Raw genomic sequence first — 286,907 nt, forward strand, 5'->3', positions numbered from 1 at the left:
CTTCTCCATCTGTGAGGAGACAGGCCCTCTCCTTCCCCGCGTTAGGGAGGATTCGGTGCACCTGGGTGGAGGTGTGCCACGGCAGGAGGTGCACCTGGGTGGAGGTGCACCCGGGCGGGAGGTGCACCCGGGCAAAGGCCAGCGCAGAAGCGCCTGGCTCGCGGCCCGCGCAGGTGTGCAGGGGCTGACCGCCCGCCACCCTCAGCTCCACCTGGCTGCACGGCCGGAAGCGTCAGCACCAGTTTCCTGACAACCGAAAACCAACATGGGAACGGCCCGACCCTCACGCTGCGCAGCACAGGCCATGGCTCGGCGCCGACGGCTCTCTGGCCTCGGTGGGAGACGCCGGGTGGGGCCGGTGGACACGTCCAGCCGGGGCCGCGCACGTCGCTCGGGACTGTGGGGTCTCTGGGCGGCTCCCGCCTGCCGCGGCCGACACGGGCCACAGGCCACGGGCGGGACTGGTCAGAGCAAAGTCACCCCGGGGGCGGGGCGGGGGCGGGAATGTCCCGTGGGAGCCAGAGAGGCTGCCCCTTCACACAGGCCTGAGGGCTGGATGTCTTTGCCATATGTTAACATTTTCTCTAAAAAAGCCTGAGAACCGGTCTCCATTGTTCACGCCCAGACAGCGGATGCTTTCGCAGTGAGAGTTCACCCCGTCCTGGGAGGGGGGAGACAGGGGAGTCAGGGCAGCTCCGGGAGCCCGGACCCTCCTGCGACCTCCCGTGTGTGAGAGAGGGTCCCCCGCGGAGCTCTGACAGCCCCAGCCTCTGACGCAAGCACAGCGTGTACTCGGGAAACGCAGGGGCTGTTTGCAAGGACAGCCCAGCTGCCTTTACAGTGCGAAGAAATGAGAGCCCAAAACTTCACCAGCAAAGGACTGGTTTTACGAAATTCTTGAATTCCAACAGTAGAGATTAAATATCTTAATTTGAAAATGATAATGGCCGTGGAAAATGCTCACAGGACACCAAATTGTCAGATTCGTACAATGGACACATGTTGTTTTATTGCATTGTGTGTTTTACTAATTCACTAATTTTAGGCTTAAAAACCAGTGTATTCAAACAACTCATTCATTTCTCAGCCAGAACGCTCCCTCGCAGGCCTGGGGGCTTCGGTTCAGCTCCCGCCCCAGGTCTGCCCACGGAGAGCCCTGCTGCCCCCAGCCCTGGACACCCAGCCGCACCCTCAGCCGCCGCGAGCTCCCAGAAGCTCCAAGGAGCCTGGTGACCCGACCTCACTCCCCAGCCTGCAGGGCCCGGGTCCAGCCTGGCACCTCCACAGGCAGGGCTGGCAGCTCCCCGCCCGGGGCTCTCGCGCCCGATCACGCACCTCCCACTGCACATGCTGCGCCCCGGAGCTGGGACTGCAGCTCACGGGACGCGGGGATGAGGCCACGCTGCGTCCAGCAGGAGCAGAGATGATTGTGGCTGATTCTGCAGTCAGCCAGGTGTCACCTGTTCCCCTGGGGTCCCTTCCTTCTGTCCCGTTCAGGACTGAGGTGGGATGTCCTCTGTGCACCCTGGCATGGCCGCAGCGGGGCACACGGTGACACTCGAGGCTCAGGCTGGATGTGGACACAAACTGCAACTTGGCGATGCCCACCCGCCCCCAGCGTTGTATCGGGGTCACCGGCCCCCCATTTCTCGTTTCTGTTCTGCCCCCTGATGTCCCCACATACGCTATCTGGGCTGGGATGGCACCAGCTCTGAGGACAGAGCGGTGAAGAGACGCTGACCCCATCCTCAAAGAGCGGCATTCGTCCAGCGAGCTTTGATTGCCGTCTAGAGGCTTCCTGTCCACGTGGTGACGCCGGCGGACCTGGTGGGGGACCACACAGGAAGGTGGCCTGCGGGTGCTGGCGTGGCTGGTGGGCGCTCGGCCACCCTCGCCCTGCTGCTGCCGGTCCTGAATCTCCGGCGACCGGGAAAAGACCCTCGCTGTGAGCTCAGCACAGAGCCTGGCTCCTGGCAGGGCCGGGAGAGCAAGGGCAGGAAGCGGCCACTCTATGGATGATTACTCCTGACTTGGGACAAGCCCTAGGCTTGGTCGCTGGGCTGAGGTCACCGCTGTTGTGCCCAGGCCTGCGGCAGCACCACACCCAGGACGAACAAATGCCCCGGCCAGACTCTGGCTCCCTCTGCACGAGGACAAGATCTTTATCCACCGGATCCACACCAAGGACTCGGGACAGTGTCCGGGGGAGCTGGCTCCCAGCTGTCTTTGCAGACTGCAGAGCTGTCGGCCTTTGGCCCCGCACGGGCTGCACCTCCCTCCCTTGTAGGGGCAGAGCTCACCCGAATCTCACGTCTTTAGGTTGGCTGTTGCAGGCAAAGACAAAGGCTCTCACCTTGGGGAGTCAGGGAGCGAGCAACGCTGTGTAGACAAGCTAAGCATCGCTGGAGATTGGGGTGAGCAACGCTGTGTAGACAAGCTAAGCATTGCTGGAGGTTGAGATCTGATGGGGGTTGTGCCTGTCCCGCAGCCTCTGTCCTCCAGCTGGGGAAAAATAGGGGTCCAGTGGGAGTGGGGGTGGGGGAGGGGGTGACTCCTGCTCGGCTGGGAGCACAGCAGACGCGGCCTCGCCCGTTCACACCACGCACATCCCAACAGAGGGGTCGCCACGCACTGAGGGGTGGGCCCTGGGGGGATGCAGGGAGGTTTCAGTGACGAGGACGAGGGCAGGAGCGGACAGGCTGGACGTACACACGACAACGGGAAAGGTGTGTTCCTGACCATGGGATCCAGCCACACAGTGAGGGCCGGGGACAACAGGGGGTCTGGAAGGCCGGTGCTGGTGCAGGGGCACGGCCTCGTGCAAACACGTTCCTGGCCGCTGTGGGTCGGGGGCTGCCAGCCACTGGTCTAATTCAAGATGTTGGGGGTCACATGGGGGAGTTTCTCATCATGACTCCGTGGCCTTTAGATTCAGGCAGCGTGTGCAGTAAGGGGGGTGACCCAGCCCCTCCCCCCATCTGTGTGAACACACGATCCAGCCCCTCCCCTCCCCCATCTACGCGAACACAGGACACACCGTGTTTTTTAGGGGCTTCTATGGGACATGAGGGGGCGGCGTCTCCAGGCCAGACCTGCCCAGGGCCAAGGCTGTGCTCAGCTGAGCGTTGAACTCGTGGGTCTGTGCCGGCACTTTGGCACAGACATCTCAGCTTATCTGTACGGCCAACCCAAAAGGTCACGGTGTAAGTGTCTGTTTTACAAATGAAAAGAAAAAGACGTGGAGAGGTTAAGGGACTTGGCAAAGGCCGTGGAGCCGATGAATCGCAGTGGGGATTGCGCTTGAGCACAAGTGGGAAACCGTACTCAGGCGCTCAGATTCCCAAAGTACCTGCCTTTGTCCTTCCCACGAGGAGCATCGGATGAACAAAGCATTTCTGTAGATATTTTGGGCAAAGCACGGAGTGAACCGGTTTTAACTAAATGCAGATGTTCGGCTTCTCCGAGGGTGGTGAAAGGAGAAGGGAACCGGTCTCAGGGTCAGACGTGGGTTTGAGTCTTGGGCATCGAGGTTCCTGACTCGTGGGGGGCAGAGGTGCAGGCAGCGGGGCCGAGCGACCCCCTGGCCGACCCAGACTTGGCTCTTCCCGGCAACCTGGTGCCCAAAGCCGCACCCCCGCCCCCAGCACAGGCCGACACGGCACCAAACATCCTGTTCCCGTCCCGTTCCCGCACATGCTGAGCCACAGGGACGATGACCAGTAGCTGCTCCCTGAGTTAATTTCTGTCACAGCAATTTTTACAGAATATAAACAGGAATGTTTCCCAGGAACTTCCTGTAAAAACAGCTGCACGTTACTCATGCGGCAGATCCGTGACGGGCCCTGATGAGCTTGTGCACCGAAGACCCAAGAGCAGGAAAACAAGCCGTACGATGGGAGGGATGCGGTTTAAAAGGCCTGTAACAATGATGTCATACGTTATTTAATTTATTTCACAAGAAAACTCAGACCCTGTGATAGCAGATAGAGACTGAGTTGGTTTTTGGTTTGTTTGTTTTCTGAGACAGAGTCTCGCTCTCTCACCCTGGGAAGAGTGCAGTGGCGTCATCACAGCTCACTACAGCCTCAAATTCCTGGCCTCCAGCCATCCTCCTGCCTGGGCCTCCCAGAGTGCTGGGATCACAGGCGTGACCCAACTCATCCAGCCCGAGACTGAGTTATTTGTAACAAATCCCACAAACATAAAAGCAGTCATTTCTGGGGCTTCTGGAACCTTCCAAATTCAAACATCCTAGGTGAGCGTCAAGGCCTCTGGGTTTGGGGTTTGAGGATATTTGTGACCATAAACACAAATGCAGCGACAGTTCACTGTTCCTGCCTTTGTCACGCACGCTGGCATGTTGACGGCAACTTGGGGATGGCGGTCCCCTAGCAGCAGTGACCGGAGGTGCCAGCAGGAGCGAGGTCCCGCAAGGAGGTGTGCAGACATGCGTGAGCACACTGAAGCTGGAGCACCGGGCGGGAGCTGAGTGCGCCAGCCACACTGAGTGCGGAGGGCTGGGCTGCTGTCCGGCCAGTGCTGACCTCGTTGGGTCGCTTGTGCGACGTCCCTGCCCTCTGGGACAGCTCTTCCTCGCCTGCAACTGCAGAATAAGCCTCACACCCACTCAGGCCCAGACTCCAGCTGGCCACATGCTGGGGACGTGGCTGCAATTCCAGCACGTGGCAGCCCACAGACAGCAGCTCTGTCGTGAGTGGACTCCATTCTGCTCGCTTGTCTCCCACCTCCAAGTCCGTGAGTGTCATGGCTACAGGTGTGGGTAGTGAAGGATCGAAAAAACCAGAAAGACTGTTCGACAAATCTCAGTTTGTGCAAATCAGACACCTCTTGAAACTCTGCCAGGAAACATCTGGGCGTTCAGGGAACTGTTTGGCAAACCAGGAACAACTGCAGAAAAACACCTCGTTCTACTGCGCTCCACTGTTTTGCACTTTCCAGACATTGCGTCTTTTACAAATTGGAGGTTTGCGGCAACCCTGTGTTGAGCAAGGCCAGCGGTGCCATTTTCCAACCCTATGTGCTCACTCTGTATCTCTGTGTCCCATTCTGGTTATTCTAGCAATATTTCAAACTTTTTCACTATTTTTGTATCTGTCATGGTGATCTGTGATCAAATTGTTCTGGGGTGCCACGAACCCAGCCCACGCGAGCTGGTGAACTTAGTGATCAGTGTTGTGTGTGTTCTGTCATTGAACCGTCTCTCTCCTCCTTGGGCGTTTTGATCTTAGACACAATAATATTCAAAGTAAGACAATTAACAACCCTACACCAGCCTTTAACTGTTCAAGTGGAAGGAACAGGCTCTCCTGCTAAAAGCTAGAAATGGTTAAGCTGCCGAGGAAGGCGCTTTGAAAGCCAAGACAGGCGGAAAGCTCAGCCTCCAGCACCGGCCACCACGCTGTGGATGCAAAGGAAACGCTCCTGGAGGAGACTAAAGTGCTGCCCCAGCGAACACACGAGCGACGAGAAAGCACAACAGCCCAAGTGCTGCTGACGCGGACAAAGTGTGAGTGGCCTGGACAGAAGGTCAACCCAGCACAGCACTCCCTTCAGCCAAAGCCTAGTCCAGAGCGAGGCCCCGACTCTTCAATTCTGCCAAGGCTGAGAGAGGTGAGGACGCTGCCGATGAAAGTCCGACACCAGCAGGGCTTGGTCCATGGGGTGTAAGGAAAGAAGCCGTCTCCACAGCAGAAACCACCAGGTGCAGCAGCAGGTGCTGATGCGGAAGCTGCAGCAAGTTCCCCGGAAGATCCCGCCGAGATCACTGACAAGGTGGCTGCACCAACAACAGGTGTTCAGTGCAGATGGAACAGCTTCCACTGGACAAAGATGCCATCTAGGACCGTCACAGCTAGAAAGGAGAAGTCAGTGCCTGGCTTCAGAGCTTCAAAGGACAGGCTGACTCTCTTGTTAGGGGCTAGTGCAGCTGGTGACTTTATGCTGAAGCCACTGCTCATGTACAAGTCCAAATATCCTAGGGCCCATAAAAATTATGCTACATCTACTCTGCCTGTGCTCTAGAAATGGAACAGCAAAGCCTGGGTGACAGCACATCTGTTCAGTGTGGTCTACTGAATAGTTTAAGCCCCCTATTGAGACCTACTGCTCAGAATAAAAAAGATTCCTTTTAAAATATTACTGCTCACCGACAATGTACCTGTCACCCCAGAGCTCTGGTGAAGATGTACAAGGAGATTGATGTTGTTTTCACGGCTGCAAACACAACACCCATTCTGCAGCCTGTGGGTCAAGGAGTGATTTTGACTTTCAAATCTTTTATTGGAGAAATACACTGTGAAAGACTACAGCCGCCACAGATAGTGATTCCTCTGATGGATCTGGGCAAAGTCAATTGAAAACCTCTGGGAAGGATTCAGCCTTCCAGATGCCACTGAGAACACTCATGATGCATGGGAGGAGTACAAAAAATCAGCATGTACATGAGTCTGGAAGAAGCTGATTCCGACCCTCACGGGTGACTCTGAGGGGTTCACGCCGTCAGTGCAGAGTCACTGTGGACGTGGTGGAAACAGCAGGAGAACTGGAGTTAGACGTGGAGCCTGAAGATGGGGCTGAATTGCTGCATCTCAGGATAACACCTGAACGGATGAGGAGATGCTTCTTACGGATGAGCAAAGAAAGTGGTTTCTTGAGATGGAACCTGCTCCTGGGGAAGATGCTGAGAACACTGTTGCTATGACAACACAGGACCAGAATGTGACATTAACTTAGGTGACAGAGCAGCTGCAGGCTCTGGAGGACGACGCCCATGCTGAAGTAAGTTCTACTGTGGGTGAAGAGCTGTCAAAGAGCATCACATGCTATGGAGAAAACTTTTGTGAAAGGAAGAGTCAGTCGATGTGGCGGCTTCACTGTTGCCTTATTTTAAGAAACTGCCGCAGCCGCCCCCGCCTGCACCTCCCCCCCCTTCCCCGATCCGTCAGCATCAGCACCGTCATCCGGGACCGGCCTGCAACCCCCAACTCCCCGATCCCTCAGCACCGTCATCCGGGACCGGCCTGCAACCCCCAACTCCCCGATCCCTCAGCACCGTCATCTGGGACCGGCCTGCAACCCCCCTCCCCGATCCCTCAGCACCGTCATCCGGGACCGGCCTGCACCCCCCCTCCCCGATCCCTCAGCACCGTTATCCGGGACCAGCCTGCAACCCCCCTCCCCGATCCCTCAGCACCATCATCCGGGACCGGCCTGCACCCCCCCTCCCCGATCCCTCAGCACCGTTATCCGGGACCGGCCTGCACCCCCCCTCCCCGATCCCTCAGCACTGTCATCCGGGACCGGCCTGCAACCCCCAACTCCCCGATCCCTCAGCACCGTCATCTGGGACCGGCCTGCAAGCCCCAACTCCCCGATCCCTCAGCACCATCATCTGGGACCGGCCTGCACCCCCCCTCCCCGATCCCTCAGCACTGTCATCCGGGACCGGCCTGCAACCCCCAACTCCCTGATCCCTCAGCACCGTCATCTGGGACCGGCCTGCAAGCCCCAACTCCCCGATCCCTCAGCACCGCCATCTGGGACCTGCCTGCAACCCCCCCTCCCCGATCCCTCAGCACCGTCATCCGGGAGACCCTGTGCCCGCAGCAAGGCTACAACTGCTGAAGGCTCAGATGGTCACTGGCATGTTTTAGCAATAAAGCATTGTTAATTAAGGTGTGTATGTTGTCTTTTGCAGACACAATGCTACTGCACACTTATTAGAATACAGGATAGTGGAAACCTAGCTTCTGTAAACATAACTTTTGTATGCACAGGGAAACCAAAAAATTACTGTGACTCTATTTATTGGAATATTTGCCTCATTGTGGCCGTGTGGAACTGAACCCACGGTACCTCCCGGGCCTGCCTCGATTTACGCCATTTCGTACATATTTTGCATGCCAGAAACAGGTGCTAAGCACTGAAGACAAAAAGCAATAGGGATATTTCTGTACATTCTACATATCTTGAAGCAATATACGAACGATTAATTCTCGCCAGGTTCACATTATGCATTTTGCTTAGACTGAAGTCGGGGTCTGGCTCTCGTTCCTGGCTTTTCCCGGTGTGAACTGCCGACTAGGAAAGCGCCTGCTTCGTCCGCTGTCGGCTGAGGGCGGCAAGCGGCTCAGCCGCCTGTGCAGAGTGGCGGCTCCAGCCAAGAGTGCACTGTGGCCCCTCAGGGCTGGGCACCCCCTGCCCTCCCTGTGCACCCCCAGAGCCGACAGGGGGGCTCCCCGGCCCAGGCGCAGACCACGCTGGTTCCCTGCCACGCCCAGGAGCCCAGACAGGTGTGCGCAGCTGGGGTGCTGCTCTCGGGGCGGGGCTGGCCCGGCAGGCGCAGCTGCAGGTAGCCCCTGGTCACCCCCTCACCTGTGCTTCTGCCGGCGTCGGGCCGACTCGCCCACGTGCGGCTGCTCTGCCCGGCGGGGCCTCCCCCAGAACAGCTCACTCCACCTTGAAGGACTCAAGACCACGTGGCCTAGAAATCTATTCCTGTCGCACGAGAAATGTCAACGTTCCATTTGCCACTCTGAAAACAGAAGAGCTGCTGGAGTCTCTCCACCCAGTTCTTACATGTCTGCGACAGGCGGTGCCAGGCGTGTGACCTCGCGTGAGCTTCCCACCACGGAAGCGTGGTCAGGTCGGGAGCATTCAGGCACACCCTCTGGCGACTTGGCAATTTTACCAACTTAATATCCAATTCTTACCTAATATCAGACGCCAAGTCCTTCCCGGTTTTCCTTCAGAGGGGCAGCCCCTCCCACCCACCCACCCCCCCAGAGCCCCGGGGCACCAGACGTCGGCACAGGCAGTGACCTGTTTCCGGCCACACGTGGCTCACATCCGTGGTGGGAACAGTGGCTTTCCGTGTCCACCCACCCCCGGATCTGCGCTCCTGCTTCTGGGACCCCCGGGCGGGGCGGCTGGCACCACCCGCTCCTCCCCACGGGGCCGCGTCTCTGCCCACCCACAGGATTCCAGGGGGCCGGGGTGGCCGCGAGAGGTTTCCCCCAGGAGCTCACCTCCCACCTGCCCGAGATTTAAAAAAAAAAATAAAGCTCAGTCCAGGTAAAGGATCCTGGCTACTCGGAAACGGGCAGACCGCTTGGAACAACGCTCTTCTTTTTTCACCTTTTTCACATACAATCTTTAGTGCCCAGTACGGCGCTTGGGCTTCTTCCCAGGGACCAGCCCTTTCTTCCTCACGCTCCCACCTCGCCGGGAGAACAAGTTTTAGCTTCAGTGATCAGTTTAAGCTAAAAGAAAACAAGCCGATCTCCTTTTGAAAATGTGGCCCATTTATTTGAATGACAGGCATCATCGTTACACAGTGCAAACATTTCTTTGGTAAAGTATGAATATAATGATCGTAGAAAAGGCATCTGGCTGTCGGCAGCAGTTAGAAAGGTGAATAAACATGTGCATTTGGCTTCGTGTGACAGCAGCCCCCCCACCCCCGACCGCGGCTGCCGAGGAGCCTTCACGCCGGCGCGGCCACTGTGCTGGGTGACGCGGACATCAACCCGGTGACTGCAGACGGTTCAGTTTGAGTTACAGGATTTCTTTCTAAGTCACAGCCGCCTCCCGCCCTTCAGCTCGGGGACACGTCCCTGGACACCCGCCCCGGCCACGTGTGGCAACGTGTGCTCCTCGGCAGTGAGGTGACCCTGCGTCTCCAAGGCACTTACAGGACAGAAAACACTCCCAGAGAACCCGCTGCCGCCTGCACACCCGAGTGACTCAGGTGACCACCAGCTTTCACACAAACATGTACGTTTGCTATTTTACAGAAATCGCTCCCCAGATTTGACCACTACACTTGACGTTTCGAAAGATGCCTGTACGCCAGAGCACCAGCCGTGTTAATCTGTCAGTTAGTAACATGAAGACACACAGGCAAGACGCCCACTCTTACGCATCAGACCCACGAAGCCCTGGGAAGATTTTCAGGCTGGACGGCGGCCCACACCCCTGCAGACACGGGTCTCCAGCAGGAAGGGGCCGGGGGTCTCTGCCGGTGGGAAGGACGCTCGTGACAATGGGTCGTGTGCGAATCACACCAGACCCGTGCCCGTGCCCACCCCGTGGCAGGAACCGCACGGAACCTTGTCTCCAGTTGGCCTCAACATCAAGCCACCAACTCTGGACACCTGCCACCTGGTACTGAAGCCTCCCGTGACCTCAAGTCTTCCCCCTCCGCCACCTGGACCGGGGGCCCTAGGAGGCCGGGCCGCCCTGTGTCCCCAGCTCAGTGCCTGGCACCTGGTGGGCACCCAGGTCAGGGTGTGTTGGACTGAGCCTCCCTGTTCAGGGAGACAGTCCCCCCAACACAGATCACTCCGTATTTAGGATAAAGTGGAAGGTTTTGGTCAATTGGTTAAAAAGAGGGAGTCCATGAGGTACAGCAGTTGCCAGTCACTGACTTCTGGAAGAGCTTTCGCACAGTGGAGATGGTTTCCTGTCCCATCTAATACCTTAAAAATGTGTGAATTTTCATGAAACGTCGTGCATTTTCAAAATACAAATGAGGTACAGGGATTATTTTTTTTTTTAACACACTCACACACCTGAAGTTAGAAAATTCCCGACACTGGAATTCCTCCCGCCCCCGGGGAGAATCAATCAGCTGTTCCCGGAGCCCTGGCCAGGACCGGAGCCTCCGGAACGGGGACAAAGCCAGAGCCACGGCCGAGTGAGCGCACGCGGCTGGGCCCCTGGTGTCGTCAGACAGCGGGAGGGGAGGATTTCCACATTCCGTTCACAGCTGGGCAGCGCACGCAGCTATGCGTGAAAACAAACCTGTCTCTAACTGTGGCTTATCAATGTCACCGTCATGCGTGGAAGTCGCAGGGTCTGCAACTGCTCTGTGGGGGGCGTCCCGCCTAGGGAGGGAGCCCTGTCCGCTCTGGGCTCACCCCACCCGCGAGGACACACCTGCAGGCATCAGGGCTGGTGGCACTGAACTTTAGCAGTACCTGCTTTCTTGAAAAAAGAAATGGTGTTGTCAGGTGAAATCAATTTAGGAGCCTAAACGATTTAACTGTGCAATTTAATAGTAGCACCAATTTCTCATCTTAAAAGAATTAAATAAAAACCTGAGAAACCTAACGTGACGTTAGGACACACGCGCTCTGCCCCTACCCAGGGGTGCCCCGGCCAGCAGCCCCCCCACACCCGTGACAGCACCGGCCGGACGTTGTCGTAAAACGGTTTGGTTCTGGTGTCTCTTTGGTCTGCAGCTGCCGTCTCGGTCCCCGACCGACGGGCCCCCGACGCGGCTCGGCAGACAGGCCCCGCGGAGCAGGCGGGCTACGGCGTGTCCTCCGTGGCTGTCTGTGAGCAGACTGGGCAGCAGGCTCCTGCGACTCTCACGGGAGCTGGGCAGGCGGCAGGCTGGCACGCTTCCACGAAGCAGGTGACCTGCCCGTCCTGGAGGGGACAGACGTGCTGTCAGTTCTGGGGTGGCCGTGGGGCGGCACACACCATGCCTCACCCTGGGTCCCCTCCTGCCCTGCCCTGCTTGGACCGTGCGCCCAGTTTCACCCCTCCTGCGGATGCTGCAAACCCAGGGGGTGCCGGGACACAGGCTGGGCACAGCCCCCGCTCCCCGGAGCAGGTCAGAGTGGAGTGGGAGGGACACGGCTGTCCTCTCCCCGGCCTGTCCTTCCCAAATCCGCCCAGCCAGGACACTGTCACGCCCTCTCCCAAGGGACCCCACACTGGGCCACTGTCCTTGCCATCCGCCTCCCGACATGCTGCCCCGGGCCGAGTCCCGGGTGGAACCTGCGCGTGGAGACGAAGCCACACTCACTCTGCACTCGCACACGGTGCACGGGTCCGTCTTCCACTTGGCGTGGTTGGCGCGAGGCTCCCCGCTGGCGTCCACGCACTCCGTGGCGCTGAGCCGAGATTCAAGTTTCTTTATCTGCAGAAAAACATTCACGGTCAGTTCAGAGTCGCAGCTCAGCTCCCGCGTTAAAGACGCTCCTTCGTTTGAAACGATGCCTTAAAATAAACCACGTTTGAGACGAGTATTTCTGAGAACTTCTGTGGAATCTCAGGTTTGCTTATGGACAGGAGACGGCTGGGCGGAAGCTCTAGGACGAGCGGGCTCACCGCTGAGCTCTCACGGAAGCGCCGTGGAAACAAAGGAATTTGCAAAGAATCGTGAGAGCGGGAATCAGTCAGATGACAAAAATATTCTGCACTTACATTTCCAGAGGAATGAGTATGACCGATAAGGCCCAGTATCAGATCTTCCTTATTTGCCTGGTAGTAAAACCCCTGGCTTTTAAGTGGGAGCAAGGCCCCCAGAGTAGAGACCACCTTCCCAAGTCCAGGTGTGCCCGGTGTGGCCAGGGACCTCACCACGGTAGCAGGAGCCGGACTTGCTCACTGGCAAGTCCTCGGAGAGGGGTCACCTTCCTCACACCTGGCCTGTGTTTTGCTGGGGGAGCTTGGACAAGGTGACAGTCACCGGGAGTCCCTGAGCAGGAGATGACCTTAGAAACAGGCCACCCCGGAGAGCAGCTGCTGGCACCTGGGCCCTGAGCTGTGGAGGACCCAGCAGCCTGGACCTGCCACCGCCACACTCACCTGAGAGAAAGTGAACTGGGACCTCCCTGGGACCACCCTCATGCTGGGTTCTCTGACCCTGGCAACCGAACCTAAACTAACTGCTAGCGGGACCTGGAGCGGATGTAGTCGCTGACACGCATGTCTCAGTTCTTCCAATAAACCTTCTCATCAAACCTGTCGGCTGCAGGTAAGGCATCTGCTCTGAGGGACGAAAATGGCCACAAATAACTTAAACCTCAAACGTTTCCCTTCAACTAAAATGTCTTTGATCGCAGCCTAAACACGCAGCCCCGGCCCACCGAGCCCGGAGCCCCCGGCTGAGCAGCGCCAGGCAGCTCAAAGCCCCCTTGTCCTCTGGCGGTGCGGCCCTGCGGCTGGAGGAAAACAAACCATCTTTCCCCAGGAGTCCCCGGTTAGCAAACCGGATTTCAATTACCAAATCTTAGAACTTTCTACTTGAAACCATGAAGAGGAAGAGGAAGGATCCCCGAGGCGCCTGGAGCAGGGGGGCCAGGGAGCACCAGCCAGGCCCGTCTGTCCCCCGCCGGGCTGCCCAGCGGTGCCACCTCTGCCCACGTGAGCCCTTGAGGCCGTGGGATGAACACACACGTGCAGCTCACGAGCGGTCACCCGCGGTGGGGACAATGACCACGGCTGCACGCGGCCTCCTGAGCTGCAGCGGCTGCAGGGTCACAGCGGATGCTCCTCATGTCCCAGCCCCAGCACTGCCGCCCGGGCACCTGCCCGTCCGTGGGTGGAATCAGGAGGCGGGCACGGGTGGGCACCCAGTGCCACTCTTGCCTGTGCTCGGCTGTCCCCAAGGCCCCCACAGGCCATCAGACTGTCCAGGGTCACCAGTCGGGACGTCTGCCCTGACTGACCCCCAGGTTCCCTGGACACCCACAGCCCCGAGGGTCGGCCGGGTTTGTCTGTCCCTCCAGGGCAGCGCGGAGCTGGGTGGTTCCACGGAAGGGACCGCGAGCAGGGAGTTCCTCTTCTGCAAAGCCCCTGCAGAGCTCGGCAAAGAGCCAGCTTGGAAATCCCTGCAGCAGGCGCCAGGGCCTTCCTCACCCCCGAGACCCGACTGGGCGCACGAGGAAGGACCTCAACTCACCTCCGACCCCTCCCTGGACGGGTGTGAGTCCTCGGCAACTCCCACCCCCCCCCCCGCCCTGCCCCCCAAGTTCCGGCCACGTCCTGTCTGGCGCCCAGCAGCAGCCCCTCGCTGGCGACACTGAGAACCCCCTGCCCAGGTGTCCCCTGGGGAAGCCCCAGGACCACAGCGCCACGTGGCCCGGCCACGGCAAGTTCCAGGGAGGAGCCCGGCGTGCAGGCACGGCCTTCCCAGGGCCCAGTGCCGGCCGCACCTGCAGCCGGGACGTGTGTGGCGGGAGGGAGGGACGCCGGCCGGCCCTCACCTGTCTTCTGAGGTCCGTGATGGTCTTCTGCATCTCCAGGACAAACTCTCTGAAGTCATTTGTCCCCGGTCCCTTCGCGTGCTCGCTGAAGGCGGAGGTGGCGTTGCCGAGACGTGTGCCGTGTTTCCCAGCACTGCCAGAGGGGGAGCGGGCGACATATAACCCCGGCGGGTTAGCAGTGGACTCGGTTTACCCACGTTCACACCACTGTCTCCGGAGCGGGGCATCCCAGGGGCGAGTGCTCTGAGCAGGACGTCCCACCCCCCCACCTCCCCGCGTCCCAGACGTCCCCGCCCTGTGGTCCTGCCCCGGGTCCCACAGCACGGGCCCCTCCCACACGGTCTCGCCCTCAGAGACGACCCTACCTCAGTGTCTTCCGCGGTCGGGTCTTCCTGGTGGGCTTGTCCTCCTGGTAGCTGAATTCAAGAGACCGTCGGCCTCGCAAATGGTACGAAAACACATTGAACTGTCCCCGGGTCCTGCAGTCTAACAGGAGAGCACAGAGGGCAGGTCAGCTGTTGGCGGCTCTAATCCTGGTTGAAATTAGGGCATCCTGTCACACATGCATTGTATGCACATCTACACACATGTGCACGTGTGCACATGTACATATACTCATGCTTGCATAAACAGTCACATGTAGCAAAATGTTAATAACTGGTGTATGCAGGCGAAGTACAAGTTTTCTGTAACCTTTCAGTGATTATTGCAATGATCTCAAAATTGAGTCTGTGTATCTGCGTGCACACGCATGTGTGTGTGGGCCTCCCGTGCACATGTGAGCACACATATTCGGGTGTGTGTGTGTGTGTGTGTGTGTGTGTTCTTCCTTACAAATGATTAATCCCACAAAGAAGTTCATGGCTCTGTTCAAAAGAAAAATAAACTGCATTTACCCAGGAGCTGCTTCTCAGGTTTCCTATGTGTGCAGGTATCATATATGAATTTTTAAATATACAGAAATGATTACAAGGCACAACCTGAGGAAGTTTGCTTTAAATATCTTTTTTAAAAGTTGAATTGAAAAGTAATAGCAATGGACACTTGGTTCTGTCAAGCCTCAATTCTCTTTTTTGTTATTTTTCTGCTATATTAATAAGCTTGGATATGGCTATGGGGCCAAAACGGAAACAGGTAAGAGCATCCTCCAAGCTCGTCAGCTCAGGGCCACGCCCGCGGCTTTACGAGGGAAGAAACCAGATCAGCGACTGCTTCCAGCAGCTGAGTGTCCCCAGCAGCCGACCCAAGAGAGGTGGTAGCTTGTGACATCGTGACGCTGCAGGGACTGGCTTCAAAGTCTGTCCAAGCACCTTGGATTTTCTGAGCGAAAGAACAAAAAATCAGGCTCTACTCCTTCTTAAGCAGCTATATGGAGCCTGGTAAAGCTATCAGAAAATGCAGTTTTTGGTTTGTTTGTGCGTTTGTTTTAGAGACAGGGTCTGGCTGGAGTGCAGGGCGGGGCCACAGCTCCCTGCAGCCTCAACCTCCGGGCTCCGGCGTCCTCCCACCCCCGCCACACCACGCCACACCACGCCACGGCACGGCACACGGCCGGAACACGGAGCTTCTGTGTCTGAGAGTAACAACTGGCTCTCCCCAGTGAGTTCAAGAGAACAAATTTCTGCAAACAGAATGAATTTCCTGCCATACTTGTAGAAACACACTCTGAACTTCACAAACCAGTGAAAATATAAAACAAAAACAAAACAGAACAAAAGCAGATACAGGTTTCCAACAGAGGTGGTAATAAGAATGTAAACGACTTGGAAAATTGGGTATGTAGCAAGCACAATTCCATTTTGTATGTGAATTCTCCTACATAAATACAGGGTAGGGACAACGAGGAGGAAACATAAAATCAGACCACACACCCCACCCCACCCCACACCCCACACACACCCCCCCACCCCACATACACACCCCCCACACACCCCACATACACACCCCCCACACCCCACATACACCCCCCACATACACACCCCCCACACACCTCCCCACCCCACACACACCCCCCCACACCCCCCACACACCAAATACACACCCCACACACACCTCCCCACCCCACACACACCTCCCCACCCCACATACACCCCCCCACACCCCACATACACTGCCCCCACACCCCCCCACACCCCACACATACACCCCCCCCACCCCCCACATACACCCCCCCACACCCCACATACACACCCCACGTGCTCACACACACACATTCTATCTGTTAAAAACCAGCTCTATTAAAAATGCAGATTCCAACACTTAGCAAACTAACATCCTGACCAAAACTATTACTTCGGGGAAAACGGGGTGGGACAGAGAACAGCTGGAGTTTCTGAACTTTGTGTGTCTCTTGGAGACGACAGAGCAGCCACGGCCGCCAGGCTCCGAGCGCCGGGCGCGTCTGTCCGCCCGGCTTTCCTCCCCACACAGCACACGCTACACCACGGGTTCTAAACATGCCCCAGCTTCGTCTTCTTCTACGGGGCTCTGATCACAGTTTGAATAAAGCCAAAATCACATTCAAATTACAAAATGGAAGTTGAGGTTAACCCAGAGTGGGATCTGGGAATGCAAACAGCAGCGCGGCCACGAGGACGGTGGTGGCTGACAGCGGCTCTGTGGGCAAGACCGCCCTGCACTCCAGGACACACTTGGCCGACGGGTGGGCATCGGGGAGCCCCTGCCACGGGCTTCCCACCCCGAGGGCGAGACCACCTCACAGCTGCGGGCACTTGTCACTTCCACATGAGATGGTCCCTAAGTCCTGTCTGACCACGTAAGTTGTCACAGACATTTACCACACTCAGCATGACTTTTAAAGAGCTCTGAGGTACTTGGAATGCCTCTCTCACAGGCTGGTTTTCAGCCTCTCTCTGGCTGCGACACACAGGCTGACACACTGGTTCTGGCATCTGGACACACACCAGGTTTCAAAGAGGACGCTTGTCAAAGCCGTGTCCGCTCCTTTTACACGGTATTTCAGGCGGCAGGAGTATTACCGCATGTCGCTGCGAATTCCTCTAAACCGTGACTTACTTATTCACATTCTGGCTCCACAGCACACCTCAGCACGGACACACCATAATTTAACAAATTCTCTAGAGCTGAGTGTTTTCTTCCCTGTCTCCGTGTCGGGGACACGGTAAGGGACCGAGCTTGCACGCAGCCCCCACCCACACCACGGCGCAGACGGGGCGTGGGGGAGGCGGGGACGGGGCGGGGGGGGGAGGCGGGGACAGGGCGCGGGGGAGGCGGGGACGGGGCGCGGGGGAGGCAGGGACGGGGCACAGGGGAGGTGGGCCCTGCACGCACCTTCGCAGCAGTCCTGCCACACCCTGAGGTCCACGCGGGGCACCTCGCTGCAGTCGCCGTAGCCGTGGGGGAACTCCGCCACCCGGAACACGTCCCGCTGCACACGCGTGATGTTATCCGAGTTGTCACACAGGATCCTGGCCAGGGACGTCTGCTTGATCTGGGTCAGCTGGGCGGGGGAGAACACGCCCGGGTTCTCGTACCACAACCTGGATCCCGAAACAGCCAGGGTCAGCGCGGGGGGGCTGGGGGTCAGCGTGGGGCCGGGGGTCACACACGCGTCTCCAGCCCCCAACAGCGCGGAAGCTGCCGGTTTCACTTCCGTTGTCCCCGAGACACGGACTCAGACCCTGCTCACTCGGCCTGCTCAGACACAAGGACAAAAGCAAAGCATCTGAGACAAGAGGGAAGTGCCAGCTCTTCTCACCAGTGACAAAGAGGGCACCTATCAAAAAAAACTGTCACGGCAGGCGGCTGTCTGCTGCGTCGGTCGGCACAGGCGGGGACCGCGTTCCCGCACACCAAGCCGACGCGGTCAGGCTGCTGAGAACGAACCCAAACCCTGCCGGAGGCCCCGTCTCCTCCGACGTCCCCGTGGCTTCGCTGTGGGGACCGTGGGCCAGTTTCCAGGAGCAGAAATACTCTCGCGAGAGGAGGGACGTGACGCGGCTCTGAACTGGGGCGGCTACGTTCTGAGGCTGCGGTGACGGCCGCCTGAGGCCGCTGTCCCCAAACAACACGAGGCTTGAGCCTTCCTCATCCTCAGCAAGGACGGCCCGTCCTCCCGGGTCCGCACGGCTGAGTCTGGGAGGGGACTGCGCTGGGGGGGCCGCGCTCACCTGTCCCCGTCCCGGAGGCGCCGGAACTGCGTGCTCAGCAGGCACATCAGCGTGGGCCCCAGCCGGCTGCCGGGCACCAGGTCTTCCACCATGAGGGCCGGGAACAGATCGATGTTCAGCGTGGAGCCGTACAGCCTGGAAAGGCACGAGGGAAGGTTACTGTCCCCGGCAGAGCTGCAGCGGCCGGCGCAGCACGGCGAAGGTCGCGTTCGAGATTCCGTGGTCACCACTGCACGCTATTTGCCCTGTGACCTAACAGGGAAACCCACCTCTCTTTCTCTGAAGCATCTGCCCGTTGTACTTAATACTTTCTGTCAAATGTGCATAAAACACACACATTTATTTATCTATGATGGGAACCGTGGAAATGCCAGGGAAACACACAGAAGCCAATTTAAACCACACCTGTCCTGCTATGCAGGGTCCACCACAGTTCACAGCAGCGTCTGCCCTCCAACCCTCCTTTTGTAACTACAGGAACAATAAACCATATACAGCCACAGACACATTTTTGAAAGAATAGAAGTTGATTCTGCTAAATATTGGAAATATATTTGCCATAAAGAAAATAATATTTGCTAAGCAAAGATGAGGCAAACACTGAGATGCAAATGTTTAAGAAGGAACGCTTTCATCATCTTCCAGTTCCTTGGAAATTTACGCTTACAAGCAAAGCACCAACAACTTCCACCACAGACCTCTCTTATCTAAGAACTCTACCAGGCAACCGGCGATGTCTTAGTTTCAGCTGCTGTTCAAGCCCAACTAGATTTTTTAAAAACTGTGCTCTATAATCCTGGCTGCCTTTTCCCACGAAGCTCAAGGCAGCGACGCTGGACGCAGCCCCCAGTCCAGGCAGACTCTGCTGCTCCGTGAACAAGACGCACGTGGCTGCGTCCTCGGTGGCCACTCGTCCCACAAGCAGGATAAATGCAACTTCACTTAAACCAGCACTTAGTCTTTCAAAGGACAAATTGTGCCTGTTTTCTTCTAAGTTCAATGCCCTTCACGCTAGGCCTCCACTGTAAGATGTCCCCTGGGCAGCAGGGCTTGGTCAGAAGGTGCCTCGCGGCATCTGGTCTGTGGCTGGGGACACACACAGCGGGGCCCCCAGAGTCGCCGTGGCCTCTGCCCAGAGGAAGCAGCGCTCCAGCCCGGGGGGCCCCTCCTCCCGTTCTGGCCGCCCCCCTCCAGGAGGGACCCAGCGCTGCGGCCGCCTGGCCACGCTCCTCGGGCACCGTGGGGGAGAATGGAGCGTGAGCCTCTGCTCCAGCCCAGGACCTGTCTCCCCAGAAGGGGCATCACTGCCTGGACACAGCGAGGTTGGGGACAGCGCCAGGGCCAGCCCAGGCCGCCCCACGCCCTGCAGCAGCCCAGCTGCCGCGAGGCACAAAGCTCCCCCGGTGCCTGTGGTGTGGGGGACCCCGGGCTCCCCTGAGGTCAGCTGGAAACAGCCCATCCCCGAGAACCCCTCCCAGCCCCGCGGGCTCGTGTCTTCGTCTGACTGTCCTGCTCATGTCTCACTTCCTCTGAGTCAGTAATGGGCTGAGACAGAAAAACAAACAACTGAGTGATTCAGTGCGGGCGGGTGACCTTCCAGGTCTCTGCTGGGGTCCACCGGCCACCAGGAGCGCCAGCTGGACCGCTGGCTGCACCAAATTGTTTGGAAATAAGTTTGGCAGAAGAGAGAGAGTGGCCTGGGAACGTCATCCGTGCACAAGAACAACGAAGGATATTTAAGCACAGAACAAACAGACAGTTCCCATAAATCCTAATGAAGCAAAACTGTCACCAAAATGGCACCAGTGGAGAACATGTGCATGTCCTTGTGCCAGTGACTTAATACAATTATTTAAATGAACACTGAGACATTCTGAACTTGACAGGTCATAGGTTCATCTATCCACAAACGGCAGTAAGTTACAGGTGAAAAGTCATTTTTATTCGGCAGGCACAGGGACCGTGACAGGGCACGTCTCCGCTTCACTGTCCGGTGTTCAGAGCAAACCGGAGAGTCCAGAAAGTGCGGGGAGTGAGTCTTAAAAAGAAATTTTTTTTTTTTAAAAAGAATTCTTTCAAATGGGAATGAATATGTCTTAAATACACAATGACCTGCAGACTTAATTCATAAATCCAAAGACCATGAAAGACCATAGTGGGAAAATGCCAATGAATAATTATTCTTATTTCCTTAAATCCTGAAGGCAAGTAAATTGGTAGGAGTAACATGAACAAAGAGGTTGTGGGGCGAAGGACAGATGTGACCACTAGAAAAAGGGGGGGCCGCTGAACATCTACGCTTTGGAGAGCTTTCGACATCTACCTGGTGACCGGGCCGTGGTGGAGGGTCCAGGAAGGGACTGGCCGCGGGTCAGGGAGCCTGAGGCCGACCCAGACCTGAGCCCCGGGTCGCCCTTTGGCCTCTGCGTCCCCTGTGAAACTTCACTGTGTGTCTGTACAGGCAGTGCCAGGTGCCACCAGGGCGGCCATTGAGATCTGCCCCCGAACATGTCACAGCTGTGGCCCAGAGGCCTGGGTTCGGGTGACACGGTGCGTGGGAAGAGGCTACAAAATGCCAGACCGCAGGGCTGGTGACCCCGGGGCCTCTGCCAAGGCCAAGCTCCACCCGGCCCTGTGCTCCTGAGGGGACAGCAGGACCCTCCTCCCGGCAGCCCCGGCCGGCTCGGGCCTGGTGTCTTTCTCTCTCCGGTGTCCCCGGCCAGAGACACAGCCCACCTCTGTGCTAAAACCCACTGCAGCTGGGCAGGGCCTCCCTCCAGGACACGGCGCCAGGCCGGGGGACGAGGCTGCAGCCCGCCCAAGCTGGGCCTTCGTCTGCCTCCTTTCCCGACACGCACAGCGCTACACGGAGACAGGCACCAACGCACACCCACGACGCGGGTCTACGCGAGCCACGCACGCACGCTCACCTTTTCAGCTTCTCCCGGATCTCAGGGTTTTTGATCTCGTTCTTCAGGTCCTCGAAGGTGTGCGCGGCCGACAGGTTGCAGTAGACCCTGTAGTCGTGGTAGGGCGGGATGCCGTGGTCCCGGCCGCGCTGGATGTTGATGGCGGCCAGGTCCAGCGCCACCGTATGGGCCATGGAGAAGAGCCGCTCCGTGAGCTCCGTGTTCAGCAGCTGGGAGGGCACCCGCATCTTCCCCGCCACCCCGAACAGCCCCCGCAGCAGCGGGTCGATGCCGCCCTCGTTCACGATGCGGAAGGGGGAGAAGAAGGCTTTGTGGAGGGGGAGCGGGCCCTGCGCGACGGGCCGGAAGTGCTCGTCCAGCCGGTGCAGCACGGGGTTGACCAGCGTGTGGCCGAACCTGAAGGCCGCGGTGGCGAAGGCGTTGAAGATGCCGGCGTTGACGCCCGGGTCGTAGCCGCGGTACTCGCCCAGCATCTTCATGCCCACCTCGCCCAGGACCGTGGGCAGCCAGTGCTGGTAGGTGATGTGCTGGATCTCCGCGCCCACGACCTTGCGCGTCTCGTGGTAGATGGTGTCCCCGTCCCAGTGCGGGTTCAGCGCCAGCAGCTCCGCGGCGATGCGGTTGTGCTCCCGGAACCACAGCGTGTGCATGCTGGTCAGCCCCAGCTGCTCGTTGGCGCGGTGGTCCCCGGCCAGGAAGCAGGGGATGGGGCTCTCGCTCTCGTCCCGCATGCACTCGGTGGGCAGCCCCGCCGCGAAGGGGAGCAGCGGCTTCCCCGACCGCTGCACGATGCCCTGCCGCAGCAGCCCGCGCTGGCTGGCCAGGTCGCGGATGCCCCGCGCCTCGTGGTCCGTGCTCCCGTACACGTTGGACGCGTCGATGTAGGACGTGAGCTGGTTGATCTGCTCCCGCGGGTACACGGAGTTCATGAGCAGCGAGGTCATGCCGCTGCCGCACACGGGGCTGGAGCGCACGAAGAACATGCAGCGCGCCCCGCTGCGGGCGCGGGGGTCGTTGGGGGGGATCATGACGGAGAAGCAGGGGGGGTCGCTGCTGCACGCGGAGCTGCAGTGCTGCCCGTCGGAGAAGCGCGCCTGGCTCAGGGCCACCACGGTAGAGTCCAGGTCGTGGTCCAGGAACTGGCCCCACTGCATCAGCATGTGCGTGAACTGCTCGTCCGGCGTGACGGTCTCTGTGCCGATCAGGGTGGTGGATACCAGGCGGGGCGCGGGGAGCGCGTGCCCATGGTACAGCCGGTGGGGGTTGACACCGCGGGGCGTGTTGAAGCCGTTCTCATACACGGCCTTCAGCAGGCGCTCAAAGGCGGTGAGCGAGGCGCCCCACATGGGGTGCTGCAGGTTGTTGCACGTGCCGTCGTGCGTCCGGTACTTCCGGTGGAAGCACATGTCCGAGCAGTTGTTCACGCGCCGGTGGGCAGTGCAGCCCGACAGGTTGGCGATGAGGTGCAGGTACTGCGGGGACACCAGGTCGTTGTAGTGGTAACCTGCAGCGGGCAGAGCAGGGGACCTGACCCACCGGACACGCCCACACTCTCCCTGCCGGGCACCCGGGCGGGCTGTGGGGGGACCTGCGGGGCCCCACCAGCCCACGGGGTCTCACATCCCCGGATTTTCCTGTCAGACCCCAGGTGAGGGCTACGGGACCTGTGAGCTCAGGAGCAGCCAGGTTTGAGCACACAATCTCCCAGGCCCTGGGCGCAGTGGACAGGAAGTGCCAACCCCTCCCTCGGGGCAGCCTGGCGGGGCAGGCACTGACTTGTCCCGTTGAGGTCGACCATCAGGCCGTGCTGCACGTGCTCCTGAATAAGCTGCAACGTCCGCTCGAATATCTCCCCTGCCCGCGCCTGCTCCACCGTGTACGGGTCCCTCGGGTACCGGAATAAGGCCAGCAGGTCGTTTGGAGTGCGGGGACGGCTGGCAGCAGTGTGGAGAGAGAAGAGGAAGAAAGAAAGGAATTGCTAAGGATAAAATCACCAGTATCCAAAAATGTAATTGTTGCTATTAATATTTCTATAGCTACGTGCTACAAAGTGATGTACTATACCTTGCTCATCCCACGTAGGAGGCAACAAAACAAAACAAACAAACAAAAACCAGAAGACACTAAAAACAAAGCATTAATTCAGTCAACAGAGAGAATCATAGATCTGCATTTCAGCGAGGTGCAGAGAAGCTGCTTTGGAGTTGGCAACGCGCACAGATACACTCGCGACCTTTGAGATACTTTGTTTCTGCCCAATCATTTAGTAACAAGCGAAACAATGAGTTGAAATTTTGTAACACTGCTTTGGTTGCGAATCATGGTTCAGATTCTATTAGAAAAGCATGTGTCCTTCTGTCACCTCAGCCCCCAGGAAAGTGAGAAATTAGGTTTTTGTCATCAGATGAAGCAGGTCAAAGTCAGTAGCTAGAACCGCACCCCTCAGGCTCCCTGACCATGCCCAGTGACCCGGTCAGCGCCACGTTCACGTCCCCACGATACCTGTCAAACAGGTGCGTGCGGGTGGAGTTGATGGCTCTGTCGACAGTGGCGATCGCTTCCACGATGGACGTGGCTACGAACGGGTCCCCGTTTCGACTGACGTCAGGAACTAGGAGACACGAAATGCACATTACCAGGAAAAACTACTCCACAAGTTCTCATAAAGCAACGTCTAGACGCTGCATCACTTAGACGTCAGGCAAACTTTTCTACAAATGTTATTTCTAAATTATTTGATCACAAATTCTATTAGAAGTTGTTTTCAAACAGTATGGAAATTACAGATGTTCTACTATTTGAAATTATGTGGTCCCTAGTAAACAGCATGAGACATGGAAGTTCTCACACCACCGTGACAGCATGTGGGACAGCTGTGCCCACCCTGGGTGCCGCTCGGTGGACAGAGATGTCAGCGGAGTTGCTTCAATCCCGGCAGATTCTGTGTCTCCCCACCCGGCCACGCCCACCCCGGCCATGCCCACCCTGGCCACGCCCACCCCAAACCTGCCCCTCCTCAAAGATGTGGCTTCCAGGATCCCAGTCTGGGTCCCACTGCCAGGAGCACATCCATACAGGGGGCTGCCACCTCCTCACACCACACTCACACACGCTATACAACACACACACACTATACACCACACATACACTACACACCACATACACACACTACACACACACTCTATACACCACACACACACACGCTATACACCACGCATACACTACACACCACACACACACACTACACACACACTATACCCCATACACACTACACACCACACACATACCACACACACTATACACCACACACTACACTGCACACACACACTACATACCACACACACTATGCACCACACATACACACTATACACTACACATATACACACTATACACCACACACACTATAGACTGCACACACATACCACACACCACACACACTAAACACACACACATGAAACACATACTACACACTACATACACACACTATACACCACACACACTACACACCACACACACACACACTCTATACACCACACACACATATCACACACACATCCTACATCACACACACGTGTGCACACACACACACACACACACACACACACACACGACACCACGCGGGGAAGCCTGCAGCCCCCAACACTGGAGCCGGGGCCACGGCGGGCCGGTGCGGGCAGAGCCTCTGTGGGGTGGCGAGAGTGCAGCTCTTACCGTTCACGCCGAGCACCACGCTCACCGAGGCCGACCCGATGGTGTTCCGGGCCACGCACTCGTAGCGGCCGGCGTCCGCGGTGCCCACGTCGTTGATGGTGAGGAATCCTTCGGGGCTGATGTGAAACTTCCCGCTCTCTGTCACCTGAACCCCGTCCTGCAGCGACACAGAGGAGTGGTGACAGCGGGAGGAGACCACGGAGGCCGCTCTTTTTCCCCGGTGTGTGTCGGGGGGAGGGGTCAGGACCTCGCGAGTGGAGGCGTCAGTGGCTGCGCTCAGACCCCCCAGGCCTGGAGACGGAAGGAGATGCGATCGACTCTCCCAGTGCAGCCCAGAGGGACACACTCTCCGGGCACCTCGCTCCCTGCCGAGGACAGAGCCCAGCGCCAAGGATGGACCCCCGATCACAGTGGGGGAGACGGCAGCTCCCCTGCACTGTGTGTCCCAGAGAGACGGCACCTGGGCCACGCCTGAGAGGGCGTCCCCCAAGCTGAGACACAAAGGGGGCTCCGGAGGGAGACACGGAAGGACAGGCCACGTCCCAGACGTGCTCGCCGGGGGGCAGTGGAGGACGGAGCTCTGGACTCTCCTTCCACGGGGACCTGCACGGCCGGCCCTGGGCTCCCAGGCGGCGGTTCACGGGCAAGTGCTGCCCAGATATTCACAGTGGGCTCATTAAACAGCAAAGAAAAACAAACTAGCCCTTCCTTTTCGCTGATTACGAGACCTAAACAAGGGTTTTTCTTTGCTCTTGTCACTGAAAAGAACAAAAACACACAATGCTTCAAGATTTCATTCTTTTTATGTTTTTAGAGAAAGGGTCTCACGGTCTCCAGGCTTAGAGTGCAGTGGTGTGATCATAGCTCACAGCAGCCTCAAACTCCTGGGCTCAAGCGATCCTCCTGCCTCAGCCTCCCAAGTAGCCGGGACCACAGGGATGCGCCACCACGTCTGGCTAATAGTTCTGCTTTTAGTAGAGACGGGGTCTTGCTCTTGCTCAGGCTGGTCTCAAACTCCTGGCCTCAAGTGATCCTCCTACCTCGGTCTCCCAGAGTCCTGGGATTATAGGCATGAACCACCGCGCCTGGCCAATTTTTGGTTTTTTTTTTTTTTTTTTTTTTTTTGAGATAGGGTCTTGCTCTGTCACTCAGGCTAGAGTGCAGTGGTGCAGTCATAGCTCACTGCAGCCTCGAATTCCTGGGCTCAAGTGACCCTCCTGCCTCAGTCTCCCCAGTAGCTGGGACTACAGGTGCACACCACCACGCCTGGCTAATTTTTCTGTTTTTAGTACAGATGGGATCTCACTCTTGCTCAGGCCGGTCTCAAACTCCTGGCCTCAGGTGATCCTCCTGCCTCAGCCTCCAGAGTAGCTGGGACTACAGGCATGCACCATCATGCCTGGCTAATTTTTCTTCCTATATATTTTTAGTTGTCCAGCTAATTTCTTTCTATTTTAGTACAGATGGGGTCTCACTCTTGCTCAGGCCAGTCTCAAACTCCTGGCCTCAGGTGATCCACCTGCCTCAGCCTCCAGAGTAGCTGGGACTACAGGCATGTGCCATCATGCCCGGCTAATTTTTTTTCTATATATTTTTAGTTGTCCAGCTAATTTCTTTCTATTTTAGGACAGATGGGGTCTCACTCTTGCTCAGGCCGGTCTCAAACTCCTGGCCTCAGGTGATCCTCCCACCTCGGCCTCCCATTGTGCTGGGATCACATATTTTGCTCTCACTAGTAAGGACGCCCCATGTTGTTCTGCACTCCAGGCTTGACATTTCAACACCCTTCCCCTGCTCTCGGGCGGCTGCAGAGCACAGGGTAGGGGGTGGCGGGGTCTGCATACGCCCCGCAGCAGGGCCGGCCGGGGCTCCTACCTTGTTCCAGGTGATGGCCGGCTCGGGCTCGCCCTGGGAGCTGCAGGGCAGCTGCACGTTGGTGCCCACCTCCACCGTGATGTCGCTGGGGACACTGGCGAACACTGGGGTGACTGGAAAGCAAACGTGCAGAATCCGGGAAATGGGTGATTTATACCAAAAGGCTTTGGAAGAGTAGAGCCCCCTGCCCCCATGAGGCAGCCCCCGGCCCCCAGCTCGGGGTCCAGGGTGGTCCTTTCACTGCCTCCTAGTGGCACCTGCACAGGGCGGGGAGCCACGAGGGCTCCAGAGAAGACCTGCCCACCTGCCCGCGGCAAACTGGGACCCACGCAGAGACAGACAGCGCCAGGCCCTCGACACCACCAGCTGCCACTTCCTCCTGCCACGCCCCACACGAGGGTCAGACAGGCCCATGGCGCACTGAGGACACGCGGCCTCCCGAGACAGCTGAGTCTCAGAGGAAGGAAATGCCACCAGGAGGCGCGTTCTCGTCTGAGCGGAGGCCTGGCCGACTGCAGAGCGTCTGGGCCGGGCGGCCTTTCAGGAGTCCCGACCCTCCGCGCTCCCGCCCAGCGGGCGGGCAGCGTCCAGCCAGGTCAGGGACAGGCAGGCCCGGCCACCAACAGTCCACCCACTAGCCCAGGGGCCCCAGGCAGTGTCGCGGCGTCCTCCACGGGGGAGCTCGGGGCAAGTGGCCTCCCCTCTCCCCACGCCAGGCTCAGGGTGCGGCGGCCTGTGCTGCAGGGTCACTCCGCATTCGCGCCCTGCACTTGCAGGGGTCCCGGGTCTTCCCGCCCTGACGCCACAGGAGCACGAGGAGCTGGGGTCTTCCAAGCGGGGGGAACAGGCAAAGGGGACGTCCCCGAAAGGACAAACAGGGGCCAGGCTGACAGCCGAGAGGGCAGCGGGAGAGGCCTGCGGACAGCGTCTGGGTCCCTGCACGGGCAGTCAGCTTGGTGGGACCTCAGGCCCCCCAGTAGCTGCCCTGGACGGGGAGCCAGGAGCCCCTTCCTGAGCGACCATCAGTTTTGAAGGAAAAGACCTGACAAAGCCTCATCTGAACCCAGAGCCACCATCGCTGGAAAATCAACAGACTTTCACCAGCTCAGGGGACGGAGCCTGAACGAGCAACACGCAGACACCTGGGCTGCCAGCACCACGACAGTCCGTGAAACACGGAGGGAGGAGTCGACGCTTCAGATCCACAGTCGTGTCAACGTCAGCTGTGGAAGACCCGCTTCCCGACCCCGGAGCGCACCTCTGGGCTGCACGGTCAGGTGGGCCACGACCTTCTGCGAGCCGATGATGTTGACAGCCTGGCACTCATACTGGCCCTGGTCGTGCAGGGCGACGCCGGAGATCCTGAGTGTCCCCGAGGACAGGACCAGGTGGCGCCGGTCCACGGAGAGTTGGCTCCCTGCAAGGGACACACGCCTGTCACACTGAGCCCTCCCAGTTGGGAGGACATCATAGAAGCTGGTCTTCGCCTGGACAGCGTCAGGGACCTGTCTGTCCTGCTGGACACAGGCTGGGGGATCAAACCGTCCCTGCCTTCCACTGGCCCGAAGGAAGGGGCTGCCAGGGGCAGAGACAGAGAGAAAAGTGCCACATTGGAGCCGGGGGGAGGCAGGCACTCCAGTGTCTGAGGGTGTCACCTGCCGGGAGAGCTGGGAAGAGTACGCAGGGGCTGCGTTACTGAAAAGTCAGGCGAGGTCCTGGCATGTCACTCCTGGGGACAAACCCTCCCACCCCAGGCCGTACCTGCTGAGCACAGCGGAGCCCGGGTGTGTGGCAGGGCGCACACCTCCACCTGGGACGTCAGGAGCCCTGGACGGGCCCCAGGGTGGGGAGGGGTGGGGGTGGCCCTTTGGCTCAAGCCCAGGAGGTCGACCTAGAACCCTCCCGCGGGCTCAGCGCCTGCCCTGGCCCCAAACTCCCCACACAGGCTGGGCCCTCTCAGCTAACGTGCCCAGCACTCCACCTGTTGGAAAAGTGGGCCAGGACCCCCTCCCAAGAACCAGAGTGAGAAGAAAAGTTGTTATCTGTTTGAATATGTTCCCCTACTGCTTCTGGAAAATTCTACCCCACCTGCTACCAAATTTTGTTGCAGATGCTAACTGCAGACAGACGTGCAGACGCAGAGGCAGGTGTGAGGGAGCCGCAGGTGGGCACTGAGTCCCTGCAGTGACGACAGAGCTCAGCGTTCCTGCCCGACACCTGCGAGTGATGTCCTCGCGTGGACCAGGGAACCCAGGGGAGAGCTGTGGATGCTGCCGCCCCCAGCGCCTGGGCTGTGAGGGGCTCAGCCACAGCCGGGCCCTGCCCAGGGGCGCTGGGTTTGCCTGGCTGAGGTGAAGACAGCGAGGTCTTGTGTCCGTCCAGGGCGGGAGCAGGGAAAGGGCCCACGAGCCCCGACGCGCCTCACCTCCCTTGGTCCAGGCGATCACGGGCTGCGGGTTGCCCTTGGCCTCACACTGGAAGTCGACTGTCTGACCCTCGATGACAACTCTGTCCTGGGGCATCACGGTGAACTCAGGAAGAGCTTCCGGGGAAAACATTTGAAACAGGACATTTAAAAAGCAGCAGGTGTGAAAGTGCCCACAGAAAGTGACCCGCTGGGACAGGAGGCTGGACTAGGGGTGCGACATCTGCAAGGAGGAAGACAGTGAAGACGCTTGGGAGAAACCGCGAGGGACCCAGGAAGAGGATCGAGGACAGGCGCATTGTTGGTGGGGCCGCCCCTCCGATCACGCCATCAGCTTCCCAGGGCACAGCGGTGACATCACGTTTCAGGCTGCGGGAGTGAGGATGACGTAAAACCATCATCTCATTCCTGAACATCTGCAGATGGTTAAAAACTGGCTGGTGCCATCGTGCTTGGTTAAAAACTGCCAGCTGGTGCCGTCGTGCAGAGCGACAGGAGTTATCGCTGGGATGGAGAAGTACACACGGAACACACACATCCAGTGTGATTCCACTTGTCAGTCACAACCACACGGAGCAGCGAAACCACACAACACGATTCACAGCCACCTGTCCGCGAGGCGGGAACCGGCGGAGAGGAGTGGGGACGGGATGTCTCTCTGCTGTGTACGTCGGTCTTGTTCCCCAATGCACATGCACGTTACAATGAAGCCACATGGACGTCAGGGCAGGGGGTGCAGAACTACAGACATTCCCAGGGCCCCACGTCCCAACACTGACCCTGGGGGAGCGTCCACAGCTGTCTTCAAGGTGTGTGGATTAACTGTGGCACACCTGTACACACGCACACATGTACTCACACACGCACTCACACTCACACATGCACTCTCACACTCACACATGTACACACATATGCACTCACACACGCACTCACACATGCACTCTCACACTCACATGCACACACACGCACTCACACACATGCACACACATGCACTCACACATGCACTCACACATGCACTCTCACACACATGTACTCACACGCACTCACACTCACACATGCACTCTCACATGCACACATGTACTCACATGCACTCACACACATGCATTCTCACACTTACACATGCACTCACACATGCACTCACACTCACACATGCACTCTCACACTCACATGCACACACACACGCACTCACACACACTCACACACATGCACTCTCACATGCACACATGTACTCACACACGCACTCACACACATGCATTCTCACACTTACACATGCACTCACACATGCACTCACACTCACACATGCACTCTCACAGTCACATGCACACACACACACGCACTCACACACGCACTCTCACACATGCACTCTCACACTCACATGCACACACACACGCACTCACACACACACTCACACTCACACTTGCACTCTCACACTCACACACACGCTCACACTGCAACACACACTCCCACACATGTGCACACACATGCTCACTCATGCGCAGACACCGCTACGTGCCAGGTGCTGGAGGCGTGTGGGCACGCAGGCGTCCTCCTGAGGTTTCTGTTCCAGAACCAACCCTTGCCCGGCTGTCCGTCAGCGTCCAGGGGCGGCGAGGCCACGGGTCAGGCAAGTGGGCCGTGTGGACAGGACAGAGGCTGCCGAGAGCCTCACGCAGCCGACGCCGGCCAGGGGGACCCGGGGGGACGGAGCCACACGACGTGGCCCAGCGCTGCGGCGGACGCTTACCCTGGACGATGATGAAGGCGGTGGCCTGCACGCTCTCCACGCTGTTGGACGCAAAGCACGCGTACTCCCCGCTGTCGCCCTGGACGACGTTTTGTATGTACAGGCCGCCAGACGGGGTGATGTTCACGCGCGGGTCCACTGGCAAGGGGCCCCCGTCCCCTCGCGTCCAGGAGATGTGGGGCGGGGGGTGGCCCGTGGCGCTGCACTCCAGGGTGACACTCTCCCCGACCAGCACCTCCGTGTTCTGTGGCTGGATTACAAAAGCGGGTCGAGCTGTCACAATCAAACAAAAATCCTCAATTAATTTCTCCCAGTTTGACATAGTTTTTGCTTGATTTTATCTACGATCAGGCTACTCATTCTATCTCAACCTCCAAAATGCGCAACACTACCAACATTTAATGGCATTCTTTCTTATTTTTTTTTTTTTTTTTTAAAGTGTACATGATAAAAACAGCTGAAAGCCTGAGGCCAAACAGAACGCAGGCACCAGTGGGCAAGCAGCTCGAGTGCCGAGTGAGAGCTGGTTCCTCTCCTTAAACACACGCCAGGCTCCAAAGATCCTTATTTGTGTTCATACCACATACATCATGCCAATCTTGTTAATAAGCTTCCCTGGTTCTCATCGGCAAAAAATATTGTTTGTAAAGCGTATTTAGAACATATAAAATTGAATTTCACTCGCAAAAAGAGAAATGCAGATTAAAACTACACTGAGATAACATTTTTCAGCTCTAAATCTAGGGCAAAAATCCACGCACTGACTGGCATGTTTCATGCGTGACTGTGGGCACTGACTGGCGTGTTTCATGCGTGACTCTGTGGGGACAGAGCCCGCACATGTCAGCGTGGCCCCCACTTGGGGGGATGCAGCCATGGGCACCAAGACTAAAGAGCTGCACACGCTTCACCCAGATTACCCTGCTAGGAATTTCACCCATAGATATTTTGCAAGCATGTAAAACGACATTGCTTCATTTTTGTTATGCTATGTCTTTGAGCCAACAATCCTTATCCAACATCCTGGAGTCCAAAAAGCTCCCCAAATTGGAATTTTTTTGTAACCTGCTTGCTTTCAAAATTGGATCTCTGCAGCACGAGGCTACTTGGAGTCCCCTGATCCCAGGCACTGGACACGCTCCTTGCCGGGGGACGCTGGTGCCCTGATTACAGGCGCTGGTGGGGACTCTGCAGACGCACAGTTGTCATGGGGATTACGCGTCACATCACTGTCTAAAAACTTTCCCAAGTTCCTGAATTACAGACAACATCTCGCCCAAAGGCTTTAGAATAAAGGATATGGACCCGTGATCACTGAAGGTTTGGGAAAACCCTGAACGTACTGCCAAAGGGAACTGGTTAAATATTATAAATTGTGGTACATCTGGACAACAGAGTTCTATGCAGTTAGGAAAACTCCTCATGTCCTGAAGTGAAAGACTGGAAATATTCTAAGACGTGGCAGGTAAGAAAACCCCCTGCTGGCCGGAGCCTGAGTCTCCGCGGTAGGATGGAGAGACTGGGTGTTCCGGGGCTGGGCATGGAGGAGGAGTCAGGTGGGGGAAGGAAGAAGTCAGAGGGACACCGTCCGCCCTCTTGCATTTGTTAACATTTGGGCTGCATTGCTCAGGTGTCTAAGCAACCATAAACTATAACAACACAGAAATGACACTTAGTACTGGTGTTCCTACCGGAACGACAAAGTGGAAACCAAAGCTACGCACGGGGTGAGAAAAACACTAGAGTCGTCTGCAGAACTCTGCAATTTAAACTTGGCTTTAAGGAGCCTCAGGGACACACAAGAGAAGGGACAGGCCAGGGAGGGGGGTCAAACAGGGCAGCTGGGTCCCCAAAGTGCCCTCAGCGAGAGAAGGAACCAGAGAGAAAGTCACACCGGCCTACCCCGCCCAGGGGACTGCCGTGCCGAGGGAGAGCCAAGTCTCAGTTACACCTCAACACGGGCTACGCTCACACGGTTTGTGGCCTGATCCCCTGCAGCAGGCAGTGGGAAAGTCACCCTCAGGGAGCTACGATGACACAGAAAGAGCCAAGGGCGTGAGAGCCACACGGACCATGGGGACCACACTGAAGGGAGGAGGCAGCAATAACGTCACAGGCTAAAACCAGAACTCGGCACACAGCTAAGAGGGGCGACTGCATGTTGGAGGTTAAGGTCATAACAACTCAGACTTTGGCAATGTGAGAACACATTTAAATTTTCTAGGATAACCCCTAGAAGAATGGACGTAGAGCATGTAATTTCCAAACTAGGAGTTGGAAGTGAAAGATAAAAATAATCACTTCAGAATAAGGCAAGAAACACAGGGAAAGTTGGACAAACACTTCATAATAAGAGGGACAGTTTATAAACATGGCAAACTACAATCAGTGTAAATGGACTCACTTTAACAAAATGTCAGTCTGAATTTTTTACAATCCAGCACTGATAAAAATGGAAGTGTTAACGATCAAAAATTTAATCCACCAGGAAGATAAAAATCGGAAACCCTTGTGCCCCTAATAACAGAGCTTTGACACAGACAGACAGACAGCGAGTGTAATTTAGCCCTTTGTGGCCAAGCTACTTACAAGTCACTCTATTACTATGACAACAGATTACTGCCATCCTCTGAGACAGGGCTGGCAACTCTTCCCACAAAGGCCACAAAACACAAGCTCTCGGCTCTGAAGGGCGCACGGTCTCGTTGCCGGCCCCTCAGCTCGGCCACGGGAGTGTAAAAGTAGCCACAGACAGTACGCCACAGTGTGGTTAGGTTCCGATAAAACTTAATTTACAGACACTGAAATTTGAATTTTATATAGCTGTCCTGTGTTGGTGAAGTATTATTCCTCTTTTAAGAGTTTCAATCATTTAAAAACGTTAAGAAGATACCCTTAGTTCATAAACCCAGGAGTGACCGGCAGGGTGAGGACCACTGGCCCCGGCCCAGCCCACGGGGCTCCCTCACGCCGTGGGGACAGTGGGAGAGCCTCCCCGTGTGTCTTAGCTACACCAACCCGCTCAGACTAGTGTATCACATAAGCCTGTTGTTCTTGAGAAAAACACAAACATTCAGATCCAGGAGTTAAATTTGGAGCTTTCAGGCCCTAAACAGCTGGCCAGCTATTCCCATCCAATAATGAATTAACCTAACCCAGCAACTCTCCTAAATAAGTTCATTTTTCACAGTCTATCGTTAGTCCCCTTTGTTCTATAATGCAGCTGCCCCCAACCCTTTCAACACCAGGGAATGGTTTCATGGAAGACAATTTTTCCACGGACCAGGGGTGGGGGGTGTAAGCCCAGGCGGTGATGTGCGGCCGGTTCCTAACAGGCCACGCGCCATACTGAGCGTGGCCCAGGGCCGGGGACCGCAGCTCCAACATGCTCGTACAGCACTGTTAACATGTCACTTCAGGCCTGTTCTGTGGCTGTTTCACTCCGCACAGACGGAGCGCGTGATCCTCCAGGACAGCAGCCAAGTCTCGTCTTCTCTGCGTGGGTTCACGCAGCCCGACTTGGGAAAGACGCTGCAAGCCTCGTGCTAACCCTGCCGAGAGCCGTTCGACTAACGGCTTTGATTCGGCAGGGACGGGTTCCTTTCGTTTCCCTTTGAACTAAATTCGGAAGCCAGGAAACCTCACTGGTTGCTAAACATTCCCTGTACCCACGTGGGAATGCACCTAGTGACAAGGGACGCAAAGGCCACACCAGTTTTTAAGGAGCTGGGACTCTAAACATGGAAACAAACACGAGACCACTCATGCTGCCGTCCAACAGGTTTTATAACTATGACACCCTGAAACATACAATTCCAGGGAAACGGCCCCAGAATGGAGCGTGGATTGCCCTGGGTGGGGCTCCCGCTCCGACCCTCCCCACGGTGGGCAGGCAGGCCTGTCACAGAGGCAGCACTGCCCTCCTGGGAGGCGGTGGGCACAGACCCCTCCGCTGTGCTCTTCCCCAAGGGCCTGGTCCTCTCCCGAACCCGGGCCATGCATAAGACAGAGGGACGAGAGTGAAGTTGCAGCCTGGCCAGACCCGGCTGGATCACAGGCATAGCTATGCTGGACGCGGCTGCGACAGTCCTTTTTATTTTTTAAAAATTAGGTGTCTATATTTTAAACATAGAAATTTTTGCATAAAAATCTACATTTTGGGGCTGTTTTCAACGACCAAAGCCCTTGGCAAAACAGAGCCTTCACCACAAATGGTGAGGACTGGCCGCGGCCCCTCAGGTGGGCGTGGCACCGTCCCGCGCACTCCTAAGGCCCCTCTGGACAGCCGGGCTCGCTGCCTGGCAGCCTGGACTGTGTCCCGGGTTAGTGGCCGGCTGCGGCCCACAGCAACGCCCACGAATCTCCCACGCCCCTGGGCCGCCTGGGCCGACTCTGCTCTTATTTTACCAAGTCAGGGTGCAAGGAAGGGACGGAGGTGACGGCGAGGGACAACCCGAGAGGGAAGCCTCTCGGAACTCCTCACGTACCTGGAGACCCAAAGTACCTGAGGGTCACCTCCTGCGTCTTCACCTCCCCAGCCACGTTCTTCGCCATGCACTGGTAGATGCCCTGGTCGGTCTCCTGCGTGTTCCGGATCATCAGGGTCCCGTCGTCCAGCAGGTTCAGGCGGGAATCTGTCGTCATGCTCAGCTCGTTGCTGCGGAAGACAGGACCGGCTCACTCAGAAGCTTAAAGCACAAGGAAAGGCCACGCCCACCGAGGACGGCTCCTCCCGCAGGGGACCACGCGCACGTCCAACAGGTGCCCCAACACCCCCCTCTGGGCATCCGCTTTCCCGGGAGCAGCAGGCGTTTCTGACGGGCGCCCAGCACGTGCGTCCGCAGCCCACACACACCTCCTTTTGCCACCCGCACGTCCGGGCCACCTGGGCGTGCCATGGCGGTCCCAATTCCAAAGGAGGATAAAAAGGATACAGTGGGAAAAATTCAAAGAAAACATTTATGGGGGAAATATACCTTTACGTTACTAAAACCAAAAACCACGTCTGTCTTTTAAAAAGCGATGCCCACAAGCTGCGAGCGGCTTCCCTTCCGGGATACACCATGAGCCCACGGAGCCCGTTCTGGGCACAGGGACAGTGCAAGACACTGTTCTCTTTCTCCTCTGGATGACTCGGTTGGCCTCTGGCAATGATGACCTCTCGCACGGCCCCGATGGGCTGCGACACCCCCGCTCTGCGCTCGGCCCGCCAGGGCCCCCACCTGTGACTCTGCCTGGCTCCTCCGCTCAGAAGCAGGCGGGGAGGAGGCAGGTGGGCTTCAACACTGCGGAGGTCACAGGGACGGAGAGACCCAGAGGGACCCTGCGCTGCGAGGGCATCAGACATGACGGGTCCTTGTCATAGCCCCCAGGTTAACCCCTTGAGTGCCGCGCATGCTCTGCCTGGTTCCTCACAGCCGGAGCCCGGTAGGTGCCCAGTTATTTGTGCAGAAGGAGCAACACCAGTGTCGAAGGCTCTTCCCCAAGACAGAGCTCAGGAAACCTGCAGGGCGCTCCCAAAACACCCACGGCGCTCTCACACATGACCCACACCCGCCCTCGCCCCCCACACCTTCTGCACACTCTCCCCCGCCCGGCACAGACCCGCCCGGAGTGAAGTCTGTCCTCAGGCCCCGGGGACGGGCCAGAGTTATGGCTGGATGGACACTGCGGTCACCCCGGACCCACCAATGGGACCTTTCTGATGTGGCTCCAGCCCCCTCCAGGAACACGGGGTGCCCGCAGGTGGGGCGGCCGGCAGGTGCAGCAGGTGGGCAGGTGGGGCAGCTGGCAGGTGCAGTGGGCCTGCAGGTGGGGCGGGTGGGCAGGTGATGGCGGCCGGCAGGTGAGGTAGGCCCGCAGGTGGGGCGGGTGGGCAGGTGATGGCGGCCGGCAGGTGATGGTGGGTGGGCAGGTGGGGCGGGTGAGCAGGTGATGGCGGCCGGCAGGTGTGGTGCCAGCCCAGGTGAGGTGGGTGTGTGACAGAGCCCAGCCCCAGGCCCAGGGGTTTGACTCTGGCTCTCTCATACTTGGCTGACAGATTTTAACTTTCAGCATCAATTCTTTGATTTATAAAATGCAGTGGGAAGGATCTGCACCCGGCCCATGCTCTTCTGCCTTTAAATGCACATTTCAGAATCCCTGCGGCTCTACTCGGGATTTCAAATCCTGCCAACTCTGGGGCTCCCAGGGGAGGCTCTGAGGAGCGGGAGGCATCTTACCTCGTCCCCCCAGGCACTGGGCCCAGGGTCAAAGTGACCTCACGGTTACGAGGGTGACACAGTCTAGGCCTAGAACCAACTTCCCGTGTTTTCCTAAGTTCCTGAGTGTGAACACATCTGATTCTGTGCCCGACGGCCTGGTGCGCCCACGCTGTGCTCATGCTCAGCTGTGCAGACTGCTCCACCCGCAGCGAAGCCCTGTTTGCTGCTGAGGTCGGGCCTGTCTGCAGGGACCATGACTCAGTCACGACAGCACCGTCTGGCCCTGAGCACCACTGGGCTGGGACCTCCAGAGCAGCTCCCTCCTCCCTCAGGGCCAAACGCAGCCAGAGCGCGACGCAGAGATGCCGGAGCCCGGTCTACGGTGAACATCCCCATCCGCCTGCGCACCCTGCTGTGGCCGCGTGCGCACTGGGGAGCCACCATGCGGCAGTTTCACCTCAACGTTTCCTTTCAAGGATTCGTTTCAAAGGATGAGCTCGGAAGGGCTGCACTTCAACTTGGATGACCCTCAGAGCCCTGACCACGGAGCCCTGGGGGACCCGACCCTGGAGCCTTCCAGTAAGCTGCCCCCAGGGCCCCTGAGGACCATACCCCAGCAGAGGCCAGGGCCCCTCTGCACCTAGTCAGGCCCGGTCACTGTGCCCCAGGGCCACAGCCTGCTAGTGCCAAGGGCCAGAAGCCAGAATCCTCTGGCCAGAGCGAGTCCTCTGAGGTCGCAGGGATGAGGACGGGTGGGGAAGAACCAGCAGAACCGGCAGGGAGGGGAGTGACCAGCTGCCGGGCAGCAGACGCCACTGAGCTGCAGACCCCAGGCTGCCCGGGCACCCAGGGAGGAGGCGTGAGCCCAGGAGCCCTCCCTGAGGCTCTGGCCACGAGACCTCCCCGCCTGCCACGTAAGACCAGAAAAGGTGCCCGTTCCGTGGCTCCCACCGTCCCTGCGTGTCTGGCGGGTGCTGAGGGGCAGCCCAGCGGAAGGCGCGTTTCCACTGAACCCCAACTTACTTGTTTCGGAGCCAGATGATCTCGGGCTTGGGGTTGCCTTCGGCCCTGCAGGTGAAGTAGACCGTGTTCCCCGAGGTGACGTCAGCATCCTGGGGCTCGGACGTGATCCGGGGCCTTTCTGTGCCCGGCAAGGAAACAGAACCTTTCTCAGTCTGGACCCACGAGGTGAAATTACACACAGACCCCAGCAGGTCCCGCATGTTCTAGAGCAAACCGCGCAGCCCAAGCACGCCCTCCGCCACGAACACGCCCCGCGGAAGGGACAGGCCGGCTTCTCCGCAGAGACCTGTCGCAGCGCGGACCTCACGTGTGTGAGCCGCTCAGAGACACGGGGCGGAGGGGGCCCCAGACAGCAGCCAGCGGCCGGCCACGCAGGGCAGGTCAAGCATGGACAGAACTGTGCGGAGTGACACTCCACAATCGACTATTTTCAGTGAATTAAAGAACAAGATAATACTCTTTAGCTAAACAAACCCTGAAAGAATAAATCTGCCACAGCACAGGCAGGTGCCGGGCACCGAAGCTGGCACGGGGGCTTCTGCCTGCCCCACAGGTGTCCCAGCCCCCGGCCCTGGTGACGGGGGAGGGGCTGCTCTCCCTGCCCCCACCCAGCGCCTCCACCACAGCTGCCAAGACCCCTGAGGGCCGCGGCTCTGCCCCGAGTGCCAGGCGGGTGTGGGAGTCGCTGTGGCCCAGGCGCAGGGGCCGCCTGCACCCTTCTCTGCCAGGCCCTGGCGTGCCCACCCATGTCCCGTGTGCGTGTGTGCCTGAGCACCGCGCCTGACGTCTCATGCGCCAGCAGCGCTGGCCCCACCCAGCGGCCACAGGACAGACCCTCAAGTCAACATGGGCTCAGCCAACGCGGCGGCTCCAGGTCAAGTCCCCCTGTCCCCTGTGCGAACCCTCTCTGTGCGCCCCAGCAGCTTGGGCGTCAGCCCCTCCTCCCCTCCTGTCACCGTGGGGCTCTCACTGCCCCCACTGCAGGACTGCCGGATAGAACTTTCCGGAGCACAGCCCCCATCGGGACATTTCCTGAGTCCCTAGACCCCACCACCGTCAGAAAAGCACAACTGGCACCAGGTCGTCAGTGCTGAGGCTGCGCAGCTCTGAATCCCCCAAACCCGCCAGGTGTGCCGGTGCGGGGTGGGCTGCACGGTATGTGGGAAACACCTCAGGAAAGTGTCGCAAACCTCGGGAAGGAGTGACAGCGTGGGGGACCGCAGAAGCCCGACCCCGGCAACTCTGCTGGAGGCCGTGGGCTGGGCTCTTGGGCAGCAGCCAGGACGCGCCAGCTCACGGGAACCTTCGCGGCCGCCAGAAGCCTCGTGGGGCCCCCAGGGCTCTGGACGGAGCTGCCCAGAGCCGGGGACACACGGGCCCCTGAGCCTCCCACCCCCGTGGGGCCCGGCCTCGCGGGGGGCCGGGCTCACTCACCACAGTCCAGCTCCTCTGGGGTGACGGTGGCCACGGACCGGCCCTGGATGCGCCGGGGGTACTCGCAGGTGGCGGCCGCCTGGGCGTTCCCGGACTGCGCGTAGGCCCTCAGCAAGTCCGCCAGCCACAGGATCTCGCAGTCGCAGTGCAGCGCGTTCGAGTCCAGCCGCCTGCGGGAGGGCAGAGGCGGCCGGCGTGACCCGGGAGCCGGGGGACAAGGGCTGTCACCTGTCCCCCCATCCAGCAAGATGTGGCCGCCAGGGCTGGTCCTCACGAGCAGACAGACGCTGCAGGTGTCAAGTCCCAACCGCTGTACGAGTCAGGAAAGTTCCAGAAGGAGACAGGTGGGGGCCGTTTACAGAAAATCAGCAGCTCAATAATAACCACAGCCGCGACCCGCCGCGGTTACGCGCTCTCGTAGAACCCGGCGCATTTTAGCACCGGGTGCTGCCTCCCTCCGTCCTGGAACTTTCCTGGGGCGACCGGGAGCTGCAGCCTCGGCTGGGCTGACGCCTGTGCCCTGGGGGGACCCAGCCATCCTGGGATGCTGCTGGCAAGAGTGTCCTGGGCGCCCGGCGGCCTGGTCCCAGCGAGGGGACACAGCTGGACCCCGTGCACCCTGGGGACCCCTGCACGGGGGGGGAGGGTCCCGGCAGGAGCACTGGCTACAGGGCAAGTGCGGGGCAGCCTGTCCCCTGCAGGGACTCACGGCCACACCCCGGGGGGCTGCACCCTGTCTGCTCCCTGCGGGGGCCTGGGGCCGGGCCTCACCTGGATCACAAGAGCTTTGGGGCGGCGGGCGCGACCCTTGCTAAGTTCACACTGGCCCAGGTCACACTCACAAGGCCCGATGATGGCCCCGGGGTGGGGGTGACATGCCTCCCATCCGTGTTCCCCCAGGACGTCAGCCTGGAGGGGACAAGGGCACGGAACTGGCCCTGTGGCCAGTCTGCCCTCTCCCTGGGCACAGGCAGCATCTCGTGCAGACAGGACCGCTTGGCTGCGGCTGGTTCTCAGGTGCAGCAGCCGCGAGGTGGGCGGGGTCTGTGACTTGCGCCAGGTACCCAGCACCCACCTGGCGCCAGACCCCGCAGCCCCTGCGGAAGGCCACGTAGCACCGTGGGGTAACACATGTGAACAGGGGACGGGCACGGCAAGGCGTGTGCCACCTGGCCAGTCCGTCCAGGCAGGGCAGGAAACTGAGGGACCTGCAGGAGGCCCCCGCCCTGCCTGCCCTGAGGGGGGTGGCCGGGAGGCCTGTGGGGGTGGGCAGCGGGCCGGGGCCGAGGGGGCAGCGGGTTCGAGGGCAGCTGTGGTGCCGGGGGTCTGGCCACGCCCATGTGAAAGGGGCGGGCACGGTGCAGAGATTCTCTGTAGACTGGTTGTACTTTCAACAGCGACACATGCATGGAACCAAAACTCGATTGGAATTTAGAGACGATTTGTAAGAATGTCTCGCTGGCCCATCACAGGGTCAACCTTCTGCCACCTCCCTGAGCCGCCTGCCTTCTCCCGCACACGTCTGCACACCCCACACGCGTGCACGCATGTCATGCACATCCCCAGTGTGAAAACCTTCACAGGACCCAGGAAACGGGGCCAGGGGGACAGAAAACACAGGGACAGACGTGGCTTTGCAGAAGGCATCGCAGAGCGCCGGGTACTCACAGTCTCTTCATGGACTCCAAGTGACTGAAGGTCCCCGGAACCAAATGTGTGATCCGGTTGTTGTGTAAAAATCTGTGAAAGAGACATTACGATAATATTGTATTATCAGAAGTCTTTTAAATATTTCTTAAATGTGTAGAAAAGAATATAACTAGTCAAATATATCATCTTCCAAAAAATCTCAGTGATTACATTTATTTAATACAAACGAATTTGAGAATAGTGTTTAGTCCAGAAAAAAACTGGATTTCCCCTTATTTTATCACCGTTCCCAAATAAAAAGATTATAAATCCCGCTTCTGAGCCGGCAGGGAGGCGTGTAATGGCTGCCGAGCTCGGTTCTGCCAAAGCCCGTGAGGAGCCAGGCCGAGGCCCGGAATGGAAATCAGAGAACGAAACGCAACTTACAGCCTCTCGAGCTTCGGTAAATGCTGAAACGACTCTGGGTCCAAGGTCTCTATCTGATTAAAGTGCAGGTATCTGCAGAGTTTAGAAAAAGAAGAAGAACATAACTTAAGCCATTTCATTTCCCTTTACAGATACAGTTTGCTCAGAAACTTGTTCAAGTCATTTCGGTTTCGTTCATCAGCAGGCAACGCCCCCGACGCCCCACACTGCGGAAACAGACGGATACTCGAGACCGAATCCTGCAGGACGACTGACGGGACCAGGCGAGGCCGGGTCTGTCCTGGGACGGGTCTGCGTCGCGCCCACGGGGCAGAGCGGCCACGCCCAGCCCTGCCGCCTCCGCTCTGAGATATTAGTATGCGGATCTCGCTGACGGCTCACACGTGTGTGCGACTACCTGCCCTCAAATCTGTCAGCCTGCACGTGCGCGTGTGGCCGGGGGTAACGTGCACTGTATCTGGACACTGAGTGTGTTGCCAGACACAGAAGCTACGGAAACGATCTTTCAAAAGCGCCGGGTTAGTAAGAATGACGCCTGCTTCGTCGAGGGTCCCTTGAGTTTCTAGTTCTTTCCACGTAAGTGACTCCTCATGTCCACATTTACACATTCTTGCTGTGACTTGTTTGCTGATTTTCCTGACTGCTAATGTTCTCACTCTGTGAAACCGGGGGTATCTTCCCCTCAAGGCCACAGAAGTTACCTGTCTAAGTGGGCTTCTGCAGGGGCACCCCCGCCACAGCAAGAGGGGGTCTCCGGGAAGGTCCCCGCCAAGGTCAGCGCACGTTTCCAACGACCACGTCTACAGAGCAACACTGGGAACAGAACCGGCACCGCAGGTACCCGTCTTTGCCACGAACCAAAGGAACTGGAGTGCTCTCAAACCTCGTGCCCAGGGATCACTTTTATTAACTTTTCCAGATGACTGTCACCAAAAGGGCACCGAGGTTCCACTGCTGGTGGCCCACGCTGCCCTGGCCAGCTCCCGGGGCAACACCCAGCCGCGTCACTGGGTCTCTGGGCACCCACGGCCCCTACTGAGACGCCAGCTCCCCGCCCGCCCGCCCTCCCTGCCGGGTTGGGGACAGGCCAGTGCCCAGCAGCCCTGCACAAGAAAGGGGACAGGAGAGGAGGGAGAGAGTCGCATTCAGTGACTCAGTCTGACTCCAAGGTCCTGGTGAGACAGGATCAGACAGACCTTCAGGAGCCGCACGGAGCCTCACCTGGGCCCAGCCAGTCGGGACAGACAGGGCTCGAGTCCCAGCGCAGCGGGAGGGAGGAGTGAGGCCAGTCGGGTTAAGAAAAGCGGGTACACGAGCCCCAATGCAGAGCGGCTCCTCTTACAAGCCTCCACCTAGACGCACGGCCCAGCTGGCCAAGCTCGGAATTGAGCATCTGCCTCGAAAGGCGCCAAGAAAAGTCACCGTCAGGGCTTTGCAGGGTCCTGGAGAGGCTGCGGCTCCCGGCAGCCTGGGTGTCGTCCGCCCCTCCCTGAACAGCCGAGGAAACTGAGGGCCTGAGACAGGAAGTGACGCCCCACGTGCACTGAGGCCATCGGTGAATTCAAATCCACATCCCCTCACTCTGGCCAGCAGTGTTTTCTGACCGGAGCCTCTCTGGACCGGAGGTGGGAGGTGCTCAGCAGGCCCCGGGCCGCCCAGAAGGCACATCTCCGGGTCCCCTGGGATGGGGACGGACTTGGCAGGGATCCGGCAAGAGCCGCCCCTCCCCGGACACACCGAACTCTGCAGACACCGGTCGGCGTGTGTGACCCGCGCTCGTGGCGGACACAGGCATCTCCTCCCTAGACAGCGCCCTTCCCCCGAGCGGGGCCCGGCCTCCCCGGGTGCCCCAGACGGTCACGGAACGAAACCAAAGCCTTCGCAGCAGGGACGCCGACGCACCCAGCCCTGGGCTACCCGCAGCCTGACTGACCCAGGCGCTCTCCAGCCGCCAGAACCGTTGGGCGGAAACTCCACTGGGCCATTCACAGACGCCAGCCCTCGTTCCTCTCAACTTGGCCCTTTCTTCCTCACAGATAACACTCAGCTCACCTCCTCGGGAAGCCAGGTGGGCACCCCGGCCCCAGGGAGGATCCCAGGGCTGTCTGCGGTGACAACGGCATTTCCCCCACCGCGTAAAACACACCGGGTGCAAGAACTTGCTCCTCTGAAAACTCCCTGCACTGGGCGTCTGTGCAAAGATCGAACTCTGTGTTTAGCTCTCTGTGAAGCAGAGATTACACAGCCCTGAGAGACGACTTTTCCCAAACATCCGTGCCCTGCACAGCGGAAAGCCGCGCTGGCTGGAGCAAACACATACTAGTGCCACAGGAGCACCTGGGCCCCTACAGCACACGGTTCCGGGGTGCACACGGTTCTGGGGTGCACACGCTCCCAGCTCTGCCGCACGTCCTCAGAAAACAGCTCTGTGCTCCGTCAACCAAGGAAACAGGAAAACTCACAGTGGTGGCAAAAGAATGCCACGCCTCACCACAACAAACAGCTGTTTCCATCCGTGTTCCCAAACGGCATGACAACCTGCACCTCCCTCCGCGGGAACCGACCCTCTCGCAGAGAGAGACGTGACCGGCTGAGCAAACAGACCAGGATTCCCCACTGGAAATCAACATCCGACTTCACAGCAAAGGAGCACTTCACGTGTGGCCAAAGGAACAAGGCACATTCAGTGACACACTACACATGCTCACTAAAGTGGTTGTTTTCTCCAGAATGATGACATCGAGATCAAGGAGATTAAACTGCACATGTTTGGTCGCAGACAGAAATGGTGCACGACGAAGGCAGTGTCCTCGTCCCGGGGTGCCCTGGGCACCTCCGCCACGACAGCTGACTTGCTTGACTTGTTTGCACGTCTGCCCCCCCCAAACTGCGACAAGGGAGTCACTCGGTCGATCTCACTGTTCTCGGCACCAAGAGGAGTCAGGGCACAGGTGCCGCCCGGAGGAACCCAGCAGGCGTCTGCACCCGGTGCGTGGAGGGCGGGGGAGACGGGACCCCTGGCCCGCGGCGGCTGCCCTGCCATGCACCTGTTCCCTGCACCCCACGAGCACAGACATGCATCATGCAGACAGCAAACTGGGTCCACCGCTCCCCGCGAGAGGCAGCGAGCGGGCGCGTCGGGACGGAAGCGCGAGGAGGGGGCACTTACAGTTGCTCTAAGGAGCCAAGTCCCTGAAACGCTTGCCTGTCAATTGCCTGGATCTCATTCTTGTACAAATAGCTGAAACAGAAACAGGGAGTGTTAGCACACAACGCGCGGTCACGGCTTCAGACGGAGAAGAACTACTCCGACCCGTGGAGACAGGTCTTCAGCTGCGGGTTGTGCTAGAATGAAAACAGAACCCTCCACGGTCGGGGCAGCTCCCCCTGCCAGGGATGCCCTCCCCGCACGTCTCAGGTGGCTCAAAGCAGTGGCCCCACTGGGAGAGGTCGCACCATCGCTGCGCGTTGTCAGCTAATTCAGACTCCCAGTAATTGCTGACAACACACTTACTTCAAAGTCTGAAGAAATAAAACCACTTTCCCACAAACAGGGACATGCATCGGTTCTGGGATTCTGTAACTGAGGCTGACGCAGTTCTACGATTCCCAGACGGGCTTCGGGGTGGACGACATGGGACTGAGCATATCCTGATTACTCACCATCCCGAGCCCCCTGCTCAGAGACAGCAGGAACAAGGCACACCAGAAGGGTCACGTAATCGGCCCAACACCTGGTTTTGTACGGCTTGCAAGCTAAGAAAAGTTTTTACATTTTTAATGGTTGAAAATTTCAAAAGAGGAATCCTATTTGGTGACACATGAAAAGTATATGAAATTGAAACTTCAGTGTCCACAGATGGCGTTCTGCTGGACCACGACCACACCTGCTCGTTTAGGTGTCATCTGTGCCACGTCAGAGGACAAAAATACCACTCTTCCGAAACAGCCAGAGCCGTGCACGGTGGGTCCAGGCATCTGTGTCCCGGTGACACAGCTGTCCCAGTGACACGGCTCTATGGCAGATCTCTGGGGCCCCCGGAATGCTGTGGAGCACAGGGGGCATCTGACTCACGCAGAGACGCCGGCCACAGCCCTTCTTAGGGTCCACCTGGCTTCGCCTCTGACGCAGGTGGGCAGGTGAGTCAAATCCACACTTTCCTACACTGGCTTCAGAAAGAAACTTTTCCAGCCAATCACTCAGTGGCTGGGTTTTACCTGCCTCTTCCACTAAACAATGGTGTGTTTTGTCTTAATGCCTGTAATATTACATGCGTCGTTCACAGAAGGGCAGAGTGTTTTGCTGCATGTTAATTAATAATGTTCGGTGCAGGATCCAGTTCAACAAAACCTGCTCTGCTGCCTTTGTTACAACTCATCTAAGGGCATCTCACTTCTTCCCTCCACGCAGAGTTGCTGAGGGGACCTCAGGGAGGTGACACGCCTCGGCACTGACCAGCCAGAGCCCCAGCAGTCTGCAGCCCAGAGCCCCCAGCAGAGGCCTGGCGGGGGGGGTCCTTCTGCCACTGCACAGGTTTGAATCCTGGAACTGCCACTTCCTGCCTGTGTGACCCTGAATGAGATAGCAACCTCTCTGTGCCCAGCTTCTTCTCTGCAAAATAAATGATTCTGTAAAAAGCTCTCGGAATACGGCTGGTGCACAGTGACTTCTGCTCAGGTGCGGGCCGCTGCCATCACCTTTAAGGCCAGTCTGGATGGTTTCATGCCCATTTCTTAACGAAACAGAACGAAAATATCAAAGTGAACATCACTGTGCACGCCCTTGAAAAAAATTAGAGTAAAGGAATCTTTTTAAAGAACACATAAAATAATTGAGTCAAATTAATATGCATGAATATATGTTTATAAGGACATTGGAACATAATTTGTTTTTGTGAGACTAGCTGGGTATTAATCATCTTCTAATAATAATTTTCTACATCATAGAGTTTATCCTTTGAGTATCAATTCTATCTCAATAATTAATAATTAATTTTATCATTAGGAAAACACGGATCAAGTAACTGGGGTTCCAGGAAGTAAGAACTGCTCAACTTCTAAAACTATACTTTGGTACTGACTAAAATATACCAGGCTAAACAACTGATAAACTTCAGGAGAATTCCGAAGTATTTGAATTCACTGCTACAAAGCTTGCTAAATCAGTGCGTATCAACATGGACCCAGCAGTGGCATCTGAGGACTTTGGAGCGGGAAGCCAGGAAGGGCCAACAGCTGGACTCAGGGGTCACCCGAGGCCTCTCTCTGCACAGACGGCCCCACCCCACGTCCCCAGCCTGACGCTGAGACAGGACCCATCTCCCTGCACCCCCGGCCTGCTGAATCCCCCACACCTGTACCCACTGCCAGGGCACCACCGACGTGTGATGGTGGCAGAGCGGGAGGGAAGGTTGCAGGGAGACACCTGGACTGAACAGAGACATCTCAGGTGAAAACAGAATGTCCCAAACTGCTTAGCATGGAGCACACGTGCAGAGCACGTGATACACTGCTCTTAGGTAATTCAGAACCAAAAGCACAAAATAAAATAAGACATAAACACACACACACTCACACTCCCTCACACACTCTCACACACACACACACACACACACACACACACACACGCTCCCTCTCTCTCACACACACACACACACACACACACACACACTCAAACACACACACAAATGCTGGGTATCAGCCAACTACTCTCCAGGAAACAAAAGCTTTCTTCTGGAACTTGCCCTGTACTTAAAATGTCCAAAAAGAGGGTAAAAAAACAAACAAAAACTCGAAGAATAAACAGAAGGCCTGTCTCTCATTTTTAGAATAAGGGACAGGCTTAGTAATATTCATACGGAATTTAAAATTAGCATAGTATGCCAAAAATAATGGAGAAAACGTGTTTATATATAATGCTTTCAAATATCTTCACTGAGGAAAATGTATTTTAATAAACAGAATTAATGGCAGCTCTGTAATTAAGAACCACTGATACAGCTGAAATAAAAACCTATTTCGGAATATGCAAACACACTAGGAAGACTTTCTAAAAAAAATCAACGTATCTTAAAAGATGTTTAGGCTGTTATGACATAAATCTCCAGTAGTAACAACTGACATGAACCCCTTATTTAAAACGGCTTTCTTCAGAAAGTTATCAAAGTCCTAAAAGTAGGAACAACTGGCCCAAAGCACATGACGCACATCTGCTTGGTCTAGAGCCAGGACGAGCCTGAGTGTCCCCAATCTTTCCAACTTTGGAATCGGCGCCCGTGAAGGGCGGTCCACCAGTGTTTCTCAGGGAGCTCGTTTCCTAAACTGCACAACTGACTTCAGTAAGCGGAAGTTTAAATGTTAATGAATAAGTTAACTAAAATTAAGTTTTTAAAGTAGAATAAAATTTAACTACAAAAAAATAACAAGTGAAATCAAGTGGAGGAAGACAAGAAAATCTGCAGGAATTGGTGGCATTCCGCAGGGATGAGTGAGGTACACTGTGTGTCCCCTGCCCCGGGATGGCCTGGCCACCACCACGCTGGAGCACGCTCCACACAGCACACGCCAGCTGCCCGCACCGGACACTGAACACGCCGTCACCTCCCACGGCCACAAGCATCGCTATTACTGCCACAGGGATTCGCAGAGGCTGTGCGTTTACCTTTATTTAACCTCTTCTCCTGAAGGCTTAGTAACCAAATACTACAAATCACGTAACGTAGCACCTTATGGTGATGAGAACCCATTTAAAGAAACCTCAGCCAGACTTTTACTCACCTTTTGGAAATAAAGTCTCTTTAGATGATACATGTATGGTAATTCATACACAGTATGACACTGTGCTACTACATTTAAATAACCTGGAAACAGACAACATAAGCTTTTGGGCTAAAGAACTGGTCATTAACTTACAGATACTTCAAATTCTCCAGGTCCTCAAACGCCCCGCCAGGAATCCTCCGGATCTGGTTGTTGTTGAGGAGCCTATGAGACAGAGCACCAGGGAGGATTTGAAACACACAGTTCAAAGCGCCACGGAAGCCTCGGCTGGGGCCACAGAATGATGAAGCTGCAGAGTTCACCGTCAACATGCCGTAAATGCTGAGCTAACGCAACAGGCAGTTTCAGCATTTAACCCTTGTGGTTACAGGTTGCAACAACCCGCATTCTTCCACCTTTATCTACAACAGAGAAACGACTCCTTCTCCCCTGCACAAAGGAGGGTCTGCACCTTCCTCCTGCCCCAGCCCGGACCGCGGCCCACGTGGAGGCGGGATGTCTAGGCAGACGCATCACCAAGGTGGGTCCCGGAGCCAGGCACGGTCCCCGCACAGACAAGGACCTGGCGTGCAGAGCAGGCAGGTCACCTGCCCTCCAGGTTGCACAGCTGGCTGGTCGTCCCCACCCCCTGTGGCCCTGCACTTGGGCCAAATATCCAGTCGGTGTGGAGGAGGAACCAGCTTCCCACCTGGCGGGGCGTACTGTAAAGAGCCCGGGGTCTGGTGCAGCCCCCCAGGGACGTTGGTCCCGCCGGCCCCCCAGACCACCCCGGGCTCTGAGCACTGGGGCAGGACCGCATGGCCTGACCCCGGCTGGGTCCACGCTGAGCTCAGAAACATTGTCCTGCTCAACCTGTGACATGAGAGGTGACAGGCCACAGGCCAACCTGGCCCAGGAGGCAGAGGCGAGTTACCCACACGAGGACAAGGCGCAAGCCTGGCTGTCCCCATGGTCCCCAGTCTGCGGCAGGCAGGCAGGTGCCCAGCCCGGCAGCCCCTGTGTACATTTGTTTCTCACCCGCCCGCCCGTGCCGCAGTCGGACCCACATACAGGCAAACAGCGGACGGATTTCTTTTTTTTTTTTTTCAACTTACAGTGTGTTCAAGTTTCTCAGCCGCCGGAAAGCTCCAGGTTGGATCTCTCTAATTCTGTTAAAGCGGAGATCCCTGTGAAAGAAGAAGAAATGCATTTATACGTGAAAAAAAATCTACAAACATCACGACTCCTTTGCTATTGTTCTTCAACAGTCAGTTTCAAAATGGTTACATGGCATTTAAAAAATTAAATCACCCAGGTCCCGCCTTGGATAAATCTTCTCTTCGCTGAGGCTAATAAATACATGAACATTGATCTGAATGACAGAACAACGGTACCACGTTATAGAAACTCACTTAAACAACCACTGTGGGGAGGTAAATACTGCATTAACTACCTACACATCCTACCTTTGGCCAACTCACTCACAAGTTAACATCAGTCAGTCTCAGGATACTAAACACAGGTTAGATCTGCACACATTCTAGAAGAGCCGTAGCACCTATGCTCTCATGTGAACGCACTGGCATCCACTCCAACAACCTCAGGCGCTGGAGTTGGGCTGTTCATAGCTAACCACCTGCAGTGTCATTTTCAGTGACGTGTAGACAGTGCCTCAAAACTGCACACCAATTCGGCATGCACACTGGGAAAACAGGATACCTCACTATGGGTTTTAACCAAATGGTTCCAAACAGCTTATATTTTAAGTAAAGTGAAATGTGTGCTGCTAAACATGTATGCTTTCCCAACAGTCCAGGAGAGGCCAGAGGGCAGGCCAGACCGACAGACGGAACCCGGGGCTGGCCCAAGGCAGGAGGCCCCAGTTCCCCTGGAGCCGACGCCCAGAGAGCAGGCGGGAGGCCCTGGGGGAGGTCCTGGGGGTCTCTGGGGGGCAGCCCACAAGTCCAGGCGAAGGACAGAGGTTTGCGCAAGGCAGAAGTGAGGACTCGCAGAGACGTCCACTTTACCCTCCTTAGAAGACAGACCTGTGTCCATCCAGAATTAAAAACTAAAAACGCAACGAGTCCGAAAGCCACTTGAAAATAAACAGAAAGCCCGTTTTCTGTATCAAATAGTCTTATAAAAACTCCCCCTTGCTCACAGGCCCAACCCTTCCCTCGCAGGGCAGGAGCTGCGCTGGGCTGCACGGCCCCCAGACTCACAGCCGCAGTCCCCACCCCAAGCAGCGGACAGTGACCTCACTGGGAGGTCAGCCCTGCACAGAGGCACCAAGTCGTAATAGGATCACCGGGGTGTCTTAGGACACGCACTGAACCCTTAAAATGTTTATACTCCTTTAAGGAACCTGATTGTTTTGAGCCAATTTACCCATTGCCAGTGATTTACAGAAGTGGTTCTGGTTTATGGCTAAGAGGCTTCTCAAAAAGCAGGTGAGTCACTGAAGTTAACCGTGCTCCACCCGGGTCGGCAGGTGGGCGTGGCCCCGCGTTACCCCCCACCCCCAGGGGTCGGCAGGTGGGCGTGGCCCCGCGTTACCCCCAGGGGTGGGCAGGTGGGCGTGGTCCCCCGTTTACCCCCCTCCCCCGCGGGCAGGTGGGTGTGGTCCTGTGTGACCCCCGGGGGTGGCAGGTGGGCGTGGTCCTGCATTCCCCCAGGGGTGGGCAGGTGGGCGTGGCCCCCCATTACCCCCGGGGTGGCAGGTGGGCGTGGTCCTGTGTGTCCCCCCCTGCAGCAGGTGGGCGTGGTCACCGTTACACACCCCCGTGGGCAGGTGGGCGTGGTCCCGCGTGACCCCCAGGGGTCGGCAGGTGGGCGTGGTCCTCCCCGGCGCTGTCCCCTCGTCTGGCCACACCGCCCCCACGATCGCCCCGTCCCGCACTGACGCGTTTATTCCCAAGTAAATGAGACTTTAATTTACTTCCCGCGGAGCGGACGGAAGGCGGAGCGGGAGGCCGAGCCCGGGCGCAGGGAGGGCGCGGCGGGAGGGCAGCGTCCAGGGCGCAGGTTTTTAACGGCGAATCAGTCAATATGTAAAATACGGATAAATTACTTACCAGGAAGGAATTCTGACCGGCTAAGCCTTTAGCATAAGTTGCACATGCCGGAAAAGCAGGCCTCCCACCGCGACACCGCGACACGGCGGACGGGGACCCCAGCGACTGCGCGGCAGGGACCGCCTCCCCCAGCGCGGGCTGCGCCGCACACGCTCGTCTCTTGCCCCGGTGCCCACCCAAACCCACGCTCAGCCCACAGAGGAAGACGATGGAACATTCTGGAAGCTACAGAGCAAACTGCTGAGGACCTGGCGACATAAGCATGAAACCTGAGTAGACTGCAGGGAAAGTTCCAGACAAGTATTGGTTACGTGCAAATCCTTCCCCACATCTGGAACCGGTGCCACCAAACCCTCCGGCGGTGGAGAGGGAGGAGCCGTCGGGTCCCATAACGCCTGGGCACGGCTGGTTCTGGGCACCCGACACGTGGCCAGGAGGGAGGGGTGGCCAGGAGGGAGGGGTGCACAGCCGGCCTCAAAGGCTTCCTACGAACAAACGGAATTTAAACGTATCATGGATAAACTTTTACACTGATTACATGCTGAAATATGTATGTTTGACGTACAGAGTTAAATGCTATTAAAACTAACCCATTTCTAATTTTCTAATGAAACTACAAGAAAATCAAAATTATAGTAACACATGTGGGGCCATCACATTTCTGCTGACAGCGCTGGTCTAGCTAAAGTGGTTTCACGACTCTGTCCACAGACAGAGCCATGTCGCCCCGGCTCAGCCGGACGTCCAGAAAAAGCCTTTTACTAAGAAGGAGGCATAGGTAGCAGAGGGCCCCTCTTCAACAACGGGGGATTTTATTACAGAACATGACATGATTAAAAAAAACCTAACTGAAACCCCAGACCTGAGAAATTGCATTGATTTAACACACTGAGTCTCACACAAGGAAGTGAAACTGGAAGCAACCCGTTAGAAATGATCCCATCTGAAGCACAGGGCACACAAATGTCTGCACACCCTCATTTACACAGGCAGACGTCCTCGCGTGTGTAGTTTTTTAAAAATGTCGTCCGATACCACAGGAAAACCATCACGCAAGTGTGCTGGGGGTCAGCTGACCTCACACTAGTCCCATGTTTCTTAAAACCACCCACTGTTCCAATCACTGCAAAGACCTCGAGTCAGGCTTTCGTGAAGACTTGCAGTTTTCTCCTGACTCAAACCATTTGATTTTGCAACTATTTCTTCATCATCTCTGATTTAAACACAGACTCTGTGCTGCACGCACAGCACTTCCGGGGCCTCCGGAGCCGTCTCAGGCCCAAGTGCCTCCAGCCCAGAGACGCCCGGGAGACAAGAGAGAGTGGACAGAGGACGGCAGCGGTCAGTTCAGACAGGAGCCCCAAATTCACGCGGCAAACTGCAGGGGCGGATTCTCATGTGTGCGGATTCTCACGTGTGCAGATTCTCACGTGCGGGATGCCACGGTGCAGCAGGTATGTACGTGCCCCCTGAGGCACAGGGTGACTCTCCTGAGCAGTGTCACAGGGGGTCCCGGATCAGCGGGAATAACTATTACACTGAAACACGAACTTTCAACCCAGAGTCGCGGAAACAGAACTCAGGACCACTTATACTTCACATTTAAAAGGCTGGCAAACTCTGAGTTTCTAAGGCAAGGAGGTTTAGGGTGGTTTTTTTGTTTTGTTTTGTTTTTAGTGTTTCCATTATTCCAAAATCTTACTGGAACCAAAAAACCTACTAGGAAGGAAAAAAGAAATTGTCAAAAATTGCAGTTTGGAATGAAGCGTCAAACTACAGGTTTATAGTCAGTATCGAAATCATAATTCACTGCAGACCCGCAGTATAATTAGAGGTTAGAAATAAAAGGGAACTTGGAGCTCCAGGGTTTAACCTAATTCCCCGTCATAACAACATAAAAGGCACAAACCACTCAGTAAGGCTTAATTTAGTCATGAAAAAGTTACTATGAATAAAAAACGTAATCACTAAAGATCCTTTTAGAAAGTTCATTCTACTATAATCTTCAACAATATTGATTTTTAAAATAAGATAGGCTTGACTTTTCCTATTTACAAAAGTGAGTATTTTATTTTATTTTATTTTATTTGAGGCAGGGCCTCACTCTGTCGCCCCGGCTAGAGTGCAGTGGCATCATTATAGCTCCTGCAACCTCAAACTGCTGGGCTCATGTGCTCCTCCTGCCTCAGCCTCCTGGGTAGCTGGGACCACAGGCACATGCCAGGATGCCTAGCCAATTTTTCTATTTTTTTGTAGAGATGAGGTCTCACTATGTTGCTCAGTCTGGTCTTGAACTCCCAGCATCAAGCAATCCTCCGGCCTCGGCCTCCCAAAGTACTAGGATTACAGGCGTGAGCCACCTCGCCCAGCCTTGTTTTATTTTGTAATAAAAAAATTATGAATGATTTGTCAACAAATTCAAAATTAAATAATACATTGTTTGGTTTGAGAACCAAAAGTTTTTCAATTATGGAATTAAAATTTAACCTGCTCAGAGTATCAAAACTGGACAAAAGTTACTTTTCTGGTGTGATGATTAGAGTTCTCGCATTTTGTTCCTTCTCGAGTGTTCTGTTTCTCCTGCAAGTAGGTCTCTGCAAACAAGGCAGGCACTTCGGATTGTCTTTATTCTCAGCATGTTTTCATTGTTACCTCCTTCTTACAGTCCGGATTTTTTTTAGACAGAGTCTCACTCTGTTGCCCGGGCTAGAGTGCCGTGGCGTTAGCCTTGCTCACAGCAACCTCAAACTCCTGGGCTCAAGTGATCCCTCTGCCTCAACCTCCCAAGTAGCTGGGACTACAGGCATGCGCCACCATGCCTGGCTAATTTTTTTCTATATATATTTTTAGTTGTCCAGATCATTTCTTTCTATTTTTAGTAGAGACGGGGTCTTGCTCTTGCTCAGGCTGGTCTCGAACTCCTGAGCTCAAACAATCCGCTTGCCTCGGCCTCTCAGAGTGCTGGGATTACAGGCGTGAGCCACCGCACCCAGCCTACAGTCCGGACTTTTAAAAGGTGTTTTGGGCACTGTTACATGTTACCCAAGATTTTTGGTCACACTTGGGCCACCATGTCACAAATCGTCCTGTGCTAACTGCAGAATTACCTTCATTTTCATGCCCCTCCCAGAATTTCGAGGCGAGCGTCCTGTCCAAGCAAACAGCGGCTGCGAGGACGGCGCCCTGGTTCTCAGACGAGCGTCTCCCTAGCACGAGGACACGCAGAGCAGCGGAGGGCGGACACTGCTCTGCGTCGCGGGGGGAGCATGTGCAGGAACACTTCACTGATGGTAAAAGTTGGAGGTGCTGCAGCTGCAACCCCGTTGCCGCAGGGATGTGGGAACCAAGCCCCCCGCCCCGCTCGCTGGGTGGAGAATCGATTCAATTCCTGCTGAAACTGCAAAGCTGCCGCGATTTACAGCTGTGGGAGTGTCTGAAAAACAACATTCTGAAACCAGACCTTATGGGCTCTCATCACTGCTTGCCTGACCTCAAACCACTTCGACGTTTCCTACTAATGAAGGCCTTCTGGAGACAGAAGGCTGAAGACTCCCTGCGTGCTGAGAGCACGGCGTCACAGCCGTGTAGACCCCGCCTCCCACTTCCGTGTCTGCTGCGATGTCTCTGGACACACAGAGCTAAACCAGGGCTCAGTGACACTGTCCACCTACACACCTAGCATATGCCACTGGACAGCGATCGTGGGCCGTCGCCGTGAACGGAAACCACGGGAGAGTGTCGCACCTGGCTCCGGCGGCCGCAGGGGAAACTGGCACAAAAGGTGGGGGGCGTGGGCTCCTTCCGGGGCAGAACCAGTGGGCTGCAGAGGGGTGGGCCGTGCAGTGCGACCCTCGCTGCTAGTTCTGATGAATGTTTAGCCGCTCGCTTAGAACAGGTAGGGGGGCCTCTCAGGTGGTGGGGGCTCAGGTGTTCCGTCCCGGGCACCTAAGCGTGAGACCCAGTTAGACACCACGTGGACGCGCCAGGTGGACACGGCAGGCTGGGGCTCAGAGAAGCCTTGCAGATGAGTATGAATTTGAAAGCTCTGGCACGGTGGTCACAGCACGGACACGTGAAGCCCTGGGGTGGAAAGATCCTTCCTGGAGCCTGTGCAGGGGTGGGGCAGGGCGGGCGGGCAGAGCCGGGGAAGCTCTGAAGAGCAAGGGCAGAGGACAGCCCACGAAATGGAAGGCAGGCGCGTTCCTAAAACTGCCGCAGAGAGCAGGCTCTCGCAGGGACACTCCAGCCCGGGGACCTCGGCTGGACCACCCCTGCCCAGCTGTCACCCACGCCCGCTGCAAAGCTGTCATCTGCATGGGTGGAGGGCACTTACCTGTCCACATCCTGTTGAAATGGGAGTCAATTCACAGAATTCACAGTGGGGAGTCATTTCACAGAATCCTTGAACAGGATGAAAAAACCGTGCCGAGATTTAACCCCGAACACGCTCACCCCTGGAAGGTTTAAACACAGAACTCACAATGCCTCTTCCTGAGCTCGTGAAAGTGTCCAAGGACGATGCAGCACATTGTTCTCATTAAAATGAGGACTTTTTAACGTCTGCTACAGGAAGAAGTAAACTCAGCTGCTCTGTGGTGCCGAAAATCCAATAGAACAAGAACTGACGAGTTTTTTCACACTGGGAAGTGTGAAAGATTCCATAATGTTAGATTCCGTAATGTTAGAAGATTCCACAATGTTTGATTCCATAATATGTTAGGAGACTGCATAATTTCAAAGCACACAATGGAAATAAATTCCCTAAGTGTATAAAAATAATCTAACTTTTATTCGGAAAGTTGTATTTTTTTCAATGTAATTCTAATCTAGTCCATCGTTGGAGGAATGGAATTGCAACCTTGTTGCTGAGCACTGGAGTAACATCCTAATGGGTATATTTTAGTTCAGGGCACAGTTTATGCAGCTACGTCCCTGCTCCCACTCGCAGCCACAGGTGCCGTGTTCTGCTCTGAGACAGGCAGGGCTGTCGCACGGAGCCAGCGGAACCAGCTGTGCGCCGACCACGACCCCCACGACCCCCTCCAGCCGAGGACGCCTGGGGCTGGACAGGAGCCGAGACCTGCCGGACCTGCCAGGAAGCGCTGATCCACGGAACACAAGCTAATCGCTTTTGAAATCCAGCATTTTACTTTAAAATACACAAATACACTTCACAATCTACTCCCAATTACCACGAATGCTTTAGAACAAAATGACACATGGAGAAAGAAGAGGAAAGGAAGGTCCCCACCCTGTCTGTCACCTCTCTGGGCTGGGGCAGCCGTGTGCCAGGCACAGAGGACGAAGCATCAGCAGGGGCCCGAGCCCCCACTCCACCTCACAAGCCTTGAGAGTCTCCCCCACAAATCCGTCTCCCCGACTTCCCCAAGGTGGCTGCGTGAGCCTCCACGTCCCCTCATCTCTGCACCCCACGACATACCCCTGTGGGGTCTCACACAAGCGCCTGCCGTGCTGCCCACCCTGCTACCTCCACCACTGATGCCCCACCGGCCACCCCCGGAGAGCACCCCTCCTCCCATGGGGGGCACAGTCCCTCCTATTAGGACAAACGTCCTCAGCAGGAGTGGCGAGGCCCCTCGCAGCCTCCGCACCAGCCTCCCTCCCTTGGCTCGGGGCACGCGGTCCCCCCTCCAGGGCCTGGGCCCCCCCCCCAGGGCCTGGCGTGTGCAGGTCTCTCGCCCTGAGGACCCAGCTAACTCCTCCCGGGCACTGCACGTGCTGGGGACAGCGGGACCCACCTCCCAGACCGGGACAAAGACCCCATCAGGGACGCTGGTTGCACTTGTTGCCAAGAGTCTTTGGAGCCCGGTTTGGAAACTGTCCTCCGGCTTGTAACAAAAGTCGGAATGTGAACAAGGCTTCCTGCCAGCGACGGTTTGGGAAAACCCGAGACGATTTGCTTGGGGATGTTTAGGCTTTGTAACTACAAAGCAGAACTCTGAAATGCACCTTATGAATGAATTTCTTAAAAACAATACATTCGCTGAAACAGACGTAAAATCTTGACCCCCCCAGTGGCAAAGCAGCTCCTGGGCCGGAACCGCCTACAGACCTGCCGTGCGTGCGCGCGCGTGTGTGTGTGTGTGTGTGTGTGTGTGTGTGTGTGTGTGTGTGTTGGGGGGGGCTTTTAAAACTCGAAATTACTCCCCGCATTTCCTAAATGGGATTTTCTCTCTAAAAATTTTTGAAAAAACTACAAAGCCTGGGCGACGCACTTCCAAAAGGCACGTTGCTAGGACAGCAGCTGCCCCTTGAGTGTGACACGGGCTCCGGCCCTCGGCCCCGGATCCGGGACCCCAGGCCAACCTGGGCTCTGCCCTGCCGGGGGGGGGGGGCTGACTCGGCCACTCAGGGCCTTACAGCCCCCTGAACCCCGACTGCCGCAGACTGAACGTCTGTGTCCCCCCAAAGTGCACATGCTGAAATCCTCACCCCCAAGGCCATGGTGTCAGGAGGTCAGGAGGGTGGCGCCCGGTGACGGGGTCAGGGCCTCATAAAGGGGCCAGAGAGCTCCCTGCCCCTCCTCCCTGGGCGGAGCCCGTGGGGAGGTGCCCTCTGCCAACCCCAGGGCAGGTCCTGCCCAGACACCAAATCTGCGCGCCTGGACCTTGGCCTTCCCGCCTCCAGGACCGAGGGGACTGAGTTCCCGCTGTGTACAGGCGGCCCAGTTCACGGGACTCTGTTTCTGGGTCTGACAGCGTGACACCCACTAGAACAGTTTAACGATGTCAACTGCGTCAGCCAGGACACGCCTGCCCGTCGGTCACGGAAACCAGCCTAAACCCCCACAGGGTAAAGGGCTCATTTGTTGGCAGGAACCTGAAACGTCGCGTGTAGCGTGTACCTGCAGCAGAACCGACAGTCAGGGCTCGGGCAAGGTGAGGACTCACCCTGTGCCCAGGCGGCAGCGAGTGGGGCGGACCCCTCCCTGCCGGGTCCCCTCTCAGCCCACAGCCTCTCGGCCCCTCCGGGCCCCGGGGAGCAGCCTCCCCCCGGGCTGGACCTGGGGAGGAGGTCCTCCAAGAGGCAGGGAGAGCGAGGCCAGCACAAGTCACAGAGGCCACCACAGTGGCATTTCCTGGGAACCAGCCATCACATTATAAAAGAGCAGGGTAGACATTATTCATCTGACATTCTGAGGATGCAATGAGATGATGCACTTGGGCCTCATTAGTTCCGACTAAAAACAACGGGAGAAAAGGCAACAGCAATACCACCACCACCGCAGTGGTACCTGGCACCACCCACTGGGGAGAACACGGAGGGCCACACAAGTCCCAGCACACGGGGACTCCACCTGCTGGAGAGTCAGGATGCCCCAGTTCACCCCGAAAAGGACCTGCCCCACTAAAAACACTCTCTCTAGGAAAGCTATGGTGGGAGGGGTGAGTGTAGGAGGCAGGCCAAGCACACCCATGATCTAAGATGCAGGGTGCAGAGTGTAGCTCTCTTTACCCAGGATGCAGGGTGCAGGGTGCAGCTCCCTCTACCCAGGGTGCAGGGTGCAGCTCCCTCTACCCAGGGTGCAGGGTGCAGGTCCCTCTACCCAGGATACAGGGTGCAGGGTGCAGCTCCCTCTACCCAGGATGCAGGGTGCAGGGTGCAGCTCCCTCTACCCAGGATGCAGGGTGCAGGGTGCAGGGTGCAGCTCCCTCTACCCAGGGTGCAGGGTGCAGCTCCCTCTACCCAGGGTGCAGGGTGCAGCTCCCTCTACCCAGGATGCAGGGTGCAGGGTGCAGCTCCCTCTACCCAGGGTGCAGGGTGCAGGGTGCAGGTCCCTCTACCCAGGGTGCAGGGTGCAGGGTGCAGCTCCCTCTACCCAGGATGCAGGGTGCAGGGTGCAGCTCCCTCTACCCAGAATGCAGGGTGCAGGGTGCAGCTCCCTCTACCCAGGATGCAGGGTGCAGGGTGCAGCTCCCTCTACCCAGGATGTAGGCTGCAGCCTTGCATTTCCTCTGCTCTGAGGTCTGCTGTGGCTCTATGCCCAGGGCCCTGACCACTCTGGTCACATCAGCGTCCCCACTGACTGCCCATTTGCTCCTGGCTCCCTGGCAGGACTGGGGTCAGTGCATGGAGCCACCGTCCGGGTTGCTGGCCACCCCTGGAGGCCACTCTCTCTCCCTGGTCCAGCTTCTCCAGGGTCTCCAGGCCTCGGTCAGACCAAGCACTCAGATCTGACTGGACACTGGGCTCAAGTTCCCTCCCGCTGGGTTCCTGGGCTCCAGACAAACCCGAGACTGTCCCAGTGTCTCTGGGCTTCCCTGAGAGTGGGAGCTACGGGGTTATTCCGTGAATTTGGGAGCTGGTCTGCCCAGAGCGCAGCGATCTGTCTGGGAAGTGGGGCTCCCACTGGGTCGCAGGCCGACCTTGGGGTCCCAGAAAACCCTCCAGACTCTCAAGGGGGGAACTGCGCAGTCACAAGCACACACCTGTCTCACCACGAGCAATGCCAGGTCAGCCCTCAGTGTCATCTGCCCCACGGGAAACACAGCCTGAGATCACACGGTGTGTCGTTTAATCAACCCCAGATGCCTTATCTAAGCCTTTTAAAAATCAAATTGTCAAATATAATCAATCAAAAAGCAATTACAATGTAACCAGATATGTTTGGCTTTTGTGTAAATAAACCCACACAACCCAGTTCTCTCCAAACTTTTTCCCCCAAATTTTTGGAAGCACAATGTTGCCAAAGCCTTCCAAAATGGAACAGAACTGCCTCGAAGCGGCAAGAGCTGCCCGTGAGATGACAGGGGGAGGAGACCCCGCTGCGCCAGGCTGAAACGTGGGGACAAGCGCACTGCAGTGCCCAAGGCAGCCACCTGCAGACATCCTTCCCCAAGAACAGCCGGTGGCTTTACACAGGGGACAGAAGCCTAACGCGGGGCACAGCGCATGAGGACCTGCGTCTCCCCACACAAGTGCTAGGGGCACAGTCCTGGGGACACGGAGCTCACACAGGGCGAGAGACGGAGTCACACCCGGCGACCACAGCCAGAGCAAGGAGCAGGGGCCACGCCCAGGCCGGCGTCACGGGGCCGCGGCTTCCTGAGGCATCGTCCCATCTCGGCTGAGCCAGCCCGGGAGCCGGTTTGCTGTGGACCCACACTCTTCCCCTCACATGGCCAGAGCCGGGCTGTTTGCACACGTGTGCCCCTCCACGCACACAGGACGGGCCCGTCCCTTGTCCTCCGTTTCCACTGCTGTGGAGCGGGGAGCAGAGTGTCTGTCACTCACAGCCGCTGGCTGGGTGCTCCGGCGGACAAGCTGGCGGGTTGAAAAGAAGGACGATCGATGTCTCATCCCAGGGTAGGACCTCGTGCTCTGGCCGTGGAGTTCAGCCCTGAGGCCACCCGTGGGTCCCCTGCAGGGCGGAGCCTTCCCCGCCCGGATGGCCCCTGCGCTCAGCCCCGCCCGGCCCACGGCCCAGGTGCTCCCTGCTCTCCGCACCGGGCCTCTTCCTGACCAGCGGTGAACACCTTCCGATCCCACAGTGACCCTCGAGTCCCCGTCACGAGGCGCAAGCGCAGGTCGGGAGCTTCCTTCCTGACCCAGCACGGCGGAGGGAGGAGGAGGCAGGCCCTGACTCAGTTTCCCAGCAGGCACCCCCACCCCATCCTGCAGGGCAGAAGCACTGAGAGCTCCCCGAACCACGCCAGCCTCCGGGTCTCCTCTCCAAGGCGCTGGCGCTGCGCGGGCGTTGTTGGCGCCTGACCCCGGACTTCCAGAACTAGGAGAAAATGAACGGTCACGGCGGCCCCAGCCGACTCACACCGTCGGCGCCACAGCTGCACGGCGGTGCCGGCCTTTCTGCACAGCCCGCTGCCGACGCGTGTCGGTGCGTCTGTGGGACAGGAGCCGAGGAACGGCGCTGCCAGGTCAAAGGACGAGCCCGTGTAATGGCAGCTCCCGCTGGGCACACGCCTGCTGAGCGTCGGACCCTCCGTAAACACACTTCATCCCACATCCCGGAAGCTGCTGCAGGCCCGGCGCTCGGACACGGTCCGTGGAGCACGGACCTAGGCGGGGCTCTTCCTTGCAGGGTCGCGGCTAACGGCAAACCAGGATTCAGACCTGCCGGCACCTTCATCTGGCACTTCCAGAACTGAGGAAACCAGTGTTTGTCTGGAAGACACGGAGTCCGTGGCGTGTTTGTCGTGGCAGCCGGAGCTCAGACTCTGGGCACAGGAGGGTCCCTGTGGCTACGGCAGTGCTGGGAGGGCGTCGGGAGGAACTGCACCAGCCGGCCCAGCGCAGGAGCTGCTCCCTCCCGTGCGAGAGGAAACTCCGGCAGCCGGGACGGCCAGCCCACTGGGACACGGAGCCACGAGGCACCGCCTTGCGGCTCGGCCCCTCTCGGTCCAGGCATGGCGCGGCCACGCACGCGGTCGGCACTGCTCAGCCACAGCCACGAGGGCCAGTGCACGGTTTTCCGTCCTCGCTGTCGGGGATGGACGCTTCTGTGAAACACGAAATGTCCAGTCGCCCTGGCAGCTCCCGCACGGTTCTCCCCGGTTTCTCCCCTCAGGCGGCACCCACAGAACGAGTGCACGGGCGGGGGTGGGAGGGCAGAGGTGGGTCAGGTGACAGTCGAGGCAGAGCTGCCGGGACGGCTCCCAGCGCACATCACTGGTCCCCCGCAGACACGGGAGGGCGGACGTGGAGGCTCCTTGCTAAGAGAACGAGTCTCAGGACGGCTGCGCTGCCCGGTCTGACGCTCTGGGAGCACCGTGCAGGCCGGGGACAGGGCAGGAGGGGAGCCTCCCACTGTCTCTGTGTCTCAAGGGGCCCCAGAAGTCAGCCGGGAGCCTCCGCCCCGCCAGTGTCCTCCGGGTGCCCAGGGACTGAGCGTGAGCACCCGGCACTTGCAAGTGTGGGGACACGGGCAGGGGCAGGAGGCTGGTGGCAAGTGGCCCCCGTGTCTGCTGGGGACGCACGTTGTCTCCTGGCCAGACTGCGTTAGCCAGCGAGCTGCGCCTCACCTTGGGGCTCCTGCCCTCCTCTGTCACTCTGTCACTCCTTCTTTCTCCTTTCTTTGCATTGCTCTAACAGGAACACAGAAGAGAGCAGTTTCGGCACATGGGAAGGACAGCTGGGCACAAAGGCGGCCAGCCCTGTCCTCCCCGGGCTGGGCCAAGGGGCCCCCCAGGACGGCAGAGGCTCGAGCTGCCCTGAAACCCCACCCGCCTTGGACCTGCAGTGGTGCTGCCAGTGGGGGCTTTGGCAACAGCCCACAGGCCAGGGACGTTCGAGAAAGTGGATCCATCACCTTCGCGGACTCCTCTGCCCCAACGGCTGGCAGCATGGGGGCAGCGTCGATTTTTCCAGCTGTCTTATTTATTCGTCTCACCTCCGCGCTTGGTCACTCTGTCATTTACATGGATTTACATGTCACATTTGCTGCACATGTTGGCAAGCACTTGAGGGGCTGATGCCAGCCCAGATCAAGTCCCCAAAACCCCGGGAGCCCCACGGCCGTCACCCACAGTCCCACACACGGGCCCGCTCAGCCCTCCAGCGCGAGGTTGTGAGATCCTGCCTCCTCCAAGGAGCAGGGACACAGCCAGCTACGCTTTCTAGAACTTCCAGCCCCTTCCTCTACACCACCAGACATTGGCCGGCATCGACCGCGGGTCCCCTCTCAAGGAAAATGCCCCTCCTGGAGCAGGTGCAGCAAGCGTGCTCCCCCAAAGGCCGGGCAGGGACGTTTTCCACTTTGTGGCCCAGTCACCTCCCAGGAGAACAGCCGCGGCCCCAGAGAGCCAAAGGGCCCCAGCAAAGCTTGTGGCACTCAAGTTCTGATTTCATGAAAGGTTCACCACCCCGTGAAATATTATTCCTTTATGATTTTTTCAATCATTCAGAAACGTAAAATGCACAGCTCTTAGAGCTGGACAAAACCACGTGGGGCCGATGGGCCCGGGCGGAGGTGCGGTGAGGGGGCCTCTCCAGACTGCAGGGCTGCCCCCCCCCACCAGAAAATGAACCTCCTTCCAGCATTTCTGTTTGGGAGCATCGGCCACCTGCAAACACAGCCAATTCCTGCAAAGGCTCCCCTCTGCCTTACACATAAACAATTAAAATCCATTTGTTCATGCACATACTGTTTCTGCCAGGAAAAAAAACCCAAAACTTCTCCAGTGGGTGCTAAAAATAACATCAGCATTTCTTCTGCTTTCCAGACAAAAACAGGCCAGAACTGCGAGCTTGGAGGCTTCTTCCAAGGTCCCTTCATCCCACCCCAGGCAGCCCCGTGCGGGTCGAGGGTGGGGACAGAGCTGTGATTAGGAGGGAAGAGCCAGGCTCACCTTCTAAACACGGGGGTGGGAAACAACCGCACGGCGAGCGTGAGACCCGCCATTTCCTGCGAGTGTGTCGGCGCACACAGCAGGCAGGCAGCTTCCAGCCAGAAACGGCAGAGAAACAGCAAACCGGTGGGGGCCAGTTCCTGGCTGAATCACGCAAATGAAATCCCAGACGATGCGTAGGGGAGTCCTGCATCTGCCGAGAACCTGCACATGCCTTCCTGTTACGAACACAGGATGCACGTGCAGGTCGGCGGCTGCATCTTCCCAGGGAAAGGCTCCCCCATGTGCAGGCTGTTTCCCAACGTCAGGGACACAGAACAGCCCACGTCCCCAAGACCCTGCGCTCCCTGGCCCGCCCGGGCAGCCCTGTCACCAGGTGCGATCTCAACGTAACCCAGTTTTAACTTGGCTGATGCATGCACTGACGGGAAGACAGACCGTATTCTAACGTGACCGTCTATCTAAGATGCTAAAAACATCCCAGGTTTAATGTCCGGAACACATGGCCATGTGAAATGTCCCTGTGCTTGGCTGGTGAATTCTTGTCCTTCGCCTAACAATGGGGTAATGACCAAACCGGGCTGGAAAGTCTGACAGGGCTTGTGCAGCTGTCTGTTCCCATCCGCTATTCAAGGCCTCTTTGTTCTCCGGCCTGGGGTGGGCTCGGTGCCTTAGCCCGGGGCCATCGCATTCGACTGGTCTCAGCAGCTTTCCTGACTGGTCACCAGCGACCTGGAACAATGGGTCCGCACACCAACAGAAAGGCACTGCCGCTCCCGACTCTCTGCAAATTCCTGTGCGGGGAACAACTGGCTACAGTAGACTCACCTAATCTACCTAACAGGTGAAAAGTTAGGAATCAGGTCCCCAAACTGTTGATGTGGGGAAGTACTTATTTATAGAAGGTCCTCTAATAAATGCAGAAGGAATCACAAAATAGCTGATCCGGAGCTGAAATCACATGGACTATGAATTACAGACCTAGGGCACTGCTGTGCTCTACTCACCAAGTTACCACACTAGCCTACTCTACTAACTTACTGCACTAACCTACCCCACTAACCTACTCTACTAACCTACTGCACCAACCTACCATGCTAACCTACTCTACTAACCTGCCACACTAACCTACTGTACTAAACTACCATACTAATCTAGGACACTAACCTACTACACTAACCTAGCATGCTAATGTGCCACACTAACCCACCACACTAAGCCACCACGCTAACCTGCCACACTAACCCAGCACAATAACCTGCCACACTAACCTAGCAAACTAACCTAGCACGCTAACCTGCCACACTAACCCACCACGCTAACCTGTCACACTAACCTGCCACACTAACCTAGCACACTAACCTACTACACTAACCTAGCATGCTAACGTGCCACACTAACCCAGCACACTAACCTGCCACACTAACCTAGCAAACTAACCTAGCAAGCTAACCTGCCACGCTAACCCACCACGCTAACCTGCCACTCTCACCCGCCTCACTCACCCGCCCGTGAGCACCGATGGACTGTCTGGTGTCCCCACCCAGAGGGACTGAAACAGGCTCTGGCTGGGACGAGCAGTTCCCAGGATGGCTGCCGGCCAGCAGGGTGTCTGCCACCCGCGGGAGCCGGGCAGAGTGACGAGGGCAGAGGGCACGCGGAGGGCCTGGATCCGGAGCAGCGGGAGCCGAGTGCCAAGGGCCCAGTGGTGAGGACCAGGCCCACGAATCCAGAGTCAGCCCCACCAGGACCGCAGGCCTCTCTCTGAGTCCTTCTTTCTAGCGTGACATGGTCAATTTTCAGGCTGACATTAACCCACATGTCATGATTTATTGTACCCCAGCAACCCCCAAGACTGGTCAAGAGAGGAACTTTCATGACCGTGGGCAAAGCCCCAGCCCTGACGAATGTGCCCCGTAGATGGCTTGTCAGGGGCACATCCAGGCAACGCCGACAAGCAAGGTCCCTGCAAAAGCAAACACCTGGCAGAACAGCCTGAGCTCAAGTACAAGAGGAATCACTGCAGCGGGCGCGGTCTTGGTTCCCTGGGACAGAAACTGGAGCTGAAGCTTGGGACATGCTCCCCTGCATTGCTCAGCCACTGAGGGCGCCTCTCACCGACACTCCATGCTGTCCCGCGACATCATCTGCTTCCCGAGCCATCTCAACCTACCCCTCAGCTGCCAGCCCTGGGGACGCTCCCAGCAGGAGGCCCAGCAGACAGTGGCGAGCTCTCCCCAGAGTCTCCCCTGGGGCAGAGCTTGTGTCCCCAGGCAGAGTACCCTCCCACGAATCCATACACAAAGTCCACAAAGCCTTGGGGACACTGCTGGGGACATCCCAAAATAAGGCCTGTACACACGGAGGGCCTGCAGCACCACGTGGGCCTGAGCCCCGGGCCGGGCTGCCTGTGTGGGGTCCTGGCTCTGCCCTGAGACCCTCCGGGGGGCCCTGGCTTCACCCCGCACCTGGTTTGTCCCTCACCTGGGGTGGGGCTCACTGTAGCACCTGCCCAGTGGTCTGCAGCTGAATTCCCTGAGCTAGTGACTACCCCGTAGGTGCAGGCTGAGTCCTGGTGAAGACCATGTCCACCTGCCTCAGGGTGGGTAGGGAGGGGTAAGGGACCAGGTGACCACAAGGAAAGATCTCTGCCATGCCAACATGATCTCACCACGAGAACACACCCTGGAGTGAAGCAGGTGGCACAGGGACAGGATGGGATACCTGGGGAAGATAGGATGGATGGATGGATGGATGTATTGAAGATAGAATGGATGGATGGATGATGGAAGACTGGATGGATGGATAGATGGATGGATGAGTGGTTATGAATAGATAGGTGGATGGATGGAATGATGGATGGACGGATGGATGGATGGAAGGATGGATTGAAAATAGGACAGATGGAGGGACAGATGGATAGAAGACTGGATGGATGAATAGACGGATGGAAGATTAGACACATGGATAGATGGATGTATGGATGGATAGAAGGCTGGATGGAAGACTGGATAGATGGATGGATGAGTGGTTATGGACAGATGGGTGGATGGATGGAATGATGGATGGAAGATAGGACAGATGAGTGGATGGATGGAAGACTGGACAGATGGATGATGGATGGATGGATAGAAGGCTGGCTGGCTGGATGGATGGATGAGTGGTTATGGACAGACGGTGGATGGATGGAATGATGGATGGAAGATAGGACAGATGACTGGGTGGATGGAAGATTGGACAGATGGATGATGGATGTATAGATAGACGGACGGAAGACTTGATGGACAGATGGATGGATGAGTGGTTATGGATAGATGGGTGGATGGATGGAAGATAGGACAGATGAGTGGATGGATGGAAGATTGGACAGATGGATGATGGATGGATAGAGGGATGGGAGACTGGATGGATAAATGGATGGATGAGTGGTTATAGATAGACGGGTGGAGGGATGGAATGATGGAAGGAAGATAGGACAGGTGGGCAGGTGAGTGAATGGAGGACGGTTACAAACAGATGAGTGGATGTGTGGGGGACACAGGCACTGACCTAAGAAAATTACATAAAGAAAAGTAACACGCACAAAAAAACCAAATGTTCGAGATTAGTATTTAGCCACCTGTTGCCATGCCAATACAAACATCTGATGACTAACTGTATCTATTTTAATTGCTATTTTTAAAAGTTAAAAGCACCGCTCTGCTGGTAATAGATTTTTAGAAATATTTGTTTCACACCAGGAAGCAACAGCCTCATCTCACTCCCCAAAGGAAGCCTGGCTGCCACGAGGAAGAGGCACATAAATTTAGTGACAAAGACTTCAGACGAGGGGCAGCCTTGGTTTCCACGGTGAAACACACGGACACGGGCACATTTTGCCTAGAGCTGTATTTCTGTCCTAGGACATTTCTGAGCGAAGAAATCTTCTTGCCCGAGAGCTGTAATACTCTTACCTTCGGCGTTAGAAAGAGGAAATATTAACCCAAGAGTTCCAATCAGGGCTGAGTCGCAATCTTTCCATCTCCAGTGTCAGCCTTATATTTCATTCAGAGTAAGTCTGAATTTCCATTTTCGTGCCCTTTATTCTTAGCAAATAATTAACATTAGACCTATGTCGGTATGACATTTCAGAAAATGAGAATTGCTTTTAAAAATAAAGAACAGACTTTGGGAAGGGAGGGGCATCCCAACCGCAGATCACTTCCCGTTTCCCAGGACTGCAGAAGGTGCCGTCCTCAAGAGGAAAAACCAGATGTTTCTCAAACGTCTGAGTCTGGTCTGTCAGAGAAAACCGTGGCTCTAGAATGCACTGAAAACTACGCCTTGTGAAAATTTCCTGTTTGCGTGAAGGTGTCTGCTTCAGTGACAGTCAGTACACACAACACTGGGACGACCCAGCCCTGCGGGCGCACGGCCCGCTCTCCACGGGACAAACGCCACTGCCCGGCACCAGCCATCTCAGCCTCTCTGGCTCCTTGCTGAGCCTGTCCCCCGGGGTCGTCCCCTCCCTGTACTCCCTGGGCAGGGCCACACCGTTAAATTTTCCACGCTTACATCTGCATTGATTCAACACAATCCAGATTTTGACGGTAAAACAGCAGCTTCCACCGCACACGCACCGACCGTGCTGGGCCGCGTGTTAGAGGATTTGCATGTGTCCCCGTTACTCCTCAGCGCGCCCTGTCGATGCAGACGGCCGGGCTCCGAGAGGCGAGAACACGCACTCCGGGGCACACGTGGAAAGCACGGAGCAGGTGCCCGGCTGTGGCCGCACGTGCCCGGCGCCCGCAGGCTGCACCCCCTGCCTCAGCGCTCAGGTGGGCAGACCCGTCTCAGAGGGCAGGTCTCTGGGTGTCGAGGTCCTTCCTGTCCCTCTCATCAAGGACAATCTCCTCCACGTCACACCGTGGCTGAGGAGTCTGTCTCATGGCCCCTGGACCGCCAGGAGTTACGGGCGGCGAGGCAGCCTGTCCACCTGCCCCCAGGGCTGGCCGCGCCTCCACACAGCGGGTCTTCCTGACTTTTCACGGGATAATTAAATTTAAGAACTCTGAAGCTGACGCAGCGTCGAAGGCCTGGCATTTTCTCCCCTGAGGACTGGTGAGAGACTGCTAAGAATTTTAAGTGCCTTCTCATTCTGCACAGAGCTGTTCTTAACGACTAATGTAAACTCAAGGCACAAATTCCAGGGAGGTTTCACTTGAGGCGGGTCACAGGGCAGCGGATGCCCCACCCCCAGTTCAGGCCGCCGCTCTCTGAATCCGGGGGGGATGCCGTCCTCCCCCATCGTAGCAGATTCCACATTTGTGGGACCACCCACCTGCTAAAGGTACATGGACCCCCAAAGTCAGTGCCTGGAGCACTTTGGTGGCCAGTTGTGCACGGGACGGGACGGGCAGAACTGAGGTCACAACACACAGGTCCCAGCTGCGGTGGAGCAAGGGGACTTGGCCCTCCTGTCTCCGCCCCTGACTGTCAGCCGGGTCCTTCAAGGTCTACATAAGATGTTTTTCACATTTTTGTGCTTTTGTTGGTGATTTTCTATTTACAACAGGCCCAAGCACTGAAGTTTTGCCCGGTGTTTCCTGGCTCCAGACAGCTGCGTGTTCCATGAGCTTCATTCGGGGACGAGGTGTAGGGCTGTCGGCCACGAGTTCCATGTCGATGCATCAGCAATGTATATAATGTGTCTTTAAACAGAAACACACAAGAAACACGAGTATCCGTGCGCTATCGGATCGGCTGATGGGAACTCCGTGACCAGAGCTAGAGGAACCCAACCCTGCACCTCCTCTGGGAGCCCCAGTTTAGTGCTCACTCACCGGTGCCCGGCAACTTCACCACACACGACTACCACAAACAGCAAGAACCAACCAGAAGTCACCCTGGTGGCAGAAGGCAGGTGCTGAGGGGACCTGGAGCTCCCCCGGCGCCGTTCTCAAGGTTGTGACGTGGCTGTGGGTCCGGCAGGAGCAGCTCACCCCGGGCAGAGACCAAACGAACGACAGACAGGCCCCAGGATGGGAGCTGTCCAAGCCCAGGGCAAGAGCAGAACAAACTAGTTCAGTGAAAGACACAAACCCTACACTGGGTTAGTTCTCGGGCATGCTGAATCAAAGCGTGCGGAGAGAAAACAAATTATAATAATCAAAAACAGTTGCTGCGCAGAGCAACACAGCACCTGCCCCGGCCATGGATGTGGCAGGTGTGCCCTGCACCTTGCCCTCCTCTCCACACTTCATCCAACTGCCTGGGACTCGCCCCGTCAGGTGTGTGTCCTAGCAGCTCTGCCGCAGGTGCATGGTCAACGCTCAGCTACCGGGGAACATCTGTCCTGGGAAAATAAGGACGGTGTCCAGGGAGGAAACAGAACAGGGAGCACACGCAGTGTGACAGCCACATCCTCGGAGCAGAGCACACCCCTGCAGAAGGTCCCAGAAAAGTGCGCCGCAAACACCCCAGACGCAGAGTGCACACAGCGCTGTTTCGGAAGTCCTGTTACAGTAGCAGAAAAGTGGAAACAAAGAAATGACTCTTAATCATAATCTGGTTACATTTGGTAATTTGTAACAAGTCAACACCACGTGGCCATTAACGACGACACAGAACTCTCACGACGGCACAGACGCGCGATCGTAACACGCTGCCAGATCTTAAAACATACAAAGTACGTTACAGAGCAGGAATATATCATGACCTAACTTTTAAAATTAGTTCACGTGCAGACAGGTACGTGACAGACAGACAGATGGAACAGACAGGCAGGCAGACATGTGCATGCCCACAAGCACACACAGAAATGTCTGTGTGCATCTGAGGGGAAGACCCACAAAGTTAACACTTCTCCCCAGTGACAAGAATGTGAGCAATTCGTTTCGTTTTGTTTATCTGTATTTTCAAATTTTTCTACTATGGATGTGGACAAGTTGCATAAAAATTGTTTTACAATATGTTCTAAAAAGAAAATAAACAGGATGGTGCAACTAGTGGGTGAAAGGGTGGCCTCTAATGCCTTAGCTCCAGCTCGTGGCGCGGCTCGGCCCTCGCGTCCAGCGGGACCGGCAGACCGGACACGTGTGCCTGCGAGCAGACCCCTCGCCTACACAGGAGACCGTGCGGGACGGCGGAGGGCCCTGGGGGAGGCCGCGGGCGAACGTGCACAGATCCTGCAGATTCACACACAGCTTTGGAGTCGTGAGAGTAAACAGGGAGGGCTGGGAACCCTCCGGCCGCAGGGCAGGGGCGCAGGCGGGCTCCAGGCACAGCTGGCAGGTACCCCGGGCACACGGGCAGCAGGGGACGCACGGCTGACATCCGAGGAGGAACGTGCAGACCGACAGCTGAGTCCTGGCCCCAGAAGCTGACGATCCGACCTGAGGATTAAGCGTCCCCTTTTCCTGTCACTTCACCTGTTCCTTCTGCTATGACCCAGGGCAGGCATGTGTCAAACCCAAATCGGGCTCGTCCCCTGGAGAAAGGTCTTCAGTTCAGCAGTCGGCCCCCGAGAAACCCGGCTGTGATCGGAAGGCTGTGACAGCCGAGACCCCTCCCCCTCCCCCCGACAGCCACCGGGCAACTGTCCATAGAGCACAAATAAACCACCTGCAATCCCCAGATAACAGTAAAGTTCCTCTTGTTAGAAGAAGAGGAGACAGTTTTCAACTGTATTCATCTGTGGCAGTGTTCGCTACGGCCACCTTCGGAGCTGAGGGGGGAGGTGGGTAACGTCACCACAAGCCGCAGAACGTAGAAACGAAGGTAACGGCCAGGCCACGGGCATCTGGGACCTCCCCGGAAAGCGCTGGAGCTCTGAGCCACGGCCCTGTGCGGAGACGCGCGGAGGACGGAAAGTGTGCTGGGGAGAGGGGGTCTCGGGGACAGCGGCGAGTGCGGGCTGGGAAAGTCCAGGACAGACAGCGAGGACACGCTCGCCGCCCACCCCGCCCGCCCGCCCATGCAGCTGGACTCCACGCCCGGGCTTTGCGTCTGGGCTGGGACATGTCAGTACTGCTCACCCACGCAGTGTCACCTCTGAGCAGTCAAGAGCAGTGAGTCTCCCGGGATGGCTCTGTCTCTCTCTCTGGCTCCAAGAGCCAGAACTTCAGGGGGGACAGAACTGGGATCCCCGGGTCAGAGCAAACACGTTCTCCAAGAGCCAGTGTGTGAGCAGTGGGGTCTGTGACCACCGCGGGTCTCTGCCTATGTAGTCGCAGGCAGCCACAGTCAACACACGCGGCCTGGCCACAGACACGCAGCACCTCTCAGGCCGTATCTGCCCACCCCAGGCTTAGCGCTGACTCCAACAGAGACCTGCCCAACCTCGAGTGTCTGCGCTGGACTCTGTGTGCGAGGAGGAGCTTACGTTGCTCTACTCCAGCGGGATTTGCGGTTGCTCATCACGGCAACGGAGCACAAACTGCCCAGGGCACAGCAGCTTTCCAAACAGAAAACACCATCCGAGTGGTCTTTAGTTCTTAATTTTTTTTAAATCTGAATTTGGGAATGTGAACTCAGTTATTATTTTATTCTAACTGTTATTTACTTTTACCACACCTTGAGCAGAAGAATTCGAAGAAGGTAGAACCGTGGGTGGGCAGTGCGTCCCTTCTGAGCAAGACGGAGGAACAGGGCAACGCCTGCTGTCCTGACACAACGGAAAAACTCACAAACGACATGAAGCAAGTGTTTTCCAGTTACTGTACATCAGCCAACAAGGGACGGGATCCCTGTGCCATGGGAACAAGGGGTGACCGAGCACCACCCCGCTCACTCCCCAGGAGGGAAACTGAGGCTGAGCGTCCGGGAGGCCAGGCAGCAAGGACCTGCAGGACAGAGGGCAGGGACGAGCTGCCTGGACACTCCGGGGAGAGGGAGGAGGAAAACCCCGGGATCTGCAGGCTGCGGAAAGGTCCCAGGGAGAAGATCGGGAGTTCGGTTTCGAGGATTTTGAGTACGGTACATCCCAGACCTGCCAACTGGAGGCACTGAGCAGGCACCTGGGCATGCCGCTCTGGAATTCTGCAGGATCTGGGAGGAAACATCCAAACGGGCCGAGTGACGTCCGAGGACGTGTCCATGTACTTCTGCTGGGGGTGGGGGCTCCCCTCACGCAGCCCAGTGGTGTCTGTACCACAGCGTGATGTGGAGAATGTGGAGTTCACGGCCTCCCTGGGACTCACACCTGTGAGAGCCCTGGCGTTCACCCGACTGGAGAAGGAGGAAGAGTCCCCGGTGCCCAGCCGGGTGGAAGTGACTCCCGTCAGCAGAGCGGAGGATGGGAGGGTCCTGGTCTTGCTTGTCCGTGTGGAGCAAAGAATGAGGAAGCCCCTCCTGGGCACAAGTGGCAGGGCCCTTCCGTCAAAAAAGGCGTTTTCCCGTGGGAAACATGGCACAGACGTCCCAGCCAGACTGGGCCCTCCGCCACCAGGTCACTGACACCAGAAGGAGCACCGACGGGAGGGGACCCTTCCACAGAAATGCGGTCGCTGCGGCTCCCGGAGTGCCCGCTGCACAGAAGCCCGTCCTGCGCAGCCCGCGGGAAGTCCGCTGGGAGAGCTCTGCCCCCCAGGCCCACCCTGAAGAGAGGCCACACAGATGCCCACCAGGCAGAGGTGGCTTAAAAAGGAAGTCGACTCACTACTAAAAGAAGAGTTCACATGGAGGAACATCCACAGGTGAGGAGTGTGGAGCGGACGTCGGTCACCTGTCCACACTAAGGACGCGGTAGACATTCCCACTGAGGAAGCAACACAAGGGCAGCGACTGTGCGGAGCCTCTGCCCACAAACCCACACTTGCGCATCACACACACTCACGCAGGAGAAAGGCCTGTGAGGGCAGTGACTGTGGGAAACCCTTCAGTCGCAGCTGCAACCTCATCCACCACCACCAGCGCTCGCGCTACAGTAAGGCCGCACGTGTGCGTCGGATGCGGGAAAACTACAGCAGAATCCCCTGCCTCCCTGGGCACCCGAGTTTCACACTGGAGAAAGGCCTCACGAGAGCAGCCAGTGTGGGAAAGCCAGCGTGGGAAAGCCACCGTGGAAGGGCCTCACTTGTTCGCTGCCACAAGGTTCGCCAGGTAGAAGAAAGGCCTCCTCAGGGCAGCATCGAACAGCGTTTAGCTGCATCTCTAAGCTTGTTCAGCACCGGAAAGCTCACAGCACCGAAAGGCCTTAGACGTACAGGGAATGTGCAAAAGCCTTCAGAAGTAGCTCTCGCTTCACTCTCCATCCCTGTGTCCACATCAGAGAAAGGCTACTCAGGGCACTGAACGTGAGACCTTTCAAACGTGGCTCCCACCTGGTCCAGCACCAGCAAGGGCACAACCCAAGAAGGACTTGTTCATGCGGTGGACGTGGGAAAGCCTTCAGTAAGCCTCCACCCCCTCGGCATGAGAGAACGTGGGAAAGCCGTGAGCCACGGCCGTCACCGCGTTCAACAAGGAAGGGCTCACTCCAGAGGGCAGAGCCCGAACAGCAGCTTCGGCCAGAAGTCGCATCACATACATCGCGTGACTCCAGGTACCTGGGAAGCTGCTCTGAGCCACGCTGCACTTCTGCCCTCCCAGGGCTTCGGCCCTTGTCCAAGGTAGAACCCATCTCGCCTGTGCCGGCTGGCAGGTCCCTGCAGTGTGCATCGGTCGTCCCCAGGCCATCGGGGAAGCACACTGCCTTGTTCTCTCCCACTCCCTGCAGGGAACCACAAATATTCAGGGCCCTCTGGGGAGAGGGTGAGTGTGCATGTGACCCAGCTCTGGCCAAGAGGTCCTGAGCTGGGGTCTGTTGGAGACTTTCAGAGAAAATTTCTGTCTTCGTGGACACTGTTGACTCCACACGACGCCCATGATGGACTTTAGTGTCAGGGGGTTTAGAACAGACTTGGGCTGCATCTGCAGGAAGGCGAAGGGCTCTCGTGGCTGCCCCAGGAGACACGGCAGGGTGGCAGGGAGTGGCCTTCCGTCTAGGTTTGGCCCAATGTGCTTTGCCCCTCCAAGGGCAAAGATCAAAGGGCCGGGAGGGCTGGTCGTGTGCCCAGACGGCAGGACGGCTTGTGGGCTCAGAGCTCACACCAAGAAGGGGTGGTTGATGTGACAATCTTCAGGGCTTCTGGGAGCAGCAAGTGTTAGACCCTCGTTCCCAGCACGGTTGAGAAGAAGCTTTCTCCAAGCACCTGCCCGGGAGGACTCTGAACTCTAGAACCCCGCAGGCAGGTGTTAATACCCGAAGGCACAGCATCCCCTACTCACGGAGCTGGTGCTCCAGCAGGGAGTCAGGCATTCATCAAAAATACACAAAAACAGTGAAAAAAAAAAAAAAGAAAAGAAAACTATGTTGGACTAACAGTGAATGAGACATTGCAGAAGAAAAAACTTGTTGCCTTGAAGACATTAAAATAGAAACTACTCAAAATGAAACACACAGAGAAAAAGACAATAACAAAAAATTGGACAATGCCTGAGTGAGCTCCCACCTCGTATACATGTGACCGGAATCTGCCAGGGAGAGGAGACAGAGGTGCGGACAGAAAACATGTTTGAAGAATTAATACCCTATAATTTTCCAAATTTGATGAAAACTATAAATCCGCAGATCCAAGGTTTAAATAAAGAAAAAAACAGGCATGAGAACTGTGAAGAACACCACACAGATGCATATAAAAACCACATTACTCAAAACCAGTAATAAGAAGAAAATCTTAAAAGCAGAAGTGTATCCAGGGAACAAAGGTGAGCACAGGTTGCAGGCTTAGCAGATTCAGTAAACCACGCTGTGAACAGCTGTGCTGTCACCCAAGCCTTGCTGTTCCCTTTGCAGCTGTGGTCCCCAACCCCCGGGATGGAGACAGGTACAGGTCCGTGGCCTGTTAGGAACCACAGCAGGAGGTGAGTGGTGGGTGAGCGAGTGAAGCTTCGTCTGTATTCACAGCCACTCCCCGTGGCTGGCATCACAGCCTGAGCTCCACCTCCTGTCAGATCAGCCCTGGCATTAGGCTCTCACAGGAGCCAGAACCCTGCCGTAACCTGCGCATGGAGGGATCCAGGTTGCTCCTCATGAGAATCTAATGCCTGATGATGTGAGCTGGAGCTGAGCTGGTGATGCTAGTGCTGGGGAGCAGCTGCAAATACGGATCATCATTGGCAGAGAGGTTTGACTACACAATAAATGTGATGCGCTTGAATCATCCGGAAACCATCTCCACCCTGGTCTGTGAAAAAACTGTCTTCCACAAAACTGGTCCCTGGTGCCAAAGAGATTGGGGACCGCTGATTTACAGAGCACAGGCAGAGTAGATTTGGCATAGTTCTGAGGTGCCCTAGAGTTTCTGGAATGGTAAATGAGCAGTGGCTTCAACATAAAGTCACCTGCTGCACTAGCCCCTAATGGGAGAGTCCGCCTGTCTTTCGAAGCCCTGAAGCCAGACACTGACTTCTCCTCTGTAGCTATGACAGTCCCAGATGGCCTCTCCTTCTAACAGAAGCTGTTCCATCCACATGGACACTCTGCTGTTTGGTGAACCTACTTCCAGCAATTATCTTACCTGATCTTCTGGGTAACTTGCTGCATCTTCTACGTCAGCACCTGCTGCTTCACCTTGTAGTTTACGTTATGGAGACGGCTTCGTTCCTTAAACCTTGAGAACCAACCTCTGCTGGCTTCAAACTTTCCTTCTGCAGCTTCCTCACCTCTCTCAGCCTTCAGAAAATTAAAGAGAGTTAGGACCTTGCTCTCGGTTAGCCTTTGGCTTATGGGAACGTAGTAGCTGGTTTGATCTTCTGTCCACACCAAACTTTCTCCACATCAGCAATAAGGCCGTTTCACTTTCTTATCATTCATGTGTTCATAGGAGTAGTGATTTCAATTTCCTTTAAGAACTGTCCTTTGCATTCACAACTTGGTTAACCATCTGGCCCAAGAGGCCTGACTTTCAGACTATCTTGACTTCACCGTGTGACCAGCCTTCCTCACTAAGCTTCATCACTTCTAGCTTTCAATTTAAACAGAGAGACGTGTGGCTCTTCCTCTCACTTGAACACTTAAAGGTCACTGTAGGGTGATCGATGGTCCTAATTTCAACATTGCCATGTCTTAGGGAAGAGGGCGGCCCGAGGAGAGGGAGAGAGACGGGGGTGGTCAGTGGAGCAGTCAGACCCACACCACAGGTATCGACCAAGTTTGCCATCCGGCACTCTGGGGCAGGCGGTGCCAAGACAAGTACAGCAGTAACACCAAAGACCACTATTCACAAATCACCATAACAGATACAATGATAATGAAAAGGTTTGAAATTCTGCAAGAATTACCAAACTGTGACAGACACAAAGTGAGCACCTGCTGCTGGAAAAATGATACAAATACACTTGCTGAACACAGGGTTGCCACAAACCTCCAATTTGTAAGAAACGCAGCATCTGCGAAGTGCAAGACAGTGAAGCACAATGAAATGCGGGTGCCTGAGTCCTGCTGTGAGGTCCCTACACTGTGTCTGTTGCACTGTAATTGGAGTTAAGTTGTGATAAAACACAGAGGTATAGTATAAATCCTAAACAACCTACTGAAATAACAACAAAAAAAGGTTTACAGCTAGTAGCCAAAAAAACATAAAATAAAATAATTTTTGAAGATATAACTCAGAAGAAGGCAGAAATATAAAAAAAAAGAAACAGAACAGATGTGACAAACAGCAAGATGAGAGATTTAAACCCAACCATACCAATTATCACACTAAAAGTGAACAGTCTAAATACTGAAATTAAAATGCAGAAGTTGTCAAATTGGGTAAAATGCAAAACCCACCTACAAGCTGCCCACAAGAAATGTACTTTGAATATAAAGGCACAAATAAGTTAAAAAGAAGGATGGAAAAAATATAGTGTGCTAATAACACTAATCAAAGAAAGATGGATTGGCAATATTAATACTAGACAAAGTAGATTTCAGAGCAAAGACTGTTACCAAGAATAAAGAAAACCATTCTGTATAGATAAAGGAGTAAATTCATCAATAACAATCTTTTAACATTTAGTCTCCTCATACCATAACTTCGATATACACAAAGCAAAATTTGATAAAACTTCAAGAAGAAATAGGCAAATTCACAATTATAATCAGCCATTTCAATACTGTTCTCTCAATAATTAGCAGAACAAGTAGACAAAAAATCAGTTAAGATACCGAAGATATGAACACTATCAACCAACATGACCTAAATGACATCACAGAGTGCTCCACCCAACAGCAGCAGAACACACATTGCTTTCTAGTACACATGGACCATTTCCTAATTAAGACACATTCTGTGCCATGAAACAAGTTTCAATAAATTTAAAAGGATCTAAGTCACACAACATGTACTCTCTTTCCATAATGGAATAAATGAGAAAGAAATAGCAGAAAGATGTTTAGAAAAATCCCCAAATATCCAGAAATCAAATAGCACAATACCAAATAACCCATGGGTCAGCAAAGAAAGAGGGAAATTAAAAAGAATTTTGAGCAGAATGAAAATAAGAACAATGTTTATAACACTAAATATCCATTAGAAAAGAAGAAATATCTCAACGCAATGGCCTCAACTTCCATCTTAATAAACTGGAAGAGCAAATTAAACCCAAAATAGAAGAAAGGAAATAGCAGAGATCAGAGCAGAAATCAGGGAAACAACAAAAGAGGAAAATCAATCAATCCAAAAGTTGGGTTTTTGCAAAGATCAATAAAACTAACAAACCTTTCGCCAGACTAATTAGGAACAAAAAGAGAGAAGATACAAATTTCTAACATCGGCATAAGAGAGCAGTGACGTCACTGCAGATTCTTCAGATGACACGGGAGAACTTTATGATGAAAACTTTAACAACTTATGCCAAATGGACGAGTTCCTCGGAAAACACAGCTTACTGAAGTTCACAGAGGAAGAAGTAGCTACCCTTTCATTCATGGAAGAAACTGAAATTGTGGTTTAAAACCCTCCCACAATGACAACTCTCAGACCAGGTGGCCTCACTGGGAAATGCCACCAAACATTTAAGGAAGAAATGAAAGCAATTTTACCCACATTCTTTCAAAACACTAAAGAGAAGGAACTGCTTCCCAAGACTGCAACTCTGCGAGCAGTATTTACTCTGACGTGCCAAGATCAGACAGAGGTGATCCGAGAGGGGAAAACTGAAGACCAACGTTCTCCGGGAGCCAGAGGCAAAACTGCAAATGTGGAAAGCAGGGCTGGGCGGGGGAGGGGTTACCAGGAAGCAGGGAACTGGGGGTTCAAGCACGAGCTCACCGCCTTGACCGCAGGGACAGTCTCACAGGAGCAGAGGTGTCACCGCTCACCAAGTGTGCTTGAAATACACGCACCTTTTCAAATGTCAATTACATCTGATAAGGCTGGGTTTTTTCTTAAGTCCAGAGGTCACGTACCGGAGTACCAGTCCCTGGTTAAGCTTCTACCTCAGGCCTGGCTGTAGAACAAAGGACCGATCACCCTGCAGGCGCCTTGGAAGCCTCGGGGGAGGGGGGCGAGGTAAGGCTGGCCTTCCCGTAAACACCCTGCCCTGAGCTCCTCAGGTGGGCAGGTCACCTAGACAAGGACAGCGCAGGGCCCTGGCTTCAGTGAGCTGACATCCAGCCTGCATCAGGGCAGAACAATCCACCCTTAAAGGAGCTCAGAGTAAACCCCACCAGCGCCACAGAGAGGCCCCGGGACGCAGAGGGTCTGAGCAACCAGGTCCCAGGCAGCTCAGGCTCCTCCTGGGCATTTCCCAACCTCTGCCCAGGACAGCCGGTACGTGGGGGAGAAAGACAACAGCCTCCAGAACAGAGAAGCTAATTAACAAGTACCAGGCACAGGGATCCGGGCCAGGAGAGGAATGCCAGGCTTAACCAGGCAACAACCAGCACATTGTTACTCGACTTCGTTGCCAGTTGCAACTTCAGTCACATGAGTAACATTCGGTTGAGAAATCGCTCGGGCTTTACCTATTTCGTTTGTGGACTTTGCGGATCTGGAGGGAAATCAAGTGACTAGGTGAAAAATATGTCTATTTTTCAAAATAACCTCAAGATAAAGAAAACATAAATCACAGGAATTATCAAGTCATAAGCCATCAATGATATTATTTTAAGCACCAGAAAAACCACCGTATCTACGCTGAGTTGTTTGTGTGCAGGTGGTGTGTGGCATGCGGGGTCGTGTGCACGTGGCATGTGGCACGCGGGATCCATGTGCAGGTGGCATATGGCACGCGGGATCTGTGTGTAGGTGGCATGTGGCGTGTGGCACACGGGTTCCGTGTACAGGTGGTGTGCGGCACGAGGGGTCCGTGTGCACGTGGCATGCAGCACTCAGAGTCTGTGTGCAGGTGGTGTGCGGCACGCGGGGTCTGTGTGTAGGTGGCATGTGGCGTGTGGCACACGGGTTCCGTGTACAGGTGGTGTGCGGCACGAGGGGTCCGTGTGCACGTGGCATGCAGCACTCAGAGTCTGTGTGCAGGTGGTGTGCGGCACGCGGGGTCTGTGTGTAGGTGGCATGTGGCGTGTGGCACACGGGTTCCGTGTACAGGTGGCGTGCGGCACGCAGGGTCCGTGTACAGGCGGCGTGCGGCACACAGGGTCCGTGTGCAGGCGGCGTGCGGCACGCGGGTTCCGTGTGCAGGCGGCGTGCGGCACGCGGGGTCCGTGTGCAGGCGGCGTGCGGCACGCGGGGTCCGTGTGCAGGCGGCGTGCGGCACGCGGGGTCCGTGTGCAGGTGGCGTGCGGCACGCAGGCTTTGACCACTCAGCAATCCGGTCCTCACCCTGGGGAGCTGCTGGCCCATAGAGAGCCGTCACTGACACACACAAAGTCCCGACCGCTGCGGGTCTGCCGAAGGAGCAGAGGCCTGGCCTCCCTGTCCCTGTCCCTGGGGCTGAGAGTGTCCCCAGAGGACAGGGTCAGGAGAGGGGCATCCGTGGCAGGGAGCCTGCAGGAGGCGGCATGGAAAGTGCGCAGGGCTGGTCCCAGCCGCCCGCCCACCCCACCCAGTAGTTTCCGCCTCAAAGCACGTGTGAGGAAGGGCTCTCCTCTCCGAAGAGGGACCAGTTTCACACAGATATTGGTGGGAAAATTAGATTCTCCTTAAAGCCAGTTCTGGGGAAGCTCCAAGGAGGATGACAGACCTGGGGTAACTGCGATTCTGGGGACAAGGTCTCCAGGGACAGAGCAAGTCAGTTACGTGGCCCAAAGACTGACTTCTCCCCCTGTGGGTCCCGACCCCCAGAGGGGCCTGTGGGAGGTGCAGGCAGGTGGGGACTCACGAAGTGGCAATGGGGGGACGTTCCACCCCTGTGGACACAGGCTGGAAGCCGGGCGTCCACTCTGCCCCAGACCTCCAAGGGTGCAGTGTCCTGAGAGTCCCTTGGCCCCGCCGGTCCCACGCAGCCCTGTGAGCACCTACACAGTCGTCCTTGTCACTCCACCGGAAGCCCCTCACTCGCTAGGGCCCCGCCCCCCCAGGGCTGAGAATTCCATGAGGGCGGAATCCAGACCTTTTTTAAAGCTGGTCGTCCAGACCCGAATGCAGCACAAGCCCAGAGACCGGCAGGCGGTGAGAAAACAGGAATGTGGGAACAGCCTCCTGGCAAACCAACGGACTGGCAGGGAGCAGGCCTAGCGCTGCCGGCCTGAGGCTGCCGGTGAGGGGCCTGCCCGGTTTCCGGCAAAGCCCCCCTGGGCCTACCCCGAGCGCCACCCTGAGAGCCCTCCAGCCAGGGCTTCCGTCAACCTATGGCACTTGGGCCCGGGAGCACCCGGACGGTGCCCCGGACGCTGGGGTGACTGCACAGTGGAGGCTGCAGAGAAGAGCAGGGTTGGGGGCGGGAGGCAGCGGCATCCCAGCACTGCCCACTGGGAAGGCTTCGAATCTCCTCCCCGAGAAGGCGGGGTTGAGAGGAGGGAAGGAGCTGGCAGAGAGAGGCAGCTTTACAGCTAATATTCAACTGCCTGTGACAAACTTCTGCTGCAGTGGCTGTAGTGTAACACTGCATTAAAAACTGAAGCATTTCTACAAAACCTTCTGAGCCGAACTGAGTAACGTCCACTGGTCGGGTCCTGCAGGCACCTTCACCGGCAAAACCAGAGCCCCAGACCCAGATGCCACAGGGCCTCTGCCCCGCTGGCCGGAGACCACGGGACCCTTTCAGCCCTCCGGGGTCGGCCCAGGCCTGCATCACATGGTGCTTTCAGACCGTCGCTTTCTGAAGCCCCAAACAGCAAACGAAACTGTCCAATAGGAGGCCTGGCTCAAACACGCTCCTGAGGCACCAGGGCTAGGGCAGGATGTTTTCCGGTGATTCTGATTCAGTTTCCTCAGGAGGCCGGTGTGGGGACGAGGGCTTGAAAGCAAAGGGACAGTGCGATGCTAGAGGGCCTGACTTTGGGGCCAGGTTCTTCATTCTCCTATCTTTCTGTTCCCAATTTCCACCAAGTAATGTTTTATAACAGAAAATAATAGCACACAAGTGAGAGCAGAGACCGGGGTGAACACTGAGTGTGTCTGCACGTGTGGGATCGACAATGTGACCGTGTCTTGCCCAGCAGCTCCACCCTGGACCCTACCAGATCCGGTCCCCAGACCACCCCAACAGGAAGCCCCCACAGGATGGGCTGCCTCCTCCTACCCCCAGGTGCATCCCACGGGAATGCTTCCTCTTCATTCCCCAAAACTTGTGCCCCGTGCCCTTGGTCCACACGGCTACACACGCATGTCCTCCCAGGGGACAACTGATGTGCCAGATGTCGGCTGGAACACGTCAGTCCAAGACCCGACTCTGGCTGCTGGCTCTACCCTCTTCCCTAGTGTCCGCAGTACGAGCAAGAGAGAGCTCACTCCTCCCCTAGAGCCTTGTTTCACAAAAACCCGGGGGAAGTGCAGGTATAAATTCCTGCACAGGAGCTTCCAGGACATCTGCAGGTGCTGGTCGTGGTCACCCCGTCCACTCCGCTGTGCTCACAAGTTGTGGGGTTTCTGTAGAACACCACGCCATGCACAGCAGAGAGCCTGGTTTTTGTTTTACGAAACACCCCACAACACTCGTATTCAACCATTACGTTCAAAAAGCAATTAATATTTGGGGGCAAAGCATAGTACAAGTATTAGACTTTGACCACATGTAAATAAATGCTTCAGGGTCCAACTTTTTTCCACTGACTCAAAAGAATACTGCAAAATTAATTATCCCCAGCCCCATTTTACAAGCCTGCTTTTGGCGAGATGCTCCCAGACACCGGCCTGGTGGCCCCTCACTCTCTCCGGAATGCGGGTCCACGGGCTGAGGAGCCCGGCGCCCCCACCCCCGCCCAGGACCCTGCGGGAAGGGCCGGAGCTGCGGTCCGTCCCAGAGCTTGGCTTTGGAGGTAACACACCGACCGCCCACTTCCTGACTAGTTCGCTCAAATTTTTACAACTTTTGCAGACTCTCCGGCGGTGCCAGAAAGTCCTCTGGCTCAGCGAAGAAAAGTGAAAACTATTTTTGGCACGCAGGACGGCAGCTGCAGGACGCCGGGCTGTAGTCTGCGCCTGAAGCGCAGCCTGTGGTTCCAGAGTCCGAAAGTTTCCGATTCAGTTCGCACCAGAACCCAGCGGGGCCCGCAGGGAACTCTGGCCACACTTGGGTCCGCGGACCCCTCCCCGGGCGCAGCGCGGGATACAATGTAGCGACGTGCGGGCAAGTGCCGGGGAGTCCGCTCGTCCGCGCGCGGCCGCCCGGGTTAGAAACGAAAGGAAAGAGGCACCCCGGGCACAAACGGGCGCCGGCCCGGCCCCGTCCAGACCAGCAGCCCCACACTCGGCGATCCGCAGGCCGGCCCCGCCCGGCCCGCCCGGCGCAGGGAAAGCCCCAGGGAACCCCGGCCCCTCCCGCCCCCCGGGGACCGCAGGCTCCCGGCGCCCGGGGCGGCTGCGAGGCCCTAAGCGTGGGGCGCTGCGGCCGCAGGTACCCGAGATCCGCGAGGGAGGCTGCCCAAGGCAGGGGGCACGGGGTGGGCACCTCGCTGCGGAAGAGGGGAGCGCGCGGGGCGGGAGGCCCGAGGAGGAGGAGGAGGAGGAGGAGAAGGGGGGAGGAAGAGCGGGGGAGGGGAACGACAGCAGGGGGCGGGGGCGCCGCGCTGGGGGAGGGGGCTGGGGGCCTGGGGCGCGGAGGCGGGGAGGGGCCCCTGAGAGGACCCGGAGGGCGATGGGGCCGAGCAGAAGGAGCGGCGGGAGACGAGCGGGGCTTTCCCTGGCGGCTCTCGGCGGGGATTCCTAACTCGGAACAAAGGCGGCTCCCCGAGCCGCGCGATCAGGCCCGCCCCCCGCGTCCCGGCCAAGGCGGACAAAGGCCCAGCGGGCCCCACGCCCGCCCGACGCCCGGATCCCCCCACGCACGGGGCCGGGACCCTCCCGCGCCCCGGCCCCCAGGCCCCTCGCGCTGCCCGTGAGCCCGGAATCCCCGGACCCGCAGGTCCCGGATCCCCGCTGCGCCCCCGCGCCCCCCGCGCACTCACAGGATGGAGGTCTGTGGCGCCACGGCGGGCACCGCCTCCAGCAGCAGATGCATGCAGCGCACCGTGGTGCGGAAGCACAGGCAGCGGCTCGGACACCCGGCGCCCGGCTTCGGGGCGACCGCGGCCAGCGCCCCCCAGCCGCAGCACAGCACGAGCGCCAGCAGGCAGCGGCGCGCGGGGCTCGCGGGGCGCGCGGCCATGGCCGACGGCGCGCACGGACCTCGGGCGCTCGGGCCGACGCGGCGGGCTCGCACTGCGCCCGCCTGGCCGCGGCCCACGTCCCAGCTGTGCGCAGGGGGCGGGGGGCGCCAGCTGTGCACATGCGCGCGGCTCCTCCCTTCCCCCTCCGAATCCCCGAGGGCGGGGCCGGGCGAGGACCGGGGAGGCGGCGTCCGGCTGCGCCCGCATCCCCCGCGCGGCCCCGAGGCCGGAGATGGCGCGGGGAGGGCGCCGCGGCGCGCGGACCTCTCGGCGGGGCCGCCCCGGGGTGGGGGGGAGAGCGGCGGGACCTGGGTCGAATCCCGGATTCTGCACGCGGGACCCGGGGGGAGGGTAAGTCGAGCAACTCCACCTCTCGTACCCGCGGTTTCCGTGCGTGCACGAGGGCTGTCTCCTTGGCGCGTTGCTGTTTTGTAACGCTTTGGAGTCTTACCGTCCCGGCGCGCTCGCTGCTGCTGCTCTGTCTCCCTCTCCCCAGGCCCGTCCCGGGTGAAATCCCCTGACTCCCATGGAGGGACCCAGGGCCGGCCCCAGGAGCCCATCCCCGGGCGCTGCTCGGGCTTAGAAAGGGCGTCAGGCTCGGGCGGGAACCACCTGCTCTCTGCCCACCGCTCGGGCGCTGTTGGCAGCAAGATCGTCCGTGCAGGTTCCTCCCCGCGAAGCGCACTAGGAGCGCCCGGCACACTTTGGTGCCCTTCCTGGTGGGACTGGGGACCCACCCAAGTGGGGGTGTGTGGAAAGGATTAAAAATACGTGCACTTGATGGTTGCGTTCTAACACCTCCACACGTTCTCTCCGTTGTGCAGCCAGGGCAAGCGAGGCTGAGCTGTTTGTCCACAGTGACAGGGTCACCGAGTGCCAGATTCGGAAAGCGTCGCCCAAGTCTGCTCTAGGTCTGTCGTGCCCCGCAGACTGTTCCGCTGCGGCCTGTCTGAAGGCAACGTCAGTGGGACTGGCCAGGGACAGCTCGCAAACCCGGGTGTCCCGCACGGTTCCGAAGGCGCACCGCCCGGGGCCAGGCTTGGGGCAGGGTCACGCTCAGGCTCTCGGGAGATGGCAGGTGCCTTCTTGGCCAGACCATGGCACCTGAGGACTGGACCTCACTTCCTGCATGCGGGTCTTTCTGTGGTCTGCACACGGGACAAGCCCGCAGGCTCCCAGAGCAAGTATTCCAAGGAAGAGAAAGAAATTGAGAGCACAGGACAGAAACCACGGTCTTCCAGCCTCTCGGCAGGCGTGGCCCCCATCACCCTTGCAGGCTCCCGACCACGCTCACGCTCCAAGACAGGGCCTTGTTAGCTTGGTTCCAGGCAGGAACTCGAAAAATATATATGGGACGGAATGCGGTTAATAGAAAACTGAGGTTTATAAAACACTAGCGCAGGAATCTGGAGAGTCCCCGAGATTATAAACCTAGCAGACAGCTGTAGTCAGCACTCCCCCCCCATAAGGAGGGAACTGCCCTCCTCCCTTATCTCTGCAAGGTGAGACTGAGACAGGGGTCTCAGAGACAATAAAAAAAAATACAGTGGCTGTTCTGTCCCAGATACTCGCTCCCCCGTGAAAACCCTCCGTAAAACCCAAGATTTTCCCCTCCCTCAGGGTAGACACTCTTTGGCCTCCACCCGTCTGCACCCAGATACTCAAAATAAACATTTTACTACACATGAGGCTTCGTGTGTCTCTCTGGGCTCCGGACCTACCAGGCATCACCTGAGAGGGTCAACCACAGGAGGCCGGACCACTGGGGCCCACCTCGGGGGCTGCCTGCACAGGGGACCTAACAGGTTTGACTGCTGAGTCTGTACAGGACCAGGGCCGTGCACAAGAATAATTCTCCTAAGTTTCCACCAGGGCAGAACACCTGGTGGGAGTCACCAACGGGGGCTGAGCAGTGGCGCGGGCAGCAGCCCTGGTCAGCTGCAGGCACTGACCGCAGGACTCAGCACAGACCCTGCGGGGCACAGACGGAGCCCAGCAACACAGCCTCCTGTCAGCACCAGCTGTGAGCTCGGGAGGCCCCAGGACACCCACACTCCGACCAGCTGGGTACAAATTCAGAGGTTCCCAGGATCCCCTCTGGGTCGACAATGTGCTAGAACTATTCACAGAGCAAAGTGCCACGTTACCATGGCAGCTTTATTATAAGGGACGCCCACCTGGACCCTCGAAATGCAGAGACACCGGGGCGGAGTTTCTCACATGCAGAACTGCTGTGTCCTTGCCTTGTGGATCCAGGGCCTGGCACCATCCTGGCACCTCCACCTGCTCAACTGGGCAGCTCCACTGAGCTTTGGTGCCCAGGGTTTCGTTAGGGTGTCCCTGCCTGAGCGTGACTGGGGGACTCACTGGCCATGAGGTTGAGCCCCTGGTCTCTGGCCTCCCTCCCCTCCAGAGGCTGGGCTGACACAGGGGTGCTCCCAGTCCCTCCCTCGTGGCCCATCTTGCTGGGGACCAGCCCTCAACCTGCGTGTCCCCATCAGCGTCAACTCAGGTAAGGCTGATGGCCGGCCAGGAATAACAGACGCCCCTGTCACCCGGGAAATTCCGAGGGTGTAGACGCGCTCTGTCCCAGGAAAAAGACCAAATTCGTTCTTGCACAGCACGGGCTCTACAAGGTGTCGTGTTTACGCAGGTGGTACCCAGGCCGCCGCGTGTGGTTGCAGCCAGTATCCCTGTAAGCGTGTGATCACTTCCCGGTCATCTAGGGACACTTAGCAAGACATCCGGGTGTGCCAGGGACTGAGGAGACAGACGTGTCCCCGAGGCAGGCTCCTGGGCACACACTCACTCCCAGACAGCACCACCCTGACGTCCCACATGAACTGTAAGTTTAGCATGTCAGAAACCCAAAACATCACTCTCCCTAAAATACAGCTTTTCTCTGGAATCCCTTTCCCGTAACCGCCGACCCGTAGCTGCTAACCGGTTCTGGGGTTCTGGCCTCCCCACGGCCCTGAACCAGCACTGAGAGGCTCCCGCGGGCCCTGTCTCTGGGTGGCGTGGTTCGTCCCCACCTGCGGCTACCCGTGCAGGTGGCTCTGGGCCCGTCCAGTGCAATGGGGGAGCGGAGCTCAGGTCCTGGTCCCCCACGCCTCCTCCCCAGCCACCAGACACCGGGTGACTCCAACGTTTCTGCCGGGCAAACTCCTGCTCAGCCTTTAGCCACAGCTCAACCGGATGCCCTCCCCTCCCGCAACTCCGGCAGGCCCTGTGCCCACCTCCCCACACGGGTTCCTGCCTGGTGCCGCACACGCTCCGCAAAGCCCCGAGGTGAGGTTTCTGTGCCTCGAGCCCCGCCATGGCCGGGGGCCCTGGGGAGGGACTAGAACGTCCATTTTTGAATGACGGCAACAAGCCTGCACCACATGGGTCACTGCCCGTCCCCGGCTCTCAGGCAGCCTCGCAGCTCTGCGTCTGCCCGGCACTGACCAGGGACGGACGGTGCCCTGGAAACGGCCAGATGAGACCTGAGCATGCTCTGCACCGAGTTTGGTTAGGAGTCATCAGAAAAATCACAGTGATTGTGACACTTTGGATCATTTTGCCTCCACCACGGAGCTCCCGGTATGGCTGGGCACCCTTGTCCCTGAGGAGCTCGCCAGCAGCCACTACCTGTGCCGGCGCCTTGCGGCACTTCTCAGACAGTCACTGGCGTCAGTCCACCCTGGCTCAGGCGCGGCGAGCCCACACCTGATGTCCCAAACCCCCTCACCTGCCGCCCGCGAGAGCAGTGGCCTTCCGGGGCAGCACGACCCCTCTCTGTCATTTTGTGTCCCCTCTGCTGGCTGCAGCACCCAGTGATGTGATCAGACACCGACGTGTTGTGCGGCAGGTGTTTGTAGACGTGGCCGACTCTCTAATCAACTGCGGTCAGGTGACGGACCCTCCGGAGTGTGGGTGGCCTCCCCCAACCAGCTGAAGGCTGTGAGAGCAAAATGCCGTTTCCCAGAGAAGCAGGAACCGGCCTCAAGCCTGTGGCAACCGCTCCTGCTCGAGTTTGCGGCTGCGGCTCTGCCCGCAGAGCTCAGGCCTGCCAGCCCCACGATCGCCCAGCCGGTCACAGCCGGTCTGTCTGTGCACCCACCGTGCCTGCACTCGCCCATCCTCCATCTCCCTCCTTCCTTCCTCCCATCTGCCCCCTGCCCACCCCGCCGTCCGTCCACACGTCCGTCCTATCAGTTCCCTGCCTGGCGCACTGGCCACTCGCAGAGCCCTGGCCAGGGAGGTGTGGCCGTGGGAGGCCAGAGCAGTGACAGCGACAGGGCCAGAAAGAGCCTCCGCGGTGGCAGCGAAGCTCCTGCTCTAGTCGGGCTAAACGTCCTCCCCTGCCCCAAATCCTGTTACTTGTCCCACAGCAAACGTTCCTTTCCGGTGCCAGTTGTACCGACTGACAGCCTTTTGTTGTCTCGTGAAAGCTTTAGTTACTTGTAGATTCACAGAGAGAAGCAGCGAGTGAAAAGGTGCTACCTGCGCCCCAGGTCCCCCCTCCTGTGACCAAGACCTCAGGTGCCGCCCTGGAGGTGCGAGGACACACCTGCCTCCCTGTAGCCAGGTCCTGGACGTCTCCGCGGCTGCCTGTGCTCAGACATCTCATTTCAGACCCTCGTACAGCCAGGGAGGCAGGTGCTATGACTTTGCAGATGAGAAGCCCAGCGCTTACAGGATTTGGAGTAACTTGCTGAGTGACTTACAGCTGATGGCTGGAGGGAGGGAGGGGGAGCGAAGGGAAAACAGCCCCGGCTGGGCGTTTGCACGCGTGGGCCTCGTGCCCTGCGCTTTCCGTGGCGTGGGTGCAGGCGGGGACCCTCCCGACCTCGCGGGGCGGCCGCTCGGAGCTGGTTCCGTGGGCGGCAGTCGTTCTCCGGGAGTCGCCAGGTTGCACCTGGAAGCGCCCGGCGCTCTGCCCCTCCCCCCCACGGACTCAGGGCCGCCCCAGCCTCGCGGTGGAACCCACGGGCAGCGTCCCCCTGCGGCAGCTGAGGCTGCACCACTGCCCAGGCCTCCCCCAGCGTCACCCCTGCTCACGAGGCCCCTCAGCCCGTCGTCCGCACGGTCCCAGGTTTGCCCCAGGAACACCCCCCCATGTGCATGTGACGTCATCGTGCTCACAAGCCCACAGTGCGCGTCTCCAGCCACCTGCCTGGTCTGCTTGCCCGGCTGCCTCCCTGGCCAGTGAACACTCTGCCCGCACTTAGGGCAGAAAGGACAGGGGCTCTGGAACAAGACACACCTGGGGGCAGTCTCGTCACCCCTGTTCCAGTTCTGTGACCCTCCAACTTCCTTCCTTCCTGGGCCTCGGTTTTCTCATCTGCAAAACCAGGAGAGCAGCTCCTACTCACCGGTGCTGAGGACCGAGGAGAGCGTGGGGGGCACCGGGCCCTCGGCCCCCCAGGAAGCGGGTGGGATGGAGGGGCCAGTGAGGCACAAACGCACCTCTCGCCTGGGAGACTCCTGGGTCCGGGGGCCGTTCCCAGACGGTGAGTCAGCCACAATTGCAGGGCCTGCTGGGCCGGCGCCAAGACCTCCCCGGGCAGCCGCTCCGCCCTCGGCAGGCAGGTTCCTCCCAGCCCAGGTGCGCTCAGCCCCTGCACGCTGCATGGCGGGCAGGTCTCATGCCCCACCGCGGGGGCAGAGCCGGGTCTCCCTGGAGGCTCAGGGCGGATCTGCGGGCCTCTCCCCCAGCCTCTGGTGGCCACCAGCAACCCTGGGCCCCCGTCTGGGAGACACCACAGCCCAGCCTCCGCCTCCGTGGCCACATGTTGCCCCGTGTCTGTCTGCTCGGGGGACACGGGCCCTGCTGGCCCAGAGCTCACCATGAAACCTCATGCTAAGTCAAGCGCCAGAACCCCGGGGACACGGTTCACCCTAGTGCACTAGAGACGCAGGTGGACAAGACAGACAGCGTGGCAGGGTGCGGTCAGGCCTCCGAATGAGATGTTTTTTGGAAATGGGGCCCTGTCAGGTGTAATTAGCTAAGGGGGTCGCGCTGGAGATCTGTGGGGTCTTCGTCCACTGCAACCCATGTCCTTCTGGGAAGAGGGAGACGTGTGAGACAGAGACTGGGGTGACGCGCCCCGTGCCCAGCAGTGCCAAGGGTTGCCCCCCCCACTGGACGTGCCAGGACGCGCCCTCCCCTAGCGCCCCGGGAGGGACCCTGGTCTTCCGGCCCCGGTGCCGGGGGACGACCTCTGCTGCTGTCTGGACGCGGGGTCTCCTCACAGGCTGCTCGAGGTCGGCAGGCCCCTCCGGCCCTGGCTGCGAGCTCCTCGGGAGGGACACGAGCGTCTCAGCCAGGGTGCCCGGGAGGGACCCCACGTCCAGGACGTGCCGGCCATGGGGCCGCCCCAGTGTCCACTGCCCCCGCCCCTGCTGGGCCGCAGCTGTCCAGGGCGGACCTGACCTCGTGTGCTCCTCCTCCCCTGTCACCGCCACTGCCCGGACCGTCCCGCGGGGGGCTGGCCCACCGGCCCTGTCCTCGGGGGCCTCTCCCCAGTGCCATGCTCCGCTCCGGCCACTCGGGCTCCGACCCAGCAGAGGCAGGGTCTGCGTGTTCCTCAGCCGGCCCGGTGACCCACGGCCTGGGCCCAGGCGAGACCACGGGGAAGGCGTGAGCGTCCAGCCCCACCATGGCCTCCCTCGCTGCCACCCGGGGCCCCGGCTTGGCTCTGAGAAGAGCGGAGCACGAGGGACGAAGGCCCGGGGTGGCCCTGGCCTGTGGCCTGGTGGCCGACTCCAAGGTGGGTGGTGCCCTGCCCTGCCCGGCTGGCCTGTCCCTGGAGTCCCTGTCCCCCACTGGCCAGAAGGTTCGTGTGTCCTCACGCCCAGGGGAAGGAACCGGCAGTGCCAAACCCTGGAGGAAGGCGGGAGTCCCTCCCTCTGCCTCTGTGGTGCTTCAACGTGACCAACCACAACGACCAGAGAAACAGCAGCTCCTGGGAGCTCTGGCCGCGGATACTGTGGGCCGCGAATAGACAGACCGCGGATGGTGCAGATGGTGAAGCGGACAACGCGCTTTGCGCTGGGCCTTGGTCTCGCAGTATCGGCTCAACCTCAGGACAGCCCCACGAAGTCCCTGCACACTGGGGCCCGGTGACCTTGCCTGGTTGGCAGTGCCGTGCGTCTTGCCACACCGCGAGGCCGGGCCAGCTCAGCGCTGTCTGCCGGACTCCACCGGAGACGCCAGCTGGAAGCTCCTGCCGGGTCTCTGCGGACCCTCCCCAGCCCCGTCCCCCGTGTGGAGTCTAATCTGCCCCATGGGGGCTCCCCGGGTGGCCCCTCTACCCTAGAACTGTGAGGCACCAGTGCCTCTCAGGTGTCCCGGGACCCCCCACCTCAGCACTGGTCTCCCGGGAAGACGGAGCCGGGGGTTCCAGACAGACGGGGTCTGGGGGGCGGCTCCAGGCTCTGGGAGGGGCAGACTGTAAAATGCTGGACCCTTCTGTCTTTTGGAACAAAACACCACAGAATAACACGGAACCCTCCCTCCTCCCCAAGCAGCATCAAGGACGACCTCCTGCCAGAGGCCTCCGGTCCCGCTGTCTCTGGGTTCCAGGTGGGCAGGTTCGCGGCAGCAGGCCGACGGCAGGCACCAGCCGAGCATCCACAGCACCACGGCCCTGCGCCCTGCGCCCGCCCACGCGGGCCCCACCGGGCTCCCCACCAAGTGCTTCCCTGCGTCCTCCCCTTCGCTCCAGCCTCTGCCCCTCCCTGCCCACAGCCGCGGGGGCTGCACTGACTGGGCATCCTCTGTGCGTGTTCCCCAAACGTGCCCAGAGCAGCGTCCCCGTGTGCGTTGGAAACAGGCCCCAGGCCCCCCCTGGAGAATCAGATCCGGGAGGCGGGGTGGGCGGACAGGCTATTTCTGCCCACAGGCAAGTTGAGAAACAATCCAGGGATAAAGTGGCCTCCTGCCCCCTCCCTGCCTCCAGTGGCCCCCTCTGGTCCACTGGGCACTCGCTGCAGCCCCTCCTGGCAGCCAGGGCCTCCCAGCCCGGACCCAGGCCACCTGCAAACTTGTCCCTCTGTCCCCTTCCTGCTGTGAACTAAAATAAAATCTCAGCACCCAGCTAACCCGAGGGGCCCCTCTTGGCCAAGGCGACCCCAGAAAAACCCTAAAGCTGAGTTGCTGCCACGAGGGGGCAGGTCAGACGCCTCCTCATGCCCCCCCCCTTCTTGAGCCGTCCCTTGTGACTTGTTAGCAGGCTGCCGCCACGCGGGACAAAGCTTGAGCCACCTGCCGGGCCTAACTGCTTGACAGATCACCAGAATCTCAGTGTGTCCCTGACTTGTCTCTGATTAACCGACTTCCCTATCTTAACTTAAAACACTCCAAGCCTTTAGACAAGGCTTCATTTCTCTAAACAATTACAAAGAGTCTTTAACCCTCGTGTGACCTGTAATGCCGCCTAGCCATGTCCCGCCTTTGCGGGCCAAAGCAGCGCATGCGTTCTGTGTTATTCGTGACTGTACGTGTAATTCCTGTCTCGCCAAAATGTCTAGAACCAGACCGTAACCCAACCACGCGAGGCCACTGGCTCAAGGCTTGCTGGGCCTGGCTCTCTGGGCCGCGGCTGTTGCATATTCAGCTCAGAATAAACCTCTTTAAATTATCGTACGGGGTTTGGTTCCTCTCCGGTGACACGGCCAAGCTCTGCGAGAGCTTCCGTGACAATCTTTGTAACCCGCCTTACGTGTGTCTAACCAGAGCTTTTGGGCCCATCAGGAGATGGAAAGCCGGAGAAATTGCCGGGCTACCGCGGGCAGACGGTGGAGCTGGGCTTTGAGTCCGGTCACCCTGCCCCCCAGCCTGTGCCTGCCGCCACTTCCGGCCAGACCCAAGCGCTGGAGCGAGGACTGGCCTGTCCTCCTGCTCCCGCCAGGGACGTCCCTTGTCCGGCACATCTTGAGGACTTGGCCACATGGGGTTGAAATCGGTCACAGTACTGAGACTCTCAAATGCTGTTGAAGGTTCTAGGTTTGGAGGGCAAAAAATAAAGGAGGAAAAGCTTATTAAAATATTAACCAACCTGAGCTGAAAGTCACGCCTGCGTCACTTTGCTCCGCCCTGGCCGATGTTTCTCAGGCAGCTCTCACAGAACCTGGTTACCCTGGGATGCCCCGGGGAATTTCTTCTACTTTCCACCATAAAACCCCGGTGGTAAATGTGTAGGACTCCTGTCCCTCCCTGTCCCTAGCTGCAGACCCGGCTAAGGCTGCTCAGGTGTGGTCCAGGTGAGGGTGAGCACAGGTGAGCTCCTAGTGAGACGCTGCCCCCGGGGGTGGGCCTCTTCCTAGTCCCCAAAGTGGGCATGGGCCCCAGTTCTCAGGGAAGTGTTTTATTTAAGGCCGTTTCTACTGCGGGAGCCACAGCAGGAAACATGTCTGTTCCCAGAAACTGCTGTGGGACCAAAGTGAGGCCGGCTCCCCCGGCACAGCCACGCCGGACGCCGTAGCCAAGACTGGCTGCACAGAAGGGGGTTTCTCTCTGCAGGAGCCCCGCAAGGACATCAGCCAGCACCCCAAACCCGAGCTCCAAACCCCAGCTTCTCTGTCGGGTGTGAGGGCAGGGCCGGTTCAGGCAGGCAGAATTGCAGATCAATACATGGGGGTGACACGAGGGTCCGGCCCCCAAACTGCATGTCCTCCAGTGAGGTCATCCGAGGATTCAGAAAGGAAGGTGAGGATGGGCGTGGCCCTGCAGACGGCAATTTAGAACAAAGACTGGGGTCAGAGTTCAATTCCTCAGCTCCCCATCTGCATTTTCCATCAAGTGGGGGTTTCTGAAAAACAATCCGAAAGCCTATGTTAAGTTTTGTCAACAGAAATAAAACCCAAACTCTGTAAAACAATTTTAGAGAGATTTACTCTGAGCCAAATTTGAGGACCGTGACCCGGAGCCGCGCCCAAGAGGCCTTGAGCAAGTGGACTCGCCCTGGCTGGGTTCCAGTTTGGTTTTATACATTTCAGGGAGACGGGTTCCAGGTGAAGGCATAAATCAATACGTGGGACTCATACATTGGTTTGGCCCGAAAAGGTGGGCCGTCTCGAAGGGGGGGCGGCTACAGGTTATAGGTGGGTTTAAAGATTCTTTGGCTTGTAATTGGTTAAAGACATGAAGCTTTGTCTAAAGGCTGGGAATGTTTTAACACAGGGCTGTTTATCAGAGACAAGACACCGGCATAGGTTTGTTGTGCAAATCGAGGACCTGCAGGTGTGTCTTGCAGACCTGGGGCCTGTTACTGGGTTAAACGATGTCCCCAAGGAGAGAGGGGCATGACGAGGCCTGTCTGACCTCCCTCCTCCTGGTGGGCAATTTAGTTTTAGGATAGTCCTTTGGCCACGAGGGGGTCCATTCAGTCAGCCGGTGGTGGGGGGGCCTTAAGATTCTATTTTAGTTCACAGTTTCCAAAGGGAAAGAAATCACCTCCCGACTCCGGCTCTGGGGTGGGACGCCTTGTTCTCCCACTCACTTTTCCAGGCGGGGGTGGGGGGTGGGGGTGCCGGAACTTCCCCTGAAGGAGCCCCAGGTCTGCCTCTGTTTCCCCACCTGCGGCCTCCCTCCCTGCGGCCCCTCGGGGTCCCTGTTCAGCTTCAAAGCCACAGTCAGCAGGTGTGTGTCCTTCCCGTGGGTCTGACCTGGAGAAGTGTGCGTGTGCGTGTGTGTGTGCGTGTGCGTGTGTGTGTGCGTGGTTGAGATGAACATCATTCCTCTGAGATCCAGAACCCCTCACCCAGGGTTAAGGACACGGAAGATGTGACCAAGTACAGTTTGTTACTGAGGTCGCTGCTCGGCCACTGGGAGCAGGGAGTGAGTCGTCCCGAGCACACACAGCCATCAGCAGCAGTGACCAGTGGGACTTAAGGGGAAAAAAGGCAATTCCTAAATTGTTTACCAAGAGTTGGCATTAAAATAATAAGCTATTGATTGGCTACACGCTGATCTTCCTGTCACAAAGCCCAGGAAGATAACGGTGGGAGGCTGCTGGAGCAAAGGCCTTTAAACAATTGCCCCGCAGGGTGTGCTGGCCTGACACCCTCCCGCCCCGCCCCAGCTGATTGACCGGAGACTCCAGGGGGGGCCGCAGCCTCCCCCCGACCCGTACCTGGGCCCAGGACGAGGGCTCAGTCCCTCTGGGCGGGGCTGGGTCACCTCCTGGCCCAGGCGGTGCCAGATCTAAACCCTCAGACATCACGTTCCAGCTCCCACTTCCAGCCTAACATTTTCTTCTCCTTTTTCTTCCTTTCCTTCTTTCCCCCCTTTTTTTTTTCCATTTCCTGAGAGCTGCAGACTTGCTGTGTCTGGTGTCGAGCCTCCCGGCCTGGCCCTTCCTCCTGTGGGGCCACCACACAGCTAGCGGGGCCCCAGACGCCTGGGGGGGGCTCCTGGATCTGGGGCAGCTCTGGGGGTGTAGATCAGGGCCCCTCGGCGCAGCCCCCCCCCCCCGCCCCCGGTGGGGCCAGAGCGGAGCCCAGACTTGCGGCTGGCGCGCCCGACACCTGAAGCCTCCAGACAAGGCCTTGGCCATTTCTCACCCTCGTCTCCCCAAGCCAGACTTCCCCTCCCCCGGCTGGGAGCTGGAGTCCTCTCCCCGAAGCCATAAACCTAGAAGGTCCCCTCTCCTCCCTTGAGCACTTCGTCCCAGAGGGCCCTGCCATGCCGGGGGAGGAGCCGTGAGGGCCCGGGGACAGCCCGCCCGTCACCCTCTCAGGTTTGCTGAGAATCAGCGGCAAGAGGGGGGTCAGCAGGAGACGCTGGTAGAAGTGCTCAGTGTGCACAGGGACAGTGGCAGAGAGGTTGTCCCCAGGCAGTGGGGTGTAGACGGTCGAGCACCTTCCTCTTGGGGAAAGGGAGGGGGGGAAGGGTGGATGAGTTTGGGATGAGGCAGTGGTTCTGGAAAGTGTCAGTGTGCTGACAGACTGCAGTGCTGGTTCCCGGGTGCGAGTTCATTCATGGGGAGGTGGAGAGGGGGGGTGGGGAGAAGGTCTGAGACGCCTGGGCGTGACAGGCCCCGCTGGGGGCCCGGCCTGTGCCTGCTGCCCAGGGTCACCCCCTCGTCTCCCTGTCCCCGGCTGGGTGCCGAGGTGGGACCACAGCTCACCACAGCCCCACTCCTGGGCTCCAGCCACCCCCACCGGGGCCTCCCCAGCAGGGGGGGACTGCAGGTGCCACCCCCCCACTTGTTTCTTTTAATAGTTCTGCATGCGCATAGGCAGGGAGCCAGGATTAAATCAATAACGAAAATATACATTTGAAATTGAAACCTCAGAGCTGAGGCGTCCTGCTAACTGGCAAGATTCTCTTAAAAATGCCCAATTTTAACACAAAGAGGTGCTTTAATTCTGCATTATTGCGAGGTTCAAGGACGTCTACTACGGAGAGATGACTACACAATCGGACAACGCACAGACCACGTAAAAACAGAAGTCGGACGCAGAACCTGCAGGCAGCCCAGCCGCACCCCCAGAGCAGCCCAGGACTCCGCCTGGGGTCTGAGCTCAGACGCACAGGAAGCCGGACTGTCACCCAGTGACAAGCCAGGAGGCTGAGTGATAACCTGTGACAATCGTCCCCAAGGGGTCCAAACTGAGTAACTCGCCCCTGCCCTAATTTTTGTTCCTGCTTCTGACTGAGGACCGACCCAGAAAGCCAGCCAGGCTCCCCCGACCACTCACGGGGAGGGGCGTTCAGTCCACGCCCCCAGCGCCCGGCCAGCAGCCTCCACGGGGCCCTGCAGCCTCCCGTCTGCCCGGAAGCTCCCCACCGAGTGCCACCAAAATGCCAGTGCGTAGATTCTGACCTCGGAGGCAGCATCTCTCCGTGAGGGGCCACTCCTAGCTCAGGGGGGTCCCACCCCATCCCTGCAGCTGACCCCCCGGGAGGCAGAAGTCCCCTCGCCTCTGGGAAGACTCCAGGGAGGACACGGGCCTCACGCCGGCTCCCGTGACACCCCTGGGGAAGGGGACCTTTCTCGGGAACTGTTCTGCCCACAGACCGGCCCCGACAGAGCGGGTTTCTGCTGCTCTGGGGCCGGGAGCCCCTCTGTGGCTGTCACCGCGGGAAAAGCCCAGGGTGGGGCTGGGCACATCAGAGGCCAAATCCCGTCCCTTCTCGAGCTGGGTCCCCACGCGGTCCTGGGCGTGTTTTCCTCTCCACATATTAAATGAAGAAAATGAGTTTGACCTCTACTGTTTCTACCCCACACATGAGAAGGAAAAGTTCCTTCCAAACCTGAGGAAAACGATGACTGTGGTAGTTTTTACTGGATGCTCCATGGTTTTGGTGGCTGTGTGTGGCCAGGAGCTTCGACGCCCGACTTCTGCCGCTGTTCCGGCCACACTGACGGGGAGTGAGGCTGAACCCCGGGCGGGACGGGCCCTCCCGTGTTAAGTCACGAAACGAAGCGTGGGAACAGGCCTTGGACACGTACTGCTTAGAGACAGCTGCGTCTGCCCAAGGTCATTCCTCTGTCTGGGCTCCAAGGCGGGTTCCTGTTTCCTGAGTCCACCACGGCCACCTTCCTCTTCTTCCCTTCCTGTCTGGTTACGTTTCCTCCTCTGTGTGCCGCCCACACACACCTGTGTCCGCTTGTACACACCTGTGCCTGCTTATACACACCCGTGTCCGCTTGTACACACCCGTGTCCCCTTGTACACACCCGTGTCCCCTTGTACACACCCGTGCCTGCTTGTACACACCCATGCCCACTTGTACATACCTGCGCACAGACTCATCCTTGTCTATTTCTGAGCTCGCCTTGCTCAAGGAATGATTTGAGGCAACTGAAAGGATGTAAACAATACTACAGAAAGAAAAAAAGCATTTAATGAAAAAAGTAGACGAGGAAATTTGGAGGGAAGGATGGGGACAGGGCTCAGAGGTGCCTCCAGAGGGGGTCCTGGAGTCCCCCACCTTCTGCCAGTCGGTGGGGAGCATGACCGCTGCGAGGCCTTGTTACAGGTGACGATCTTGGGCACAGAAAGTCCCTGTGCCCAGAGCTGTCATGTGTCTGATTTGTCATTGCACAAGTGGGTTTATTCTAAAGGCATTTATTGGGGTGGGACTTTTTATTTGTGTTGTTTCTACTTCACTCGGAGTAAGAGTGACCAACAGGTTTTCTGTGCATCGCGGTGATTGAAGTACACAAAGCGTGAAAGTTTGACTCTTTTCTGTGCTGTATGTTTACATTGTTTTGTGCCTGAGATCGGGGCTCCACGGCGCCGTTCCGCGGGCTGCAGAGACACGGCCGTCTGTGGCGAAGCCTCGGCCCTGCCTGCTCCTGCCTCCCGGGCGGGAACGGCCTCTGTCAGAGCCCTTGTGGGAGCCCAGAGACACCCGGCATCAGCCGTGCTCAGGGCTGGGAATGGCTTCTAATGGGACCGTGAGAACTACTTCCTGCCGGGGACGGAGGGGATGGGACCTGGTCTGGCAGGAGAGGGGCACAGGCTGTCCTGGCGGCGTGTGCACGGCCAGTGCCCTCCCTGGGCTGTGGCAGCGGCATCCCCCCAGCCCCCGCTCCCCGCCCCGGGCGTGGCACCCTGCACTCAGGCCCCCGTGTCCCTTCTGTCTCCACACCCAGGGGGACAGCGCAGCCCCGGGGGTTTCCGGAAGAGCAGGGGCAGTTCTTGGGAGCACGGCCTCCCCTTGGAGCCTCGGGGCCGGGGCTGGCTCCTCCCAAACCCGCCAGAAGCCCCGCTATGCTCAGCCGCTTTTGTTTTGTTTTTTTTTTATAAATTCAGTTTTTGTCTGTGGTGAGAAGAACGTGATCCAGGCCTCTCGGTTGGTCCTCACGCGACGCCGTGTATACGGTGGCTGCTCCAGGGAGAGGCATCCGCGGGCTCGACAGGGACACAGCTGGTCTCCCGTGTGCACCCCAACTCCTTCCTCCTCCTCCTCCTCCTCCTCCTCCTCCTGGCCGGCCCCTGGGCTTGTCCTGCCCGGACCACGAGGCCCCGAGGCAGGACAGGGCTGGCAGGGGCTGAGACCTGGTTCTGTCTCATCTGAACTTGCTGCTGGGATCAGCTTCGAAATGTGTTTGTGACGTCTCTGTTCTATTCACTTATTTTACCACAATCGCCCCATTAAAGCCTTTATAACTGTCATTTTTAGTAGCTCCACGGTCTCCCATAAAGTTCATTTTTCATGAATGGCTTAATCATCCCTCTGTAATAAGACTTAAGGGTTGTTTTATTTATTTCGGCGCACTTACAATTGTTTCGGTGTTTTTAGGATAGACCAGAATTATTGGGTCAAAAATTTAAATTTTCTAAGATTTTTGAGATTCTCGTTAAATTGCTTTGTAAAATATCTACACCAATTCTCCTGCGGGGGAAATGGCTTTTACCAGTGCGGCTGGCAGACGGGAGGCAGCGTCTCACTGACATCACTGCTCCCGGCTTCGCGGGGTCTCTTGCGGGTCTGCAGACAGGGACATGAAGAGACGCTGGGGGGTCGCAGCCCCGTCAGATCTGGGAACTTCGACCACGGCGCGGTGGGGTTAACGCCGTCCGGGCTTGTGGGAAGCGACGCTGCTTCCGACGAAACGCCAGACGCTGCCCGCGAGACCCGCTCAGACCCCACAGCACAAGGCGGCTCCACCGGGAATCAAATTTGCAGTTTAGCAGAGATGATCAGGGTCTCTGCCTCAAATTTTATATTTTGGGGAATGTTATCTATATTAGAAGGGTGTTTTTGGATTTTTAAAACGTGACTGTTACTGACACAGATGACGTGAAAGTGAGTAGTTCGGTGCGTGTCGTGTCTGAAGGGGTTTGTGTTTCGAGGGTGACTCTGAGGCTCAGAGACTTGCCGGCAGGGTGGAAGTCACACGCTTCACTCCCGCACATGCAAGAAACCGGTGACGAGCAGCCGTCCGACATCCTGGGACCCAGGGAAGGACACGTGTCCCATTCAGACTGGATCCGTCAGGAGGCGGGTTGGACAAGCCCACTGAGGGACACTTTGTGAAACTGGACATCGTCTGTGTCCTGAGACACAGGGAGGCCCAGGGGCTGTGCGAGGAGGGGGAGGAGGAGGGTGAGGGAGGAGGGGGAGGGGGAGGAGGGGGAGGGGAGGGGGAGGGGGAGGGTGAGGGAGGAGGGGGAGGGGGAGGAGGGGGAGGGGAGGGGGAGGAGGAGGGGGAGGGGGAGGGGGAGGAGGAGGGGGAGGGGAGGGAGTGGAGGAGGAGGAGGGGGAGGGGGAGGAGGAGACGGCCAGGCGGGGAGCACCGTGGGCCCCTTGCCGGATTCTGGACAAGGAAAGCCCGGGAAGGGCATTACTGGTTCACCGGGGGACACTGGATATCGGTAGCCTGGTAGACAGCAAGGGGGTCGTAGCCAGTGTGTGGCGAACTGTGGTTGGCTGGAGACCGCGCGCCCCAGAGAACCCGCGTGGAGAGCCGCAGCGTCCTGTCCGCTCTCTCTCCCAGGCAGGAGCAGGAGGGACAGCAAACGTGGCCAAAGGGAGACGGTGGGAGGCCCAGGCTCTCACGGGGTCTCCAAACAATCCTGTACCGCGCGGCACCTTGCAGTTGAGAGCTGTACCTCTCGGAGCCCCGACAGCGCAGCCGAGTTTGGGGCGAGACGCCCCAAGAGGATCCTGAGGGCCCCGGACGGCGATTCCCAGCCCTGAGTGAAGAGACGGACCCTGGTTAGAGATCCTTCGTGCTACAAATGTGGCAACACCTTTTTTATTTAGAGTAAGATGTGTTAACACCCAGCATGACAAAATTTGTACAAAGTTCACAATTTAAAAATGAAGTATCACAGCAACTTGTGATTCCACACATTTATAGCAAAATTAAAGTGTCAACAAACCCATGCCGTGTAGTACAAAAATAAATCAAACTTCAGTTCCACAGAGAGCACAATAAATAGTTTATACAAAATTCTGTCTTAATAAATGATTACTTAAATTAACTTAGAAATGAATATGAACAATAAGTTATAATAAATAAACTCTGATGACTCACAATAATTCCATATGAAAGGTCAGCATTCTAATATGTGACACTTTTGTGATCCCTATATAATAGTCACAGATAACTTTTGATTTGATATTATGTACCAACGTTAGATGAGCAGCAGATTTGTGCTTAAAATCCCTTTCCATTGTACATAGGTGATAACAATAAGAATCCAAAACCGATGCTATCTATACTCTACTAAAAGCGTTACTATATTGGCGAGGAAGCTGCAGACGGACGCGTGGGGATGCAGATGCTGCTATGAACAGGGGCCCGGCGGGCGGGGCCCGGGGACTGCGAGCACCTTGCTTCAGCTCCAAGGCAATTCTGAGCACGGCGGCTGCAACCATAGCAACAGGAGGGGGCTGTGCACGCAGGTTCCGCAGAGCCCGGTAATTACATCGTCTTCTCCCAGCTGTTAGTAAAGTCCTCGTGGAAAACTGTAAGCGTTTGTACAGTGGACAGTATAAAGTGCCGCTGGGATATACATATATTTATACATATATATATATACCGAGGTTGATATTGTATCAGAATATTGTCTTGGGATCCCTGTAGTCCTCTCTTCCCAACATCATTGATCAGCCGCGAGGGCTCCTCCGTACTCCACCCGGGTCCAGCGTCGCAAGGCTGCCGACACGGGAATTGCACACCTCCGCACGGACATATAGGACAAGGCGAGTGCAAATAGTCGACTGGCACATTGTGGGGACAATGACCCTGTAAGTCCTGTTCTGCTAAAAATATTTTTTTTTTATTTTTACAAAACCCATCTTTTTTTTATTTCATAACAAAATTTTAAAGTACTTTTGTACTTCCTGCATAACATCAAGACATGGAAGGAAGAGATGCTATTAATGTAAATCAAGTCAACGTCAGGAACACAACACATCATCAACGGACTACTCAGGAGGACGCAGCAGCCACAGGGGTCTTAGGCAGACAGCGCAGTCGTTGGCGGGAAACAGTCCGACCTCGAGGGCTTAAACAAGTCTAAGATGATCTAGTGTAAAGCAAAAAAGTGCTGAAGTATATTTAGTTACTTTTAAAATCTGATTGCATTCATTCTTAGAATAGGTCACAATACTCAAATGACAGGCTATGCCAATGCTCTGTGGTCCCTGGTCTCCGGGGGGAGGGACACCAATGCCACGTGGGAGGACTCTCGGGGGCCCAGACGCTCGTCAAAGTCAGGGGGGTTTACTGAGCTGCTTTTTCACCAGATCCAGCAGAAAATTCAGTCCAGTAACTAGAACTCTCACGAATCATTTGCCTTTACCCCTCAAATAATAAGATTAATGACAGTAATAATGCGTAAAGGTGAGAAGGGGAAGTAAATGCTCGTAAATGGTCTTTTAGCTTAAACTGAAAACACGCAGACTCTGCTCGGCGAGCTGCGTGGCCGGACAGGCAGCTCAGAGGGCAGCGGGCTCTAGGGGCACGAGAAGCTGGTTCCAGTGTATTGACAAGGAAAGGACATCTTCGCAGGGTCGACCTCTGACCAGCTCCTGTCTGAACTGACGCTTCCACGGTCTCACCATGTGATGTCTAGGAGTTAATTTAAAAGTGCTGTTTAAGCTGCTTTGAATCTTCTGCCAAGTTTCCATGGCTTGATGTTGTCTTACAACAAATTACTTATCTCATTTCTTACAGTTAATCCACATGTCATTTCCTTGGAATGCAAAAAACCTCATTTATTGCCCCCACCATACACCATCCTCCTAAAACAAACAAACAAAAAAATCACATAATATTTCCAAGCATTGTTCAAAAATAAAGCATTTTTGCAACCAATTCTTGCTATGAAACAATATGCACACAAAATGTATTTCTTAAATTCCACAAAGTCCTCCAACATGAGGCAAAATGATAAGGTCTAAAAAGTGGCTTCGGGGCCACGATGTGGTCATTCAAAGCTGTGTTTTTTTTTGTCCATTTCAGTTCAAAATACTAAAACATTTAATCACTAAAGCATTAAAAAGAATTTACACTCTATTTATTTTGATCAGCTTACCTCTTCAGAAATATATATGCCCCCCAATGTGCACACATGGCAGCTATAAACATTACATGGTAGAACACGCTATGTCAGCTCACATGGAAAACATACAAAATGTGGATGTGTTCGAAACTATTCTGCAGGTACTGTCCTCAGAGCAAGACATGAAATCATTATGAAGTCTTGTAAGCATAGCACTGTTTCAAACAGAAATAAATACATAACACTTTCTGGTAAGGTACAGCAGCAAGAACAAGAGGCATCCTTTTTTAAGCAAGAGCTTCATCACTAGGGCAGCTGTTCAGACCTGAATTCCTCTCACAGCCTGCTTTATATTTTCCAGTAGGGCTTTATTTTCTGGACTCTGATAACGGTCTTGATTTGTATACATTTCCGTCAAAGTAGTCACGTAAGCATCAAAATTTTGTTCATTGATTGGATCCTACGAGATATTAAATAGTAGTTCATATACAGCTTTTATTTTCTCAATAGTATATTCACAAAAGCATAAAATAGTCTAACAGCACGAGCCCCTGTGAGTGAGGGGAGAGGCCTATTCAGAGCACACTCGGTGTCGGGGTCAGCCCACCAACGGTCTAGCCGTTAACGCTACGGTCTCGGGGTGGCAGCCACACACATCCGAAGGCCGCGGAGCACGCACGTAACAGCGCTAAGCATCCGTGCTACGGAGTGGACCGCGCGCTCTGCGAGAGCCTCAGTCACTTACCATGTGCGGCAGCTGGATGTTGGCCAGGCTGTGGATCAGCGACTGGCTCAGGCTGGCCAGCTCGTGGAGCAGGGACTCGTTCTGCTGCTCGATCACCTTGTTCTCCTCTTCGATGGTCTTGAGGTTGCTCTCCATCGTGGTGATCTGCAAGGCACAGTCGTGCGACATGTAACACAGGCGGCGGCGCTCGCGGCCGAGCCCACAGGCTGCCGGCCTCCGAGTGGAGAAGCCGTCACTTCACGGGGCTGGTTTTTATGCTTTTGAGTCACCGCATTTGACAATTTGGTGACTGGACTACAATGGGGGATGACGCTAGGTTCCCGGACCGTGCTGACTTTTATCCCGCGGTGCCTGGAGACCCACACGGCCCTGCCACCCTGCGCCACCCGGCTCTCTCTGCGGGCTTGGCGGGATCGCACTATAATTTGTTTGGGTTAGTATTTTGCTGATCTGCTGCTAATGCTTCTTCTTTCCAGCCTGAATCGCATTCCGCGCAGGTAAGGGCTACAAATGGGAATCTCTTTGTGGGGCGTGTCGCGCCCTCTCACCAGGGACCAGGCGGGCTTTCCGCTTGCTGTCTACCCGAGCGGAACTGGCCGTTCTGTCAGGGACAGAGGCCTCGTGTGGCTCCCCCCACCTTCCTTTCTCTCTTGTTCCAGAGAGAGTCTGAGTGTTGTCATTTTACATCAGTTTCTCCCCTAACTGTATTCTCTATGGAAAAGTCTAGACCCTTCCGAGGAGGTTGCAATGTTTCCTGTGCTGGGGAATCTCCGTGCATCGAGGGGTCAGGCCACAGCTTCCCACACTGGCCGGCGTGGGCTGGCGGCCGCTGTGCTGAACGGCTCTTGGCTCCTCCCGAGAGCAGAACAGACCTCGCTGCACTGACGCCCTCTGGGCGGAACAGAGCACGCGGCCTGCGCAGACAAACGAGGGCGTTGGCGCCACAGCTCTGCGGCCTGGGAAACCGTGACCTCCTGAACAAGCAGCCCGGCAAGCCCCGGCCAGTTCAGGGGGCAACTAGAGCCACACACGGGTCTGCCAGAAACCTGCCAAGTCTCTCAGCTGCACCCCTTCCAGCTGAACCCCCTTTTGCCCGAACTATCTGAATCTGCCGCTAGTAAGCGCTCAGCTCCAAGCTCCTGGCATGCAACCCCTTGTTCACCCGCGTCTGCCTTTCCCGCGCGCCAGCAATCTGGAGAGACTCAGCCTGGTTGGACTCGCCAGGGAAACCGCGGGTCATTCTCGGCAAGACGGGAATGACAACACTTGCCCAGAGTGTGTCTCATGCCGAGACGTGCAGAGTGCTTGCGGTAAGACACGCTGTGCCCAGGGCCTCTGACCCCGCCTGTAGGCCCAGACTAATGCGAGACAGCCCAGGGACGTCTCGGAGCTGAGCACCGTGTGGTGGACACAGACACAGCTGCTGAGAAAGGACATGTGGGAGGAGCGTCTCCCCAGCCCCAAAGCCAGGTGCCGTCTGAGGAGGGGGCCGACCGGGCTCGGGGAGGGGCACGTGGAACAGGACAGGCCGGGCGGGTCCCATTCAAACCCAATCTGGAGGCCGTCGTGGCTGTGCCTGCAGCCCCGGCTACTCGGGAGGCTGAGGCAGGAGGATCGCTGGGCCCCAGGAGTTCAAGGCTGCAGTGAGCTACGACGGTGCCACCACACACCTGCCCGGGGACACAGAGCAAGACCCTGCCTCAAAAACAAAACAAAACAAAACAACCCCAGTCTAGGGCACTCGATGGTACCAGATGTTCTCGCAACACCCTGTGTCTGGAAAGTCTCTGATGCAGGTGTCCAGGGAGGGCACTGTCCCCCGTGCGAATCCCCGCCTCAGATCTGAGGAGCGCCCGGTTCCCTGTGGTGGGGGAGGCTGTCCCGGGAAGGCGGGTTCTGGTTTTGATTTTGGAGCAACAGTGAGGTCTGGGAGGCCGCGGTGAGCGCTGCCTGCGGGACCCCTCCCGAGACAGCCCCTGTGAGCAGCAGGGACCCCCGTGCGGGGCAGGCCGAGCTCCCGCCACTGGGCCGCGTCACCTCCCCTCTGACCCCGCGCCCCTGAGGACGGCGATCTCTGCCTGGACCCAGCCCTCCCCTGACGTTAAAAGCTAAGAATGGTGTTTGCGTCTTTCAGTGGTTAGAGAAAAACAAAAGAATCACATTTTGTAACATGGGAAAGCTATATTACATTCAAATTGCTGCCATGAAGCTGTATTGGGCAAACTCACACGCATGCACAGGCGTGTGACTCTCAGATGCAACACAGCTGGCAGGGCACAGGCCACAGGCCCAGGAGCCCAAAACACCTGCCGTGTGGTCCCCGGGGGGAACGTGTGCCGGTTCCCGGTCCAGACTACGAACCTGGGGTGGTGAGACGTGTTTCCAAAACACACGGGACACAGGCGAGGTTCCCAGACATCAGCCGGGGTGGAAGGAACGTGTCCTCGTGGGGGAGAGCTCCCTGCTGCCCACACGTGTGTGGAAAGGACTGGACACAGGGACTCAGGGACAGCAGGGTCTGGATTACACGGAGAACTCCAGGCCCTGGGAGAACAGCCCACTCTGATGCGTGGTGCCGACACCCGTGGCAGAGGCCGGGGTGAGCGTAAACTCCACAGTGGCGTCTGCCCTGGTCCCTCAGGGCCGTGGAGCAAGAGCTGCGGGATTTCTCCTTAAAAGTCTGGCCTGAAAATGCTCGTTCCCTTTCGAATTCTAACAACTCTCAAACCCCACAGCACCATGGAACCGTGCTGAGCCCACCGTGGGCCATAAGCTTCCTCCTCTGGCTCCCGCTGCTTCCTGTGCCTGGGCCGTCCCTGTCTCTTGCCAGGGCCTATGCCCGCAGGAGCCCCGCCGTCCTCCACCCTCCTTGCGAGCCCCAGGCAGGCGCGGGCTCCCCGACCCTGGGCCCACGCACAGGCCTCACCACCCTCCCACCTGGGTCTCCTTCGCCCTGTTCCTGAGCACGACCTTCTGCTCCCGGGACCCTGACCACAGGCTCGCTGCCCTGCGTGTCCAGGGCGGGGATGGGCTGCCACTCCCCTTCGCACCTCTGCAGGGTGGGAAGTCCCGGCTTTCGCTGATGTGAGCAGAATCCAGAGTCAAGGGCTGGGTATGCCCAGCCGGGTCCTGGCCCAGCCTCAGCACCGGGTGTCCCGCTGAACTGGGCTGGGCAGACGGCGGCTCAGAGACCCCGTGGCCACTCTGCTGGAGCTGCGCTGCCACTGGCTGGGCCGGGCAGATGGGACAGGCACCGGGTTTCTGATCTGAGCTGTGTGAGGTCCAGGCCCAGGGACAGACCCCTTCTCCCAAGCTGTAGAGCGTAAAAATGCCGGGTTTTGTTGGGTAGATAGAAAAATTGTGTTGGTTGCGCTGACTTGACCCAAAATACTGCTTAGACACGTTCCAAATCGGCCAACTCATCTATCCAAATAAACAAAAATGCTTTTGTCCCAATGTTAATTTCTCGTAACTGGGCAGCCTGAACATTTGACGTTTTAATAAGAGTGTGTCTGGGTTTGAGATGGTGACACTGGACCCCGTCCGTAGAGAATGGCAGGGCCTCCCCCCGCACATGCGCCTGGAGTTCAGAAGTGCTCCCGTGGCTTCCCGTCACCTGCCTCAGTCTGCACCTCCACCTGGGCAACTGCAGGGCCCGGGGCTGGCCCGGGCGTCCTCCCTCTCCTCTGTTCCCAGGGGCACCTGCAGCCGACACACCTCTTAACCGTCCAGGTGCCGCCCACGACTGTCCCCGGCCTGGGCCCTGGGTGGGCGTCACTGGAGAGTGTTGGGGGCCCCGGGAGGGCGGGGCCCATCTCTCAGGTCACAGGGTACCGGAAGGCTCTGTCCCCTCCTGCTCTGCTCCAGCAGGGAGTGTGGGTGTGGGAGGTGCCAGCCCCGACCCCCACCAAGGAGAGAGAGGCGCAGGCACCCTGGAGGGCAGGGCTGTCTCCTCCTCCCTCCCCCAGGGCTGGGCTGTCTCCCCTCCCCCGAGGGCTGGGCCGGAGCTGCAGCCTTCCACGGTCCGGCCCCAGGTAGGGCTGGAGCTCACCATCTGGCCCCAGAGACTACAGAGCTCGGGGACTGTGGCCTGAACGCTCCCAGCCACTCCAGGGTGTGGGGCTGGCCCTCCCTGGTATAGACAGACCCACCCACAGGGACATTTGTGGAAGTCACCGCACAGGGACATTTGTGGAAGTCACTGCTCTCATCGGCCAAGGCAGTGGGAATAAACATTAACCCTTAAAGTTCCCTTTTCTGTTTTTGAGACAGGCTCTCACTCTACCACCTGGGCTGGAGTGCAGCAGCGTCCTCAGAGCTCACTGCAGCCTCGAACTCCTGGGCTCCAGTGGTCCTCCCACCCCAGCTTCCCAAAGTGCTGGGACTACAGGTGCACACCATGCTTGGCTAATTAAAAATATAGGTTTTGCAGGGACAGGGTCTTGCTATATTGCCAGGCTGGTCTTGAAATCATGGGCTCAACTGACCCTCCTGCCTCAGCCTACCCAAAGTGCTGGGATTACAGGTGTGTGCCCCCATGCCCCCATGCCTGGTCAAATTTATTTTCTACGTCAGATTCAATAGATGTCCTTAGGTGCAAATACCCCCCCCAGATGCCGACAAGGAGCCAGTGGAAAGAGCGTGAACACACGCGCCCCCTGGGCAGGGAGGCCGGGCCCGCGGAGCCTGCGTGTTCCAGCCCACGCGTGCAGCGGCCACATGCGCCGAGCCTGCTCAGAGCTGCGTGAGCGCAGCGTCTGCCCGGTGCAGGGAGGAGGCCAAGCAGCCGCACGACCACTGGGCGGCCAGTGGCCAAGAGCAAGGGGCTGGGCCATGCGGGGAAACCTTCCTGGGCGTCTGGGATGTGCCCCGTGCACAGGGGCTTCCCCGGGGGCCGTGGACTGAAGACCCTGGACAGAAGGAGGATTTTGAATCCTCAGGGACTGCTCAGAAATGTGCTGTTCAAAAGCGGAAATAAGGTAAAATTCTCAGGCTTTTCTCCCTTATGAACAGAGTGAAACTCAAGGGTGGAGGCTCAGTCTGTCCTGTCAAACTCGGCCTTGCTGGCCTCCTGTGGCCCCGGGTCCTCCGCCAGCCAGGACTCTCCTCCACGTGGTGGGTGCAGCGGTGAGAAAAGATGCCCAATGTCACAGCACCCCAAGCCCGACACGTGGGTGCGTTGTAAGGAAACGCCCACCTGTGTCATTCAACCTCTGTCATTCAGCTGGGGTGACAGGAGGACCCACCTCCGGGGCTGCCTGGCAGATGGCACCACCCCTTAACCGTGAGCACTGCCACTTGCATCTCTCTCACGTCCCTTGGCCTCATCTCAGCAAGCAGAGGGGACACAGAGGCTGGGTGAGCGTCCCGAGAGCCCTGAGGGCACCTGGGCAGCTGGGGAGGGGCTGGTCCAAGGCCACGGGGGGTGGGGGTGGGTGTCAGGGTAGAGACTTCATTACTAAGAGGACAGAAGTGCCTCACCTTACCTGTGCTCGCAGTGGGAAGGGGACCCCTCTGCTAGCCAGCCCTGTGCAGCTCCCAGGCCGGCGCTGGGTGTCTGGGACCCCAAAGCAGCAAGGCAGAGCTGGCCACGTGCCAGCCTCGGGGTCAGACGAGGCCTCTGTGGCCGTGGCCTGGCTGGGGAACTTGCCTATCTAAGTCACAGATGCCGCGTGTGCAAAACGAGGCTGACGGACACTTACCTGGTAGGGCGCTTAAGGTCACGGATTACCTGCCCAAAGCCACTCTGTCAGGGACCGTTAGCAGGTGCAGGGGAAGGCTTAGAGGAGGAGGGGCAGGCCTGTGAGTTGGGAGCCTGGACCAAACGCGTGATGGTTCCAGCCACATGCGAGGGCAGGGGCAGTTGCTGGGCCTGCCTGGCCCGGACCTCACTCGCCCTCCCAGCTTCCCGCCCACCAGGCGATCAAGGCTGGTGCCCAGACCAGCTGCCAGTGCCATGGCGGGTCCGGCTCATGCCCGGTGTGGCCCTGCTGGCGGCAGCTGGCGCCCTCCCACGAGGTGGGCAGACACCTGCCGCTCCGCGGCCCAAACTCTGTGGACGCAGCTTGGCAAAATCCCCCGACATCCAGCGGCCCTGAGCATCAGGCCCTCACTGAGACTGGGAGCAGGGCCGCCACTGCGTGCAGCGTGACGGTTAAGTCACGTGAGGGACCAGAACGCCCTGGAAGGAAACCTCTCGTCCTGTGCAGGCACACGCGGTGCTCTGAGAAGGCCTGCTCACCAGTGCTGCTCATCTCTCTCACACACACACACACACACGCACACACACACACAACACACACGCACACACACGCAACACACACATGCACACACGCACGTGCACACACACATGCACGCACACACACGCACACACACACGTGCACACACACGCACACACACGTGCACACACACGCACGTGCACACACATGCACACACACACGCACACACGCATGCAACACACACATGCACACACACGTGCGCACACACATGCACGCACACACACGCACACACGCGCGCACACACATGCACACACGTGCACACGCACGCACACACACGTGCACACACATGCACACACGCACACACACACGTGCACACGCGCACACACACGCACACATGCACGCACACACAGGCATGCACACATGCACACATACACGCACACACGCACACACACAACACACATGCACACACGCACATGCACACACAACACACGTGCACACGCACACGCACACACATGCACACACGTGCACACACACATGCACACACACGCACATGCACACACACACACACACACACATGCAGAACCCGGTGGCCGGGGCCACCCCATCACAGCACATATTGCCGTGGGCATCACTTTGCACAAGACCAACATTGCAACGTGAAAAACTGCAGGAGAAAACGGGCAGAGCACCAGGACGTGACGCTCCTCCTACAGCCGACTCCATGCACCGCGCTAAGGTTGGGGGCTTCAAACACTGTTACCTGAGTTCTGAGTTTGATCATGTCAGCTTCCATCTGCGAATTGGACTCATTTAGCTCCTTGATTTCTTCATCCAACTGTTTGATTTCTTCATCATTCTCTATACCTGTAATGACGAATATTAGTTTGTCAGAACCACTCCGCAAAATGTTAGAGTTAAAATTCTGGGGCTTTTCTTTGTTCTTTTTATGTTTGTAGTCGAATTTGCTAGACAAACATACACTTGAATTAAAAAAAAAAACAAGAGTCACAATCTGGGACTGTCCCTTCCCCACCTAAGGCACCTAAAGGGAAGAAAAATCAACTGAGACGCACAGGAGCCCCAAGCACTGCGCGGTTGGGCTCCGGGCACCAGACTGACCTCAGGCCTCCTCCCTACACCATGGGCAGAAGCCACTCTGTTGTGGCGCCGACCCACAGGCTCAGCCCGGCTGTCTGCTCCCGCGTGGCTCCCTCCCCGGCCGTGCGGCTGACTGCGCGGCCACCTGGTGAGCACTGCCAGCCACCGGCACCCTCGGAGGCTGCACAGCTTGTCCCAGTGCATCCGGGCGCAGGGCCTGTGGCTGCGTTTGCAGAGCACCTGCTCCCTCGGCGGGCTGCGGTGCGTGCTGACTCGGGCCCACTGAGCACGGGTGACAAGGACCACAGACCCAGAGCAACTTGTCTGAGGAGTTTTGCTTTAACAGCAGGATTGTCTGGGGCTGAAATTCTAGGCTAAGTGTTTGGGAAATGCCTGGCCCGTGGACGGAGTTTAGCGAGTGTTTTCTTTCTGAAAGTGAACACGGCTCCTGAGACAGAGAGGAGGGGCCTTGGCTGCCCTGGGGTCTCAGATCTGGGCTCCCTCCGCAGCCATCTGGGGACTATCGGGCAGGTGGGTTGGGAGCTTCTGGAAGGCAGAGCCTGTCTAACGCATGTGGTTCCCACGCTTCTCGCCCCGTGTGACGGCAGAGGGGCAGGGCCCCGGCTCCCGGGACCCCGGCCACGAAGGACCTAAGGAAGCTACCACGGGTCCACTGCTTTTCTGGTAAAGGGTGGGCAGGCACAGGCTGGGGACAGGTGGCTCTCACGCTGTCCCCAGGACGGAGAGTGAATGGTCAGAGGTCGAGACCCTCGTGGGCTCCCGAGCCCCCAGCCCAGGGCTGTTCACGTTCCTGCTCATTGTCAGTCGCTGGGGGGGGAGGCAGCCTCTGGGCAAAGATACAACTGGGGGCTCTGGCCTCTGCGGGGGCATCTATGGGCTGTCACCTCTGGGAGCTCACAGAGCTTTGCAGGCTCCTTTTAAAAACATGAAGTTAGGGACACATCTTGCAAGTGAGGGCCTGAGATTCTGCTTCTCTGAGAGCTAGCAGGGGCTGAACTTCTGCTAGCAGGTGGCCAGTGAGCTGAAGGGCCACGGGCCACAGTCGCTCTAGTTCTCGTGGGAGTCAGGCTGTATGAAGTCACCTCAAGCACCAAGTAAGTGAGAGCTGAACCATGTGGCTCCTGGGGACACATAGGGGCAGGTTCCTAGGAGCCTCTGGGAACGTTTGTGTCAACCAGTCAGTGAACACCTGTTTCATGTGTGTTTCTGTTTGAAGACCACGTATTTAGTAGGTGTCGTGGCCTCATTGATGCTGAGCTCAGGGCCGCTCCTGCCTGAGTGTGGCTTATCTGTCAGGGTTAGCAATGTGCGTGGGCTCCTAGCGAGGCACTTAGGGACCCCTGACACTTCAGCTCTGTGTCTGGGGGACAACTTCAGCAGCAAAATCACCAACAGAAAGCACAAAAATATGGAAAATGAGGCACTAAATATCCCACAGAAAGGACTCGTGTTCACAGCCTGAGGGCAGAAAGGGGACAGAGCGATGCTCAGTCCCCTGCTAGGGACAGGCCCTCAGCACTCAGCTACTCCTCTGCTCTGGCTGTGTCCAGGAGTGACTGCAAACTGCTAAGAGTATTGACCTTGAGAAAACAAATCAATCGTGGCCAGCAGGAGGGCCTGCGAGTGTGGACTCTGAGGGCGTTTGCGGCCCTCCTATCGTCGGCGTCCTCCCGAGGCCTGTGTTTTCCCGGCACAACAGAGCACACACCTGTGCTGGGCGGAGCCGGGCGTGAGGACTCGAGGGGCAGTGGCAGGAAGGCGGTGCCCTGGGGTTCTGGGGAGCCAGAGAGGGCACGGGGACCGGGTTCTGGCGAGTGGTGCAGCCAGGACAGGGCTCTGGGGAAGACTGCTCTTCCTCCCAGGGTGATTAGCAGGAATCATTCCTGCTCCTGCTTTCTAGGAAAAGCAGCTGTAACTGTGACGTGAGAGGACGCAGGGCCGCGGGCGCAGCCCGGCCAGCCCTGAGCGTGGGCACCTCACCATTGCTGGCACGCTGTTTGATGGTCAGCATCTGCTCGCCGGACAGCTTCGCCTTCTTCATCGCCGACGTGGCTCTCGGGCACCCGGATAAGCTGGGGGGACAGGAGGCGGCCGTTAGCCACAGGCCACAGTCCACCACAGAGGACAGCCATGAGCAGGACACAGGACAGCACCTTTCATCAGACAAAGCCACCGACTGCCAGCCGTGCACACGCAGGGAGGACACGTGCACAGCCTACCGTGTGCCAGCCGTGCACACTCAGGGAGGACATGTACACGGCCTACCGTGTGCCAGCCGTGCACACCCAGGGAGAATATGTGCATGGCCTACCAAGTGCCAGCCATGCACATGCAGGGAGGACACATGCACAGCCTACCGTGTGCCAGCCGTGCACACTCAGGGAGGACATGTACACGGCCTACCAAGTGCCAGCCGTGCACACGCAGGGAGGACATGTACACGGCCTACCGTGTGCCAGCCGTGCACACCCAGGGAGAATATGTGCATGGCCTACCAAGTGCCAGCCATGCACATGCAGGGAGGACACATGCACAGCCTACCGTGTGCCAGCCGTGCACACTCAGGGAGGACATGTACACGGCCTACCAAGTGCCAGCCGTGCACACGCAGGGAGGACATGTACACAGCCTACCGTGTGCCAGCCGTGCACACTCAGGGAGGACATGTACACGGCCTACAGTGTGCCAGCCGTGCACATTCAGGGAGAATATGTGCATGGCCTACCATGTGCCAGCCGTGCACACCCAGGGAGAATATGTGCATGGCCTACCAAGTGCCAGCCGTGCACACGCAGGGAGGACACATGCACAGCCTACCGTGTGCCAGCCGTGCACACTCAGGGAGGACATGTACACGGCCTACCGTGTGCCAGCCGTGCACACGCAGGGAGAATATGTGCATGGCCTACAGTGTGCCAGCCGTGCACATTCAGGGAGAATATGTGCATGGCCTGCCGTGTGCCAGCCGTGCACACTCAGGGAGAATATGTGCATGGCCTGCCGTGTGCCAGCCGTGCACACTCAGGGAGAATATGTGCATGGCCTGCCGTGTGCCAGCCGTGCACGTGCAGGGAGGACATGTGGGCAGCATGGAACCTGTGCAGAGGTTGGATTCAACCAGCCGAACCCACAAGGGCAGTGAGAGCAGAAGCCCCGACTCACCCCAGGTCCCCTCGCCGGGCTCCCGGCAGGTCCTGCCTCACCCCTCCAGGCCCCTCCCCCAACAGACTATTTGGGGTGAATCCCAGAGAAAAACACCCAGCCACAATGTCCTTATTCACCTAATTTTTCAGCCCGTTGGCTAATTTCACCAACTAAAGGGTGTGTTTTCAAACCTTCCAGGTGTCTCGTGACATTTGTGACTTGGTTTCTTTGCCTCGGGTGCACTGGGCTCCCATGTGGCTGCGTGTGGCGGGTGTGTCTCAGCGGAGGGCACCGCCATCCTGTCTCTCCCTGGGCTGTCTGCTGGGGGCAGAGCGAGCTCCGTGCTGAGCCCTCCTCTGCGGAGCTGAGCAGCTTCCTCACACGCGTGGGCCGCGCGGGGCCTCCGTCCCGACCCCAACCCTCCCGCATAGGGACCCGTGGGAGTCGTCACCACTGTGCTCAGGCACTTACTGTACGGGTGTGAGGGAAACTGTCACACGTGTGACGTCACATACATGTGACAGTTTGAGTTTCGCTCGTACATTGCGTGTTGGATGAGCCCCGCGCATGGTGGCATGATGGCGTGTGAGGGGTGTGTCCGTGTCAGCCACGCCCCATAGTCGCACGGGTAGGTCACGGAATCATCAGAAACATCTCCTTGATGTCTGTTAACATCATGAAGCTTTCTAACTGTCTCTTCAGACACATTTTTCTAACACATTTTCTGGTGGGGATACTAGTGGTCACTTTGGGGAAATCGTATCTTTACATAACAAATATTCCCTTGTCCTCTGTCCACACTGAAGGTCTAAGTGGTCTTTTTGACCTGATATTTGCATCTAGTAACTACATCAGAACATCCGCTAAACTCTAAGGAATCATTTCCGTGGCCTGGAGGGTTCTTCCCGGGTCCTCCACCGCCCACTCGCGAGTTCTCCACGCCGGCTGCCCGTGTGCGCCGGGCCGGCGCCCTGTCCTCACGCGTGGTCTGCAGAACGGGCCGTCGCATCCCTGGGTGCCTCCCCTGCCCCCGCTCACGGACGGCTTGCTCCGTGGAGCCGGCGCCGTGCCAGGTGCACCCAAGTGCTCCGGGAGCACTTGGGGATGAAACGTCTTCAGTAGAAACACAACCGTAGAGCACGGAAGGTCGACACCGTGTAATCTGTATTTTCTCTGAGATTCAGCCTTTGCAGAAACCTTTCCCCGAGCCGCTCTCCGGGAGCACATGCAGTCCACGCTCTTTGTCTTTTACGGTCCTGTTGCAGACTTGTAAAGGAGGCGCTCAGGGGAGCTCCTCTAGGGCAGAGGCTGTATTCTCGCTCCCCCGGGGCTAAGTGCCTGCTGAATTACAGGGGCGCCCTGGGAGGGCCCCGCACAGCAGAGGGGGAGCGGGGCCTCTCTCCCGGCTCTGCTCCGTGTGAGCTTCCTGGGGACCCTGTTACACAGAACCTGCAGACTCCAGGGAGCAGGACAGGCTCTGGTGTTAGATTATCTCCGCGTAAGTCCCACCTACCATGTTCCGTGCTCTCTAAGCCTTGGTGTTTTTATTTGTAAAATGGAGATTAAAAAACAAATAAAACCCTACTTTACAGGGGTATTTTGAACATTGTCTATAGGAAAGGACGTGAAATGACAACAACAAAAGGCAGATATGAGGTCAGTCAAGCCTGGAGAGAAGGGTCCTGTCCCGTCCTGTGGAATCACACCCCAGCGGCTCAGACGTCCCCAGGCCTGGCCCCCTGAGGGACACAGGAGTCCAGGCCCCCCTGCAGCTGGGCCCGGTGACGGGGGAGTGGCTGTGCCCGGCATGGACGTCCCGGCTGGAGGGGCCTCCCTGCCACCCTGGTCCTGGTGGTGGAGTGTCGTGGCCTGTGGCTCTCTGCACAGCCATCTCCACTCCCTGCCCCTCCGCCCGGGGTGCCCTGGCGCGGGGACCACGTGGCCAAGGTTTGCCGTGTGGACAGAGGAGCTGGTGAAGGTGCCGTCCTGGCCAGAAACCTGGAGGATCCAAGGTTTCTGAGGCGCTTCCCGGTCTGGCCCTGGGAGGGGGAGGCTCACAGGCCTCGGCCCGGGGTCCCCTCAGGAACCCCCAGGACACCCACTGCTGCTCCTGCCCCAACCCCAGAGCTGGCTGGAGCCCGTCTCGCCTTTCCTGCTTCATTCTCGCAAGTTCACATTATTTCTCTGCTCCTCTGCGCGTCTGCCAACTTCCCATGGCTCCTCTCGGCCCAGGCGGCTTCTCCGCATCCCACGGTGGGCGAGAGCGACCCCATGTGTCCACTCACCATGGGCCCCGCGCGGTGGAGCCGTGCCAGCCCCCTTCTCCCGCAAGGGCGCACCCTGTGGGCAGGTGGGTCTGCCTTTCCTTCAAAGGAGATGAACTGAGGTTTGGCAGGCGGAAGTCCCCGGTAAAGACTTTGCTCCCTCCACCGCTAAGGCTTCACGTAACGTTTTCGAGCTGAGATATTTTTTGGAAGACGCAAGTCCGACAATCATTCTGTGCTAAGTATTATTCATCACCAAATGAAACACAGAAGCACTTGGTAGAACTGACAGAACCACGAGGGCAGCAATGCGGAGGGGTTGGGCAATTCTCCCTTGAGGGGCTTAACTCCCCTCGGGGTTTCCAGAAGCTTCTGGCACTGGCGGCCCTCTCCGGAGGGGCCGAGGGGGAGCCTTCCTCCTTCCCACGCTGCTCGCAGCACTCCCACCCCCTCCTGTCCCGGGTCCAAGTGGTGGAGCCAGCAGGATGCGGCGTGCAGGGGAGTTGCTGTGTGACGAAGCCAAGGAAATTTCCAGCAAATACTTGCACAGTTTGAGAGCAGCAGCCAAGAATGGCTGCTCACAGAGATGCCAAGTCCAAGGCCCACAGGGCGAGCACGTGCACAGTGCACTTGGCCCCTTTAGCCTGATCTCAGGGAACCCCGATCCCCCAACCTCCTCACGGTGCCACCGAGGGAGCAGCTCTGAGACGTGGCTGTGGTCGTGTGGACGTCCCTGGCCCGCTTGCTCGGGGACTCAGGTCCTTGGGTGGGGACTGAGGCCCTTCAGATGCCCTCAGGGGGTCTCTGCTCCAGGACACCTGGGGTCTCACCCTGCCTGGGGCCGGAGCACTGGGGCACCCTTGACGCCCTCTGGGGGCTCTGCTGGGAGGGGGCGGGGGCTCCTCAGGGCTTGGTTTTTAAAAATTCCCACAGTAACTGTCCCCACCCCACATTCTCCTACCCTCAGGACAGTCAGATTAGGTTATGTGCAAGTAACTAAGTGCAGAGAGAACAAGAGCAGGAACACTCAGCGAAGGGTCCCGTGGACGAGGGGCCGGTGTCCCCGGGTGGGGACGTTCCCCAGCACAAACTCCCGCCTGCGCCAGACTCAGTCCTGATTTGGAGGTCGTCTTTTGGTGGCTCTCAGTTTCCAGTTAATAAGCCGCCAGCCGGCGTGGCAGCCCACGGCGTTGTCCACGGAGCGTGGGGCCTCGGGAGGGTTTGGGAGACTGAGTCGGGAACAGAGGCAGGCCCGGAGAGCGGTGCGTTCTGTGTGAACTCGCCGGCACCCGGCCCTCCAGTCCCACCGGTGAGTGCTGCGCCAGCGCGGTCGCATTTGGGAGTGAGCCTGTGAGCAGCCCGGTGCGGGCAGCTCTGCCACCTGCTGGCGCCGCTCCGCTCTGCCCTGGGCACCTGGCGCTGTGGGGCCAGAGCCCGCCCGGCCCCTGGGGGACCGTCTGTGCCTGCCTCCTGCCAGGGACGTGCACCAGGGGGGCCACAGGGTGGTGAACCGTAGCGCTGAAGGAAGACCCAGCAGCCCAGGATGGACACTTCTCCAGCTGGAGCCTGCGTCTGAGCGCAGCTCTGCAGGGACAGTGTCGGTGCCGGGAGGCTCCGGGCAGCAAACAGTCAACAGCCGGCTCCGCCACCCCGGGCCAGACGTCTGGCACAGGCACCAGCAGGAATTCCAAGGGGCTCCAGGGGAAGCTTCGCAGGGCTTCAAAAGGAGCTCAGGGAGGCCTGGTGTTTTTATCAGGCGTCAGCCCAGAAGGGACCTTCTTTGGAGAACGTCACAGCTGAAACAGCTGCACAAGCACAGCCCTCCGGGACGTGGTCGGGAGGACCTGGCGGGGCAGGGGTTGCCCCTGGGGAGGAAATGAGGAGCTGGAGGGGGGTGGAGGGTACGTGCAGGGGCCTTGCTCTCTGCCCAGCCCAGGAGGAGGTGGGATGACAACTTCCCTAGAGACCAGAACCCCGGACCGCGAGGCCCCAGCCAGAGGGACGTTGGGGTTCAGTAGAACTCAATCTCGATTGATTTCTAGAAAGACCAGTCTTGCACATCCAGACGCAGATTCCTATAAAATGAGGTTTACTCTTATGATAATTTATTTATTGTACTATTCGCTATTTCACCATCACTAGCACAAACCTGTCACCATGTGATGTGGAGTCTGTGTGAGGGGCAACACACTCCACGCACAGCACGCACACTGTTACTATGCCAACACTGTCACCGTATATCATAGCACAGTGTTTACCGTGCGTGTGTGGACTCCCGACTGTGGAGAGCGTTTACAGGGAGGCAGCGTCGGCGCCATGTAGCCGTGACTCCTGCGCCCACCGGTGCCCACTCAGCCCCCCCAGCCCCTGTCTCCCAGACGCTCCCTGGACTCCGGCCCGGGGGCTGTGAGCAGGCAGAGGTTGTGCTCTGAGCCCTGGGGGGTCTCTGTTCAGCGGAGGGGAGGCCGCTCTGGTCCCTCCTCAACCCAAGGTGCGGAATGTGGAGTCCCCCCGACCCCAACGAAATTCTGTGCCAAACAGGGCGATCTCAAGCCATGGAGAGGGGAAGTGTCCTCAGAACAGGCAGATCTGCTCCAGGACGGCGGCCTGGGTGGGCCGGCGGGTGAGCCTGGGGGCTGCAAGCTCCGCGGTGGCTGAGCTTCTCTGGCGTGTCCCCTGCATCCGTCACATTTTGCTCACATTACCGGGGAATTAGGCTTTTGTGGGCACTCGGGATCCTGGCCACGGTGTATGGCAGTGTCATTGGAGGTCTCTGTGTCCTGCTAAGGTGGGAGGTTTCAAGGGGCTCTTCTCCATGCGCCGTGGCGCGGTCTGCGCTGGGCCCAGGCCTGGCCGCCAGGACATCTCTCCGTGCAGAGCTCCCTGACAGGCCAGGGGCAAAGCTGGGAAGCCCTGAACCAATGTGGCGCCATAGGAAAACAGGGAGAAAGTGGGGTGACGCATTTGTGAGGAGAGGCGGTGCCCACCTGAGCAGGGGACAACCGGCCAGGGCGGGGCCGTGAGGGGGTCTTCCAGCCCTCTGCCCCCTCCAGACTCCAGGGAAGCAGGGGCTGGGGCGGGGCACAGACGAGGCCTCTCCCCGACACCCCTGACAGGGAGAGCCGGGCCTGGCGGGTGCCTCAAATCACATACGAGAACGAGGTTTGTAAAAGAACAGGATTGAATTTTAAGAGCTGAAATGAACTTAATAACCAAAAATGACTTAAAAGTCATGAACTCAGAATCAGATGTCACCGAGGGAATCTGCTCCCCAGAGGGAAGCCAAGGCTCCGGAGAGCTCCGCGCGGGGCACTTAGGAGAAGGAGGAGCCTCTCCGTGCTTAGCGCAGGAATCGCGGCTCCCCAGCCTTGGCAGTGACCTGCGTGAGCTCCGCGCTCTTGCACAGGGGCCCCTGCAGACAGGACCCTGCGGGCTCCCCCCGCCTGCCCGGGGAGGGCTGCAGGGGCGGCCTGTGCACAGGGGCTGGGGCAGGAACAGCCCGGACTGCGGCGTGACCACCAGCTGCCCCCCTCCCAGCGAGCAGATGGGGCGGGAGGGGGCACCGCTGCCCTCCTGCCTCGGGAAACAAGCACCCCTCTGGCACCTGAGGGACGGCTGCCACCACAGAGCTCCCCCGCAGCCGGGAGCCCCCACCTGCCCACCAGGTCAAGCTGGAGCCAGGGCTGTTCAGCAGCGACTGTGAAAATACTGCTAGAAAAAGGAAGCCCGAGAAAAGACGGTTTGAGGAGCCATTTCTGTAGGTGGCCGAACTTCTGGTCTGTCCTCACTCCCTAGACGAACAAGGTTTAGCCAGTGTCCTCGCGGGCAGCAGGACGGAGGTCATGACAGATTAACAGCAGCAGCCAGCCCCTGCAAACGCTTTGCTTGTCACGTGCCACATGCCATTGGGACGTGGCCTACAGTGCGGGCAGCCGATGCCGTCCCGTCTGGCAGAGCAGAAAGCTGGCTCAGAGTAGCTAACAGGCCGCACGGTTAGTGATACAGCCGCGGGATTTACGCCCCGGCCACACAGCACCATCCTCTGGCTCTCACTCCTCCCTCGTCCCACGGCCTTTCTGTACGCCCCAGGGTGCCGATGCCTCCCCCAGGGCTGCTGCCCTGTGGGTACAAATCTCCTTAAGGGACACTTGGGAGCTGATGACCCGCTGGTGGCACCTTGGGGAGGTGACGTCCTGTGGGTCTGTAAAGACAGATGTTTGGCTGAAGGGGGTGAAGGGCCTGGGGGCGGGGAAGAAGCTCTTGAGCCTTGCCCCTGGGCCTGGGCATGACTGAGGGGCGGAGGGACAGAGAGGGCAGGGGCTGGCAGCCCACGGCCTTCCCTGTCTTGCTGAGGGGTCGGATGCATCTTCCAGGCCATGACAGAGGCTCAGGGGAGGTTGCTTGGGAGGGAGGGAGGGAGGGGCTGCAGCAGCGCGTGGGGCTGCGGGGGGAGGAACGGCAGCCGGGCCAGCGTGGAGCTGGGGCGAGAGGGCCGAGGGCAGGTGCGGAAGACAGTGCCCCCCAGGGGTGCGAGGCAACGGGCTGGGCTGGGCTGCAGGATTCTCAGTAGAGATGCCCCTGACATCTATGCACATAACACGTGTGCAGTTTTTGTGCAAAATGTCCCCGCTTGTCACGTTGTCCATTTAGCTCCTGGGCTCCAAGCCCTCCCGGACGTCTGCAGATGGTCGTTCCCTGACCCCGCACGCCCGTGCACACAAAAGGGTGGGGACAGGAGAACACACGGCACATACAGCCCCCAGCGTTTCCTTCCTAAAGTCAGACGGCAAAACCCGAGAAGAGGAAGCGTTTCCGGGACGTGCGGCTCTGCAAGGGCTGGCTCTGGCAGATGCCCGGAACTCCAGCGCTTGCCCGAGACAGTGTCCTTACTCACACGCCACACGGGGGCGGGGGGTTAAAAGTTTCTAGACTTGTTATCAATAGCCAAAGATTTGGGGAAGCAGGAGCTTTTTTGGAGGGCAGCTTGGCACTATGTCAAAATTCGGAGACAAGCATTTTTGCTTCAAGGACCACGTCCTGAAGCTGTGGTTTCGCAGGACACGCAAGTGCACGTGGGAGGCTGTTTATGTGGCGCTCTCGGCAAGGAGCCGGGGTGGCGGCGGGCAGGGTGCTCTGCCAGGGGAGCCGCAGCTCTGTGCTGCCGCGGCAGGGGGGGTGGTCGGGGGGTTCATCCGCGAGAACCGGACCCCACCACGGGCTGGGCCCTGGGGCTGTGCTGGGGAACAGCCCAGGCCCTTGTCCCTGTGCAGGGACCTGCTTGTGTGAAAGGGGAGCTGACGGTGCCAGCACGCGTGTGTGTGCGTGTGTGTGCACATGCGTGTACCCTGGCCTCGCCGTGTGAGATCTGCTCAAGGGCAGTTGAAAGCGGGTGGAAACCGCCTGCCTGTGGGAGGGGAGTTGAGAGACCAGGTCAGGGAAAGTACATTTGGTTTTTCCTTTAAACCCGTTAATATCATTTGCATTTTCTACCTGAGCAGGAATTTCTTTAATAATTAAAGAATTATTCTGTAAAAGTTTTTAAGACTCCGGGGCACATATCCTCAACACACCATTACTCCTTTTGGTTTTTATGTCAACGTTTGCTCCTCTGTGTGTGGGGTGGTTTTGCAGGCAGGTTAGAGAGGCTCGTGCACACCTTGTACAGAAAGTTACAGCAGGAGAAGGGACCACTGTCAAGCCTTCCCAACGGTCATGGCATTTGCATCACACGTGTGACACCTGCATCTGTCTCCCCCCTGCAGCTGGGGACCCCCAGCCTGCCGGGTTCCACCAGCCTCGGAAGTGGGTCCCCTCAGCTCCCTCATCCCCCACAGAGACCGTCTGGGCCGTCCAACCCCACGAAACAGGCCTCTCCCACCGCTATCTAACAGCATGTGTTTGTTTTTAAATTAAGCAAATAAAAGTGAATGAAGCTGATTGGATATCCGGGAAATTTTCTCTTAGATCCTTGGCACAGGCATGCATGGTGAGGCCACCGTGCTCTCTCCCCAGTGGGGCCTGCAGAGAACTGAATCTGGAGATGTTCGCCGCGTCTGTGTGTCTAAAGTTGGAATCTATTTCTCACTGTAAGTCCTGATCTAACCAACTGCAAACCGCTGTCCCACTACGGACGCAGCGAGGGTGGAGGGCGCTGGGCCTTCAGACTGGACTCAAGATTGGTTCCCTCTCTCCCCAAACCTCCGCACGTCCTCAGTTTGGCATGACAGTCCCAGCCTTTCCTCTCTGAACGCGGTGACCACGCAGACGCGGCACCTGCTCCCACCACAGCCGCCTTCCGGAGCTCGCGGCCAGCTGCCCGAGCCGGGCCCAGGACGTGACCACTCACCTGCGGTGCGTGAGGAAGCTGCCGCTGACGTGCCCCGAGCCGTCGCAGCCGGGCGTGGGGCAGGACATGCCCTCCGTCTTGACCGACTTCCAGGAGAACTGGGAGCCGTTGAGGTACCCATCCTTCTGCCTCTTGGCCGCCAAGGGGCACCCCGAGGCGCTGCGGTGGGAGGCGTACTTCCCCGTGATGTGGCCCTGGCCGTCACAGCCGGGCACTGGACACCTGCACGGCAGACAGAGGGGACACTTTACTGTCCTGCCACCTGGGCCTGGCGGCCTCTGCGCAAAGTCCAGGTAACCTGACAGGTAGCAGGAAGGAGGTGCTGTCCCAGGCAGGCGGGAGACGGGACCGGCGCCACCTGGTGGCGGAAGTGAGCATTTCACCCGTGAGGAGAGACGGTCCCGGCAGACGGAGGCTCTGGGGGTGATGGGCCCAGCATGTCACACGACCCACCGAGGCTGCTGCAGCCAGTGGCACATCTGTCTTGTGCTCAAGAGCCAGACGACAGTTACTATTTGGCTGTGTTCTCCAGAGGCCGCGGAAGCCCTGCCAGCCGGCACAGAGACGGGGCACACAGACGGGGGTGGGCACACAGATGGGGCACAGAGATGGGTGGGCACAGAGATGGGGCACAGAGACCGGGCACAGAGATGGGTGGGCACAGAGATGGGGCACAGAGATGGGGCACAGAGACCGGGCACACAGATGGGTGGGCACAGAGATATGGCACAGAGACCGGGCACAGAGATGGGTGGGCACAGAGATAGGGCACAGAGACAGGGCACAGAGATGGGTGGGCACAGAGACCAGGCACAGAGACAGGGCACACAGATGGGTGGGCACAGAGACAGGGCACAGAGACTGGGCATAGAGATGGGTGGGCACAGAGATAAGGCACAGAGACAGGGCACAGAGACAGGGCACAGAGATGGGTGGGCACAGAGACCAGGCACAGAGACAGGGCACAGAGACAGGGCACAGAGATGGGTGGGCACAGAGATGGGTGGGCACAGAGACCGGGCACAGAGACAGGGCACAGAGATGGGTGGGCACAGAGACGGGGCACAGAGACAGGGCACAGGGACGGGGCACAGGGATGGGGCACAGAGACAGGGCGCAGAGACAGGGCACAGGGATGGGGCACAGGGACGGGGCACAGAGACAGGGCACAGGGACGGGGCACAGAGATGGGTGGGCACAGAGACCAGGCACAGAGACAGGGCACAGAGACGGGGCACAGGGACACGGGAGGTCGGCCGCGGCTGCTGCAGAACTTCTCTCTGCAGCTCTCAGGCTACAGGACCCAGCCCCCAGCCAGGAAGGTTCTAACGGCAGAGCTTACGTTCTACAGAATTTGCATCACCTATTTATCTTGATAGATCTTAATTTGTTTTAATAATTTATGCTTTAATTCATTTTTATTTTGTTTTAATTAAAATTTTTCTCCAAAGACGTTGAGTGAGATTAAAATTTCAGGAGGCCGTGCCGGGTGTGTCGTGTGGCGCAGGGGCTGGTACGGGACACCCGCCCCGTCAGCTGCCTGCGGCATCCGGCAGGTGGGCCTGGGCCTCAGTCCTGCCCTGGAACCAGGCAGGGCAGAACCGAGAACACCCCCTGTGACCCCTGTGGGTGCTCAGTGCCTGGGGGGCCTCCCCCACCTGCCCTCCCAGCAAGCTCAGTGGAGGAGGGTTTGTGAGTCGGTTTCTCAGACCGTGGCGGGGAGGGGTTGGTTATCAGCTCCTCGCTGGGCCCCTGGAGCTCGCTGGCCAGTCGGCAGACGCGCTTTGGTCTGGGCTGATGACCTGGCCTGCAGCTACTGTCATCTCAGAGTCCTGCTGAGACCGCGGTCTCCTTCCCTGCCGGTGCGCACCTGCTTGGAGGGGGCGCCACCCCAGCGCTGCCCGCCCAGCCTCCTACCTGATGGGCTCCTGGTCGTCCTTGTCCTCCTTGCTCTGTGCCACGCGGATGCCGCTCTTCTTCGCCCTGGGGCACCCTGAAAGGCTGAACAAGAAACGAGGCTCAGACAGCGTCACCGTGGGCCCTGCAGGGCCCTGAACCCCCCAGAGGCTCCGGCTTCATTCTCGCCCAGGCCCGAGCTTCGGGTACCACGGCCACACCCCGGGCGCGGGCCTTTCCCAAGTGGCCCTCCCACGGCCTGGCAGGAAAGAAAGCCGGGGGGGGGGGGGATGGAGGGAGACTGGACGCCGGAAACGGGGGACTTGTCAGTTTGGAGGAAAAGCAGCAGCCGGAGTCACCAGAGAAGATGCCGAGATGGAGCCAGACACAGAGAGACAGAGAGAGAGACAGAGACAGAGAGACACACACAGAGACAGCGGGAGAGGACGGCCTTGTGCGCAGAGACGGCGAGGGCCGCAGGGGAGGGCGCAGGCCCCTCAGGGTCTGGGTGACCAGCCGGCCCGTGCTCCAGTGTGGCGCAAGCGCAGACCGCTGGCCACATCTGCAGAAGGTGCGGTGGGGGCTGAACATGCTTGTTCTATTTGATTTTCAAATTTTTGGATATAGAGGATTTGGAAGTGTTTCTAAAGGAAGTTTTCCAGCTGGAACAGAAAGACACACACACACAGGAGAATACACAAAATAACTCGGATGTTTGGAAAGGCACTGAAGAATCAGAAATCAGGCGTGAACTGGAAGGTGGGCGGTTTGCTGAGGGGCACTGGGGGAGTGGAAATTGAACCCCGATGCTGGTGCACAGGTGTCCGGGGCCTGGCTGTTACCCGCACGTTCCTGAGCTTGCGGTGTGGTTTCCGCCTCAGTTCCGAGTCTCTGGAAGACTCTGGAAGACACAGGTCCCTGGGTGGGAGCCCCAACCCCAAGGGGTCTCATTCCCTGTCCAGCCCTGGCTGCCTCTCCTCGGGGTGTCTGTGGGGGTGGGAGAGGCAGCACCTCCCCGGGAGGGGGCGGAGGGCGCCAGGCCCATGGCGGCCGGGCTGGGGTCAGGAGGGCGTCCCCCCCTTGTCCTGTCTCCTCCTTTTACAGGAAAAGGAAAAGAGGAGGAAGAAAGAGGAAAGGCGAGGGCCCGACCTCCCGGCTCCCGCGGCCTTTGGTTGTCCCTTTTCCTTCTGGGGGAGGCCTGTGCCCCACAGCGCCTTCCTCCTGGCGGCCTCGTGCTGCCACAGGGCCCTTGACACAACCTGGGTTTCCCTGAGTCCGTCCACCTGCGGCGGCCGTGATGCCGGTTAGCCCGGGGAGCACTGCCTGAGCGGCACCAGCACACGCCCCGTCCAGAACTCTCCAGCCCCTTTGTCTCCCCTTCCCCGTGACCTCCCATCCCTCGGTCCCTTCCAGCTTCCCTCTCCCCTGCCGCCGGCCCTGGCCCGCGTCCTGTCCCTCCGGCAGGCAAGGCCTCAGCTCGCAGGTCCTCCAAGACGCCCTGGGCCCCCCAGGCCCTGCACCAATCCCAGGAGCCCTCAGGGGCGTTTTCCACGGCACCATCCAAACCCTTTCCGCCTCCACAGGCTCCTCCAGGAGGCCTGTTCTGGGAGTGTAAACTATGCACCCAATCACTTGTGTTCCCAAGTCCCGGCCCAGCCTGCGCAGAGTGAGTGACAGTCAACTGTTGAATGAACTGACGAATGGGGAAAGAAGAGTGGGTGGGAGAGCCACGGAATCCTACCCCAGGGCCCAGTCCCACCCCCAGGATTGGTGTGGGGAGAAGCTGAGCCCCTCGACCCCAACCACGGAGGCCTGGCCTGGCTCTGTGATGCTCTCCCACCTTAGCCCTGCATGACTCCCCATGGATCTGGACCACCGCCAAGGCCTGGGCTGGGGATGAAAATAAACCCACAGAACAAATAAGCAACACAACAAGGTTTGGCTCTGACAATTCGGTGACCTCCAGGAAGCCCTGACTTGGCATAGCATCTGGCCAGGAGCCCTAGAAGGCCTGCTCTAGGGCCAAGGACCCCATCCTCGGCTTCTCTAGCTGCTGGCAAGGTGGGGGCTGCGGTCTCCGTGTGGCTCTGGGGCTGGCCCTGGGCCTGAGAAAGGCTGGTACAGGGTGGGGAGCCCTTTAAGGGACCCGCTCGCCTGGGGGCAGCTCAGCGCCTCTGCCCAGTGGGTCCCCTCCCTGCCCTCTCTGCTCCCCGCAGGGCTGGCCAGGCTGCCGTGCCCCCGCCAGAGCAGGCCTGGCCTTTTCTGCAGCATTTCAGGGCCCCACCAGCCCAGGGCCCGGGGGGTCTCATCTAGGGGCAGAGCCTGAATGCTTGGGCTGCAAGTTTGATGCTTCTCACTTCTTGCTGGTTTCCTGCTTGGTGGGAACACGGGAACTTTCGCCACCAGCCGGCCAAGCGCTGGGACCGAGGTGCGATGGAATCGAAGCTTGCTCCAGATTTCAGAACTCCCCTCCTCTGCTTGTAGCTTGGACATGAAACCTGTCACTCTCGACGGACCCGGACTGGAGGGTCTCTGGAACCGCCGTGCTGCGGATGCCACAGGCCACCATGTCCCCCGGCGCAGGCACCGGCCGAGAGGGGGACAGGAGACGCCAGGTACTCGCAGTGCAGACTCGGCCCAGTCTCTGAGCCTCGGTTTCCCCATCCGTGTCAGAGGGCGGAAGTGCTTTGTCCGGGCCATGAAAACGCAAGTGATGGTGGGACGTGCAGTGTTGGGTGGGGAAGGTGCTCGGTGACCCACATCCTTCACTCTCACCTTGTGTCTCCACCGCGGTCCCTTCTTAGGGTCCAAAAGTCACTCACCCTGTTTTCTCCTTGCATGGCAGGCCCCTCCCGGCCGAGTGCTGTAGGGCGAGGGGCCCCCAGAGGTCGTGTCCTCATATCTGGACCCAACTTCCACTTTCACAGGTGCTGTCGTCTTCTCAGCCACGTCTTCTTCTGTGGCCGGAGCAGCACGGCACCGTGTGACACCCTGTGTCCTGCGCACCCTTCCCCTGCGCTCACCCGGATGCCCCTTGAGAATCTCAGAGTTAACGCACGGAACAGAATCGAGCCCACTGTATCTGGCTGCTGTCTCTGACTCCGATAATGAGATAATGACGTCACCTGGGACCCTGTGCCCCCAGGCCCCCCCGCCTCCCTCCCCACCCCCCACGCAGGCCCCCCCCCGCCTCCCTCCCCGCCCCCCATGCAGGCCCCTCCACCTCCTACACCTCCCGTCCCAGGACCCCTCCCCACAGCATGCTCTCTAGGCCAGGGCCGGGCCTGCAGCTCCCTTACTTGGGAATAAAGTGACCCCTCATATGAACCTGTCAAGGCAGCCACCCCAGGGACTCAAGCCTGAAACTCTAACCCAGATGAGTGATTCACTGTCAAACGCACATCGTTCTGCGGCTGTTGTTTCAACACCTTTTCTAAGTCTGTTCCTTTGCTCAGAACGTCTTTCTCCCCCGACCTGCTGGAAGCCCCCACTCTCCTTCCAGGTTCGTCTCAGCGTCACCCTCTCTCTCCTGCCTGGGAGCCAGACGCCCTGCCGGGAGGAGGGTCCTGCTCCCTTTCAGGTCTGTGCTCACAGATGCCACTGAAAAGCGCATTGGAGGCTGGGGGCCGCCCCGGACACATCTGCCCCCCAACACTGTCCCGAGAACCCCCATCGCTGGTTTCTCCCAAGGCCCCAGGGACGCATCAGGGAGTGACACACGGGTTTGTTTTCGTGTCTCTTTTCTCGCAGACGCTCTGTACCTTGAGGCCAGGAATGTCCCAGTTATCCGCGCCCCTTTGCCTCGGGCACGTAGCATGTGCTCAGTAAGTGTTCACCGACTACCAGGTTTCTAGGACTCTGAGCTGACCTTTGGGATTATGTTCTGAAGGATTAACAATTTCTGGACAAAAACTGTGTTCTTCCCACCTCACGATCATCCCTGCAGGGCCCTTGTGTGTCCACGTCTCCACTGGGAATTTTATCAATGTTGCAAACACAGACACACTCGTAGGATGCCTGTGTCCTCTGGGCGGAGGAGCGGGTGCGGGCTGAGCACGCCGACAGCCCCGTGAGCTGGGCTGCAGGGCTGACGGAACCGCAGAATCGGGCTTCCCAGGACGGCGGGTGTGCAAGGGAGGCCGTGTGTTCTCCGGGCCAGAACGGTGCCAGGGCCGCCACCCAGCCTGGAGCCGGTGGCTACAGGGATCTGTGCCTGGTGTGAGAGCAGGTCCCGTGGGTGGAACCGGAGCTGCGTTAGCAGATCCCAGCAGCTGCCTGGGAAGGCGTCATGTCCGATCGTGTGAGGGAGGCTAGGACGCGCCCAGGCAGGCTGCTCCATGTCCAGGCAGGCGTCACCAAGCCTGGCTTCTCCACCATCTTCAGGACCTGGGGACCCTGCGTGTCACAGCAGGTACGTCGTTTGGGATCCCGCCAGAACTCCCCTGAGCACACGGGGAGCAGCAGGTGGGCACCGTCCGACCTCCGGCTGTCGTGCTGGAGGCCTGGAGTTTGATACTAAGAAAGCGCGAAGTGCAAGTGCCCGAAGGGAGCAGGCGCTGACGACGCAGCAGCTCAGGGCCTCTGCGCTCCTGTCTTTCACCTGCGGCTGGGGTGACAGTCATCCCGTGTGCTGGTGAGACTGTGCAGGTCAAGGGCTCATTGTGATTTCTGGTACATGGTTAAGTACCCAGTAAATTCCGTCTTCTGTTATCACAGGCCACGGTGGGACCCTGGCGGGTACACGGGGCTCTGGCGGGAGCCGATTCCTGTGGCACAGACACCGCCCCTGCACCACAGCGGGGACGTCAGGCCTGCAGTGCTTCTGCTGTTTGTCTGGCCCCACTCACGAGGCCCGTGGGATGCGGGGATGAGAGACAGCGGAGGCCCTCGGGACACGGCCTGGCAGGACCCGATGGAGCGGTGCTGCACCAGCAGGTCTGGAGGTTGTAGAAGGAGGTGGCCCCGGGGAAGGGTCAGAGAGAAGGAAAAAGATAACTGGTAAACAAGATTTTTTTGGAAAAGCTTGAGAAAGCTTTTTGTTTGTAAACAAAGACACAAAGATAAACCCTATTAATAACTGAGCTCTGTGGGGCCCTTTACAGGCAAGTTGGTAACAGGTTTGTCCTTCCCTGAGGACAAGCCCGAGCAGGGCATTTGCTGAGGGGTTTCAGGTGAAACGCCACAGTCGGTGAGCGCTTGTCAGGATGAATTCAGGAGAGTTCCAGCTGCTGAGCAGAGACGGGAACACACACTGCCCTCGGGAACAAGCATGGCACGGATCCAGTCCACCTGGGACGCTCCGCTTCTGCCAGGGCCACTCTCCGGGCAGCTCCACGGGTGCAGCTCCAGCCCTGCTGCGTCACCTCCGGGCCTCTTGGTCTCCTCGCGGTCAGGCAGGAATGACACGCTGACTGCTCAGTGTGGCTGTGATGATGGCAGGTGGGTGCACCTGCTCACACCGCAGAACGCGCCTAGCGGGAGCCATGCCGGCATGACCACTGCACCAGAAGCAGCGAGCCCTGCACGTGGGACCAGATCTGGCCGTGAGCGCATGTCCTGTGAGAGGAGGAAGCGGTCCCTCAACATGCCTGGGTCATTGTTCTGCGACCTCACCTCTTGCTAGAGCCCACGGAGGGGGCAGGAGATGCCTTGGACTCACATAACTAAACACTTACATTGTGGCACAACTGGGAAAAAGGCCAGCGAATCACTGTGCAGGTGATGTTTTCTCTCTGGCTGGCACGTGGGTAACATTATCTTCACGTTCCTGGGAAATGGACAGTAACAGATTAAAACTGAAAGAAGTTTTCTAGTTGTATTTATGGCCGTAGACCTGGAGAAGTCTGTGGTTCCCCTGTTGGCTTCTGGCTGTCGTAGTGGCCAATCTGCACAGAACGGCACTGACTTGGCTGTGGCCCTTGGCTTTCTCTAGTGGCTCATTTACATAAGAACCGTCAGCCGACTGCAATCCTTTCACCTATCGAACTGCTCAGCCGCGTGTAAGCACCTGTGCAAGGAAGCTGTCCCTCGAGTGAATGGTCTGACCACACACGTGAACGTGCCCAAACCCCGACAGGGCTGTGTGCAGGCCTCAGGTTTGCCAGAAATAAACTCAAGTTTCCTTTCCAGCTCCGTGGTTAGCCCTGGGCCACTGACCCCAGCGTAGGTCACAGCTCGCACTGAAGCTGAATTTGCATTTAATCACTGGCTTATGCTCTATTAACACTTACTATTCTACGATATATGCAAAATGAACCAAAATGTTCAAACCAAATATGACTGAATTTATATGATGCCACCCCAAAAAAGTCGGTAGAAAATCAGACATTTAGACGTGAAATGACCAGGAAATGTTCACCTTATAGCTATGCAGACATTATAAAATGCTGGAAGTTCTGGCCATGGGAGAAGACCAAGATATTTCTTTTCAAAGACAAATTAAAATAAAGACTAACATAGCACGTGCTTGTTTGTCACTTTATATTTAATCGGAGTTTTTAAACATTTTATTTAATCTAGGCCAGTGCTCTAACTCTGGCAGCCCCTGCTGGCAGTGGCGACTTGCTCTTGCTCTGCCTTCAGACACAGCGGCTGCCCCTGCCCGCCCGGTGAAGCCAGGCTGACGCCTGAGACCCTGACCCCAGGGACGGGTGACCCCAGGGGACATTCAGCAGCGTCCACAGGCTGCTCGGGGTACGGAGACTGGCGGTGGGGGCCGGGGGGCTGCCCCACACCCCGCAGCGCACATGAGACCCCAGAGCCAGGAGCCTTCTGCCCCAAATGCCAACAGCGCACAGGCTGAGAGTTGTTGTCAAGAGAATGAGACGTTTCCACTGATTCCCAAAAACCCTCCCATAAATCGCAAACTTCTGTTGTCCGCGGAGGCTTCGCAGTTAGCACCTCTCTCAGACATGAGCTCCTCAAACACCGCTCCCAAAGCTTGGACTGACTCACAGTAGGATTCTGGTGACAGGACAGTCACCGCCTGAGTTCCCCGACCCAAACCGAGCCAGCCGGCCAGGTGAGGTCCCCCTCTGACCACCGGGGTCTGGTCACCCTGGGCAACGGGGGCCTCACTCTGCTGCGTCTGTGTGAACAGCCCAACAACCGCCCCGGGCTGCTGGGGCCGCCGTGGCCATCAACTGCCGACACTCACACGAGCCCTCCTGACTCCCACCCTCCCTCCTCCTCCCTCCCCTGCCTCCCTGTGGGGGACGTGTGTACAGAGTTTTGCGACCCAAAATTTACAGCGAGGAAAGGCAGCTGCTACCTCGGAGCCCAGCTTACTTAAGGGCAGACGCAGCCGTTCTCCACTGCGGAGGCCCCACTCTAAGTCGGCCTCAGTTCAGGAACGTTCTTGCCCCTCCCTCGGTGCTGAGTTTTGGTCCTCACTGAACACAGACACTGACTATCTGCAGTGGATTCCCTCAGTGTAGACAGTGTATGGACAGAGACCCCCGACCACACCGCGGTCAGGCTCCTGCCGGCGCCGGCCTTGGGCCTCCCTCTCTGTCCTGGCGGCCTCAGTCTGAGCAGGAATCCCGCGCTGTCTAGTGACAGCGCCCACCCCGGGAACTGCGCCAGGATGTCCTGCTGCCCGGCCAGCCCTGGCAGGGCCCTTCTCCCTGCTGATCCTCTTAGCACCTCCACGCACCGACCTGCCCGGCTCCCGGGTTGTCGTCTGCACGTGACCCGCAGGGGTCGGGGCTGAGACCAGTCCCTGCCTGCAAGGCCCCGCGGCAGTGTCCCTGTTCCCCTCGGCCTGGCCCCCTGGACATGGTCTGCCTGACCACCCTGACCAAGCTGCTGTCCGCGCCCTCCTGCCTGCCATGAAGGGGACACTCACGGCGTCTATGCAGCAAGAGCAGAAGTTTTATCTTAGTGAGGAATCTCCAGGCCCCGTTGCAGGTGCCACCTTGCTCGGGGTGCCAGGCCTGGAGCTGGTGGCGCTTGGCATCTGCACAGCACCCGGCCTGATCTTCCCACAGCAGCCGGGCGGCGTGCAGGGCAGATCTGCGCCAAGGGATCAGCGCTGGGGCCTTATCGTAGAACGCTCGCCTCTATGGGCGTTCTCAGGGGTCTTTAACACGCTAGACGTGGCTCTTTTCCCTTTACTCTCTCAGTTAGAAGGAAGCGCTACAGGACGACTTTAGAGCTGCTCTCAAGGAAGCCGTGGGCTGTGGGGAGGAGTCTTGAGCAGTGGGTGGCACTGCGGGGGCAGCTGCCCCTGGCACGGAACCGCTGGGTCCGTAATTTTACCAGGGGCGCCAGGCCGAGTCGCCCCAGGCCCGAGGTGGGCGACAGACGTCCCTGTGACGTCAGCCAGAAAGAGCAGCTCTGGGGAGAGGAGCCGCGTGGGCACGTACCTCCGGTGAGAGGCGTAATTCCCAGTGATGTGTCCAGAGCCGTCGCAGCCAGGGGTGGGGCACCTGCAATTGAAGACGCAAATTGTTGACTTGCTTGAGAGAAATAAAGTTCTCCAAACAATCAGTTTCTTACTGACCCCAAAGCAGCCTCTCTTTATGGCTTAAGCCACTCCTTGAAAGCGTCTACACTGCACTGGACGCTCCCAGATCCGGGCCCCGCACCCCGCAAAGACTGGACACTGCCCTCCTCCTTCCCAGCCCAGCGCCGATGCCCGGGGATCTGATCGGGGTCACTGTTAGGGTCCCGCAGTCTCCGGAGCACCCCGCGACCTCGGTCGCTCGGATCTCGGCCCTTCCCTCACTGCTTTAGGTCCAGGGGAGGCCAGTTACGACAGGCGTGTCTTGCCCCAGCCCACGCGTGAAAGCATGGCTCCCGCGTGAACAGACGTCTAGACAGTGGCCTTGCTCTGACGTGGACACCAGCATCACAAAGATCACCCTGACTGTCCCCAGGGTCCGGTGAGGGCAGCAGCCTGTTTCCGGACTGTGGGCTGCAGGTCCCTATCTCTGGGACTGTCCCTGTGCACTCAGGTGGGTGGGGGTCACCTGAGGGTCTTTGCTGCCTGTAGCTGACGGGAGCAGAACCCAGGAGGCTGTGAGGGTCCCCCGGCCAGCGGAGACCAGCACGGTCGCTGGGCACCCGCACTCGCCTGTCTGGACAGCCCCCTCCCGGCTCTGCCGCGACAGGGCCTTCCTGGAGGCTTTGACTGTTGCCCCCACGTGACTTCTTAGGTGGGCCGTCCAGGGAACAGCAACGGCACGGCAAAAACACCTTCACTTTACACTGTTTCAGTTGTGTTTGTGACCACCAGGAATACAAAGTAAGGACAAAATTGACAAAAATTTATCTTTCTTTTCATTGAATTTGTAACTCTCCCCAAAAAAGAAAATGACAAGAATGAAGTGATTTCGTTAAGTGATGTTTCCACCTCGCAGTGAGACTCAGGTGCCTTATCCCTGCGCAATGAGCCCCTGTGTTTGCAGGGACAGACGCTCAGGGAGCGCACTGCTCCGGGAGCTGGGACAGACGCTCAGGGAGCGCACTGCTCTGGGGCTGCAGTCTGCTCCCCTCAGAAACGCTCTGGATGCCGGTGCTGGGACCAGGCAGCAAAACACCTGCTTACAGGTGGGCCTTCTCCAGATGGGAGGGGCATGGCGGGGAGTGGCGTGGAAATGCAGGAAATTGGACTAACACCAACTATGTGAATGTCACAGTTGACACTGGGATGTGTAAACGATTTCCAGTGTTCCCCTTCAGTCCTGAGAAAGGACACGTGGTTCTAGATCTCAGGGTGTGGACGCTGACACTCCGTAGCGCACCGAAGGGCAAAGTTTAAGGTGTGGCCTGCTCTGCGGAGAGTGGACATGCATCGGGCGAGAGGCAGCTTCCCGGCACCCATCAACGCCCCGTTAGTGAACATGGAATTTGGGTCTTTACAATAATGGTTTGAGGCAGAACAGAGATGAGGTATTTTAAACAGTCTGTATATCAGAAGGATAACTCCAAATCTGATTGTTGGCCTGGTTTTTGTTAAAGCAACAGCTGTTTGTATACACTTAAATTTTGATCATGAGACTATTCAGTCGATTACTAATTACTGTCTACTTAACAACCCAAACGGCCCAGCTAGCTGATCTTCCCAACGGCTCCGGCTCACTCACACGGGGAGAAAACTGACAGCAACAAAAATCCTTCTGAGAAACGCAGATCTTCACGCACGTTTCTGTGTTGAAAATGTATCAAGAAACTAATTGTTCCTACCAGCCGATAATATATACTTTGTCTTACCTTTTGCTCAAGAAAAGCTTTCCTAAATTCCTCCTAATTTAAGTACATATTGCCATTTATTTAAAATTTATTTTAATATCCTTAAACATTTTTCAGATGTCTTTTTTGGTGGGGGTGGAAGGAAGTTGACCTATTTTTCTCAAATTTAAAGTGAGGTAATAGAGCCAGAATAAGACAATTAAAATCAGATTTTTACTATGTGTAAAAAACGTTGCCGTAGCTGTCATGTGTTTAAATGCCATTTGTGAATGTGTGACCCATCATCTGACAAGAAAAGAGGTGTCTCAGTTGTCCCTGTGCACCACGAAAACAACAAAAAAATGCTGACTGGGCTCATTTTGAGAGCTTTCACAGAGCTGGGAAGGGGAAAATCCAGCAGAAGGAGGGCAGCCTTTCCTAACAGGTTTGCTTTCACTGGCAGGGATTCCAGCCGGGGAGACGAGTTCGAGCCCCAGCTCTACCCCTGGCTGGCTGCGGGTGTGGGGAAATCGTTCACCCTGCCAGGACCCCCGTCCCCGCCAAGCGCCTGCCCCTCCGTGGGAGGAGGGTGACGATGACATCAGGCTCAGGAGGGGCTCGGAATCCCTCCCACTCTGGCTGCGACGCCACCAACAGAGCTGCCGTGCGCGTGGGCGGAACTCAGCCCAGGTACACCTGCGTCCACTGGGACGACAGCCCCTGTCTTCTCGGGTAGTAATTCAGCTTTTCCAGCTTTGGGTGGTGCCTCTGGGCCACGTAAGGTGGCCCCCAAATGGGTTTTCAGCTGCTCTTTCTCCCAACTGCCCGAGGTGTTCATTTTTATGCTACTGTTCAAGGCTTTCAGACTGTTCTAAATTCTTAGATTTACATACAAATTTCCTAGCTTTAACAAGTCTCAACTTCAAATGTACGACTCTCTGAAGTCAGTGGGTGAGGATGTGATTAGCCACCCAAGGAGGGATCTTGTTTCTCAGACGAGGCAGCTGCAGGCCCAGACCGTGGGGTGGGCACGACCGATGCCCGGGGCTCGACTGGCATCTGCCGGCCCGAGGGCTCGTCTCCTCCATCAGGGGCCCGAGGACCCCGGGGACAATCGCAGGCCACAGCTCGTGCCGCACAGCTGGGCTGCCAGTGGCAGAAGAGACTCCCTGGGTTTCCACGTGAACGGCCCTCGACCCCTTCCCGGGAGGCACAGGGGCCACAGCAGCAGAGAGGGGTTCGGTCAGCTTCTTGCTTTCCTGAGAGCTGCCACGATCAAGGGCACTGAGGCTGTTTCAAGTTCTGATGATGGTTACGGATGTAAAGTTGCATTAAATAAAACTCTGGCTTTATATGTATATTTTCTCTTTTCTATGCTAACTGTACTATTGGTAAAAATACTCAGAAAAAGGAAGTGATGAATAAATAATCTTAAAATCTACCCTTGCCACCCCACAGATACATTCAAGACAAAAATAGTCCTGATTTTGCTTTCTCTCTGGTCATGTGTTTGCCTGAGATTAAGCAATATCAGGAGAAAGAAAATTTGGGTAGTGCATATTACTATCTGGCTGAGAAAATTGGTCTTGTTTAGATATTTAAAAATGGTGATGGAAAAATCGTAATAAAATGCTTTAAAGGGTGTTGAAGTTAGGGGTGGAACGCAGAATTCAGGCAAAATTGAAAAAAAAAAAAAAACCCAACAAAAAAACCCGGAAACACTGGCAACATTGTGGCGTTCCGATTTCATGGCAGGAGCTGTTCTCACGTAGGAACAGCTGAGTTGCAGCTCTAAGATGTCTGAGGGACCCCTGACCCTGACCCAGCTCCCCTGTGTCCCTGGCTCTCTCGCCGCTGTTCACCAGCAGAGAAACATCCTGTCTGGACCTACAAGAACCGTCGTGGCCACACGTCCACGGAGGTCACAAGGTATAGACTCTAACACCAAAAAAGAACTTGCTGTCTATGTGTTAAAAGGCCTAACCGTACAAGTCGCACAAGCTTGCACGGGCACGCGTCAGCACCACAGAGACGGGCAACTGCCAGCTTGCTTCTCCAAGGCGCCTCTGACCTGCCCCAGCCCGGCATAGGCCCGTTACTCTGCTCTTTTCTCCCTTTTAGGAAACCACAACCTGAAACAGGGCAGTGGACATGGAAACAGGTGTATCTATGGACTAAAGTCGTATCATTGCTTGATCATTCATGCAAATGTGTTAAAGGTACTTCCTCTATAGTCTATCATCCCATTCTCTCTCTTTTGAAAATAAATACTGTGAGAATTAAGTACTTAAATTACACCAAGTAAGACGTTCAGAATAGGACGTTCTCTCCCTGATGGGAGCGGCCTCCAGTCCCCTGCGTGCGTGGTGCAGTAGGGCAGCCCCCGACCAGTTCCCCAGCGGCCGCGCACGAAGGGGCTCAGGGCAGAGCCAAGGTCGCAACCCCGGTTCCCCAGGGGTCAGAGGGAGCTCCGTGTGCTCTTGCTGCACACAGCGTGGGTGCACACCTGGCCTTGGCCGGGGCTGCCCTCACCTCCCGCCTGGAGAACAAGCTCACACGGATGCCCTCGGAGGTGGGGACTGGGGGGCTCCGCGTGTGCTGGGGCTCCCTGCTGGGGAAACCGAGCCAGTCAGCCACGAGGTCTGTCCCCAAAAACCAGTTCGCAGGAAAAAATATCTTGGGGAGACACGTGCTGTCCCATCTCGAGGGAAGAATCACCCACTTATTTTCAGAACTCTCACAAATCCAGCTCGAGGCACCGCATGCCGGGCTGTCGGGACCACCCTCTGTGGCTGACCGCATCTGGGGGTCAGCCCTCCACGCTCACCCTGGTTCTGAGCTGAGTAGCTAAAACATACGTAAAAAACACTGAATATTGAGAATAATTAAAACAAATGTCAGACTAATGTACTTTGTATTCTTCGAAGAATTTCACAGAAAGCCCTTTTAATAGTGTTTTTTTCCCTTTGTTTCATGACCATTCTATAAAGCGGGCTTAATCAGTAACACACAAAATATGAAAGAAATATAATTTTTCCCTCATGCCTTCAATTTTAAAAGAAATAATAAAAATGTAAAATTAGGCCTTGTCTATAGTAGAAAAACACATTTGTAAATGGGAATGATTCTGGCCACATATAAAACCCTTTGCTCCACTTATATAGAAATTTCAATTCAAAACTGTTTTTTTGTTTGCCAGGCTTGGTGACCCACATGTGTAAGCCCAGCACTTTTGGAGGCCAAGGCAGGAGGATTGCTTGAGGCCTGGAGTTCAAGACCAGCCTGGGCAACAAAGCGAGACCCCATCTCTACAAAAACAGAAAAAAAATCAGCTGGGCGTGGTGGTGTGCACCTGCCTCCCGGCCACTTGAGAGGCCCAGGCGGGAGGATCGCTGAGCCCGGGAGCTCAAGGCCGCAGTGAGCTACGACGGCGCCACTGCACTGCAGCCTGGGAACAGAGCAAGACCTTGTTGCTGGAAAAAAAAAAGCACTTTTTTTTTGTCTAAACAGATCTGATTCTAAAAATATGTATTTTTTAATTTTGATTTTTTGTTATGTAAACGGGAAACAATACAGAAATGTAGAGAAAGGCAAAATAAAGACACTTGAAAATGGAAAAATGACATTCTTATGCTACACCTCTGCAGAAAGAAACCAGCTTACTTTGAAGCAATGCCCTTGCTTTAGGTCTGCCCCCCTTACCCACAGTGCCGCATGTGCCGGCTCAACCAACCAGGGATCAAAAATATTTGCAAAAAAATATGAATAAGGAATAACAGTACAATAATAAAAAATACAAATAAACTATACATTGTAACAACTGTTTACACAGCAGTTAGTCGTATTAGGTATCATAAGTGATTCAAAGTGCACAGGGAGGACGTGTTGGGTTGCTGCAAACGCTACGCTGTTCTACATCAGGGACTTGAACATCCTCAGATTTGGGTCCCTGCAGGGAGCCCTGGAACCAACCCCTGGGGACACCGAGGGACAACTTACATCGTTCTGGCCAATTTCTTAAATACATGACATAAAACTCAAAGAAAGACAAAATCTTGTAAACTACTTTTGAATTTGTAAGGTATTCAATAATCTTCTCTGTTTTTGAAACTCTGTCAGACATGCACGTTTTGAACTCCGTCCCGCTCTAGCCCTGCCTTGGGGTCTGACACATTCCGAGCCACCACCCGGCTGCCTTCTCCCAGGGGAAGCCGCCCTGGCCCCAGCTCCCCGCCCACCTGCCCCAAGGTTTGCAGTCCTCCCTCCAGTCCCGCCCGGGGCCTTGCAGCAGGCGTCCCGTGTCTGGCGACACCAGGTGACACGCGGTACTGCAGGAGCTCCCAGTGCTGGGGGACGCTCCCACCCTAAGCGAGCAGACGCTCGGGCTGTCCCAGCAGAAGTGTCTGCCCACGTCCTTGAGACGCTGAGGGTCTCCCATTCTGCTCTGCTTCTCCAGGGTCGGACGAGGGGCTTTTACATGTCTTTGATGTTTAGGATACTCCAGTATTGGGAAAACCTACACATTTCAACACGTGAACAGACTTGTCTACATTAGCAGCATTTGGGTGGAAGACTTGCTTTCTGATCTAACGTGTCAACACAAAACTCCTTTTTCTTTTGGTTCCAAACATTTTTCTTTTTAAACTACGTTCAAAAACAAATAAATGGGAAAGAATTTTAAAAGTACTCTTAACATATTTTTTTAGAAATTTCTTCTTGGTGATTCAGATAACATTTTGGATTAGGTTAGGCCTCAGGTTACTAAGAAAGTGGAAGTGTCATTGTGCAGACGAAACTCGAAAGCTCTGGTGACAGGGACCCGTGGCTGGCAGAATGTCAGAGGTTAGGGCAGGTGGACCAGGTGTCGCCAGGTGGGGGGAGGGGCCGCGTGAGCTGCAGGAGGCCAGCGATGGCACCACGCAGGACACGCAGCTCCGTCTGTGAGGTTGTTGGGATGCTGTGAGCATCACACAGCCCTTGATAGACGGGGGGGTCTGCGCTTGGACTTGGAGGCTTCCAAGCCTGCAACAGCCATGGGTCAACCTCTAACACGCGCTGGGTTAACCTCCCGTCCCGCCCTGTCCCCTGCTCTGGTGGCTGTGGCCCCGGGTGCCCTAGGAGGGTGCAGCTGCACAGGCTCCGGGCCAGGAAGGGTGGGGACATTGGACCCCAAAGGAGCTGACCAGGGGCCCTGCTCCGGGGCTGTCTGCGGGGACACTCGCGCTGCAGACATGGTCCCCTGGGGAGTGCGCGGGGGCTGCCGCGGCAGCTTTGTGGCTCATGCTGCATGCAGTCGTGTGTCCCTGCTGTGTCCACTCATGCAGCCTATGCGCCTCGCGCCTACAGCGTCTGTGGGGACCATGCTGCCCTTCTCGCCCAGGGCGGGCGCCTCGCTCGGAGCCCTGGGTGCCAACACTGTGACCTGCTGCGGGCTGCAGGCGCCCCGGGTCCACCCAGCAACGGGCTCCTGTCCAGTGCGGCAGAACGTACCTAGCACATCCTGACGTCCCATTCACTTAACGGGATGTGTCCATGGGAACCTGCTGCCAGAGCACATGCACGTCCAGCAGCAGTGGAGCGGCTAGACAAGAGGCGGGGCGGCTGGAGCCAGTATTGGGGTTGGACTCGAGGACCCATGCAAAAAAGAAATACAACAGGTGACTAGTGCAGCCGACTCAAGGCAACAGAGCACCCCCCGAGCCTCTCGCCCGCACGAGGGTGAGCGAGGCGCAGTCGGGGCTGGTGCATTCAACGACACACTCACCGTGCAGGGTGGGCTCCCACTTCCACATGCAGGGGGGTCTCATACTGGGCTCCGGGGGGCCCTGGGCCACAGGAGGGGTACTCACCTGCGGTGGGTTACACTGAGCTCTAAGGCAGCTCGTGCCATTTACAGCAGTGAGACACACAAGGCTGCACAGACCCCTACGGAGGGTGTTGCAGGGAATTCCTTACCGGCCTGGGGACGGGGTTGAGCTGTGCAAGACTGGGCGCCCCTGCGTCACTCTTGACAGAGGCCTTGTGCCGCTAAGCTTGGCAAGGCATTTGTGACCACACCCAGTGGGTCCCTAACGGTAAATAATCGAATGGGCTGAGTGGCCTGTCCCTGGGGTTTATTGACTGGGGTGTGACAGGAGAGGGCTCGGAGGGTCTTGGGCAAGGGCTGCTCCGTATCATGAGCAGCGGGGTTGCATCTGAGACAGAGACCCACGGTCACCCGGGCCACAGCCACCAGGCCGGCCGCCAGCATGGCTGCTGCTCACAGGCACACACAGACGCCCACGCCCGGCTCCCGCGCAGGGAGGGAAGCTCCGAAAATGGACATGGCTCGGAAGTGGTTTTTCCAAATCTAAGGACCCTGAAGCCCAGAGGACATGAAAGACCCGTTCTGTGGGGCCGGGCACGAGCTCCCGTCAGGCACGCAGTGGGGCTGCTGCGTGTGGATCTCCTGGGCGCCAGAGCCCCGGGGCATGGGTGTTCTTTCTCGGTCCGTGGTGGCTGGCGCTCCTCGTCAGGAAAGTGAAGGAGGAGGTTCGTACAGTGTAAAAACAGGCCAGTCTCCAAAAGCTCATGGACTTCAGCCGGCCGTGGGAGAGGCTGGTCTCCCGGGACCCGGGAAAGGAGACCTCACAGCGCCACACACGGGGTGGACGTCGTTCCTAATCTTTAACGTTATTTTTCCCTTGGTCTTTCTCATCTATTTTCTATATTTTCTTCTGGTTTGTGGATCTTTATTTTTTGAAGCCCTTACCTGATCTCCTAGAGAAACATTTTTATTCTAATCGGGGATATTAAAAGATTCCACATTCCCTCTGCAACCCGTGCAATCCTGGGATTCACTATGAATTTTCACACTTTGGGCCACTGGACGTCGTCTTCCTGGCTCATGTGCATTCTCTTGTTTTCAATTTTCTTGTTTTTCAACTTTTTTTTTCACTTTATTTTCTCCTCTTTCAATCCCTTATTTTAAAAAATTGGTGCATATGCTTCCCTTCTCCTGTGAAATCTGCTTTTTCCCCTCCTTTCAAACCTTGCTTTACTGGTCAGGTTCACAAGTGATTTCACAGAATTAATTGTCCAAGAGGTTTTAAAAATTGATTAATCGAGTATCCTTGTTTCACAGGCAAAGACACAGATCTAAACAGTTCCGTCCCTCCTTTAAGGGCTCACACAGGGTGGCCAGGCTGGGGGTAGAGGAAAAGGGTTTACTCTACTGGACTCTTCCAAGTGCTCCCTGACGGCCAACGGTTCCCGCTCCCTGCATCTCCCCTGGGACTACGGGCAGGTGCATTTGTTTCTTAAAGCACAAGGCTCACTGGTTCCTGTTTGCACTTTCTATTGATTGATTCATTGGACTTTCCTGGTCTTACAGAATTGAGGGGCGTGAAGGAGACAGTGGGAAAGTGAAATAAAATGTATTTAGATGATTGTGTCGAGGACACAGCCGTCCACAGTGGTTTCTGAAAGCCAGACTGCTGGCTGACTGTCACGACTTCCCTTCCGCCATGAGGAGGCAGGCGGGGCCAGAGAGGGCGTTGGGGCACCCAGGCAAGTGTGGTCAGGGGGTGTGCTCCAGGGAGGAAAGGCCAGAGAAGGCCGAGAGTGCGGGGAAGGAGAGCTGAGCGAGGAGCTGGGGGTGAGAGGAGGAGGGGAGATGACTGAGGAGTCGGGGGGCTGCTGCGGGCCCTTCCCAGCCACCCTGTGACCTGCGGACTCCGTGCCCAGGGACGCTCTCCACTGGACGATCCGGAGGCCGGGCAGGGAGGCGGCTGGGTGGCGGAGACCCCTCTGTGATGGTGCTCGCTCTCGGGCTCCGTCCTGCTCTGACCTCTCGGAGGGGAAAACGGGGCCATTTCCTTGCACGGCTCTCGAATCTCTATTGGACGCCTCCACCAAAGATCACTGACCTTGGAGAGCTCAGCGTGGGGTGTGCTGTTTGCACGGGGCCCTTGCTCGAGACCATGAGCACGGGACACACGAGGCGCAGGGGCCACCCCGGGCACCGCGGGAGAAGCGCAGAATCTGCCCTGTCCTGACTGTGTCCAAGAGCCAAGGTCAGGGAAATAGACTGAATGAACAAGAGAAGCGTAGGATCACGAGGACAAAGCCAAAAGCGGACCGTGAGGCCCCACATGGATGAGAAAGATACGCGACTCCGAGAGTCTGGCGTTCATTCCACAGACGCGGTTCGCGTGGCCGCGCAGCAGGGCACGGGCTCACGACGGGTGCTCGGCTCTGGTGCCGGCTACGCGGACGAGAGGAACAGGGCACCGAGAGTGGCCGGCAGTGTGAAAGGACTTGAGCCACGTCACTTGACGAAAAACCAGCATCTGGGGCTATGTAGCTCAGAGAAGAGAAGACTCAAGGGAAATAAAGCCATTGCCATAAAATACCTGGAAGGCAAAGTTTGACAGGCAGCGGGAAATCTTGCCCTGAGTGTTCGCAAGGGCTGGAGACCGTCTCTCAGGAAGAACCTCTGACTGTGCGGCCGGCCAAGGAGAGACGGGCTGTCCTGGGAGCTGGGAGCCACTAGTAAGTGTGGGCAGCAGCCCACGGCCGTCAGATCAGGACCCGCTACTGACACCGGGTTTCTGCCGGGCCTTGCTCTGGGGGCCCAGGAGGGCAGGGGGAGGGGACTCGTGCGGGCGTCAGGCACATGCCCACCAACCGGGCTATTGCGCCTGCTCTGGGCCCCAGTGTCTGCGTTAAGAGCTGGGCTGGGAGAGGGGCCTCGGGCCTTGCTCTGGGGAAGGCACAGGAAGGTGGACCCTGCCCCGAGGGAGACGTGTCCTCCAGCTCAGCGCCAAGCCCTTCCCTGTGGCCCTGAGGGGCTCCCACTGCCTTTGAGGCAGGCGCTTGGAGCCCAGTGAAGGAGCAGAGGCGACCTGGGCTTGAACTGCAGCTGCGCCTCTCACCTGGCACGCGGCTCAGAGCATGTTCTGAGTCCGAGCTTTTGAGTTTGTGGAGTAGGAAACATGATGCACACTAGTATTGTTAGTGTCCTTCTCAGGGCTAAAGGACCATTCCACCTGCTTTTTGAAAAGACAGGCTGGGCTAGAGAGGTCCTAGATTCCCTGGAGGCTGCTGGCCTGCCCAGAGGTGCAGGTGGTTGCATTGGGTGCAGGTAAACTGCACAGGTAGAAAGGATGCCTGTGAGTTCTGCGGGGTAGGTGATAACAACAGCCGGTTCTCCCTAAATGCTAACCACACAGGTACCCGGTAGACTAGACCCTCCAATAAGCAGGGCCAATAATCACTGTATGCTCATAATACATTTACCAGTCCACCTTCCAACTGCCCACTTACCGTCCCAAGCACGGTTCTGCTAAGATCCCCCTGGTTTCCAGGTGAAGCAGGCACAGAGATGTTCAGTAGTTTGCCCAAGGCGAGGGGTATGCTTGGAACCCGGGCGCCCAGCCTGAGCCGGCGTGTTTGGCCGCCACGCTAGTGTGTCCTGCAGGGATGTACTAAGCAAAACACCTGTAGCAGGTGTGACCACAAAGTGCAAAGGAGACATCTACAGGATGGGAGCAGCCAGGGGTCAGCACCTAGGAGAGGGTGGGCCGCCGTGCCTCGGTGGGGAGACGACAGCGCCAGGCAGAAGGACGTGCTCAGATGGGGGAGCATGGCCCCCCTGAATGAGGAAGATCACTTGCAGCACAGGTGAGAGAAAAGGAAAGTCAGGACCACGGGGGCCACTGCAGGGACCAAGAGTGAGAGCAGCACAGACACACCTGGCGGGGCCACCTGCTGCCTGGAGCTTCCCTGTCTGCAGGGAGGTGAAGGAGACAGGCCAACAGGCGGGCGGAGCGAGGCCCGGCTCAGCAGGCCCGGTGCGTGGCGCCCAGGGAAGCCGCCTCATCTCCGAGGACAAGTCCTGAACAGAGAGAGGAGGGTGCAGACGCCTTTCACCAAGACCTTGGGCATAGCTGTGACGGAAGTGTCCACACTGGCAGGAAGTGGGTCCTGCAGGGCCCTGGCAACCCTCCGGCTACTGTCTAGCTCACGTCCTGTCAGTGGAGGTTTGGCGCAAAGACCTGCCCGGGTTCCCTGAACTCCCGATCACCAAGCAGAGTCCTCACCCCCAGGCACTGCGCCTGCGTGGGGAGGGGAAGATCAGGAGGAGGGGACGGCAGGGACCGGCGGAGCCCAGAAAGTGGCCCCGGCCACCAGGTGTGGGTTTTGGGGAGGACCCTGGGGTGCCCTCTTTGCCCTCCTGGGAGCAGGACTGTGGCTGCTGATGGCTCCAGCTGCAGCTCCTGCTCTCTGTGCAGTCTGGGTGCAATAGAAGCTTGGAGATTAGATGTAGATACGCTCACTAATGCAAACACGTGGACTCAGGTCACTGTCAACACCTCACTTTCATTATATTAGCTATTCTCCATTAATTTGTGTGCCCAAAACTGTTCCAAATAAAAGAACATGTTGTGGAGTCTGCTGACTGGCGTAAATGTAAATATTAAAATTATCTATCTTTATTGACCCTTTAATGGGAAGCAACTTTGACTCTGATTGTTAAAACAATCATTGTAAAATGTGTCTGTCTCAGAGTGTATTTTAATAGAAACTACACTTGCATAGTATCAAAAATATGTTCATTAGGAAAAGAATCACATTTTAGAGATGATTTGTTGTTATGTAAGCTATGAAGGAAGAACAGGAATGATTTTCTAGAAAAAGGAAGGAAGGAAGGAAGGAAGGAAGGAAACCCTGATCCGTGGGAACTGTCCTAGGAGACAGGCTTGTGGCAATCTTCAATCCTCGCATCTGCTGGCAGTCGGGGGAACGGTCTCCGGAGCCCCTCCTGCGTGAAGGCCGGCAGGTGTCCGCAGCCTGGGGAAGCGCTTTGAAGGCTGCTGCTGGGGGGCAGCTGCAGGGCCTTCTCCGTGCATCCCCTGTGCCACTCAGGGGCTGCCCTGGGGCTAGGAGGGGGTGAGGGAGACAGTTGCCATGGAGACACGGTTACTAGGCTCTCTCTTCCCTGCTCATCCTGTGGCGCAGGCCAGCTCTGTGGTGTGTGCGGGAGGAAACACGAAAGCCTGGATTGGCTCCCTGGCTGCGGCGCAGCGGGGAGCTGATGAGGGGGAGATGCCCTCACGGTGGGGGGCCGTGCCTGGGGAGGCTCAGCAGCCCCCAGCCTCTGCTCAGAGCCCCCAGCCGTGAAGTCTGCCTCCGGCCAGGCTGTGTCGGCCCAGACCCATTGGCAGAGCCCGAGTCACACTGCTCCGGGGCACCGTCGGCATCTGTGTGTCCCAAATATAGGTGGAAATCATGTGTCACTGTAGCCGTCTTTCCCACACACCCTGCACCTCCACCGGGATGACACACAAGCCTGGGGTTCTGCAGTGCGGGGCCAGTGTAGACTGCCCCCACATTTCATCTCAAACACAGTTCAGGGTACGCGGCACAGTCCCCACGGCACTGGGACCCACACTCGAGCCCGGCGCGCCCCCGCCCCCCGCCAGCGCGTTCCCCGAGGCTCATTCTTCCATGCTAGGATGTGTGCGTGTGTGTGCATGTGTGTGCGTGTGCTTGTGTGTGTGCTTGTGTGGTGTGCATGCAACGACGTGCCTTACGCATCTCACAGGTTCAAAGGGGACGGAGACTCTGTTAAGGGAGGCGTCTGCTCTGAGGATGGAAGGACGGGTGACGTGGCCGCCGGGACTCAGCTCCGTGGCCCCTCCTGGTCTGGTCTGTTCCAGACAGCGGGTACCTACTACTCGCCAGGCTTGATCTTAGACTTGGAAGATGCTTATTGCCATTATCTCAGTTCTAGACATGAAAAGACTGAGTTTTAGAAAAAGCCGAGTAAGAGTGCAGCTGCCCAGCCAGTGCGTGGCCAGCCCAGGGTGTGGGCCAGTCTGTCTGAACCCGGAGCTGGTTTTTGCCTCATCATACACGAGAATCTCTCCTTCTCTTGTCAAGAAATCAGTTCTTCATGAGCTCTTCGAATTTAAAGTGCATTAAAAATAAACGGACGTCATCCCTTGCATTGAAAGACTGGCCCTGTGAAGTGCTGATGAGCTTTGGTCACACCATGTTTCAGGGCTCAGAAGTCGAACATGGAGGGGTTATTCTTTCCTTCCTGCTGTATGATGTCAGCTCTTACAGGGGCTCGTGGAGGTTCTGATTTCAACACTCAGAATCTGTCCACCAAGCTCATTCACTGAGATCAGTTCCTGGTGTGGAGGAGACTGGTCATTTGGTGGAAAGGCCAAGTGTCCCCGAGCCGGGTGCACCTGGAAGTCACATCACGCTGGGGGGCAGGTGCAGTCTGGGTCCTCTAGCCTGCTGGGTGCTTGGGGACCGGTCTTTTTTCTAGAATTCTCCTCCCTCGACTGTCTCTGTCCTACGTGGGCCGTGGGAAGCTGTGAGTGACTCTGCCCCGACACAGGCCAGGGGACCCCGTGGGGAGCGCGGCTGTGGTGCCGAGTGTGGGCAGGGGTCCTGGCGGAGGGTCTACTTGTGCCAGGAACTCGCAGAAGGACTCCCCGTCTGCCTTAGCTCCTGAGTGTCTCTCCTCAGTGGTGTTTTGGGGCAAAATATCCCATTTTGGGAGACAATGGAGGCAGGTTTTCTTCTGGGCCGGGCCCAGCATGGTCTCACATGCAGACTGGACGTGGCTGGGCCGAGTCCCTGGTGAACTCTGACTCATTCTGCTCTGGGGGCAGCTCCGAAAAGGACATTTTATGTGATTTATGTTTTCTATTTCTGTGATTTTTCTGCGCCCACTGCATGTTGCAAATGTTAATCAATATTGTTTTCTCCTCCAGTTACGGAAGATTGGCTCTGAAATCTCCAGAGCCCAGCTGTCCTGCTGGGACAGTTTCCTGCCCGTGGAAACGGCTGCAGGGGTGCCACCCGCGCCTTGGCCGTGTCCTGGCCTCGGACCCCTCGTCTCCCGCTGGTCTGCCCGGCCTCGGCCACGGCTGGCGTTGGCGAAGGGACACGCTGGGTTTTGAATGCATCACGAGGTCCCCACAGGACAAGGAGAGGGACGGGAAGTGAGCGCCAGTCAGAGCCCACCGAGCAGGAGCGCGGGCACCAAGACGCTCTGTCCACAGTGCAGTTCTTCCTGTCTCCGGAATCTGCTGCCCTGCTGCCCTAAGTGTGCAATTAAACCTCACAGAAAAGTCATTATTTTGAAGGATTGAAAATCAAATGACTTAAATGTCTATGTTAAAACCTCCCTACTTCTTAGGGAACTTCCTTAACCCTACAAGTGCTCTGGGAACCCCAGGGTGCCAAGATGGAGTCTCTGCGAGAGTGATGGGGGCTTTGGGCCTGGCTGCCAGAGGGCTCACTTCCCGCTTGTTCAGATGACTGAGCCGCTTTTTGACCCCAAGAGAGCTCCTCTGTCTCTGCTCCTAGTTGCCTCGCCTAGAAAAAGAGGGTGCAAGCACCCCTCATTTTTTTTGAGTTGCGATTTCAACTCTGACGCACATCTGCGCTCTGCAACCCCCGGAGGAAGCAGGCTCGCACCCGGCCCACGCACCTGTGAATCTCACTGCTGCTGTTTCGAGATGAGGAAACTGAAATTCCGAGAGTGTCACTGACCTGCTGGAGCCCATGGAGCTAGAATGTCCAGAGGGTCTGGAGAGACAGTCCCTGCGTCCCTCTGCACCCTCGGAGAGCCCCTGGCATAGTCTCCACGGGCTGCCCTGCCTGGCCGGGCCACTCCAGGGCCTGGCACAGCGGACGCTGGGTAAGTACATGTTGGACAGACGGGCGTGTGGACCCCATGGTAATGGGGCATTTTGGAAGAACCGAAGAGCTTGCAAGTAGCAGATGCTGCTGTCACGTGGGAGAGAGCTCTAGGTCCACACCAGAACTGTGACTGCGGACAGCGAGAGTTTCCCTCGAGGCTGGAGCTGAAGCAAAGCTCATCGCTGGGACCTGAAGTCAGGAGGAATCAGAACGGATTCTGCGTGAAAGCCTTGTCTGTGCCAAGAACAGGGCACCACACATGGCTCGTCAGTGACGTGAGCACAGCCTCGGGCAGGCGTCTCGAACGTGCAGCTGAGAACGTGGAGACCTCGTCTGTTGGACAACAGGCTGCCCGAGGAAGCCGGGGCCTGCTCTGGCCCGGAATCCACAAACAGGGAAAGTAAAGACAGGTTTCTCCATGTCCCGCAGGGCCCAGCGGAGGGTGTGTTCTGACCCACGATGACTCACGAGCGAATTTTTAAAAAGCCTCAATTTCTATCATGTTCTCATCTTAACACATGTCATCCAAAACAGGTAAGAAAACTGAAGCCAGAATTCAAGGTGGTTTGAAAAACAAAGAAATGACAGAGAATAAGACGATCAAAATATGCCAGCTGGGAGACGCTTCAGCATCAGAGTGAAGTCAGTGAGCGCGGATCGGATCCAATGCGAGTCTCATGGGCTGACGGACGTTTCCACTGGATGATCTCAAACCTGAGCTGCAAGTCTGACGACAGCGTACTAATATTGTGCCATACCAGAGTAAGAAGACACGCTAGGAAAATGAAATTCTTTTATCTTTGGAATGTTTCGATCTTGGCCATTAGAGTTTTAAATTTAAGAAGTTTTATTCACTCATTTTTGGAACTGGGATACATTTTACGTTGCTAATGTCCTTTTTCCTGCCACCCTCCTCTCCTGCAAACAGTATCACACCGTCCGTGGCTGGTTCTGGTCTGTCTCAGATTCCGTCCTTTCCTGTGATGAACGCTTGCCTGGCTTACCCTGGGCACCAGCTGCCACTCTGAGCACTTACAAACGGGAGCTTGTTTACTGCCTGTAACAACCTGTCATGCAGCTGCCAGGGCGGCTGCCACTTTGTAGACGGGGAACCCAAAAAGTTAAGCAACTTGTCTAGGCTCACACAGCCAGGTGGTGGCCAAGCTGGGATTTGAAGTCCAGAAGTCTGGCTCTGAGGTCAGGGCTTGTAACCCTCTGCCAGGCTCCTGCCTCCTGCCTCGGGCTTCCAGAGGGACAGAGGAACCACGAGACGCCGTGGGCAGGCGGGCTGAGGCCCACTCCACGTGCCGACTGCCTTGCGTCCCAGGTTGAGACACCCACAGGATCCCAAATGTTTCTAGGCCTTGGAGGAGTCTTTGTTAAGGCAATTAAACATTCCGACTAGATTTTTAAACAGAAATTTAAAAAAATCAAGTAACAGATCTCAAATACTCGCAATGAAACCAAAAACAAAACTGTATTTTTTTTATTTAGCCTAAACACTTACTGAATTTGATGTCCCTATGGAATTAAAATCTAGAAATAGATGTTTTTGACGGCAAAATCCTTGTTACGACATGAAAGAAAGAAAACGAGAAATACCTTAGAGAAATGCCGGAGCCTCCCAGGCTACACGTGGACAGAGCGTCCTCGGGTCACCAGCATCACCCTGACCGTGAGGTTCAACTGAACCCAGACGCAGTGGGAACAAAACATCACATATTTAATTTAAAACAAGCTGACAAGCAAGATGGGCCACCCGACCGTGGAGTTCCCTGAGAGTGGGTCAGTCCGGGGGCAGAGCACCCGCAAAGCTGTCTGACGGTGTGTCCGGCGAGACAGCCCGGCACCTTCCGTCTCATAACAGCACGAGGCGGAGAGAGGGTGAGAGACGATGGCAGGGGACGCCGGGGCCCTCGGACGGACCTGCAGGACAGGAAGGAAGGAAGCGACAGGAACTCTAGAGTCTGGAGGGAAGGACATGTGGGCGGAGGCCAGGGGCAGCGCCCGCCCTGGCGGGTCAAGGGACTCGCGGGCAGACCCACCAAGCGCCGTCCGTGCGGAACAACCAGACGCTCCTCTCTCTCCCTCCGCAGCCCACCCAGGTCTTGAGACGCAGGTTTTCCCCTCAAGATGAGCCTTAAGTGTGGGAAGTGGATGAGTTTAAGTGAAAGATCGAAGTCGCTTTTCCACAATGTCTTAGGTTCCTCATCTGTAAGGCGGGCCCTGTAGATTAGCCGTTAATACTTTGTGAGACTACGTGAGCCCAGGTGCGGAAAAGTGCGGCTTTTTTTTTGAGACAGAGTCTCGCTCTGTTGCCAGGGCTAGAGTGAGTGCCATGGTGTCAGCCTAGCTCACAGCAACCTCAGACTCCTGGGCTCAAGCGATCCTCCTGCCTCAGCCTCCCGAGTAGCTGGGACTACAGGCATGCGCCACCATGCCCAGCTAATTTTTTCTACATTTAGTTGCCCGGGTCGTTTTTTTTTTTTTTTTTCTATTTTTAGTAGAAACAGGGTCTCGTTCTTGCTTAGGCTGGTCTTGAACTCCTGACCTCAGGCGATCTTCCCACCTCCATCTCCCAGAGTGCTGGGATTACAGGCGTGAGTCACCACACCTGGCTGAAACATGCTTCTTTTTTATATTTTAATGATTGTTTTCCTACAGTGAAGATTCTCAGATTCTGCCAACTTCCCGCTGGCACTGGCCAGACCCTGTCTGCCTGTCCCACCTGCTGGTCCTGCCCTGCTGCAGGGACGCAGCTGCAAACTGCCCACGTGGGGCTGGGCTGGAGGCCCCCAGGCTTCCCCGGTGGGCACTTCCCTGCACCACCCGGCCTGTGGTCCAGGGGCCAAGCGTGTGTGTCCTCCCTCTGTCCTTCCTGCAGCAATCAGCCGGCCCAGGTCCAGGTGACAAGGGTGTGTACGGGGAGGTAGGGCCAGCCTGTAGCCACATCATTCTGCCTGTGCCACCACTGATCACCTTCAGGTGACTTTGCCTCTGGATCTTGGCCATGTTAGTGGACTAACAGCGTTTTCCCAGGGACTTGGCACAGGGTGACAGCGGGAGGAGAGACCCCAGAAGCCCCGCAATAAGACCACGTCCAGAGGCAGGAAAGCAGCATGGAGGTCAGGCGGTGTCAGGGCCCAGGGTGGGGAGGCCCCGGGCCCAGGGAGGTACAGCCAGGCCCTGGAGGTATGCTCAGGCCCAGGGAGGTACAGTTAGGCCAGAGAGGTACAGTCAGGCCCGGGAGGTACAGTTAGGCCAGAGAGGTACAGTCAGGCTAGGGAGGTACAGTCAGGCCCAGGAAGTACAGTCACACCCTGGGAGATACAGTCAGGCCAGGGAGGTACAGTCAGGCCAGGGGAGGTACAGTCAGGCGTGGGGAGGTACAGTCAGACTTGGGAGATATAGTCAGGCCAGGGAGGTACAGTCAGGCCTGGGGAGGCACAGGGAGGCCAGGGAGGTATAGTCATGCCAGGGAGGTACAGTTAGGCCTGGGGAGATACAGTCAGGCTAGGGAGGTACACTCAGACTTGGGAGATACAGTCAGGCCAGGGAGGTATAGTCAGGCCCAGGGAGGTACAGTCAGACCCAGGAGGTACAGTCAGACCCAGGAGGTACAGTCACATCCTGGGGATGGCCAGGGAGGCGCAGGGAGCCCAGGGAGATACAGTCAGGCTGGAGGAGGTACAGTCAGGCCTAGGGAGATATAGTCAGACTTGGGAGATACAATCAGGCCAGGGAGGTACAGTCAGGCCAGGGGAGGTACAGTCAGGCTGGGGGAGGTACAGTCAGGCTGGGGGAGGTACAGTTAGGCCAGGGAGGTACAGTCAGCCCGGGGGAGGTACAGTCAGGCCAGGGGAGGTACAGTCAGGCCAGGGGAGGCGCAGGGAGGCCAGGGAGGTACAGTCAGGCCCAGGAGGTACAGTCAGGCCAGGGGAGGTACAGTCAGGCCAGGGAGGTACAGTCGGACCAGGGGAGGTACAGTCAGGCCAGGGGAGGCGCAGGGAGGCCAGGGAGGTACAGTCAGGCCCGGGAGGTACAGTCAGGCCAGGGGAGGTACAGTCAGGCCAGGGAGGTACAGTCAGGCCAGGGGAGGCGCAGGGAGGCCAGGGAGGTACAGTCAGGCCAGGGGAGGTGCAGGGAGGCCAGGGAGGTACAGTCAGGCCCAGGAGGTACAGTCAGGCCCAGGAGGTACAGTCAGGCCAGGGAGGTACAGTCAGGCCAGGGGAGATACAGTTAGGCCTGGGGAGGTACAGTCAGGCCAGGGGAGGTACAGTCAGGCCAGGGGAGGTGCAGGGAGGCCGGGGAGGTGCAGGGAGGCCAGGGAGATACAGTCAGGCTAGGGAGGTACAGTCAGGCCCAGGAAGTACAGTCGGGCCCAGGGAGGTACAGTCAGACCCAGGAGGTACAGTCACACCCTGGGAGATACAGTCAGGCCAGGGAGGTACAGTCAGGCCAGGGGAGGTACAGTCAGGCCAGGGGAGATACAGTCAGGCCAGGGGAGATACAGTCAGGCCAGGGAGGTACAGTCAGGCCAGGGAGGTACAGTCAGGCCAGGGGAGATACAGTCAGGCCAGGGGAGATACAGTCAGGCCAGGGGAGATACAGTCAGGCCAGGGAGGTACAGTCAGGCCAGGGGAGATACAGTCAGGCCAGGGGAGGTACAGTCAGGCCAGGGGAGGCGCAGGGAGGCCAGGGAGGTACAGGCAGGCCCAGGAGGTACAGTCAGGCCAGGGGAGGTACAGTCAGGCCAGGGAGGTACAGTCAGGCCCGGGGAGGTGCAGGGAGGCACACCTGCAGAACCCGGACACATTTCAAACATAGTTAAATGGAATTCACTAGTGCCCAGGACAGCGCTCTTTCTGTAAAAATGCAACAGAAAAATGGAATAGATGAGATGCATTTCCCTGAATCGCTGCTCCGAGATCACAGATGGTGTCTGGGAAGGAACACAGGGGCCGATGTTGGGGGTGCAGCTTGTGGGTTCCTGCTCCCGCCCTCCCCCCTCAGCGCAGGCCCTGGGGGCCCCACACAGGCCTTCACTCAAGACAGAGCCTGGGGGGAACGAGTCTCGCTCCTGAAACTGCCAGGAAAAAAGCCCTCCGAAATCCTTGTCAATAATTTCCCAACGGGAACATCCACTTTATTTCCAATTTTGTTCATTTTGCTCCAGGGAACTATAAATTAGTGAAGTGTTTACTACATTAAAACCTCAAATTTACAATTAAAGGCCAATATTGCCTCGTCCTACCGGGCAGACCTCCCATCACAGAAGACTTGCTGAGGTCTCAGCCCGCCGCAAGCCAGCGTCTGCACAGAGGGGCAGCCGAACTGAGGGGAAATGGGGCCGGATTCCCAACACCTGGGAGAGGCCAAATTCAGCCAGCAGGGAAACAGGAAGAAAACTCAGCCTGACATGTTTCACGCAAGGGCATGTGTCTGGCTTTGAATCCTGGCCAAGCAACAGCAAAAAAAGTGTGTGTATAAATTTATCATATATTTATACGTTAATAATTATATATTTAAAAACTTTTAAAATTTCAGTACTTGAAATTGTAAGGAAAATACATTTTCCTTTTTGTTCACATGCATCAAAAATGCTGTGTATATATTTAAAAAAGTAATTAATCTAAGATTTAAAAAATTAATGTATTCAAAGAATCATTTTCAAATTATTTGCAGAAGGTGTATTATTTTACATTTAATTTGATGATAAATGATCTTTTATTTGCTCGAAAGTAAACTATCATTGACTAGTTTCTGATGTCTGTATTAAAGTTTCATAATTTTGAAATGAGAGAATGGAATGGTTAGAAATATTTCACAAGACGAATCTTCCTTTTGACCTCATTCTAAATATAAAGTGTTCCCAAAGTTTGTCACAATAAAAAACAAAAAGCTGTACAAAGCTGGCTTTGGGAGTTAGAATTAACCTCCCACTTCAGGGAGAATTCAGAGTTCTTGTCACTAAGTTTTGCCACAGTCCTGGCAAACCGCTTTTTAAACGGCTTAGGGTACGAATTGCAAAAGTGGTTAAACGAATTAATTCATTCGGGAAGCCAGTGAGTCTGGCAGGTTAGAGATAAAATAACATGTGACCGTGCACTGAGCCCACCCGCCCCTGAATGACTGTCTCTCCCGAAGCCGGGATTCAGCAAAATTCTCCACCACAGTGACTGAGGAGCAAGGTCACACTAGAAAGTTCCAGAGGAGACTTTCATGGTTTCGTTAACTGACTGTGGATGGGGCGTCTTGTCTACATTCATCATGTTTCGTTTAGTTTTCACGAAAATGGAAAATGAGATATAAAGGAAACATTTACAAATTTAACCCCCATGAAGGAGAGGCAGCCTGGCCAGGACTTCCTCGGACACAGAAGGCTCCAGCACATTCTTGCAGCACATTCCAGTTTGGAAACCGCCTCCCACAGCCACCTGGCCCAGGCCAAGCCGCGGGGCCTCTGTGAGCCCCTCCCTGCTGTGACTGACCCCTAATCGGGTGCTCTGCTCTCTGGCCTAGTGTGCCCTAGGTCTGTCCCTGTCCCTGCCCTCTGCAGGGCCCGCTCCCCTCGGGAAGATAAACCCCAGGAGGGACCCTCCCCAGCCCCTCCTCCCTGTGGTCCACTCTCTGGGCCCTGACCATCCCAGGCCACTGCTTACAGCCCCCTCGGTCCCACTGAGCCTTGGGACACTGTCCAGCATCCTCAGGAGCACGTCAGCATCGGGTCCCTGCTGTCCTGCTGGCTGCGGTGCCCCCAGCTGAGCGAGGCCTCTGTGGTTAGCAGAGCTCTCTGCCCCGTGTCTGTGCCCTCGTTCCTGAGCTGCGTTCTCCTCTCCACCCGCTGCTAGGCTGGCTCCAGCGTCCTCCCAGACCTGCGCACACTCCCTGGTTCTCAGACACCTCCCCTGCCCTGGCTCTCAGTAAGGCTGTGTGTGTCTCCTCGTGGCTGGACCTCAGCCTCAGGGCCACATGTGGCCCTCCAGATCCCCAAGTGTGGCCTCCACTAAATCCGGACTTCACAGAACAAATCCCTTTATTAAGAAGATTTGTTCTGTAAAATTTGGATTTCGTCAAAAAGCCGCACACGAGGATCCAGGTCCCCTATGCCTGCGTGGACACACTCACACATATTTGTTTTTGGTCTGCTTTAAACAACTGACCAGGGGTCCTGGGAGGCAGAATTTGTGTCTTATCTCTGTGTATTGATTAGATATTTTGGAAACAATGAACGAATGAAACATCGCTCAGTTTTCGATCCCCCTGAGAATGTCCTGTCCTGGTTTGTGCTTTGTCTGGGGGGTCGGGAGCTTCAGGTTCCCAAATCGTCCATCTTTGCCAGAAGACGCAGAGATGGAGACAATCCCAGGCGGCCAGGGCAGTTTCTGACGCATGTTTGAACAAGCACGCACACGGAGCGGAGCGCTGACAAGTACAACAAAAGCAACCACGAGCCTGTGTGTCGACACACGCCTGGCGCACCCCGCCCCCGGCGCACCCCGCCCCCGGCGCACCCTGCCGTGCATAGGGTAGGAAGGGGTCAGGGGGCTGTTCCACGCCGTGCACCCTCAAAGCGTGACTCTCCCAGTGTCTTTTCCTTTTCCTTTTTTCAATTAAAGGCCTTGATGTAAAGTATTCCAAAGCTCAAAATGTTTCTGAGTGAATTATTGTTCTCATTTCTGTGACATAAGACGCAAAGGATGCAAAGTCATTTGGTAAATATCAGTTCAACATTTATATTTCTCTCCTTTGAGTTCTGGCCAATGTTTTCACAAGGCGAGCTACTTTGCCACTGGTAACAACAGTATTTATTGCCTGTCTACCATGAGCCGCTGTCAGTACTACCTCGTCACAGATAAGGAAACTGAGGCCCAGAGGAAATTCACAACACACCCCTCTCACCAGAAAGTTGATGTTATTTCATTTTGCACAAAGAATCTCTGCATGAAAAATCATGTATCTTGACCATTTAAACTTAAGTGCTGCCACCTCTTGCCTTTCTTTAATTTCCTGAGTCTGATTTCTATTGTGAATTTTAATACAACCTGAATCAAAACACTGATGATGGTGAGTCGTAAACAAACAAACAAACCTAAATTGAATTTCAAATATTGCTAGAGAACTTTATAAATGTTTTATAAAGCACAGATCCCTTTATAGAGTTAATTAAACAATGAAGTTTTGTTGTTGTTTAGTTTGGTTTTGGTTGGTTTGTGTGTGAATATAGTTAGTTTAAGGTAATTAAGATAGAGCGCCAAACCCAAACGTGGACACCTGGAACTCACTTCATGCTCTGGTGTACAGCTCAGACAGACCCCGAGCGGGATTCTGCTCCGAGAACAGACATCCGGGGACATGGCCCAGCCTCTGCTTCCCTCCCCACCCGGGAGGCCACTGCTGGGCATTGCGTCAATGACAGCGCCCTGGGACAGAGGGAAGGCAAGGGCTTTCCTGGTCCCCTCCCTCAACAAGGAGGCAATGAATCGAGGCCTGGGGGGCCAACTTTGGTTATTGCTGGTTGTAGGTCCATTGTGTGTGTGTGTGTGTGTGTGTAACTGGAGTCGCCCTGAACATTCCTATTTTAGAAGTTTTACTACTGATATATTATGCTTAACTGTATTTCCCATATTGAGCTTATTTTAAAATTGTTTCTACTCATTATGACAAAATAAAAACATATCTGGAACAAGCTGTATTTGGTAGGGTATTTAAACAAAATGCTGTAGTGCAAACTTTGTAAACCTTTTACGGATGTTGCCATAAAGGGGTAGAACTGAGTCTCTGCTGGCGCAAGGTCAAAGTGCACCTGGCTGGTTGTGAGAAATGCCTGTGAGCAGGTTTCCACCCCAACGTGACGTAATGCGGGATTCACCCACCCTGGCCTGACTCCAGTTTAACTCCCTGTGTGGGTTACAAGAAAACCGCACGAGGCCAGCCCTGGGAAGAAAACAACCGCATGTATGCGCATGTGTGGTCACAGCCACAGCTAAACTTAGTTGCACCCAAACCCTTGATTCTTGATGACAAAACAAGGCACCCGAGGAGGCGTGAATTCGAAGAGCAAGTGGGATGTGAGCAGAAGCTCAGCTCCAGCCTCCTCACTGCCGCTATGGTCCATGCCTCTCCGTGAGCGGCCTCAGTTCCCACACATGTAAAACGGGTCTATGTGTGCCTTCCCGTCTTTCTCACGAGGGTGGAGGTCTGCATGTGCTCTGGGTCCCCCGCCAAGCACCCTACAGGCAGCGTGTTTCTGGACAAGCAGGTGCCGCCACGGACTTGGGGAGGACTGAGTGGCCTGGCAGAGCTTGCCAGGGCCCCCGGTCTGTGTGGGGGAGGGACCGGCCCCCCTGCACCCCAGGATCCCCCTCTCGCCCAGAGACGCTGGTGTGCCCAGGCGCTCTGGGGTGTGCTGGGTCAGCTGCCGAATGAAACCGCCTTTGCTACTGAAATGAGGAGTCCCTGAGAGTAACCATGAAGCAAAAGGCCCCGGGTGAGCTCCCTCCCACCGCGGCTGAGTCTCACGGGACTTTCTGTCCTGGGGGAGCTGAGTTTACACCGAGGCCAAGTCACCCTCCCGATGAGCAAATGCGCTATCTACTAAAGAAACCAGACCCCAGTCCAGGCGCTTGTAATCTGCAAACTTCTGCGGATTTACTATTGGAAACTGAAAGTGAAAGCTTACAGAAGTGAAGATTATTTCTCAGGGTCTGATGGGCCGTCAGTGGAGGGGCCCCGCACCCCAACAGTGGGGCCGTCAGCCCCAGCACACCCCCGTCCTGTACCCTTATATTCACAGCTGAAAAGTGAGACCCAGGACATCCCCAAATTAACTGGCCTTTAGCAAACAGTAATATCTTGGCCTAAGTTAAAATTTTTAATTCTTTGATTTATGGTTTATTTTAAAATAAATGTAACCTGGTTAAAAAAGGTTTATGTTACATGTGGCTAAATTTCTGTAGCCTAAGCTAAAAATACCTAGGTTATGCACACAGAGATTACAGAATCCATTAGAACATTCTAAAAAGTGGAGAACCAAAAAGCAGGGCCCCCCATGGTGATTAAATCACAGTGGTCTAATATTCCTCCTCCTGAATGGGGTCACACTAATGACGGGACTTGTGGTATTACAAGGTAAAGATATGAATAATAAGGAGGCATCTAAATTTGGCCAACCAAAGTATAAGTGAAAGCCAATTTGTGGGCCCATTTTAAGAGCTAATTGCCTCTGATTGAAATCAGTTTTGATTTGGCTTAAATTGGTTCCTGAAATGGCTGAGACACCTACATCGTCCTCGTGCCTGCCAGGGAACACGCATCTGGAAGCAGGAAAAGAATTCCTGGTGGGGAGAACATGGTTCCTTAAAAAGAAAAAAACAGGCTGATGTGATATGATTTGCAAGTTCCTCCACGTTGCTGCTTTCAGGGAAACTTAGCAAATGAAATTTTAAGAGAAGAAACTTCTCTTTAGAATCAGAGCTCATGTTAGCAGGATTTCTTACCAAAAAGCCACTTTAATTTCCACACTTCTATTCTCTTTTGGTTTTTGGTCTATGGTCTCAACGAATGTCACAGCCAGGTAATCCCTATGGTGGCCCTGGGCCTGCAGGGGGGTCCCGGAGGCGGGGGTATGCTGTGTAACTGGGACTCTGCCTCACAGCATCTGCGCAAAAGGGTCTGCGAGGCCCAGGGGCTCTGAGCTGCCCCCACCCCGCCCTCTGCCTCCACCAAGGGCCCTTTTACCCCTCGGGTTCCTGCCTCGCCTGCGAGCCACTCAGCTGTGTTTTCTACGTCAGATGGAACAGAGGACAGAAACAGCAATAGTTCCAATGTTTGCGCAAAATCCACGTACACATTAAGTTTTAATACATCTTCAGTTTACATGCTGTACATAATTAAACATGAAATTACTGATTTCTCTTCAAGAATATCCCACGTTTGTTACTCCACATAAGGACTGAGCAAAGTGTTATGTCAGAAGTCTAAGAGCTTTGAGGACCCAAGACCCAGAGTTTATCTGGCAGAATATGTCTTGTCCATGATCAAGAATGTCCTGTGAATGGCCAACTATCAAAGTTCAGTGTTGGAACTGACAAGATTTCCAGAAAATTCTGTCTGCTAGCTGATGCATAGTAGAGAAGAACTGTTTGCGGTCACTGGGGCCCACGTTCTACATGCGTCTGTATGCAGAGCAGAGAGCATGGCGCTGAGCAGTGGACAGCAGGCACCGAGTGCTCAGCCAGGGAAGCTGCTGCTGCGGAGCACGTGACCCAGGCCCTGAAACACGCGCACAGGGAACGTCACACTGAGAAGGCACATGCGGGAATCATCCCAAAGAAAGTGACCGCCAAAGGGGCTGGTCCACGCCCGCTGCCGGCGGGGAGAGCGGCCGACAGAGCTCGCTGACCGCATGGACTAAGTGCAGGGTGGAGGGCACCGCCGGCTAAGGGGTGAGGAAAACGTCACCATCTATGGTTCCCTCAGTCTGGAAAGACATAGTATCAAGTAAAAATGGGTCATTGAAACATTAGACGTTTAACTGAAATCTGTAGTTCTGAAGATACATCAATAGAAATGACCCTTTCAGAAAACAAGTCAAGCTTGGATTCCCCAGAGAGGCTCAATCAAGACAGGACTTACATTTCGCAAAGACAAGTCTAGAAATGGGTGTGGCTTTTAGATCAGCCCCAAATTAGGACAAGACCATCCACCTTCGGGAAGACACAGGCCCCCTCCAGGACAGGCGGGAAAGGGTGGGCGGTGGCTGAGCAGCCCTCCCCCGCCCTAGAAGACGGAGAGCCAGCGCCTTGGCTGGCAACGCCAAGGCTGAGACCACCGCACCGCCTCGCAGTGGAGGGAGGTAAGAAGAACGTGCTGGAACTGGAGACAGCAAGTCTGCTCGGAATTTCAGACCAACACAAACTTTCAAGCCCAATTTTAAGGGATGCAAGAAAGGAAAGCTGAGCCCCTCAGGAGAGGACAGTCTCGGAGGGGTCTGGGACTCTGCCCGGTCAGAAGCGGGACTAGATGCCAGCCGTGCAAAGGTGCTTTCCTGCTCACAGCTGGCCTGCTGGAGCTGGAGATGAGCCGGCCTTCTGCAAAGTGCCCTCATCAAGAAAGTCAAAGGGATGTCGCCATACTCTGATGTGTTGGCCAAGTTCCAAGTGCATTCGTCACATTTTGACCAGGAGGGAAATGTGGTTTCAAGCCATAAAAGAGATCCCTGGACAGAGCGGGTTGAGTTGCTGTTGCTACTGCTGTCGGTCTCGTGACTCTAGAGCTACTGTGCCCGTCAGGCACTGCTGCGGATGACGCCACAGACTTTAGAGCTGTTAAGGAAGAGGAAGCCCTCCAGGTGTTACATTCCACGAAGAGAATTCCAAGAGTCTCGTGGCGCAAGAGCTAGTTCAGGAAGTCACTGAACATGAGCAGGTGATCTATGGCTCTAGGGCCTTGGACAGGGATCCTGCAAGAAATGACACGGGGTGAAACAGAACCTGCGCTCGCTGACGGCCTGGTGTGTCGTCGGGGCAGGGTGGCTGGGCAAGAATCAAATGTGGGTTGGAAACATCATCTTCTCTGCATGGACACTAAAGCCTTTTCCACACAGAATGCAAACCAAGCAACTGACATAACGACAGCTCTGTCAGATCACTAGAAACAGCTACTGTGGGGACCCTTGGCTCTCCCCGTGCTGCGGAAGTCCTTCAGCTCTCGCCCCGTCCCTCGCGTCTGCCTGAGTGTCTGCCTCACTGGAGCCTGAAGGCTTCCTTACACTTTCCGTAACTTTACCGACTTCTTTCAAAACCTAACTAGGACCTGAACATAGACATCTACATAGAAAGAAGGAAAACCTCAGTCTGGTGGTATAAATGTAGGTGGTATTGCCATTTTCCCAAATTTACTCTTAAAAATTACAGGCATAGAGGAGAGGGGGGTAAAGTTGAGAATGATGTGTGTGTCTCTGTGTGCAGCTGAGGACCAGGACTACATGGATTCCTGAACTGCGAGCAGTCATTGTCCTAAAGAGTGTTGATAACTAAGACCACAGTGCATTTAGCAGATTAGCTACAATTGTGGTAGATTTTTATCATGAGTGCTATTTAAGTATCTATGTTCTAAATAACATTAATTTCTGGCTTCAAAAATATCAATTCTGATTCTTTAAGTTACAACCATTTTCTACAAGTGTGAGTAACTGTAAAACTTCCCTTTCGTATGCATGCACTTCTGAAAACACCCATGCTCTAGGAAACTCGAGATAGAAAGGGTATGAGATGGAAGACCTAGGGTAAATGCAAGGGCGGGAGGCAGGCTGGGTTGTTTAGAGAAGTGGCTAAAATCCCGAGAACCCGGCTGTGGGTGCTGCACCCGGGCACTGATGAGCGCAGGTCATTTTTGTTACAGACATTTTTCTTTTCAAATGACACATCACTCTTTGTGAACTACTGAGAGAAGAAGTTTTTAAAAGAGAACGATTTCCATTAAAGCTTACTTGAGTTCTTGGGAGCTGGTGGCCAGCATGCTCCGGATGCTTTTGTCAGCCAGCGGGCAGCCCGACAGACTGTAAGACAGGCCAGGAAGTCGGGTGAGTGACCTCTAAGCGGCTGAGCTCCCGAACAAACACAACATAAAAACTGAAATTAAAAAGTTTAATGCAGAAAAGCAATGGGCAAGTGCTGTATATTGAATTTTTTGTACATTTAACTCTGAATATGTTCAAATATAAATTTAAGAAGATATTTCTGTTAATATGCAATTATTTAAAAATAAGATAAATTGTTTATGCTCTTTGGTGTAAATATTTAAGAATAATTTTGCAAATTTAGGTAGTTTACTTGAAAATAAAAGACATTATACAACACATAAATTGGCATGCTTTTGAAGGTCAACATATAGCACTTAAAGGGTTGACACAGAATTCAACATTTTTACTTTGACAGCATTGTTGAGGTAAGCTGAAAACAATAAATTGAAAAGACAGAATCCACCATGAAAAAAATGAAGTCACACCTTCTGTGTGAGGCGTAATTACCAGTCACATGACCACTCCCATCACACCCCGGAGTTGGACATCTGCCACCAGACAAAAACAAGAACAGCCAGAATAGTAAGTATGTTTTAAAAAAACTTTTAAAAAAGTTTCATTGTTTCCAGTTTAGCTGCAATGTCTGCAAGGGGATTTAAGCACCCTGGAGAAAAGCTGCAAATGCACAGGGTTAAATGGAAATGACGCCTCCGTACGACAGAGCATCGTCGAGGACAAGCAAGTGCACAGTCAGCTCCCACTCTGCGGGACCGGCAGCCTAAGACATTGTGCTGCGAGGGTCGCATGCTCCCACGGCAAGGCATATACAGATCCGGCTTTTAAAAGTAAGCCAAAGAATGGGAAAATTAAGAAAAGTCACAATTTCACCTCACACTATGCTTACGTTATCAAATCCTTTTTGCTCTCCTTGCACTGCGGGTACTTGGGTTTTGGACTTGGGATGGTCACCTCCCCTGGGTACCTTCTTTCTTCGAGAGCCTCCTGGAACGGGTCCAGCTCTTCCGGCTGCAGGCAAAGCAGAGCTTCAGCGCCACAGGTGGAAACTCAGCACAGACGAGACAAGGTGGCTCGTGGCTCTGGGGTGGCCACCTCTACCTTCCCCACCTCTTCCTACTACCCAGTTAAAATCGTTGTGTATCTTTGACCTGATAAAGCCCTTCTGAAAATGCAAACTGAACTTCCATCACCTGCTCTAAACTTCTCAAATTATGGTCACTTGCCAGCGGTTCGGGCCCTTGTTCAATATTCACTGGCCACACTCACAACAGGGACACACAAAGGGTCTGGCCGCCAGAGAGCCCACTTCTACTTTGGTCTTCTCATCCCACACTCAGTAAACACCTGTGTCTGGCTGTCACAGCAAGACCCCACACCGACCTGCAAACATTCAATACAGTACCTAAAAATAGTTTAGGATTGCATTTTTACCAATCAAGGTAAGTATTTTACAGGTATGTGCTTTTGCTTTTAAGACTCCAGGCAATGGAAGACCGACTCAGATGAGTGTTGTAACTTCCCGTTTTTCTTGTGCAGCATTTTCCTTTTTGGGAAAGTGTGTCCAAGTGCAGTGACCCTGAGGTTCCTGCAGATGGCAACGCTGAGCAAGCATGTTCCTCGGTCCCTGCAGGACAGCGAGGTTTGATGTCCCCGACAGTCTATGATATGAAAACACTCTGTCGTCTTACAAGGGCTTAATTGTAATTAAAATAAATTCCAAGATTGAACTTCTCTGCCTTATTTGGTAGTCATGATATAACACTGCAGTAAAGAAAAAAATACTTGGAAATTTAGCTTGCCGCTCAGATTTGCTTCTATTTCACAGTGACTGGTACTGAAATCCATTTGGAGGGTGGAGACAACGGGCTTGTGAGCAGGTGCCCTCTGCCCGTGTCTACGGGAGCTCTTGTTTCTGTCTTCCACTTCCTTGTTTCTGCAGGATGCTACTGCTTTCATGGTGGGCTCCCTTTTGTACTTAAACGTTTTTTATTTTGCAGGGAATAAAGAAGATCTCATAATTTTCAGAACTGAACACTAAAGAAAAAGTCAGTTGAATAAAGAATGTTTTTTCCATTTCTTTTCAAAGCCTCAGGACTATTATATCTATTTTAATAACTTGAATATGTAAATTGTAACTACATCAAAAATATGGTCTTGGCATAGGTGTTTTAGTAATATTGTTGTAAATAAAGATTTAGGTGATTGCATTAAAATAATTTATTCAAGGCTAAGTAAAGTCTTCTAAACACTTTAGGTTTCTTAGAGAAGAGACACTGTCCTTAGCTTCAAAGAGCTAGTTAATTAATAGCACCCAGTTAACCACTGAAGTATATATAATATGTATATAATATATATTATAATTCTCTACCTGCAAAGCAAATCCTGTATTGCATCAACAGGTCACCGAGAGAAAATGGACTGGTGTGCCACTTACACACGTTCTTAGAGAAATCATTTGTGACAAAACATACTTGTTAGAAAATGAAATTTATCATTTAAAAGAGTATAGTTTGTCTCATGCAAATTAATGTTGTCACAAATCTCTTCTCAGTCAAAAAAAATGTTTTCTAAGTCTTAGTCAGCTAAAGGTCATATTTAAAGAGAAAATCTATTTTCTCTTAGGCTGTATGTAAAAGGTATTTTCATTCACCCGGGGCCCAATTTTAGAGCCTCGCAGTCAACACGGGACAGGTTCAATGGAAGGACCTACCGTTATCTCTTTGGACTCGTCCTCGTCTATCCTCCGGGGCTTCATCTTGGTGTAGTCAACAGGCAGGTCCCAGCAATCCCCCTCGCCCAGCTGGAAACACCTGCTGTCCATCACTGCCTGCTGCTGGGGGGACATGGGCTCCAGGGGCGTCAGGATGGGGCAGCAGGTGTCCCTTGGCCTCTGCTTGTTCATGCTGAGGTCCAGGGTCCCGTTCTCATCCACCTCCATGTCAGGGTTCTGTCGGCAGAAAGACATGGTGACTTGGCTTGGCCTGATCGTCTGGGAGCTCTGCCAGTCCGTCCTCGCAGACCGCAGTCCTGCCTTCAGCCGGCATAGACTTCAGTCCTAGGACTCCTTACTGCTGTGTCATTTACCCGAGCCCCTGGGGTGCCTGACATGGAACGCTGGGACTTCTCTGCTGTCCCAGGTTTAGCTGCAAAATTTGTTGGAGGATCCATCCATCCATCCATTTTTCTCTACTATCTATCCCCCCGCCCCCGTCTCTGTCTCTGTCTCTGTCTCTCTCTCTCTCTCTCTCGCCTTTTTTTCCTGTTACATCTGTGCTCTTAGAAATGAGCCTGGCCAAAAGAAAATTTAAAAAAGTGATTAACTTCAATTTCTTTCCAGGTCAAATACCTAAGAGATAAAAACTGTGTGTGTATGTATGTGTGCATATATGCTTGTGTATGTATGTGTGCATACATGCATGTAAGACGCTTGCAATGAGACCCCATCCTTGCAGCTGCTACCTTGATAAATAGCACGGCATTATTCTGCCTGAACTCTCTTTGTCAAAGTGTAGTCGCGATTTGAAGCTTTGATACTAATTTAGGATTCATAATGTTGGACTGATTCTCTCAGTCTTACTATAATTTTAAGAAAGTGAAAAAAAAACTGGAAGAGGCTCTGTCTTGTTTCTTGCCACAGAATCTCCTCCGTACTAGCCTCACATTTCTGCAGCCCGATCGCCACGAAAACTGCATGCCCTGATACTTCTCCAATATCTAGGAATAAAAATATCAGTAGACGAGAAAGCATTTGCAAAATATAAGATTACTGACCTTGCTCCATTCTTACAAATTACAATTGTTTATAACAACTGCTGTCAGTGTGGTGAGCTCAGGTGCAGGGCAGAGCAGCGCTGGGTGAGGAGAGGGCCTGTGTCTATCTGGAGAGGAGGTGGGCAGGCTGCTCATGACTCCTCTGAGAACACAACGGGGTCGCTCCCCGGCACCCCTGGTTCTCTCTGGCTGCCTAGTGGCCCTGGGGAGGCAGCTCTCTCCGGATCTAGCACCGCTTACATTATCCCGGATAGACATTGAGCCCATCCTGGGAAGTGCGGTATCACAAGGATGGGAAAACATGCACCACACGTACTCGCCATCAAAATGGCACTAACTGATCCACACCAAGGTGCTCACGTGGTAGTAATGCTCACTGGGTGCCAGTCAGGAGGGGGGTAGGGGGAAGGGGTGGAGGGTGGGTAAACCCACAGCTAATGGAGACGGGGTGCACTGTATGGGGGAAGGACAGGCTTGTGGCCCTGGCTTGAGTGAGGCAAATGCATTTCATGTAACCACAATGTCTGCACCCCCAGAATATCCTGAATAAAAAAAAAAAAAAGAAAAACCAGAAAATCTCCATAAACGCTGCATACCACTGTGGGATCTATGGAGTTTTTGAACTAATGGGTGCTGCTGTGTCAGATGTGGGCTGCCTGCACTTCCTGCAAGTACGAAAGCAGAGGGCAGTCCCCTGGAGTGGGGCTCAGGGACAGTCCTGTGTTTTACTTGACTATGGTGCTAACAGACCGTCCTTCCTGGGGACAGTCCCCAGTTCTACCTGACAGTGGTGTCAGCAGACCTTTCTGTGTTTGGATTTTAAGGCATATTGCTCCTCAGCTCCGTGTTCTCATGAAGTGTCCTTTAGATTCAAGATACGATCTGCGGCCCCGCGGAGCAGGGTCCGTGTGCGCATGAATCCCGACTGAGCCGGGAGCCCCCCTTGGACAAGGTGCCGCGCAGGCTGCTTTCACGGTGACCCGGGCACCTGCCGCGCACAGCGCCCCGCAGCCCCAGCCCCAGCCCCGCCAGGGCCCGCATACCCGCGCGGCGCACAGGTCCTGCGGCTTGGTGGACAGGTTCTGCGGCATCTCGCGGCAGCGCGTGGACAGGTTGAGGATGGCCGTGGCCGCCATGTGGGCCGCCTCCACGTCGTGCGTGTAGTCGAAGCTGCTCTTGCTGCAGGTGCTGCTGGCGCTGCTGCCGCCGCCGCAGCTCAGGTTGCTGCTGCTGCTGGGTGCGTAGCTGCTGGTGGTGCTGCCGCTGGGGCTGGCGTCCTTGCAGTACCGCTTCGCTGGGGAGACAGGGACGGGCTCAGCGCGTGGGCACCGCCGCGGCCGCGCTGCAGCAGGAAGAAAGCCAACCTCTGGCTTCTTTTTCTTCCCTCCCCACTCCCGTTTTTTAAAATATACTTTTTAATTTTTAAGCACTGTATATGTTTGAAGGAGCAGAGAACCGGGCTGACCCTGGGGCAGGATCCACCCCACTCTTGAAGCAGCGCCAGTGACCTGGGCCCTCAGAAAGCAGGCGCCTGCCCGGGACTGTGGCCACCAGCTGCGGGCAGGTGCCTGGGCAGCAGCGGGTCCAGGCCCCGCCCCACGATTGCCGGCCAGCGCCTTCGCGGATGGATGGCGGCGGCCGTGGAGCGCTCATCTGGCAGGGGACGGGCCCCCTGCAGCCTGGGGGGCTGTGGCAGCCAGTTGGTCCCCAGCTGGGGCCGTGTGCAGGTGACCCGGATTCAAGAGGCCCTGGGGGCCACCTGCTGGGCCATGGGGATTCTGGCTGGGCATGCAGATGGACAGTGTGACTCAAATATCCTTACTCTGTAATTCTTGGAATTCTAACACAGGCCTAGAGCTAAAGGAGAGAGTTGCTCACACCTGTGGACACAGATGAGCCCAGGATAAGCATCAGGACACCTCAGTGTGGTGGCACAGTGGCACGAAGACACACCGGCACATGCCACATGTGGTGACACCCCCGTTTTACACTAATAGCCTCTCTATTGTCCTGCACCCAGGAGCTCTGCCTAGAGGACTCCGGTAGCTCAGTGATCCTTCCTGAACAACCATCCTCACTAACAGCCAAACGTAGAGGCGGGATTATCTGTCAAGAGCTGCTTAAAAATCTCCTTTAGTGCACATATGAGAACATGTTTGAATCTGTGATTTACTAAGATGCACCTATTTCTACTAATACATCATCACCGCCAGCTACTGTCATGGGATGCTCACCATGTGGGGCCAGATGCTTCGCCCTAACCCAGCGAGGTGCCGGCTCACTTAGCAGTGAACCTGGATGGTCTGAAAGACCCCACAAACAGCTCTCTCCCAGGGGCCTAAGCCCCTCCTTTGATTAAATGCCTTTGTTCCAAAGTAAGCTCAGCCTACTCCCTGCGGATGGCACGAGGCCAGCCCCGGAGAGCTTGGTGATGGGCTGAAGATGAACCTTGCGCTTCGGGCCACTGGTCCTAACTAGCAAAGCCCTAGCCTGGGGATCTTGATGGAAGCTGCAAGGGGTGGGGGCTGCAGGTGGCCACTGTCCCCCGGGTGCCTTCGACACCATCATGAGCAGCTCCGTACTGGATCCTGACATCCTCAGCGACTTCCTCCCAAATAGGAAGAAGAAAACAAAACTCAAAGAACCTTCTCATATAGCTAACAGGGTCACTATGAGCCACACTAAGAAACTATCCCAAAACTCTGGATTTAGATACAAAGGAGAAACAATTACATAGTCATCATTGATAATGTCGATTTTGGACTGAAGCCTGTGTTCTCAGGACACTGAGGAAGAAGAACGTTGTTGGTGACACTTGGAAAGCAGTGACGGCCACAGGCCAGGACAGGGGCTGGCCAAGTGTTCTCCTGCCCAAAGCTACAGAACAAGCCACACAAGCAAGTGACCGTTTTGTCCCAGCTTCCCTTGTGTGGGCGAGAGGCTCAAATCCCCACACGCAGAACCCGTGAAGTGCAGCAGCGACTGGTAGATGACATTACTTCTACAACGCTGACCTGAACCAGCAAGGCCACACAGAATAGTCCCACACCTGGAGGGGCACAGCTGTCACAGTGTCCCTCAGCCTGTGCCCCTGAGGAGGCCCCTTATCTAAGTGGCAGCACAGTGCAGGGTGGGCAGTGGCCGAGGCTGGGCACAGACCAGGCCAGGCCACTGAGAGGGGCTCCCCGGGGGCCAGGGCCGGACCCTCCAGCAGGCACCACAGCCACGCGGAGTGACTGCTAGTTCACAGTTTGTGATACTCTGGATTTGGACTAAAGGTATTAATTTTACATCATTTACAATTTTGTTAGAGAAAACCAGGAGTACAAAAATTGTAGGAGAAATGAAACAACACTTATGAGGGGCCCTCCTTTCTCACTGGTGAAGGCCAGCCACCGGTTCAGAACAGAAGCAGCCCACATAAATAAAATATAACAGGTTTGTTTTGAAATGGATACATTTCAATTTCTAAAAAACAAGGAAAAGGAGCAACATGAGCCTATGCAACAAACTGCGGCCAACACGGGGCGGTCAGAGCCGGGCAGCCAGGGACCCAGCGCGAGCCCCCGCCCCTGCTGGGGAGGTCGGGTGCCCCCGCCGTGTGCTGCCCCTGCAGTCACTGCCCTGCGCGCTGCGCTCATGGGGTTTCCTGCCGTGACTGCACGGTACCCCCCTCCTGTGAGACGCTGCTACACACGCACTGCACGGACGTGGAGGCTGAGCCTGCCTGTGGCCCAGAGGAAGGTGCGCAGAGGCAAGCGTCCCTGCCGTCCAGGACGCAGGTCACCCAGGCTGGGCCAGCATTTCATCTGCTCAAAAACGCTACCTCTCTGTGACCACACTTTACTTAAAGGAATCCTTAACTCAAACGAATCTTTGCATTTCTTTCTCTTACCTTACTCTAATCACTTTAAATTATTTTGAAGTTCTAAAACATAGACACAATGATGCATCTACTTCCCCAAACACTTAAACCGTAAGAAGCTATGTCTGAATGAGGTAAGTGGATAGGACAGTTCGGTTGGTGACTGGGCTGTCAATAATCTCCTGATGGCCTGTCACCTCTCGGCATTCAGATGAGCTACTAGGGCGGCATCTACTCTCTTAAGTATCCTCTTACTAAATGTAAGCTGTCATTTTTGTTTTAATCAGAATGAAAATAAGAGTATCTATACTTTAAATGATTCAGGAAAAGAAAATCTTTAGTCATAATAATTATCTCCTATTTGTGAAAAGTCAACAAAGCAGCAATGCCAGTGTCCCTGGGGCCACACTCATTGCTGGGCCACTGTGCTGGCACCAGGCGCTGCGGCCGTGGATGCCAGTCCCACTGCCCCATCCTCCACCCGCACCTATCAGACAAGAGCAGTTTCAAAGCCACAAAATGCACTTTCTTTGTCTTTTGGCAAACAAACTTGTTTTCAATCAACAGCAGACAAGAATTTGTTAACGATCTTCCAGGGCCCAGAGTGTCACTGTGTGTCAGGAGAAACATTTAACACAGTGGCTTTTGCTCTAGTGCTGCAGTCACGGCTGACGGCAGGGCAGCCGGCGGGATCCCGGCCCGCCCTGAGAAACACCGTCAGGTATTCCAGCTCCTCTACTGCAAGAAGGAGAAGTAGACAGGATTTCTAGTTATTAAATATGGCTGTATATGTAAATTAAAATTTAAAAAACCCAACTAAACCAAAAAGAATAAAACTTCCACCTAGGAACTATTTGTTCGCCTGCTTTGCTTGTGAAATTCTTATTAATTGTGCATGTCTTATTCTCCTAGAAATGCCCATTTCCTTATGTATTCACATTTTCCTGTAGGGAATAGATAAATATGTTCTTAAAATCATTAATTTCCATGAAAACTGAAAACAAAGGATGTAATCAAAAGATGTCCGTGTCTCCCGGGGCTGGGACCTGGTGACCTGCAGGCCTAATTCCTCGCAGGGCCACGCCGTAACCTGCGTCAGCATGAGCAAACGGGACTACGGATGCGGAAGCTTAAACGGGAAAAAGGAGCTTTCTGGTGAGAGTATCCTGTGCGACGTCTCTGCGAGGCCAGAGGATTTGAACTTTACCTCAGCAGGTCAGATCAGGGAGTCCCCAAGAGAGCATCCCTGCCCTGCGTCTGGCCCACCTGGAGCCCAGGCCTCTTGCCGCCAGGTGCCTGCAGTGCAGAGGGAAGGCCGGCTATGGCTGCAGCTCCCAAGGGCCCGATGGGGCCAGCTGCAGGTGCTGGGTGTGGCCCCTTCGAGGCAGAGCTCCTGAAGGAGGTGCTCTGTCAGGGAGGCTGGACAGTGGTGCACCCCAGGGCCTTCTGGGGTGCAAAAGAGAAAGGTCCAGAGCTTTAAGCACCAGAGAAATTTGCAAGTCGGGAATAGGCAGCAGCAGATGGCAGGAGGCCCATCAGGGCTGGGAACATAAGGGGTGAACAGCACCAAGGCTGGGACACAGTGCCTGGGGCCAAGCGGACACAGACTGGTCTTGGCCACAGAGTCACTACCTCAGGCTTAGGGGACAGGGTGCTGTGTGTCTCACCACTCAGCTCTGCCCTGTCCTGCGGGAGCTGGGCCAGGGCCAGCAGCACTTCACACATGCCTGATTTCACAGTTTTACATGTCACAAAATATTCTCCTTCTTTTGTTTTTTTCTCCACCTATTTAAAAGTGTAAAAGCTGCTATTAGCTCTGCATACAAAGCAGGCAGGAGCAGCAGCGGCTTGGAGCTTCCGGAAAGGGCAGGGCCCAGATGCAGGTGGGCGAGGGCCTCTCTGCCCACCTCCCCCCGTGGCCCCACAGCCATCCCGTTCAGCCTCCAGCCCCTGGCTGTCCTCACAAGCCCACGGGCTTCCTGCCTCCACATTTTCCACTCAAACACTTCATTATCTAGTTTAAAATTTGCCTCTTTGGTAAAGTTCCCGCCAATTCCTGTGGGCAGAAGGGACTCCTTGCTTCTGCACATCAGAAGGGGCTTCACGGTCTTGTATTTATTTGTAATCTTTTCCTTGAAACTTATTATCCCAAGGGAAAGAATAGATTGGTGGCAGAAAGGAAGAGAGACAGGCAGGCAGATGGACAGGGACCGAGGGTGGCGGCCAGCACCTGGCCTGCTGTCTCTGGAAGGTGCAGGTGTTTCTGATCACAGTTGGTGTGGTTCAAGGAATGATACCACAAGCCTGGGGAGAAGGATGTTACTTCCTGTCCATTCTGAGCCCACGGCTGTGCCCGTTCCCTGAGAATGACACTCCTCTCCTCTATAGTAGGCTACTCCTGGCCTTTTAGGAGCAAGGATTCAACTCTCCCTGCACCTGGAGTGGGTCTTGGCCAGGACACTTTGGAGGTGACCGCAGACCACAGTCCGCCATCCTCAGTACCTGCACCTGGTGCCCAGGTACAGGAGGGCCCCTCAGACCACTCCCACCGCCATCCAGACCCAGCCAGTCTTATCCTAGTGGGCCCTTTACAGGCCATTTTTAAAATCTGTCAGGTGAATCTAGCGGAATAGAGTCAATCTGTTTTCTCAGTGAACGGTGGTAAAAGGCCGCATTTCCGTTTTCCTGGTTTCCTGAAGCTCTGACACTAAGCTTTCCCTGCACGCTCAGCAGGCTCTTGCTCTCCAGCAGTCACCTGAAAGGCTGGGCTCAGCCCTGGTTTCCAACAATGGGGACTGTGCCTGGGCGTTTTTGATACCAATAACCAACACGTGTCTGTGCACTGCCTACAGGTGGCACAGTGCGCTCCGGTCCACAGGCACCATGTCACCCCAGCTGACCTGCGTGGCAGCCCCTGGGGTCCGCAAGGCTCTACTGGAGGAAACCGGTGCCAGGGGAAGGTACGTGGCCCCGGCTCACGTGGCTGGTGAGCGCGAATGCTGAGAACAGACCCACGCAGATGACCTCGGGTCCACTCACGGCACTGCGACCGTGGGAACCCACCATGCCTGTCACGGCTTAACCCAGGAGTCCCCTTTCGTCCTAAGGCTGGAGAGTCCAACCGTGACAATACGGCCACAATAAGTGCTGTTGTTCAACAGCAAAAAAAAAAACAAAAAGAAAAAAAAGTATAAAAATAAATACCTGATGAAACAATTAATTAAATCATTGCAAAACATCAAAGAATTGGAAATATAAACAGAATCTGCCATTATGTGATCTTAACTTCTTTTGATCCTTCATTTGAAATTGAATGAATGAAATTACAACAAAATCTAAAATTTGCAAGTAATTATTACAAGATAAAAAAGACTAAAATAATTATTTTTGTTATACCCTACAGCCACTCCTTTTTTTCCACTTATGTCTATGTTTCTGAATATTAAGAATTGATACACAAGGATAGTCAATATATGATATATCAGAGAAATGTTAAATTGCACTCACTTTACAAACAAATTATTGCTAAGGCAAGAAATAGCACAGCTCACAGCTCAGAAATATGTGCGGCACCTCCTACTGCACCGTAAGGGAAGGTTTCTAAACTTCCCAAGCCTTTAACTCAGATATTGTGTGTGTGGAATGTGATGTTAATTAAATATCTTTTTCAAAGAGGAGCTCAAAAATCTTTAAAAACCTATCTCCTTCTATGTGCCGGAGACGACCATGACAACACTTGTAAATCATCAGACTAGCCACCCTGATCAGACTTTGTCCCACCTGGTCAAATTTGGCAACTATGTCTATATATCCTGGAATTTAAAGCAGATACATGGTTAGATAAGTAAAATTGCAAGAAACACAGTCTCCTCTAATGACAAACTACTTACCACATTAGCTCCATGGTGAATGGGTAACTAGTTCACGCCATTAGCACAGTTCAAATGAGCATTAATGAAAAACACACGGCCCTCTTCCCCTGAAGCATGCCGCGTTTCTGTCCCCTCAGTTCTGCCTGGCTGGTAGATACCATGTGGCATAAAGGCGGTGGGTGACACAGTCCGGTCACAGCAGGCGGTGGCACCCAACCTGCCCCTTCCTCCCCACTCCTGCCGCCCCATGAGGGAACAGACACGAGGTCTGTGGATGTCTGCCGGCCTGCGCTGCCCTTGCCCGGGGGAGGCCCTGGGACTCTGACTCAGTGGCTCTGGGCACAGCCTGGGCGTGACCTCCCCCGTGGCTTTCGTGGGAATCTGCAGCGGGGAGCACTGGGGAAGTAAGTGCGGAGCCTCTCGGCACCACCCGGCTCGGAGGTTGTGTTATGGTTTTGTTGTGTGGCGGCCGCCAGGCCGTCCACTTAAGAGGAGTTGATTAAGACAAGGCCATTGGCTTATGACACCATGAAACACAGGAGCTGTGGCTCCCCCCTGCACTCCACGTGCAGCCAGAGTGCACTAGGGGATAGCCTCCCCTCCTCCCCACAGCGTTCTGTCCACCTACACTGTGTGACTGGGGGCTGTCAGCTCCCGGGCCGTGCTGTGAGCGTCCTTTCTCTGGGTACCCCTTAACCACCACAGTGCTCGACTGACTTGCAGGACATCGATATACACAACAACAACATCAGCAATGGCAACGTGTCTCTCATGTATAAGAGTGTGCACCTCCTACCATCGTCATATCCTTTGGGGGACATATCCCTGGTTTGCACCTTGGGAGCTATGGCTCGCTTGCCATAAGTATGGTTGTCGTAGCTGCTGTATTCAAACGAGGTCTTGGAATATTTCTCGAGCTCCTTGGCCAGGTTGGAGCGTGGCGTGGTTGTGGGGACATTGTTTCTGTAGCCGTACTGAGGAATCTCCAGCTGCTTTACGAAGCACATGGGCCTGGAAGTGAAGGAGAGGACAGACAACAGCTCGCTTTGCTGCGGCTCTGACACGACATGCTTCATGCTACAGCCGGGGCATCCGTTTCTTACATGTATCAAGAAATCAGAAACTTTCACTAAAATCACTATTTGACTCCTGAGGAAATACAAAATGTGTTTTAATTATTTAGCACCAAATAAGCTATCTGCCTAAAAGTCAACTTTGGGAATAAGAGAGAGCAAGAAATAAAATATTTAAAATTTTCTTCCTTTCTCAGTTAGGAGGTGGGGTAGGTGTGATGAAGACATGAACGATGAGGGTCAGGGGAACCTCACACTGACGCACTGTCCTTGCAGCAGCTACAAAGACTAGAAGACTAGGCGGACACAAGCTGGTAAGAAACTTCTCCTTAAAAATGGGAGGAAATAAAGCTATACTCTTAGGGACACAGATGACGGAGACAAAACTGATCAAAATTTATCTAGATGGATAATAAGATGGAATGGGTAGAACATATTTTGTCAAATATTAGCATTTCCTTCCTCCCTCCCTCCCTCCCTCTCTCTCTCTTTCTCTCCTTCCTTCCTTCCTTCCTCTCTCTCTCTTTCTCTTTTTCAGAGACAGTGTCTTGCTCTGTTGCCCAGGCTGGAGTGCAGTAGTGCAATCATAGCTCACTGCAGCCTCAAACTCTTGGGCTCAAGTGATCCTCCTGCCTCAGTCTCCCAAGGAGCTAGAGCTACAAGTGCACATCACCATGCCTGGCTAATTTTTCTATTCTTTGTAGAGACAGGGTCTCACTACATTGCCCAAGCTTCCCTTGAACTCCTGGCCCCAAGTGATCCTCCTGCCTCAGACTCCCAAAGTGCTAGGATTACAGGCGTGAGCCACTGTGCCAGGCCTACTTTCAGTATTTTTACTTAATAGTCATTTTTTTCTTTAGTTTTTGGAACAAAGTATTTAAATGGAGGGATACTCAATTATTATTCATTTACTGACTTTTTATCTTGTTTTTTTTTTTTGTGTGTGTGTATGTCTGTGCATCTACTCATTTATCTATCTCCTAAGTGGGATTTTTAGACTTTTTATTTGAAATAATTTTAGACTTACAGAGAAGTTGTAAGAGGTTTCTCGTATAGCCTCTCACCAACTTCTGCTCATTTTACCATCTTAGTAAAATATTACAGATTAAGCTATTGACTTTATTTGGATGTCACCAGTGTCTCCACCGAGGTTTTTCCTGCCAGAGCTGCGCTGGGATCCCGTGCTGGGCCTGACCGTGCGACCGTCTGACCCTCTGAGCCCCCCTCCACCTCCCCGTCCCGCCCGGGCTCCGCGGCCTGGACAGCTCTGAAGAGCACAGGTCAGCCATTCTGTAGACCAGATACAGATGCATATTGAATCATGGAATTCTATTGTATAGTCAGCCTTCTTTGCATTTTTCTCAAGGTAAAATACCTACGCAAGTACTTACAAACATTTTCACATAAGCCTCCTGTTTGCACATCATCACAAATTACTGAATTTTAAGGGTGGAGAGATTCCTGATGATTCTTTATTTTTCTAAATTATGTAAAATGGATTCAAAATAATGACCTAATGAAGACTGATGCCTTAGTAAGAAAGGCTCACAGTCAATTTATGAAGGATGATCATTTTTGAGTAAGATTCTATTTTTTGATTTTTAGTATCAGATGTGCAAACACTGCCTGTCCCTCAAGCACAAGTGTGACATTCTAGCAGCCCTTTGAAACTGTGACATGGCAGGTACGAATATGCGTCGTGTCGCAGAATACTGGTCGACACAGCTGCGCAAATGACATCCTGACTGGTTCTCCCTGTGGGTGGGAATCCGAGAGGTTTCATTTTTCCTTTTCCTAACTTATTTTCCACAAGTATCGTTTGTGTACCTGAATACACATATTTTTTCTTGAGTCCTCTCTGTCTAAAGGTTACGCATATTGGTACACAAAAAATCATCTATACTTGCCTTAGGAATAAAAAAATTAAAACTATTGTTTTGCTTTTGATGAGGATCTTTTGCTTTTATATGAGCCATTGAAAAAATATTTAAAGATACCAAAAAAGCATGAAAAAAATCACCTATAATTCTTCCAGAGACAATAACTGTTAAGGTTTTGGCACATATTTTTTTTCAGGTCAATTTAATGTATCTTATATTTATTTAAATAGTTAAAACCTTATACTTTTATATATTTTACACTTCATTTTACATGGCATTAATTTTCCTTTTTGTCATGTAGGCTTTAAAAACAGTTCTTAATAGCTGCATGATAGAGAAATTAAGGAATATCATACTATTTATTTTCCAACTTTTAGATTTTTTTGCTATTATCCATTGTGACTTAGTATGCATCATGTACATAATCTATTTCTTCTCTGGTTATTTCAAAAATTTATATTTGTTTTGGGGCAAAGTTTTGATTTAAAAAAAGAAAATGAGTTTTTATATTGCTTAATAACGTATCTATGCCACCTTTATAATGACATAGTAATGGTTAAATATTCAATTTATTTACCAAATCACCAACACATTTTTTAAATTTCATTAATTTAGCTTATTTATTTCTTGCCAAACCAATAAAATAATGTAACAATTGATTGATTTGTCTATATTTTTTGAGCATTTGAACAGGCAATATGAAGGAACATAAATAAATAAAACTTAAGATTTTTCTTGGAAAGATCCCCTGGGATGTGATAATATTTTAAGGGTCTAAGTGCTGTGGGAATTTTGGAGAAGAGAGGTCCCTTCAGGCACTGGGATTAACTAAGTTTGAATGGCAACAGTAACGTTTGAAGTAGGTTTTGCAAAATAGGTAAATTCTTAAGCGTAAGACCCAGGGTGGAGTGAAAAAGCATCCAGGAAGGAACTGGCGTCTGAAGCTGAGGGGCTGGACAGCTCAGACCACCTGCAGGGAGTGGCGTGGACCAGGCCGGTGGACTGGCCATTTGCCCACCTGGTGGGTGCAGCTGCAGGGTCTGGGCTTGGGAGGAGCATAATCCCCAAGCCTGGAAAGATTAGGGCCAGGTCAGAGGACGGTGGGTGGGCAGAGGCTTCAGCCAGCGGGGGGTGCACACCCACAACAGGCAGGCCGTGCGCAGGCTGCACGCCAGGCTGCAGGAGATGAGGTTACAAGGCTGGAAGCATGTACTTGAGTCTCAGGTTCTTGTTGGACAATTTACTTAAAGACTTTTTTGTTTTTACAGTAACTATTAAGAATTAAATGATTGTAGGCTTGAGGTTTAAATTTTTTCTCTTCCTTCCTGTGTCTTCCCTCACCCCTTCCAATCAGCACCTCTATGAGGAGAGCCCATGGGACGAGAGCACACAACCTGGCACACAGGCGGCCCTCAGGAGTTGGCCACCCTGCCAGAGCCCCGGAGGCAGGGCCGGTGCCCCAGCCCGGCAGCCGAGCGCCTCCTTACAGAGCCGGGAGCTGCTGGCCCGTCAGTGGCCTTTGCCCGTCCTGTCCTGAGAGGCCCCCTCCACAGTGGGAGTGGGTCTGTTTCTTTCTGCGAAGGGCCTGGCCCGCCCTGGCTCCCCCTCCAGCCAGAGGCGCGTAAAGGGAATCGCTTGCATGTGCACAGCGCCTGCTCCACACTCCGCTGTCTGGTTGGCATTTGTGCTGTTTCCACTGCACCAACCCAAGAAAGGATCCTGGCTCTGAAATCCAGACACAAGGTGGAAGGTGGGTGCTTTAGGCCTGAATGGATATCAGAGAGGCAGCTTGTGTTTGGACACCGTGAGATTTGCAGTGACACGCGTGTCTGGCCGGTCTCAAGCTGCCAGTGAGGCTCTCCCTGAAATCCAGGCCGGGGACCGAGTGCTGGAGGCACAGCTGCGCTTGCGTGGGCAGCGCCATCTCCCGGTGACCTCCACTAGGGCTCACGGCTTCCCCCAGCTTTTCAGAGTCTGGCCAGAGTAGACAGAGAAAAATTTAAAAAAGCCCTCAGCAACAAACTTCTCCCTACCATTCTCAAAATTTCCTTTGATTAATAACCATCTCTTCTTGAATTACACAGCCCCAAGGGTTGATTTGTGTGTGTGGGTGGCGGGTTCTCATTCTGCCGATAACCACCCGTGGGCTGGGGGAGGGAAGGGGCGAGGCCTACAGTGTGTTAGCATTTGGGCTGTCGCCTGCAGGACCGGTGGGTCGCACTGAAGGGGAAACTGCGAGACAGGCGCACTGGGAGTGTTTTAGATTGATAACACCCACATACAGAAATCTCTAGAAGTACATATGCCAAAATTTATGGAGGAATTATCTCTAAATGGTAGAATAATGTATGGTTTTTATTTCCTTAGTTTTGCTTAATTAAATATTTCTAATTTTCTGTAAAAATTTTAACTTCTATTGAGGAAGAAAGGGAGTTTAATCACTGTGGTCAAATCCTTTAAGAAAGCTTTGAAATAATACACAAGCACCAAAAAGATATTCACATCACTTGCCTAGTGATTTTTTCAAGTGATTTATCGCAAACAAATCATTTAGCAGAAGCAAAATGCTCTATATGTGAAAACCTGTTTCCCATTGCTCTCTCTTTAGTAGTAAAAGTTGAAGCAGCCTGAGTGCCCCAGAGCCTGAACCTTGTCCCCACGGCCGAGCACACGCAGCTACGGAGGGAACAGTTAGGACCGTTACATGGAGACAAGGGGGCGTGTTTCCGGCATGGCACTGAGGGAAAAATCAGAACACGTGACGGCTGTCGCAGTGTTCTGAAGGGACACGCAAACACGCAAGGGGCGTACGAGGGTCCTGGGCATGTGGGTTCATCCCCCGCCCCACATCTGCCAGCGCCTTCCCCAGACGACCTGTGAGGCCTTTCCTGGTTGACATCCAGGGATTAAGTGATGTCGGGTGACCCCTTAACCTCTGCGCACTGGGGTTTTCCCGCTTGTGGAATGGAGGGGTCGTGCCCACTTCCAGCCACGCCTCAGGGCGTCTGAGGACAAGCAGAGAGGACAACTGCCCGGCTTTTGTGCGCAGAGCTTCCTCATGCATGCGAGGTGGTGCTCATCTTACGTCTCCAAAAACACGACACCACCCTGTGGGCTGGGGCTGTGCCCTCTCCTCCAAACTAAGATGAAATTACTTTGGGCATCTAATTTTCAAAGCTTCCCTTCCATCCAGCATTCATAGGATCATGAACTACCAGGGCCAGAAAGAAAACCAGAAATGATTTCCTCTAATTTTCCATTTAAATAGTCACAGTGGGTCACCAGGGACATGCGGGTGAAGTGACCCGGCCCCTGAACAGCCTCGCCGTGGCATGAGGATGGGGCAGGTCCTGGGCACAGCCACCCCCGTCCCTGTCCCTGGTGCTCAGCGAGAGCTTCCGCCTGTGCGGGGGGGATGGGCCGTGGGTGACTCTGGTGAGGTGACGCGCTCCTGTGTGGGTACCTTAGGACTCGGTCCGAGGCCTGGTTAGACTTGGACACATCACAGCTCTGGTGTTTTTCCTGGGCCTTTGCCAGTTTCTCTGCTGCAGCAATGGGACATCCAGAAAGGCTGCAATTACAGAAACGGGGTTTAGTGGTCTCGTCCCAGACGGCTTCACACACACTGATCCTCCCTGAGCACAGGAGACCCTCTCCTGGGTGGACCTGGGTGGGGAAGCAGTTTCCCAACCTGCTACGGGCAATCCTGACAGGGTGACTCTGGAGGGGAGAAGTGACCATGTTTCTAGTTTGCGTGTTCCTGCCTTGGCTGATGGCAACACCCTATATGAAGTGTACTCGATCCTTTCCAATGAGAGCCAGCCAAGCTCGGGTCATTCAAGAGAACACGTGCTAGTTAAAATTTTAGGCACAGATTCCATCCTGGGATGTTCACCATTTCTGGAAATGAGAAATTAACAAGTTGGGTGGGATGAGTTTTTAAAAAGCCCAAGAATGGCAACTAACTGGTGGGTACCAGAAGATGGCGCTCTGAGCCGGCTCTGCAAGTGCTGGGGATCCGGGCTGACACGTCTGACCCCCGCCCTGGCTGTCCTCCACAGCAGGGGACAGAGCAGGGAGGGCAGCAGAGCGCTCTCTCTCTCGGACTGCACAGCTCAGGCTCGGTCTGTGTGGAGAAGGCAATAGACGGGCCTGTGCTTCACAACACCACGGTGTCTGCTGCGTGTGTCTGAAAGCGTCTGCACACACGCACAGACGCTCGCTCCGGGTCTGCATCCTGCCTCACACACGTGGGACTATGCTGCAGTTTGATGAAGAAACTGACGTAATCGCTACAGCGAACAATACCCAGCATGAACCTTACCAACCTATCCACCACTTCGCCCTGCTGCGGATAAACACCAGAATATCTCCGAAGCGCACACCATTTCAAGCAAAAATTGCAGTGAAACTTATGGCAGCTTCCTCCTTCTAGATATAATTTTACAGGAGCTTGTGAGGTTGAGCCTCTAGACTGTAAGACAAACTTTAAAACTTTAGCAGAATCACTTTTCTGCTACCAACAAAAAATATGTGATATGAGCTGAATATTATGAGTAACTTAATATCTCTTATAAAGCCTGAACAGGTAAAGAGAACTAGAATTTGTCACAGACAAAACCGGGATTCTGAGTATGCTTATTTACAGCAAGAGTGAAAAAAAAGTCTATTTATCTGGCACGTTCTCATTCCAAATGCCCCCGACCAGAACCTCCGGGCGTTTGCAAATATTTTGAAGATGTCTTGACGGGTGCCCTGTGGGTTCAGCAGAATTTCAAGGCAGCCAAGTGAAGCCACATATGGTACAGATTGACTGTGTGCAGCGCACTAGTCCTGTGTCCGGGAAAGGACAGCCCCTTCCTCTCCCCGAGGGCCCTGGGGACTTTGCCACATTCCTTCCAGTCACTGGGAACGGGCGTGGTTCCCCTGGTGGACATGCACCAAGCGCGGCGTCCCACCACGACAAGCCGGGCGAGACAGCTGAAAAGTGTCCCACTTGACAGGAAGGGCCTCTAAGCGTTTGGCTGTGCGTGGCGCTCTGCGCTCCCTGGGAGCCAGGGCTGAGGGCCAGGCGCCCCTCGGCAGGAGCGGGGCGTGGGGGGCGCACTAGCAGGTGGGGCCCGAGGTCCCCCAGCGGGAAGGCAGCAAGGTGCGGCTTACCTTCTGTGTGAGTTCCTGTTGCTGTTCACGTGCCCTCGCCCTGTGCAGCCCGGAGTGGGGCACTTGAGAACACTTTCGTGCATGGCAAGGACTTGACGAGGAGAGGCAGAGAAAACAGCCCAGCGTTAGAACAGGCGTGGTCAGGAGACGCGAACACGCAGTCACTTTAACAAAGGCGGTTAGCGCACGACAGACAGTCCTACAGACGGCGGAGATGTGCGTGGTCAGGACGACACGTGGGAGGACCAGAGCTGCTCCTCCTGCCCTGGCCGCATGCAAGGCAGGGCCACTGGCCAGGGAGCCCTGGGGTCCACGGACGCAGCCACTAAGTCTTTCTGGGGGGAGGGAGGAGCAAGGGCCCCCCAGTTCTCCTCTACGTGGACACTGATACTGACTAGCCACGTAAGGGCGCGTAGGTTGGCAATCTGTAAAACATGCCTAGGCTTTGGAAATACACAGTAGTATGAACATGAGGTGGGCATGGGTAAATAGAAAACCCAAAACCTTATTTTTAAATAAAATAAATAATGACTTTTCCTTTAGGAATTAAGTACTTATTACTCTTAAAATAGAATGCGTGAGTGCCATGCATGTTTCCCATGTGAGGTTAACAAGTGGGGGCAGCAGCCTGGACGCTCTCTGTGGCCAAGGAGGCCGCGGCCTGTGCGGGAAGAACTGTTTAGGCCACGAAGCAGTGACGTGGATCTGGCGCTCGCAGCCTTCTTCTCCAGGGTCCCCAGTCAACGCTCCCCTGCTCTGCACTCTGGGGAGGGTCAGAGCTGCTGGGGAATCAAGGCAAGGGCCCTGCACCCCGGCCACGCAGCAGGTGCCCTGCTCCTCTGAGCCGTGGCAGTGTCCCTGGCCGCACGGCTTACCTGAGGCCCTGTGAACGTGGACTGTGTCTGCCTGCACTTGCTACATAACTGCGTTTCTGATAATCTTCCTCCTTCTCTACAACAGTCTTTCTTTCCCCTGAAACTGCAGGTCTTGTTCGAGTCCACATCCTGGATCCGTACTGCTGGTCAGTTCCTTGCAAACAGAGCCCATTCTGGCGTTATCTTCACAGCTCTCACAGTTCCCACCTTGTCCTTTGATGTGGTTGATGCTCAGCACAGAGCAACCCACACACTAAATGATCAACATGACTCAACCCTTGGCTCACTGCCTTGGGGACCTGGCTGGAGTGGGGTCATGGGCCTCCTTCCTAGGGGAGTCTGGGCACAATGCCTGCCTTTTCTTCCCCTGTCTTGAAAAAGAAGTGCCCCCCGCCCTCCCAGGGCAGCCCCTCAGCTGCATTCTCACCTGTGCAGGCCCCTTCCGCAGAGGCCTGACTTCCCTGCACCACTCGCTCGCCGCTCCTTACTGCCTTCCTAGCACCCATCTCTGCGGCACACCAACACTTCCCTCCGCACAGTTCCCTCTTACAGTGACACACGCTTTTCTTTTCCTGTTATGCTGTACTTCTCAAATGCACAGTCTTGCCTGGGATGGCAGGCACCCGCCGTGCTCGCCTGCGGTGTGGACCTGCTGGGGGAGAGTGGGACTCCCGGTCCCACAGGGATTCGCACTTGAGATGGGATCCCGGGGCAGCCTTTGTCTACACCCGCCTCTACTCCATCCATCTCAACCCTCAGCAGCACGTGCAGCTCCGCCCACCTTTCCTCTTCTCACATCCTCTCCTGGGTGTCCACAGTGAGCATTTAAATGACAAGTCCAGTGACCTAGCACGTCCATGGGGCTGGGCACTGCTCTCCTACATGGACGTTTCAGAAGCACCGCCCTCCCAGGCATTTGTGTTTCTCCGACCTCCCTCTGCCGGTCTCTCCCTCTGCCTCCCCTGCCACACACTATCAGCTGGACATCCCCTCTGGGCCGCCCTGTCATTCCTGCTCCACGCCACCTCTCTGGGCAGCCCATCCTCAGTTTCTACGGAGGCCGCTGGAAGGACGGCATCCAGGGGGCCTCCTCTGTACCCGACCTCCGGGGTCTCCAGACCCGCCCTCCCAGCGCCTGCTGGGAACACGTGCAGCACGCAGAGTTCAGACGGCAAATGTGCAAGTCTCGGTTTCCCATTAGGTGCATCCCACCTCTCAGTTTCCCCGTCTGCTGTTGGCATCGTCATCCCTACATTTGCCGAGGCTGCAGTCCTTGCACATGTCCCCATCTGCTCCTTTTTCCTGTTTCTCACGTGCAGTGGCCTTCATGTCCTGCCAGTCTGTTTCTCAAATGCCTCTCAAATCTGTCCCCTCCTTTCTGTCCCACTGCCACTGCCCTGTCCCCGCCTGGACCTCTAGAGTGGACGTTTCCAATAGCTATTAGAGAGTGCCACGGGCTCCTTCCCTCTCTCGTGGGACGGTGAACACACCCCCTTCGGGGAAGCCCTGCGACCCTTGGTCTCCCGCAGGCTGGAGCTGCTGTGGAAGCCCAGCATGCAGTCCCAGGCCCGCCTGTGCTCACGTCTTCCCTCGGCCCCCCTCTCGTGCAGCGGATGCCCCTGACGTCCTGATAGTGCCTGTGCCGTGAGCTCTGTATTGAATTCAACTGGACAAAAAATCATGACTAGTGGAAACTGGCCCAGAAAAACTGAAAGAAAAAAGAAGCCTTCTATGGATGGAATCCTTTAACTTTTTAATTTACGCTTTTGTGGTATTGTGAAGAATCATGCATGAGCAAGTGCTCAGAGACACTTCCTGCAGATGCTCCAGAAAGCTCTCGTAAAGGCCGTGCCTGAGCCGCACGTCCACGTGCACCCAGGTGGGGACAAGTCCCTACGATGTACAGCTCGTCAGAACATGGTCCCTGTTTCTATTGCATTTAGAATTTTCCTGTCAAAAGTCACAATTTCTCTTCCATAAAAAGGAACTGATAATTCACCTTGGAGGCAAAATATGTCTTAAAGAAAAAATGCATCAGGAAACTCTGCCTTCCTAGAACATTAGAGCTTGATCCTCAGGCCTCATTTTGCAGATGAGGAAAAGGAAGCGCAGAGCCCGCCACACGCCGGGACCACGTGGGTCGCTGGGGCTGCAACTGGAAGGTCACAGCCAGGCTTGGGGGGACAGCAGGCTCGGTGTCAGGCAGACACAGCTTTGCACCCTAGCTTGGCGCTTACCGAGGCGAGCTGGTGCCTGTTCAGATCACCTTAAGACACTCTGGCGTCCTCAAGTTGCCCTGGAGAGAGAAGGGCAGTGGAGTCTGTGCTTCCCATTTTCCTCATCTGCACAGCTGGGCCGCCGCCCTGCGGGTCCACGGGAAACCGAGTGGCTGGTGCCTGCGGGGTGCGCACTGAGCACGCGGCACGAGGTGTGTGCTGGGACACGGAAGCTGTTGTTACAGCATGCTGTCTTCCTGCTCATGTAACACACGGGATTGCAGCCACACGCCCTGATTTGTCTGCTGCCACAGCTCGCCAAGTTTGTGCACAGACAGGCGCAGAGACATGGCTTTACCATTTGCGGTGGCCATTTGAAAACCTGGGGCCACAGTAGCTTCTAGAACCATTTCTCCTGAGACATTCAGCTGCACCTTTGTAAGTGTCAAATACTACTAAGAACCTACTTGGCTCTGGCGGAACAGGCTCTGTTATTCCAAAGTGACCCATTTCAATGGGACAATCCTCAAAAGTTCCTTTAAGTAGTCAGCCGGTCATCGTGCCATCTCCCAAGCCGCCGCATCCCCCACTGCAGACTGAGTCAGTGCGGAGAACCTGTCCATACTTTGTGCTCAAAATCAGGATTCTAAACTCCTACTCTCCCTTCTGAAAATCTGTCTTTCTCCTGAACAATCGATTCTAATTGTATTTAAGTAGTTGGTTTACTTTGCGTGCTGAGAGAAGGATAAACAAAAAAGGTATATATCATTTCAGTTGTAGACAACTTTGAGTTGTTTTCATTGATTTATTCCATATTCTCAGAACCTAACGGGTGAAAGATAAAAACCCACCCGATCCGAATCTCCTCTTTAAGATCTTATAGTGTTGAAATTTCAGGACAACTATGACAAGAAACCGACTTTATAAGAAAAATGCAACAAAACTTCAGATCTAAATATTCATTCAGATAATGTACAGAAGTCCCGAGATTTGGGCAAGAGACGGCTCAAGGACCCTTTCCTTGGGGATGCTAGCAGTTCAGTGCTGGGAGAATGTCCTAGAAACACTGGGTCTGTGGTTCATGAGAGGGAGTGGAGAGGCGCCTTGCCTGAGGCCACAGAGCACGCGAGGCTCAGCTCGGCCGGCATCCAGGCCTGCCTGGGCTTGGCTACGGGGGGTAGGCTACGTGCGCGCTTCTCTCCTGGGCCAACAGACACTGGGGCTGGAGGAGGAGTCTCCTCTCGGGCCACTGACAGGCCACCCCTCCTGGGCCAGCTGCCCTTCCAGGTGACGGGGGGACTGGTTACACGAGGTTGCACTGAGCCGTACGATGGAGATGACGTCGGGAAGGCGGGATGGTGGAGACAGATGATGGGTGTTTGCACACCCGCGGGGTGTGAGGCGTGGACTTACTTTCTGGAGGGACCCTATCTTTGTGCGGGCATCCGGACAGACTGCGGTGATGGGGGTAAAGCCCAGTCACGTGGCCGGTTCCATCGCACCCGGGGGTTGGACACTTGCTCTCTTTCTTTTCTGTTCTTGAGGGATCTAAAAGCGACAACAGGTGTCAAAAGAATGAATGTTTACCAGTCAAAGAAAAATGCCATTACGTAACAATCTGAAGAGACCTTTGCTAAAGAAAGAAATAAAGCAGGTGTCAAGGGACAGGCTCTGACATCAGACTTTCACTCAGGTAGTTCTTTGGTTCCGGGTGAGTTTTTTAACCTTATACAGTGTAATCATGAATTACTTTTTACCCCAAAGAAAGAAAAAAGCCTACCCCTGATGTTGACTCCTGATTAATTATCTTCCCGTGTGTTACATGACAAGCCATGTTGCTCAAAGAAATCAAGGTAAACAGTGATGGAACAGTGACCTTCTCAGAGAACTCCAGCTCTATACCATTCTCATTCAGCAAATTCTCCATGAAATTCATCCAGAAAGTACAATTTCATTCAAAAACTCTTTAGCTGAATTTCTTTCTGAGTGCTCTAATCATATACAAAAGCTACAAAATTTTACTCACATTAAAATTTGCTCTCTTGAGGTTGAGCAACATGATTCTTAGCATACCAATTCTGAGCTTTTCTGAAAATAATCTGAACTCTCAGAAGGCACTGTGAGCAAATGACCGAAGGGTGGGGTCCCACCTGCCAGAGGTGACGGGCAACCAAGAATGTTCCAGAAGCCACGGAGCAATCTGTTTGATTTCTCCATTTGCACTTGGAGCCACGGGAGGCCCGCAGTACGCTGTGCATGCACGTGCCACGCTAGGAGGCCACGGCGTTCCACAGCCCTGCGGGCGGCTCTGCAGTAGCAGTGAAGGACAATTAGCACAGAGGTTTGGTCAGAGATCGAATGCTGGATGCCAGAAATGTGATGCTATTGCCAATAAAATTATTTCTATACCCAGAATTGACCACAGTTCATAGATGTGTACTATGATAACTCCGGAAAGTATTTTTAGGGTAACACTCAGACTGAATAGTAAATACAAGTGTGTGAAACACTGTATTTTTGAGCCAGTTTTGAAAACCAGTTGCTCAGATCACCAATAGGTAGCAGTCATGATTTGGTTCAGATAATGCTATAATTAAATTTTCTTTAGGGATTTAATTCTTTTATATTGATATTTCATTAATCAGGCCAATCATAATTAATAGAAAACATGTTTTCCTTTTGGTTAAGAATTCACTTTTCTCAAGATAAAAGCTGGGTTTAAAATTTTTGAACTCTCACAGACTTTCTTAAGTCATTCATGTGAACTTGAAATAGACAAAGGACTTACAGAAATATGTAAGCAGTGTCATGTTTCTATAAAAAGCTCCCCCTGCTCTTTTATGCCAACATTATATTCTACGTAATGTGCCTCTCCTGAGCTGGAACTTCTTCAACCAGGGAAATACCCTTCACACGCTGTCAGCTACTTTCTTACCACTATTTACCCATGAAGACCTCTGAACAAAATTATGTGGTTGTGGCTTCAATTTCTAATTACCTTATTGAAGCTTCTCTTACACATGCAAACTAAAAGCCTGACATTTAATTGTCTTTTCAGTAATTTCATCATAGTATTGTCTAATATAATTAATGTAAACATGGAATAGTAAGTGCATAGTTAACAGTTTCAAAAGAAACCTTGATTATTTAAAATCATAAACTAGTGATAAGAGATTTTTAGCTAGATACAAATGGCTCATGACAGATAAACAAGGAGTAAGTTATAACTAACATCTATCATCATTAAGTGACTCTATTTCATCAGGACACAGAATTTCCTAGCAAATTATATTATTTCACAGATTTTGAAAGTGCTCTGAAGTTAAGTGCTGATTTGTACAAAGACAATGTGGCTCAAGACTATTTCAGGTTTCGGAAGACAACAAGGGTATAATCTCCTCTCGATGCGTGAAACCGTGTGGAGGGTGTGCGGTTTGCCCTCACCACCGCCTCCCCTTGGTTTTGTTCTATTTGAAATCCCAGTTCATCTTAAAAGCAAATGTACAAGCAAATACAAAATAACCAAGCAAGCAAAGAGACAAACAATTCAGCCAAAAACCTTGCATCAACTTGTGGCAAAAAATGTATGCTAGGTTTAGCTTGATCCGGTCCCCTCCCGTGAGAGTGGATGACCGCGCAGAAGAAAGATGAGGAGTTTCATGATTAACTTCTTTTGTACTAACTCAAGATTTTGGAAATGCTACTCACTGACAACTTAAATCAGTCTGGGAAGACTGTGCAGAAACAAGAATGGATGTTGTCTCCATCTGTGGTCAAACAGCAGACATGGACGTGTGGCAGCGGTGGGAACTGTCCCTGGCTTGCAGGTGAGACATTGCCACCTAGCTTTTCTTACCGGGAGCCTTAATCTCTTTGTTCCACTTTGTTGGCCTCGCTGGCCTTATCCATTTGGTTTTGAGTATAACTACTGACAGCTTCGGAAGAAACCGGAAACAATGTGGAAAACACTGACAGGAAACGGAAATGAACTTGGGTCAGAGGAGGAGGATCTGGAGCAACTGCCAGAGACAGAGACCAGTGCCTCCTGCCCAGGGGGTCCACACCAGCCTTTCCCCGTTTCAGGGAAAAACACCTTTCTTTGTCACTGTTCATTCCCACCCCTCCCCCCATGTACATAAGGGAAACAAGCGGTTTGAATTCTATTTCTTGTAGCAAAACAAAACAACAATAAAAGGAGTCAAAATTTGCATAAAGCTGCTGAATTTAAAGGGACCAAGAAACCAAAGAAGCCCCTGCACAGTATTAATAGAACCTGCGAAGCCAAACCAGCCTGTGCGGTAGGCAGCACATCACCACCACCACCACACGGCTCAGTGCCAGCCTCCATCCTAAACCCACTGCTCCACATCTAAAACAAGCCCAGAATATACTTGTCCAACTGAGCAATCGCATGAGAAGACACTGTTTCTTCCTCAAGTGTTTGGTTCCTGTTTGATTCTGAAATAGTCAATTAAAAATTCGGATAGATGACGTGAGCACATCTCGTTTAGAACGCTAGCCCTGTACTTCTGAACACACCTGCTGTGTTGCACAGTCTTTAACGTGCCCGCAGCAAGCCTGAAGCCCTGCTGAGCTGAAGGCTCTGTTTCCCTTAACGATCACCCCCTCACAGAACAATGCCTTGCGGGGGTCCAGGCTTCACCTCCTACCTGAGAGGGTGTCAGCGCCCAGGCACTGCCACGCCCAGGGCCGCCAGAGCCTCTGGCCAAGGTTCCTCCGGTGGGGCCTGGCTGCGGAGCTGCCAACGTGCCGCAGAAGGTGCACGCACACATTGAGAGGAGAATACACATCCATGTCACCTTGGAAAAATGCAGTTTTTCTGACAGTTTGAAGTTTAAACAGCAACTGATTTTCAAACCAAATTCCTGGACCTCACTATTAGATTCACTGTGAGAAAACTCAATATTCATAATGAATAGAATAAAATAAAGTAATAACAGAAAAAGAATATTTTTGCTACTAATATAGAAGGATTTAAGGAATCACCAATATCATTCTTGAAACTGCTTCTTACTTAGTTCTAAAAGAAACTTGTTATTGTTATACGCACAACGCCAGGGTTTTGTGTGAGGCTGAATTATCGCCTGTTTCATGTTGAAAGTGGACACTCGTCATTGCAAACATGAACTCACTCATTCAGGTTGGAGATTTAAAGATATATATATATATATGCACACACATTATACACTTACTATATATGTATAGTATATATGCATAAATAGTTAAATAGAAAGATGTATGCAAATATGTGCCTGCATATGTCATAAAATAAAATTGAGCTAAAACTATCATATTGGATAGTTCTGAGTGTTTTATAATAAATTATATCTGAGAAAAGCACCGTGACTGTTTCCACAGCAGAATGGAATCAGTGAGAGGAATGAGAATACTCAGGGAATCGCTTCCTACTGACCTCAGCTGCGGCCACGCCATGCCTTGCTCAGCACGTGGCTGCATTGCCTCCCTCTCTGCGGTGGCCCTGTGCACTCACTGCCCTCGTCTCACGCACGGCCACTGCACTGCGGTTCCATTTCTATCAGGGCTGTTTTCTGTGGGGGCTGGTTCCATCAATAATTGGCATTTCATGATAATTCTATACACCATGATGTCACCTACCCAATCCGATTTGTAAAATATGTGCTTCATCTGTGGTTGGCCAATTGTCCCCTAAGCCCTCGCCGCTCTGCGTGGACTGTGGCTGACAGCACAGGCCCGCTGGCATCCCTAGTGTTCCTCCTGTCTTCCCAGGGAATGCAATTCCCACGGGAGCTTCCTGTCATTCATCTGCTCTAACAATATCACATTGAGCTGCTTTATGTATTTCTCAGACAAATATTTTATTTGCTCTTCAGAAACAAAATCACACAATGTAATTCTGGAATCAGCTCTAAAAATGTGCAGTGGAGAAAGAATCTAGTGTGACTCATACTTTAATCGTAGCTACAACACCTCTCACTCTGGCTCGTGTTCTCACGGGACAACTTACGTTAGGTAGAAATATTACCTTTACCATAGTATGGCTTTTTGACATGGCTGTCAGTGGACTTGGGCTTCCTGTCCTCGCCGGGAAGCTGTCTGGGGGACTGGTCCTCATACGGTCTCATGCCGTCCCTCCTGCCTGCCTCCATGGCCATCTTCTCCCGCATGGCCTTGGCGCGCTCCGTCTCCAGAGCAATCGCTTTCTCCAGCAGGGTCAGATTCCCCTTGGTCATGTCAAACACCTCCTCGGACCTGTCCGAGTTGACGGAGGTGGTGTCGTCGTCCCGCTCATGCCCCCCGTCCTCCTTGGCGCAGCTGGAAAACACCCTGGACCGGGGGCTCAGCTGCTCTTCCAGCCGCATGAGGTTGATCATGTCTGAGTAGTTCCTGTCCGGCGTCCTCCCCGGGAAGTCGTCCTCCTGCCTGGTGTGCTGGCGCAGGCTCATGTTTGGCGGCTGGCCCCTGTCCTGCGGGCTGGTCTCGCTGAGCTTGCGGGCCAGGTCGAAGCACTGGTTGCGCAGGCACTCCAGGCTGCTCAGGCACACCTCCTCGTCGCTCTCCTCCACCATCTTCTCCACCAGCCCGTTGTTCATGGGCTTCCCCAGCATGACGTAGTTCATGTTCCTGCCGTCCTGCTGTGCCATGCTGTCTGCGTAACTCCTGTCACTGATGTTCTCTGAGAGCACAACACCATGTCCTTGTGCCAAGAGCTTAAGGGAGTCCACCGTTTCTCTAACAACGTCACTGTCTAAGTCTAAACTTAACTCCCCTTTCCGACCCAGGTTTTCGTTTTTGTCACTGTCATCTTCCAGACTGTTGGAGGTGTTGCTGTTCATTTCTGACTCAGTCCTGGCTCTGTAGGCTGCATCCTCGGCAATTTTGCCAAGATTTAGCAGCGACTTGGCCACCAGTTCATCGTAATTATCGTACTCATCATTATTGTTATCATCCTTTTCTGTGTCTTGCATTATTCGAGAACTGTGACAATTCATTTGATGGTCTTCTGCAAAGAAAATAAAAAAAGACAGAAAAGGAAAGAAAAGAAAAAGTGGCTAGAACTTGAAGTTTAGTCGTAAGAGCATGGACAGCAAGTTAACTGCAAGTCAAACTCCGCTTATCAATAACAGAACCCTTACATCCCATTTGCAGCTGCGCTGAAATGTTGGTGTAAAGAAAACGGGCTGTGCTAGAACACAGAAGGCCATTTAAGATATTCTCTGTGAACTATTGATTTCCTTAATTAACCTTAAACTAGTAAACATTGTAAATAAAGTTTTAAAATGTTAATTTTTTATTATATCTGACTTTTAAGAATGACTTATTTTCTTCACTGGCTTTATTTATTTATAGCCCAACCAGATGCATAATAGTTGCATGCATCATATTCCTAGGCTTTCTAAGAGTTCATGAACTTTACTCATTGCCAACTCTCAAACAGATGTTTGCAGCAATCGCTTTTAGATTGTCTATTTTCACAGTGATACTCAGGTGACACAGAAGACAGCCTGGCGTTTCTGAGGGACCAGCAGGGATGCCACCCATGCTGGGAGTTCAGTATCCTAAGCATACGTTGAGGCTGCACTGGGAGTTCTTTGGAATCTAAGACTGGAGACAGTTCATCACGATAAACAGTGAAGCCCCAGGAATGGAGAGGAGGTCTGGTGAGCTCTGACCCCTCTGTGTGCGTCGCCATGGGCTGGGCTTGAGGGTGGGCGGGCGACGGTGCGCAGTGACCGAGCGCCTGTGAAAGGCGGGGCTGGGCGGAGTGCTTGCCACGGCAACACCCGCCACACAGCATCTGACCGGCACGCTGCTATTACAGTCGCCCTGCCATGGGCTCAGGAAAATTACGGTGAGCTGGCAGAAATGATTGTGAATAAGTGTTATGCTCAATCTCAAAAAAGTATTTAGAAAAACTCTTTAAAAAAGATATGTTAAGAATGACCTGAAACCCCTACATTTCATCTGAAATGTATTCTGCTTAACACTCAGGAACATCTGGGATTTGTGCCTCTGCTCACCATCCTGAGTAACTGCCATTGCAAAATACAAGTGGTAACAAAAGGATTCTTAAATTTATTCACCCCCTTCGATTGGATTTGGTTAACTGCATACCATTTTTACATCTGTTCTTTGTTTCCATGATTAAAAAAATCAGAGTAAGAAGAATTTTTAAAGTTTATTAATGATGAAGAAATGACATATATTGACTAATAGAAAATACCGATTGACTAAGAGCTGAGATATGGTGCCTTCTGTGTTCTCTTTGTGGATTTTATGCAGAAAAGGCTTTTGTTAGAGAAAAAAGATTTGGAGCTCAATATATCAATAACAGAAAATAACATCCTTGTTATCCCACATCGAATCAAGAAATATTTAAATCTGACACACCTTTCTAAACTTCAGCAAAACAATTTTGCCATTTATTAGTCACAGAGCATCACTAATTATGTTAAACAAATACTGTCTCTCTTCTGGATTATTGTTATAAATCATTTTCTTTATCACAGAGATAAAAGTATTCTCAACGAGCAGCAGAGAAAGAAAACTAAACCAGCGAATGCAATCAGATACACTGGATGAATAAGTCTTGAGTGTCCTCCTTGCCATTTGCCTAGAGCTCAAACTTTGGGGAATTGAAGTCAATCCTGTTTTAATGAATATTTGGAAATATAAAAGTTATATTCTCCTCTCAATTTATGCACTTTGTCACACTCATGGGCCATGATTAGAGAAGTTTCTGCGGGATAAGCAAGTGTGTCCGCTCTGCACAACAGCCCTGGGGTGTTCCGGCACCAGCACCGCTGCCCCGAGACAGGGTGACTCGAAACGGAGAAAGCACAGGCACCCTGCTGAAGCACTGTGACCGCTGAACCACAGGAGAAACCACGGGAAAGACTTTTTATTTTCATGACTTTCTCCTAAATGTCTTTAATGGAAATCATCAGGTTACCCTGAAGAATCTGGAAAAGAAGCGAGTCACCGAAAGTGGCGAACAGGAAAGAAAGGCCTGCCTGCCCTGCGCCCTGCGTCCGGGACCACAGCAGCCTGCACTGGGACAAGGACAGGGGCCCGTGCTTTATGGACTTCTTCACCTTCCTACCAAGCATGCCATTTACAAGACTCTAGTTCTTCACCTTCTAAATTTCAGGGTCACCTTCAATTCACCTGCCTCTGCGTTTTGCCTTCGGCATCACATGGGCAAGGAGCACAGAGCACCTTTTTGACAACTAGACATCTATTCATCTCCCCACTCAATTTCTAAGTTACCGTCCCCTAAAGAGATTAAAGCAGAAACAGACAAGCTTCTTCACACGGCGTCAGAGCCAGCCGAGAAGGGGCCCTCACCGCCAGGAACCAGGAGGCTGACGCCTGCCTCCAACGCACCTGCCAGCTTTCAGTTCTGCAACAGTGACAGAGCACAGCAAGAGCAAAACTGCTGTGGACCTAGAAGTTATCTAACTCGGCCCCCACTGTGACTTTGGGCTTGCTGATCGGGTGACGCTGGGGACCTGCGTCTCCAGAGCCTCCTGCAGCTCAGCGGTAAAGGGGGGATGGTAAAACTGCCCGGCCCTTCTCAAAGCTCTTGCCCAAGAACCAGCAAGTAGGATGTGCCACGCAAGGTCCCCTGTGCATGCGTGGTGGCCCGTCTCATCACAGGCCCTCAGCACAGAAGCCCAGGAAGCCAGTGCGTCTGCAGAATGGGGGTGACGATGACGAGCGAAGCATGTTGCACCTGAGAGTGGAGCCTGCTCTACGAGTGGGCTCTTCTCCAAAGGCAGCAGCTCTGCGCCGCGTCTGAGGCTCTGTCCTGACGGTGGCGAACGCAGGAATGAAAGGCCGGTGAGAATCGCCTGGGTGACCAAAAGTTCCCGCAGGCCAATAGAACGTCTTGAGTTACCACATTTAACTATTTCAAAACACATTTGCAATGAAGCCAACTCATAACTATGGGGGTTCATGGATGGGAACAGTTGGTCCATCAATAAGCAGGTTCTGAGCATCTACCAAGCACCAGCCTCTTCCAGAACTCATAACCGTTTACAGTGAGCTTTCAGAAACCTCTCTCTGGTTTCACATGCTCAGGCAATTTCCCCTTCCAGTTACGTGTTTGTGGCGGGCAATCATGAAATGAGTCATGAGTGGAGGTGGCCTATAGGAAATGGACCAGAATTTTCTGTGCCAGAAAATTGTACAAATAATCCACAGAACGAATATTCCAACCACAAAAATTTGAGGAGTTAATTTTGCTAGTTTCTATCTAGTATTCAATGTTCTAGCAAATAGGGAAAATGTATTTGTGATAAAAAAAACACTTTATCACAAAATTGTATATTTATTTTTTACTTAAAACTTTTTAAATTTAATTTTTTTTTGAGACAGGATTTCACTCTGTCATCCAGGCTGGAGTGCCGTGGTGTCATCCTAGCTCACTACAACTTCAAACTCCTGGGGGTTCAAGAGATCCTCCTGCCTCAGCCTCCCGAGTAGCTGGGACTGCAGGCATGCGCCACTATGTGCAGCTAATTTTTTATTTTCTGTGAAGATGGGGTCTCACAGGCTGGTGTTGAACTCCTGGCTTCAAGTGACCCTCCCAGAAAATCATTTTAAAGGACAAGTTTATGTTATAATAAAAAAGCATAATTATTTAGATAGAAGATCACAGAGAACACTAAAGTATCATCAGTTTCCATCTTTGCCATTTTCTCTTTTAAGCCTGTCATCTAGCAAAGCTGCACAGGAGCAGAGTCCAGAAAGGCGTCACCCAGCACGAGGTGCCAGCGCAGGTGCTCACTGGGATGGAAGCTGGAGAAGGTCTGGTCCAGCCACTGCCCGGGGAGGATACTGAATGCAGAAGACAGAGTTGACTCAGTGGCTAAGGCCAAGCGCTGTCTACGCTGCTGTCAGCCAATCACAAACCTCATGTTAACTGCTATTACACGTCAGATCTTAATTCCCGTGCGAGCTTTATGAAATGCTGTAGGGCGGATTTAATCTTCTTTGGGAGAGATTGTTAAGAACAATTTATACTCCATGGTTATAATTGGAGTATAGTACAAAAAGATTTTCTTAAATAAAAAAACTGTGGTGGCCGTAGCTTGTTTTCCTCCACCCTCATGACTAGAGTCTGGTTGGGTCAGAACTTTGTGGATTCCAACTTTATAAATACAAGCACTGGCTTTGCAGTAACCTGTCTCTAACAGACATGTCTAAGATACCACCTTGAATTCTTTTAACATCTAGTCCTGACTGAGTTACTGCTGCTCTTTCTAGCAACTCAAACAGACTGTGGGCAAGCAACTATAAAGCCATTTAGAAAGCAGAGAAGAAACAGCAAGAGGAGTAATTCTCCAACGCAAAACCACTCCAGACTTTACCAGGCCAAAGAGGACTTGGTCCGAGCGTGCGCTCCAATGTTTCAGATGATGAAAGACCACTAAACAGTGATCAGACCACTATTTGAGGTGGCATTGGAGAGGTGTTTTTTTTAATCATAGAAATAAATGGATGTCGATACATATTTCTGATTTGTAAATACAGAAATTTGAAAAGGAATTCAATTCTAATGCAAAGATGATGGTGTTTAATTAGCAACTGCAATAATAGTAAAGAAAAAAGTGGCCCGTACCACGGACATATCACAGGCACTGCCTCACAGGAGCAGGAGAGCATCTGTGAGTGCAGAACAGCCAGACTCCCAAAGTCTCATGGCAGGTGGCTGTCTGTGTGTCTGCACTTGACGCCCATCACAGCCCTGAAAGAGGCTCCGCTGCTCCCTAGGACGGACAGCGACACAGAGCCAGAGGTTAACGGTCTTCCCCAGCCCATGCCGCTGGGTGACAGAGCTGGGCCTCTGGCACTGAGGCGCCGCAGCCCTTGCCATGGTGCAAGTGCCTCTGCCTCAACAGCAAGCAGACCCCCACCGCCCCCCGAGAGGATGCCCGTGGGCTCCTTCTACATCAGCTTGCTGACGTTCAGCTGTACCTCAGAAGACAGGAACACGATCCCCTTCTGCCTAACCATTCAGAACATTTTCGTTGTTATTGTTTTTAGCATGTATCTTCTGATTTTTTTCTTCTTTTTATACTTTGCATTGGCTTATTGAGGATTTAGTTATGTCATCAGTCATTGAAAACTGTGCAGGAATTTCTAGCTAAGTTAGCCTGCCGCCTACCAGAGTTCTGATTAATGGAGTTTAGCTCCAATCTGAGGTGGAAATGAGGTTAGGAAATCAGGAAAATACAGAGCTCTGGACTGACATTCAGGAGGGCACTGGGTTCCTGACTCCGAGTGCCTAGAAAGCTGGAGGGATCTGGGTGGGCAGGAGGGTGGGGGGCCGCTGAGAACCAGGATGAGGCCGTGCAGAGAGGGGATGGTGGGGCACAGGGCAGACCTTGGCTATCTTGCTACTCTGAGGACAGTGACCCTGTTATCACCTGGAATATACCTCATCCACGTGCTAAGGCCAGACAGAGCAGCTCAAGATCGTTTTTCTCTCACTTTGGTCCTCCTTCAAATATCCCAGGCACATGCTGAGAGAAACGTGGTGTCTTTCCCTCTGTGGTAGGGGAGATGTCACCTCAGCCCGGGTGCTGTTCAGTATGACAGATTTGCTGGGAAGGGCGCCAGCCCCTGAGTGCTGCCCCCCCACGTCCCACAGCCGGAGGCCGCCCGGGTCCTGGTGACAGCTCCCCCACTGATGGCGCTGGGGTCCCAGCCCCCTTCCCTCCTTGCCTCCCTTCCCCCAACCTGGACAATGAGGGGCTTCACCGGGAGACCTCTGAGACTCTTCCACAAGCAGAAGTCTTCCGCTTCGCGTGGAGGAAAGGGGGTCTCGAAGCTGAAAGTGGGTTTGCAGTGGCCGGATGAGACCAAACTCAGCCCTGTTTAGACTGAACTGTCATGGTTCCCAGCCACGTCTTACATGACAGTGCTGTTGCTTGTCTTATTTCAGTGTCATGGAAAACTTTCAGGCGATGTCTATTCACAGACACGGTTTCAACAGCGATCGCTGAGAGGCTGGATTTATTCTAGCAGAACCTCTCGCCGCTCTTGCTAAGCTTGGGTGTGGACTGAGATGACCATGTTCCCCGTGTCAGCCACTGTCATTTTCCTTGAATCCTAGAATATCAGCACTAGAATTATAGAGATAACCCACTCAAAATTCTTATGTTACATCTGGAGTAACTTAGGTCCAGGGAATTGAAATAACCTGTTTGCCATTAACATGCCCTCAACGAGTCTGGGATTGTCACCTGGTCTTCTAACATAATCTCAAGCCAACCAGCACACCACACTTCCCTACCTTTCAAAACTCACAAGCATCTGAGGCTCTTAAGTGGCATTACCTCAGAGATAAATTTCCAAGAGACGAAAAGGTCCGTGCTGGCAGAGCATTTACCTACTTCAAGTTGCCAAGACTCATGTCGGCCTTGTCAGGAGGGCGGGGGGCCCCCAGCTCCCAGGCGCTCTGCTCAGAACAAGCCCTCCCTGCCCAGATCCCTGATCTGCATGAGTGCTTAGGACAAGCCCGGGTTCCAGCTGGGAACAGAACAGAGGGACTGAGTTTTGCACTAAGTTCTAAGCAACAAATTCCAGATCTTTTCTAAATAATTGTCACCTAATCAAAAGAGCCCACTCCTGGGTGCCCTTGATTCTTCAGCTTGAACTGAAAGAGCACAGGTTACCTCGGTGCATGGCGGCAAACCTGCCTCCGCAAGGCACGCCACGGTCCCCACAGGGTCTCTCCTGTCTGGTAATTCATTTGCCTATTTTGCTCACCAGATGCAGACACTTCCTAATTCTACTCTGATCTACTGTTTTCTTTCTTTCCCAAACCACAGGGTGCTTTCCCACCATAACCATCCCTCTAAAATCCCAAGGCTTCAGGTGTGAGGTATGTATCTAAATACGCTCCCTGGTGCTGCAGGTGACAGTGTCGGGGTGGCGGGTGTGGGACGGACGCAGGATGCAGGCACTTGCTGCTGAGGGCCCTGAGTGCAGGTGAACGGGCATCTGAATTTGTTTGCAGATACTGAGAAAATCCTCAGTCTCTCTTGAAAGTTGTTAAAAATGAATGAATGATGTTGGTATATTATTTCTCTATTGGATATAAAAATTATTTAGAATTAACTTGGCTTTTTTTAAATAAAGAAAAGTAGAAACACTATGTTTCAGTTACAGTCTTCTTGCTCTGTATAAGCTAATTTAGATTTGAGGATCTGCAGTTTATACGCTGTTTTGGCACTTTTTCCCTGTCTTTTGGAGGTTGCACAGGCCGGTCGTCCTACACCTGCACGTACTCTGTGTGCAGGAAAAGGAGGCGTCCTGCTCACGGGGTGTCACTGCTGTGCACCCGAGACCTGTTGCTCTCACAGGCGGGACGGCCAGGCCAGGCCGGGCAAGGATGGCCCCTTCCAGCTCTGGCCTGGCCTCTTTCCCTTACCTGTCTCGCTGCTGACGGTGGAGAAGCAGACACAGCTCAGGGGGTAATACCAGGCGGCAGGGAGGGCTGCTGCTGGAGTCGGGGCAACCCGCAGCCCTCCAGGCCTCTCCTCCACCTTCAGCAGGGCTACGACTGCTGGGCTGTGCGGTGTCTGTGTCCCTGCTGCAGACGGTGCTTCCTTTGTTCTTACTGGTGCTAATCGCCAGGGAGAGGGTTTGGGTGCTTTATATGCAATCACCCAAAATACATTCCCAGCCGTTTTCTGTGTGTTGTTTCCTGCACGGTTATTTCTGGGCTCGAGTCTTGTTACCATAAACGTCTGCACGCCGCACAGCTCGACCTACTTCTCCACCAATGGGACTCGTCCACTGGACTGCATTTGTCCCCTGCCTTCTGTCTTTGTGAATCAGCCCACTCTGCGGAGCAGTAGCCGGCACTTTTCTAGGCTGCAGATGACGAATGCGCGTCGTGTGGCACTGCCTGTCGCTCACCCAGCGCGGGACTGGCCACCTGCCCTTCACGCATGCGCAGAGACGCCCCACTCAGTCGCATATCTCTGCAATGTTTAGTGGTCTTGGTTCCTGTCATCGCCATGAAGCCTTCCTCAAGGCCGGAACAAAGCATGCAGCAGGCATTCCCCCACCCCGCGGACACAGATGGGTGGAGGTGATCGTGACCGGAGGTTTTGGAAGATCCACCACAGATGATTGAACTACGGCAACAGCTCTAACAAGAATGATGCTAGACAGGAAACTGAGGCGTGGAGAAAAACTACCTAACAGGCATTTATCCATCAGCCATCTCTTTACCTGGGTTAAATATTGGCATATCTAGGTCTCTTCCTCAAAATGAAAAATGCAAAACTTTGGAAAGGGTGACATATCATAACCCTTTTTTTGGAGGAAAGATAAATGTTGTGACTGTCACAATTTTGCAGAAGCCAGCTCTGCTGGGCCTGGGGTGGGGGCACTAACAGAATAATGTTTATTCATTTAACAACTATCTGAGTCACATGTAGAGCTGAACAATGAACCAAAGAGACAATGTCCTTGTAGCCACGGATGTTCCACTGCAGTCAGTGAAGAAGATAAAAACAACACAAACCGCTGCTGCAGTGCCAGGTAGTTACGTGCTGTGAGGACAGTTAAGGCAGAAAAGGAGACAGAGACGGCCGGGGAGGGGAGTTATTTCAGGGAGAATCAGGCAAGGCCTCGTCAAGAAGGGGACGCAAGCAGAGACGTGAAGTGCATGCACTGGGCAGGGGTTCTGGGGATGGAACAGCAGGCGCAAGGGACTGAGCTGGGACTGTGCTCTGAGCAGGAGCAGCTGAGGTCTGTGTGGCCGTGGTGTGGGGTGCTGGCAGGGGCTGGGCAGCGAGGCGGGGTCAGGGCACAGGAACATGACAGCAGGACGCCACACCCAGGTGCTGCTTCTGGAGGTGGAGAGGGTGGCTGTGTTGCAGGAGCAGTCTAAATGAGAACAATGACAGTGCCTGCCGTGTCGGCACACCTGGGGCCAGCACGCTTTCCCAGGTGGCCCTATCCAGGATGTCTGATGTTACAACACTTTGCAAGTTACGTGTTATCATCTGCACCTTATAGATGAAGGAATGAATCCAAGGAGGATTAACCTCCGTTTGTTTAAGGTCATGTGGCCAGGACGTGCACCTGGGATTCTGGCTCCATCGATAGGGGTTGGAGCCTTTTCGGTGGACCAGGCTGCCTCCGCCCACCCCCCTGCCTGGCCGGCAAGGCTCTTCCTCAGAAAGTCCATGGTGCCACAAGGAGCAGTGAGCCTCAGAAACGCCTCACGGCCCCACGCTGTTGCAGGACATCAGGCCCCTTTGGCGTCTCTGTTTCCACACTGAGAAAGTTTGGGTGGTGCAGATTCTGGACCCAATGTGGCTAAAAAGCCCCACAGCTTATGCCAGAAAAAACTCAGAGGGTAAGGTTTCCTTGGCTTTAAGTTGTAATACCTCTGTGTCTGCTTTGCACAGTGAGCAAAAATTCCTTTTCTGAATCCTTCAGAAGACTGAATAATTTTGGATGCAAAGAAAGAGGAAACAGTGGCTTAACATGCAACAAGAGATTTTTTAAAAAGGTTATTTGCCTCATCCAGAGACTGGAATAGACCGTACAAGACTGAACGTGTGTGCAGTTGGAAGAGCACAGGATGGGACTTCACTGAGCTCCCGCTGGACAGGCACGGGACAGGGCGTCTCTGTCTCTCTCCTTCCCACACACGTGCACACATGGATCAGAGTTTCTGGGTTAAATGGACTACCTTGAGCATTCCTTGACCCTCAGAGCAAGACTGTTCTGGTTACACTGGTATATCTGGGAGTGGACATAGGCCATTGTGAAAATTCTGATACTTCTGTTTTCCAGGATGGGTTTGGAACAAACGTGGCTGCTCACATGGGTTGGGAGGGGATTTGAGGTGACTTCAGGGCTGCTTTCTTCACTCCTAGTCATCACATTACACCCCTGTCAGAGTCTGCTCTGTCTCTAAAGAGCCTGCTTCCATGGTGATCTAACTTACAGCCTAGGAATCCTTAGTATCCAAAAATTTATGTTCTTATTTTCTACTGAAATCCTTACAGCGTCCGTCTCAGCTTATGACTCCCAATTCCACCCTCTGTAAAGAACTGTAACCTGTATCTTTCTGCATATCCCTCTTCCGTCCTGTATTATGGGTTTCATTTGCAAAAACAGTGATTCCACTTAGCTTTTGTGTCCTTAGGCAGCCCAGCATCCTTCTGGGCACATGGAAAACACACACTGTGCTGGGGAATGAGCTGCCACCATGTTCTGAGTCCTTTACACTCTTGCAGCCTTGATACACATGAAGCACGTGCTGTGTGCAGGCACGGACTTTAGGTTCAAGGTTGCAGAAGAGCCTGAATCAGCGCACGGGAGAGCAATGCCATGCGAAAATCGTCTTCAGTCGTAATTGCTACGCTACAGTTCTGAACTGCTTTCCACCTGTCAGATGTTTTTATATGCCGCAACTTCTTTAAGCTGTGAAACAAGACAGTGAGGGGCGGGAAGGGCAGGCACAAGTGTCCTAGTCTTGAAGTCAAACCGAGGTCCAGCGAGGCTAAGTGCCTTGCTCTGCACAGCGGTACAGCCAGAGCGGGACAACACTCCCATCTCCAGACTTCACGCCTGCTTTGGTGAACTAGCACTTGGAATACAAATTAAATTAGCAAGACATACCAAATAAGGTGTTCATTTCTTAGAGTGGACCTTAAAACAAGCTGAATAAAGATATGTCCAACCTATTATTTTATGTCTTTTATTTTTCACTGTTGTGTAAGAAAGACTTTCTCCAGCAACCCTATGCATGCTGTTGGCATCTTAAATGCACATGGCATTCCATTCTCTGCAAGTTTTCTGGTTTGTATTGAAGTACCAGAAAATTCATGAAACATAAGATATAATTATATTTTATAATTATGCAAAATTAGTTTGCATGAAGAAAGTTTAGTTTTTTATCATAGACTGATACCTAGAAATTGCTAATTCTATGATTACTCATTCCCAAGAGACGATGCTGTATACTTCAGCATACCTGTGTACTAAACATCCCAAAAGAATGCCTCCATGGATGTAGGGAAAGCTCAGTTTTTAAGATGATAAAAAATCATCACATTCTTTTTCCAACTGTGTCCACAGTCTTTCTCAAGTTGAAGCCTTGCATACTAAACATATCATCTTTGTTTTTACGTTGGTCTCAGAACTCATTGCTTTTTCTGCTGACTGCAGTAGAAAACTGGCTGATTCTGACTTCCAGTCTGTCTGCATTGCAGCTTGCTTTCCTCGTCAGGGACGCTTCCCTGAGAAAGACGCGGGAGGGTAATTGGCTAATCAACATAGGGAACAGCATCCTAAGGGGAAGTTGGGGAATTAGAGGCCCCACCACGGACCCCTCCTACCCCCATTCTGTCATCCTCTTATGAAATTCAAGCCTGTCTACAGCAAGTTATCAGGCTGCTTTAGCAACCTGGGGCCTAGTGCATCATCCTGTTTGAAATAAAAAACACCCTGGGAGCTTTACTATGAAAAGAAAAAGCGTTTCTGTGAGAAAGAATTTATACAGCATGGGTTTTGCCTTGAATTCCCTTTAAAGAAAGTTGAGTTACTGCAGAGTGAAGATATCCTGTGAGGAAACAGTCTCACACACAGGGCCATTTCATGGCGCGGGCAGGGAGAACGGAGTCTGGAAGTAGACTTTAGTAGGCACAGGTCCCCAGCCGGCATGACTATCCCAATAGAGAGCAGAAAGGGGCCACGCCACACTCCCCCAGCAACAGCAGCCTGTCCCCTCCTCGGCCTCGCTGCCTCTGGGCAGCTTCCTGCCCTGCCTGGAGCAGTCCCACGGCACGGGAGAGGGGCCTTCCCGCACCCGGCACGCTTTCCCACGGCACGGGAGAGGGGCCTTCCCGCACCCGGCACGCTTTCCCTCCACCCGTTCCTCCGCAGCGGTGAGCGCCCGGGTGCCATTGCTCACCTTTGGCTCTCAGATCTGGAGAACTCGCTATGGGGAAGCCAGGAGCCCTGGAGATAGGAAGGCACCTGCATTTTACCTAATTTACCCTGGTGATAAACGACGAGGCAGCCCTGACATTCAGTGAGGAGTAGCGGAGAAAGGACTACACGGACGTAGCGAACGCCGCAGAAACAGCGCATGCGCAGCAGCAGCTGCATGCTGGGGACGGCTGGGCACACTGCTAGGCTCTCCCTCACCGAATTCCCATTTCTGTCTACAGGGAGATGCAACATGTACGCAGAAGGATGCATATGTGCGCGTATATACAAATATGTGCACATATATTCACGTGTATATGTATTTATTTAAAGACTTATTCTTTTTAGAGTATTGGAGTATGAAAGCAAACCATAGTTTACTAGGCATTATATATCCATTTGATATATAATACTTAAATTACAAAAATGCAAAAAGATACCATGAGCAAAATTTGCTAATAGAGAATCTATAACCACTAAGTGATAATTTTCTTACCTTTAAGATAACAAGTGGATTTTTATTTAATAAATGCAGACTTATACTGCTACAATGTATTTTGAAAATAAAATTCTTCATGGAAAAGACCAGCCTATGATAGGTCAACTGTGTAATAAATGTAATTTTGATTAAATACGAACTTTATTTATTTATTTATGTAATCTGAAAGGAATCACCCAGACATTCTTCCCTGCTGTTCAAATAAGCAGAAAGTTATCAAAGGAACATGGGCTTTATGATAAGAAAAAAATCAATAGAGTTTGATTATAGATCCACCACTTATAAAAAATAGTTTAAACTTAATGAGTCACAGTTTCTACTTAGTACATGAGGGAAAAATAGTTTGTGCCCTGTCTTACATAATCCATGCTAAGATCAAACACAATGACATAATAAAATATGCCCATTGGAAATGTACACTATTAGTGCTATTTTGGTTCATGTATAATCAAAATGCTAGAGAAATTAAAACTTTGAAAGTAAAATAAATAATTTCTAAGATATAAATAATAGTTATTCTGTAATCTGTGGGATCTTATTGTGACAATATAGGGGTTTGTATAAATTTGTTTTATCTAAAACAAAGCCTATCAATAAACTCTGCATTTCAGTTTGTGGTGGAGGTGGACAGGACTCCCTCCCCTGGAGGAACAAATGGTGGCGTCATTTTGGCAGGAGCAGCCAGACTTTCCACCTCTGCGTGAGGCTGATGTCAGTGTAAGCTTTGTCCTTGTGGCACTGTCGCGATGCCCTGAACTCGGGCTAGACGGCCACCTGCGCCAGGCAGGGCCTGCATGGCAGTCATGCTCAGGGTGCTGCAGGGTGCTGTGGGGTGTTGCGGGATGCTCAGGGTGCTGTGGGGTGCTGCGGGGTGCTCAGGGTGCTATGGGGTGCTGCAGGGTGCTGCGGGGTGCTCAGGGTGCTATGGGATGCTGCAGGGTGCTGCGGGGTGCTCAGGGTGCTGCGGGATGCTCAGGGTGCTGCGGGGTGCTGCAGGGTGCTGCGGGGGTGCTGTGGGGTGCTCAGGGTGCTTCGGGGTACTTGGGTGCTGCAGGGTGATGTGGAGTGCTGTGGGGTGCTCTAGGGTGCTGCAGGGTGCTGAGGGGTGCTGTGGGGTGCTCCAGGGTGCTGCGGGGTGCTCAGGGGTGCTGCGGAGTGCTACGGGGTGCTGTGGGATGCTGTGGGGGTGTTCAGGGGTGCTGCAGGGTGCTCGGGGGTGCTGTAGGGTTCTTGGGGTGCTGCGGGGTACTGTGGGGTGCTGCAGGGTGCTCAGGGTGCTGTGGGGTGCTGTGGGGTGCTGCAGGGGGCTGCCGCACTGTGCTTGGACTGCACCTGTGCTGCTTGCTGGGAAACAAGACCAACCAACATTAGAGGAACCTGCTGCTGGCCCAGGCATGCAAGGGTCACCATGACTGTCAACCAAAGAGCAGGGAGATCACTTTTAAGATGATGTTCCAGAACTCTCGTGACCAGACTCAAAAAAAGGACACTTTCCAGCTTTTCAGAAAGGTACCATTTCTGCCAAACCCACTCCAGGGGGAGACAACAGTGCATCTCTCGCGTGCACTGTGTGGAATGTCCCGCACGCACGCTGCGGTTCACACCTTAAGGATGTCATCGTGGCAGAAATTTACACCTGCTGATAACGATCTGGTTACTAAATGTAATTGTAAGGTAAAATATAATGAGGATATTAAAATAGGAGATTGACAGATAAATGCCTTTCAAAGCTTTACTTTCCTAAATTAAACAGAAGAGGAGTTTGATCATGTCGAATGACTGCCTCATCAGCAAAGCTGTACGGTTCCTCTGATACAGAGTCTCCCTGGAGACCCTGCCCCTGACCAGCTATGAAATATGTGGAGTATAATCCCCCCGGAACATCGCCCTGTAACACGGGGTGCCTGGGGCCTTGGAACACCTGTTCCTGGGGCTGTCTGGTGGAGACTTCTCTTGCACAGAAGGGCTTGGGGACAGTGTCCAGGAGCCAGGCCTTTGACTTCCTAGGAGGTTGTGACTTCCTAGGAAGGGTACATTCCTTTGACTTAGAAATCCAACCAGCTTGGTGCCTCCAGAGAGCCTGCAGCCACTCAGGCCGCTGGCACTCGGGATTCGCACACCAGGCTCTCCGGAGGGAAGTGAGCTACCCCCTGCTGCCAGGAATCTCCAGGAAATTGCGGGCAGCCTCATCTTGTGACCTCTCGCTGTGGCTGTGAGTAGTTCACCCGATCCCTTCAAAGTTCACGCAACAGATGATTATAGAAGGCACTTACTTAACCGGGGAGCCACATGCAGAATATGAATTCCAAAACCAGGCTGCCAATGACTGGTTGTTTACCCCTGTCTGTGTCCTGCTGTGTCTTCCTGGGTCTTTGCCTTTCAGGACCGACTTCCTCGCGCGCTCCCTAGTTAAGGTGTACCGCACCCTGCGTGTAGCCACCACGCCAAGTCTGGGCAGGTCACTAGAAATTCCAGGGCCTATGCAGTAACTATGCCACTGCTTGTTTGATGGTACTGTCATCTGTTCATTATGCCGACTTACTTGCATTCTTCTAGCACAAATGTCTTTATGACTTACTATCTGGCCTTTAAAAACAATTATGTCTGAAGTGCTCAAGTTAGAACAAACAAACCCTATGCAGTCACAGTCCAAAGCTGTTTCAATAAGTCTTCTCATTACTTTTCAAGATATATCACTTTGTACTTTTAAAGGTTATTTAAAGTATGACCCTAAGTAAACTAAAATTGAAATTTTAATTCTATAAAATGGAGAGCAAAATCTAAAATCTGGTTAAGACCCTTGGTCAAATGATGCATATTTACATATCTTCTATTTTAACCCATTGAACACAAAAACATTGTTAACTCCAAACACTAATACCCATTGCTTTCCAAACACGGTGAGAATATGCAAAATCCACAGTTTATACCATCTTTCTATGAGCCATGGCCAAGTTACGCATCATTACTCAGTCCCCACAATTAATGATGTCACCCCGAACTACAGGCATTTAATACAGTGTCTAGATAGAATTTGCCAAACTGGTCTATTTTCTCCCACTCTCTACTTGTTTCACTACACAGAGCTATGCCTTTAATTCTTAGCATCCTGCTAGTGACACTGGGGCATTATGTCCATGGTGGACTTAATGTTGGCGGAGTTCGCAGTGACCCCAGTGCTATGTGTCCTGACATTCCCTTGGGCCTTCCTCACATAAGGCTCTCTAGTATTAAGACAAAAAAATCTTGGGAGACTATCTTTAATTTATGCAATTTATGTGTACACATGTGTGTCTCTATGTGTTTGTGTGTGTGTATATATGCTTATGTATATATGTAAATGTAAGTGGTGAATTGTTTTCATAAGAATCTTAAGTCACTGTAACAATTTAGGATTATTTGCTAAAATTCGGGTTTCCTAGTACAAGCTATTAGGACCTCTGAAGGAGGAATATTAATTTATGCCTGCACACGGGATTAGCAACAAGCAACTCACATCTACCTAACTGAAGAGGGCTCTATCCCCCGGCTGAAACAATTACCTTTGTGTTCAGAAATTAGCTCTCTTGAAATTCAGATTCTTAAAGAACTTTTGAGCCCAAGGAAGAAGAGTAAGAAAACACTATTCCCTTCACTTTTCAACACATTTTGGCATTTCTATGAAGCACACCCTAAGGCAATAAAGACTACATATAGGCTCTTCAGAAAACTCTCACTTCTTCCTAGAAAATAAGTGATTTTTATGAAAGCATTAGTTTTGAAGTCATATTTTTGAGCCTGATACTAACAAAAAATTGGACATAAAAACCAAATCATCTTTAACATTCTGTCCAGAACGTCCACCCCCTGCACAACGCCTTCCCTGCTGTGTCCCCAGTGTTGGACGCCTGGGATCAGAAACATGGTTCTCAAATACGGGAGCAGAGGATGGGTTGGTTATATCATTTCAATAGTATTCCTTTTCATCCCAGTAGCGTGACAGTCATAAAGGTTTGGCAATTTGCAGACAAAATCCGCTTTCCCAGTGGGTACACCTGTCCTCAGGCCAGGCTTCCAGCTCCCCTGCGGCAGTGTGTGGCAAAAGCCCTCCCAGCAGCCCCACCGTGGCTGACAAGCGCCTCACGAAAAGGAGACATGAAGGCCAGGTCTGCGGACTCATGTTTTTGGTAAGTTTCGTTAAGCTAATCAAATATGTACCCCATAATCATCTGGCAAATTGCTGTGACAACCAACCTGGATAAAAGCTTGATTGACATGAAACCTAAAGTCCGACAGAGAACCTAAAAGAATTCTTGAAAATGAAGGTGCAAGTCACATGAACAGCACGTGTCGCAGTGCTGGACATGCAGACTCGCTCATGTGACAGTCGTCCAAGTGACACAAGTGGGGACACCGGGCCATTCACACAGAAACACTGACCCCAATCACAACTGTACACATTGCCAATATTTTAAAGATTACCGTTTTCTTCTTCCTCCTCTTCCTCCTCCTCCTCCTCCTCCTCCTCCTCTTCCTCTTCTTCGTCCTCCACGTCTTCCCCATCCTCCTCGTCATCGTCGTCGTCCTCCTCCTCCTCCTCGATCTCCTCCTCCTCCTCTCGGTCCACCTCCTCGTCTTCCTCGTCATCCCCGGCCTCCTCGTTGTCCTCGGAGTACTCCTCTTCCTCGTCGTCATCCTCCTCCTCCTTTTCATCCATGTCCTCGGTGCCATCGCTCTCGTAGCAGTCATCCACGGAGGCACTGTCGGCCTTCACCGCAAAGGGTCTCCGCTTGGCAGCAGGCTCCTGGGGCTGCTTATCTTGTGTCTTCCTTTTTTTTGCCAAGGGACAGCCATAGACACTGATGAGAAAACAGGGCAGGAGAGAGAGGGGAGGGGGGAGGGGGGAGGGAGGAGAGGGGAGGGAGGGAGAGGGGAGAGGGGAGAGGGGAGGGAGGAGGGGGTGGGGGGAGAGGGGAGGGAGGGAGAGGGGAGAGGGGAGAGGGGAGGGAGGAGGGGGTGGGGGGAGAGGGGAGGGAGGGAGAGGGGAGGGGGGAGGGGGGAGCGAGGAGGGGGTGGGAGGAGAGGCGAGAAGATCCGTGTTACTATCTGTGAAGGTCAGAGCAACAGGAGTCCTTGGTCAGGACATTTAGAGTTTGGCGTGAACATCTCCAGCACAGTGCCAGAGGGACAGGGACACACACATCTACATACGCCCACACCTGTTAGTAAAATGATGTTACAAGGAAATACAGTTTGCATTTCTCTAGTTACTACCAAGATTTAGTCAAGTCTCCTAGTCCCTCATTACCGTAATTCCAAATGACATGGAGATCCTAATAAATTCATAAGATTGGTTCACGAAACACTTGCATAATAGGCATAACATGCATTGAAATACAAATTCAATCAACATTCACCAAATATACACCGTGTGTAATATACATTCAAAACAAGATATATTTTATGCACACCATATCAACATATATACATTTATGCTGTGAAAGTTTTAGACATGTTTGCATTTGTATTAATATATTCTAAGGATAAACTTGTGTCTTTAGACAAGATAACAAACAAGATGAACCTTGAGTGCTTTCCAAGGCTGTTGTGACAGCAGCCGCACAGGGTAAAGTCCTGCAGAGCATTGTCAGCCTCAGACAGTATGGGTGCCACCCAGCCTTCCAGAAAACAATTTCCTTGCTACCGGTCATCACAGGGCTGTAGGTTTTTATGCAGGAAATGAGGGGTTATTTGAGTTCTTTAAGCACTCAGTGATGCAATCAAATTTGCTGGCTGGAAAGGTCACAGTGCCGAGAGCAGGACAGACTGGAGGCGGCACAGGGCTGGAGACGGGAGAGCCGCGGGCAGGTGCCAGGGGACGGGACGCCAGATGGGACTCCAGCCAGGTGAGAGAGACCAGGAGCACCAAGGGCCCTGAGTCAGCACCACCCACCCACCAACCAAAGGAGGAGCGAAGTTAGACCTGTAGGTGGCGGGTGCGGGGGGACGGGGCACCGGAACAGGACACCATGGGCTTGACGTGTTGCGTTTGAACTGCTTGTGGCAGGTCTTACTGGTTGAGTGACTTTGGACAGATGTTCAACTCTATACCTCAGAGTCATCAAACGTTAAACGAGCAAAATACTCATCGCACATGGCTGCTTTAAAGGTGAAATGAAAAAGAAATATAAAGAGGTTAGTGCGGTACCTGGTGTGTGCTGGGTTCTCAGTGAACGACAGTGGCTGCTGTTTAATAATGACAATAATAACATGTTGTTTTGACATTTTTATTATCATTCAGATACTCAGTTATCCAGCAAGTACATCACTCTATGAAGTTTTGGAAACTAACTATTGTACTGTTTGTATCTACTATCAATAGATATTTCCAAGACAATTCAGACAGACTGCACTAGCCAACACTTCTATGTTTCTCAGGAAACCATTTTTTTCTTATTGGTTGGGTATATTTCACATTCGAGTAAGGGGGATCTTACTGATCCTGTGCCCTGGGGGTGCTAACAGGGTGTCGTGCCAACAGCAGAGGGACTTCATTCCGTCTTGCTGTGTGACTGGGAGGAAGTCCCTTCATCAATTTGGATGTCACGTTTTTAAATCTATAAAATGAGGGCAGCTAGATGATTTTTAAGGCTCTATCAGCTCCGAAATACGAGGATGATTGGTCACTTATCTTTTAAATGTTATTGTCCCTTAAAAACATAAAAAACAAAACGAGATTAATTTTTATAACCAGACAAAATTGAAGAAAAAATATTTCTTGTCTGTACAATATTTTCAAATACGAAAGATACAGATTTCTGAGATTTTGTTATGCCAATTTTTTCATGTATTAGGGAAGAATCCAGGTTGACAGTCTCAGACGCAGCACTGAACCCCCGTCCCATGCTGAACTACTGCCTGACACGGACTGGAGCCCAGTTGCTCGCGAGGTGGCCTCTCTCCGCGCGGCCTGGCTCCGGGGTTCACTCCATGTCTGCCCAAGCCACAGCGAGCAAATGCAGCCGTGTGCACGAGCGTTTCTGCAGGGTCTGTGGTGGCTTTTCAGTCAGAATGAGTGTTATATTTTCCCATCTTCCTCTGTCTTGTCAGGGCATCCACAGACTTCTGATACAGCCATTCTGCATGGAAGCCACCTGGGCGATGGCTGTCACGGAACAGGTGACCAGGTCCCCTTCGGCCCCCTGATTAACCCAGACTGCTGGGAAGTGAAGGAAAACCACGGACTCCAGGCTGGGCTGTCGGTGATACCGCCCCCCTGGCCCGGCCTCAGGAAGCTTGTTCAGAGGCACAGGTGGGCTCCCAGTCCTCTCCCCACCTCTCCCGGGGGCCGACTCGTCGTGCAGACCTGGAGCCAGTGGCAGAGTCTTTGGAGCAAGGGGAGGCGGGAGGCTGGGGAGACCTTCAGCTAAGTGAGCCTGGCCTTTCACCCCCATCTCCCACTCGTAGAGGGTCCAAGCTCTTGTCACTTGGCATGCGAGCCATCGTCTCGTTGCCCGGTCCCGCTGCTCCCCAGGGTGGCTAAGCCCCCACGGCTGCATGGCCTGCTGCTACCCAGCCTCACGGGACAGGTGCCCAGTGAACACTTGGGGAATGAACAAGCCACAGGTTTCCCCTTTTATTAAGAATGAAAGCAGTTATCACACCCTACTATGATTATGGGCCCAGTACTTTTTCCTTCACGAGAGTGAGACAATGGCCTGCGTTTAACTGATTCTCATGTTTCTGAGCTGTGGTATCCAACACATCGGTCACTAGCCGCATGCAGCTATTTAATGAAAATTAAAGAAAATTAACATTGAATTCCCCAGCAGCACTAGCCACATTTCAAGTGTCCAACAGCCACATATGGCCAGTGGCTGCCATGCTGGACAGAGCAGACACAGAGCGTTTCCCTCGCCACGGAGAGAGGCCGTGGGCAGATCTGAGAGAGCCCAGCAATCCTCTGGGATGGAACAGGAGCTCAGTGTGTGTCTGTGGACACAGGGGTGAGGGAGAGGCACCAGCTATCCAGGGACGGGGCGGAAGGAGGGACGACAGGAGGGCCTGGGCTTGGAAGGCAGCTCCAGATTCCAACACTGACAGGGCGGTGAGAGGCCTGCATCCCAGGAGGACCAGGGCAGCACTGTGACGAGGGCTCAGACGGTCCCCGCTGCCCAGAGATGCCCCAGTTGTCGCTGTGGACTCTGCACACTGGAGCTTTGGAAGCGACTCTGGATGCCAGACCAACGTCTGCAAGGCATTGACAGGGACTTGGTGTTTGCTTGCGTGTCCTGGCCACGGCCACACCACCTACACGGTGTGCAGCCCTGGAATGCACAACGGGAACACATTCGACACGTTTGCACAGTTGGAACTGCAAAGGAACAGTAAATACGATTCCTCATGAAGGCAGGCTAGCTCAATGGTTCTATGTTGGCAAAAATCACCCCTTGTAATTTCCCAGATTCCATCCATAAAGTGATTCTTAATGCAGATATAAGGCACAAAAGCCAGAAGTGATCTTTTTCTCACAAAAATTATCCTTGGGCTTCACGTACTTTACTAGTGCCCAGTGACAGAGAATAAAGTCCAAGTCACTTTAAGTAGATAGAAAAGGCAAGTCAATGTTGGATTAGAAATGAAAAATCTGGGTTTTTGGTGTTTTAACCTCATTTAAGTTACTTAAAGTTACAAATGGAAAAACTGCGCTGGATTTTTTGCAAGTCCCTCCAGGCCTTGCTACTCTGTGACTGTCACTGTGCTCACTTGGACACTTCGAAACACCTTCTAGTTGTTGCAGCTTTTACGATCTTTTTGTGGTTAACTTGGTTTAAACAATTCTCGGTCTTTTTGCACCAGGTTATTGTAGAAACTTGGGCACTTGCCAGGGATCTCCCGCGTGCACGCGCATATCTAAACATCACGCGCTCCATGCTCTCAAGACCAGTTTCCAAGCTATTTGCAATGGGCTTTTACTTGACATTTTCATTTTGTCCAGTTTTAATTTAAATAGGGGATGAGATCTCAGTGACTGCCAAGCAGGTTTGGTGGAGTGTACTCTGCTCCCAGATCTGCACCCACTGCCAGCCACGGAGGACGGGGCCAGGGTGGGCATCCTCCTGTCTCCACCCCAGGGTGACGCGCAGAGACACACAGGCGGCTTTGAAATCTCTTCTGTTACGGACAGTATTGCTCTTGCGTTGCTTGAACGGCCTCAGTTGGGTCAAGGTTAAAATAATTATATTGGAATAATATTTGAACACAATTTGAAAAGTATTTCATATTTAGAAATAACACATTTGGACATAATTCTGGAGTAGTGAGTTTTAATCCCAGCTCAGTTAAGATCAACACCACTCACAGTGCACTTACTGTCTGCCTGTGCTTCCCCAAACCTTGGCACGCCTGAGCCCGCTACACACACACGGTGACCCGAAACCTTGGCACGCCTGAGCCCGCTACACACACACGGTGACCCGAAACCTTGGCACGCCTGAGCCCGCTACACACACACGGTGACCCGAAACCTTGGCACGCCTGAGCCCGCTACACCTGCGCGGTGACCCCGTAAGGTAGATTCCGTTACTCCTCCCATTTTGATACTCGGAACTTTCACCATCACATGTACCAGAGCGAGTACGTTCTCAGTCTGACGGACATGTCCTCGAGGCAGCCCTCAGGTGGCAGGCGGCAGAGGTCAGGGGCAGGTACGCGTGTTTTCAGGGGGTTCATCCGCCAGGGCCCTGGGAGGCAGGGCTGGCGGGGGGCTTCCTGCCAGGCGCTGCCCCTCGCCAGGGCTCTCTGCCTCCCACACCGAGTCCCCTCCCACTGCTGAAACCCGGCTTGAAACCAAACACATTTTCTCGAACTGCACCTTTTTTCCCGTCCTCCATACAGATTTCTTCCACAGCTTTCTCACACTGAGTCATACTTACATTCCAATAGTTACTTTTAAGTTAGTTTTCATTTGTACATAATCTAAAAAGTCAACAAATTTGAAAACCCTTGATCCTCCGGATTTCCCCTCAGTGGAGTTCTATTCCTCCAGGTAGCCGTCACGGCAGCGTGAGCCCACTCTCGGGGTTCACAGGGACATCTCCAGGTAGATGCTGCCATGATTCCTGGCTATCTGGCTGTGGGCAGTCCCACTGGCTCCTGTCCTGAGAAGTGAGGCATTTTCCATATCAGAGTCCCCCGCCCCCCGCCCCCCGCCTCCCGGCAACAGCCGCACCCCCAGGGCCCCGGAACTCCCGCAGAGCCAGTGATGCACTGCCCGCTTTTCCTTTCCTGCCTAGCTTCCATTTTTTTCTGTATTAATATATTTTAATTTTCTGAATATGTCCTCATTTGTGGATTTCCACGCCGTCCCCAGGGTGTGTAAGCTCCTGCCTGAGTCCAGACCCCCAGGCACTCCGTCAAGCTCGTCTTCTCGGAACAGCCCCAACGTCAGCCTCACCTGCTCTCGTCTGGCCACACCAGGCCCTCGTCCACCTTGGAACCCAAGGGCCAGCCTCCCGGGGGCCTTCAGTCCTCCCGGGTGGGGTCTCGTACTTTCCCACCTTTGCAGAGCATATGCTCTAGGCTTCCTGAGAAGGGGCACAGACGGCTCATTTCCGAAACCTGCTTATTTGGAGATGGCTTCGTTCTACCCTGGCAGGAAACTAACTGCTGGTTTGTCTGGATGTGAAGGTCTATATGGCAAAGCACTTTCCCTCAGACTTAGTGTGGTCCTTGTGTTCTAGTTGCCTGTGACAGTGTCAGAAAGTCTGACACCACTAAGATTTCTGATCCTTTGTACGTAGCCCGCTCTTTTCCTGTCCTGGGAAGCTCTGGGTTCCCTGGGCCCAGGGTTCTGAGGCTGCTGGACGAGTTTCTTGCCGGACATTTCCACCACTGCGCTGAGCACGCAGGGCTGCGCTGATCTGGACGTACATTCAGGGGGTTCCTCGAATTCCCTCTTTTGCCGTGTTACCCTTACTGTTCTCTCTGCTCTCTTCTCATGGAATTACTGTTATCTCAATGTTATACTCTGGGACTGTTTCTTTCTGTCTCAGCTTCTTTTTCCTATTTTTTTTCATAATTTTGTCCTTCTAACTGGGATACTTCTCCAGCTTTGTCTTCAATCCTTTTGAGTGTTTATTTCTTTCATTTTTCTAAATTTTTTAGAACTATTGTTTTCTAAGTAAAATATCTCCCCATTTCTCAGAGAATATTACAATTTTCTCTCTGGGACTGTTTCTCTGGATGTGATCTCTATTTTCTCCACCTGGCTTTTGAGCCTTGTCTTCATCCTGGAGCTGTCCTGTGTGTCCAGCATGCTGTCCCCTGCCTGGGGCTCTGTGGTGACCCTGAGCCTCAGCTCCGCACCAGTGGCTGCCGTGCCAGGAAGCCCCACGGGGAAGCAGGCGTGTTTTCCCTGCAGGCTGATCAGACTCCCCAGGGAAGGATCCCTCCAGCTCCCGCTGCAGGGTGCGACGCGGCAGACAAAACGCTCCAGCCAGAGCCGGAAACACTCCAGTCCCAACACCCGGGCACAAGCATCCATGAGTCCTCCCTCCCTGACCGGGTGACACAGGTGGCGAAGCTTGTGTTATGCCCCAGAAAACAGCTTTCCAGGTGTTTTACCTGCCCAGGGTGAGAGCGGACTGGCTCGTGTGGAGCAGAGAGGCAGACGGGTGTCCCTGTGGTCCGTCTTGCTGCGTTCAGACCCACCACACCTCCACTTCCAGAAGCACCCAGCGCCCCGAGCCCCCAGCTGCAGGGCTTCCCCAGGAGGCCCAGCTGCTCTCAGGTGTCTTCAAAGCTGCATCAGATCCTCTTTCTGTCGGTGGGGCCGGGGTCTGCTGGGCTGCACACTCCTCAGCGCCCGCCTTCCCCTTCTGGGCTGCTGTGGCTCCTGCTCTCCCGTCATTGTAGCCGGTGTGCTTCCTCCTGTGAAGACCAGGCCGCGCTGGCACCTTGGTGAGGCTGGTGAGACAGCAGGAGCTGAACAATGTGTCCGTCCTTCGTCTAGGCTCAGACATGGTCTTCTTAATCTCTAAGAACTTTAAAAATTTGGCTGCACCTTTCCAATGCTGTTTTAGATCACACCACACACCCACATTTATCCTTCACTGTGGTTGTCATTTGTTCTCATTCTCAGTGAACAGTGCGCCCGTCTGTCCTCACTCTGCCCCACGGTCCGCGCCCGTCTGGCCTCACTCTGGCCCACGGTCCGCGCCCGTCTGTCCTCACTCTGCCCCCACGGTCCGCGCCCGTCTGTCCTCACTCTGCCCCCACGGTCCGCGCCCGTCTGTCCTCACTCTGCCCCACGGTCCGCGCCCGTCTGTCCTCACTCTGGCCCACGGTCCGCGCCCGTCTGTCCTCACTCTGGCCCACGGTCCGCGCCCGTCTGTCCTCACTCTGCCCCACGGTCCGCGCCCGTCTGTCCTCACTCTGCCCCACGGTCCGCGCCCGTCTGTCCTCACTCTGCCCCACGGTCCGCGCCCGTCTGTCCTCACTCTGGCCCACAGTCTGTGTCATGCACGAGTCTCCTTGCCTGGAAGCTCCTCCCCTGCTGAGCTGGGAAGACCCATCTCAGGCCTGCCTCTCCCATCAGGTCACCCCTGGTCATCCCGGAGCCGGGACCACCTGCTCTGCCAACTCTGCACTGCTGGACAATCAGCCTCTTTTCGTAAATACCTCCTGTTGCACTTGGCCCTGTGTGTGTGCCTGTCTTACTGCCGCAGTGTGACTGTGTTCTCCTGGCTCCAGAGATCTTGCCCTGTGTTAACCATTCCAGCCCCGCTGTGCCCAGCAGGGAGCGGGGCTCCACACTCTCATTCCATTTACCAGCTGTGTGGACGTTTCTGGTCCTGGCCTGCCAGTCTTCAGGCATGGTTCTGTCCCCGTCTGAAATGTGTCCTGCTTCTCTTCTGCCTATACACATTATTTACTGCCCTTCCATTTACAAGACTATGAGGTTGATAAAATGAAGACGATTATTACAACTGCCGTCCCACTACCCTTTGGCAGGATCCGCCAGCCAGGCTGCTCTGTGAACATCCTTAGACTGCCAGGGACTTTCAGTGAGGCTCCCTGTCAGCGAGAAAGCCTCAGAAGGCGGATGGTGGACCCTTCCTGAAGGGTCCAGCTCAGTGCAAGCGAGTGACCGATGGCACTACTTGCTGCTGGACACCCTCGGGACAGGAGGAGTCTGGAGAAAGGAGGAAATGGACGGATCACTTAATCCATCTTTCACTTGGGGCTCGAGGGTCAAAGCACCAGGTAGCACGAGGCCAGACGCTCCACCTTCCAAGCAAGCACCACTGGTGCCAGGCCAAAATAAACACTGAAATTAACATTAGTCAGAAAAAATATGCCTCCTGGGGACCTGTCCACACACAGCACTTCCGGCACCCACTGCTCCTCAAACCTCCTGGATGCATTAGCGCAAAGGGACACGTGCAGAGAGGCCACCGCTGGAAACAGCACACCTGTGCAGGGAGGCTGGCAACTGTCTGGACATGCACAGGCCGACACCAACGCTCTTGGTCGCACAGGTCCTGGGTCACAGTTAACAACAGCGGTGGCACAGACCACCCGGTCTGTGTTTAGCACACATGAAGATAGCACACATGAAGAAATTTTGTCTGGTGTGCCCCGCTATCCGGGAAGGCCACTGTGGGGACAGTCCCCTGGTGTCCATGATGGCCACTGTGCGGACAGCCTTGCAAACGACTGCTCCACTTTACACTCCCACAGGTACTTAAGTTAATACCCGAGTGACACTGTCACAGTTCTTTTCCTTCTGCTCCGTGGGTCACGGTAGTTAGACTGACATGAAGAACTCAGAAACACGCTGCCTAGGAATGCGCGACTCCGACAGCTACACGTTTGTCCCTGAAAATTATAAGGAAATACAGGAAAACAAAAGGCCAAAGATTCCCAGTTAACATTCAAATGTACACTAGATTTCCTTTCCTTAGATATTCCAGGACAGGGTAGTTTGTCTTGATGTGGTTGGTAAGAAACTGTTCAATGTGAAATACTTAAAATTCGGCCAGTGGAGGGACTGTGGTGTTTACGCTCCTAGCATGGTGATGGGGAGATTCAGCTGAGCGTTCCTAGCTCCGAGACTTAGATCATGCTATGAGCACACACAAACATATGACACATAACAAATCACACACACATGCACCCTCCCCCTCGTTGCAGGAACGGCGAGCTCCGCAGCGCACGTCCCCTGATAACGACCACGGGACGCGTGGGAGCTCGTGCTCCACGCAGACTCCCGAGGCTGCTCACTGGTTTCGCGAGGGTCAGCCCACGAATGAGGAGCCTTAAAATCTGGTCATCACAAGGAGGAGTAAGAGACGTTTTCCCCACACTATTTCCTTGCTCTTAATTCTGTGGCGATGATGAGTGACCAGCCGCTGTGTCTGCCGGTTTTGCGGTAGCGTAACCGTGCGCGCCGCAGCTTCCCACCGCGCTTAGGCCGCGTCTCGGCTGGACGCAGCTGCCCTGATCCTGTCCGCTCGCTTTCAAACGGCTGCTGGGAGGACCTGTTCCCAGAAAGCACACGCCAGTTTCTTCACGGAGACGCGCCTGCTCTGAAACACACCCCACGGGGAAACACAGCGGGCCTTAACGTTACGGCTCGTCCCAGCCCGTCTCGGGATGCTGCCCTCAAGGCTGTGACTTCATTATTCACACCACGACTTTCTCTTGTTTCTAAACTCAATTGACAGGACATAAGATTTTCTTGTGACAGGCAACACCAGTTTTCAACAGGCAATTGTCCTTTTTACACAGTAATCTAGTGAAAAGCAACAGAAAATTCTCTGTGTGTTCCGACTGGAAGTGGAGTAGAATCTTACAGGAAAGGGGTGTTGAGGCCAGCTCAGAATCTTGCGCCCGTCCTTTCAGTTTCCCTGGGCTTGGCACCTCGGTCTCATCCGTCTCAGGAGTGTCTGTGCGAGTGGGGAGGGTGCCCTCGGGCCGTGAGGATGCCGGTATGGCTGTGCCCACTGGAATTGCTGATCAGAGCAGGTATAGTAGCGTGGATGGCGCGTGGGAGCGGGGGGGTGCTGTTCATAGCGCAAGCGCAGTGTCCCGGCTATGCTGGTGGGGTGTGAGGTGCTGGGTGTGTCTCCGTCATCCGTCTGCCCTCTAACTCCACCTATCACCTGCCTACCTACGTCTACCATCTACCTATCACCTGCCATCTACCTCTGTCTACCCACCTACCTACGAATGACAGACGTGGAGCGGTGGGCAGCCTGTCTGTCTGAGACGCAGGTCACCAAACATTCCCTTCTCTATCAGCAGATCCCTGGGGAATGCTGGAGAAAGACCGTCTTGTAGCGTAGACGTGGCACACGCAGGTCCTCAGCATGATTTTCACTGATTTATTTTTGTTTTAAGGAGCACATCACTCATTAAAGGTGAGCGTGAGATGGTTTTCTGAAAAGGCTCCAACCCATCTCCTGCGGGTGCCATGTGGGCGCTGTCCAATCAGGCATCGGAAACTTACTCCTGCACCCGGGGTCTCTCCCCTCGTCACCTGTGGGAAGGGGACACGCTCTGACAGAGCGACTTGAAATGCAGTCAGACCTGCACTCCTGGATGGGACCTGAGCTATAGAACTTTTTTTTTTTGTTTTACAGAAATATAATATCGTTTCCCTTGTGTCTGTGCAAAAAAATTTGCTGAGGAAGAGGAAGTTGCTATTGTCTGTCAAATCTAGGTAGGTGCTTTCTCAGTTTGAAAATAAAATTATTGGACTTCAACTCATCAGTTGGTTGAATTTAAATGATGCTGCTACCATACATAGTACCCAAAACCATTTTATCTGTTTCCATATTTAATAAAACTAAATAGACAAGAATTTTTTCCTATCAATTTTCTTAGGAACTGCCTACCCCTTTCCTCCTTATACGTAGACAGATAAATCTTAGTCCTTCAAAATGCAAAGTTTCTGAGACGTCTCACTTGGGAAGAGGACACTGGTCTGGGGAGAAATGCTGGGTTTTAAGCCTCTTTGTCGGCTACGTGGGCGGCTTTCCCACTAAGGTCTCCGGTCACCCATCCTTCAAAGGAAGGGCTCCCAGGCTCCAGGAGGGTCTTCCTCTTCATCTTCTGGAATCAGGGGGCAGTGACGAGGCACCCCGGGGCCTCTGTGGGAGCCAGGAGGGCTCCAGGACATGCCGCTCCGGTTGGAGCAGCCCTGCCCGGCCCCCGAACGTACTCGAGCTCCTCGTTCCCTGGGAAGTTTTACTGGGCCGTGAGGGGTGGGGTTCGCCCAGCTCACGTGGCTGCTACGGCCCCTGTGCTCTAGGACTGGGTGGCTTTCCTGTAACAGTCCCCACTGCAGCAGGGCTCCTCGCATGCTCTATTTGCAAGTAGGTCAGTCTCATACATTATAAATCAGGCACTAAATAGAGATGACTGAGGATCAGTGCAGAGCTTGGGCCCCTTTGGGGATGTTAGCATCTCAGTGTTGGATAGATGCTGACATGACAAATGAAGACATCCACAGTCAATAGGTGTCATAGCATCTTATGGCTAAAAACCCTGACACAAAAAGGCTAGATACTACAATAAAGTGGGGTGCTTAGATGTCCTTTCAAAATAGTGCACTCTTGGCTTCCTGGCTCTCCACCTGCCTCATGAGACGGCCCAGAGAAAACATCGGCCCCTTCGGAAAAGACCAAACTCAGGCTGCCTGGATCCTGCCCCTCCCACCCTCTGAAGGCGGGGTCTGGAGGGAGAAGAGGTGGCTCCTGGTCCATAGTCCTGGCCTCCTACTGCTGGTCTCAGGAGCAGACGGGCCACTAGTGGGGGCCAGGCCTCGCTGAGGGGGGACGTGCCCTCTCTGTGCTCTGGCTCCAATCCCAGCACCTGCAGGCAGGGCCAACCTCTAGGGGAAGATCTGCAGCCCATAATAATTTTGTTCCTCCTACAATGGCTCTCATATAAAACCGACTTCTCACCACCTGACCAAGAACCACCTATCAGTTTCAGTACTATTCCCAGTCCCTCCAAGTGACGTGACCAGTCTCTGTGTCTGCAAACATGGTCCACTGCAGGCGAACCCGCCAGGCCGGTCTGCGCACGCTGGCTGCAACCTCCTGGTGGCGCCTCCCCTGCGCTGGCGCTCGGTGACCAGGTGGTGTCCCCAGGGCCAGGTGACTGTTCTGGCCGAATGCTGAGGCCGTGGAGCAGGTGCTGCTCAAACCCAGTGGGAAACTCACTACCTGTGTGTGCTGCTCTGCCTGAAAAACGCCTGTGCGCTTTGGAAGCCATCATGTTGCATAAATCGGGAAGATAAGCAGTAAGAAGGAGCACTTGAACTCAGGTGTGCAGCCCCAGACAGGGGCGTGCTGGAACTGCGGGAGATGGAACAGCAGTTCTGCAGAGGGTGGCTGCTTCACGACCTTGTCCTGTCTCAGCACCAAGGCGCTCACTGTGGTGTTCGAGGTGAGAGAGGCCACAGCACGGTGGCACCTCAGCCGGTGCATCTGGGTTTCATGTGCCAGTCCCTGAAGCGAGTAACACTAATGCGGCTGGACTTAAACTAGATGCAGGTAGCAAGAAAAGCAGACAGGCTTTGCACGAGAAGGGCCAGCTGCACACCCAGCTCAGGAATTCCTACTGCGCAGACCCCAGCGTGTTGTCACCCGCACCGAGCTGCGGTCCTCATGTGCTTAGTAAGAGCCCCTGTGGGCCGCGAGTATTCACGCAGCCCGCCTCCTTCCACAAAGGATTCGAAGAATGTGAAAATGCAGCATGATAAAATCATATTAAACCTGTTCTACAGCCTCCAATCCCCTGCCTTGCACTGAGTTGTGTGTCTGAGAACTGCAATAACTGAATCAGGACTGGACCCTCCTCTAGCTGGGGGCAGGCAGCGTCTGCGTCCCGTGTGCCCGCTGCCTGCATGCCTCCCAGTCCCTCCCCTACTCCCCGCCCTTCCGCGCTGCTCCCTCAGGCTGGGCCTTCACCCCGGGTCGCTCTGCAGCAGCCTGGCGTTCACTTCAGCCTCCTCGGATGCAGCCACCACAGCGGACAGGTTGTCTTGCTAAAGCATCGTGGTTCCCCAGGTCAGCATTCTCCAGCCTTGTTCTCTTCCCTCCCCTCTTCCTGCTTCTCTCTCTGTGTCTTCCTGAGAGGACCAACCTGAGCCCTGTGGCATCTGGCCACGCCCACACTCTCACCCTTGCACCTGCTGTCCTAACTCCTGGCCTTACCTAGGCGACCTCCCACCACTGCACTCTCCCCCGCCCTGCCACTCTCTCCTCTCCCAGCTGAAGCAGGGCTGTGGCCGCCACTTTCCTTCCTCTCGTGCTGGGTACCCATCCACCACCTACCCTCCCCCGCCCCAGGCCAGCTGACTCCCACTTGCACTTTGCATCTGCTTCGAGATGCCTCCTCTGCAGAGCAGCCTCCGGGCCGGGGCTGGTCCCCTTTCCAGCGGCTCTGCGCTTAGGCACTGACAGTGTCTGCCCGTCGCCACCCTGGGGAGCAGGGCCAGGTCTGTCCACCACAGTGACACGGACCGTGCTGGGCTGGCCGGGTCATGCATGGTGCACGTGTGGAGCTTCTCATGCTCCGAGCCTTACCACAGCTTCTCCCCCGCCTGGCACCCAACACGCCTCCTCCCACCGGTGCCTCTCCCACAAAGGCAGCTGGAGACTCTGCCTTGGGAAGACGCTGGCACCCGGAGGATGGAGCTGCTGCTCTGCTCAGCCCCGCTGCTCCTCACACGAAGCTCCTTTACAGCTCTCAGGACACTGTGCCACACTCGTGCTTCTGCCGAGGTGCAAGCTCCTTTGGGGGGCAGCTCCCCCTGGCATGGCAGGTGCTGCTCTGTGCAGACGGCGGCATGTGGTGTGGGCAATGGGTCCCAGGCCTCCAGAAGACGCCTCCGAGGAAAGGCCACACGACCTTGTTACGGATCGGATCATACATCTAGATAGAGCAAAACCTACCATGGTGTGCGTGCGTGTGGAAACTGTTCTCACATGTTTTCCCAATTGCTTGCCCTGCTCAGCATCCTTTACTTCACAGGTATGACGTGTCCAGCAAGCACGTCAAGGATGGCCTCTGTGAGCTGCATCGCACGGCACCACAAGTGAGGAAGCCCCGAGCATTTACCCACCTTCGGGGCAGCTGACACCATCTGTTGGGAGCAGAGTTAGACACACGGGCAGGAGCTGTGCAGTGAGGGATCCGGGATCAAAGCCCGGGCCTCATGAGGGGTGGGGCAGACGGAACGGCGCTGCGCCTTCACTGCAGAAAGGGAAGAGTTGTGATGCCTCCTGTGTGAAGGACCACGCAGCAACTGGATAACGCAGGACGCAGACTAAGCCTGGAAGGCCTGCAGTGCTCACCTGTAATTTACATGCCCGAAAACACCATGGGCCAGGTCCTACAGCTGGTCAAAGCCAAAGCTGGGACTAAATAAAACTCTTCTAATTTCATCCTACAAAATGTCAAAGTTGGAACATTTATGTCCAAGCCATTTCTTAAATCAAGGTCAACATGCTTAGTATAACCCATTGTAAGTGCCATGAAAGAAAATAAAAATGTTGTTGCCAACAATCTTTTGCCATCTCAGACTCCAGTGCTGGCTGCCTGCCGAGTATGCGGATCATAGTAGCAGAGATCTTGTAGGAAAACCCTGCTGTAGCTCAAGAAGTCTCCGCCTGGGTGCTCACGTCTCTGAGGCTTCTCCCAGGAACCTTCCGGCTACCTCCCCGACACGCCCCTCCCCTGCGTGTCACTGCTCTTCTGTATGCAGGTGTGCATCTGGGTCTGTCACATGGTGCACACGTGACATCACACACTCTTTCAGGGTAAGGAGCCGTCTCTTTGACCCTAAATATTTTTTCTAATAGAGTTGTATATGCAGTTAGCACTCAATAATTAGTGTAACCGAACATCTTTTCAGCACTCTGTAGCATCATGTTATCTTCTACCTGGCCAGAGTAGTTTGTGATAATTTCAATCTTGCCTATATGTGATTCTCTACCAAACACTTAAAGCAAGTGGACGAGTTTCCAAATTGGTTGAAAGACAGTGATTTGGGAGTCCAGCCACACCACCTGCTCACTCCTTGATCTCACTGCAACGCTCCCAGGTGCCTGAGACCACGTACACCGCACTGGGCTGTGTCTCTACCCATGTCAACACGTGTGTCCCCAGAAGGCAGGGGCTGCATGTCTGCAGTTCTCCGCCGGAACCCACACACCCGTGCCTGGGCTGTGCTGAGGGCGTGCTTGTGGAGCTGCTGCTGTCCATCCGCCCCAGCCGCCCCATCAGGCTGAGTGCTTGGCAGCAGCAGCAAGAGGTCATCAGTGAACCCGCAGAGGCGCCCGGCGAGAGGTGCGCAGGACAAATGCGGGGACTCACAGGCTCCTGTCGCAAAACATCTAATGGCCATTTAAAGCCTGAATTTCTATGATTTTAAAATAAAAGGTACTTCAAATCAAAACTTGAGCACAGGCATACTTTGGCGATACTATGGGTTTGGTTCCAGACCACTGTGAAGCAAATATCGTAATAAAACAAGTCACATGAAGCTTTTGGTTTCCCAGTGCATATAAAAATTATGTTTATGCCATACTGTGGTCTATGAAGCATGCAGGCCCACTTCTAACTCTAGTTCTCTTGCTGTTTCCACCATATCTGCAGTGACTTCCTCCTCTGAAGGCTTGAACCCCTCAAACTCATCATAAGGGGTGAAATTAACTTTGTCCAGATTCCTGTTAATGTTGATATTTTGCCCTCCTCCCGTGAATCATGAGTGTTCTCAGTGGCATCTAGAAGGGTGAGTCCTTCCCAGGTCGTCAATGGACTTGGCCCAGACCCATGAGGGGAATCACCATGGATGGCAGCTGTAGCCTTATGAGATATATTTCTTAACTAATAAGACCTGAAAGTCAAAATCACTCCTTGACCCACAGGCTGCAGAATGGGTGTTGTGTAGCAGACATGAAAACAGCATCAATCTCCTTGTACATCTTCACCAGAGCTCTGGGGTGACAGGTACATTGTCGGTGAGCAGTAATATTTTAAAAGGAATCTTTTTATTCTGAGCAGTAGGTCTCAATAGGGGGCTTAAACTATTCAGTAGACCACACTGAACAGATGTGCTGTCACCCAGGCTTTGCTGTTCCATTTCTAGAGCACAGGCAGAGTAGATGTAGCATAATTTTTATGGGCCCTAGGATTTTTGGACTTGTACATGAGCAGTGGCTTCAGCATAAAGTCACCAGCTGCACTAGCCCCTAACAAGAGAGTCAGCCTGTCCTTTGAAGCTCTGAAGCCAGGCACTGACTTTCTAGCTGTGACGGTCCTAGACGGCATCTTTGTCCAGTGGAAGCTGTTTCATCTGCACTGAACACCTGTTGTTGGTGCAGCCACCTTGTCAGTGATCTCGGCGGGATCTTCCGGGGAACTTGCTGCAGCTTCCGCATCAGCACCTGCTGCTGCACCTGGTGGTTTCTGCTGTGGAGACGGCTTCTTTCCTTACACCCCATGGACCAAGCCCTGCTGGTGTCGGACTTTCATCGGCAGCGTCCTCACCTCTCTCAGCCTTGGCAGAATTGAAGAGTCGGGGCCTCGCTCTGGACTAGGCTTTGGCTGAAGGGAGTGCTGTGCTGGGTTGACCTTCTGTCCAGGCCACTCACACTTTGTCCGTGTCAGCAGCACTTGGGCTGTTGTGCTTTCTCGTCGCTCGTGTCTTCGCTGGGGCAGCACTTTAGTCTCCTCCAGGAGCGTTTCCTTTGCATCCACAGCTTGGCTAAATGTTTGGAGCTATAGACCCAGCTTCTGTCCTGTCTGGGCTTTGGACACGCCTTCCTCCCTAGGCTTAATCTTTTCTAGCTTTTGATTTAAAGTGGCAGATGTGAGACTCTTCTTTTCACTTGAACACTTGGAGGTCATTGAAGGGTTGTTAATTTGTCTAATTTTAGCACTGTTGCATCTCAGGGAATAGGGAGGCCCAAAGCAGGGCAGAGGGACGGGGGGATGGCTGGTCGGCGGGGTCAGAACACACCCTCACTGAGGAAAGTCGCTGTCTTACATGGGCGCAGTTCGTGCTGCCCACAAACAATTACAACAGTAATGTTGAAGACAACTGACTACACGTCAACACAGAAGATATAATGACAATGAAAAAGCTTGGACCAATGCACAAATTACCCATGTGACACAGACACACGAAGGGAGCACATGCTGTTGGTAAAACTACACTGATAAACTTGCTCAATGCAGGGTTGTTGCACACTTTCAAGTTTTTTTTTTTTTTTTTGAGACGGAGTCTCACTTTGTTTCCCAGGCTAGAGTGAGTGCCGTGGCGTCAGCCTAGCTCACAGCAACCTCAAACTCCTGGGCTCAAGCCATCCTCCTGCCTCAGCCTCCGGAGTAGCTGGGACTACAGGCATGCACCACCACGCCCAGCTAATATTTTCTATATTTTTTTAGTTGTCCAGCTAATTTATTTCTATTTTTAGTAGAGACGGGGTCTTGCTCTTGCTCAGGCTGGTCTCCAACTCCTGACCTCACGCGATCCTCCCACCTCGGCTTCCCAGAGTGCTAGGATTACAGGCGTGAGCCACCGTGCCCTGCCCACACTTTCAATTTGTAAAAAATGCAGTATCTGCAAAGCACAATGAGATATGCCTATAACGGCAAAACTGCTCTATGAAAATGTTCCCAAAGTATAATAAATTGTTTATTTATTCATTTTGGGGGCTACAGAATAAAACAAGGGTAAGATTTTCTAATTAAAAAATAACTAGATTTATTTTACATTAGTATATATTTTTAGGTGATATTTTTAAAAAGCCCCCATTAGGGACTTAAAAAATAGCAGTTTTTAGGGCTTCAGAGGTAAAGATTGATCCTCAGGGTCCTCTACTCTATAGCCTCCCAGTTCACCTGTCACTGGACGTCCGTGAACAGGTGTCTGCTGTGTGAACGGCTTCCTGGAGGCATGGCTGAGGAGACCAGGACAAGGGCCCTGCTCTCAAGGAGCACAGGGTCACAGACAAGGGGGACTGACAGCCCTGGGTGTGAGAAATTGCCATGAACGGGGTGGTGGGAAAGGCAGCCTGTGCACGTAGTGAGGACAGAGACAACTGTGGGATCTCAGGGACCATCAGCTCCCAGGAAATGAAATCAACGGAACACCTGGTCACAGGCAGTGCTCGTTATGCAGAGAGAGGGGCCTTCCAAGCCCCCGTGAAAGGGCCGTGTAGAGGAGCCCCCAGAGCTTACCCAGGGCCAGGCGTCCAGGGCAGGTTTTGCCCAGGTTGAAGGGACCTCGGGGCACCCAGAGGGCTGTGCTGCACAGGTGGGGCGAGAAGCACCAGGCCACCCTGTCCCATGTCCCTCCCCCATGCACGGGACCCTGCCAGAATCAGGGGGCTCATCTCTCCAAAGGGATTACAGCCAGTGACCAGGAGGAAGGCTCCACCATTGTCCTGAGGTTAAACCGTGAGGACACGCCACAAGCTGAGGGGCCAGACAAGCGCATGTGGGCCCTGCTGGCTGAGTCAGACCTGCGCTGTGCTGGCCGTGGGGTTCCACAGTGACCGGGGCTGAGTGTCTGGGGCGGCAGACGAGGGGCTCGGGGCGCAGCACTGCTGGGCACATGGGAGCTGCTGCCTGAGGCCCCCTGACTACGGAGCCCAGTGTGAGGACAGCTACGTGCGTGGGAGCCCCAGGGAGGCGCAGGAACTGTCGCCCTCGTGATGTGCTCGGGGCCTGCACTGAGCTGGCCCGTCTGCCCCCGCGTGCACGCCTGGGCTGGGAATGCAGGGCTGTGCCCCCGAGCGCAGGGTGGGATCTGAGCTTTTCATCTTCTTCCTGGCGGGAAGCATCAGCCCTCTGCCCAGAGGCCTGTTCCTTCACTCAGCTACGGGGAAACGTCAGTTCTTGGGCCAGTCTGGGAGGAAGGATGCTCCCTCAAACACTCAGCAAGTGAGACCATTCTCAAAAATAAAAAAGGTACCCCTTAACCTGCCTGCCAGCCCTTCTTCCAGAATTTTCTGGCAAAGGCTGTGCTAAATATAGGGGTTGATTCTTTAAAAAGTATCCTTTTAAAAATAAGACAATTATTTTCTTGAATAACACATATTTTAAAAACAATTATATCCCATATGATGTACAACAGGGTAGCGGGGCATCGACAGGCGGGTCCCGCTGGAAAGAGGCTCCCCCTGCCTCGCGCCCTGCGCCCCAAGGAAAAGTCGGAAAGCCACAGAAAATTATCAGCAAAGATACTTTCCCCATAGTATTCATAACAATGGAAGAGTTAAAAAACAAATAATTTTCAACAACAATACATAAATTACAACCACAGGATGGAAGTCAGCCACGAAACCTAAAATATTTAATGACACAGAAAAAGGCTCATGTTATGTTATGTAAAAAAAACCCCAAAATTACATCTATCATATGAGACTACTTTAGAAAAGTAAAGCAAAAAAGGGGTCTCAAAAATCAAAGAAAAAAAATCTATCAGTGGTTACGGACCCCCGGCCAGATGTCACCCTGTGCCTAGCGGAGCACAGTGACGTGACACCGCAGATGCTCACAAAAGGCTGTCCCCATTGCCATTATTATTTCTTTCATAATTTCATTTTTAGTCCTAATGTAAGAAAATAAGCATTTCCCCAACTTTAATCTTAAGCTGCATTTGAGCCCATGTGTTTCTTTGGCTTCTCCGGTCAGTGATATCCTCTGCGAGAACTGGGGGAGAAAACTTAAAAAGCAAACTCATTCTTAACGCTTCAGGTCCTCAGGCGTTTCAAGGGTTGAAAAGCCGCGGTCTGGCTGGGCCAGGAGGCTGTGCGGGGGGCTCAGGGTCCGGGTGGACGCCCACAGGAGGGGGCTCCCGCAGGCCCAGCCCCAAGGTCCCCTTGCCTGGGCCATCACCCCAGCCCCTCCCCACCTTTCCCATTTATTAGGACTCGATTTGGGTCAACTCAAGGAGCTTCTCTGCCAAAACCATACTCGCCTCGGGGAAAGTTCAACTCGTTAGTCACTCAGAGCAGGTGCCCCTCATTTTAATAATCTGACTGGAGCTGGAGGGAGAGCGGGTCATCCCGGGTGGCGGGCGCGGACTGTGCCTCGCAGGGCTTCTGCACAGCGGGCAGCCTGGCACATGGAGAGGGAGGATGAGGAGGGAGGATGGAGAGGGAGGATGAGGAGGGAGGATGGAGAGGGAGGATGAGGAGGGAGGATGGAGAGGGAGGATGGAGAGGGAGGATGGAGAGGGAGGATGAGGAGGGAGGATGAGGAAGGAGGATGGAGAGGGAGGATGAGGAGGGAGGATGGAGAGGGAGGATGAGGAGGGAGGATGGAGAGGGAGGATGAGGAGGGAGGATGGAGAGGGAGGATGAGGAGGGAGGATGAGGAAGGAGGATGGAGAGGGAGGATGAGGAGGGAGGATGGAGAGGGAGGATGAGGAGGGAGGATGGAGAGGGAGGATGGAGAGGGAGGATGAGGAGGGAGGATGGAGAGGGAGGATGAGGAGGGAGGATGAGGAAGGAGGATGGAGAGGGAGGATGAGGAGGGAGGATGAGGAGGGAGGATGGAGAGGGAGGATGGAGAGGGAGGATGGAGAGGGAGGATGAGGAGGGAGGATGAGGAAGGAGGATGGAGAGGGAGGATGAGGAGGGAGGATGGAGAGGGAGGATGAGGAGGGAGGATGGAGAGGGAGGATGAGGAGGGAGGATGGAGAGGGAGGATGAGGAGGGAGGATGAGGAAGGAGGATGGAGAGGGAGGATGAGGAGGGAGGATGGAGAGGGAGGATGAGGAGGGAGGATGGAGAGGGAGGATGAGGAGGGAGGATGGAGAGGGAGGATGGAGAGGGAGGATGAGGAGGGAGGATGGAGAGGGAGGATGGAGAGGGAGGATGAGGAGGGAGGATGGAGAGGGAGGATGAGGAGGGAGGATGGAGAGGGAGGATGAGGAGGGAGGATGGAGAGGGAGGATGGAGAGGGAGGATGAGGAGGGAGGATGGAGAGGGAGGATGAGGAGGGAGGATGAGGAAGGAGGATGGAGAGGGAGGATGAGGAGGGAGGATGAGGAGGGAGGATGGAGAGGGAGGATGGAGAGGGAGGATGGAGAGGGAGGATGAGGAGGGAGGATGAGGAAGGAGGATGGAGAGGGAGGATGAGGAGGGAGGATGAGGAGGGAGGATGGAGAGGGAGGATGGAGAGGGAGGATGGAGAGGGAGGATGGAGAGGGAGGATGAGGAGGGAGGATGAGGAAGGAGGATGGAGAGGGAGGATGAGGAGGGAGGATGAGGAGGGAGGATGGAGAGGGAGGATGGAGAGGGAGGATGGAGAGGGAGGATGGAGAGGGAGGATGAGGAGGGAGGATGAGGAAGGAGGATGGAGAGGGAGGATGAGGAGGGAGGATGGAGAGGGAGGATGAGGAGGGAGGATGGAGAGGGAGGATGAGGAGGGAGGATGGAGAGGGAGGATGAGGAGGGAGGATGAGGAAGGAGGATGGAGAGGGAGGATGAGGAGGGAGGATGGAGAGGGAGGATGAGGAGGGAGGATGGAGAGGGAGGATGAGGAGGGAGGATGGAGAGGGAGGATGGAGAGGGAGGATGAGGAGGGAGGATGGAGAGGGAGGATGGAGAGGGAGGATGAGGAGGGAGGATGGAGAGGGAGGATGAGGAGGGAGGATGAGGAGGGAGGATGAGGAGGGAGGATGGAGAGGGAGGATGAGGAGGGAGGATGGGTGGCTTTGCTGGCACTGTCTCCTGAAGGACAGTGGCAGGGCCGGGCCAGGGCACTCTCCCACTGTCCCTGCCTGCCTGCTGCTCTGTCCTCGCCAGGAAGAGAGGAGGGGGGTCAGGGGGCCCGGCCCTGCCACTGTCCTCTCACTCAGTCCCTGTGCCTGGCAGGGGGGAGGTCACCAGGGCTCTGGTGCTCTCTGCTCTCCGCTGCCCTGCGGGTAAATGCAGGCGTCAGGCTTCCACTCCCCTCTGGCCCCCTGGCCCACCTCCCTCCCCCGGGAGCGAATGCGGCACAGGCAGAGCAGCCGTCTGACTGGCGCAGGGCACGGCAGAGGCGCAATGCATTATTTATGAGGAGAATTTCTTCCAAGATGTTCACTTTCCCCTGCCATCTCCTCCCCAGAGCTTCAGGAAACGCATCCACTTGTACACGAAGCACATCTCTGGCGATGGCAAATACAGCATTAGATAATATTCACAGCCTTGCAGAGTGGCTGTGATTTAGCACTAAAACCCACAGAATTGTACAGGTGGCGCTCAGTCTCCCTGGGCAGGAAAGGGAAGGTGCATTTACCTTGACGACGACGCAGAGGCCTGTGAAGGCTCACAGAGGCCAGACGGCCCGGGACGATCCTTTCTGAACATGGGGAAACGAGGGCCCCGAAGGGCTTTGCGCAGGATGCGTCCAGATCACACACGGCCAAGGACCACAGTGCCTTTCACCCTCAGCCCCCCTATGGCCCACAGGGACACGCAGACCGTGGCGGTGGCTGTGACCAGCCCAGAGCCTCCGGGCCACACCTCCATGGCCCGACCTCCCAGCGGCCCTGGGGGACCCCAGGTGCAGGCCGCGCAGAGCCTAGAGAAGCTGCCGCCCTCTGGGGTCTCTGGTCTTGCCCTGGCCCACAGTGCCTGCACCCCCAGAAAGAGTGGGCTGCAGCATCCTGAACACTTCCCTGACTGTCAGTCACGGAATCGCGGTGTGAGCAGAAGTGAGGGGGAAGGTGATTCTGGCCCTGAATAAAAAACACCCTCCAGGCTGCTGGTCTTGCTTTCTCACGGGAAGGCAGCCAAAGGGGACCCAGGTCGGGTGCTGGGGCGGGTGAGCCCACCCCTCAGAAAAGCTGCGGGAATGCATCGCTACCACCACGGCAGAGCTGAGGTCTGCATGCCACACTGGGCTTGTCTGGATTTCAGATTCATCCGCACTGTTGGCTTTGTCTGTCAGCTACGGCCCAGAGCAAATTCCCCTCCCGCGGCCTGAGGACGCCGGCTGATCAGCAGCCCCGGCTGCTCCTGGCCCAGTGCTCACTCTCAGGGCAGCTAAACAGCCTGCCGGGCCACCCTCAGCTTCCGCAGGTCTGGGCGGGGCCGGCTTGCCTTCCTGCAAGTTCCCAGGTTGACTCTGGTGTTCTCGGTCAGGGGACCTCACTTTGAGAACCCTGGCTAGGGAAGGGGACCCAGCCTTCTAGCTCCAGATTGTCACTCCTGCTTGTCAGGGACACTTGGGAGTGGTCGTGGAACTGGAATCCCACTGGAGCCCTAGAGATCTGAGGTGAGTTGGTGGTGGTTCTCAGAAAGTTCCTCCTTAGTCTACTGAAAGAGCTTCTAGAAAGGACCCCCCAGCCTGCTCTGCACAGGGGGGCAGCTGTCAGGCCTGGAGTGGCCACAGACTTCTCCGTGCTCAGGTAGGGACGCCCTGGCACAGAGACTCACAGGCCCCCACCCACCTGCGCATTCTCCGAGCGGGTGAGACAGCAGCCTCTGCTTTGTCCAGGCCAGTCCGAGTTGGGGCTTCTCTTTAGTCTGGCTGGCAACGTCCTAAGTTACACAGAAACGTGCACATGAAAACACTATGATCTTACTGAATCAAAGCAAATTATGACCGAGGTAGTTAGTGTTTTTTTCCTCTAAATCTTTTACTAATTTTGGTAGGAGAGTATATGGAAGTGTGGCGTTTCAGTCCATTTTGGGGTCCAGTACCGGGAGCAGGTCAGAGCAGACAAGCAGCAGCCACCACTGCCCCAGCGCAGTGTTCAGCAGGGGCTCTGGACTGTCCCCCCCTCCTCACGGTGTGAATGCAGTGACGGTGATGACGATGACCATACACGCGTATCTCCAAGCGGAGATTCTAAGAACCAGATCGCGCTGCTACCCAGAATGCTGCTTTCTCCAAACATCATGAATTGTGGTCGCGGATTCCAGGTCCTTGCTGTCACCTGAGCCAGCTTAAGTCAGAGTGACCAGAGGGCTCTCTCTCGCTCAGCCCGTGCCCCCGTGCTGTCCACCCCCTCATTTCTCCAGCAAGTGGGGCACAACTGCAGAGGGAGTAGCGGGCGCGCGGCCCCACAGAGCCAGCGGGAGTGCCCGTCCCGCCAGCAGCAGAGACTCCAGGCACGCACCCAACAGAACTGGCTCGGGGTCAGGCAGCCAGGAACCTGCAGGTGGACTGTGTTGTTGCTCTTAATTGCACAGCTGGGTCACCTCCCTGGCATCTTGCCTGTGCGTTTTTACTGCCACATCAGGACTCTGTCTCTCGGCACATCGAGAGCTGAAAGTCGCTGCCACGTATTTGCTGTAATCTCAGCACAGATGGTGGGAGGAAGAGCTGAACTGTGGGCTTTTTGGTGGGTAAAGCTCAGACAAGAGCTGAATTTCTGGTGTATATTCTGTTGATGTTCCAAAGCCAATTTTATAAATTTTTAATCATTAATTGAGAAATCAGAACAGGATTACAATTGCTAATTAATCACACTATTGCAAAATAAGCGAACAAAAAGGCCATGCCCAGAGATGTGTCTACTGGGCAGACATACTATAGGCAGGTAGCCGGCAAATTGTTTTCTTAGGATAATGGCCAGGAATCTATTTTTTTTTAATAGAGGACTTATTGTGACAATAAAGGTTAACTGCCACCCCAGTCCAAAAGATGAGGCTTGAACCTTGTGTGTTTGCACACATACCACGGGGAGGTCTCAGAGCAAAGCCCAGCCTGGGGTGACCTGCTTCGACTCTCCACTTCACCCAAGTCAGTCCCTGGATCTCCACGTGCAACTGTGCCATGCCATCAAATTAATGTTACAATATGTGTGCCCTACCTTCTGATTTATAACATCAGGGACAAACAGTACAAAGGACAGGCGCACATAAAGCTTACGGATAGGATGATGGCAGGCACACTGATGTCCCATAAGGAATGGGGGGGGGTTGCTATTTATCCTCATGGATTCGTGGGGTTAAGTGCGGTAGACTGGCTTGGTGGCTGCGTGCACAGAATTTCCATGAACATCCCACGGTGCACCCTGTCGTACAGCAGCCACATGCTAATTAGAGCATTCAGCAGACGCTGCACTGCCTTCCACGCACCCAAGTGGATCTTCATTTTTCACATGCAGGGCCTTACTAATTAAAATCAGCTTCGCAATTAAACGTGGAAAATTGTGTTAAACTTTCAAGCCTGGTTAGAAAAAATGCAATTATTTTTAGGATATTTTATTTTAATGCAAATGAAATTTCTATCTGGGTGAAACTGGTACAGGGAGATACAGGAATTCCTATTTCTCTGTCTTCCTCTCTGTTCCTTCTTCTTCTTCTTCTTCTTTTTTAAGATTATAGATGCTCCTCTCAATTGCAAGTTGCAATGCTCCACTATCTCTAAGCCAGTACCTGGCTCTGTTCCAAAGCTTTTAGTGAGTGCTCTCTGTCAAGGCATGAATAATACAGCCCCAGGCTGCTGGCAGAATCCAAATGAGGCGTGCATACATCAGGACGCCAGCCCAGACTGCAGCCCCAGAACAAGCTCCCGTGAAGACAGCCCATCATTCATGGCGCAGCGCCTGGCAGTCGCACCGGCAGGGGAAAAGGTGTATGAAATGGAAGAAAATCTGAATAAGGAGTGTGCACAACAAGCCAGAGAGAATCCAATAATTTTCTAATAAAAAAGAAAAGCTGCCATTTGAAGATTTTAATTTTAAAGTTTCAAATTAAATGATTTGACTTAGTGTGTCCTAGATTGGGGAGGATTGGAATGTAATACCAATACCCATCCCCTAAGTTGTGGGTGCTTGCTGAATGTGTAAAGAGTCTAAAGCTAAATTACAGGACAAACCTTTCGTCAGAACTCTATGTTCAACAAAAAAGTCATTAAAAATTGCAGTGACGACTAAACGTACATGAAATCCATTAAATTTCAGAAATAAATTCAGAGGGATCACAAAACAGGTGTGTCAAGGAGTCCTTCTGAGGAATTACCCCCTTTCTGTCTCCTTTGGCGCCTTGGAGGCATACGCAAAACATCTTTAGACATAAGTACCTAAACCTAGTGAATTTCAAATGTTTCAGTATGTGGATGATTATTGCAAGTGAGGCCGAAATTCAAATTGCTACACAGTGTTTAATATGAATCTGTAGTATATATATTAACAAATTTTGATTATCCCCATTTCTAATTTTTAATAGAAGATTAAAAAAACTTTGAGAATAATTGGCGATTATTTTGACAATAAATTTAGTTTCTGTAGATATGCTTCTTTCTAAACACTGAGTTGCATTTTAACACAAATAATATTATATATAGACATGAGGAGAAGCATAAACTAGGAACATCAGGCCCTAGAATTTTCCACCTTAGTCACATGTTCAAGACAGACTGCTACAGACATGTGCAACATCTGATGTTTTAGCTCTTGTTTCACCATCAGTTCATGAAATATTCTAGGTTAGTAACAACATCTCTTTACCAGGTACTTGAGCCACACTAAACGACCACCTGTACCCTGTGCCAATTAAGGGTGGTAGGTGTGGTTTCTTTTGAACATGTCCCAGCCTTTCATGGGGTATCAGTCTGGTTTGGGGGATGCTGTTGGCAAATGCTGAGACCCTAAGCCTCAGCCTCTCTGCACAGGTGTCTGGCCGGGGCAGAGCTCTGCAGCAGCAGATGCACATTCCTGGGCCTCCTGCACTGGACGCGCTGCTGCACCAACCACGTGCTTTGGTTTGGGTCCTCTCCATGCCCGTCCTAGAGCCTTCCCTGCCAGCACCTTGCTGGGGAAGGTCAGGAGGAGAACATGAAGCAACTTCCTAAATTTCAAGTTTGGTGACTTCAAGTATTCAACTTTTCTCCTACCATTCATCCACTAAAAGGCAGCCACAGGCATGCCAGGAAAGCTCCTGTCCTCTGCGTTTTAAACACTGATAGGCCACACAGCAAGTGTGGCTTACGCAACGGGGAAGGAAGTAATACAGGGAAGTTCCCTTCTCTGAGCTTGGGGACCTAAATTAAACTTGGGAAAACTCATTCAGGATGACTAAGGTTTAGTTTGCGCATCTGCAAAAGGACACTCTGTGATTGGACCCCGTATTTGAGACACATCAATGTCTCCAGCCGCCTTGAAGCATAATTTAAGAACAGGTATACGACTCAAGGTAGTAGAACAGACACAGTCATGTGCACAATATAATACTGTGAGTTCAAAACAAGAGGTCAGATTTACTGTGCACAGAAAGGACTGAGTAAGTATTTTGATTCATAATATAACAATTACTTCTAGCCCTGATTGTAAATTTCATGGTGTTTTCAACAAATTTATATGCAAAGAATATAAAACCTCAGTTGGAAAAAACAAACGGTAAATTCCTATGTCTGGATGATAATGATGTTTCTGAAGATAAATACTTGTCACATTTGTGAGCATCCTAAGCGGCCTGGTCCTGATGACCTGTATGGGGCACAACAGTGATGACTGAGCTTAGGTCCCAGCTGGGCAGGGTGTGGAAACTGAGACACGCCGTGTGCCAAGAGAGTGCCCCTCCCTGAGGAGTGGATACCACGCCTATCCCACGACGGGAGCTCCATCGTTCCTCGTCCGTGTGTTTGCCTTGGCCGCCAAGGGGCGTCATGCTGTATTGAGACCCCTGACATACCCTGGGTTTCTGGTAAAATTATGTGTCCATTTTTCACGTTCCTCATTTATCTTTCTGATTTAACATCTAACTATGCAGTTGTACGTAGGTTTATCAGCTACCTCAAATTGTTTATAAACTATTAACACAAAAAATACTTACAAGTAGATTACCTTTTGTTCAAAGACACAATTTTGAAATTAATGTAGAATATCCAATAAAGTATTACAACCTCACTCCAACTCCCCCAAAGTTTTAACCAGTACGTTAAATTGTGCATTCCTTTTTCAAATTATTGTTTCCTTTCCCAGGGATTAAGCAGTGGTCGATTCTCCTCTATTCCTGATTCCTACAAACCCACAGGCCTACCTCCATCACACTAAAAAAAAATAAAAAATAAGAAAAAATTAACCATCAATCCCAGCAGCTGTCTGAGGGAGTCAGCAAACCACTGTGCACGCGCGGCTGCACCAGGAGCCACAGGGTGGGCGTCTGACGAGGCGGCACGTGGCGAGCTACAATGATGGTAAATATTTGATTTCCTTAAAAAGTTTCTTAAGTTAAAAAACACGAGACAGGCATCATTTTATCACTGGGTATCCATTTCCTAAAAAAATTGATTTTTTACATTGTTGATCTGCCATATCTGCCTCAAGTTATTTTTTGCACGTTCAAACACATTGACACTTCAGCATACTAAAATAGCATCTTTTTACTTGGCTATACTGATGTGATATAGAAGTAAAATGAAACTGTAGCATTAACAGAATGACATTCACTGAAAAATTGATCATTAAAGATATTAACAGAAAACCAGGTAATTTCACCCAAACCAAAGCTGAGGCTTCTCCTCTTTTGCCCCATTTTGCACAGGCCTGAGGTCCTGAGTCTCCTCGGGAACCTGGCAGCGAAGTCGCGTTGCAGCCGTATGGGGCGTGCAGGTGCTAGCAGGCATGAGCAGCTGTTAGGAAGGGGTAACTTTTGTAGTCAGAAAATCTTTTAAAACCAGAAAAGGAAACAAAGCCAGATACGATTGGTATCTCTCAAACATCAAGCAGCAGTGGTCACAGGAAGGCCAGGTGTACACAAATGCCATCCACCACACCAAGGAACACAGTTTAAGAAATTAAAATGTCACCTTTTAGTTAAAAATCACTGATAATACATAGATATCAAAAAATAAAACTTAGAAAACCTCGCTTGGTACCTCAACGAGACTCCTCTCCAGAGAAGCTCACATGTGGCATCACCTGTGCACAGTCACCTGCTACAGAGCCACAGCTCTCTCACTTGCCGGCTGAGGACGCGGGAGGCTATGACCTTAACCAACCTGCCCACGGCCCGGGCTCTCGGGTGTGGCAGGGCAAGCCAGTACCAGCTCTCTCGACGGGGTAATAGTTATTTTTCAACTATACCACATTTGCTCTTCTAATTCACTATTTCAATTAAAATATTAGGAATTCTAATAATTAGACACAATATGACTCATGGTAAAACACGATGATGTTATTTTAAATCACACAGAAATTTAGTTGGAACAGTTTCCCACTCGGGTGTTTCTGTGACTCCTCCTGACATTCCATCTAACTAGTTCCCAAAGATTCAGGGTACTTCTCGGGGAACAGGTCAGTACCACATCTTGAAAGGAAGCTGAAGCCTAACTATCTTTAAATCTGACTCTAAGTACCATTCTTAAGCAGCAAGAGAAATCTCGTGGACAGATGAGTACACATATCACTCAGAGACACATCAATCCACATCTTAACCTTGGTTAAGAATATGAAGGTTTGGAAGAATTCTTTGGAAACTTCATGATTTTTTTTCATGTAAAATTATGGCTATGAAATTATATCTAGCTCATACCTAATTAAAACATTTTAGTGGAATTTAATAATTTTTTGTAACAGTATGATAAAGTTTAACTATTGACTAATCAGGAAATGATTAGGGGAAAATAGATTTTGCTCATGGTTTACTAATTTCTTTTCTGTTGAAAACATAAACAATGCAGTTTTTTAAACTTTTAGATTAGAAGCTTATATATACTTCTTCATAAACTAATAAAATACATTAAATAAACCACTTACTTCAATTACATAAGTCAGTAACTTACCACTTAGCACAATAATAATAATATATTACATTAATTTAATTTAAATCACAAAATTGCCTGAACAAAATGGCCCACAATTCCTTGGGTGTGTGACAGAGGAGGTTGCTGCCTCCACAGATGCTAGCATCGGGGTCTGGGGAGTAATTTGTGATTTTTCCTTTGATTTTAATAAAGGGCAATCAAAATAATTGCTTGATTTCAACCATAAAGTTTCACTAAGAGGAAATACAATGCAAGGCGGTGAGGAGGGGCCAGCCTGAGGTGTTGCAGATGCCCCTGCTTTGGAATCCAGTTTTGAGAACTGGGTTTGGTCACTGAGGGTTTGTTAGACTGGATGACCTTTGTTTTTGCAATCTAATTTGTGAAAAATTAGCTAACAATTTATTATAGCCTGTAAACTTTTGTAAATTCTGGTAATGGAAACCTTCCTATTGAAAGGCACGGCAGCGTTAGCATCACAGAGAAGAGAACACTTCCCGGAAAAGCAAACCTAAAGGCTGCCTGCACCTGAGGGCAGGCCATGGGCACCTGAGAAACAATTTTGTTGTGATGCACTTTTAGCAATAATTACCCACCATCTTATTTTCTAGAGGTTCTCTACACACATCCCCGTTACAGACCTGAAATCCCAGCATTTGCAAGATTAATGTAATCATTCAATCCCACAGTCTCGCCAGCTCCATCCACCCTGACCTCCACCTCTAGAGGTGACCTCTCCCTGCAGCTGCCCAGGGGCCTAGCTGAGGCTTCCTTTGCCGGGATGAACTCCGTTACATGATGGAAGTCGGGTGTACAGACAGGTCGGTAGGTCCCATTTTAATTTACATCCATGATTTACCACCCTGCAGCTACCAGAATGAGAAATGAGGGAGGAGAAATAAGCCTTCCTGATACAGCAGTGGGGGGGTCTTAGGTGCCTGCGTGCTGAGCACGGCATTCACAGACGGGGAAACCAGTACGAGGCTGGCCTTAGCTTGTGTCACTCTGTGCACTGGCGTCAACTCTGCCATGAGACAGAATGGCTTACATTTGGAACCTGCACAAGAGACAAAAGACTGAGTCCCAGTGAGAGAAGAAAGGAAAGTACAGATGCGTTGTTTTCCAAGAACACCTACCCACACATTTCCATCATTTGGGAGAGTCCCACACAAGCCCCTTTAGACAGTACGTTGTGAAAAGATGCAGGCGTTACCTTCTGTGTCTTGCATATTTGCCACTAACATGACCACTGCCGTCACAGCCAGGGGTGGGACAGCTGCAACAGGAAAGAATCGATTACACAGGGGCCGCACTGTGGGCGGAGGGGATGGGATGCCTCTACAGACAGCCCAGACAGGAGGGAAATCACACAATTGAATGAAGGGGGAAATTGGGGGATGCTTTTTATCAGCAAGTCTCTCGGGGGAATTAATTTCATCAGGGCAGTAGGGCATGAGCAAGCCGCCGATGAACTTCAAAGCACAGCGCGCCATTAACAGGCAAGGGTTTTCTAAACTGCTGACGGGGTGCGTTTACCCGCAAAGCACTAACCTGAACAGCTCCTGTATGGCTGGCTCCACGGGAACTGCAGAGAGATGGAGAATAGATAAAAATTTATCATCTATCACAGGTACCCTCTTCCACAGAAAACTACCCAAAGTGGAGGGAGGCAGGGTCCGACTGAACCACAGGGTGAAGGTGACCCTGAGCCAGCCTCAGGGTGCAGTGAAGCGCAGACATACCTCGAACCCCTTTGGACCGCGTGCGATGGCGCTTCTCCTCCGTGTCCACCTCCATCTGGGGATAGAAGAGCAGGCGGTCAGTGTCCTGCCTGTGCAGTCAGCGGGCCTGGGGCTGCCCACTTGCACTGCCTTCCGCTGCCAGGGCTCTACTCCTGCCCGCTGGTGGCGGGAACCAGGGACTAGGGCACCGGTGGGCATGACAGGGCCAGGCAACCTGAAGGCACTATTTTCAAAAGTGGGCAACGTGCAGGAGGCCCCTGCACTCTATAGCAGGGTAGGTCTGGAGGAATCTTGAAGTGCAATCTATTTACTTTCTTTTCAAGGATTTGATTAGGACACATCTGGGTGGTTCTGAGCTGAACCTGTGCTTGGAACATAATAGATAGCCATTAAGTTAAAGAAAGTAAGGTAAAAGAAATATAGGTAACGTCTCAGCTCTCCTTGTAACTGTAATGCCTAAGAGGAGAGGAGGCTGGCATAGCAGAAGGACGTTTCCACCACCACAGCTTACTCTCACCGCGTCTGCTTCCTGCAGGGCAGCTGTCCTCCCACTTAGCTACGGCGCGAGGCTGCTTTTCAGGCACACAGACCCCTTACGCATGGCAACGGAAGCGTCTTAACTGAGAGGTTGCAAAGTGCTTTTATATATTACCTTGTAGGGTCCTCACAACAGCTTTGTAGGGAAGGTACTTTTATTATATATATTTTGTACATGATGCAGCTAAAATTCAGACCGAGTGACTGGCCCAAGGTCACTGGAGGAGAAGGTTTTGGTATAGGGTCCCCAAAAATCACCTCTGTCACTAAACTTTCCCCTTAAACCACTGGAACACGCAGTCATGGGATGAATATGTGCACCATATTATTCACCAAGTATTTCTACAATCTATGAACACTTTACATGGCAGACTGCACGGGAGGAGACTTCTACTCAATGTAACAGAGAGGCTGATGAGACGTGAGCAGTACGAATGGACCAGATGGCAGGAATACTCCTTCTCAGCCCCATCTGTGGCTGCTGCAGCCAGAGCTGTGTTCCTGCGTGGAAGACAGGGCCCCACCACGCGGCCCCTGTGCAGGGTTCACACTGGACATCAAAGCCGCCTCCTCCATGGTTTAGGGAAAGGGCAGCCGGCAGGAGGAGCAGGGGCTCCGGGCGGGTGCGTGCAGCTGAGAGAGAGGCACACTGTGGAGATTTGCTATGCAAGCAGACTGCAGCGTCAGCAAGGCATGATTCTCGACAGGTATGGCACGAGGCATCCTCTAACCACACTGACAGCTCCTGACTTAATCAATTAACCACCAAACATGTATTGATTAATACTGTGTGCTGAGTATGGTATTGGGGATAAGGACAGACATACAATAAAAAACATGAGCTCATTTAGCGAGTGTCTTTTAATGGGAGCTCTCTCTGTGCAGATATGACAATGTGCCAGAAAAGATTTCAGAAAAGAAGGAGCCAATGGGAAGGGGATCCTGAGGGAAGATTCTGGAGAAAGTCTCAGTGCTTAAGCATCATTTGTTTATGAGTGGAAGGAAAGAAAAGAGACTGTGCTGAAGCCTCACACATGGGGCTTGATACCAGTTATTGAGTGAACGAATGAATGCATCCATCTGCTGGTGAAACTGCAGGTCGGGGGTGCCCGGGCAAGCTAGACCAGTGTGGGGGACCCCAGAGGGGCTGGCTCGAGGGCCACACCCACGGCTGGAAGGGGACGTGGTAGAGGCCGGGCGCCCTGGGAGGGCAGACAGTAGTTGTCTTTTCCTGAGCATGGGAGGGAAGGTTCACAGCACATTTTAGAAAAGAAATGACTTAGTGGCAGCTGGAGAGCGGGCATGGAGGGGACGGGGAGTGGGGGACAGAGGGGCTGGTGCTGGCGAGCAGGGCTTGGTGTCCTTTGTCTTCCAACGCCTGGAGTCAAGTGTCTAGGGAAGGAAGGCGAGGACTTGGGACATTTCTGATGGGAGAGTCAATCAGATGTGGCAGCTATGGCCGTCTTGGGTTTTCTGCCCTTTTCCCGTGACCTTCACGTATGTATGGGGCATGAAACTCTGACTTCACTCACTTTGTGCGGTTTCAAGGTTTAACTGACCAGCACCCCAGTAACACACAGGCGCTCTGAAACTGCTCTTCAACACGAAAACATGACAACACACTGCAAAGCTTCCGCGAAGCGATATAGACCAAGTGCCACGAGGCAGAGGCCGGCTGAGACTCAGGGAGTTTGCAGCGATGGAGAAAATGACAGTTTCCTGAGATCCCCTGCACCTGTCACAGGACTGGAGATACAGAGATACTGGGATAAAATCTTATTCTTTAAGGAATTCAAAATTGAATTAAACTTCGTGGGAAGGGAGATGGGCTGGGAAGCACCGCCTGTGTGGTGTCCTGGCAGCTGGGACAGGTGCATCTGACCCGTCCTCAGGAAGAGGAAAGAGAGCTCAACTGGAGGAGCTGAAGTCTGAGCTGAATTTTAAAGGTTAATGGGATGTTTCAGGTTAAGAAAGGGTGGGGCTGGGGGTGTTCCCGGCAGAGGGGCCCGGCTCGCAGGCGTGTGGTGTTCCAGGGAGTCCAGGCTGGGGCTAGGAGGCGGCAGGGGTTTGCTAGGGGCTTCCTGCACGAGGGCACTGGCTTGGCGAGTTTTCGGTAAAGCAGGGGCCAGTGACATCAGCCACCACCCTGCCTGCCTCCACACATCCAGCGTCTGACAAATAAACCCACATTTATGATTCCCAAGCTGCAGTTTGGGAGAGAGCATGTGGCCAAAAGTGCAGCAGAGCTAACTTTTCCCTGTGGGCACTCAGTTGACAAACTTGGCCTCATTAGCTAATTGCTCACATGGTTGGATAAGAATTGTTTTATTTTTTACATTTAAATTCTTAATCCTTCCAGCATTTTTATGCATATGGGGCAATCTTATTTTTTCCAGCCAGGTAACCAATTCTTCCATGAGTCGCTGTCCATAAATCACACCTTCCCACTGCGCTGAGACATCCTCCTGCCATGTGTGAATCCCGCCCACAACTGGCCCCGTTCGGACTCTTCTGTTCCACTCTGCACTTGCTCATCCCTGGCTGGTCCTGCGTGATCACAGTGCCTGTGTGAGGTGTGCTCCTCTCTGCTAACAAGCCGCCCTTGCTACAAGGGTTACAGGAGACAATTCGTAAATATGTCCAGCATGGCACCCAACATACAGTAGACACTAAATAAACGGTGGTTCCTGTTCTTTCTCTTTTAGCTAATGAAACCCAAATCTAAGGGTTTTAAAACTGTTTTACCCTTTACTTTTACCAACTGCCAGTGCGATTCAGATTATACAGAAAGCACAGAATGTACAGTCTGAAACACCAGGAGGTCTGCACTTTCTGGTATTTGTGCTAAAGGTGTGTGGTCAGAGCCCTTGCAGGCTCACCCACACTTAGTCTGTGCGGGGTCCTGCTCGCCCCACCCCACCTCCTGCCGCCCTGGAAAGAAGCCTTGTCCCCCGAGAGGCGCGAGCAGTCTCAGGGGACTGTGCGTTCCAGTTCCTCCTCCTGGTGGTCCTGAGGCCCGAGCTGCACAGCTTCGCCCAGCGATGCCGCAGACGGTCCAGCTCTGGTCCTCGGTGGGACTGCAGGGAATGTCAACCCCAGTGTCATTGCTGCAGTTACCAATTACCTCTCTGGTAATTTACATTTAGAAAAATCACACCTTTAAAGCCCTAGTTTAGCATTAACTCTTATTTCTAAGACTAGCGTTTATTTTTAAAGGTTTCTAAGGAAACGTAACTGGTTTCATACTTACAGTCTTGAATTGAAGGTTTATTTTTGGGCCAACAAAGCTATCAGGAATGACTTACTAAGAAGAGAACAAGTGAATTATTTTATAATATGTAAATTATACATTTGGAATCAGGATTTATCTTTTTACTTCAACCTTTCCTCCCCCTCCTCCCAATAATATTAATATGTACCCTTCCCTCAATTGAACCTTAGTGAAGAGAACATATTTTAAATTCATTAAAATCTCATAAATTCAGTGAAATCCCTTCGAGTCCCTGGAAGCTTCTCTCTGACGTGGGTGCCACGTGAGACTGCAGCCGCGAACGCAGGAGCAGCTGCGCTTTGGGTCCCAGCCTGCGAGGGTCCAGCCGGGTTCTGTTCTCCTGGCCTGCGTCTCCACCCGCAACCCACTCCACCCCCCCCCCACCCCAGCAGAGTCCTCCGCAGGATGGGGGGGCGGCTGGGGTCACAGGCTGGAGCATGGACAGCTCGGACTCTGCCCCAGGACCCGGGCCCCGGCCCACGCTCCCGGCCATGGTCACTCCTCCACTGCTCAAGAAGCAAAAATCCGTTCTGCGACCAGCTGGCCTGCCCTTACTCCCAATGCCCAAGGCTTGGCTGCTTCACTGCCCATCAGCACCACCCAGAAGAGGAGGTTGGTGGGAGGGCAAAAGCCATGGGTCAGTTTCCTAAGTTGGGTGATGGGTGAGAAAGTCTGGGGAAAGGTATGATGAAGCAAAACCAGAAGCTTCTGGAAAAATTAAGGGGAAGTGTGTAGCTCAAACTGTATGCAGGTGTTTTCCCACAAGCACCTATTCCCAGGAATTACTGTTTCCTTGGTTACTGAGAACTGGCTATCGATGTGCAAGTTCACATGATAGAAAATGCTTTCCTGCCTCGATCCTGATTCCAGTGAGTTCTGGCTTATAAAAACCCATCTGTGAAGATCACCAAGAATCAGAAATTATACATTCTCGTCATCCTTGAAAAGTGTTTAAACAGAGAAAATAAAACAATTAAAAATTATTTTCTAAAATATGACAAAATTTTCTTTTTAGTGAATTTAATGTAAATTCATTAACATGTAGGATTTGTATCTGCTACTCAGATTAGAAGAAAAGATAACATTACTATTCTGCTGCAGAAGAGTTAGACGACATAAACAAGTTTATAGGTCATTGCAAAATGATTTAAAATTTTTTAGTTTCTGTTATTCAACTTCATAGGATGAAAATAAGAAAAATTAGGCAAATAAAACAGAGAAAAATGTTTTGGTTTGTCTGCTCCTAATTTTTCCTTTTCTTCCTTTCCATTTCTTTATCAATGAGGATAATTAGTGAAACCGTCTTCTTGAGGGAAGACAGCTGTGTCCCTGGCCTCCTCACCCCAGGCCTGTACACCTGTGTGGGTGTGTTTGATTGGGGGGTTTGGGGCCAACAAAGGCAAGAAAAATTGAAATGAGAAAATAAACATTCTCTTGGCAAAAAAGAAAATGAAGACAGAGGTGATGTCCGCCTACAATCTGCCATGCTGTAGAGTCTGACAATCTCCAAGGTGAAACACAGTACAATGAGTCCTTCTGCACTAAGAAAGATGATTGTGTGTGCAGCACTTTGTAGAAATGAAGGGCAGCACGGGAAATATTTAATAGTATATTTGAAGTTCTTTGGAGTGAGATTTGAAGGGTGTTTTATGAACTAGTCAATGAGTATGTAGTAAGCTTCAAATCGGTGGAATACATGAAAATCTTAGAAAGTTATTATAAAAACATGGCGTTATAAAAGCTGACCTTAACCTAAACTGAAACAGATAAAGCATCTCTCCCTCTTTCTTTGGTTATAAATTCCCTTGTCATCAAGCACTAAAAAGGCAAAAAAATTGTGTATAAAATCCAGTTAACTTTTGAGCTCAACATGTCTCAACTGTCCCTTCTTGACTCCAGTTCCCAGCAATCCGCCTCTGCCGACTGGTCCTGAGACGGAAGTCTTGACGTGCGAGAGTCGGGGGCTGAGATGCAGAAAACATACACCAAGTATTAAAATCTTGTTTGCTGGTACTTTTGATTTGGTCTGGAGAGAACTCTGGAAGCCCCTTCTCCTCACCATGGGCTCTCTGCGTCCACAGGTATGTGGCTGGCTGGCCTGGCACTTGTGGGCCTGGGGGCCATAGTTGCAAAAGAAAACTGACAGACACACAGTCTGACAATACCCATGCTGTTTCCCAGGGCTAGAGGAATTCTGTGATATACAGCTCTGAAGCCACGCTACTGGGACTTCTAGGACATTTGGGACATCTGCTGGCATCCCCGGATAGGACGGTTGAGATAAAACCAGTCTTGGGCAGGGTAGGACGCACTCTGGCCTCTCAAGGACTGTAAAACCACGGTGACACAGCCACACATGTATCATCACAAAACCCAAAAGTAAACCCTTCTAAACAGCATAGATCAGATGCTTAGTAGACTTCTACAACCAGTTTGGGCAAACACTTAAAAAATCATGCTACAAATCCTAAGAAAATAGTGACCAAAATGATGACAGGTCGCAATAAAGATGTCCAGTAACAGGCACCCCAGAGACGAGATCCATCACTGTGACTCAGTCGACTTGTGAGAGCGAGATGACCTGGAATGCCACTAACGAAAGCCCCTGCACCCGGGACTCCATGCTGGCCTGTGATGCAGTGGGTGCCCTCTGCCTCTTCCCCCCGAGACCTGTGTGTGCCTCTGTTGTGTGAGTGTGTGCCTGTGTGTTCCCGTGTCTGCCTGTGTACAAGTGTGTGCTTGTGTGTGCCCGTGTCTCTGTATGTGCCTGTGTGTGAATGTGTGTGCCCATGTCTGCCTGTGTGCGTGTGCGTCTGTATGTGTGAGCGCCTACACCTGTGGGGAGCAGAGTGGAGAGCTGGACCAACAGAGGCAGGAGAACAACCAGGATGAAGTTCACCCAATCCCTACTCTTCTGAATAGAGAAAAAGGAAATTGTCAAAAGAAAGCCAAAGTTCCCACCTTTTAGGCAGGTGGATGTCGTGGTAGAAAGTGCCTGGCATGTACTAGGGATCTATAAATCTTAGTGAAATGAATGAATGAAAGAAAGAGTTAGAATGAGCTAATACCTCTCTTGCTCAGCTACACGGTTGGTGATTTTCATAACACAAATAAAGAGCTGCCAAGGAAGATTCGCCCACAAGCAGCCAAGAAAAGGCATCTGTGCCTCTATTTCTGCAGATGCCGTGAGGATGCCACGTCTGTGGGGTGCAGGGCGAGTGTGTGCAGCCATCCCTGTCACAGCAGACGGGAAGCCCTTTACACCTTAAAAAGAGCCACAGGGAATTGTTTCTGAGGAAGTCCGGGGGCTCTGCCACCCAAGCATGTTTCCTCAGGTCCATTCCAGGCTGAGCCCGGAAACTAAGGAACAGCTAACGACAGACCCAGCTAAGCCAGAGTTTCCCAGGCTTCGAAGATGACCACAGGGAACCAAGGTGGTGGTGATGTTGTAACAAATTAATTGATGTGTGGTTTTATTCAAATAAGGGATGATCTAGCAACTTTATATGCATGAAAAATCTGTTCCTCCGCTCACATTGTCTACGACAACAGCAGAGAGGCAGCCGAGGCCCTGTGAGAAGGGCTCTGGGAGAAGTGCTGGGGGGCAAAGAGAGGCCCCCCTCCCTGGAAGCCCGCGGCTCAGGCCGGGTTGGCAGCTGCTGGGACGCCCGGTGCCCACCACAGCGTAGCCATCATGAAGCTGCGCTTGCTCAAAGAGCTCCCAACGCGAAAAGTGAAGCTGACTTCACCTGCAGCTGCTGTGCTTACAGCCACAGCATGACATTAAAGGGCAAGTAAGTATCAGAGAATGGGTGGGCAGGGAAGGGAACCGTTCTAGAACTTCAGATGAAACATCAAATCAGGTACCCTTCAAACATTTAAACTTTTTTTTTTTTTTTTGTAAAAATAGCTGTTGCTGTTTTGGCCCCCAGTGCAAAAGTAAGAAAAGAAACCTGTATTGCATTTAAAACCTGATTTTGTGAATTTGAATGTGTTTCTCACAACTCCTCCACTGCTTTATCTCCAGCAGGGTCTGCAGGAAACACGAAGACTCAGAACTCGGGGCCGGGAGCCCCCGCCCAGCAGCCCCCGCCCAGCGCAGAGCTGCTCTGCAGGGCTCTCGGTGCTTCACATTGGACAAACATCTGGAAATCTGGAGGCTTTCTACCCAAATCTGGAGTTCTGTTTTTTAATTAGAGAATAGGACGATTTAGAAATACTACTCTCTAAATTTCTTTTGGCCAGAGTTGGCCAGAGCTGAGTGGCAGCATCCCTGGGGCTGGGCTGGGGTGCACTGTGGCACCACGGCTTACCCCTGAGGTCTGCGTCCATTCCCTGCCAGGTTTCTGCTCCTGCCCACCTACTTCAGCGACGTCTCTGCCACCCTCTGTCTGGCCCCAGCTGGTTCAGAAGACGGTGCCCAGCAACGATGCCCACTGTGTTCAGGCTCGTGGGGCGCAGGGGGCCTGCTTTCCCTGGGCGCCCTGCTCTTCTCCCTGAGGATAACCGAGTCTACAGGAAACAGAGCAGAACATCTAATACTCCAAGGCTGTCGAAGCCAGATCTAACCTAATGTACTAGCGTTTATGTAATTTTTACAGGAATAGTGTCCCATGCTGGATTTCAAGACCCAGGCATGGTTAGCCAGGACTTCCGTGCTGTGAGACCTCAGAGGGCTGGATGGACACTTGCACTGCAGACATTGAGATCCAGAATATTCCAGCTTCTCCAGAAACCATCTACGGCTCTGGCACATGAGCTTTGGCTCACTGTAGAGTAATTTATTTGCTCTTTATCCCTCTTCTTGGAGTAATTTCTTCTTTAATTTCCCCTCATTTTTCCTAAAAGTTACTCCAAACAAGTTTGCAAAGATTTTGCACACGCCTTTAAAATAACTAAATCTCATCTTAAAATGCTTGTTTAGGCATCCATGCTCCTCCCCAGACTCGCTGTGTCTCCAGGGTGGAGACCTCGCCTGCATCTCTGCACGTCGGGCCCACAGCAGGGCTTGGCGAGTGTCCATGACTGCTGTCCTGTGGTGGTGGGCGGCACGTGGACCTGGGATGCTGTGAGGGTCTAAAAGTGCTTCTGCATTTGCCTTTCAGGGCCCTGCAGTGAGCAGCACCCCCTCTCTGCTGCTGGCTCCCCAGACTGAAGTGTCTTGATATTCTCGGATCTTCCTTGTCAGTAGTGACCCCTGCATCTGATAAGCTGGGGTGCGTGCTGTGGCCTGTGCGCCCTGCAGAGTGGCAGCGAGTGTGTGCATCGCAGTGGCAGATGGCCCACAGCCTGAACACTGGCTGTACGTTTGTGAAGTTCTGATGCTGGACAGAGTTCCATCTGTGAATTTGAGAATTTGAGTTTTTCATGTGTAAAATCCCTATGTACCTCACCGGGTAGTTGAGAGAATTTTTTTTTCAGAGACTTGACACATTAGCAGTTTATTTTCACTTTTTCAACTTCTAGGTGCAAGTACGAGTAGGGGTTGCAAGCGGGAGGAGTTTGGCTGTACAGAGTTTTCCGAGGAATCGAGGCTGCTGTGGTTTACCACGTGCAACACATAGCTTTCCAAGTCACAGTTAATGTCAACCTGGAAGATCACACATGGGGGGCTTTATAAGGCAGGCATAGATGTGTCACATGTCACTTCCACTCACATTGGAAATAATGGCTACAATTCAATCATCTGAAAAGTAGCCAGTGTCTACCACAAGCACTACCACATCCTAGGTACTTTGTACGATCTACTTTTGTTCAATGATGAACAAAAATAGATTCAACAATGAACAGAAATGGCATTCAATAATAAAACAGTGCCCTCATCTACCTACAGTCTACCAGCAAATACAAGTATTACTAAAAAGTTATTGAAAGAAAACTTTCCAAGTCTAGATCAAAAAGAGTGATAACATCGTTCATCCCTTCTTCAAGTATTCCATCCCACTGTCTAGCTTTTCTAAAGACACACCTTCTGGTTGACAGAATTTAATGAAATGTGAAGGGTATTGAGTCTTTGATTTGGATTTAACTAAGGATGTAAAAGACCTCTACAGGGAGAACTATGAAACACTGAGGAAGGAAATAACAGAGGATGTAAACAGGTAGAAAACCATACCATGGCTCATGGGTCGGCAGAATCAACATTGTTAAAATGTCTATACTACCCAAAGTGATCTACAGATTCAATGCAATCCCTATTAAAACATCAACATCATTTTTCACAGATATAGAAAAAAATAATTTTACGCTTCATATAGAACCAGAGAAGACCCCGTATAGCAAAAGCAATCCTAGGCAAAGAGAACAAAATGGGAGGCATCAATTTACCAGACTTCAAACTATACTACAAGGCTATAGTAGTTAAAACAGTATGGTACTAGCATAAGAACAGGGACATAGACTTATGGAACAGAACTGAGAACCCAGATATAAAACCAGACTCAGATAGCCATCTAATATTTGACAAATCAGACAAAAAACATACACTGGGGAAAAGAATCCTTATTCAATAAATGGTGCTGGGAAAACTGGATAGCCACATGTAGAAGACTGAAACAGGATCCACATCTTTCACCTCTCACAAAAATCAACTCATAGTGGATAACAGACTTAAACCTAAGGCATGAAACTATAAGAATTCCAGAGGAAATCATTGGAAATACTCTTCTAGACATTGGCCTAGGCAAAGAATTTATGAAGAAGACCCCAAAGGCAATCACAGCAACAACAAAAATAAATAAATGGGACCTGATTAAATTAAAAAGCTTCTGCACAGCCAAAGAAACTATCACGAGAGAGCAAACAGACAACCTACAGAATGGGAGAGAATATTTGCATGCTACACATCCGATAAAGGGTTGATAACTAGAATCTATTTAGGACTCAGGAAAATCAGCAAGAAAAAATCAAACAACCCTAACAAAAAGTGGGCAAAGGACATGAACAGAAACTTTTCAAAAGAAGACAGAATAATGGCCAACAAACATATGAAAAAAGGCTCAACATCACTAATCATCAGGGAAATGCAAATCTAAACCACAATGAGATATAACTTATCTCCAGTGAGAATGGCCTTTATCAAAAAGTCCCATAACAATAAATTTTGGTGTGGATGCAGAGATATAGGAACACTCATACACTGCTGGTGGGAATGCAAACTAGTGCAACCTCTGTGGAAAGAGATATGGAGATAAGTTAAAGTGATACAAGTAGAACTATCATTTGATCCAGCAATCCCATTACTGGGCATCTACCCAAAAGAACAACAGACATTCTATAAAAAAGACATCTGCACTCCAGTGTTTATGGCAGCACAATTCACAATTGTAAAGATGTGGAAACAACCCAAGTGCCCATCAATACATGAGTGGATTAACAAAATGTGGTATATGTATACCATGGTGTACTACTCAGCTATAAGAAATAACAGTGATATAGCATCTCTTGTATTTTCCTGGATAGAGCTGGAACCCATTCTACTACAGTGAAGTATCTCAAGAATGGAAAAATAAGCACCACATGTATTCACCATCAAATTGGTTTCACTGATCAACACCTAAGTGCACATGTAAGAATAACATTTATTGGGCATCAGGCAGATGGGAGGGGGGAGAAGGGGATGGGTATACACATACATAATGATTGTGATGTGCACCATCTGGGGGATGGACAGGCTTAAAGCTCTGACTCAGGCTGGGGGGAGAGGGGGCAAGGACAATATACGTAACCTAAACATTTGTACCCCCATAAGCTGAAATAAAAAAAAAGCTAAAAGAAAAAAAGAATTGAATGAAACGGTCTCATATAAGGAACCTAAGCATGCTACTTTGTACATAACAGATGCTCAAAGGGTGTTTGTTGTTTTTCTCTCACTTCAATTTTCTAGGCACAGTGTGTTTTTCCAAAGGGATGAAAAGCCGGTATAGATAACTATATAACACTTGTTATATGGGGTAAGATGAAGCCTTCTGGGTGTTGTTAATTACCTTTTCATAATACCAGATATTTTATTGGCCTTTTGAGTCTCTGAGCCAGTACAATGGCACACTGGCTTCTGGAGTAGAGTCTCCATAATGACTCCTAACAGCCAAAAATTTGGCTATATTTACACAACTTAAAAAGTATGTGTGTGTGTCAGGTGAGGTAGGGAGCATAACTTTCTTTCTAGTTGAGAGTATTTCTTTTGGATTCTCAACAATCTCCATTAATCTAACTCCTTATTTTTAATAGGTTTTAGACTCCTAAATTCCCTCTACCAGGCAAAGGAATAGCTTAGAATGTCTTCTCAGAAGCTACAGTCCTGAAAGTCTGTGGAAAGGGGTCATCCCATAGAAGAGTCAGATCACTGAGTGATCTGCCTGCCAGGAGAAGCCTGGCCCCCATGACTGCAGCTGGGCTCTCCCAGGACAGCAGCAGACACCATCCACCTTTGCCTCCTGAGCCCCACAGTGAGGTGCTTGGCACAGAGCAGTGGCTTGATAAATATTTGCTGAGTTGTACTACATAAAAATACAATAGTGTCATTAGGGATCATATGGAGGTCGGGCAAGACTTCTTGACAATATAGGAACATAGTACTTGAAGTCCTATCCAGAGCAATAAGGCAAGAAAAAGAAATAAAGGGCACCCACATTAGGAAAGAGGAGGTAAAACTATCCGTGTTTGCTGATGATGTGATCTTATACATAGAAAACCCTAAAAACTCTACCAAAAGACTCCTAGAATTGATAAATAAATGTGTCAAGTCTCAGGTTACAAAATCAATGTACACAAATCAGTAGCATTTCTATATATTAATAACAGTTAAGCTGAGAGTCAAATCAGGAACTCAATACCATTTACAGTAGCAACAAAGAAAATAAAATACCTAGAAATATACGTAACCAAGGAGGTGGAAGATCTCTACAAGGAGAACTATAAAACATTGATGAAAGAAATCATGGATGACATAAACAGATGAAAAAACATCCCACACTCACGGATTGGAAGAACCAATATTGTTTAAATATTCCTACTGCCCAAAGTGATTTACAGATTCAATACAATTCCCATCGAAACACCAATGTCATTTTTCATAGATCTAGAAAAAATAATTCTAAATTCTTATGGAACTTAAGAAGAGCCTGAATAGCCAAAGCATTCTAAGCAAAAAGAACAAATCTGAAGGCATCACATTACCTGACTTCAAATTATACTACAAGGCTATAGTAACAAAAACAGCATGGTACTGCTATAAAGGTAGACACATAGACCAATAGAACAGAATAGAGAATCCAGAAATAAAGCCATATAGCTACAAACAACTGATTTTTGACAAAACAGACAGCAGCATACACTGGGGAATAGATGCCCCATTCAATGATCAGTGCTGGGAAAATTGGATAGCCACATGCAGAAGAATGAAACTGGATCCCTATTTTTCACCATATACAAAAATTAACTCAAAGAAGAGTAAAGACTTAAATGTAAGACATGAAACCATAAAAATTCTAGAAGAAAACATAGGAAAAACTCTTCAGGACATTAGTGTAGGCAAAGAATATATGACTAAGACCCCAACAGCAAATACAGTAAAAACAAAAATAAATAAATGGGACTTAATTAAACTAAAAAGTTTCTACATATGAAAGGAAATAACAGAATAAACAGACAACATACATAATGGGAGAAAATATTTGCAATCTATACATCCAATAAAGGGCTAATATCCAGAATCTACAAAGAACTAAAACAAATCAGCAAAAAAAACAAAAACAAAAAACAAAAAACCTCATCAAAAAGTGGGCAAAAGACAAGAACAGATTTTTATCAAAAGAAGATAGGCAAATGGTCAACAAACATGAAAAAATGCTCAACATCACTAATCTTCAGGGAAATGCAAATTAAAATCACAATGAGATACCATCTTCTGCCTGTCAGAATGGCGATTATTAAAAAGCCAAACAAACAATAGATGCCGGCGTGGATGCAGTAAAAAAAGGAACACTTACACACTGTTGGTGACCATGTAAGTTAGTACAACTTCTATGAAAAACAGTATGGATGGAGCTTCCTCAAAGAACTAAAAGTAGACCTTCCATTTGATCCAGAAATCCTATTACTGGGTATTTACCTAATGGAAAGCAAGTTATTTTATAAAAAAGACACCTGCACCCAAATGTTTATTGCAGCACAATTCACAATTAAAAAGACATGGAATCAACCCAAGTGCCCATCAACCGATGAGTGGATGAAGAAAATGTAGTGTATGCACCATGGAGTACTACTCAGCCACAGAAGGGAATGAAATGACGTCTTTTGCAGCAACTGTGATGGAATCAGAAACCATCATCCTAAGCGAAGTATCTCAGGAATGGCAAGAGACATACCAGGTGTTCTCACTTACGAGTGGGAGCCAGATGAGGCGTGTATCTGGTCGTAAAGTGGGGCGATGGGTGCTGGAAACCACGCAGAGGATGGGGCGAGGGATGCAATTCTACCTGTTGGCACAACGCGTAGTGCTCTGGTGACCGGTGCACTACAAGCCCCAACTCCAGCACGATACAATTCTTCCATGCCACAAAAAACACAGTGCCCCCAAATCTACTGAAATTTAAAAAAAAATCACAGATGCTGTACAAAGGAAAGAAAATGAGTAAAATAAAAAGGGAAACATTTCCTAGAATAAAATGTTCCTACCCACGAAAGGGTCATTGCAAAAATATTCATTAAAGAATGAAAATTCAAAAAACAAAGGCTAAGGATCATTTTAGCGACCTGTAGTTGGTGCTTTTTCAGACAAGTATGGTCTGAAATAAAAAACATTAATCTCAGGCCTTTGGACACCTCTAAAATCAATTTCCTGCAGGGTGAATGGTGTGGTCCAGGGCAGACGGGCTGGTCTAGGAAGCCCCTCCACTCTGCTGGAGGCCGCAGGGGTGAGGCACCCCTCCTGCAGGAGCTCACACTCCCCTCTGCAGCCCCCTACCCCGTTGCAGCCACCCACAGACTCGCAAAGGGTTGCCACCTACGGCTTTGAGGGAAAGGCCCTTTACCTCACCATTGCCTTGGTTCCTGTGTGTGCCGCACTGGGACCCTCCAGTCAGTGGTAATCACTGAAGCAGACGCTCAAACACCAGGTTACAACACAGGACAAAACGAACAAGTGCCAAAATACAAAAACTACTGCGGGTGCCGTGGAAGGCATGGCTGCCCATGCTGCGTGGAGCTCACGTCCAGGGCCACACCGCCTTTGTCACTCCTTGGCTGTGTAATCTCAGGCAAGTTGTCCAACCTCAGTGGGCCTCAGCTGTCCTAATTATAAACACCAGGGATGCTGAAAAACCAAAGAAGGAAGTGGCTTTGGAAAGTGTTCTGGGGAAGAGAACGGCAGTTCCACATCAAGGGAGAGCACTGCTGTGGACATGCAGGCCTGGTGCTGTGTGCTCAGCAGGCCCTGGAAGAGACCCACCGATCTGAGCCCTTGGGACCCTACGCCCCGTCCCGGGCTATGCCAAAATCCTGTAAGGAAGCGAGGTTGATGCCCGCCCCACGCATGCTGCCCTGGCACATCCAGGAATGGGGAGCACAGCTCTGCCCTGCAGCCTCCCGGGGGCTCTGCGGGTTGCTCTCCTGAGCAGTCAATGCTCAGTCTCCCCTGGGGGCCATGAGACCTGCCCTCAGCAAGAGCCTTGTGTTTCTGCTCTCGTCCCCTCCTAACTAAGGCAGTAGAGCCATCTGAGTCCCTCAGCTTATCTGACCTGTGTCTCTCATTTGGCCTCCCTCCCAGCCTGTCTCCCAGGGAGAAACTGCTCTTCAAAATGCTTCTTGCTGTCAGGAATCCTGGCCCCAGCTCCCAGCCATGGACTGGGCCTGACAGTGCCTGGGCGCTGGCCAGCTCCGTCCCTGCGCTGCCTCACTGCCGCCCTGCAACCACACTGGGCGCCGGGCTGTCTCTACTTTCACACCAAGACTCAAGGAGGGTGAGCAACTGGCCCTGGGGTGCCTGGCTGGGGGAGACCAGAACCACATCCACACCCAGACTCCACCCCTGCTTAGTCACCGCCCCTGCCACTGGCTCCAGGAGGGTCTCACTAGACCATTTCTCTGAAGGTGACACCCGAGGACCTGCTCTCCAGCCTGCCCTTCTCTCCAGCGTGTCCCTCTGTCCCTGGCACTGGCCCTCTTCTGCTTTCCCTTGGGCTCAGGCCCCTGCATCCTGCCCCGCTGCAGCCTTCGCTGCCCCTCCCCCACACCCCGGCACCCATCACTGCCCCTCCCCCACGCAGTCTGGAGCCTGCTGCATATCTAAAATTCTTCTTTCAAAGAACACCATGACCCACTTCCCAAAGCCTGAGCCGTGTGAATTCTCATCCTCAGTAAGGTGCTGGATTCTGTTGACCACTCCCCCAAATCACTATCTCCCAGGTTACAGCACTGGCCTCAGGCCTGGACCCCAGGTCCTCTGGCCTCTCAGAGGACACTTCCATCTCTCCTGCGCTGTGACAGTGGGCACACGCCAGCACCTGTGTCCCAGCCCCTCCCTGAACACACCTGGCCACCTCTGGAGCGTCACCCTCCGCAGCAGACGCAGCGCAGGGCCTCCCTGCCCTGCCGGGTGCTTTGCAAGCTGCCCCCGACGTTCCCCTGTGTTGTGGTGGCAAGGTTTCCCTCCCCTCATGCCATCTCGTCAGGAGGGTCTCGTGATGGCCCCGCGTCCGCCCAGCATTCCTCACTGGCTGTGTCCTGAATGAATGAAAAGAGCGCTCTTCCCTTCTGAAGCCTTAAAATCATATTTGACTTACTTCCTTTCTCTTTTTCCCTATTAAATAACTTATCACACTCCGCTTTTGGTTGCTGTCTGTTTTTCCTTGCGGTTTCCTCCCGCCTCCCTGGACCCCACGTCAGCTCATGCCTTGGCCTCCTAAGACGGCGGCGCTGCCGAGTCCACACCGCGCTCTGCCCTCGGCCTCCCTTGCAGACCCAGGACGCGGACAGCTGGGATCTGGCGCTCGCTTCCCACTACGGAATTCTCCGGCTTAACAATCCAGACTGGCTCTCCGCGACGACCTTGAGTCTGCGCAACAATGCCTGCTCCCTCTGCCTGGCTCCTTTATGGCAGCAACCGAAAGAGTCAAGGGTGACGCGCAGTAACTAGTGTCACTGAAGCCGGGACGAGGCAGCAGCCAGATTTCGTCTCAGCCAACTTCCGCACCAACATTCGCTCTGCTCCACAATGTAATACACAAATAGAGCGATTTTTCCTTTGTATGCTTACTGTTTACAAAATCAGGCTCCATCATACAAAACTTCCCTGACTTGTATTTTCCCTTACCAAACAAAAGTCACAGCTCTCTCCAGGCCAGTGTCTGTGAACAGAACTCATTTGTTGAGTGGCTGCATAGTATTCATCCATTATACGTCCCCTACGCTTTATCCAACCATCCCTGAAGTTCCTCTACTAATGAACATTTAGCTTGTTTTATTTCATTTATTTTATTCCACTACAAAAATAAATTATAAAAATTGTCACATATATTCTGTATATATTTGCAAGATAGAGTTTTCTAGAAAGGTATTGTCACTTTACTGATAAAAAAGGAAAGTCCATGCATTTTTAAGTGAAATATGATCATATCCATTTCTCAAAGTGCTGGTCACCAATAGATCTTATTAAGTCTTTTGCTTTTGTTGAGTGAAACAATATAGTGCATCATTGCTTCAATTTCTCTTTCCCTGACCACTAAGGAGGCTAAGCCCCTCCTCATGTTGGCCTCTGCATTTCCTCTCCTGTGTAATTCCTGCCCATATCCTTTGCCCACTTATCTTCTTTCTTTCTGAAGTTTTCACTTCCATTTGTAACAGCTCTCTGTGTATTGAGATGTTAACTCCTTTGTCCATCTTATCTGTTGCAAGTATTTCTCTCCAGCCTATTGGTTTCTGTTTGTGTTTTTTTTTTGTTTTTGACTTTGCTGGTGGTATTTTTTTCCCCTTAGTTAAGTAAAAATAGTAGGCAATAAAGCCCATGACCTCCTGTCACTCCCTGCGCCCTCAGCAGGCTCTGCCAGGCTCGCAGCCCACAGGCCCCACCTCCACGCCTCACGCTGTACTCAGGGGCCACCGGCTGCCAGTGGGCTGCCTGTCTAATCAGCACCTGTCCCTGCTGGATGTGCCGTGAAGGCAGAAGTAAAAAATGGAGACTGAACACATTTTTTGGATACCATAAAAACCATAAATGTGAGTAAAGAACTGTTTTTAACAAAAAGTAATAAATAATTTTTGTATTCATGAGATGATCTGTAAGACTCTGAGGCTATATGTGGTCTATATTCAGCATTTTCATCTTCTTCCTAATTTAAATTTTGATAAAGTGGTGAGACATTAAAATTAAACATTCAAATATGATTTGCCATAGATAATTAATAGAATCTCCCATTTATATAGGTATTTGAAATTACCACAGCGATTTTCTAGTTTATATATATATATATATATATATATATATATATTTTATAAATCCACTTGTTTTTTCAAAATTGTTGTATTTACTTTTTAGGAGGATGAAAATGCTAAAAGCACAAGGAACAGAGAAATCAGAGAAGTCTGCAAGTGGTGGAACGTGTGGCCTGTGGCACGTGCTAGTGTTCAGGGAGAGGAAACACATTAATGTGCAGAAAATTTACAGAAATGAAAATGCTTCAAAAATTTTTAAATTTTTAACATGTGAATGTGGGACATGTGAATTTTAGAGAGAGGGGCTTGGCATGGAAGTTAAGCAAATGCAGGTCACTTATGTTTTTTCCACACACTGTGTCTCTTTACCTTCGAGGCCTCGACTTTGTCACCCACACAAGGACACCGTGAGCAGGAGGCTTCTCCAGGTGCTCAGGGTGAAGGTCAGACGGTGGCATGCTCTGGCACATGGGAGCACTGTGTGTACTGCAAAGACTCTCATATGTGAGGGGACACGGTCAGCCCTGAGCTGCACGGTGGCCACTCCTGCCCTGTGTGGCAGCAGTCAGGGTCACCAAGTTGGCGGCACCGACATCACTCACAGCCAGGTGCATCCTGTCCCGAGAGCAGTATGCACAGGTGAGACGCACCCTTACTTCAAGGAGCTTTCGGAGGGCAGGAACTGAAGAAAAACACATTGGTAGAAGACTGTCCTAAATGATCAGAGGATAACCTAAAGAAACCGTATGTGACAGAAGAGATGAGAAAGTTCTAGAAGGGGTGGAGGGGAAAAAGAAGGTGCATCAGGCTCTGACCACGAGCTTTTGGAAGGAGAGACTGAATGAAGCGTGTTGGTGGCCTTATGCTGACTGTCCCTGGGTGGCCAGGCACAGGTGACAGTGTCCTGTGTGGGGCCCAGGTAGACAATCCATCCGTAGGTGATGGGAGGTGGGACTACGGGACGCTTAGATGCCCCCTGCCGCTGACACTGCCGGGTTTGGTGCTCGCTGACAGAAAGGAGGCCCGGGAGGAAGGCGGGGCGGTCAGCCCGCTGTGCCCTGCCCGAGGCTGCCTGAAAGGACGGGAACGTGAAGGGCTCAAGGAGGGAAGGCACTGCTTCCTTCTGTCTCTTTTTTTTAAAATCCCAGGCTAGGGGCAATCTGGCCATCAGAGAAAGAGGTGACAGAGGAGAAAAAGAGAAGGCAAAGACTGGAGCAAGGGCATCAGAGAAGAATTGGATGAGAAAGGTTGGAGGCAGAGGATGAGGCCGCACAGGGAAGCAGCCTGCGGACAGTGTGGTCGGGGACGGACATCCAGCACGCGCACAGGGCACACAGCCAGCAGTGGAGAAGAGGTCACCGTTTACCTTGCAGGGAATCTTCTCTCCTGAGGACGGAGGCAGTGTGACTCCTGGGAGGACACAGGCCCAGAGTCAGGGGCTCTCGCTAAGTCCTAATCCTGGTCCTCCCCAGCTTGTGACTGTGGCAAAGTCACTTAATTTCTCTGTGCCTTGATTTCTCCATCTGTAAAACATAAAAAGCAATATAAAGCACCTGCTGATTCATTAACACACTAAGAAGAAACGTAAATAGGACACTTTGGCTTCTGGCCTCTTCCAGGGACCACGTGTGCTCTTGCGTATCCACGGCAGTGCGTTCCCTTCCAGCGTACCCTCCTCGCTGAGGCCTGCCCTCTGACTCTGAGAAAGGGTCCCTCCAGTCCTGTCCAGGCATCCTGTCTGGAACAAGCCCATCTGGGGAGTCTTGTTCCCTGCCAGCTCCATCAGCCCTGGGGCTGCGAGACACCCTGCTCCGCCCAGGGGCTGTGAGTTCTGGGTTCCGGGGGCCAGTTGCCCTCCAGGCAGCCTTACGTGGACCGGCTTCCTAGATCCTGGATAGAAATGCCTACACAGCAGCAACACAGGGTAGTTCCAAACCAGAATTCGCACTGTGACTCTTATTTATTCTGTGACTTCCGCAGGGATTTCAGCGCTATAGGCCTAGGCTGGTCTCCTTAAAGTTTGCAGAGCTAGAAGACGTCACAAAACACTTTCTTACCTATTACGGCATTTAGCCATCAATCACATTTTATGCTAATATTATGAATGAAAAAACTGATGCTCAGAGAGAGAGAAATATTTGCTCAAAGCTTTGCAGTCAGAGGGAGAATCATGAAACCAAAATGTCTTGGTAGCGAATCTAGTGCTCCTGGCAAGACAGCAGCCTGTTCAGACTCATTCGCAGGAGAAGCCTAAATGGCTGAGATTTGGGCAGGATGGCGAGTCCTGCCACGTGGTCCCAGAGGAGCCTTGGGTGGTACTGGATGTTCCCAAACAGTTTGCACGGTACTTACTCAGAACGTTCACTCTTCCCAGAGGATCCTGTGCTTCTTGCTCTAATGTTCAATAGGACTAAAAATCTTGTGGATATTTTAAAACTCAGCAGGTCAAGTGAAAGGAGAGGCTGGGGATGCTTGGCATCAGTGCCCTCAGGAACTTATAACGTAAAATAACACGGGCACTTCAGCAACCCAGCTTGGCTCATAACCAATGCTGAAGTGCTACCACGGCTTTCTGGGGGATCCCTCATTTGACCAACAGGGGCCAGACAGTTGAGTTAATTAAGAAACACAGTGAGTCATTATAGAGCCATTTTCTCCAGAACTCAGCAATTCCTTCCTTTGACCTGGAAAGGAACACATCTTGTCCACTTCTGCAGACCATTAGGGACTGAGCCTTAAATCGTTCTTCTTGTATTTAATTGTCCCCAATGAATAGTTTCATCCACACAGATAGTTAATAAGTATTTGAACATGTATGTCTTGAAAGAACATAATGATTTAGACCATAGAAAATTAAAAATCTTAAGTCCCTTGAAAGAGAAAGGTGTTATACCAGATTTGTCTTTTTCCTTCTCTACTTTGAAGTTTAAAAAAAAGAACTTCTCCCTATCCCATCCTTTGGATACGATAATTTCTCTTAAACATCACCACGAACCCTTTGTATTTTGGCACAATCCTCCGAACTGCCAGTGACTGCAAGGTAGACACCATTTGTTGTCTTTGGCTCTTAACATGCCTTACCTAGAGGTTGGTTAATATGACTTTGCTGGGGAAAAAAAAAAAAAGTAAAGAAAGAAAGAAAATAAAAAAAGAATAAGAACATGCCTCCAGGCCTTTGAAGGAGGATTCTAATTGATCAGATGATGCTATTAAAGTGACTCGGTTAACAAGGAAATTGTTCAATGTGAAATAATTTGAAATCAGAAAGAACTGGGTTATTATACGACTACCACTTAACTATGTCACGGCTTGAGCACGTTGTTTAATGAGCATTAATTTTCTAGGATTTACAATGCCTAAATTAGATAATATATCAAGTGTCTCGCTTATCATTAAGTGCTCAATAAGTGGTAGTAGGTAGTGATATTCTGATCACTATATACCAATTTATTAATATACATAATATATCTGATTTTCAGTTTCTTATTTATACATGCGATGACGTCAACAAGCAGAAGAAGTTACACACAGAAAACTCTGGCTCCCTAGATACAAATGCACCAGTTAACTCAACCAATATTTACTGAGGGTTGACTCTTTGGCACTCCAGTAGACTTGAGTAACTCAATATAAAATAAGATAAATAAGATATTACTACATAAATTCAAAGCAAGTTTAAAAGCAAGAATAGAGAGAAGTTAGGATCAACACAGTTACGATCACAAATATGTAGAAAAAGTAATTTGTTTAGGGTGTAAAGAAAAATAGAAAGTACAAAAGAACAGAAAGAAAGAATACAAAAATGTATGTCTGAGCAAAATAGAAATTCCATGGCCATCATTAAATTTGACCCCCAAAATCAATAAATGATAAAGACATATCATAATCTGTAAAATAAAAATTTAAGACAAGTTAATACATTGACAGCATGCTCCTTTTTAATGCTGCAACATATTTAGTATGTTTGCTTTTTTTAGTAAATTCTTTTATAAAACTATTTTTATAAAAGGAAGCATTTTTGCAATCAGCTGATATTCAACTGAATTTTAGTAATATTTTCAAGAAACATATATAAATAGCTCATAATATTTAAAAAGTGAAACAATTAAATTATGTATTAATAAGTGACAAGCAAACTATTCATTATGGTACAACTCATATTCATAGAATAAATTAAGTTGGATTTGAGGTTCCTATTTATTAAAGTTGTCATGCAGAGCGTATTCATTTGTGGGTTTTATTAATAGTGCAACTATGTTAGACAACGCTCAAGAGAACAAACGGAAGAATAGGGAACAATGATGAGAAGGAGCAAATTCTCTGCCCGAAATCTGCCCGCTCACGTTGTTTTAACCAGAGGGCGGCTGCATGTGACTCCAGAACAGAGCAGGTGCGACAGGTGTTTTTTTTTGGGGGGTCCTTTCCTGGTTTTGGTATTAGAGTTATGTTGGCTTCATAAAATGTGTTGGGGAGGATTCTATGTTTCTCGATGTTGTGGAATAACTTTTGTAGGACAGGCACCAGTTCTTCTTTGTAGGTGTGGTAAAATTCGGGTGTGAAACCATCTGGTCCTGAGCTTTTCTTTTTGGGGAGGTTTTTTATTGCTGTTTTGATTTCAGTTCTTGATATTGGTCTGTTCAGGAATTCTATTTCTTCCTGGTTGAGCCTAGGGAGTTTGTGTGTTTCTAAAAATTTGTCCATTTCCTCCACATTTTCCAATTTGTGTGCATAAAGGTTTTTGTAGAATTCATAGATGATATCTTGTATCTCTGTGGCATCAGTTATAATTTCTCCTTTCATGTTCCTGATGGAGGTTATTAGAGATTTTTCTTTTCTAGTCTTAGTTAGTCTAGCCAAAGGCATGTAAATTTTGTTTATCTTTTCAAAGAACCAACTTTTTGTTTTATTAATCTCCCATATAGTATTCCTGTTGTCCATTTCATTTAGTTCTGAGTTGATCTTATTAATTTCATTCCTTCTGCTGGGTTTGGGGTCAGTCTGTTCTTCTTTCTCCAGCTCTTTGAATCTATTAATTAGGTTGTCTATTTATAAATTTTCTGTCTTTCTGAAATAGGCATTTATGGAAATAAACTTTCCTTTCAGGACTGCTTTAGCTGTGTCCCACAGATTTTGATAACTTGTGTCTCCTTTGTCATTTAGTTCAAAGAATCTTTTGATTTCTGTCTAGATTTCCTCATTTATGAAATGATCGTTCAGGACAAGGTAGTTTAGCTTCCATGACTTTGAGTAGAAATGAGAATTTATGTTAGGGTTGATTTCTACTTTTATTCCACTGTGATCTGAGAAGATGCACGGTATAATTTCTATTTTTAAAAAAAATTTTTAAGACATGCTTTGTGTCCTAGGATATGGTCAGTTTTAGAGAATGTCCCATGAGCTGATGAGAAGAACATATATTCAGTGGATTTTGGTTAGAACGTGCTGTAAATGTCAGTCAGGACCCATTTGTTCTAGCAATCTGTTTAAGTCCATTATTTCTTTGTTTATTTTCTGTTTGAAGGATCTGTCCTGTGCTGTCAGATGGGTGTTGAAGTCTCCAGTAAAAGACCTCTACAGGGAGAACTATGAAACACTGAGGGAGGAAATCGCAGAGCACATAAACAGGTGGAAAACCATACCATGCTCATGGATCAGAAGAATCAACATTGTTAAAATGTCTATACTACCCAAAGTGATCTACAGATTCAATGCAATCCCTACTAAATTACCAACATCATTTTTCACAGATATAGAAAAAATAATTTTACGCTTTGTGTGGAACCAGAGAAGACCCTGTTTAGCAAAAGCAATTTTAGGCAATAAGAACAAAATGGGAGGTATTAATTTACTAGACTTCAAACTATACTAACCAGGCTGTGGTTATTAAAGCAGCTTGGTATTGGCACAAGAACAGGGACACAGACCAGTGGAACAGAATCGAGAATCCAGATATAGAACCATCCTCATATAGCCATCTAATCTTTGAAAAAGCAGATAAAAACATATTCTGGGAAAAAGAATCCTTATTCAATAAATGGTGCTGGGAAAACTGGATAGCCACATGTGGAAGACTGAAACAGGACCCACACCTTTCACCTCTCACAAAAATCAAATCATGGTGGATAACAGACTTAAACCTTAGGTGTGAAACTATTAGAATTCTAGAAGAAAATGTGGGAAAGACTCTTATAAACATTGGTCTAGGCAAAGAATTTATGAAGAAGACCCCAAAGGCAATCACAGCAACAACAAAAATAAATAAATGGGACCTGATTAAATTAAAAAGCTTCTGCACAGCCAAAGAAACTGTCATGAGAGTAAATAGATAACCTACAGAATGGGAAAAAATTTTCACATGCTACACATCCGATAAAGGACTGATAACTAGAATCTATTTAGAACTCAGGAAAATCAGCAAGAAAAAATCAAACAACCCTATCAAAAAGTGGGCAAAGGACATGAACAGAAATTTTTCAAAAGAAGATAGAAGTATGGCCAACAAACATATGAAAAAATGTTCAACATCTCTAATCATCAGGGAAATGCAAATCAAAACCACAATGAGATATAACTTAACTCCAGTGAGAATGGCCTTTATCAAAAAGTCCCATAACAATAAATGTTGATGTGGATGCAGAGAGACAGGAACACTCATACACTGCTGGTGGGACTGCAAACTAGCACGACCTCTGTGGAAAGCAATATGGAGATACCTTAAACAGATACAAGTAGACCTACCATTTGATCCCTCAATCCCATTACTGGGCACCTACCCAAAAGAAGAACAGACATTCTATAAAAAAGACATCTGCACCCAAATGTTTATAGCAGCACAATTCACAATTGTAAAGATGTAGAAACAACCCAAGTGCTCATCAATACACGAGTGGATTAATAAAATGTTGGTATATGTATACCATGGAGTATTACTCAGCTATAAGAAATAATGGGGATATAGAATCTCTTATGTTCTCCTGGATAGAGTTGGAACACATTCTACTAAGTGAAGTATCCCAAGAATGGAAAAATAAGCACCACATGTACTCAGCATCAAATTGGTTTCACTGATCATCACCTAAGAGCACATTCAGGAATAACATTGATCGGTGTCGGGCAGATGTGGGGGGGGGAGGGTGTATACATACATAATGAGTGCGATGCGCACCGTCTAGGGGATGGAAATGTCTGAAGCTCTGACTCGGGGGTGTGGGGAGGCAAGGGCAATATACGTAACCTAAACTTTTGCACCCCCACAATATGCTGAAATAATAATAATTATAAACAAAGAATGTACTCCAATATCAAACAGCAAATTTCAACAATGCTGAAACCTCAATTACTTTGTATCAACTGAATGAATGAATGAATGAATGAAGAAAGGAAGAAATGAATGCCAGTGTCTCTGTGCAGGACGGGTTGGATGTGAGAACAGTGGTCACTGTCTCTGTTTGTGTAACACCTTTATGAAATCGGGGTTACTACCCATTTTGCAGAAGTTGAAACAGAAGGTGGAAAGGGATTAGGTGACTTGACTGTACTTGGAAGGTTTGCCAGTAAGTCAGGAAACAAGGCACGGGTGCCCTCAGGTGGTGCAGTCTTAGAACGAAATAGGGGGTAATCTGAGGCTCCCCGAGCTCCTCTGGTGGGCAGGGTACTTGGCACCCCCTGGCCAGGCTACAGGAAGGGCCTGGGTTTCTCTCAGCGCCCCAGTCCTGAGTGTGAACTCTTCTTTCTTGAACGGGGTCCTGTTGCATCCAGGTCGCCTTGCTCAGAGGCCTCATCTACCTTCTTTCTAGGTGGCACTGGGCTAGTTTTCAAGTTTGTTGGCCGTAATCCATAGAAACAAATTTGACATCTTGATCTGTGCTGCATATATTATATATGATATATAGAAATTTGCAACTATAATGGAAACAAACATTTCATGAAACAACAATTATTCTAATAGTTTCCATTTTATTCCTTTTTGTGATATCAGTCTCAACTGCCAAAGTGATACCACAGCTTACTGATTAACTGTGACCCCACGGCTGGTGTAAGCCAGTGGAGGTGTAGCTGCTTCAGGGTCACCTGACCATGAGGCCTGCCCTGTTCTCACGCCATTCAACCCGTGCGGCCCAGCACATTATCACCAGTTACAATCTTCCTGGATGAAGGGTGGGGCATTTCACCAACCGCTGCCAGGATACTGCCTGTGGATTGTCCCCTGCATGGGGTCTGTGCGTGTGCCAAGGCTTGGCTGAGCTCTGTCCCCAATGGTGTGGATGATCTCTTCTTCCATTCTCCACTCCAGCATGCTGTGTAAACCTCTCCCACAAAGGGGCGGCGTGTGGCGCCCAGAGGTGCGGGAGGGCTTCCCAGCGCCGGGCTTCAGAGGGACCCGGCGAGGCGGAACTGCCCCTCTGCACCTTTGCTGCCCAAGACCTAGAGCAAGGGCTCCTGCCCTGACCACACAATGGCTTGGTTGTGTTCATTTGTTTGTGTTTGATTTTTGTTTCCAAACAACAGAGAGTGCCAAGTGGCTGCACAGGAAGGGTATGGAGAGGCCCGAATGCGTCCTGCTCTCTGCCTGAGCGAGCCCTCCTCAGGCCCGGGCTGGGCCCACGTGCCAACCCACACGAACGCATTTCCTGCGCTGAGGTCTTCCTTTTGCGAGAACTACAAAGTAGGGATAAGATTACACACTATTCACTTGATTAGGTACCTTTGAAAGTACCCAATTTTAAAGTCCCTCACAATTTAAACACAAATTCAGGGCAGAATTATTTTGCCAGCTTGCTTTCCTTATATCTGGAAAACTTGGACTCTCTTTTGAGAAGATATTTTACATTGATTTTAAAATACTTCCCTCAAAACAAATGCCAATTTCAAATAATTCTGAAATTTTTATCTTGACTATAATCTAAAAATTAACATATTTTATCTACCTTCTGCCACTACTCTTGCTAAAATTATTTCTCAAAGGGCACCCATTCAAGATCGTCTCTTCTAGCTATCTTGAAACACACACAATACATTATCATCTGCTGTAATCACCCTGCAGTGTAACAGAACAGCAGAAATGTATTACAATTATATGTCAATTAAAAATAAAATAAATTTACAAAAAAAAAAAAAAAAAGGAAAAAAGACACCCAAACCCACCAAATCCAGGAGCACCTTCTCGTTCTTCCTTGCACTTTCTGTGCTGTTTGACCTGCTTGCCCCCGCCCCCCACACCCCAAAATCCTCCTCAGGGGCTGCTGCGTTTCACTCCGTCACTGAGCTTTCTGTCCTCCCCCCTGGTCAGTGTTCCCCAGATGCTGTTCTAGAGCCTCTCCTTTCATCCTGGGCAATTCCATTCATGGCATGAATTTAGCTTTTGCCTCTGATTAAACAACTCATAAAGCTTTATCTCCAGGCCTGTTCATTTTTTTAAAATCAACTCTTCTATCCCCAAATTCAAGTGTCTGCCCACGTTCCGCAACCAGACATCAGGGATGCCTTATATTTGGGTCCTTCCCCGCACACCCACCGATCAGTCAATCTGACTTCCTGCTTTTGTCAGCACCACGGACACTTCCTCAGCCACCTTTCCTTCAAACCAGAAAAACACCTTTGAATCTCTCCTTTCCCTGTTTCATTTTCAATCAATTGCAAGGTCGTGCGTGGCATCTTGTCTGTCTCAGCTCTGAAGCGGCTCTTGCATCCCACCCTGCCCCTGTTCCCACCACACACCTGAGTCCCCGGCTCAGCGCCTCGGCCCCGGCCATCTCACTGGCATCGCTCAATCTGTCTTTACTGCCCCCCCGGGTCTAAACCATCCTGCACACTATGATTGTTTTCACAGTGTATTGGTTTTGTTTTTTAGATTCTATATAGAAACGCAATATAGAAGACGGAAGTTCAGACACTCAGGTGGGCTGTGGTTCTGCGTGTCCCCTCTCTAGGCTGTAGCACTGCCTCGGACCTTCACGCTTAGGAGAGTGCGATTTGAACACAGAGTGGCCATGCTGGCTTCTGCTCCGAATCCCGGCGTGATCCCCGCAGGCCAACAGCCGCACATAACATCTGCAGCATGGGGTGCGGATGCCGCCCCAGGGTGACCTCCTCCTTCCTCCGCTGCTCCCACGCACGCGGGCCTGGAGTGTGAGGCCACGCGGCATCACCTAGTACCACGGTGTTCTGCACAAAAGAGCATCTAGTGATACATACTGAATCAAAATCAATTTTAAAACTAGCATATGTGAGAAACATAGAGACTGATTTCTATATAAAAAGACACAGATAAGTTGGACGATAACCAGTGTGATTTTTCTCCTTAACTAGAATAGTGTGGGAGAATTTTGAGATCCTTTGAGAAAAGCAATCAGATTGTTTTCAGCAGGAAAATTAATATGCCTAAGTCTTCCTGAGCAAGAGGCAGTGCACCCAGCTCCCTGGTGAGCTAAGCTGTGACAATGTGACAAGGGACACACTCCCCAAAACACTCGGCAATAACGTGGGGGCATTAGCATGCTCATTTACATAAATTTACATATAACATTTATGTCACCCCAGCTCCCAAGCTTGCATACTGGATACATATTTTAAAAAGGTAGGCCGGGCGCGGTGGCTCATGCCTGCAATCCTAGCACTCTGGGAGGCTGAGGTGGGTGGATTGTTTGAGCTCAGGAGTTCGAGACCAGCCTGAGCAAGAGCGAGACCCTGTCCCTACTAAAATAGAAAGAAATTATATGGACAACTAAAAATATATATAGAAAAAATTAGCCGGGCATGGTGGTACATGCCTGTAGTCCCAGCTACTCGGGAGGCTGAGGCAGAAGGATCGCTTGAGCCCAGGAGAGTTTGAGGTTGCTGATGCCATGGCACTCTAGCCTGGGCAACAGAGTGAGACTCTGTCTCAAAAAAAAAGAAAAAAAAAAAAAGAAAAAAAAAAAAAGAAAAGGAGTGTGACCTATCGAAATTATATTCAAACTCAATACTCAGAACAAGATACATGGGGCAAAACAAAATCTAAAGCAATCAATTGCACGCCTGATTAGAACAAAGAGGCAGAGCTTCAGCAAGAGACAGAAAAGGGGATACAGAGTGCCGATGTCTTTCGGTCACCAGTGCTTTTAGGTGGAGTGCCAGCTTCCTTCTCCTGCCACTGTTCATCTAACAAATATGTACTGAGCACCACTGTGTGCCGTGCTGGGGGTTTGAGACTTGCTGCTTTATTTAATCATTATGGTGACACTGTGGCATGGGTGTCCCCGTCCCCACTGTATGCACTTTTTAAAATCTGAAAACACACCAAATGAGGCTGCACGTGGGCGACCCAGCCTGCCCCTCCTGTCTGACAGGCACTGGCAGGCGTGGCCGCGCGGGTGGGAGCTCTGGAGGGCCGGCCGCCCTTCTCGCTTCCCAGGGCAGCACCAGGCAGGGTGCAGAGCACTGGGTGGCTGGGGCCCCAGCCAGGAGGGAGATGGGAGGGTGGCTGAGGGCAGGGAGGCTGGTGGGCACCACAGGAGAAAAGTGGCCTCTACGTCACATACACCTCAACACCAGTGACTGGTCAGTTCCCCTCTCACCACCCACCAAAAGCTCAAGGCCCGAGTAAGAGTATGACTTCTCAGACCTCGCTGGTCTCCCAGAGACGGGCAGTGCCCAACGCCATGAGCAGGGCCTTCCGCAGGGCAGCGTCCTCGGCAGGCGTGAAGAACCTCTCTGGCAGGGTGGTGGCCCTGGTGCTGGCACAACCACTCTCCAGAGGACAAGGGGAAGTGCCCTTGCCGATGGCCACCCCATGATGCTCTCTGTTCTTGAATGTTCTTGAATGCCCCCCAGGCCCTGCTGCCGAGCAACCCCAACTCCAGTCCCTGTGGGTCCTGAGAGAACCAGCTCCCCCTCTCCTCAGGAGTGGGAAGATGAGCCTCGGTATGGCTTTCACACAGTCCCGGAGCTGAGGTGAGGGTGGGCTGCCAGAGGAGCTGGAGGGGAAGCACAGTGCCCAGCTGTCGAGCACCCGCCACTCTGCGTGGGCCTCTCCTCACCGTCTCCAGGAAAGGGGTGGAGGATGGCAGGGGCGTGGGAAGGGACGACCTGGTAACTGGCCTCCAGCTCTGTGCGAATCCCTCTCCAGGGCGCTGAGCGACACTCGAGACCAGCAAGGTGCTGCCCACCCCACCTGCAGATTGAGAACCAGGCCAAGCAAAGTCAGGGGTTGATGTAGGACTTTGCCACGATAACCCCACCTCTACGGCATAGCCCCCGTTAGGTTAAACTCATGCTTCCATTGGGGTGATTCTGAACTGTAAGCGTTACCGAAGATCATTCACAGGGAAGGCTGGCTGTTGGAAAGTGCAGGAGACACGCAACCAGCAGCTACTCTCACATTATACTGAGGATATGCCAATCTGGCTTCTGTGAAATGAGCCAACTTATAAAGTGGCATCATTAAGATTATATAACAAAATTAGATGTCAAATATGAATTTATTATTTTACTATATTAGAATACAAATTAAAAAATAGTATATAAGAATGACACAATATAATGACCAAGGAATACCCTGTAGAAAGTCTGTTTAATTGAGCAAAACTATTAACAAGAAAAGATTTAAACTTACAAATCTAGTGCTTCCTTTAGCTGTGTGATTTCAGGCCAGCTGGGTGGTGCTTCCAAGTCTTACCTGTCTGAGCTATAAGATGGGAAGGTGAGACCAACCTTGCTTGACCAGGCCACAATTAGAAATGGTACTAGTGGCCAAAGGTTCCTACAGAGAAGGCTTACCACACATGGCAGCTAAGAGGATTATTATCTCAGAGCTTAGGAACTATAAGCATGTGTGAAAACAAGACTGCAATAATGATATTATCGTTTCTGCTTAGGTGATTCCTCATACACAATTTACCGCCTTGTAGAAGGGAATTTCTACCGTATTTGGGATCATCGTGCTGGGCTACCTGGAACAACACTTTTTTCTCAGTATTCTGCAATGCTTGGCCAAGAGGCTTCTCACTCATGCTTGGCCGTGCTCGCTCAGGTAACCACAGCGCACGCCCCATGAACAGGAGGGCATCCTGGTCCAGCGTCCTGGTCCTGCATGGTGCTGGACACCCATGGGCCCCGTCGGTGGACATGAGCACGGCCCACGGGCACCAGCCAGGTCCCAGTCTCTGCAGAAGGGTCCTGGGGTCACGTGAGTGGGCCCTGTGGGAACGTGGGGCTCACCCCCGGTGACCTCTGGCACCTGTGTCTGAAGTGGTGACAGGCTTAAAACTTACGAGGCAGAACTGAAGGGATCAGATGTGCATCCAAGGCCTCACCATTTGCAGGGTCAGATCGTGATGCCGTAAAGGGAGGTTGTAAATCTACGTCGTTGCAAGGAGTAGGAAAAGAAAGTGAAGGTCCTTCAAGAACACTGAAGTGACAGATTGTAGCTGAGTTCTGCATTTTTACATAGGCCTTTAGAGGGAATATTAAAAATCGAAGTACAATTTTGTACACAGTGAGAAAAGTCAGTGCTGTGGTTCCACAGTGCGCTCTTGGCCAGGCATACGGTATAGTGCAAGAGCAGACTTTGTGTCTGTCAACAGCTCCTCCTTCCTTTCATTCAACACACTCACTGGGAGCCCTGTGGGGCAGGCCCTGTGCCAGGTACCAGAGGCCAAGTGCCAAGCACGTACCTTCCAGGACCAACCGGGAATGACCCTATTTCTAAGGGCACAAAGGGAGCAGCAGAAACGGGAGCCTGTGTGCGTGTTCCAGGGATGGCTGCTGAGAGGAGAGGGGGTTAGAGGGTGTCTTTTTGAGTCGTGACCTCTCTGAGCCTCAGTAGCCTTCCTATAAGATGAGGTGCTAGGGTGGATGCTTCTTAAAGCTCTTTCAACTTTAATATTCTAGAATATAAAAAACTTTAGCATCTAGGTGTTAATAAATCAGAATAAAGGCCATTATCTAAATATACCAAAAACAGAAAGGTAATTTTGTACTAAACTATAATTATACAAGGCAACCATTCGGACTAAAGTAACAAGTGAATGACATCAATGACTGTCTGACATACACATGCCCATGTCTACATACATGTGCATGTAACAGTCACACACATACACATGCACACATCTTTACGTGTACTGCAGCAATCCACACATGAAATGATTAAACAATAAGTCCATTTAAGGTATTTTATTTTTAGTTTTATTAATGTATTTGTAAGCTGATTGTATATCCTTAGAAATTATGAAAGAGCAACAAATGTTTTCTTCAATAGTATCTTGAGATTGAATTTTGCTATCTGGTAAAACCTTCATGCAAGTATAAATAGGTGATGGAAAAATATGACTCAGTTCAGACTGACAGGGTCTCTAATCATTTTAGTTATGCAGCCAGTAGACCTTAGGACATGCATCTGTTTTGACCGCTAACCAGAGTGACTGTATAACCTGGGGCTCATGTACACTCAGTCTAACTGTTTTTCACTTTTAAAAATTAAATCATTTATAAAGTCTTTATTAAATTCTGTTAAAAGCATCAGTTTCTGGTGTCTCACATTGCAAGGACAGTTATCATTTATTTTGCATTTGTACTAAGTACGTGTATGATGTACCTTTTTGAAATTATGTGACTTTCATCATCTGCTCCAAGAAATAATACATCTAATCTAATTTCCAACAAAACAATCCTTTAGCTTCAGAAGTTAAAGTTTATTTTCCATAAATTTTAGAGACATGGCATGTCAACATCGTTGGGATTTGGGGCACCATGGACCCTCAGGATTGTCCGATACCCTCACGGCCTCACAGTGGTTGCCGTATTGAAATGCTGTAAAAGCCAAGCGTGCATGAAGCAGAGGGCCTGTGAGAGGTGCTCACCACTGAGAGCCAAATACGGTCTAGTTAATCACATTTTTTGAACTGCTAGAAATAAGTGAGGACTTGGCTGGAGTGGCTGGAGGGGATTCTAGGGGGAGGGCCTTCCCCGTCCGCTCCCCAGCACCTCCTACCGCGCACGGCAGTGAGGCAGGACTAACGTGATTGGGGCACTCCAGGTCACTCGATTTACAGTGCTATTGCCTGCAAAAAACTCTGGCTTCATGAGAAAAGTAGCCTCATTTTCAATATTTGAAGGTGACATCAGAAATTCAGCATTTATAGAAAAGCCTGAGTTTCACCTTGCTAAAGAAATGTAAGTCATTATATTCTAATAGAGATGCCACGTAGTACAGGGATCTATCAAGAACACTCTCCAGGGAAGACAGTTCGCAATGCCCGGCTGTTTTGTCCCCATTCAGAAACGTTTGAAGGACACTGTGCTGGGAACAGTCCCAGCTTCCCACTGGGCAAGGGATGGCATTGTGCCTTGGATGTCCCCTTGTCAGGAATTTCTACTGTGAATGCCGTGATACTATATAATGTCCCATTTGCATTTCAATTTACGTTCCTCGTGGTCAGGAGGGACACAGTGCACGGAGCGGCAGTGTCATTCTCACAAACAGATGCACTGGGATTTTCAGAACCTACGTAGTGAAAACACGCCAGGGTGGTGGTCAGGAGCCAGGGTTATGTCTGGACTTCAGCCTAAGTAGCTTCATGGGTGTAGGTGAGTCATGTAATTTCTCGCATTAATCTCCTGCTGATTACCAAGATCTCTTACTGTGAGTTCGACAAGCCCGGAGGACAGGGAGGGAGAAGAACTCGGAGGGAGACGCTGGCATCAACACAACTCACACATTCGGACATATCCTGGAAGTGTGTCCAGCCCGCCTGGCACCTCCATGAACACCAGCACTGACGGGTCCAGAAAGGAGCTCCTAGCTTCCAGCCCACAGTCTCTAACACCAATCTTCTTCTCCAGGTGACGGATCCCGTCCGCACAGCTGCTCACGTCAGACACAGGCATCATTCTCGATTGCTCCCTTCCTCTCAAGCCCTCACAGCAGCAAGTCTTTATGGTTTTGTCTTCAAAATACATCTTGAATTATTTTTCTAGACCGATACAATCACCTTGCTCTGGGCGTGTCGTCTCTCACCTGACTGGGAAGTTGTCTTCTGATTGGTCTCTCCACTGCCACTCTAGTCCCCTAACCAGCCAGCCTCCACTCTGCCTGGTTACCCAACCTGAGATGTAAATACATTCCTGGCATTCTTTTGTTTAAAACCTGTCCGTGGTTTCCACTGCACTTACTTAAAACATCCTAGGACTATTCCAAGTCTCTGCATAAAACAGCCCCTTCCTCTGTCTCTGGTCTCATTCTGCTCCCTGCAGCCCTGCGTCCCCCACGCTCCAAGAGAGGCACCCCTGGACTTCCATGGTAACTGGGACTGTGCCCATGCTGTCCCACTGGGTCTCTCTCACTGAGCAGAGAGCGTGGCTGACACGGCCTTCCTGAGACTTCACTGCTGCCCAGACTTGCAAGAACTTCTTCTTCTAGCTACAATGATGGTTCATGTACCCAAAACAAGTAGTGATTAAATGAAGTTGATTAAAGAAATTCAGGCTTAGCTGAACTCCCGAATCCCTCTGTACCTACTCTGACCCCAGCACTAATTCTAAACAGCCTTGGATAACACTTATTTTGTGTATGTGTCTTGCTTCCCTCATTAAATCATGAACTCTGTGAGAACAGGGTTATGCCATAGTGAACTTTGCATGCCACATAGGTTCAGGAGGATCAGTCAGTCATTAAGCATTTACTGGGAAACAGGACTAGGTATGCAACGTATATTTTTGTGAAATAAGTGATATTTCACGACAGTCCATCTCTTACGAGAATATCGCAATGGCCTGTGTTGCTTAAGACTGGCATTGTTAGAAAGCACACTCCTTTATCACCCATCATTTTATTACAGCTGAATTCCACGGGTAGAGCTTTGAGATGCCTTTTAGATCTAATATTAGATCTAACACTAGTTACACAGCCCCTGTGCGTGCCTTTGGCTGAGGGTTGTCCCGCCTTGACCTCAGGCTGTCCCGTCCTCTCCCCACACCAGTGAACGGCCGCATCAGATCTAAGGTCGAGCCGTCGCCACCCTCCTCAGGGACCCCACCGTGGCTCAGCAGGGCTGCCTCTGGTTCTCGGCACTGGTCCGATTCTGTCCATCTCGTCAGCACCTGTATTCACTTCTCTGTATTCCTTCGGGATATCCTAGTTGCTCCTGTCACCAAATTCATCTCCTAAATCGATTTTTCAAGCTGTAGTCATCAATCATAAGTATGTTATGATTGACTTGTGCTGTTTATTTGCTTAGAAATTTTTCAGTCAGTTCCTACAGCCTTCGGGACAAAATCTGAACCCGGCGTGTCTGTAAGTCACTCATGGTGAGGCCCGGTTTATCTTGCCGGCTTCATCTCACACAAACCCGCCTCCGCACTGTGCGCTAGCCGTGCTGAATCACAGCCTCCTCAGTGTGCGCACTGGCCTCCGCCCTTCTCCCGACTAACCCTGCTTATTTTCAAGCATCGCTCTTCCCAGGGAATCCTGTGGACATCTGTGCCATCCTCCCCTGTCTTAGTGCCTCCTTTTCCCATGGCCCTGCTGCTCTGGATCCAAACTGTTTACTCGCTGCCCACCAGCTCTGCCCGCACTGCAGCACAACCTGTGAGCCTCCTCTTCTCTCTCCTTTCTCTGTCCCCGATGCTGCCTTCGGCTTTCTCAAGATTAGTGATCACAAGAGAAAGTCCTGAGCTTCTGCTGCATCTCTACCCTGTCGCTGTCACCTGTCTCACCTGTGCTTGGCGTCCTGCTCCCGAGGGTGGCTGGCCCCCTCCCATGGCAGAAGACCCCTCCTCTGCTTGGGGCCATCTCCTGGCCATTCTCCTCTCCCTCTTCTCTCTTGTTCTCCGCCCCCATCTGTGGATCATTCCAGAAGATCACAGAGGGGGTTCAGAGCATGGCCATGGGGGCCGAGTGCCGCACTGACCCCAGCTCTGCCATCAGGCCTGCATCCTTGACAGTGGAGCTGGTGTCTCTTTGCTCCATAGCTCTCATTTGACAGGTGGGAACAATAATCGTGACCACTTACCACGTTTGTTATAAGTTTTAAGTGAGGTAATGAGTTTGCTGGATTGATTAGATCATCCCAAGTTCATAAACACGGGGCCATTTCCCCCATCAAGGAAGCCTCTAACCTGCCTGCCCTCCTTCTGCCCTTCCCTCCTCTCCGTCCCACTCCCCGCTCCTGCGGAATGCCTCGGGGGTCTTCCGTGCCTGTGTGGCCACCTGACTGCTCTCTGTCTAACTTAGGGGCTCTCTGGCTCCCTTCTTGTGTCCTCTCAGATAAACTCTCTAAAGTGGTGGATTTATTATTTCTCTTTTTCTGTTAACATACATATATCTCCTATTAGCCTATCTTGTCTTACTCAGATATGAGTTCTTACGCATTGCGTGTTATCCACATAAGTGTGGAGATGTATAATGACAAGACAGTCAATACTTGTCTATGCATGGTTCCACAATTTAAATTGGAATTAAGGTCTCTACATCAGGGTACACCACATCTGTCATCGTCATTCTCCATCAGAACTAGATGTACCTGAAGTTATCATGGCAAACTTACCAATGCATCATGTTGCAAATGCAAACCCCACGCCAACACTTCCTAACTCCCAACAACAGACACTCAAGAGCTCTGACTGAGGTAGGACATGATGCGCAAATGACATCCATTCAAAATAACAACAAAAAACCTATTCAACGGGCTTTGAAAAATGCTGGAGTCTCCCATTTTAGGTGTAGGGTGAAATTAAGCAGAGTTAGCATTTCAGATATCTTCTTTAAAAATACTCTAGCTCTTTTCTAAATATTTAGATCGATATTATAAGTGGACCCATATTTAACAGACCTGGGGTGAGGATGGCGACTGCGGGACAAGGACTGTGCCTTCCTCCCCTAAACACACCTTGGCTTCGTATATAGGCTGGCACTTTAAAAAGGATTGGCGTCTGTAGTCACTTTAAAAATAATTCAGCTACAACAAGGACTCTGTGTTCCTATGCCTCTACCCCCTACCTCTATTTTGGGATGCAAGCCCTGTTATCACTGAACAGAATGACATTCACAGCAGGTACAACTGACACATGGAAATTTGTTGGATCAGTTGCACTAATTGGATATCTGTGCTTGCAAGGATGACAGCACAAGTCGGGTTTTTAAACACAGGAGTTCAGAACCCTGTTTATGGTCCATTTCTACGTAAATGAAGAGCGCTGGCGGTTTATGTGGGAGGCAGCTAATAATACACAAAAGCCAGCCCCCAACCTGAAGAATGGGGCCTGAAACAGAAAACCTATGAGGATAAGAGGAAACTGGATTTCTTCTTACCTTTCTGAATGTAAGATTTATGCAAGAAACCCCCATTAGCACTAAGGAGAGTTGTGCATGTAAATCCCCCATAAAAAGATGGGAGCTGGGCCTCACCCAGGGCTGGGCAGACACAGCTCCTGGGCAGGCTTCCAGCAGGCAGGCTGCTTGTCCGTGACTGATGCCTGCTCTTCCCTCAGGTGCTGAAGCGGCATCCCCTCCCGAGCAGGCCTGGCGGGACAGGCTCCGGGATGGGTATTCCTGCAAAGCAGTGCAGGGGGCAAAACTCACTTTTGCAAGTGCCTCAGATAATTCAGGGGGCATCATCAAAGTCCCCCATTGCTCACGAGACACAGCATTAGGAAAAGAGAATGAATAACCCTTATCCTGGGGATGGAATTCTCTTCTGCTCACTCCTGCCCTCAAATTTTAATTTTTTTTAAGAGAACAAGCAAAACATTTTAAATATGTTCCCAGCAACTAACTGTCCCAATTTGCCTGTCTTCTGCTCATTCAGTTATATTGTGCATGCACCAGAAATTAGACAAATTGCCTCTTTCCCAAACAGGACCTATGTTTTCTGGCCTCACTGCCTTTGCTTGTGTGGGTGGAAGATTCTCTCTCCACTACTCCCTCAAATCCAACTGACATGCTTGGATCTCCAGGCCAGCTTTCTTCCTTCCAAGAGGCCAACGATGGCGCCAACAATGTGATTCTACCCATTCTTTTCTCGTGGAGCCTCCACCGGTCTACCTTGTCGGTGTCACCAGGCTGCGACCCTGACCCACTGTGGGATCCTTAGCTGCTCCAGGGCCCACTGTCACTTGGTGTCTCTTGGGCACCCTTTGTGGGTTCAACACACTGGGTTGCACACAGTCTCTCCGCAGATGTGTGGTGAATATAAACACAAATAATTAAATTTAAAGAGTAAAACACATATACATGACACAACATTCTTAAGGCATCAAAACATACACATCCTGCTCGTATAACAAGATCACATCGTAGTGAATGTGATCAAAATAGCCAACACTTCTAATACAAAAATGTGACAAATGCCATTTTAATTCATTCAATCCTTACTACAACCCTCAGGTATAAATACTATGACTATTCCTGAAATACAAAAAAAGGAAATCAAGGCACATAGAGATCCAATAGCTTCTCCAAGGCCATGGAGTGGGTCGGGGTGAGGCGGGTGTGGACCCTGCAGGTGCAGTTGGAGGTCACGGTCTCGGCTGCTGCACTGAGGGCCTTGCACATACTGGCTGCTGTGCTCGCTACAGCTTTGAAGACATCTTCGCTTCTGTGTGAATACTCGAGCACTAAGCATCTACAAGTGGAACGGCTACTATGGAGGACATATGCTTTCTATGTTTCCCTGGCGTTGCTAATCACTGGGTACAGCCCACGCTCCCCTCCAAGGCCACGGTCAGCCTGCGGACTGCGGCCCACTGAGAGGCCAGCAACGCTGCGACGGTGCAGCTCCAGCTGAAGTTACGACGTGACAGGTCTGAGCAGCCTTCCTGATGTGAAATCCATTTGGATCTTCACTGAAATGTCGATCCTTTCCCAACTTTCAGTTAACATTTTTATTTGTTAAATTTAGTATGCTAATAAATCACTGTCTACCTACTTCTGCTATATTCTAACAGAGTTGTTTCTTAATACAATGTTAAAATAATGCCTGCACTAAAATTTCCATCTTTTTACATTGCTTTGAAGTCCTTTTGACTAAGGAAGAGTTATTCTTTTCTATATTATCCATGTTTAACACCTCTTACCAAAACATAGTTATTCATTATGATTTAGTGAATTTCTATTAACTGCCATCTACAAATTTTACATCTCGTTTAATTTTTTTATGTTCCTGGAATTTGTGATGTGGATTTAATTATTTATGAAAGCTACCTATCAGATAAGGGCTAACACTATTTTTATCCTAGTCAAATTAGAATATGTCCATAAGGCTAATGAAAATGACACACCTGAGGATAACTGTTTTCCCCTCCTCCAAAATGTACCTGCAATGGCCATTCTAGAACCTTCTGTGTTGTGGGACTGCAGGAAAATTCTCTGTAGGAGTGAGAAGGAGGACTGTACGTCACTAAACATTAATATTCTTTGGAAGACACATTGCACAAGGCTTAGCATATTGAATCAAGTTGCACAATTCTCATTTTTGGAAGAAAATTTAAAAATGTAACACATTACTTTTTTGATAAAATGTGGCCAAGTACTTTTGAAAGGGATTACTGACATAACAGACACAGAGACTCAGCTATGAAAAGCTTAAATGGAAGATGCTACTAGTTACTTAAGCAGAATGTGCTTCTCCAAACATCCTAATAACAGTGTATCATTATGAATAAGATAGTGCATAATCTTTTTGTCAAACAAAAATTAAAACCCAAGGAAAAGATGTAAACAATTATTAAGGAGGAAATATGGCAACAGGAAACAAAGTTAGCACTTGGCTTAAACCACCACAACAGTTTCCCAGCAAAGGCTGCAGGACACAACTTTCTTACCAGCCACGTATTTTTCAAGAAAAAGTGTCTCCAGGGAATTTGTAAGGGTACATCCTTTGAGGAGTGAGGCCGCCCGAAGTAAACCGTGGATCGTGTCAAAGCCCAGGTTTCAAGCTTATTCAAGGCAGAGATTCCAAGCTAAGGGACACATCCTCCACCCAGGCCCTGCTGGGTAAGCTTTTCTGCTTTTCATTTTGTGAGAAATTAGGATACATCATCTGATGTTCAAAACAACTGGTACTAGTAATCTCAGGGATAACTTTATCACACTCCACTATCTTCTCCCCCTCAAAAAAACTACTTATAAATCAGTTCTGATGAGGTCAGTAACTGATATAGCTGCTTGAGGTTTTTCTGAATTTGAATGTGCAATTTCAGCAAAATGTTGCACTCTCTTGGCAACTTCGGGTTTAGGTTTCCTAATTCCATTCCCAGGGGAAATGACAGAAAGGGCATTCAAGCTCTGCAGTTCATGTGTGAACAATCTAAGTCTGTCTGAAGCTTTCGTGGCCCAGCAGGGCATCAGGCCCTGCTGGGAGCTCCGTGGCCCACCTAGTCTCTCAGCAAGAGCTATGAGCTACGCACCACAGGCCAAAGGTCGCTCGTGCAACTGGCCGCCCCTCACTGCAGCAGGACCCTCCCCGAGAAGCTCGTATCTGGTAATGTCCTGCCTCCTGTCCTCCCAGGTGGACCCCTGGTGTCTAAATCCCTGTACAATATCTGACTGCCTCTTAGGTCTGAGCCCCCTGAGGGGTCCATGGTCCCAAAGGACCTCATCAGCTTCCCAACTTTGCTTCAAAATGCCCCTGACTACAGTTAACTGTCTTCAGTTGGGAGGAAAGAAATTTTATGATTTGCAGTTTCTACCACACTCCAGGATAGGAGGACAGGGAGCAGCAATTTGGTATCCTACTTTCCAAAAGAGTAGTGGCCCGTGACTGGAAAATACTAGTTATGAGAAATGCAAATTTCTACTCTTTCCTAAACTACATCCAGAAAAATCAAACAATTGTATTTATTTTTAACTATCCATAATATTTTATAACTTCACCCTATAATAAATGTTACAATGAAGAGTAATAAAATCATAAAAATTACTACTGAAGTGATGCAAATGAGTCACTGTGAAAACAATTAAAAAGCATTCTTTCATGAGTTAGGGATGGTCTCTGCAAAGCATGACTCAGAATTACTTGGTTTTTTTTCTGGGAAAAGATGTATGAGGATGATGAACTATGAAGCTGTATTAAGAGCATCACACTGTGAAGCACGATTTGATTCAGCAGCAACGTAGCAGTGTTACAAACTCTGTGCGAGTCACACACACAATTCACTACAAGCAGTGAATGTGCTTGTGCACACAAGCAGTATGTGCCGTAAATATCTATGGAGTAGGCGCAAGAGTAATAATGTGTGATATCTGCATACGATCCATTAGAGATGGCAGAGGCATTTCACAGGTAACAACCATGGCTTGGAAGTTAGAATGCCCACCAGGACGTGAGGCCCACCTGTCCCCTTTACTGTGCAACGCTGGACAAATATCTGACTTCTCTGCGCATTAGTTTCCTCTAACCTAAATTATGAATCACAGTATAGATACAAGTGGCACCAAACACAGGGTTTTTTTGAGGAGGAACTGAGACATGTTGAACAGCACTTTTAGAACCAAGCCTGGAATGGAGTGGATGCTTAACACATGTTTAAGCACTACCATCATCTTTTGCAGTTTATATTAGCTTCATGTGATCCATCTCATTTGACCTTCATCTAGCTCATTTATCCCTGTTTCACAGAAAAAGAAACTAAGACTTTGAAGGGATTTGCCTGAAGGCAAGTAGTTGCTGGCAGTTCCAGAACTAAACCTAGTGACATTGGTTAGCTGTTTTTGAATACATTTTTTTCAAAGGGTCAAAGAAATAGACTTGGAACTATCTGGGCAGATTTCTCCGTCTGGACACATGATACACTGTTCTTTAAAATAGTCACCATTCAGAACACAATTCATGTAGTTTTTTGGGAAACAGATATTGATTTTATTTTAAGTAAAGTCTTTAGCATGGAAATTGGATGCAGGGTGTGATTTTCTCTTTGGGCTCTGGTTCAGGGAAATTGGATTTCCTAGAGCACCAGCTGCGGAGGCGCCACAGGTGTCCATGGCTCAGCAATCACACTGGCTAATTGGGACACATGAGGACAAAAAAGTGCCCTAAATCTAAATTTTGTTCCAGGGCATTTTTATTTCTTCCATAAGATCAAGCCCCAAAGTCCTTCTTAAGTGGAAATGCTACAGACGCCACACGGTGGGGGGGCGAATGGCAGGGTAGGCAAGAACTGAGCGTGGCTTCATCCTCAGCGGGGCTTGGGGGTGAACCCAACCCGCTCAGCAACGTGGTCAGTGCGAAGGGCCCACCATCTGAGCGCTTCCAGTTTTGAGTTGGAATCTAAAGGGTTGGACTAGCCCCACAATCCTCGCCACCTATGGTTTGACAAACTGCACCACGGCCACTAAACTGGAATCCAGAGAGTGGAATTCAGCACACTGGACACTGGAGGGGCAGGTGAGCGAAAGGAGCTAGAGTTCAAGTTGTAAGGTTGGGAGAAGAAGTGAAGATTCTTAGCGTGGACCACTTGTTTAACATGCTCCGTCTGCAGGGTAATGAAAAGAATCGTGCAACATCTGTCTCCTGCGGAGCACGGAACCAACACCTCACCCATATACGTTTTACAGACACCAAACCTAAGCCACCAGAAGTCAAGCCTTTTGTCCTAATATGCAGCTGTCCATGCCAACTGACCCACATTCCACGCCCATGCCTCCATCCCTCCCGTCCCTGGGTTTTGTATTTGTCTTCCGTCTAGCAAGTCACTCCCAGAGTTATTCATCTAATGAATCTTTAAAGACCCAGTTCTGGGGTTGCATCCTCTACAAAGCCCTCTTTGATTTCTCTGATCATAGTCAGGATCTCTTCTGTGCCCGCCTGCTCATCACACACAGACATCTGCTGTTCTGTGCGGTGTGCCTGTGCACCTATGGTGGTCCCAGAAACATGCCCAGCCCCAGAACACGGAAAGGAGTAAGACACGGCATTTTCACTAGAGGAAAAGGCTCACAGCATAGTCTGCTCACAGTCCTCGCTGTGCTGCATGCCTGCTCAGTGCCTTAAGTCTCTGGCAAGGGCTGTGTCTCATTCATTTTTATGCCTCCAGAGACCAGAGCAGTTCCTGGCACAAAATAGGTATTCAACGTTGTAGAAAGAATGAGCAACTGAGACAAAATGATAAATACACACTTATTCTTTGGTACCTGTGACAGAAAAGGGTAGTGGTGAACAAAGGCTTTTCTCTGAGTACATTTTTTATCATATCATTTCTAAGGCTAACTTTTGAACTGGAATCACAACCAAAACTACTTGAATTGGTGACTGGTGTGAGGTCAGACCCCAGGCTTTGCTCCTTCCCGCCCTGCTGCAGACCAGCCTTCTTTCTGGGATGCCAGGCCTCAGTCACTCGAGCTCCTTTAGCGACCTCTCCCATGAGACTAGCAGCCCCTCTTCCCTGCCGGAGAGTTCTGCAGTTGCCCAGGGCTCTATCAGTGAGAAGTCTCTTTACACAAAGACTAACACACGCGGTGGATGAATCACCAGCTGGAGGCTCTGTGGTTGTGGAGGATGACCCATGCCGCCTAAGCATCTAAGCTGTGGCATCTTCTAGTCTCTCATTATGAACAGTGAACTCCGGGATGCCAGAGCAGTTTATCTTTAATGGCAGAGATTATGTGGAACATCCTGCCATTGCTGGTTTCTACCTAAGGAATTACTGCTGCAGAACAAAAGCTTTCAAAATGCTGAGTTTTAAGTTGAATCCATACCTGAAGCCTATCGAAATAACAACTCCAAATGGGTCAACAACCTAAACATAGGAGCCAAAATTGTAAAACTCTTAGAAGAAAATATAGAGTATAAGCTTTATAACACTGGATTTGCAGATGATTTTTTGACACCACAAGCATAAGCACCAAAAGAAAAACTAAATGAACTGGATGACATCAAATAAAAAAACCCCAAAACTTTTGTGCATCAAAAGACACTATCAACACAGTGAAAGGCAATCCATGAAATGGGGAAAGACAGTTGAAAGCCATCTATATGATCAGGGGTTAAAATCCATAATATATAAAGAGTTCCTGCAACTCAACCACAAAAAAACAAACAACCTGATTAAGGCAAAAGACATAAGCAGACATATCTCTAAAGAAGATATGCAAATGGATAATAATCACACACCAATATCCAATATCATTAATCATTACGGAAATACAAATCAAAATCACAACAATACCTCTTCATATATATTAGAATGGTTATTAAAAAGATAAAACAACCCACAGAAAACAATCAGTGTTGGCCTCGATGTGGAGAAACTGGAACCCTCGTGCACTATCCATGTGATTGTCAAATAGTGCTGCCACTATGCAAAACGGTACAGTGTTTCCTCAAAAAATTAAAGACATCATATGAATTACCATGTCATCCAGCAATTCCACTTCTGGGTTCACATCCAGAAGACTGCAAGCAGGGCCTCAAACAGACATTTTCTGCACCCAAGTTTAGAGCACATTGTCATGAGAGTCGGAAGATGGCAGCGCACAGGTGTCCCCTGACAGGTGTGCAGTGAAGCAGGACGCAGCCTAAAAGGAGGGAGATTCTGGTGCAGGTCGCAGCTCAGATGGCCCTGGGGACACTGCTGAGTGAAACAGACCAGTCACCAAGGGACAAATACTGCACAAGCCCAGGTATACGAGGGACCTACAGTGGTCAAATTCAGAGGCAGAAAGGAGAAGGTGGCTGCCAGGGGATGGGGGAAAAGTGGGACTTCTGATTAATGGCTACAGAGTTTCGATTTTGGGGTGATGGAACAGCTGTGGAGATGGATAGTGTGACAGATGCGCAGCGGTGGGAACATACTTAGCACCACTGCATCCAACACTTAAACTCTGAAAACGGTCAATTTTTTCACATGTATATTTCACTACAATTCATTTCTTCTTGAAAAGAAACAGCCATACCCTGAAGTGCGCAAGGAGCTGGCTCTCAAGGGCCACAGCGGCACGGAGGGAGATTTGCAGCAGCAACTGACAGAAACCTAGGGGACCACGCGCAGCGCGCCCGAGGCCCTGAGGAAAGACCTGCTCAATTCCTTAAACATTAAATGTCGCCAGCTAGGACTCACAGTGGAAACGGGATCTTGTTTTAAAGGAGCTTCTGTACAACTGCCGCAGGGTGAACAAGACCCGCCCATGCGGTCACAAAATTATTCTGGGGTAATGTTGTAACTGGATAACAGAAGGCTACCTGAGTCTACGTTTAACAACAGATCACAAAGTCTACCTTTATATTGAATTCGTTCATTAAAATCAAGAGATTTTGTATTCTGTATCAAATAAAACCCCTCCATTCACAAACCTATTTTCATGCTTTTTCAAAGTGACATATTTTTAAAGTAAAGGCACAAAACCTTTGTCTGCGTGGAAAGCTTAGAACATGACACAGAATATGGAAAATCATTACCTTTACAGGCTCCTTGGATCTCCATGTGTCTGTGGGGCCAACTGGAACTTTCTTAGGGAATTTTGTGGATG

The 286,907-nt window shown here is 53.1% G+C and overlaps 2 protein-coding genes and 1 long non-coding RNA gene across 6 annotated transcripts; 1 reads left to right on the top strand and 2 right to left on the bottom strand.

Annotated features, from left to right (window-relative positions):
• Nucleotides 1-9,304: 9,304 nt before the first annotated feature.
• On the bottom strand, nucleotides 9,305-84,554 carry PXDN (peroxidasin). Of its 2 annotated transcripts, XM_045548962.1 has the most exons (23): nucleotides 84,268-84,554; nucleotides 49,468-49,539; nucleotides 48,506-48,577; nucleotides 44,763-44,834; nucleotides 41,594-41,665; nucleotides 41,186-41,257; nucleotides 39,518-39,687; nucleotides 38,084-38,201; nucleotides 35,345-35,514; nucleotides 30,858-31,130; nucleotides 29,114-29,230; nucleotides 27,947-28,105; nucleotides 26,689-26,801; nucleotides 24,814-24,970; nucleotides 23,605-23,713; nucleotides 22,879-23,036; nucleotides 21,103-22,606; nucleotides 18,173-18,307; nucleotides 17,334-17,542; nucleotides 14,387-14,507; nucleotides 14,022-14,154; nucleotides 11,837-11,950; nucleotides 9,305-11,454 (listed from the first exon to the last, which is right to left on the bottom strand). In XM_045548962.1, the coding sequence occupies exons 1-23, from the start codon at nucleotides 84,465-84,467 to the stop codon at nucleotides 11,335-11,337; spliced, it is 4,440 nt and encodes a 1,479-aa protein (XP_045404918.1). In that variant the 5' UTR covers nucleotides 84,468-84,554; the 3' UTR covers nucleotides 9,305-11,334. The 2 variants fall into 2 exon arrangements, with proteins under 2 accessions (XP_045404918.1, XP_045404919.1); XM_045548963.1 differs by lacking the exon at nucleotides 44,763-44,834.
• Nucleotides 83,657-86,139, top strand: LOC123636562. The gene is made up of 3 exons (XR_006734611.1): nucleotides 83,657-83,717; nucleotides 84,965-85,187; nucleotides 85,293-86,139. It is a non-coding gene; the product is annotated as an uncharacterized LOC123636562 (long non-coding RNA).
• Nucleotides 86,140-101,135: 14,996 nt separating this feature from the next.
• Nucleotides 101,136-241,285, bottom strand: MYT1L (myelin transcription factor 1 like). Of its 3 annotated transcripts, none has more exons than XM_045548966.1 (20): nucleotides 241,231-241,285; nucleotides 241,040-241,073; nucleotides 240,702-240,764; nucleotides 209,234-209,610; nucleotides 191,330-192,301; nucleotides 186,712-186,846; nucleotides 182,208-182,298; nucleotides 180,511-180,618; nucleotides 174,891-175,105; nucleotides 167,401-167,651; nucleotides 165,297-165,533; nucleotides 163,473-163,594; nucleotides 162,536-162,604; nucleotides 133,530-133,592; nucleotides 125,185-125,268; nucleotides 123,268-123,489; nucleotides 113,494-113,585; nucleotides 111,155-111,258; nucleotides 104,177-104,320; nucleotides 101,136-103,171 (listed from the first exon to the last, which is right to left on the bottom strand). In XM_045548966.1, exons 1-20 carry the CDS (start codon nucleotides 241,283-241,285, stop codon nucleotides 103,145-103,147), a joined length of 3,465 nt encoding a protein of 1,154 aa, XP_045404922.1. In that variant the 3' UTR covers nucleotides 101,136-103,144. The 3 variants fall into 3 exon arrangements, with proteins under 3 accessions (XP_045404922.1, XP_045404921.1, XP_045404920.1); XM_045548965.1 differs by having other exon boundaries at nucleotides 111,149-111,258; XM_045548964.1 differs by lacking the exon at nucleotides 101,136-103,171 and adding an exon at nucleotides 103,751-103,891.
• Nucleotides 241,286-286,907: the final 45,622 nt, after the last annotated feature.

Source organism: Lemur catta, chromosome 4, assembly GCF_020740605.2.
Source record: "Lemur catta isolate mLemCat1 chromosome 4, mLemCat1.pri, whole genome shotgun sequence".
Taxonomy (NCBI): Eukaryota; Metazoa; Chordata; class Mammalia; order Primates; family Lemuridae; genus Lemur; species Lemur catta.

Bases quoted from the DNA above. Each gene is read 5' to 3' on its own strand.
- PXDN (XM_045548962.1), bottom strand. From the start codon at position 84,467: ATGGCCGCGCGCCCCGCGAGCCCCGCGCGCCGCTGCCTGCTGGCGCTC. The intron at 44,835-48,505 runs GTAAGTTAATGA...TTTCTGTTTCAG, and splicing joins CTGGAGAATTTGAAGTATCT to CTATTTGTACAAGAATGAGA. The intron at 11,951-14,021 runs GTGAGGGCCGGC...GTTTTTCTGCAG, and splicing joins TCACGGACCTCAGAAGACAG to ATAAAGAAACTTGAATCTCG.
- MYT1L (XM_045548964.1), bottom strand. From the start codon at position 241,285: ATGGAGGTGGACACGGAGGAGAAGCGCCATCGCACGCGGTCCAAAGGG. The intron at 180,619-182,207 runs GTAAGCCGCACC...CTGTAATTGCAG, and splicing joins AACAGGAACTCACACAGAAG to CCTTTCTGGATGTCCCATTG. The intron at 133,593-162,535 runs GTAAGCTTTAAT...CTTCAATTGCAG, and splicing joins ACCAGCTCCCAAGAACTCAA to GTGCCCCACCCCTGGCTGCG.